The sequence below is a fragment of the Vicugna pacos genome, chromosome 20, assembly GCF_048564905.1.
Source record: "Vicugna pacos chromosome 20, VicPac4, whole genome shotgun sequence".
In the NCBI taxonomy this organism is placed as follows: Eukaryota; Metazoa; Chordata; class Mammalia; order Artiodactyla; family Camelidae; genus Vicugna; species Vicugna pacos.
This window is the reverse complement of record NC_133006.1, coordinates 32,529,974-32,818,331: the sequence shown is the minus strand read 5'-3', so window position 1 is coordinate 32,818,331 and position 288,358 is coordinate 32,529,974. Positions and strand designations below refer to the sequence as shown.

General features: G+C 39.6%; 4 protein-coding genes, 1 long non-coding RNA gene and 1 other non-coding gene across 9 annotated transcripts in view; 4 read left to right on the top strand and 2 right to left on the bottom strand.

Moving 5' to 3' along the window:
• The window catches only part of STMND1 (stathmin domain containing 1), a 23,317-nt gene extending 16,065 nt beyond the window's left edge, over positions 1 to 7,252 (top strand). The window contains exons 4-5 of the mRNA XM_006198686.4: positions 3,280 to 3,411; positions 4,099 to 7,252. Of these exons, the coding sequence (XP_006198748.3) occupies positions 3,280 to 3,411; positions 4,099 to 4,383 (417 nt within the window). The 3' untranslated portion in view covers positions 4,384 to 7,252. The remainder of the gene's footprint in view (positions 1 to 3,279; positions 3,412 to 4,098) is intronic.
• A 64,570-nt stretch (positions 7,253 to 71,822) lies between these two features.
• On the top strand, positions 71,823 to 84,033 carry RBM24 (RNA binding motif protein 24). Its single transcript, XM_072944728.1, has 4 exons — positions 71,823 to 72,570; positions 73,649 to 73,772; positions 75,269 to 75,323; positions 81,886 to 84,033. Exons 1-4 carry the CDS (start codon positions 72,403 to 72,405, stop codon positions 82,247 to 82,249), a joined length of 711 nt encoding a protein of 236 aa, XP_072800829.1. The 5' UTR covers positions 71,823 to 72,402; the 3' UTR covers positions 82,250 to 84,033.
• Positions 84,034 to 86,406: 2,373 nt separating this feature from the next.
• TRNAV-AAC (transfer RNA valine (anticodon AAC)) lies at positions 86,407 to 86,479 on the bottom strand. The gene has a single exon. It is a non-coding gene; the product is annotated as a tRNA-Val (tRNA).
• A 28,804-nt stretch (positions 86,480 to 115,283) lies between these two features.
• Positions 115,284 to 256,892, top strand: CAP2 (cyclase associated actin cytoskeleton regulatory protein 2). 4 transcript variants are annotated; one of them, XM_072945623.1, is made up of 13 exons: positions 115,284 to 115,424; positions 159,839 to 159,960; positions 163,788 to 163,888; positions 186,934 to 187,011; positions 221,721 to 221,864; positions 222,192 to 222,277; positions 227,165 to 227,270; positions 244,910 to 245,099; positions 245,998 to 246,173; positions 247,249 to 247,372; positions 247,476 to 247,558; positions 251,980 to 252,120; positions 255,444 to 256,892. In XM_072945623.1, exons 2-13 carry the CDS (start codon positions 159,840 to 159,842, stop codon positions 255,552 to 255,554), a joined length of 1,461 nt encoding a protein of 486 aa, XP_072801724.1. In that variant the 5' UTR covers positions 115,284 to 115,424; position 159,839; the 3' UTR covers positions 255,555 to 256,892. The 4 variants fall into 4 exon arrangements, with proteins under 4 accessions (XP_072801724.1, XP_006198680.1, XP_072801725.1 ...); XM_006198618.4 differs by lacking the exon at positions 115,284 to 115,424 and adding an exon at positions 141,627 to 142,003; XM_072945624.1 differs by lacking the exons at positions 115,284 to 115,424; positions 222,192 to 222,277; positions 227,165 to 227,270 and adding an exon at positions 141,888 to 142,003.
• A 3,286-nt stretch (positions 256,893 to 260,178) lies between these two features.
• Positions 260,179 to 277,619, bottom strand: LOC140687790 (uncharacterized). The gene is made up of 4 exons (XR_012062333.1): positions 277,534 to 277,619; positions 263,385 to 263,535; positions 261,414 to 261,533; positions 260,179 to 260,377 (listed from the first exon to the last, which is right to left on the bottom strand). It is a non-coding gene; the product is annotated as an uncharacterized lncRNA (long non-coding RNA).
• A 398-nt stretch (positions 277,620 to 278,017) lies between these two features.
• Positions 278,018 to 284,263, top strand: FAM8A1 (family with sequence similarity 8 member A1). Its single transcript, XM_072945622.1, has 5 exons — positions 278,018 to 278,836; positions 279,950 to 280,070; positions 281,718 to 281,841; positions 282,335 to 282,474; positions 283,979 to 284,263. Exons 1-5 carry the CDS (start codon positions 278,158 to 278,160, stop codon positions 284,121 to 284,123), a joined length of 1,209 nt encoding a protein of 402 aa, XP_072801723.1. The 5' UTR covers positions 278,018 to 278,157; the 3' UTR covers positions 284,124 to 284,263.
• The last annotated feature ends 4,095 nt before the right edge of the window (positions 284,264 to 288,358 follow it).

Below are 288,358 nucleotides of genomic sequence, written 5' to 3'. Positions count from 1 at the left end.
ACCTACCTGAAAGCATCTTCATGCTAATAGGTGTTATGCTCACTCAGAAAGAATCATAATGATGTGTAAAAAATATAATATTAAGAAGCTAACTTATCAGACTAAGTGAATCTTCGAATGTATTTTAAAACATTCTGATGAGACTCCAGTGGCTGTGTTACATATGTTGGTTTCATATACACATGTAATTATGTGTATGGATTGGTACACATCTCTTTAAAGAGATGGGACTGGCTCTCACTTATCCACATAGGTGTTATCCACTTTAGGTGTCCTTTATCCCAGACTCATTTCTCCTGTCCTGGGTCTCCCTCCACAAGATTCGCAATTCTCTGTCGATGCCTCCTGCCTCTGGTCCAAGTTTATTCCCTTCTCCAGGCGACTTCTGTACTTGATAACCTTTAATGTAGTTAGGGAGTTTGTTCACATTGAATCAGAGCCTCTAACACTATTTGTTGAACCTCACGGGAGTTTTTTAAGGAGGAAGACATTGGCTGGGTGAAAACTGAATAAAGGCAGTTAACACTCAGAGTGACCGTCTTAGGAACTCTAACAGTGACAGAGCAGGAATGAGACCTCTTGTGAGAAACTTTGGCTTATTCTATGCACAAGACTCCCATTAAGAGAGCACAGCCAAGGTAGGTTTATCTGTGGGTTAACGAGGAAAGCTCTGAGGAATACACAGTGGATGCAAGAATGAATGTAATCTTATGGTTACCAGGCGGAAAGCGGGTGGGAGGGATAAATTTGGGAGTTTGAGATTTGCAAATATTTACTACTATATATAAAAATAGATTAAAAATTTCTTCTGTATAGCACAGGGAACTATATTCAATATCTTATAATAACCTTTAATGAAAAAGAATATGAAAATGAATATATGTATGTATATGTATGACTGGGACACTGTGCTGTACACCAGAAACTGACACACTGTAACTGACCATACTTCAGTTAAAAAAAAAAAAAAAGAACTAACGTAGTATACACGTTAGTTTGGCTAGAAACAAGACCCCAGTCTTATCGCAGCATCTTTGGGCATGGCATCCTCTGATCGTGTTCTTAAAGAAAATAATTGAACTAGTAACTTCCATAGGTTTTAAGGTTTTTTTGTTATTTTTTTAGAGTTTCTATGGGTAGCACCTCTCTGCACATAATGTGATCATTGCTATCATTTTTAAGTACCAACAGTTGATAAATCCTGACTTTATAAAATCCAGTGGTAAAGAATACAGATATTGTTCCCCAGGTTTTTCAATACTTTTCCTTAAAATGTCAGACTTCACAAAGGACAAGGGCTGCACATGCAGGATTAACTTCCGCCTGGGGAGGAAGTACATGACTTCTTAGGCATCGTTTTGGGGGTAAAGCCATAGAAAGCGTCCACGCAAACCGGGAATCCCAAGTTCTCTTGGAGCTACTGATCTCATCATTTTAGTGAAGGTTCAGACTCCTAGGTAAGCCTGGTAGAGCCTTTCTTGTCTGGATCTTAGACGACTATTCCGTCCTCTTTTAGCCTCTAGGAGTGAATTTCCCTAAAAAAACTGTTCTGTGTTTCGCACTAATTTCACAGTCTCTCTAGTTGAGCCGTAGCAAGTGCGTCCCTCTTGTTAGCAGAAGGCTCTTGCCAGCAAGAGCCTAAGAGCCAACTGTCATAAAAATAATAGAATGATGGGGGAGGGTGGACTTGCTTTGACAAACATCTCCCAGTTTTCCTGTAGTGAACAACTTCTTACCACATAAAACTGTCTGAAGGCTGTAACTGAGCCCAAACTTTAATAAATGTTTTCACTTTAAGAGGTTTTCCAAGAATCATAGATTTTAAAGCTGGAGGGAAGCTTCGCCGTCCTCAGCAAATTGCAAAGCAGTGGCGATGGTATAATTTTGAGAAAAATGAGCCCAAAGAGAAGTGCTTTGTGTCAGGTCACACAGCGGGTATTTGTGGAAGGCCCGGGATTAAATAAAGCCCAGCGCTCCTGCCTGCTGGCCCCGTGATTCTGAGGCTCATTTCTCCCCTTCATGACAAATACTGTATTTGGTTATGATTCTGTGCACTGTCACTGAAAAAAGTCACTGCTTTCACTGGATGAAAAGGAATTACCGTTTCCCAAGTGGCTACTGTATACTTTCCTTTTTTCTTTAAATCCTGTGAAATATATGCTATTAAACCTATTTGACAAATGAGGAAGAGAGGCTTACAGAGTTTAAGAATTCATGCAAGGCCACACCGTGACTGAGCCAGGATTCAAACCCAGGGCTGTGTGAGTTCAGATCTGGTGCCCTTTTCTGCAATGCTGGACTGTCTCTCTTTGTGTGATTTATTTTCTCAGTAACTACAGCATTGCAATCTGAAGAAACGGTCTTTCAGAGATTACAATGAATGTCAATTCCTCCTGTGTCTGTAAAAGTCTTTAGAGAAGTTACCTAGAACAGTACGGGAGTACCTCATCGAAGATACTGCAAGTTTGGTTCCAGGCCACATCAGTGATTATTAATTCTCACCTCCACAAGACCAAAAGCCCTAAAACTAGTCTTGATCCCAAATGAAAATCATTTGTAGCTTGTGGACTATTATAAAATCATGAGGTTTAACTTTTTACCTTGAACTACAAATTCATCATTCATTCACCACCTTTTCCCATCTTATATTCATTCTCCATGTTTTTTATTTTTCCTTCTTACGAGCTCTCCTCCATCTCTGTATTTTTTTCATGTTTTTTGATAATAGCCTCTTTTTTCCTAGACATCCAATAGATATTTGTTTCTTTAGGAATGAGTTCTGTTGTTACCAGGAATTAACTCTTTAGGAATGAGTTTGGTCTGTGAACAGTGGTCACACCATGGTTTTAAAGTCTGCCCAAAAATCTGTTTAGATTTTTAGGACTAACATCTTTTTTTTTTTAACTTGGAGTGACATAGGTGACATTTACAATCATATCAACCTCAACATCTCATTTACTGTTTTTGAGGGGGGTGGGGAGATGAGGACTATATTTATGTATTTATCTATTCATTTTTTAATTTTATTGAAATACAGTCAGTTTACAATGTTGTGTCAGTTTCTGGTGTACAGCCTAATGTTTCAGTCATACACATACATACATACATTCTTTTTCATTATAGGTTACTACAAGATATTGAATATAGTTCCCTGTGCTAGACAGAAGAAACTCATTGTTTATCAGGACTAACATCTTAAGCAATATTTATTCTCTCTCTTCTTTCTCCTCTGCCAGTGAATACATTTGTTTCTCCATTTAAAAAAGTGTCTTCCTCCAGGTGAGCACGACTGAGAATCCGTTGAGAAAGCCACCAGCCAGGCTGAAAAAACTTAAGCTCAAAAAGGAAGTAAAAGATTTCTCAATGAAGGACATAGACGAGCAGATGCAGGCGGTGGAGGAGCGCAGGAAGGTACCAGCCCTCGCGTGAGGCGCGCTGCCCAGGCGATGAGCTCATGTGCTCCAGCCTCTGCAGTCGGCAGCTTTCAGGCAGAATGCATGGATTTGCAGCAGTTATTTTAGTGATCTATATGCTGCCAATGCTGTATGTTTAATTTCTCGATAAGTTTTATTTGTGTGGGGGAAGAAATGAAGCAACTATCTTGAAGTTGGTGGAATTACAGTTTCTTCTGTGTAGCCTAGGGAAGCAATATCCAATTCTGAGAATTAAGTAGGGAGTTTTCTTCCCATGAAAAAAGAGAAACTTCTACGGGGCCAGAGATGGCAGGAGGTCCCCAGGTGGAGGGTGGGAGCTGAGGGCAGTCTGCACAAACGCTCAGACAACTTTTGCAGCATTCACGCACATGGTCCCCATAATAACCTTCACCAACCATTTCAGGAACCAGCCTTCACAGCTTTGGTCTGACAGCCTCTACCTCCATCTCTCTGCTTGGCCTCTGGGAGGGCAAGGACGAGGCCGTAGCTCCAGTGGGCGTGGGGGAGGATGTCTGTCTCTTTCAACAGTAATTCCCCAACATCTGTTTGTTAAATGACTGAATAACCAACTAGAGAAGCCAGGAATGTTCATTAAAGGCAGTACTCATGAGAACCTGGAGGAAGTTACTTGGACTCTTTTTCACTCTTTAATACTGCTTTTCAGACTAAAGAAGAAGAAATAAGAAAAACGCTATGGGGTGACGGAAGTCGGCCCCCAGCCCATCATTCAGATGCAGCTGAACCGGGTGAGACGGAGGTTCCGTTGGCCAAAGGACTTGAAACTGAGAGCTCTACTGTGTTTGAACCGTCCCACCTGCAGGAAGGAAAGCTGTTGAAAAGGAAAAAGAGTAAAAGTGACACAGCCTCAAATGACAGAATGTACGGTTATGAAGGTATTGAGGTGGTGGAGTCAGACATGTCCTACAACCAAGCAGACGACGGATTCTAATGAGACGTTTTATATGAATTTCATGAAAAGGCACCCAGTTCTCCCCAGGTGTGACATTCTTAGTCTGTGTCATGTTCTCTTTGAATGCCTCACCCCTCGCCCACTGGGATGTGCAGTGGACTTAGACTGTGTGAGCTCCGTGCGCTGGCACTTAGCTGAGTAAACTCAATGGCTATGCAGTTTTTTTTAAGAAAGAAGCTATGACTAGCCTCCCCTTTATAAAGTTGTCACTCTCCTTCAGTGTGGCCTCAGACATTGTGAAAATGTCTTCAACTTTTGAACGCCTTTCAGCTTGTGTTTGTGCCAAATGAAATCCTTTTTTTGTTCCTGCCATCCGAGGGTCCTTTAAGACAAATTGTATGGACTTGTTTTATTTTAATGGTCTGTATGCTTCTTGTGCTGTATGTGTGGGTTTTTTTTTTTAATTCTCTTTGTGTTGTGATTAAAGCAATAGCCTAAATTTGGTTGTATTACAGTCTTACCCATATAGCTTAGGGAAGCAATATCCACTTCTCGGAATTAAGTGAGGTGTGGAATTTTCTTCACATGAGAAAAGAAGAACTTTAATTGGGGCTGCGGTGGGAGGAGGCCCGGGGGAGGGAGCGGGTAAGCTGAGAGGGGGCTGTGATGCTAGTGCCTGGGGAGTTTCCTGGCCCTCATCTTATTGGACTCATACTGTGGTTCTTCTCTGTCCCTTACATCCACACGATCAATTATCAGGTCTTAGGAGTCGACATTCTATAAAGATCTCGCACCCCTTTTCATCCTTCCTCTAGTATTCCCTGTATTACCTACATCAGACCACCTGACCATCATTCAGCTGGATTACTACAACCGTCTTCTCAATATTTATTCAATAACCTTCTGCTTAAACCCTTTGTTGGCTCCCTTTTATGGTCAAGATAGAGTCCAGACTTCTTTCTGTCACTGGTAGGGCTCTCAGCTTTCATAGTTTGCTCCCACTGAACTTCCAGGTCCTCAAACTCAGCACACTCTCCCTAGCCTCTGGGTCTTTGCACATGCTGTTCCCTGCTTCCCTTCTCCCTTCCCTTCTCCCTTCTCACTGCTTGATTTGACTTGGCTTCTTGTTTTCCATGTCCCCACTCAGACACCACTTCCTTCAAACCCCCTGATCTGGGTGGGGTCCCCTCTCTCATAGTTGGCTTTTGGCAGCCCGGATTACTCAGTGTCGCACTTACCACACTCTGTAGGAATCATCTGACGCATTTCCATCTTCACCACCCGATGTGTCAGTTTGAACAGGGCAGAGGATGGGTCTGTCTTGACTGTGGTTGCATTTTTGTACCTTGGAAAGTGAATGGCACACAATACATGCCATGTAAATATTTCTTCAGTGGATGAATCTATATATTCAGCCATCCTTCAGAAGCAGGAGGACAGCCCCAAGAGATGGCTTGTTTCTCTGGGAACCAGTGGCTGGGGGCAGGGCTGATGGGAGCTGAAGACTGCTGGGCACCTCCTAAACACGTTATACATTTCCTTTGTGATGCTGCAAATAAATGCCTCGTGTATTCTGTAGCCTGTAGGACTGAGGACTCCTGCAGCCAGCGAGGTATGACGGCAGTAGTAGAGTTCTTTCAAAACTCATTCCAGAACCAAAACCTTTAAGAATCAAAGTCTACATCATATAGCGGTACCTTGGAAAGTCCTGTAGGCTCCCTGGGCCTCCATTGCCTTATATGTTAATTTTGGATCGCCATTCTCATGGCATTGTACCCAATGACATAATGTGTTTAAAAGTACTGTGTAGAATACGCCACAATCTTTATAGCATATTATTTATATAAAATCCTCTGTGGGTCACACGATCGTTTTCATCTGTCCACAGGTTTTTCTATGGAGTTGATCTTGTGGCCAGTCTTGTAAAATATTAGAGTAACTGATGATTTACTGGTACAAAATGATTGTACTGGGACAGTTAGGAAAAGCTGGAGTATCATTCAGATCTCTGCAAATAATAAAATTTAAATGACCAAAAAATACATTCAGTGCAAATTTATAGTCATTGTTGTCAGGTAAATTGATCCTCAAATTTGCCAAGTACCCCAATAATACTTTCTCTTGGAAACTTACGCTCTTGCCTATGCTCTTTATAGAGGCTTAGAAGACACGTTTATTGAGTTAAATATATGTATAATGTAGATGTGAGCATTCTCACATATACCTGGCTTGAAAGGCTCTTCCTGTATATAAACATGCCAAGTAGTGACACACCTTAAATGAGAAGCCATGTATTTTCTTAGCAGGACCATCCATTTTAACAGGATGGAAAGAGAGAAAATGTTTATTTTATCTACTGAAATAACAGAATTGTTTTTCTCATTCTTAAAGTTTTGAACAGTCACCAGGGTATTTCAATTAAAACTAAACCACCACCATCAGAAAGTTATGAGTCAGGAAGACGAGATTAAGTGTCTTTATAATCATTTTAATTGAAGGGGGAAAAAACTTATGGGTGATTTGTAATTGTTCAAAGGAATATTTAAAAGGTGTATTTTAAAATAGTTTGCAGATATTTCAAATACACACAATGTAAGAGTCTTACGTTAGCAAAAGTAATTTTGCAAACACAAAGACAAAAATAGAATTTATCAGAGTGTTGCTATAGTGACGACCAGCAATTTATGACTGTGTCTACTTCTGTTTATTTTATTATCAATAAATAGTTAGTCTTTGAAGGCATAATTATACAGTAAATACTGCATTTTGAAGATGTATAATGCTACGGCGTGTCAGTTGAGAGATCACTTTTGCACCCACGTATAACATGTATATGCAGCACCTTCTTGTAGGATGGTGAAATTTATGTCTCAGAAGATCAATAAATGGCATTATTTTGAAATAAAGTGTGGGAGATGACCATTATGGTCTCTCTGTGTCACTTGTATTTGCTTCTTAAAAATAATAGCTGCCTCTTTGGGTTTTTTTTAATTCCATTAATAATATGTAATAGGAAATATGCACTGAAAAATATAATCAAAAAACACCAAGAGTCCAACCTTTTCCTCTCCCACCAAGAATCCTGCTAGAAACATTTTGCTTTAGGTGCCTTGACATTTTTCTCTTCTTTCCATCTACTACATAATCTGTTTTGTAACTTGCTTGTCTTTATTCAAATGTACAGTATCTTTTCAGGTAAATAAATCTACTCCCACAATATCATTCTTAATGATGTAACATTTTTTAGCTTCCCTGTTATGTTTCTAGGGATTCTGTTCCTTAATGACAGTTGTAACACATGTTTCCATTTCTGTTTTTCATAAATTGGCAAGTAAAATAACTTGAACGTTCCCCCTTTAACAACAGTCCAAACACCTCGGCAGGCAGGCAGCCGCCATGCTTACTTGCCTAGGTGATCTTGCTTTTCATTGTCCTCCTTTCTGGTCACTGCCTCTCAGAGCACAAATAACCAGTCTTGCAAATCCACCTCCAGACTCTTCTCCTGTTCAGGAATTGCATTCCTCCCATCATGGCTTCTGTTCAGCACACTGAGATCTCAAGTGTGCTTCAAAAGTCCATGTGCTAAAGAAAAAACAAAAGTGACAATTATACCTTATATCTGAGCCGGCTTCTCACCAATCAGGGGTAAAGGCTACCTGCACTGGCAAAGTGTTATTGACAGAAAAGTGCAGTTAAGGGTCTGGAACCTTTTCTTTCATCATTTGGAAACAAGAAGTTACTGTCAGCAAAATAATGCGATCAGCTGTTTTAAGCACCAGATGAAATCATTCTGAACATCAAAGTTGTAAAAGCAGTAATTCAATTCCTAGTCATTTCTAGTGATGAATACATACATTTCCTCTCCATGTAATGCAATTCAATCCCTGAACCAAACATATCGCTTAAAAATGTATATGACAATTCATGCTTTTCCCTCCTTAATGTAAATAGCAGTGCTCGTTTATTAAATGGGAGAAAGACTGTACAGAGGGTTATCTCTTAACCCACCTTGTGGGATTGGCCTGTGCTGGTTCTCAGCATGTGCCCTGCTCCACCTCCCGCAACCCCTGACCCCCACCCGCCAACCAGAAGTATCAGTGTCACATGGGACCTTGTAACAAACCCAGGTCCTCAGCCCTGCCCTAGACCTTCTGTATAAAATCACGCGGTGGGGCAGTCTGGGTTTGACGAGCCCTCCCAGTGGTTCTCATGCACACTCAGGCTAATGTTCACTCATTCTGTAAGCCTACAGAGCCGTGCCCACGGTAAGCTGCCCATTCGAGACTAGAAGGCCACGTTCCAGCAGGTCCAAATACCCCTGCCCACCAAGGGTCAAGCTGAACATTTCCCAAGAGTCAGTTATATCCCATCTACAACTATTAACGCCCTTCGTACTGGTGTCTGGTCAGGCCATTCAAGATGGCTGTTCTCTTGTTCTCTGTCCATCCCCTGTTCGGCCAGTCCCTGCTTCACTGACACAACTATACAGTCCTCTTAGGTAAAGAGCTTAATCAGTAACCGCCTAGTGCTTGCCCCCCAGCCCCTCTGCTGGTTTCCCTGGTAACTGATGGGCCAGCCTGACGTCACTCCCCGTGTAAACGGCAGCCTCCTTCTCCCCTGAGTAGCGGAGACTGCTGCCGTGTCCTGCCTGCCGTCTGCTGTACCTGGCGGGGTGTCGCTCTGGGACCTTTTGCTTCAGACTCGTAAGTTTCCCCTGTTTTTCCCAAACCCGACGATGTCTCTGTTGCTGTTTGAAGGCTCTTTCTTCCATCTAGAGTCTGGGCAACCTCAAGGCTTGCAGGCCTGCGGGGTGCAGCCCAATAACCAGCTATTACATTTAATTTTGAATAGCTTTTTTAAAAAATGTCATCTATAAAGAAATAGGCAACAGTGTATAAAAAACTTCGAAGGTTCTAGACTCATATGTTTTCTTAAAAATGTACAAATTTCACCCTCCAATTCAAGGACATTAAAACTGCAATTGTAGACATTGCATGATGGATGGGGCTTTTGTAGGAATCCGGACCGTGCCTTGGTGTTACATCAAAGTATTTTCAAATGAAGGTATATGTAACTGTTTTAAGTTAAAACAATATTTAGGGTATGTAAGCACTGTTTCTCAAGACTCCCTGCCTAATTGCCTTTTTTATTAACTAATAATCTCCCACACATGATTCATCTGTTGTATTTTTAATAAATTTTCTGACATAATTTTTAATATATTGACCAAAAATTTTTTAATGTTTTAAATTTAAAATCAGGGTGCTTTTTTTTTCTCACATGCCATTCAAAATTGCTGAAAGTATTTTTAAAACTGCTTAAGGGGTTTGTAATTTTTAAGAAGTTGAAAGATGTTATTATCTATGTAAGCAATGTCTTTTGGTGGTTTTGGTCATTTTCAGTTTATCAATAAGTTATTGTAAACAATCCCACAGTCAACACCAACATGCCAGCTTATTAAATTAGTCTTCAACTTCATCTCATAAGTTCTATAACATAGAAATTTTCATTTTGGGTCTTGTGTCTACTATTGCAGAGAAGTTGACAGTGCAGGACAGAGCCATTGCCACAGGAACATTCTGTGTTCCATTAGCCCAGAATACTTGGAACCATTTATTTAATTCTCCAAGGAGGGACCGTTTATTCCTTTGTCCTCCCAGACTTGTTAAAATCTGTGCAGCCTGAATGCGAGAAATCCATACCAGAAAAAACAAATGAGTAATTATCAGCTGCAGCTGAGGTCAAGAGATTCATTTGGCCCTTAGTCCTCAGCCCAAGATGAACAATTGTTGGCCTGCCAGTCAGTTGCTAGAAAGACTAATGTTTCCAGCACCACCTACTGCACAGCAAAGGAGCAGAGGGATGTTCTTGGCAGACGGCCTTGGTGTCTTGGCTTGGACAAAACTGTACAGTACGCTCGCTATAATATAGAAATGGTAGGTTAAAGACGGCGCAGTCATTGACAATTTCACGTCACTTAGTCTAATAAAAGCCTCCAGATTCACAGGATCAAGGAGCATTTCAGGGCCTGTCTAGACAGCACTTCCGAGGCCAGCGTGAGGACATGCTCGGAGGGGAGCCCTCACAGTGCCCGCCCCCTCAACTTCCCAGCAACCAGGCTGCTCACGCCCTCCCCAAGAGGGGCTGCTTCACGAACTCTTCTCCCCACCCCCAACATCGCATCAACAAGATCATGCGATATTCTTCTGTTTGTGTTTTTTTTTCCTTCCCTTGGTCTTAAATTGAAAGCTTTGAAATGATTTGAGTCACTACCACCTCACTCCAGTTCCCAGGTTTTCTGAGACAATCTGGTACTTCTGGTTAATATGGTGTCCTGTAAGCACCTGACGGCTTCTTTTTAAAATTGTGTTGCAAGTGCCTGACATTAAGCTTTTGATTGCCAAGGCATCTCCTTCAAAGACATCCATCTCGAATAGACAGATTGTCGGCAACATAGTTAGATCAAGAGCCAGGCTGCCCTCCTCCCAGGTTTCCTTTCTTTTAGAGATCTCTGCTTGACTTAGATCACTGACCTTGTGACCTCTTATTTTTCCCCTTCCCCTGCTTTAATTCCTGCTCTTTTGTTTTAAATTCAATAAAGAGCAAAGCAGCGAAATCCTAGACACCCTCCATTCAACCCCCCTAAACAGACCCCGAGCTCACGTGCTCTCTCTTGACCCACGACCTTGCTGCTCAGCCCCAGGGGTGCTGTGTACCCTTTAGGATTTGCGAGTAATAAACCCTGCTCTTCCAGCGTTCCCTGATGCTTATTGCTGAAGTGTATCTTACAGTCAGAACAAGAACCACAAGGGCGGGTCCAGCCAGAACATTGGTTCCAAAAGGGGAAACGTCTGTGGGAATTGGCTGGTGTCCGAGTGAGTGTCCTCAGGTGTTCCTGGCCAGTGGCATCACTACTGATGGCCTGAGACCAGCACAAAACACCTGTTAAATGAGCCATAGAACATGCTCTTTTGTTCCAAGAGTCCACATTTGCACTTATGTACAGATTCCCCTGAAGTCTACCTTTATTCATTTAGGGAAGTGGATGTGGGTATAGTACAGTTGTAAATATCTCCAGTTGCAAAACTCATCCCTGTTTCCTGCTGCCTTCCCCTTGCCCTGTCTTGAAGTCTGCTCGGGTTTGTGTTCTGGTTAGAGCATTTGCTCGAGAAGAATCCCTCGTTTGGGGACACTTAAGTAACACACTCTCTGAATTCCTACATACTCTCAGATTCCTTCACCACGTGAGAGGGGACGCTTTGGCTGGGTGTAGAACTGTGGCTTGTTCCTTTCTCTCCCGGAGTCTGTAGATTTGAGTCTCCTGTGTTCCAGCTTCTAGTGTTCCATATGAGAAGCCCAGCGATTCTTCGTCTTTGGGAAGTGATTCGTTCTTTTGATCTGACAGCTCTATGACTTTCCCTTTCTTTTTTGAATCCAGGAATTTCATGGGGATTCTCCTTGATGTGTCTGTCTCCTTCCTCAGTCATGCAGTCTGAAAATGGGTACCCCCCTTTCAATCTGCAGGCCACCAATATCTATTCAACTTACAGAAATTTTCTCTTATTATTTTTTAAAAATTTCCTGTCTTCCTGGAGCCCTAGTAAAGAATCAGGCATTTAGGCCTCTTCTCCAAGTGTCTGATCCTCACCACTGAAACACGTTTTTTCCCTCTGGTCGCTGAGCTGTTTCTTAGACTTGCTTTCCCAAGGCTACTAAATTGGCTCTTGAGAGTAAACTTCTATGTCTTGGGAATTGCTTAATTGGTAAATTATGTTTTTTAGCATCATAAAGTCTTTCTGTGCTGCCCATGACTCCCCTGTATTTGGCCTTTTTTCCCCTTCACTGAATTATTGTCCATCTTCTCCAGCAGCTTCTCTTTCTTGGGCTTGTCTTTTATCTGTTACAGCTTGTCATCCTGTCTTTGATTTTCCTTAGATGGGATTTGTTGTTGCTGGATGTCTGATCAGAGCACCCGTGTGCTTAAATACTCGCAAGAGCAGCAGTCACAGGAGGCAGGAGGTAAGCCAGTCCCCATTCCAGGGAGCTTCACATGTTGAAGTCCAGCTGCCACCCCCACTGTCGTGCACGAAGGAGGCCCCCTGACGCTGGTCTCAGGGCACTTTCCAGCCGTATGGGCAGGGTGGGTTAGCTCACCCTTTCACCTTCTGAGCACCATGGCAGCCCGGGAACGAGGCATGTTTTCTCAGGGAGGATGGTGATTTTCACCAGGATTCCCTTTGTCTCTGAAAGCTACATTCTTCCCACGATCCACCATTGTCAATCCTGAGCTCCCTGAGACTGGTATCCAGGCAATCATCCTACCCTTGGGACAGAAAGCCCTACGCTGGTTCTCTCTGCAGAAGTCCAGCTAAACCTAAAACCTTGCTTTCATCCAGCTTCCTGTAGAGCCCAGCAATTGTCTGGTTCAGGAGGCCCATCTAGATTGGAGTTGGGAGTAAAGGGAAAGAGACGGTCATATTCAGACCCCTGCATTCCCCAGATACCTCTGCATCCTCTGAGAGGGCTTGCAAGCATTTACTATTCTCAGAATCTCTAACCCAAAATGTATTTTGAACTTTTCCAAATGCTTCTTCTCTATATATAATTATAGCATATATATATTTCAGAATGGTCATGTTGTTTTTCTCCTCTGACCTACTGAGGGGATGAATTATACCAGCATCTTTGCCAACACTGTCACTCCTAAAATAAACCCTCAACCAAGTCATTTTATCTTTTATGATGCTTTCACTTAAAAATAATAAAGTCCAACTTGCACCAATGTAGTCCAACTTGTACCAATTTAAACAATTAAAAATGTATTGATGTATATAATCAGAATAGAAAAGGCAAGACAAGTCCGTCGTGTGTGGGTCCAGTGCTCAGCAGTCATCCTGGATCCAGGTTTTTCTGTCTCTTATTATTCTACCCACAACATCAGAATGAGGTCATGGAATGGTTTTCAGTAGCAGTTGGGGCTACGTGCTTCCTCACTTACCTTTGGCACAAGAGAGTCATTTCAGGAAGCTGTCCCATAAAAGCAAGGAGGAAACTTCCTAAAGAACCCTGAAAGTGTCCCTTGGCATTCCGTAGGCCTGGATCATGTCCATGCCAATCCCTGGGCCAGCCACTGTCGAGGGAACAGGAGTCACCTTTAGAACAATCAAATCCCCCCTTGAAGTTGGTAATGGGATTGCTTTCCTGGAGAGATGTTGGGAAGTGGTGGATACCTGAATGAAGTTGGGTTCCATTCAGAAGAGAGAAGGGCAGATGGGTGCTGGACAGGCGAGTGACAATGTAAACTGCAGTCATGAGGTGTTATTATTTTAATGTGATGCTGGATTCATTTGGCTAATAGCGTATGTTGAATTTTTCATACTGTTACATGGTTTTCTTTATTATGACTATTTCACGTAAGAAAGCTATTTTAAGATTTTCTACCAAAAACCTAAAATTACGAAGCCCATCGTCTCCCAAGCCACTAGATTTGGTTCTGATCGTCTTCTGATACTGCTCCTGCCAACTATTCATCACCAAGGGATTCAAATAGTTAGCTTTCAACTCGGTTGAATTTGAAAAAGCTACACAAGAACTTCAGACCAATTTTTCAATTCTTTCAATGTCTAATTTCTTCATGCTTTTGTCTTTGAGCAGTTTGTTTTCAATACCAAGTCATATTTCTTATACACTCTTTGTAATTAAACTTTTTATTTGTAGTTGTAAGAAATAATACAGAGAGGTCCTATGTGCCCTTACCCAGCGTTCCCCCTTGATAACATCTTGCAAAACTGTACTACAGTATCACAACCAGGATATTCACATCAGTTCAGTCAAGATCTAGGATATTTCCATCACCACAAGGACACTTCATTCGCCATTTTAAAATTTTTAGAAAAGTTTTAGTTGTGGGTTAAAAAAAATGTAAGATAAAATGTACCATCTTAACATTTTAAGTGTACAGTTTGGTAATAAGTATATTCACATTGCTGTATAACCATCTTTACTCTTTTTAACAGAAGTATAGTTGATCGACAATACTATATTAGTTTCAGGTATACAACATAGTGATTCAGTATTTTTATAGATCTTACTCCATTTAAAGTTATTACAAAATAAAGGCCATATTTCCCTGTGCTGTACAATATATGCATATCTATTTTATGCATAGTAGTTTGTATCTCTTAATTCCTCACTCCCTACCTTGCCCCTCCCCACTTCCCTGTCCCCACTGATAACCACTAGTCTGTTCTCTTTCTGTGAGTCTTTTTAAACTAGCTTTACTTTTGATTGCTTCTTCTTACTCAAATCTTTGGTGAATATTAATAATTTTCTCCTCCTCAGGCCCTGTCCTAGACACAGTGTTATGAGTAACGTGTAAGATGAGAGACTTGACTGCAGAAAACTTTAACCTATGGGGGAAGGAGAAACACATGTACACATCAAAAAAATTTTTTAATATTTAAATTATATTTTAAATGGATAGTATATCCCCCAAAGGACAAAGTACAGGATAATTACACAATTCTTCTATCTCATCTCCATTCCTTCTTTTTTATCCCTTTGAGTACCTATTTTTCAGTCTTCCTCAAATTCTGCTTCCCCCTTTATACAACGTCTTTTGTTCTTCTATTTTTTCCCTAGATATTCTAGATATTTCAGAAACCAAGCTTAGTGAAATTGATTAATTACTTCTGATGAAATTGCAAAGTGACTATCTAATTAATCACAGTACACTAAGGACTTTTTTATTTTCCACCTGCTGTGGAATTTTTTTAATCACAAGGACTTTCCTTAAAGGGTTCCTCCTCCTTCTGTTGTTATTTACTTTGGCCAGTGTCCAGCAGGTGGCGCTAAAGGATAGTTGATAGAGGTCAACATGTGTCTCTCTCCTGGATTGTTGCCATAACCCTCCAATCCTCTTAATTCATCTCCCTGCTTCTGCCCTGCCTCCCTTCAGCCAATTCTGAAGACAGAGGCCAGACTGACCCTGTTAAGACACAGAAGAGTTCGTGTCGCTCTTCTAATCAGCATTACACAGACTGATCTCCCAGAGTACAAGCCAAAATAATGACGGTTGTTTACAAGACCAGCTCCCGCCCCTCGCCCCCCCCCCCGCCCATTGCTGTTCTTTTGGATCTCCTCTTCTAACACTACCCTCCTCATTCACTGGGCTCCAGCCCCACTAGCTCCTCGCTGCTCCTTCGGCGCAGCAGATCCCACTGCAGAGCCTCCGTACCCCTTGTTCCCGCTGCCTGGGAGGCTCCTCCCCCAGACACCTGATTGGTCACTCTTCCACCAATAAGCTCTCCCCTGACCACCTGGTTGAAAACTCCCATGGTTCCCCAGCCTGCTGCCAGGTTTATTGTTCTCCAGAGTGATTTACACACAAAACACATAAACATACATATTTGGGGTTTTTTTGTTTGTTTTAACCTAATCTCCCCAACTAGAGTGCAGGATCCATGTGGGCAGAGACTTGTGTCTGTTTTATTTACTGCTGTATCCTCTAGGCCAACAAGAATGTCTGATTAGTGGCTGAACTTGAGTGAAATCTTGTTGAATGAATGCTTACATCAATGATTACTCTACGTGGAATCAGTGTTTGGATCCCAGAATATTTCTGCTATTGACTTATGGTACTTTGCCCTTCTAAAGTGTAAGCACAGTCAGATCTCCAAGCCCTCGGTCAAGGTTTTATTGAAAGGGAAGAGTGAAACTCAGAACAAACCAACTCACGTGCTTTTGTAAATCATTTACGATACATGCCCTGCCAACAATCCCCTTTCCTTCACCAGCTTTTATCTGAATGTACAACTCCTAATGGCATAAATTCTGCAAGGCTGAACGCAATGACATGTTTTATAAAATACCATCCAGTGACAGAAAAACATCTTCACCCTTAGAATCATCTATAAATTTAGGATTTCCTCAGCCTAGCCAACATTTTAGAAACCTGAGAAGAGATGACTGTAATTATTTTTGTGAACCACATTAAATTTCTCCTGTGGCCACTTAAGTGTCTTTAAGCCCTAAAATACTTGCATTAATCTTAATAAAACAGGAAGAACATTAAGTCTCTATCCTCCAAATTACAATGTGTCCTATATTTCAAAAGTGACGGGTGTTATTAAGCTATTTTTGTTTTGTTTTGTTTTTTTTCTTGTCAGATGAAATAATTTTATTGCTCAGCAGAGAGAGACCACACCCAAATTCTCTTTTGTGCCAATCAGGTTTTAAATGCTAAGCTCTTTGGGGGATGTCGGGGTAAGGAATGGAGACCGTGATATTACTTCCCGTGTAGAGAGTACAGTGGTCTAAGGAAATTCTTTATGGAAATCTGTATGTTTTCCATTGTGTCCAGCCTTGCAAACAGTTTCCAGATCTAGCTAACAGATAGAATTCCTCTTTAGATGGTGGTTAAACCTACCTTTTCATTTTAAGTACTTTTATGCTTTAAAGAAAAAGTCAACCAATTCTTTGCCTATGTAGTTTGTCCTTAACTATCTAGCATTTCATTCAGTGAGTGTTAATCTAGCATGTCTTTTGTGCTAGGTCTTAGGGATACAGAGAGCAAGGGATTAAACAGAAGAAAATTTAGCTTTATTTAAGAGGCTCACGATGCACTAAATATGCAAACAGATGATCAAAACCCAATGTGCTGCATTCCAAATGAGAGCACAGAGGAGAGAGAAACTATAATTCTGCAGGATCCTGTGATGGTTTCATGGAGACAGTGACATTTAAAGCAGAATCTTGACTGATGAGTGGGAGTCTACCCAATGTAGAAATAGGAGAATCTCTCCAGGGAGAGACTTGTGTCTGCAAAGACTGCAAGTGTGAAGGAATGTGGCCTGGTGGCAGCACACAGAAATGTTTGGTGTGCCTGAGCCAGAGATGTGGACGGGAGGGAGAGGCTGCTGGAAAAGCTCAAATTACTGCTCAGTGGTTGGGCTTTATGCTGTGAACGTGCAAGGCTTTTAGGCAATGAACAAACTCATAGGCTGCAGGAAGCAAATAATCAAAAAATACAGAGACTTATGAGTCTTAAAAAAGGAAATTCTGACACACGATGCAACATGGATCAACCTTGAGGACATTGTCTAAGGCAGTCACAGAAAGACAAGTACTGTCTGATTCCACTTAGTTGAGGCACCTGAAGAGTCACACTCACAGAAACGGAAAGCAGAATGATGGTTGCCAGGAGCTGTGGGGAGGGAGAAATGGGAGTGCTTGTTCGATGGGCATAGACAGAGCTTCAGTTTCGCAAGATGAAAGTTCTAAAGATCACAACAGTGTGAATATACTTAATACCAATGTACACTTAAAAAATGGTTACACAGTAAATTTTGTTGTTTCTTTTACCACAATGATAGATAGATAAACAGAAAGATAGATAGATAGCGTCCTAAGGTCCAAATGGCCACCATTTTTCACCTCACTCTGAAGGTTGCTGCTTATCTGGTTAGTAGGGTTTCCATCCTCTCTGATGGAAAGGAATCCTGGTTCAACAAAGAGGAGATGAAAGTCGAAAGATGGGGACAAAGACTGATATTTATGAGCATCCTTTGAACCCCTGTGTCAAGTTATACCTGAAACAGTATACCTTTGGAATTTTCAGTTAGGAGAGACAACAAAACTCCTTTTTTTCCTTGAGGAAAAAAACAAAAGAGAGAAAGGCATCCTATCAGAGCCTGCTTTTTACTTTAGCCTTCGGACCACGATATAGTGGTCCGAAGTGGACTAAATCACGTCTTAAATAAGAGGTTAATAACTTTCCATAATAAGTGGATAAGAGAGTACGGGTACTCCACCGCAACCAAACCCGCACTGAGCTCCACGTGTCTCACTGATTGGTGGTGGATTGGCTGTGGCACTTTCTGCGGGACGTACAACCTCAGAGCACTGGCTGGGGTCATCAGCAGAAAAATGAACTGTGGCCTCCGTGTTGAGCAACAGCTCTCCTTTCCATACGTAACTGATTCTCCTCCAAAGCGCCAATATCCATGTAAATTCCGAAAATGTCATGTGGATTTGCGAGATGATTCTTATTCACTTTGTAGCAATCCTCTTTCTTGTTCATCCTCTTTCCTACTTGGTTATTTTTTACCACTGCTCAGGTTGGAGACTCTGGTCAGCTGGTAATGTACTATGCCCCCAAACTGCTTTTTTAAGGTGATTGGTATGCCCCTTTAATTTAAGAGCATTTATAAATCTAGTCTGAAGGAATAGGTCCCCTAAAAGATGAATGGAATGGGCTTCTTTCTCCTCTCCCCTGTGCAAACAGAGAATTTCCATTGGATTTGGGTTCCTCCCCTTTTATTAATCTCTGGCTCTCCTAAGAAGGTACAAGATAGATAGCTTTTTAAAAAAGAGTCTGTACCCATAGTAACCTCTGATGAAAAGAACTAACAGCTATCTCAAAGATCGAAGACCTGAAGCCCAAATTGCACCATCACAGGCCAGTCAATAGAGACAGCAAATATTTGGTGTGTCAGAATAGCGGTCCTTCCTGGAGAAGAATTTTTTTTGGAATTGAAGATGTCCCAGCTGACTTTTTAAAAAACCCCACTGAAATCACAGTTTACAAATAGCATATTATGATTTACTTAGCTTTAGAGCTTTAGAGCATAACAGTTTTTAAGTGAAACATTTTCATTTCTATCCATTTGATAATGGCTGCATAATATTCCACCCAGTGGAGATATATATATATATATGTATATGGCAATTTCTGATATTGCACTATTAGGGATAACCATAATGAATATCTTTGTCCATGTAGATTTTCCCATATTGTAAACTGTTTCCTTAGATTCTCAGAAGGGAAATTAGGTGGTCAAATGGTAAGCATTTTTATCATTCTTGATCCAAGCTGCTCAATTGATTTTACAAAATTAATTTAGTCAACTGAAGATCTGTTTCACTCTCTCCCTAACACTGAGTATCATTAAAATAACTTTTATTATAATTATGAGGGAAGAAATGTTCATTTGCACTCATATAATTACTATTGAAGTTAAACATGTTCCATATATTCTTAATCTATCTCCCATTTTGTGAAGTGTTTGTGTTTTGTGATAGTTTGTAAGCCAGTGGCAGAGGTAAAGTTTGTTTCTGGAACTTTCCTAATGTCCTCAAACTCTTCCTTTCACTCATTTCAACTAGCAGGCCAGGAAAATCCCCATAATGTTCTATTCTCGCCCTAGACAGCTCAGTAGGTAAAACCAGGTAACCAAGTTGTTGCCATGTGGTTCCAGGCAATCCCCAGGAGGTGTCTTTGTGTTACTCTCTTCCTTCTTGCTGCCCTCTACCTCAGAGGACTGATGCTGCCATTTCTGCACTTGGGAGGAGAATTTATTCCTGAAATCAGTTGTTCCCCACACTGATGGCACATTAGAATCATCTGGGGAGCTCTTAAAATTCCCAGTCCTCAGCCCATTCCACACACCAATTAAATCAGAGTCTCTGGGGTAAGACCTGACATCAGGGTTTTTGAGAGCATCCCCTGAGGATTTCAAAGCACAGCCAAGGTTGAGAACCACTGCTTTCAATCCACAGTCACAGGATTACGAGGCTGGGCACTCCAGCTGCAAAGGACCGTGTGCAATGGCCCCAGCCCTCAGGGAGCTCACAGCTGGGCAATCTGTGTAGCAAAGCACATTCTGAATGTTTTATAAGGGAGTGGTGTGTATGTGCGTGTGTGCGCGTGCATGTGTGCATATGTGTATACACATATGTATATACATATATATGCACATACACACACACATATATATGCCACTTGGTTAACTATAACCTATAATTTGATCAACCGCTGGCATCATTTCAAAAGAACGACCTTAAAGCATGATCAGATTCCAACTTGACTAAGTAAAGTTGGTTGTGTTGACTATGCTGTATTTACTGAGGCAAAATAGGTCCAGCCCAGCATGGATAAGAAAAACCATTTCAAAACTGGAGATTAAAAAGAGTTTTCATGTTATTTCTCTTAACAAGAAATTGAAACTCATTACATTATCGCTCTCTGACGTTTCTGCAGCGGTAACACTTCTCTCTTCACTAGGTGGCGCTCTGAGCAAATTGATAAGCTGTCGGCTTTCCCACAGTTACTGTCCCTACGATGCCCTTTCAGAGAAATTCAATATCATTCTGTGGCAGAAATGGCTATTCATTCCTGGTCTGGATCTAAAGCAATCAGAAATGGTTTTCTTTTTGCTAATTGAGAAAATAAAGTTAAGCCTGCTTGAACAGTATTTCTAACTATCAATCCAAATATTGTCTTCAGAATTAAAAAAAAAATCTACCATATGTTATTGAATTCTACTGCATTTTCCCCAATTATCGAGACAATTATAGGCTTTAAAATGGCTTTACAGGCTTCATCTTACAGACACTCAGTCCCTGCTTCTTCTGTTAAAGCCAATAATGAAATATAGCCCCCATTGTCTATATATAAAGATCCAAACACACATTAGACCTCAAAGAATTGAATTTATTTTTATGGGTTAAAGAATCTGAATGTTATCTGAGATGGGATTAAATGGAAAGCATTCCTGTCTCTTCTCAACAGAAATAGGACCGTCCTTGGCCATGAGCCTGGGTGGTTGAGCCCTCGGCTAGACTCATAATACACAGTTTTCAGCAAAAGACAGTCCGGGTGGAGTTGCTGCTCACAGCACCTGTGCAAATTCTCAGGAAGCTCGACCAGAATTTGCAGAGGCAGTTGGTCACTGCCATGCCTTCAGCTACCCTGGAAAGGACAGGATTCTTGGCCGTCCAGATGCCCCCAATGCCACAGTGTATCCCAGGTTCACCCACGTCTGACCATAGGTCCGGCCCCGTAGATTCCTGCCGCCATTTATGACATGGATAGACCATTGGAATGAGTTGGGGATCTTCTGTTATAAAACTAAGCTTATCATCATGATCCAGAGGAGGCCAAAGACGTGTTTGCCTCCTTCCTGCACTAGGAGAAGTGTCGCCTCAGGAGAACTGGATATTAACGAGCAGGAAAAAAGAACAGTACTATCACATCCTTCTGGCTGGGCCTAGAGTCTGGCTGGTCCCTGAGCCCGCTGCAGCAGGTGTGAGGCACCCGACGTTCAGAGCGGTTTCTTGGCTGAGGATATTGGTGCCTGAGTGTTTACATGGCACTCTTTCTGATTGCTAGGTGATTCTCTTTCCTGTCACTCTTAGGGCCCAAGTCAGCCGTGGATAGGGTTAGCCAGCCTCTCACTTCACAGAGCAGAGCCCTTTGATCTATGCTGGGGCTTGGACACAAACACTGCTTCCTCCTTCTAAATGTTCTCCAGAGAACAGGGGGTACATGGAGTGAACACAAAAATAAACATGGATGGTGAGAGCAAGGAGCCCTGGAACACTCACCAAGTCAGAGCTTTTGAAAGAGCAATATTCTGCTCAGGGCAGACCTCTCACCTCGATGGGGAGCTGGGCACACTGGGCAGACAGACTCGCCAGTCAGGTTCGTGCTCTCCCCTGCTGAGGCTGGCCAACCTACAATGACTTACAGTTCATGTCAAAACAACAGAGAGACAAGTGATGCCACTGAAAGGAAGGCTAACGTGGATGTGGTGTGAGTCTTCCTCAACACCCTCCTACGCTCTTTGTGCTGGGGGAGCGGAGGCGGACCAAGAAGAGAGACTTGGATGACCCAGAAAAGGGAATGAGGTCAGAGTATGATTGGAACCAAATGGAACTCTTGCCAAGTCATCATGTGCCAAGCACTTTACACAGATGACCTTCTTTAATACCTGAAACAATGCTGTGTGCTGTTATCATCCCAATTTTATAAATGAGAACATTAAAACTTTAAAATATGGAGTATTATAGTCAGTGTCAGACAGTAACACTCCAGGCCTGTCCAGTTATTCACACACCTCGGCATTTTTCCTCGTCTAACTCTGGACCCATCCAGCACTCAGACTGGGGACGATCAAGGACAAGGAGGAGGGAAAACAGAGAGCAGAGGAAAACTCTACCCACGCAGACAGGTATTCTGGGGACACCTGATTGGTAGGGGTGGGATCTGAAGTTGAGCAACGTTAAGTCACTTGACCCAGAACTAGGGAGTCAAAGGACCAGCTTCAAACCTGAATCTGTCTTTATCTGCTCAGCCTCATTTGTTCTCCTGGGAGTTGAACTATAATTCTCCTGAGAGCTTGGCCCTAAGCTCCTGCTCCTTAGCTGTCTCCTCTCTGCAGGGGAAGCCTCCTAGGGGTAGGGGTTAATTTGGGGAGTGGGGTGAGCTCTGGGCACTGGAGAATTGGCTTATGTCTCCCACTGCCACTGTCCACGCCCCTGCCAGCCTTGCTCAATGATGGAGAACTCAGATGCCCGTTTGTGTAGCCTACATTTCTCAGTTCACACTCACCAGGAGGGAAAACGAGGTCTGCTAACACTGATAGAAACTCTATCTCTGGCTCTGAAGTCCCCTCCTTCCCAGGGCTTCCTGCTCCCCTCTCCCAGGTGGAGTGAGAAGTGAGGGGTCTGGGCTGACACCAGCCCTGCCAGCCGGGCACTTGCTCTGTCAACACCCTCCAAAAGCACCGCGCTGTGGATGCTTAAGGGAGGATCTCCTGCGTTACACAGAAGCCTTTATGTAGGTGGATATTGGAGTTATTACCTTTATTTCCTGAGGTCTTGGACATAAGCCATATGTCTGTGCCCCTTTCTCCCCCCTTATTCCTTCCCATTGGTTGAAAAACGGACTTGGTGGCCAGAACTGGAGCAACCAACATGGACTGTAAGGTGACCTTGGAAAAGGAGGCCATGGATTGCTGATCCTTAAGCTCGGAGGACCCTGAGTTTCCAATGCCACAGGATATTATATGGCATCATGGACTGTTTGCTTCCAGATTCTTATTTGAAAGGGAAGTAAATATCTATCTCCTTTGAACTGCTGCTAGTTTGGAGTTTGTACCTCAGAGTTGAACCAAATCCCACTAATATTGTTTAGCTTTGTTTATACTTAATGTTCCTAGTTAAGGGTGCTAAGTTGTAAGTGACAGATCAGCAAGCGAGTTTAGAATTCGAGTGATAAGACACTGAATTGAAAAAAAAATCTAAAAAAAAAGACACAAATGAACTTATTGACAAAACAGAAACAGACTCACAGACATAGAAAACAAACTTATAGTTACCAGGGGAAGGGAGTGGGAAGGGATAAATTGGGAGTTCGAGATTTGCAGATACTAACTACTATATATATAATAGATAAACACAAGTTTATACTGTACAGCACAGGGAACTCTATTCAATATCTCATAATAACCCTATGATGAAAAAGAATATGAAAATGAATCTATGTATGTATATGTATGACTAAAACATTATGCTGTACACCAGAAATTGACACGTTGTAACTGACTATACTTCAATTAAAAAAAGAGAAGACATTGAATTGTCCCTCATTGCAGGCAGTCTAGAGGTAGGGAGTTTCAGAGTTTGTTCTGAGGTTCAGCAACACTGGGGCTTCAGAGCAGCATCTCTGTGATAACCATAACCTGCTACTCCTGCTCCCAGTCTGGCTCTAGCAGCTCTTTCTCATGCGACAGCGCCCAGAGCAGGAAGGACTGCTCTCCTTTACCAGGTAGAAAATATTTCCCATCACCCCGCAAGCTAATATTCCTGTATATCAGCTCCCTGCTAGTCCTGCCACCACCAAGGACATGTGGGATTGCCAAAATGGTTTAGCTGATGGTTATTTGTTCCTTGGAGTGGGACATCTTGTCATTTAAATAAAACCACTCTTCCACTAGCAAAGAAAAAGGGAGAGTGGCTACTGGGAAGGCAACCAATGATGTCTTCCCTACTAATTAAAAAGTGCACGTTGAGGGATAAAGACATTTTGTCCTCGATTTGATTTCATTCTACAGTCGTGTTGACATTATTCCAAAACGCCAAAACGAATTCCATTCACTTGGGGCTTCGAGCTTTTCCATTTAGAACAGAATTATCCCATGATTTTAGGCTAAAGAAGAACTGTGCGTGAATAATATTTAATTAACCTTACAATTAGAAAAGATTATGACTTAATCTTTTATGCTTTCAGCCCAAATCAACCTCAGAGAGAAACAAGCAAGAACTATTTATTTTAAGAAAAACCAACCGCAGGGGCTCCTGAACAATTCCACCCCCTTCTGGACTGTTGGTTCTCGTCTTGAATACTGTCTGCCCTTCCTCCAGGGAGCTCTTCTCCTCCGCCTCCTCCTCTCCTTCCGTCTACCTCCAGACTTGCCCTGGGCCTTCTCTTTTGTTATTGTTCTTTTTCTCTTTATTTCTTTTGTCTTTCTTGCTCCTCCCTGCCTTTCAACTGCTTCTAATATTGAAGTCTTCCTGGTAGAATCTGTTGTTTCATTAGATTTGTTTCCTGTTCATTATGTTTACATTAAAAAAGCAGGTGACTCGCATGTTTGGGTATGGTCCTTGCAGAAAAGCTCTCACAAAATTAAGCTAAATGAAAACAAAAGAAAAAAACCCCCAATCTTCCCCATTTCTGTCGCATGATTAATTACATTCAGTATTTGTTCATATGAGGGAAAGGACTAGCAAAAAGCAATATCCTATTGGGCTCTCTTCTTGGATTTGATCTAATTAATTCAGCCCTGGCAGACATTGCAAAGCCATATGGGCTGTCATGAAGCCCAGCAAATATTCATGTAGCTGGATCCTTTCAGGTACTTGGCTACCAAGACAGAGATCTGGCTTGGACCCAGCACTAAGCAGGAGAGCCCTGCATGGGGGTGGTATGGACTGACTTCTACCTCCCCATATCCGTATGTTGAAGCCTTAACACCCCCCCACCAATGTGACTATTTTGAGATGGGGCTTTTAAGAAGTAATTAAGGTTAACTGGGTTCATGAGGGTAGGGCCCTAATGCAGTAGACCTGTGGCCTTGTAAGAAGAGAAAGAGCTCTCTCAGTCTCTCTCCATCTCTCTCTCTCCCCACCCACCATACCACACGAAGACACATCCAAAAGGTGGCTGTCTGCAAGCTGAATCAGCCAATACCTTGATCTTGAACTTCCCAGCCAATGGAACAGGGACAAAATTAATTTTTGTTGTTTAAACTATCCAGTGTATGGTATTCTGTTACGACAACGTAAGCTGACTGATGCAAGGGGCACAGTGTCCGAGCCAAGTGTTTAGGGACAAGACTGAAACAACATGGAACCTTCCCCCATCCAGCTTCCTCTCCGTCTGTAGCGGAAGCTCCACCTTCCCAAAAAGTAGGCTCTGCTGGTTCCTCCAGGAACTGATAGAGGAAATGCTGGCTTCTGGGGGGTGGGGCGGGGAGAGAAGGACACTTTCCTGAGACTCACTGTATCTCTCACATCTGCAGTGAGTTCTCTATTATTTCTGATTTCTTTCTTTTTTAATTTCATCCATAAAATGTTTAGTATGTATTTCCAAAAGATCAGGATTCTTCAAAAATAACCATAAACATCTCATAAATCCCAATACATTAACAGTAATTCCTTAATACCATCAACTATCTAGTATCCAATACTCACATTTCCAATTATTTCCTAAATATATTAATGTGTGATAGGATGGGAGCCCAGAAGGCATGTCCTAATAAAGTACTAAAAGAATAAAACTGACAGTAAGTGAAGCATTAAAAAATATATAGATAGATATCTATATCTATGTATATCAATGTGTGCATTTTGGGTTTTTTAAATTGAAGTAGAGCTGACTTACAGTATTGTGTTAGTTTCTGGTGTACAGCATAATGATTCAGTTATACATATATATCCTTTTTCATATTCTTTATCATTATAAGATATTGAATATAGTTCCCTTTACTAAACAGTAGGACCTTGTTGTTTATCTATTTTGTATATAGTACTTAGTATCTGCAAATCCCAAACTCCTAATTTATTCCTCCCCGCTCCTTTCCCCCACTGGTAACCGTAAGTTTGTTTCCTATGTCTGGGAGTCTGTTTCTGTTCATTTTCACAAGTTGTTTATTGGAATCAAAATCCAAATGAAGGCCATCGAAGGCAGTGGTTACTATGTCACTTGTCTGCCTCTTGTGATCTGTTGGTCCTCTTCCATTACTTTATTTCCTTGAATGTGTTATTGTTCTTGTGGGAAAAGCCTGGTGATTTGTGTCCCTGTTCAGATTTGCTCATTGTGTCTTCGTGGCATTTTAACATGTTTCTTTCTCTTTTGTGACTTCCTGTAAATGGCTAGTTGGACCCATAGGCTTGACAAGATTCAGGACGAATCTTTTAAGCCTGCTTTATAAGGGTGGTGTGATCTTCCATGTGAATAAATATAATATTTAGTTGTTTCTTTGGGTGATGCGGGCAGCCACTGATGATTAATACGTAGCTCCATTAATTCATTAAGAGATGTAAAGTGACAATAGTCTATCAATCCTTGTTCACTTATTAGCAGGAATAATTCTATAAAGAGAAACTTTCTCTCACCTACTGTTTTGTTATCCAGTACAGTTCAAATAGCAACATCAGGGTAAATGCTTGATTATTTCCTTTTGCTTCTTGGCTTCAAATTGACGTGTTGGCTCGCCAGCATTCTCCAAAGGTGATCTACTGGTAATTAGCCTGAGTTGATTTTTTTGCTTTTTGTACTATTATGAACTTGTAGCTTTTAACATATTTTATGTGTTTCAACCCATTGCAATTATACTTAATAATATTAAAATTGCTCAATCTTTAGCCAGGGAGAGCCTCTTCAGTTTGGCCCTGAGGGCCTTTTGAGATGCCTTAGTAAAATGTCTTTACCATCTTCCTTTCTTCCTTGATTTCTGATCTGAAAATATGTTCCAGGTTTTTCCTGTTCATTTCCTGACCCAGACCTGGAATCAGTCATGTCTCCAAGGAGCTCTTTCCTTACAGTGGGAAATGGAATTGCAAGATCACAGTCTGGCCACTCGGTATATACATTACTATGAAGTGCATCATTATTTTCTTGGCTATTTCTGTAGACAGAACTGGAAAACTTTCTTAGAAAAAGATTTTGTTTTTTAATTGAAGTACAGTCAGTTACAATGTGTCAGTTTCTGGTGTGCAGCACAATGTCCCAGTAATGCATATATATACATATATTCATTTTCACATTCTTTTTCATTAAAGATGATTATAAGATATTGAATATAGTTCCCTGGGCTATACAGAAGAAACTTATTTTTTTATCTATTTTTATATATAATGGCTAACATTTGCAAATCTCAAACTCCCAAATTTATCCCTTCCCACCCCCTTTCCCCAGTAACCATAGATTGTTTATTATGTCTGAGAGTATGTTTCTGTTTTGCAGATGAGTTCATTAGTGTCCTCTTTTTTCTGAAAAAGTTTTTTTCTAATTTTTAAAAGATAAAATGCATCATGGGAACATACTGATACTTCCAATACAAATTTAGGAGGAAAGAGTTTATTTAAATTTTTCTATCTTAAATATATCCTTTCTCCCACACCAAACTGGTTGTCAGAGACACTAAAAGTGACAGAATTAGAATATCACACCATCACTCATTTGCTTTATCTAACAGTATACTCACAGCAGTCTTAGAGAAATAATGCCGCCACTTGCTGACAATATGAATAGTGTAATCAGTGTTTAGATTTTTTCCCATTGTGTTTATCCTAAAGGTATATTCCACTGGGGGTGTACAGTTAAATTACTGTGTTTAAAGTCTCTTGGAATAGTTCCCTTTTGTGTAGTCATCTTTCAGAATGTAGATCTGAGAGGTCTGAGGAGGAACAAGCCAGAGCAGAGGCAAAGGACCAGCAGGGAGAAGGACCATTATTCTTCCCAAGAGCACAAAATGCTCTCACATCCAGCTTAACATTATGCTCCTGGGTCCATCATTCAGTCCCTCTAGCTCCACGTTCCCCTTTTACCTCTCTCCATGCTCCACCATCTCAGCACTGCCTTCTAACATTTGAAAGTCAGGTCTCTGTGATATAGTTCTCTTTACCTAGTATGTGGGGATATGAATCAAGATGTATTTTTAAAGTTCATGTACCTTTTATATATATATTTTTTATTGAAGTATAGTCAGTTTACAATGTTGTGTCAATTTCTGGTGTACAGCACAATGTTTCAGTCATATAGGAACATACATATATTTGTTTTCATATTGTTTTTCACCATAAGTTGCTAAAGATAGTGAATATAGTTCCTTGTGTTATACAGTATAAACTTGTTGTTTATCTATTTTATATATATTATTTAGTATCTGCAAATCTCAAACTCCCAATTCATCCCTTCCACCCCCCTTCCCCCATGGTAACCATAAGTTTGTTTTCTATGTCTGTGAGTCTGTTTCTGTTTTGTAAACAAATTTGTTTCTTTTTTTTTTTTTAGTTTCCACAAATAAGTGGTATCATTTGGTATTTTTATTTCTCTTTCTGACTTACTTAGAATGACATTCTCCAGGTCCATCCATGTTGCTGCAAATGGCATTATTTTATTATTTTTATGGCTGAGTAGTATCCCTTTTTTAAAAAAAAAATTTATTTTTAGAGCACTTTTAGGGTCACAGCAACACTGAGCAGAAGATACAGAGATTCACATATATCTCCTGCCCCTATGCTTGCACAGCCTCCCCCATATCAACATCCCCAAGACAGAGCGGTACATTTGTTGCAATAGATGAACGTATGCTGGCACATCATTATCCAAAGTCTATAGTTTACATCATTGTCCACAACTGGTATTGTGCATTCTATGGGTTTGGGCAAACGTGTAATCACATGTATCCACCACTATAGTATCATATAGAGTAGTTTTACTGCCCCAGAAATCCTCTGTGCTCTACTTCAGCATCCCTTCCTGCCCACTAACCCCTGGCAACCACTAATGTTTTTACTGTCTCCATAGTTTTGCTTTTTTCAGAATATCATATACTTGGAACCCTACAGTATGTAGCCTTTTCAGATTGGCTTCTTTCACTTAGCAGTATGCATTTAATTTTCCTCCATGTCTTTTCATGGCTTGATAGCTCCTTCTTTTAAGTGCTGAATTAAATTCCATTGTTTTGACGTGCCACAATTTATTTATCCATTCACCTATGAAGGACATCTTGGTTGCTTCCAACTTTTGGCAATTGTGAATAAAGCTGCTATAAACATCTGTGCATAGGTTTTTACAGGAACATAAGTCTAAACTCTTGGGTAAATACCAAGGAGTGTGATCGCTGGACTGCATGGTTAAGAGTATGTTTAGTTTTGAAAGAAACTGCCAAACTGTCTTCCCAAGTGGCTGTACCATTTTGCAGTTCCACCAGCAATAAATGAGATCCCCCCCCCCATTGCTCTACAAACTTGTCAGCATTTGGTGTTGTCAGCGTTCTGGATTTGGGCCATTCTAATAGGTGTGTAGTGGTAACTCTTTGTTTTAATTTGCATTTCCCAGATGATACATGATGTGGAGCATCTTTTCATATGCTTATTTGCCATCTGTATTATCTTTTTTGGTGAGATGTCTGTTAGGGTCTTTGGCTTATTTTTAAATCAGGTGTTTTTTTTTTTAATTGTTGAGTTTTAAATGTTCTTTGTATATTCTGGATAATAGTTCTTTATCAAAAATATCTTTTGCAAATATTTTCTCCCAGTCTGTCTTATCATTCTCTTGACAATGTCTTTTGAGAGAAGAAGTGTTTAATATTAATGAAATCTAGCTTATCAATTCTTTCTTTCATGGATCATGTCTTTGTTGTTGTATCTAAGATGTCATTGCCAAACCCAAGGTCATCCAAATTTCCTACTATGTTATCCTCTAGGAGTTTTAGAGTTTTGTGTTTTGCATTTAGATCTGCAATTTATTTTGAGTTAATTTTTGTGAAGGGTATTAGGCTTTTGTCTAGATTCATTTTTTTGGATGTGGATGAACAGTAGTTCCAGCACTGTTTGCTACAAGGATTACCTTTGCTCCATTACATTGTCTTTTGCTCCTTTGTCAAAGATCAATTGACTATATATATGGGTGTGTATTTCTGGGCTCCATTCTGTCCCATTGATCTATTTATCTGTTGTTTCTCCAATACCACACTGTATTTTTTATATAAACTTTTTTTTACTGAGTTATAGTCATTTTACAATGTTGTGTCAAATTTCAGTGTAGAGCACAATTTTTCAGTTATGGATGAACATACATAGATTCATTGTCACATTCTCTTTCGCTGTGAGCCACTACAAGATCCTGTATGTATTTCCCTGTGCTACACAGTACAATCTTGTTTATCTATTCTACATTTTGAAATCCCAGTCCCTTCCCACCCCCCCCCCGTCCCCCTGGCAACCACAAATTTGTATTCTATGTCTATGAGTCTGTTTCTGTTTTGTGTTTTTTTTTGTTTTGTTTTGTTTTTAGATTCCACACACTGTCTTGATCACTGTAGCTTGACAGTAATGTTGAAGTCAGGTAGTGTCAGTCCTCCAATTTTATTCTCGCCCTTGAATATTGTGCTGCCTATTCTGAGTCTGTTGCCTCTCCCCATAAACTTTATTTATTTTTTTTAAGACACTATGGGAAAAATCAGAAGAGTCCCTGTAAACTTTAGAGTCAGTTTGTTGATATTCACAAAATAACTTAATGAGACTTTACCTAGGGTTGCTTTGAATCAATAGATCAAGTTGGGAAGAACTGATGTCTTGATATATTGAGTCTTCCTATTCATGAACATGGAATGTATCTCCATTTATTTAGTTCTTCTTTGATATCCTTTTGATGCAGTCACCTTATTTCTGATAAGTAACTCACCCAAAGAAGGAAAAAACATATATGCAACATTGATTTTAATAATTCATGGCTACAAGATAGTTCTGACACTTCAGAATCAATAAAAAATTTCCTAGGAAATACTCATAATGTAGATTCTATTTGTGGCTTTAAAGTACGTTTAGCTGACCACCAATTAGATTGGGCAACTTCTCATTTGTCTATTGACTTTTAATTTCCTTTTCTTGTGAGGTGCCTGATTACGTGGAATTTTTCCTCATTTTTTTCTGTGAGTTCTCAGTCCTTTCCTTATTGATTTGTAGGAATTTTTAATATATTAAAGATACTAGATTTTTTGGTAATACATGTTGCAGTTATGTTTTGTTTTTTTCTATTCTCTTTAGGTATTTTTTTCCCCTTTTCAGTTTATATCTTCTGATTAACAGGATTCTTTATTTTATTAAAGTTAAATTTATCAACCTTTTCCTTACTGATTAAGAAATTCTTCATTACTCTTGAATCATCGATATCCTCCTGTCTTCTTCATGCTTTATAATTTTGCCTTTCACATTTAGGTCTCTTCTCTACCTGGAGTTGGTTTTTATGTATGATGTGAGGCAGGGATCCACTTTCACTTTTTTCTATATAGATACCTACTCGTTTCTGGATTACCATTTGAAAGGTCGATTTCCTCCTCTGATATACAAAACCACCTGCGTCACATATCAACTATCTGTATGAGTATATCTCTGTTTCTTGGGTCTCTTCCATCAATCAGTCTGTTTACTATTCCTGCATCAATACCACTCCACCTGATCACTGCGCCTTTTTACCATATGGGAGGACAAATTCACCCCTTGTGTTTTTCAAGAGTGTTTTGGTCTTTTTTCATCATTTGCATTTCCATACACTTGAGAAGCAGTGAATCAGTTTCAATAAAGTATCGGCTTCAATTTTCATTAGAATTGGAAGAACTATAGTTCAATTCAGGGACAACTGGCATGTTTATATAATACTAAATCTTCCAATTCATAAACATGGTATAGCTCTCCATTTATTTAATCTCCTTAATGCTCAATAAAGTTTTATTATTTTCTCCATAAAAATCTCTTGCACAGCAGTTGTTAGATTTAGTCCCAGGTGTGCTTAGTGTTCATGATAAAAGTATTCTTTTTCTTACCTCACTTTCTGGTTATTTGTAGCCAGCACACAAAATACAAGTAAACGTTTCATGTTGATTTTGTATCCAGCAACCTTGATAAGCTCTTTTATTAACTCTAATAATTTATCTGTGTATTCTTTTGTATTTTATGCAGACACTGTCATATCATTTACAAATAATGACAGCTTATTTCTTATTTTTCAATCTTAATATCTTTATTTATTTTTGTCTAACTCTGACTTGAATCTCTGGTAAATGTAAGTGGTGATAGTGGATCTCTTTGATCCTAAACAAAGAGAAAGTTTCCTTTTTTTTTTTTTAAGATTTTTTTAGATACTCAGATGAATGTAAGAAAGTCTCTTTCTATTCATAATTTTCTAAAAATATCTTTTATATTATTATTATTATGAGTGGATGCAGAATTTTATCAAACCTGTGGGGTATTTTTACCCCATCAAGAAAATACGATGAATCTCTTGTAAGAATTTAATGTGGTGGATTACTGCAGTTGACTTTGCTAATGTTAAATTACCTTGTATTCCTAAGACAAACATAACTTGGTCATAATGTACTGCCATTTTAAAATATTAATGGATTTGATTTTTGTAGAAGTTTACATATTTCATTCATTCATTCTCTTAGCAAATATTTATTGAGCACTTACAATGTGCCAGGCATAGTTCCACATCAACAAAACAAACCAGGATGCTTACCCTCCTGGAGCATAAATTTTAGCAGGGAGAGACAGAAAAGAATAACTAAACATAGTTGATAAGTCTTACTCAGTGTGTTAGAAGATGAAAAGAGCTATGGAATAAAGAAAAATGGAGCTGAAGGTGGAGGAGGGGAGAGCCAGGGATAGGTAGGGAAGGTGCAGTGGAATGAATAAGATGATAAGAACAGGACTTGTTGAAAAGATAACAGCTAAGAAAAGAGTTAAAATAGATAAGGGTCATTAGCCGTGTGGATATCTGGAATAGGGAAGAGCAAGAATAAGGGTAAACTGGCCAGTGCAGCTGAACTGGAGTAGCAATGGGAGGACCAGTAGGTGAGGTGGTCAAGAAAGCTAAAGGGCTAGACCATGTAGGGTTCAGTAGACTATTGATCGATTTGGGATTCTCTGGGTGAAATGGGGAGGCACTGAGGGTTTTGAGCAGAGGTCTGAAACGATCTGACTTGTACCTTAAAGGGACCACTCTGGCAGCTATGTTGGGAGTAGACCGTAAGACAGCAAGCATGGAAACAGGGAAGACTATTAAAATAATCCAGGTGTGAGGTGGTGATGGTTCAGGCAAGGGTGATAACAGTGGAGACGGTGAGAAGAGTTTAGATTCTGGACATGTTCTGAAGGCTGAGACCACAGGATTCTCTGATGGATTAAATGTTGGGGTGGGGGGAAAATTAAAACTATCTCCAAATTTTTTTTTGCATGTGAGGTTGGAAGAATGGTTAATGAGCGTTTAAAATCCCACATTCATTTTGGTACATGTTGAGTTTGAGGTTTCTACTAGACAGCCAAGTAGCTTTGTCAACCAGGTAGTTGGATCTTGACATTGGGAGAGAAGTCCAGGCTAGCAACGTAAATTTAGGAGTTCTCAGGATATGGATGGTATTTTAAGTTAACAGTCTCGATGAGATTACCAAGGAGGTGTATGTACATAAAAACAAGAAGAGAGGATCCAAGTGTTCCCCCGATGAACCTTAACATTAAGGCTTTGAGGAGAAGAGGAGGAATTTGCAAAAGAGACAAGGAATGAATAGAGTGTGAGGGAGGTGGAGAACCATGTTGGGGGCTAGGGCTTCAGCATATGAATCTGGAGGTCGGGGGCATGGGCAGGAAATTTAGCCATAACAGAATGAGAAGCTCCTAGGAGTCTCCCTACCTTAGGGGAATCCTGCCTTTGGCATCTGTCCCTGTAGCATCAGAAAACTGTCAAAACGAAAGCCTACATTTACCTGGCTCAGCAAATGCCCTCAGGGCACAAGTGTTTTAAGTGCTTGGTTCCTATTTCGATTTAGATTTTAACCCATTAATTTATTATCTTGTCAGCTTTTTCATGTTTTAATAACGTAGCCTGGCATAGTATCAGTGTCACAAATTATATTCTACTAAATGTTACATAGTAAATGTAAGAGCAATTTGTCATTTTCATAAGAGCATTTTTCCTACTATATTTGTGTTGTGTTTTTATTTTATTTTTCAACATACAGAGATATAATGATCAAGCTTATTTTGCAGGGCCTTGAGCCCTGAGCACGGAGCCAGTCACAAAATGGGAGTTCTTTAAATATGTGTTGAAAAAAATAAATAAATGAATGCTCTTTCTAATTACGTGGTCAAATATGCTACACTTTTCCATTGTGAATTTTCCTATGTACAGGCTCCAGTGTTAAGAAAGTTATTCCTATCATTCATACATTAAATGTAAGATATATTCTGGAGTAAGAAAAATTAATTAGTGTTTCTAAAACATGGTAGTTACAAATATAGGTGAAATAAATACATACCTTAACTGTACTTAGCCAACCTGACCACATGCCAGGCTTCTGAAGACATAGTCAAAGACCTCAATATGGGTGAAGAACACCTTGGATTAGGTTTTTCTTCTCTCTTAAAGTCAGTCAATCATACTGGGAGATGGGCCTGAGTACCACTGAAGGCATTACACAAATTTACTTATTCAGAACTTTTTTCCAAGCTATTTCCAAGGACCTGAACCTTGGAAACACCAAACCGGTTTTAGGACATGGTAAAGGAATTCACTTCTCAGAGTCCTCTCCCAGCTTCCTCCCTCACGTTTCCCATTGGCAGTGACTAAAGAACGAGGGGAACAGTAAAGCTCCATCTTAGCGATGGTGACCGGTACTCAAAGCATCAGCTCCCTCACTTGCAAAAGTCTTGGGAGCACGTTCCCTGTTTATGCCAGTGACCTTCCTCATGTTCAGAACTTGAACAGCTGTGCAATATATATAACAGAATGGAGAGTAACATGACACACATTTCAAAGAGAAGATTGGAAAGGGATATGGAGCCAACCTTCCTTCCAGCTCTACATGGCTGTGCTTCTTTGCGTCTGTAGCTTAAAAATAACAAAAGGGGCCAGCGTGGGGCACGATGGAGGAGGCTGTCTTAGGGGAAATTATTTTGACTCCCTCAAGTTAAAGCCTGGAATAAAGAATAAAACGTTTAAGGAAAAAAAAAAGTTTACTGATAAAGACTCTTAGTGAATGGTATAATTATTTTCTCTCTGAATTTGAAACAGAATGTTTTAAGAGGTACTAACCACTCCACTTAATACATTTTAAAATGATTATAGATTTATTTATTGGTACCCTTGAGATCTAGGATGTGTGTATGACTTTGTGTCTTCAAGGCCTGATACAGGGCTACACATGTAATAGTCACTCAATTTATGTGGTGTAAAGTTAATAAATTGAGACAGTCTCAAGAGTGACAGAGGATATGAATGTGTTGGGTATACACATCTGTAATTAAAATTGCATTTATGGAGTACCCATTGTATACAGCACACTGCTCAAGGGGTTGAGACTTGGAGGAGATAACACAGGTCTCAAGCAGAGTGAAGACCCTGGGCTCTGTGACAGGTTAATGACAGAGTGTAAGCCTATTTTAAATCATCATTTTAAAAGCTAAATTAAATAAACTCTTTTCTCCGTCAACGAAAGAATACCCCTGCCTGCCGATTACACATTGAGCTCATCTCTGGCCTCCAGAGCTAGAAAATCAAGGTTCAAGGCAAGGACCCCCGTTGTGGGCCTGGCACCCCCCCGCTACTGGCGCCATCTTGCCCGTCACGCACCTCCGTTAATCTGGATGCAAGTACGTGCTGCTTGCTGAGATTGCTACAACAGCTAGATGAGGCTCTGGAAGACACAGTCCCACACTTGTATTATCCTTGTCTCTGAAACACGCTCCCTCTTTCTAATAGTGTCGCAGGAAAATGGTTATGTTGTTTTGCCATTATTAAGCTGTCAGTGCTTCTCAGTGGAAAACACAAAGAGCATACAAATACATGACTATATTCAAATAATTTGGAAATAGGTTTATTTTTCTCTTACTATAGGAGGAACACAGGGACTTATTTCTACCACACCCCACCCAGTTTTACCCACTAGCCAATTTCTGGGATATAATACTAGTTGTTGTTGTTTGCCATCGCATGACTTTTTGTTTTTAGAGAAAGTATGTTTTGAGTGGAAGCATGGGGAAGTCATTTTACCAATAGGAAGAGAAATCTTGTTTCCAGAATTCAAATGGGCACTGATGTGGAAATGTGGCGAAGGGACACAGATTTTCTTGTCTGTAAAACTCTGGTGAGGGGAGGGGGTTCTAGTTTGACTTGAAGTCCCCTTCCTGCTCTAGAATTCTAAAACTCTGTGATTTGAATGAAGAAAGTGGTAAGAAGAAAAGACAGGTACGAAGAAGTTTGGCCTACCTCCAGGGATGACTGTGATTTCTCTGTCTTAACTACAGCAGCACAAGGCTGACCAGGAAGGACCGAGACCTAAAAGTAGAGCTAGTTTCTGCCCATCTGTAGGGTGAGAAAAGGCCCTGGAGGGATGTACCTTGCTATGTGGGGGTATGGAGGTGGCAGAGACAGGAAGCAGACTGGGCAGACAGTACAAAGTGGATATCAGAGGGTTCTACCACAGAATTAGTGAGTCTCTGATAGCAGATGAAGAACAGAGACTGGGAATCCAAGAGCTGTGAATTTTCAGAGATCCAAGCCAAATGAGGGGGAAAGTAGCGTTAAAGAAGTTGTCTGGGACTTAGGTTGACTCAAAAAAGATGGAATCTGCTTTTGCTGGAACCCAACAGAACTGGTTTCAGGGTAGACCTCCAGGCCTCAGGAAGAGGAAAAGACCAGTTTTCAAAAGTAGACATAAGAAAAGCTGGGTGTCTCAGCCTGTGACAATCAACAACACATTTTTTGTTACATTAAACTACTGAGAATTTGAACTTTGTTACTGAAGCATCACCTAGCCTTACCCTGACTCACACGGTCCCTGGGGAAAATGGGGAAGTGATTCTCCTATTCTTCTTACTGGAAAACTGTGCACAGGGAGGAAAGACTATGATACTTCTTTAGAAATCAACTCAGAAAGGTTACCTTCCCACTTGATGGGAGCTGCAAAGACAGATGAGATATGAACGTGGTGAGGAAAGATAATTTTGTATCTCTGAGGTCCCCACTGATTTCCGGACTAGTGCCTTTTGTGACCAACTTCTCAGTAAACCCTACTGCACTTCTGGAGTCCTTCCTGGGCAGAATTCTGTGCTGACTTGGAGAAAGGCATGGCAATACTTTGGATGAAGCCACAAGTCTTAATCTGCTTAATGATTTCAACACTGCCTTCTCATTTATTCAATAGATCCTGAAGACTTTCCACAGCACTAGGCTGCCTCCAATTTTCCGGGGTCTTTTTGTCAAGGCCGGGTGCTTCAAAGAAAAATTGACCTCTGGGCTCTAGGCTCTCAGGATTTCAAAGTAGTGCTACAGAATACAGCATCCAGTCAAAAGGACATTTCTTTTCACTGTTACATAAACAATAGCCAGGGGTACATTAAAACAGATGAGATCTCAAAATCAACCCTTTTAACTTAAAACTAAGAACTTTCCTTAAAGACCTGATGAGATAATGTTTTGGAAACCCCTATTGGGTAATGTATTTGAAAGTGCTTTTTGAACCATTTATTTTTTGCTACTATCCACAGAAAGGTGCTTCCTTTGGCTTTAGAGAAAGGGGAGGATATTCACCTGATTTTTAAGATGATTTCACCCCAATAACCATTTAGAATTACCGTCATGCAGCCGGCTGCCTCTTAGTCGCCTTTGTCTTTATTTGATGGAGCTGTGGATGTCCCCTCACTGCCCGTTTCTGTTTCAATAGCGTGCAATCTGATTACTACGTGAGTTTTATTTTTTAAGCCCCAAACCCCAGCATTTCGCCCATGGGTTTCTTTATCCCATCTAAGGAGCCCTGGCAGACTGGAGCCATTTTTCCCTCTGACAGACCTTTAAATGATTCTTCCTGCCTTTGTCACATAATTAAAATTAGATTACTTTAACTCCCTGCTGGCTGGCCCGAGTGGGGGCCCTTGTAAAGCCTCCAGCTGGCTGAGGGGCCTTTGAAAGGAGGAATATGGTCCAAACACACTCAGCCACTGCCTCCCCCCACCCGCAGCCAGGGAGCCCTTGTGTTTCTTGCCAGCTTGACAAGATTTACCGCGAGTTTATCAATGGCTGCTTATTTTCTAAGGGCGGGATTTTGTATTCTAAAGACTTGGAGTCAGAGATTGGTTATGTTCGTTTCTAAAGGAGCTGAAGCTGTTCTAATCCCCATTTTCCAGCACCCGGAGAGCTCACCTCTGCCCGGCAGCCCAGCTGAAATGGACCAGAAAGATCAAGCTGCTGAGTGAATTCGTTGTCATACATGTTTGCTTCCAAATACTTGTTTTGTTTCTCAGCCAAGGCTGAATGCAAAATCCCTTCTCTCTTCTCTGGGCTCTTCTTTAAACCTCCCCCCCCCTCCCCCGGGCTACCGGTACACTCCCTGGCTGCATTTCTAAGCTCAGCCTTGGTTAGGTTTCCACACACAGCAGCGGTGAGAGCTCCCAACCCTGTAGAGAGCACCAAACAGCTCTTCACAGTACACCTACTCCTGCTGAATTTTTGACACCTGGATCATCTCTCGCCTTCTCAATTTCCCTAAAAAAATAGAGAAGCAGGACATATAAAGTCCAGTGTTACTCTCCATCAAGGAATCTCAGCTCCCTCCACTAAAAGAACAGCCCTTGGTCACCCTCCTTCACAGCCTTTCCCTGGATCATTTTATCCGCCCATCACTCTGCCTGTCGTTTACCCACCCGCTTTCTATTCTACAGCGCAGCCGCGAGCGAGGGTTTGAACTTGATCAGAAGTGCGCTAGATTCCTGTGTCCGCAACTTACTGGGGCTGTGACCTTGAGCAAATAAATGACTTGATGTCTCTGCACGTTAGTCTCTTACCATAAAATTAGGAATAATAGTATCCACCTCCAATGGCCGTAGGGAGGATTGGGAATAACACAATTAATGCCTGGCTTATAGCAGGTATGGCTTTTATGCTTTAACTTTGCTTCTCAACAGAGTAGAGAAATTGCAGGGGTTTTTTAATGAAGGTACTGGGGACTGAACCCAAGGCCTCGCGCATGCGCTCTGCCACCAAGCCGCGCCATCCCCCTGAAACTGCACTCTTATGCTTAGTTATTAAACACCCGCCTTTCTGTAAAAGGCAGTAAATTTCCCCAGCCTATTTATTACTGTATCGTGACTGTCTCGTGATAGGGTGGATCTCCTTTAATCCCCTAAAAAGAGATATACTGTCATTTAAGTTTTCCTTGCGGGACGAGGTGACTTTTCTGATGCAGCAACACGGCCGTTTCTGCCTGTCTTTTGCCGCCGCACTCTTGGTCCCTCTCCATTGCGCCCCCTACCGTTGGTGTGTTTGCCTCTTACAACCTCCCCACTTCTGATTTCCGGCTGATCATCTTTTCTCTACATGAAGTGAGGTGCCTCAGCTGGCTAAGATTCTAAGTGGAGTTAACGAGCTCTGAATGACTACCTGGAGACCCCGAGGGTTCATACCCTTCGGATTCTGTTTGACAATTACAGTGACCTGCAAAGCGTCTGCCGTTACCTGTGGCTGTCTCACCATCCAGTTGAGGAAACAAGGCCAAAACGCAAAACAATTAGAGAATCATCCAGGTTGAGCTAGAATCAAACACCGTGGGGAAATCAGGGAAAGGAGAGAAGTAGTGAATCCATCTTCAGCAGCAGACAAAAAAGGGCACAGCACCGAGAGCAGCCAGGGGTTGAGAGCACAGACTGTGTCCCAGCTCGGCCCTCACTTGTTGCATTCAGCTCCATAGCCCCTCCTGCCTCAGCTCCCACATCTAGAAAATAGGGGCGATAATATTATGGACATCATGCTATTTTTATGAGAGTTAAGTGAGTGCTTGTTTGTGAAATTCTTAAATTAGTGCTTGGCATATCATCAGTGTTCCTAAATGCTTTCAAACAAGTTGTGAAGACTGAGAGGTGGAGATTGTCAGCTACATAGAACAGAGAGGAGCAGAGAGCCTGGGCTGAAAAGTGAGCCGGGCAGCCCAGTCAGAATCACATCCCACGTGCCCCATTGCTGAGCAAGTGTGCCCGGCCACACCTGACTGCTCACCGCCGTTTCTCTGAGGATCAGAATCAGTCTGGGTCCTGCTTTCCATTCTCCCTGAAAAGTAAAATTTACCTCTTCCCAAAAGGTCACAGATCCTTTTTTTTCCCCCTCATCAAATATCCCATTGACTTGGGTCTTCAAAGGCAACCCAAGAGGATTTTGGGAGACAGTTGTCACAGTCTTTGCACCGTGACTGCTTTTGGCACATATGTGTTTATATTTGTGTGTACCTATTTGTACATAAGGATATCATTTCTCCTCTATTTCGGAAATGATCTGAAGCCACTAGAGAAAGTTTTGTGAAATGGTGCCAATCATCTAGCAAAGGCTGGACTAATATGTACCGGATGACTATAAGAATAGCTTTGTGACACATGTGTTGTTTTGGCATGAGTTTGCTGAATCTGGGTGACTGTGCAGATTCCCACTGTGGTGTTAGCCACGTTCCCGGCACTGGCAGTAACCACAAAACCCCAGAGCTCATTTCCCCATGCCGTGATTACTTTTGGTGGCAGTGAGGCCTGGCAGGCGTGAGTAGGTAGAAATGGTCTGTGCTGTTACCAAAGTCCAAGGAGTGGCTAAGGTGGTGGTGGGTTTCAGGGTGGGGGTGGGGGTGGGCTGTTCCCTGCGGGATTCTGCAAATGCTGCCCCAGATCACTGAGAGCTGTGGATGGAAGCCACAAGGAGCAGTGCTGTCACTCACCATCTTGCTGGTGTTAGAATGTCATTTGCATTCCTCCCAAAATTCAATGCCAGGAGCATGTGATAAAGCTAGTGATAAAGCAGGTGATAAAGTCAGGAAATTGATTACATTTAGAAATAGGTTTCCTGGTGTGCAGATGCTGGGGGGGGGGTACCTTAATGCCCATTTTGCACCCTCTCAGCACCTCCTTTTGTTCTGCCTGTTGCCAAGGCGGCTGGGTGCCCTCCGGGGGAGCCTCAGCAGGGTGGCCCTTCTCTTGCTGACTGCCCGGAGCTCTCCACCTGGGATGTCTGTAGAGGCAACTCAGCCAAAAAAATCTGCCACATACTGTACAGCTCTGGGATGGGAAGGAGTCAGCACTTTCAGAATAATCCTTGAGAACGAAAAGTCGGGTCAAGGAATAAATACTCCTGCTCCTTTTCTTTGGAAGATCCCAAAGAACATTCTAGAAGGTTTCTCAGAGGGGCCACAGTGGGCAAGATCCCCACTGATGACAGGAGTAACCAACTCAGTCATGCTTTCTTGAACTGGCTTTTCCTTCTCTCTGTTTCACTCTCCCCAGTGCCCCTTCCCACCTTCTATTTCTTGGGCTCAATTTTAAGGCGCTGACCCTGGTCTCAGGCTATGTATTTCCAGACTAAGCCAGCAGGGATGACCATGAGAGCCATATGGTATAAGCCTTTCATGGATTTTACTCAACGATCTGTGACAATATTACCACACAGAGCTCTTAAAGAGGAAAATGGATTTCAATTCACTGTACATTATGCTACTATGTGCTTGTTGCTAACAGTATCTGTAACAACCAACTGTCCTCAAATTGCAGGCTTGCAAAATTCAAGCAAGTCTTACAAAAGGAGGGCATTTAAAATTGCTCCAAAATGGGTAAGAGGAAAATTATCGTGATTAGGGAACAGGAAATTTAGCAAATCCCTCTTATTATTGAGTTTAATGGTGTTTCTTCTTCCAAACTAATATGTGACTAAAATGTGTGGTGCCCTTAAGAAGGAATTGTCAGTTTAATTCCCAGAATTTCATTTCTTAGTGGAAAACTGCCTACATTTCACACAAAGTCATCTGCTGACACTTGCACGAGTGTGTTCGTAGGACCACCTTGAGACCCACAAGGAACCAGACTTCTTCTGGTCATAACGTGTCCTCATCCCATATCATCAGAGGAAAAAACTCTTTCATAATTAAAGAGAATATGATCAAACCATGCAGTCAAAACCAATACTCCTATTTTTAAGTGATATATTTGAGGTCCAATTCATAGTTTTGTTATCAGGGTTGCTGCTGTCTTTAAAGGGAGAGATGCTAAAAAGAATGTGTCAAGAAACTTATTTTAAGTACTTTTAATTTTGATTCAAGGGGAAAAAATGAATGAATCAGAGGTAAGAAGGCAATAAAGATGATAAGACAGCAACAGAAAAAAAAGCTAGATGGTCAATGAACAGCTCTGAAAACTTAAGAAAATTGGGGAGCAGAGGAGACTTTAAGTCTAGTTTCCTCATTTAGAACTAAGACTTGGAAAGCACAGCAAGCCATTGCTTCTGTGGTCTAAAATAATAAATTCTAAAAATCTGATCTATTCCAGAATTCCTTATCCCTATCAGTTACTTCTTTGTTTAAATGCGTTATTTAAAACAAAATGAAATGAAACAAAGAGAAAAAAATGCACCTGTAAATCTGGGTAAGCCTTTATCCTGTATTTCCTCGTCAGATGAATTAATGCTGATGGAATTGGATATGAGGCAATAAATACATTTTGATCTTTTCAGTTGTCATCTGGAAGATAGTGCTGGAAAATAGAAGCAAAGCTCTGGGAGAACATATTCACCAGTTCAGTAGAGAATCTTGGTTAAACAAAAGGCAACATACACAATATTGTAAATCAACTATATTTCTAAAAAAAAAAGGTGACATGAAACAATAAGTAACTTATAGAGTTCACATAGGGAAATTTAGTATATGTTAAGGTGATATTTCAAATAAATGGGGGAATTTTGAATTATTCAATATATAGTATGAGGACAAGAAGGTAGATAGCTACCTGGAAAAAGTGAAATAAATCCGTATCACAGTCCGTGAACCAAAATAAATTCCAGATAGAAAATGTATTTAAATGTAAACAATAAAACCATAGAGTATTAAAGAAAACAAAATAATTTTAAGTAATTATGCAGTGGCAAGAACTTTCTATGACTCAGAACACAAAAACTACAAAAAAGATACATTTAACTATGTGAAAACTACAAATTCTGCACAACAAAGTGAAAACAAAAATCCGAGACAACCATCGAACAGAAAAAGAACTGCAACCCATATCACAGACATGGAGATCATTTCCTTACTATATAAAGACTTACAAGTGGCTCTTAAATACATAAAAAGATTGTCAACCTTACACTAAAGGAAATACAAAATTAAACCCTAAAGAGACAGTCAGATTGACAGCTGTCAGTGAGGAGGGGACATGACTTCTTAGATCTTACATGCATAGGAACCACCTGGAGATATGATTAACTTGCAGATTCTGATGGGTAAAGTCTGGGGTGGGGCCTGAGAATTTGCATTTCTAATAAGCTCCTGGGTGATGCCTGCCGGCCCACTGACAACACTCTGCAGCATGCATTGCTGGCAGGCATGTATATTTATATTACCCATCTGGAGGGCAATTTGGTAACATCTTTCAAAATACAAAGTGCACAGAGTAACAGCAATTCCACTTTAGTGACCCCACTGATGTATTCGTTTGTAGGCAAAGTCAGGAGCAACGGACACAATTGAATATGCAGATGAGAGAAATCCATACAATCCAGATACAATCCATACAATTGAATATGCAGATGGGAAAAAGAATAAGGCTGATACTGATCCAGAAAAAATCTCCAAGACACTTTAATTTTATAAAGAAGTTTCAGAAAAGAAAAACCACATACATTTGTGCTTCTGTGTGTGTGTGTGTGTGTAGATGTGTGTGAGTGTGTAACTGCCTTATTGAATGAGCTAAAGACATAAGTGTTTTTTCCCCATCTCCACTACTTGTCCAAACCTGCTCTGACCTAGTTCTGCCTCAGACAGTCTCCATAACTTTTTCAGACACACTTGGTAACATACAGGCACACACAGAGAATTGCAAAGTGCTGTTTGCTTCCCGTGTAATTCTCTTTCTCTCTGCTCTGCCACTCTGGGCAGATGGTCACAGCTTCCTGCCCTTAGACTGTTCAAATACGAATCACCAGGCATCATCCACTATTTTTCCCTTCAACTCAAGGAAACACACTTCAAGATCTCCAAGTCGACTCCTCTCCCCTCTCAGGTTTAAGGAGCAGTAAGGCAGAAACTTGTATCTTGTTTAAGCTACTATTTTTGGAGTCCACTGCTTGCTTCACTGACATGAATGTAGCTGTAGATCCTACAGCTATAGTCTCTAATATTAGAGCCCCTAAATTGGTAGCCTTGGCCATATCTGATAGCAGAGATATTTGCGGGTTTTTTTTTTTTGGTTTTGTTCAAAAAAATGTTCCCAGCTTTATTGAGATATAACTGACACATAATATTGTGTAAGTTTAAGGTATACGCCATGTTGATCTGATACACTTATCAGTTGCAAGATGATTACCATAATAGTATTAGTTACCACCTCCATCCCTTCGTGCAGTTACATTTCTGTTTTGTGCTGAGAACATTCAGGATGTCCTCTCTCAGCAACATTCAAGTATATGATACAGAATTATTACCTACAATCACCAAGCTGTCCATTAGATACCCAGACTTGTTAACCTTATAACACCAAGTTTACACCCTTGGAGCGATGTCTCCCCATCCCCTACTCCTCAACTCCTGGTGACCACCACTCTACCCTCCGTTTCTGTGAATTTGTCTTTTTCAGATTTCACAAGAGTTGGACTCTCAGAGTATTCGTCAATATTCCCAAACTAGAAGAGCTGACATAAACCTCCAGATTGCTGACAATTTGAAAGATCTGCCAAAACAGGGCTGCATTCCTCCTTGGCAATATGTGGCTGGAGTTAAGCCATGGTCATCCCTTTAGTGGAATCCACAGGTGCCGTGTTCCAACCATTGCCTGGTGTCTTCGGTCCACTCGTTGTGATGCTGGCACCGTAGTCTGCCTTCCACCCCTGTTTCTTCCCCTGATGGACATTTGAATGTGTGCCACCTCCCCTACCACAGAGAGCATTAACCGTGGAGCAGGGCTGGCCCCAAGCAAAACTGCAGGGCTCCAGCACATCCTATTTCTTCTTAACTATCTTACCCTATTTAACACCTCTACCCTCCTTCCAAACCCACCAACTTAGTACTTCCCAACTGTCCCCCTGCCCTGTTTCTGAAAGACAGGGCATCATCTCATCCACAATAAATTGTTAGTGATTAACACATCTTTGGGGGGAAAACAGCCAGAAGATGTTAGCATTTCCAAATGGTGAAACTCCAGCCAAGGTGACACTTCGATGAGTGAGGAGGGTCTTAGAGAACCACATCTTGTGGACAATTACTCCTTCTCCACTTTATGTCAGCCAGCTAAAATATTTGCCAAACTGTCAGAAGGACTGTTCCTTTTTGCTTCTCAGGCTAGTGGTTTGCCAAGGAATCCCAGCCCTTATTGGTTCTTCCTGGGAGAAATATTTAGATAATTCAGTCCTATTCTGAGATGGGGTGCCCTGTGGGTTCTAGCCTACAGAAGCTTAACATGTGCTCACGGTGCCATGTGGCTGTTAAGCATGCATGCGCGTGCACACACACACTTGAATATAAACTTAGCCTTAGATAAAGCATAAGAAGTAGTTTCATTGAAATCTTAACCCACATGTGGGGATTAGTACAGGTCATTCTGGGAGCCCACATATTATGAGGAACACTGGCAAGTGAAGAGCATTCGGAGGAAAGAAACCTGGAGAGGGGAGAGATTGGAACCACACCAGTAAAAAAGAGAAGGTTAAAGAAAAACTCAGTGGCTCCCTTCAGAGGTTTGAAGGGCTGTCACTGACAGGGAACCAGATGGATCAGGTTTCTGTTGTGCCAAAGAACAAACCAAGACCAATGGATAGATGTTAAGAGATGAGAGTGGGAGGCGATTTTGGCTCAGGAACTAAATTTAACAGCTACGAGCTAGAGATTAGAGGAAAATGGCTTTCCCTTTTCCTAAAAATATCCCAGGAGAGGCTGTTTGACCATCTGTTTGGAATGCTATAGAAAGAATTCTTACAATAGTTGCTGGCCTGATTCGACTTCGCTGGGACTCTTCATACTGAATTCCACTTTTGTGTGATTCTGCTTGCATTTCGCAGAGAACATATCATCCACAAACGCAGGATAATGTCTCTACCTATTCCATTTGAACAGTGGTGTAATCATTCAGGTCCAATTACACCAATGTTCTCTTTCAGACCCAGCACCTGTGATTTCTGCAGTTTTGCCTCTGTGCCCCTTTATTCCTGTTGTCACTAAGCATGTGAGATAGATTTTCACTCAGCGGGTTTTTCCTAAGCACTCTTGCAAAGAAAATGATGTGGCCAATTGTTTGTATTGCGGATAGCCTTTTTCTGTCCCCAGGATATGGCCAACATATTTATGACTCACATTCACAGGACAGAAGGATTGTTCTGGCTTGTGCTTTTACTTCTTTTGGCCAACTGGGGGAGTTATTTATAAACATTTATTGATTCGGATTCATAAACCAAAGGTGGGGGGGGTGTTAATCTTGCTGTGCTGGTTGCTGTGGTAACTAGCATTTCACACAAGTACTCACCAGCCAGCAGTGGTGGCTCAGAACAAACCCCAAAGCCTACCTGTAGCTTCAAATGGTGCATTTGCTCCTTTTTACATTTTTAATTGAAAATCAGTTATTTCCTCCACCAGTGCCATGAGATAGACCACTGTATTGAAGTAAAAAAAAAAAAAAGAAAAAGATTTATTTATTCCTGAGATGATTCTGTACTTGTCTTGGGGCATTTTCCAGACAGACGTGACTTCTAATCCATTTCAACTGTCAAGAGTTAAAAAGATTCCACCCTAACTCTCTGTGATGGGTTGGCGGTGATACGGAAGAAATTTGGGTTCTATTCTGCATCTCCAAGGAACTTAGAGCTGGAATCAAGGACCACAAAGACAGAACAGCAGACAGACAACACAAGAAAAATGTAGTCAAGTGCTATATACCACGTAACACAGAGGGCGACAGAAGCAAAGCACACTGGGTGGAGCCCAGGCGGCAGAGTGAGACAGAACGAGTTTGACCCATGTGGCCTTTGAAATGAGAACCATATCAGCCCCTAGGGTTGTCTTAAGGATTAAACAACGGAATTCTATAAAGTGCCTAAAATACTGTCAGACCCATAGTGAGCACTCAAGTAATAAGAATTCTTATTTTTGTATTGGGAAAATTTATTGAGATAATAAATTATGTTTTGTTTTTCCCAGGAGATTCAGGTTTTAATGTGGTGCAGGGGGTGGGGATCAGGGTTGAAGCTTATACATAATTTTTAGGCCCTGTTTTAAAAACATAATAAAAACTTATGAATATAAAATCAGGTATAAGGAAGAACTACTAATGTAAAACTTAAGCAGACAAAATCCCCCAAATAACATATTTTCTTATTTGATTGCCTGACATGTCTGTAATATTTCTTTCTATACTTTCTAGCTATATTCTCTTTTTTCTTTTTTTAACTTTATTTATTTTACAATATCATATTTTTAAAATTGAAGCATAGCTGACGTACAATATTATATGTTACAGGTATACAATATAGTGATTCACAATTTTTAAAGGTTATACTCCATTTATAGTTATTATAAAATATTAGCTATATTCCCCATGTTGTACAATACAACCTTGTAGCTTGTTTTATACCTGACAGTTTGAACCTCTTTTTTTTTAACATTTTTTATTGATTTATAATCATTTTACAATGTTGTGTCAAATTCCCAGTTTGAACCTCTTAATTCTCCACCTGCATCTTGCTCCTGCCCCTTCCCCCACCCCACTGACTGCATACTCTGATCGCCTCTTTGTATGATGTTGGTTTTGTAACAGGTTCTACAAAGCAAAAGTACAAAGATAACACAGTCCTTCCTCTAGCAGAGTTATTTTAAATTTGCTTTTTATGATTGATGGCTGGGATGCATAAAACATGTAACTTCACAGCCAGATATACGTTTTTTGTGTGTTACTGCTACAGGCTTCAGTCTTATAAACACAGCAATTCGGATAAATTTTATTTCATGTGATGGCTGTAAAATAGGAAGAAAATGAAAAATAGGAAGAAACTACAGTGCACATATAATTGTATAGGTAGCAATGTTCTAGAGAGAGCTTCTGTTTTGACTAGGCGTCCACGAGAACAGAATACTTGGCAGACATTTTTCTACAATTGGTGATTGGAAGAATTTTCCACATACCACCTTCCTGCTCCATGCATTTGATTGTTTCTCTTCCACCATCCATGTATTTCTGGTGCCAGGTTCTCAAGGAGACATACATGCCCTAACTGGCCTTGCCCAGGGTGTTAGCAGAGTTAGCCAATGTGGGGGTTTCTAGGAGCCATTCCTACATCAGCATGGCTGGCAATAACCTAGCCATATACGCAAGTGACTGCCTACCACATAAATGTATTCTACTAAATCCAAACTAAATGTTTTTCCAACTCAACTTCCTCTAAGTTGGATCCCCCAAATGCCCATGGCCTCCCATCACCACCCAACACTAGGGGTGTTGTCTTGTCAACGGAAGTTAGATTATCTTTATTTCTACTGATTTTGCAATGACCATGCGAATACATTGCTGGGGTTCCTCCCAGGGTCTTAGAAAGGACCAGTGCAAGTGAGGCACCCTGAAGCTAAACTTCATTACCTCTTTGGAAATGCTTTTAGATCTTTCTGCTTTAGGGCAAAGGGACTTCATTCCACACATGTAAAAGAACAAGAGCAAGGGCTCCGAAAGGTGTAGCACTTGATGGGACCCTGGGGCATCTCGTCAGCTGTGAGCCGAGTCCTTATCAAGAGGCTCATGAGATCCAGCTCTGGAGGACCTCGAAGGGCAGGCGGAGGAAGAGCAAGGAGTGAAAGGCTTTGGGCAGGAGAGAGACTGAAGGGAAGCATTTAAAAAGAGACTTGGCTCCAGCATTTTCCTTCTCAATAAAGGTTATTTGAGAAGATGAAGAAATTGAACAGGAACCCTAGAAAGGGGGACTCAACTTCATATGCTGCCTGGGCAGAATTATGTTTTTGGATTCGGCCCGATGTAAGCTTCTGAGGATCAGTGTGTGACCGCAAAGCCACCTGATAGGTAGAGGCTGGAAAGAAGAGCGAGGAATTCCTGATTCTATTATCTGCTTTTCTGGGAAAATAAATAGCAACCCCCCGGGGCTTACATCAAGTCCCCCAGGAAACAGACTGAGACGGACATTTGCTTGGAGGAAGTTTAAAGGGGCAGGGCGCTCAGAAACAGCACCTGCTGGGAAAGGGACAGAGGAGGGACGGGGCGGGCCTTTCTCTTTCTGCAGGGATTCAACTTGCAATGATGTTGTAATAAAGGCTTTGTCACTGGCTCCTGGGTATACAGTGAAGCACCTGAGCATATCTCCTTATCATGAGTGCCTTCGGAATGCCTTCAAGAAAAGAGGGAGAAGCGGGAGGGTAGAGCTCAGTGGTAGTGTGTACTTAGCATGCACAGGGTCCTGGGTTAAATCCCCAGTACCTCCACTTTAGTTAGTAAGTAAGTAAATAAATAAACAAATCTAATCTCACCCCCCCCCAAAATAAAACACTAAAAAAGAAAAGAGAGAAGGAATACATTTCCTTATAAAGAAGCTTTGGACCAAATGATCCTCCCACAACCAGCTCACCATTGACCTAAACCCCAGACCATCAGAGAGTCCTTCCCACTTGCCTTAAGGACTAATAAAGAGAGCATTCCGGGCCTCACAAGCCACTTTAGGTATCTTGACAGGAGATGCCATAAATAAGTAATTCACTCCCAGGTCCAATTTCTTTTGTTTAGTTTAAGTGTCCAAACGCCACCTTGTTGTTTTATTAATGCAGGTGTCTCATTTCCATTCTCAGTTTCAAAGCTGATGGAATCAAAAACAAAAAACAAACCAAAAAAACCCCCACCAAACTAACCCTGCATCTGTTATTAGGCCAAAGTCTATCAATCTCCTCCATGCAAAGTATCTCAATTTGGTATATGAAAGAAAAAACTTCTATTGGCATTGTGTCTAGTTTGTTTAGGACACATACCTCTCTCTGCAGTGACTGTGTGCTGCATCAGTCCTATCTTACAGTGAGAAACCACGCCTGGTTGTATGTAAAGTGGACTCTACCAGTCTGTGTGATCGGCTTGTAAAGAAACGTTGGCTCTCATCCTCTAGGAAGGATGATTAAAATGAGCCCCAGACATGCCTGAGTGATGGTAGAGGAGCCCACGAGAATGTCCGCTCACAGGCAAATGCCAAAGTTGAACTTAATTAGCTAAGGACCTGGAAGAGCTCCAAAGAGGCTCAGAACCAGAAGGAACCATGGAGATGGTCCAGCCAACCTCCTACAGGCAAGAACACTGAGGTCAAGGCGGTTTAAATAACTTCTCCAACACTAGTGTGAACTGAGAACAGAGACAAGAGTAAAACCCAGCCCTCCTGACCCTCACGCCAACCCTGTAACCTGAGGTTCTCCAACAGAACTGCCTAATCCGGGGGCTGTAATTTCATGTGCCAGGAAATACCCAAAGCCATTGCATAACTATGCCACTTCTTTTAAATCTTAAATATTACCTTAGGATAAGTAAGTTAAAATGATGTTTTATTAAAAAAAATTTTTTTTTTTGCAGAAAAGAGGGAGAAGGCGAAAACAAAATTTACATGAATTTTTAAGGGGAACCCAAATCTCAAAGGAAGTTTACACCTGGGGCAGCCAAGCATAACCTCTCAGAAAGCATGTGTTGCCACTGCTCAGGGCACATCATGGGCTGGTTTAACAAGCACTGCTTTACCTCTCACTGCCTCTAATGCCCAGCAAATCCCTTCAAGGACGACTTTGGCTAATTGCTTTTTGCTGTGGCCATTTTCCCCTCCTCTGTCCCTCCTAGTGAGAGTGACTCAAGCCCATGTGTTCCAGAATCTGCTGGTTTCCTTCTTCTTGGATAGAAGAGGGGAAATAGCCTCAATGTCTTATGTGGAAACTTGAAACATTTGTATGCTTCTCGGCCATATTCTTTTTCGACTATAGGTCCAATGTGGCACTACTAAGCCTGGGAAGGGATAACCTGTGTGTACATATATATATATATATATATATATATATATATATATATATATATATTTTAATCTTCTCTATTAGTTCTACATAGTGTTTTTTCCTAACAAAGATGTTACTCAAATCCATATCTCCTTTTTTTCTTCATCCCAATTGACTATCACTCCCATGTTTTAAAAAGTAAACACATTTTCCCCCCTTCATTTAGTTTACCTCCTGTCCTGCAAAAGGAGTTGCTCTTAGAGTTTCGTTCAAGCACCTGTGGTATGAAGCGTCTGTTTTGTGAAAGTAGAAGCTGCGAGAGTGAACGTTTTTTACACCCCTTACCAAATCTCTTGAGATCTGGCCAGAGTAACAGCTAGAATTATTTAGGTAGGTATTCCTGATTCATTTCTACTGAGAGAAACAGGCTACAAACATTAATCTGTATGGTTCTTTTTCACTAATTACCTGCGGTGTGTTGCAATTGGTATGGCTCCAATTCTTTACGTTTCTTATAACCATGTACTTTTCCACATGTTTTTACACCCTTTCCTATGAAGCGGTAGAACATACTTCCTTGTTCTTTGATTGAGAGTTTAGTCATATGACTTGTTTTGGTCAATGGTATCTAACATACATGGCATGAGCAGAAGCTTAAAGGGTGCCTTCATATACCTGCTTGCTCTCCTGCATCCCTGCTATTACCATAAGAAGATCATTCTCAATCCCAGGAGAAGGATGAGAGATAGATGGAGTAAAGCCACCCCCAGTCAGCTCCAGAGGTCTGGGTGTGTCCAGCCAAAACCAGTATTTGGTTATTTTATTTGAGAACTTTGAAGATATCATTCTACTGACTCCTGGCTTCCATTGCTTTGTTGAAAAAATCAACTGTTACCCTTATTGTTTCCCATCTGGCTGCTTGCAAGGTTTTTTTCCCCTCTCTTCTTGTTTTTTAGCAGTTTTTACTGTGTTGTGCTTAGACATGATTTTCTTTATATTATTTCTCATGAGGTTTTTAGTGTTTTCTTAAATCTGTGGCTGGATGTCTTTCAGGGTTGTTGTTTTGGGGTTATTTTTAAAAATTCTCAGCCATTATCTTTTCATATATTTCTTTTGCCCCATTATCTCTCTCCTACAAGAACACAAATAATATGTGATGATGTCTTTCCTATGTACCCTGTCTCTTATGTTCTTATTGGTGTTTTCCATTTTTTGTTATTGTTGTTGCTCTGGGATTCAGAAGGGATATTTTCATGTGATTTATCTTCCATATATTAATTCTCTTTTTATCTGACTCTAATCTGCTAATAAACTCATCCACTGAGTTCTTAACTTCAGCTATTGTATTTTTTTTTACTTCTAAAATTATCATTTGGTTCTTTTTATGTTTTTCATTCATCTTTCAAGATTCTCATCTGAATTTTTAAAATTTTCTAAACATTCTGAAACTCATCTATTCCATTTTCTATAGATTTGTTTCTATTTTTAATGATCTCTCTTATGGTTTTTCCATGTTCTGTTGTATCCTCATGTGACTGGTTAATTTTTATTAATTGTGGATATGACATGTGAAAGATGGTAAAAGACGATTTGAGGTTTTAGACAATGTTATTTTCCTCCAGAGACTTATATTTGCTTCTAACAGGCTAGGCTAAGGCATTTGCAATCTGCAATCACATTGATTCAATCAAAGATTGAGATTATTCAAAACCTAGGTGAGGGTTCCCAGGTTATTCCCCACCCTTGACAAGCCATCTTATTTTTTGTCCTCCTAGATTTATGAGTCAATGGAGAGGTTTTAGATTCTCAGCTGCCTTTTCTGAAACTAACAGCTGCATCCAAGATAAAGCAGTCGCAAATACTGAGCCTAGCTCTCTAAGCTTCCTTCCCCTCCCCCAGATTTGTCCCCATAATTTTTTAATGCCTTAGGAACTATCTTATGTCTTCAAACAGATTTTTTTTGCTCATATTCTCTGTTTGTTCTCAGAGAGAAAAGAAAAATATTAACCTCAAAAAGAATATTGAGAAGCATCAGAAATGTTGGAAACCTAAAGACAATAGAACGACATTTTTCAAATAATGAAAAAATAACTGCCAACATAAAGTTTCACATCTGAAAAAAATTTTTCAAAATTAAAAGCCAAAATAAAGACTTTAACAGGTAAATGCAAATGGAGAGAATTTGTTACCAGTAAGCCCTTAATCAGAGAAATACAGAAGAAAATTCTTCAGGTGGAAGAAAAATGATCCCATATGGATAGCATAAATGTGGGTAGAAATGAAGCACAAACAAAAGTTGGGAAATCTATGTGAATATTGACTGTCCAAAACAACAGTAATAAGGTTTTATAGGGCTCAAATATATGCAAAATTAAAACATATGACAATAATAACTCAAAAGGCAGAAGGGATAAATGGAGTTAAAGTGCTTTAAAGTCATATTATTGCCTATAAATACTAGACAATGTAAAAATACTACTTTATATTAGTAGTGTAGGCATACATCATTTTATTTTTCTTCACTTTATTGTGCTTTGCAGATACTGCATTTTTTACAAGTTGAAGTTTTGTGGCAACTCTGCATTGTCAGATGATGGTTAACATTTTTTAGCAATAAAATAGTTTTAAATTAAGAAATGTACATTGTTTTTTAGACATAAAGCAAATGCATACTTAATACTACAGCATAGTGTAATATAACTTTTACATGCACTGGGAAACCAAACTATCGCAATATTTGCCTTATTGCAGTGGCCTGGAATCAAACCTGCAATATCTCCAAGGTATGCCCATATATAAATGGGTGGTGGGACATAGTTCAGGAGAATAAAAGAAAGGAGAGAATAGGGACCATGAAAAAGATATAGGACAAATTGAAAACAAATAATAAAATGGTAACTATAAACCCAAATAATCTGTATTTGTGATCACATTAAATGTAAACAGACTAGTTACTCAAAAATGCTTTAAAACTGGACTAAAATAAGTGAACTCTAACTATAACCTACTTATAAGAGAAACACTCTAAATATAAGAACAAAGAAAAGTTGAGTGTAAAAGATGGGAGAAAAAGATACTGTATAAATAAAAATAAAAAGATGATATCGTTATATCAATAGCTGGCAAAGTAGACTTTAGGGTAAGAAATATTAATGGGGATAAAAGGGACAAAGATATATAACAGTTGTAAATTTCTATGCACTTAATAACATGGTACCAGAATATATAAAGAAAAGTTTGACCGAAATAAAGGAAAAATAGACAAATTCACAATCATAATGAGAGAATGTACCCATCTCCCTCAGTAAATAAAAGATCAAGCAGGAAAAATATCGGTAAGGCTATAAAAAAAAAAGCTGAACAACATAGTTAACACACTTGAATTATTTGGGATATATAGAACACTATACCCAACAACAGGACACATGTGCAAATGTATAAGGAACATCTATGAAAATTAGCCATATGCTGGTCCACAAAGCAGATCTCAACAAAACTCAGAGATTTTAATTATTCAAGATATGTTTTCTGACCAAAGTAGAATTAAACTAGGAATTAATAATAAAAATATAATTTAAAAATTCTCAAATATTTGGAAATTAAACAACAAATTTCTATTCTAAAAATGCAAGATTGTTTAAAACTTGAAAATCCATCAATATAATTCACATTAACAGAAAGAAAATGATTAAAATTATATAATCTTGATAGATGCAGAAAAAAATTTTGATAAAATTTAGTAACATTCAGTACTCACCCATGATACTTTAAAAAACAAAACAAAAACAAGAAACAAAAAAACCCTTCTCTAAAAAAGGAACTCTCGTACACTGCTGGTGGGAGTGTAAATTGGTACAGCCACTGTACAAAACAGTATGAGGTTTCTCAAAAAACTATATGATCCAGCAATTCCACTCCTGGGTACATGTCTGAAAAAAAAAACACTAATTCAAAAAGGTAAAGGTACCCCAATGTTCATAGCAGCATTATTTACAATAGCCAAGATGTGGAAGCAATCTAAGTGTTCATCAACAGATGAAATGGATAAAGAAGATGTGGTGTACACACACACACACACACACACACACGATAGAATACTAATCAACCATTAAAAAGAATAAAGTTTTGCCATTTGCAACAACATGAATGAACTTGGAGGGTATTACACTAAGTTAAGTAACTCAGAGAAAGACAAATACTGTATGATATCACTTATATGTGGAATCTAAAAAAAACTAAAACAAACTAGTGACTATAACAAAAAGGAAACAGACTCACAGATCTAGAGAACAAACTACTGGCTACCAGAGGTTGGCAATTTCCAAGATGGCTCACAGTAATCCCTGACTTCTTGTATTTATAGCCTTGGGTGATCCCTTGTCCTTGACAGTGGCTAGTCTTACTGTTCACTCCTGACAAATAGAAACAGAAGTAATGGATGTCATTTCTGCAATTAGGTTATACAAAGAATGGCTTCCATTGAGGTTTTCTCTCTCTCATTTGTTTGTTTACTCACTCTAAGAGAAGCCAGCTGCCATATTATAAGCAATCCTATAGAGAGGCTCATGTGATGTGGTGAGACATCAAAGCTCTCAGTCCAACACCCATGAAGAACTGGAATCTGCAGACAGTCACATGAGCGAGCTTGAAAGCAGATTTTCCAACATAAATTGAGTTTTGAGATGATTGCAGCCCTGGCCAACCAGCCCTGGCCAACAGCTCTACTACAACCTCTTGGAAGATCATTCACTAGAGGCACCCAACTAAATGGCACCCAGATTCTTGATCCACATAAACTGAGATAATAAATGTTGTTTTAAGCTAGTAAGTTTTGGGGAAATTTATTATGCACCAGTATGTAATTGATATGTACTCCTATGCATCAGTAAGAAAAAGTTAACCCAATAAAAAAAAGGTAAAAGTGGACAGAAGACTTTGCAAAAGACAATATCCAGTGGCCAGTAAATAAATTTTTTAAAGACTAACCTCATTAGTAAGCAGAAAATGCCATAAAGAGCGACCACTCTCCACCTACCAATACGGATAATATTTTTAAAGGACTAATTATAACAGTGTTGGTAAGGATGTGGAGCTACTGGATCTCTCATTCATTGTTGGTAGGAGTGTTAATTGATGCAGCCACTTTGGAAAACTCCTTGGCAGTTCCCACTAAATCTGAACGTACGTATACCTTATGACTCCTAGGTAAATGCATTCCTACTTATTAGAAATATGTTCACAAAAAAAAAATCACTGAATTCATCAAAAAGACAATACATATTCATTGCAAACACACATTGAGATCTGCAAAAAAATCAACATTTTAGGCTACAGAGGAAGTGTTTCTAAATGGCCGACATCAAGATGAAGAGGGAAAATCACTAGTTTTATTCACTGCTCCCTTCCCACATCCTGCATAGGGAGACAGTATTTGATCCTTATTATTTTGTTATTGATCTTAAGTAGCCTATGTAGAAATTGAGACAGAGGGAGTCCCACTATAACATTTCATTACATATCTTTTTTATCTGTCCATTTTCAAACTTTTCTATTTTTCTTTGGAGAGCTGTGGTTTTACTCCAATGTGTTTAGGTGTGGATTTATTTTTATTTATTCTGTTCATAATTTGGTTTGCCTGTGCATGTTTTGCTTTGATTTGAGAAACAGCCATCTATTATCTCTTTAAATATTGTTTCTTCAGTTTGGAACCCCTGTTAGGCATATGTTGGGCCCTCTGAACTAATCTTCTATGTTTCTTAACCCCTCATTTTCTACCTCTTTATAATAATTCCTCCCTCCCCCCCATCTTGTTTTCTTTGGATAAATTCCTCAGCTCTATCCACTGGAACATTACTTCTCCACTCATCTGTATCAGATCTCTTGTTTATTTATCTATTGAGTTTTTATTTAAGTTTTTTCATTTCCTAAGTTCTATTTGGTTCTTTTATATATCCACTCTTTTAACTCACAGTATCCTATCTTGCAATACATTCTTTGTTCTTTTTTTTTTTTGTCTCTGTAATAATTTAAAATATACTTACAGCATTTTCCCAGTTACCTCATGTCTGATACCTGGTGTACTACTTTTATCTGCTGACTCATGCTCAGAGTGGTTTATTTCTTTGTGTAGTCCATAATTTTCTACTAGTAGTTCACATTGTTTCCCTCCCACCCTCAAGGGTACCCCTTAATCCTGAATGTTGGAACTATTCCTGTAGAGCCTTTACTGTTGACATTTGCATATGATCTAATATCATATAGAAGTAAAAAATGTGAAATCAGACCATCTGGATTCAAATCCCTGCTCTGCTACATATTGGCCATATGACCATGAGCAAGTTACTTATGTTCTCTGAACATAAATTTCCTTATATATAAAATATGATTAATAATAATACAGACCTCATATGAGGATTAAGAGGATTAATAGAAGTGGAGTGCCTAGAGCAGTATGTGGCATGTATTAAAAGCTCAGTAAGTTATTAGTTATTATTATTGTTCTATTTTTCTTATGATCATCACCACCATTATCATCTCATGCATTCCTGTAAGTTTATTCCAAAAGCAGAGAGCCCCTTTTTAATGGAAATGCTACGATGTATTTTCTTTTTAATCCCAAAACAGTATCACCCTGCCATCTGTCATACTAAACAGGACTTCCTCCTCTCTAGCTCATGTAAGCTCAGAGGATGCTAATCAACTTTAAATTTAGTCTGCGTAAACTATAATTAAGAAGAGTGACATGCTTCAAGGGCAATTTGTATATTTCTAAATTAATTATAAATAATTTTTATTATCCTCTCTTTCTTTCTCTCTCATATTAAATCGCCTGAATCATGGCTCCTCTACATCAGGGCAAGTAATTGAAAGAACGGAGTTGCAGATTAGTGACACTACCATTGGCTCAACTATCAAAACATGCTGTGAGTTGAATACCCTGTTGTGAGTTCCCTAGAGACAGAGTTCCTTGGATGGGAAGGCTTAGCAAGAATGGACGAAGTGGAGAATAATGAGGGCGGCTTTGTAGTAAAGTCTAATGAATGACTCCTTGACATTCTCTGATCTCTGACATGACAGGCATATGGTGTTTATCAATAAATAAAAAGGATATAATTGCGTCGGGGCTGAAGCATTCAGGGCTTGGTAACATTTGGTAAGCTGGAAAGCTGTCTGCTGCACGCTTTATCCTGACAGGTGGAATAAAATAAAATATCTCCATAAAGATCTACTCAGAGTACACGACAGTCTTTGGTTGTCTTTCATTTCCCCAAAGAAGCAGTAGGTCATGGTCTAATTTGTGTCCATAGATGTACGTTAATGTATTATTTAAATGACACTTCAAGGTAATCACAATCAGTCCTTAGAGCTTTCAATGCACAGCTCCTTAAAATACCCCCAGCCTGAAGGTCAGGACTTTTCACGGCATGTGTTTAGGGTAAAATCTTTGCTATCACCCGTAAGTCCTGCTGCCTATCATGGTCAATCTTTAGGAAATCTCATTGGTTCAACTTTCAGTCTCTCTCTGGAATTTCACCATTTCCCCCCGCTTCTCCTGCCACCACCATCATCCCTTCACCTGTCACCTTGATAATTACGATCACCTCCTAATAGCCTCCCTGCTTTTATACTTATCATGCTACACCCTCCAGAGTGATCTTTAAAAAGATGTCAAGTCACATCACACCAGTGTCAGATGTTTCACCTTTATAATAACATTTGTAAATTCCACTCCATCTCTTAAAGTCTGTGATTCTACATAAAACTATGGCCAGAAAGTAAAGAGACTATTTTTACAAACATACTAGAAGTTACGTGTGATAATAAACACAGTAATCACCTTAATAAGCTATTCACTTATCCCAGTAATGCTACCAATGCTCAAAATATTTTTGGCATTTGTATTTTTGATCTTCTTTGTAGCAGGGTAATATTTAAGAATTATTAACAAATGTTTTAATCTCAGCCAGTAAGACACAGAGGTAGGGCTGGAACCCAGGCAGTCTGGCAGCACCATCTGTGACCTTAACACGTATGCTATACTTTAAGTTATATTTCTTGTACGCCAGAGTTTGTGGACTGAGATTGATCTACTACAGCCTAATGCAAGATTATGAAGATTTACTTCTAAGTTTTCTTCTAAGAGTTTCATATTTTTACCTCTATACTTAGGGCTCTGATCAAATTTCAATTAATTTTTGCATATGTATGAGATTAAAATCCAACTTTTGTTTTTGCATGTGGATATATAACTTTCTCAGCACTTTTGTTGAAAAGATTTCTTTTCCCATTTAGTTTCCCACAAAATTTTTTGGCACACTTGTGAAAATCAGTTGACTATAAATGTATGGTCTTACTTCTGGACTCTGGTTTTTTTTATTCTATGGATCTATATATCTCACTTTATGCTAGCACCACCCTGTCTTGATTACTACAGTATTGTCCTAAGTTTTGAAATCAGGAATTCTGAGCCCTCCTAATTTGTTTTCTTTTTCAAGATTGTTTTGGCTATTCTGGGTCTTTTGTAATTCTATGTGAATTTTAGAATCAGTTTGCCAATTTCTGCAAAGAAAAGTATCTGGGATTTTGAAAGTGATGCATTGAATCTTTAAGATTGGTTTCAAAAGTTGCAATTTTAATGTTAAGTCTTCTAATTCATGAACATAGGATGTCTTCCCATTTAGTAAGTCTCCTCTAATTTCCTTCAATGATGCTTTGTAGTTTTCAATTTACAACTCTTGTTTTTGTTTTGTTAAATGTATTCATGAGTATTTTATTTTTAACACTACTGAAAATGGAATTGTTTTCTTAATTTTATTTTTGGATTGTTCATTGCAAGTGCACAGAGACACAATTGATTTTGTATTGTATTTGTACTGTACTGCAATTGGTTTTGGCTTTTGACAATTTGACTATAAAATGTGTGTAGGTGTGGGTCTCATTGAGTTTTCCTACTTGGACTTTACTGAGCTACTGTGATGTGTAGATTATTTTTCATCAAATTTGGGAAGTTTCAACCATTATCTTTTTTAAATATTCTTTCTGTTCTTTTCTTTCTCTCTTCCTTCTGGGACTCCCATTACAAATTTATTTGTAAATTTGTGATGTCCACGGGTCTCTGAGTCTATGTTCATTTTTCCCATTTCACTATTCCTTCTCAGTTTCCCAGACTGGATAATCTCAATTCTGTCCCCAAGTTCACTGATTCTTTCTTCTGACAGCTCAGATCTGCTGCTGAGCCCCTTAGAAAAATTTTCATTTCAGCTGTACTTTTCAAACCCAGGATTTCTAATTGATGCTTTTTAATAATTTCTATCTTTTTATTGATAATCTCTATTTGGTGACACATCATTCTAGCATTTTCCTTCATTATTTTTTAAGATATGACTTCTTTTAGTTCTTTATATGTATTTATAATTCCTGATTTGAAGTCTTTGTCTAGTAAGTCCAACTTGTGGGCTTTCTCAGGGATAGCCTAATTAATATTAATAAAAAAGTGGCAGAGAATTTGGGATCCAGCTTTACATCATACACACCAATCACTTTTCAGAAAATTTCTTCTCTACCTTACAGCAATAAGAAATAAAATAGAGCAATTCATCTTTTTAACCCATCTTGTCTATGGATCAAGGATTTGAAGAGAATTCTGGAAATCTTTAACTAATGTATTTTGGTATTTAGAGAGCTTTGTGATAGAGAGCATCCAGGATAGTTCCAGGAAAATAGAGGTGGATTTCGGTTTTCTAACACTAAAAAAAAAAATCTCCAACCCTGCAATATTTGCCTATCATAAATATTTTATTCTTCCCAAACTTACCAACATGGCTAAGGTAATGACACCTAATATAACAGGGGAAAAAATATATGTATGTGTGTGTGTATATATATATGTATACATACACAAAGAAGCATATTTTCAAGAAAAGGTAAATATTTAATGCCTATATATATATATATATATATATATATATATATATATACACTTTTTGGATCTAGGCTAATTTATTGTGATACATAGTACTATATTTATTATAAAGTACAAGGCATCCTAATAAAATGTTTGTTTGCTTTTTTCATGTAAAGTTACTTGTTGCTCTTTTTTTCTAAGAAAAAAATAGTGACAGCTTTTCACCCATAAGTATGCAAGAAAAAGAAAAGGTAAGTTGAAATTGGAAGAAAAATATGATTAGAAAAAAAATCTGTTTTTAAAACTATGAGGGAAAATATTTTATAAACATCTTCCTGGGATTTGAAAAATAACCAACTGTGCAATGAGTTCCTTAAGTAACTTTTACATCAATGACTTATCTTTTGAATTGTCCTTCTAAGTTCAAAGAAAGCTGCTTTAATTGTGATATCCTATATTGAGATAGATTCTCAGTACAAGTTGAAAATGACATAGTTCCATATACAAATGGGGCTGAGTACTTTCATGCAGGGTGATATAAATAGAAACAGAATAGATAAGCCAAAATAAATTATTTTTATAAATTGTTTGGGCTGTTGCACTGTGTTCTTGTGGGTATAATTAGATGAATTGCTTTGCTTTGTAAACAGAGATATCTTAACCATAATTACACATATATACATGCATTTTAATTGTTATCTTTATTTTCATTGTTTGTGATTTAAAACATAGTACAGCAAGGTTTATTTGCACAAGATCCCCTCAGAATCACTGCCAGAATGTGACAGAAATCCTCAGTGTTTGACTCTTCGCTGTGTTTTTTAGCAAGTTCACTGGCACTAGTCTCTGGGGCAGAGCCTGATACGAGTATAAAGACAGACTTCATGCCTTCCTTAATTGGCACTCCTGCACTCCATCACCTGGTCACTATGCCATCTCTTCCATTTCTCCCTTCTAGGCTCCAAATGTCTTGAGTTTCCTCTCACAACGAGGACTTAGACCAGTGATGATGCAGAAATATTGCTGGGTGAGGAAAGATCAATATTCAGATGTCAGAGAAAACATCTGAAATGATGTTTTCAGGCCCAGAAAGTTTCACCTAGAAAGAGAAAGCCAAGCCATTGTAAAGCACTATGTTCCTCTGGAAAAACAAAAACACATGTCTAGAAACAGATATATCCCCACTTTCCTGTCCCTTCCCTGTCCCGCGTAGACAGAACAGGAGGATGTATGTGGCTTTGCCCAACCCTTCTGGCTCCTCCTTCCCATGTTCTTATTAAAAACTCACATATGTCCACCGAAGCAAAGGTTGCAAGTGCTTATAACAGTAAGCATAAAACTTCTGTGCTTAGAGGTCAAGAACCACATTTGCAGAAAACAAATCTACATATCTATGAAGAAAGGAGAAAGAATTCTGAGGCAGTGAAGATTTACACTTTAAGCTAACGGATCTCTTGAAAGACATATTTGTATTGTAATTTTATCTCTTTACGTTGATTTTAGTTCATTTACACTGCTTTTGAGCACTGTCATTAATACAAATATGTTCTAGGCTAAACATTGAGATAGTTTAAACAATTTTATACAAGTTGCCCAGAAATTGATGGGTAAGGATGCAGATGTGGAAGCTGACTTTGAGGGACCCTTGACTTTTTTTTTATTGCTTCTGTATTTCAAAATCTGATCATTAAAATTGATCATTGCTTTGTCTTTTGCTTAAGGCAAAAATTTAGCATGAAGAAGATATTTATTCCCACACATCTGTTGTCAATTGATCTTCCACAAAGGAGGCAAGAATATACAATGGAGAAAAGACAGTCTCTTCAGCAAGTCATGTTGGGAAAGCTGGACAGCTGCGTGTAAATCAATGAAGTTAGAACACGCCCTCACACCATACGCAAAAATAAACTCAAAATGGCTTGAAGACGCAAACATAAGACAGGACACCATAAACACCTTAGAAGAGAACACAGGCAAAACATTTTCTGACATAAATCTTAGCAATGTTTTCCTAAGGCAGTTTACCAAAGCAATAGAAATAAATGCAAAGATAAACAAGTAGGACCTAATTAAACTTACAAGCTTTTGCACAGCAAAGGAAACCATAAACAAAATAAAAAGATAACCTACGGACTGGGAAAAAAATATTTGCAAATGATGTGACTGGCAAGGGTTTAAATTCCAGAATATACAAACAGCACATACAACTCAATAACAACAACAAAAATCAACCCAATCAAAAAATGAGCAGAAGACCTAAACAGACGTTTCTCCAATGAAGAAACACAGATGGTCAATATTGATAATTACCAGAGAAGTGCAAATCAAAACTACAATGAGGTATCACCCCACACCAGCCAGAAAGACCATCATTAAAAAGTCCACAAATGATAAATGCTGGAGAGGGTGTGGAGAAAACGGAACCTTCCTACACTGTTGATGGGAATGTAGTTTGGTGCAGCCGTTATGGAAAACAGTATAGACGTTCCTTAGAAAACTAAAAATAGGGTTACCATAAGATCCAGCAATCCCACTCCTGGGCATATATCTGGAAAAAGCAAAAACTCTAATTTGAAAAGATACGTGCACCCCAGTATTCATAGCAGCACTATTTACAATGCCAAGACATGGAAGCAACCTAAATGTCCACTGACAGATGATTGGATAAAGAAGTTGTGGTGCATATATCTATACAATGCCATAAAAAAGAATGGAATAATGCCATTTGCAGCAACATGGATGAACCTGGAGATTATCATACTAAGTGAAGTAAGACAGAGAAAGACAAATGTTATATGATATCACTTATATGTGGAACCTAAAAAAAATGGCAGAAATGAAGTTATTTGCAAAACAGTAACAGATTCACAGGCATAGAAAACAAACTACGGTTACCGAAGGGAAAAGTAGGGGAAGGATAAATGAGGAGTTTGGGATTAGCTGATACAAACTACTATATACAAAGAAGATAAGCAACAAGGACCTACTGTATAGCACAGGGAACTCTATTCAATAGCTTGTAATAACCTATAATGAAAAATACATAAATGTATAACTGAATCACTATGCTGTATACCAGAAACTAACATAACATTGTACAACAACAATATTAAAAAAAAAAAAAAGAGTAGCCCTGCTTACCATCACCCCCAGAGACTCTCTGGCAAGTCTGTGCTTCCTGCCCCTGTAACTCTCAGCTCTGTGAGTATAGAGGTCCTGCTTCCAAAAAAACAACTCCTAAGCCAGGAAATACAAGTCACATAGAACTATACAAGCCACAGTTGCCACCTGGGCACTTCAGACTCCTTATGTCCAGGGACGAGCAGACAAGAAGAGGAGTAACCCTCCTGACGTGGGTAATTGACCACAGCCATCAGGAGGGGAAAAAAGCTGCTTTGTAATACAGAGGCAGTAAGTTTGGTACTCGCGTGATCCATCTGGATTCCTCTTGATTCTCCCCTGCCCTATTTTGACAACAGATGGACAAGTGCAGCAGCCACATCATGAGAGGGGCATGGTGATGGGGGCTCAACCCCTAGGGGTGAAGGCTTTGATCATACATTGTGATGGTTAATTTTATGTGTCAACTTGACTAAGCTCAATGGTCTCAATGTTGCTGTGAAGATATTTTGTTGATGTGCTTAAACATTTACAATCAGTTGACTTTAAGTAAAGGAGATTATTCTCAATAATATGAGAGGACCTCCTCCAATCAGTTGAAAAGTTTTAAGAGCGAAACCCGAGGTTTCCTGGAGAAGAAGGAATTCTGCTTCAACACGGTAAGCCAGAAGTCCTGCCTGAGTTTCCAGCCTGCTGGCCTGCCCTACAGATTTCAGACTTGCACCAGCCAATTCCTTAAATGTCAACCTCTCTTTCTCTCTCTCCATATGTATATAATTTTTTATGTATCCTACTGGTTCTGTTTCTCTGGAGAGCTCTAAGCAAACCACCAAGACGGCAGCATGATAGCTGGGACTGAGTGGAATCTAGATCAGTGTAGAAGGTGAAGATAAGGATTTGATGTACCCTGAGACCCTCTGGAGCTGTGGAGGCTGTAGCTCATCATGCTAACTTTCCACTTCTAAGTTCTTGCAAGCTTAATCTTGCTTCCTTTAATTACTGAGAAAGAAGCGTTAACATCTCCAAATGTGACTGTGAATTGAGCAAAAGAAGTCAATCACAAAAGACTAAATATATACCCTATATTTTCATTTTTGTGAAAGTCCAGAATAAGCAAAGTTAAACCTTAGTAACAGAAGTAAGAATTGTAGTTATTATTGTGTGTGTGTGTGTGTGTGTGTGTGTGTTTGTGTGTGTAAGGGGGTGGTCACTGATTGGGAAAGGGATGGGAAACTCTTGAGTTGATAAAAATGTTCTGCATCTTGATCTAGGTCATGGTTACATGTGGTACATAATGTGTATGTTTAGATTTGAGCAATTGAGTATACCTAAGTTATTTCTTAATTTAACAAATTTTTCTCAAAGGTAAAATAGAGTTCATCTGAATCCCCGTTGAGTCCTTTGCTAAATATGTGAACTTTTGGAAGCCATTTCCTTCTAGACCTCAGCTTTCTTAACTCCAGAATGAGGGATTGGACTGGAAGATCTGAATTACATGGAATGGATCTGTCAGAACAGCTCTTTGTGTTCTTAAAAATTGAAGGAAAAAAGACAAAAACCCTATTTAAAAAAAAAAGATAGTTCTCAAAAACAAATGGTCCACAGACACATAGAAAAAAATTTAGTGACAAGAAAATATTTTTATCTCAGAAAAAGCATATATTTTCAAAATTAAATGCTAATATTCAGTGTTGTTTTGCTATTGTTTCCAAAGCATTTACTCTATGATTTCTTCTTCCCAAAAGAACCCAGAATCTCACAACCATGGGGTTCGGCAGGGCTCCTTAGTTCTGGGCCATCATGGGTCTGAGCAAATCAATGTCATCTATCCTTGTGCCTTAGGGGTGTGCCCCATGATGGGAAAACAGAATGGAACCCTAACCCAAGAAAATCAGCAAGTCACATTCCTTGGTCTCTAAGATTGGTTCAAAGGCGAGCTTGCAACCTAAGATGACACAACCAAAAGGAAGATTGGACTTTGGTCTGATAATCGGGCAAAAAGAAGTCCTGTTTTCCCCTTCATGTGACCAAGGAGGCTCATGGCCCTGGTGGCTGCTGGCAGTGAACTTGCTACCTTGAAGGCATCGGCTAAAGAGCAAAGCCAACCAGCAGAGGAGGGCGAAGGCAGGAGTTTCTTAGTCAATGCTGTCACAGTCTTGGTGACTACATGATCCTTGGGGTCAAAGCACACCTGAAGCCTGCCCTGCCTCTGGACTTTTCAACTATAGGGACAAAAAGTTCCTTTTTTATTACTTGAGTCAACGTGAGTTAGGATTTTTTTTACTTGCAAACAAAATTATTCTATCTTATACAGCAATGTCAATGAGGATTCTGGAAACCTGACATTAATATGCTCCCGGTAGAAGTAAAATCTCTACTACTTTTTGAAGGGCAATTTGGCAATATGTATCAAAAGATCTAAATACGGGCATAACCTTCAACCTAATAAATTGTAAGAATGTATTCATTCATTCAACAAATATTTAAGCACTTCTTTAGTCTTGTTCTAGGAGTCAGGGGGTTCAGCCATGGACAAAGCAAAGTCCCTTATGGAACCAGCCTTCAGAAGTAATCAAGAATATGTAAAAAGATTTATCTGTAAGGAATTAATTAATTAATTAATTAATTTCAGAGTTGTTCATAATAGGGAACAATTGGAAACAATAAAAAAGCCCAACAAAAGGGGATTGCTTAAATCAATCTGGGGGCACTGACATGACAAAATGCTCTTTAGGCATTGAAAATGAACTGTAGCAACTAATGACAAGGAAAAAATATTCACTAGGTGAAAAAAGCTGATAGTAAAACAGTGCAGAGGATGACTCGTTTGTACACTTACAAGTGAATATTTATGTGCAAGAAACACTCAATATTAGATACTCAAAAATATTACGTTATTCTGAGTAGAACTGTGGGTAATCTTGATTTTCTTCTTTGTACGTCTTTATGCTTTGTCCTAATTTTCTGTCATAAAGATGCCTTTCCTTTGTTAGTAGAGAAAATATCAATCTTACGAAATAATCTCAAGTAGCTTACATTAAAAAAATAACTAAATAACACTTGAGTGCCAACATTGGGCTGTCTCAGAAATCCATGGTGACTTCTAACCATCTGTCAATAAAGGGTCAGACTAGCATCCTCCAGTCTACGGTGGGCCTGTTCAGAGAGGACAGTCATTAAGTTCTTCTAACCCCATTCGTACTTTTTAATGGAGTAAGCCAAACAAGGCTTTGGAGCTGGTTAAGACTGCTTGGACCGGGCCCTCGGTCTCCTGTCTTGGGATCCAGGGTTATTTCCACCACACTGTGTCCTCTGCCTCCCAGCAACATCATTAGAATGAATCTGTCATCAGGAGAAAGTCATTCAATACATTTGGAGAGACCATCAGCTCCTTAAAATAACTTGGCAGCTCCAACGCTCACTGTTTAAAGACTTGAAACCAAAGTACACCCTGAATTCAAAATGCAAAGAAACACATAGTGGGTTGAAAATATTTGCATTCTCTTCCTTCCCCTTCAGATTTATATAACAGAATTTAAAGTATGAGTACCCTTAAGCCACTTCTACAGGGCAGAACGGAAACTGTCAGAAGGGCGAGGTTGGCAGTGAGCTTTCTTGTCCCTCCCTCTCTTTCCGTTTCACCCCCCTCATCCTCCAAAGTGACCCTATTCTGCTATTTTCTGGATGTTTGATGTAAAAGAGGCATTATGATTTTCATGATTAAATAACAGTTACAAATTTCCATTTCGTTTTACTTACCAGCTTAGATGTAGTTTAATGCAGCATGAATAGAATTCTGCCAGAGGTGGATCTGAGCTGAACTGACTAGCTTTCTGACTGCCAACTCTTCTGCACACTAAAATAGCAGCTTAACCTATTACACACATTTGTTATCTGTTACTAGGAGAAAATTACCAACCCACCCAGAGAAACAGAAATACATCTGATCATGGGACTTCTCCAAAGGGCAGAAAACCTGTTGGTTTTATATCAGAATGCTCACACAGACTCTCACAAGAAGGCAAATGTTTCCAAACAACCACAAAAGACTTCATGGAAGCCATACTTTTGTTTTCCAAATTAAAAAAACAAACAAACAAACAAAACTAAATACTTTACAAGGGGTTAGTTCTAAAAATGTATTTTCTCTCATCAAGCTTACAAGTATACATCTTTAAGTGAGCAATTCTCTTTTTCCTTCAGTAAATATTTCTTCAGTGTTCATATGTGTAGAACCCTGAGGAGGACTTAATGGACCTGCAGGAGATCCCACAACATCTAAGAGGCCAACCCTGCCTGGAGGGGACTTACTGACCAGAGCCACACTATCTCTGGGGCAGAGCAGGCACCTCTGGAATCGGGGTGATACTGTCCTCCCTTCCTGATATATCTTTTCTCAACATCCTTGATAAGCGTTGGGCCTAGAGTTGATTTCCGTGATTAATTTAAGAGGAAGAGGGTGGCGGTGGGGGGAAGAAATTAAATAAATGAATGTGAAACTTGTACATTTGGTTTTGGCCTTTAATAGGCGGATAAAGACTTTGAACAAAGTGGACAATAATTGATTGTAAGTAATAAAGTAATATCGATCTTGCCATGGAGTAGGAACCCAGGATTCCAGGCCGCCCGTATGTAGGAATTTGGATATGACGAGCTTGGAACCTATTTATAACTTTTAAAGTATTTTATGGCTCTTTCTTTCCCAAGAAGCACACATCATCTTGCACCAGCTCTGTGAATATACAAGTGTTCTTCTCTGCCAAAAGCAGCGGAGAAAGCAGAAGGATTACCCGAAGGCTGTTTTCCAAACCTGAATTTGTAGCGGGTAATTATGCAGAAATATTTGGTACTTAATAACCTTGAAACTTTGAATTCAGAAAGATTTTATGCCCCCACGGCTACACGGTCTGATGGCTCAGGTTCATAAATCCACCAAGAATGGGTCTGGCTGTTGTCACTGCACCCACCTTGGTGCAGATGTGAAACAAACCGGGTGTCAGTAATGCCTCACCCTCGCACAGTACCTGCCTGTGGGGGGCGCTCGATGGTTTGTCACCCAGAACTGGGTATGTATTACCGCTTCTATTTAAATTGATTTGGAAAACAAGGTATCTCCATTCCTCTTAAACTCTGTTTTCAGTGAATCACACACCACCAGATTATTAGGAATGCTTTCATTACCCTGGAATTCAAAATCAGGCATATCCAGGTACCATTTCGTACAAAATGAAGGAAGACTCAAAGCTATCAAATTATTATTGGATTGAAAGAATAAAGCACACCAGGTAGGGGTTACAGGGGGTGGGGGAAGGGTGGCTGCATTATTTTCTCTGGGACTGTGGTAGGGAAGCCTCTTATTTCCAGAAGCCAAGCTCTACGACACAGGTATCCCAAACTAGGATCAGAATTCCCTTGTAGATCTCACCATTTTACCTAGTGAGCATCTGAGCTGCTGGCACCCTCCTTCCCTGATGTTATCTCGTCCCCTCTGGATGGGCTCCCTGTCCAAGCAGGAAGAGAAGGGAGACAGCCAAAGTCACTCTGCTCTTTAAGGCTTCTCTGTAAGTGGCTTCCCCTCACAAAGAGGTTTTTCCTGAGCCTCATCTAAGTACAGTAATTCTTAAGTGACACTGCAAAATGGATGTTGAATATTAAAGAACACGCCTCCTCTGTTTCAGGGCCTGCTTTGTTTTTCTAATTTTTAAAAATCATCTTTCATAGGACCAGTACACAGAGTTCCTCTTAAACCTGTACTTTTACTTAAGCAATGAGGAGAGGGTGTTGTTTACAGCTTCACTTTCTGGCTCTCATAGGTCTGCAAAATGGTTTTCTTCAATTGGATTTTAAAAGTATTTTCCAAAAAAAGTTTAGATTTCTTATTTCTCCATATCTGCCACTGGGAGTTCAAACTTAAAGAAACTGATGACCTCAAAAGGCCAACCTCATGCAGAAGTCAGCAGGAGGAAAAACTGAATTTAACATTTTGTACAAGAATATTTGCATTCCCATTAACTTTTGCAAATGCAAAATATCTCATCCTTTCGGGCTGACTGCAATGGTGCCCTGGAAAGAGAAACAGAAGTATGTGCCCCTCTAATAGGTTAACATACTGAACTGCTTTAAAGGGAATAAATGTTGTGGCCTGGGGCAATTATTCTGTGGACTTCAGCGGACAGGCCGGGTGGAAATGACTTAAAAGCAAATTGTATGCCAACAGTGGTGGGTGAAGCATCCTGTTCACATTAAATATCTTCATCCAAACCTCAAATATGACCATGATTTTACAGCCTAATTGAATGTACTCTTGATAAAAAAGAAGTTGCAAAAAGCTGATATATAAAAATAAATATATATGGGCGGCACTAGAGTCTGCAGTTTCTACAAATGCTTTAAAGGTTTGCTGGTCAAAACCAGTGGTTATGTAACAAGTCGATTTCCAAAATTACACCTTTTACAATTATTCCTGATAAAACAGTTGAGGTCGAGTCCCTAACGTTCCTACAATTCAAACAGGAGATAGATTAATTCTTTGCCTAGGGAGAAAAAACAAGAGGATTTATGATGAGAAATCTCTACCAATTTTTCCAAATAGTTCGGGAGGAGTAAGTTAGGGTGGAAACACAAATTTGGTAACTGTGAGGTCAAGTACTAATTTATGGCCCTCTGAAATATAAGGCGGTGCCTGACAGACAGGTGTCTACGATTGCTTAGCTTGGCTGGGCGTTGAGCAATGAAAGCTAATGGTTCTCCCCAGCACACCCGAGGGTCAGACCTTTTTTTTTTTTTTTTCCTTCCTCCTGGCTCTCCCGCGCTGGTTGTCCCCAGCACTGGCTCCTTGGGGTCAAGGAAGGTTGGGGGCCTCCCTCTCGAGACCGGGGAGTATCCCACGCTGGTACCATTGGCCGAACTCGTCGGTCCTCCGCGCCCCGGAGGCAACTGGCCCCAGCGAACCGCCCCCAGGCCTCCGGGCCCCCAGCTCTTCAGTCCGGGTCGCCGGCCTTGTCACTGTGGCGGAGCGCAAAGAGCTCGCGTCGCCGTTTTGGAAAGCGACGCAGCTCCCTCCTCGGGCGCAGTCCCCGCGCCCCAGGTCCCGGCTGGGGCCGCACACTGAGTCCCTTGGACTTTGACGGGTTAGGGCAGGCGACGCCGAGGGCCAGGCCGCCTGCAGCCAGCCCCAGCCCTACCCCAGCGCCGGCTCCAGAGCCCGAGCCGGCCGCCCAGCGCCGCGCCGCGCGGGGAGAGAAGCAGCTGTTTCCAACAGCTGGGGGGCGGCGGCGCCCGGCGCCCCAGGTGCGGCCGCGGCCAATCGCAGGCGTCCGGCCCGCCCCCTCCCCAGCCGGGCGCCGACCCCCGGCCCGCGGGGGAAGGGAGCAGAGAGGTGGCGAGCCGTCCTCGCCACTTGTCTTCCAGCTTCCGCGGCGGGAGGGACAGAACCCGAGCCGAAGCCGCGCGGAGTCCTCCACGCCGGGCCCGGCCGCCGCGCCCCCCGCCCGTCCACCTCCGCGCCCGGACGCTCTCACCGCCGACCCGAGACACCTACCTAAACCGTAAGGAAGGAAAATCTACCTCTAAACGCACCCCGTTCTTCGCTTGTGGACCACCCTCTCTTTTCATTTTTGGCCTCCCCGCCGGGTCAGTGGAAACCGTTTGCACATCCTACAGAACCGGAGCCTAACCCAGACGATCCGGAGAATTTGTACCGTGACCGGCAGGGGGGGCGGGAGGAGAGAGCGAAGTCAAATCTCCGAGGCTGCCGGCGACTTCGGCAGCCGCGCGCCCCGCGCCCTCGGCCGCCCCCAGCCGCTCGCCCCCGCCGCGCCGCCGCCCTCGCCCCCGAGCTCGCCCTTGGCCCGCGGCGGCCCCGAAAGGGTGCGGGAGACGCGAAGCCGGAGGAGGAGGCGCAGCCGCTGCCCGAGCCGCAGCCGCAGCCGCAGCCGGAGCCCGAGCCGCGGGGCGGGCGCGAAGATGCACACGACCCAGAAGGATACGACGTACACCAAGATCTTCGTCGGGGGGCTGCCCTACCACACCACCGACGCCAGCCTGCGCAAGTACTTCGAGGTCTTCGGCGAGATCGAGGAGGCGGTGGTCATCACCGACCGGCAGACGGGCAAGTCCCGGGGCTATGGATTTGTAAGTTGCGTGGATGCGGGGGGGAGGGGCGGGTGACAAAGAGTCCGGCGGGGAAACCGAGGACCGCAGGGGCGGGGAGAGACAGAGTGGTGCTTGGCCGAGGGTCGGAGTTTGGAGTGAGGGGCCCAGCAGGACCGAGCGAAGAACCCCGCGGGCGAGAGCGGTGCTGCCCCTTTGCTCCCAGCTGAACTGAAAGTTTGCGCGCGCCGGCGCCTGCCTCGCGGGGTTCCGAGCGGACCGAGAGCGCTGCGGTGCCGGGGGAAAGGCGGAGCAGGGGTGGAGGGAGAGCACTGTAAAGACTGCTGGATTTGGGGGTGCGGGGGACTAGAAAAGAGGGGCCGCAGCCCCTTGGAATTGCACTCCCAGGGTAGAGGCCGGTGGTTGAGCGCGCTGTTGCTTTGTAAAAATGCGTGTGTCTTCCCGGCGCTCCGGCTGGGGCAGGGAGGGGACACCCCAGGAGGTCTGGGGCTCTTCTTCTTATGTCACTCCTCCTCCCCTTTTTTTAATTGCAAAGATGGGTTCTTTTCAAAGATGATCCTTTGGCTCTTTGCCGAACTGAAAGAGAGCATAGTAAGCTTCCTGGAGATTTAAGCGTGCAAATTCAGCTGCCGAGGAGCGGGTAGCCCCAGCGTAGGACAATAGCTATTGTCGTTGGGGAGTGTTTATGGGGTTGGGAACACCGGGCGGATGTGAAGCTGGTCTTTCTTTAGAGCAAACAGTGCCTCTCAAGCCGGGTAGGGACCTGGGGAATGGTCGGGGGAGGGGGGACCTAGAGGAGTTCTAAGACGGAATTCAGGCTTCCAGAGCTCTGCTAGGCCCTACCAGCACCCTTAGGACTTTGGGGGGTGGGGGTGGTATTTCTTTCTTTCCTCGTTTCTGTTTTCTTCTTATTCCTTTGGGTCAAGGAGTAAGTTCCTGCCAAAAAAGAAAAAAAAAGAGAGAGAAAGAAAGAAAGAAAAAAAAGTTTAAGAACCCCTTCAGTTTCATTAACACGAATGACTTCTTCCAGTGATTCTCGGTTTCCTTCAGGGGCTGATTTAGAGCTTTGTGTGTATGTCTATGTGTGTGTGTTGCTAAGGTCACCATGGCTGACCGGGCTGCTGCTGAAAGAGCCTGCAAGGATCCCAACCCCATCATTGATGGCAGGAAGGCCAACGTGAATCTGGCATACTTGGGAGCAAAACCAAGGATCATGCAACCAGGTGAGAAATGTTGCTTGAGTCCCTCCTTCCTCCACTAGAGACCCCCACTTCTGAATAGAATGAATCCCTGATTCAGAAGACACTGGTTCCCTGAGAATCTGTAGGTGTGTTTAGTGAAGTCGAACCACGGCTGGTTATTCTACCAAGGCAATAAAGATAGATGAGAGCTGTACACACTCCTTTGAGGACTTGAAATGTACCTTTGGGCAAAAAACAGTTGTGAGGGACAGTTTGTGCACACTCAGACTTGAGCTTGACTCCTCTGTTTCCTGTATACAGCCATAGTCCTCTCTCCCCATTTTCCGCTTTGTAGCCACTTGTAGATCATCCACACGTGGATGATACGGACCAAATTTGTCAACTCCAGCTGGTTATACTTATCTGCCTAGTGTTTTCTCTCCTTTTGCCACCAGCTGCCCTGTGTTCCGAGCAGGCAATCCAGCTTGAACACTGACCGAAGAGAGAAGCATAGGGTAGGGGTGGTGTCTGGGTGGTAAATGTAATATAAAATTACAGAATATTAGCGATGAAAGAAATGGAGAGATTTCAGCTACTCTAGGATCCGTCTGTTACAGATGAAGAAACTGATGCTTAGACATGAGAAATGGTTTACTCCAAAGTCACATAGCTATTAGTCACCAAAAAGGAGCAGAATTTTGTCTATGTGAAATCGTGACCTTTGGGATTATTTACAACACTGCCTGTTGCATTAGCACATATAATTGTGAGTTGACTATAGAACAAATAAAATCTTTTGCTTCAGCACGCAACTTTAAGTTTTATACTCTTCACTCTTAAGTCATTCCACCTGAGATTTTGGAAAGAGGTGGACACTTCCATCCAAATAGATTTACTGGGAAAGTAGGTTGTCACGAAAGGGAGTACATATGCAAATATCCATGAGCATTAAAAAACATATTTGTCTAATACAGTGTGTGTGTACACTATCCAGAAAAGAAAGAAGAGTTTGTTTTTGTGAACTTTAATACTATAATCTATAAAATCCATAATCTTCCAAAAGCATTGTCCAGAGCATTCCAGAATGTTCCAAATTAAGAAAAAGACTTTTAAAATAATGATTCAGAGTTGTAGGACTATTTGTGACATGTAACTTCATTATCAAGCCCTATTATTCTTGCTTTCTTTCCACAAGAACTTCTCACAGGTCTAATTTTCTAAGGTCTTAGTCTGTGTCTGTCAACTAAACTTTGCAGATCATTTTTAGTTTCCACTTGTAGCCTGTTAAAATTTTTGTTTAGATTAATGATAATGTTAGTAAAATGACTTTTAAAAGTATATTTATAATATTTATTAAAATTTTCATTTAGATCAACGATAACATTAGTAAAATGGCTTTTAAAAACATATTTATTGTATTTTCTCTAAAGTATTAGAAGAACAATTACTTTTTCTAAGTGAAAAGATGTATTTTATATGTAGCAGTAATAAATGCCTAATCGTGCACAAACAGAAAGTATGATATGTTTTATTGTTAGGTTTTGCCTTTGGTGTTCAACAGCTTCATCCAGCCCTTATACAAAGACCTTTTGGGTAAGTCAATTAATCAGACCCTCCTCTGATTCAATATGGCTACCATTTGTTAACTTGCCTCTTTATTATATCCAGTCAAGGCCATCATGTCACAGAATGTTTCTGGTTATACATATTTACATATGTTTGTGTATTTTTAATGCCGGTAACATAAATGTTTTTAGATGAGTCAAGTTATCTGACCAAGTATGCAGCCTCCAAACAGACACATTTTTGAGCTTATGATTAACAAAACAAAACAAAATACCAGGTATGACTTGTGTACAAGACGATTGTGTCCCGACACCATGACTGCTGTTCAACTTGACTCAATTGTATTTATCTCTTTCTAACCTGACAGGGCTCGTATACAGTTAAGCTAACTGATCAGAAGGATACCATGATAAGAGGTGGAATAGTTCTGTTTGGAGTTAAACTCTGTAACCAGTAGACTCAGACACACAAGCTCAGATGGTGATTAACGATGCATGGATGTTGGTGGTGTTGTTTTATTTTTCACAATAGTCAATAGACCTCCGTGTGCTTTATTTTATTTATTACAGTAATGAAGTGGTGTTGATAGCTAAACTGTGTGCTTTTTTACTTAATTGAAAAGAGCTGTAGTGAAAGTGTTTTCTTTTCCTCGGGGAAGGGGCTCTTTGTGTTTTGGGTTTTGGTGGTGGTGTTGACGGGTGTTGACTTTTGACTTTGCCATGGGAAGCAAAGGGCCTTTTATTTTCCTTGCTTTGAAGCTGTAGCCTGTGACTTCCATTTAACCATATTTTTGTAGTGAGTGCTAAATGGTGTGATTTCCCTCTGTAAGAATACAGATTCATTGCTTGCATGTCCTAAGTTTCTGTTTTCCTGGGGAGTTTTTCTGGGAATGGGATTCTTTCTTTGGCAACGTGTATCCACTTTTAGACCTTCTCATTTAAAGGATCAACGACTCTCATTAGATTTCACTAACAGTAGCCAGCGTTTTCAGTAGAGTAGCACTAACTTCCACCTTTCAGACCTGACTCAGGTCTGATGTCGATTTGTGTTCTGTGAGGTTTTGTGATTACCAGCTCTCCTAGTCCAAGCTCCCTCAGTTCCCTTCCATTCAGACCTGATATGGATGGGAGAGCCCCAACCACCTCAGTTTATTCTGAACACCTAGGGTCTTTTTCATCTGTATTCTACCTGATCAGCATGGCTGTAACTCTCATGTCAGAGATTTACACTCTCTTTTTAAATATTCTAACTGTTTGGAAGTGTTTCATCCTCAGCAGTCATTTCTTGTCTAGCTCAGCGCCTAAACATCTACATGTGTACCTGGAAGGTTGGACTCTGTCTACCTTATGTGTCTCCAAGACTAGATCCAAAAAAGTAATAATAATTTGACTGGGAAGAGTCAAGTTATATTTTCCATGAATCCCTTCTTTATAACCATCCCTTTAATAGATCGGTGCTTCACTCTTACTACCAACTCTTACTTTTTTTAACCATAGAAGAGTCTTCTATCCAATAGATGACAAAGGGCCTTCATATATCCTTTTTATTAATGCCCCATTCAAACCATTCTGGCTACTGACAATGGTGGGTTGGTGGGTCCACATACTTCTGTGGATCCCCCTCTTCTTGGTCTAGACTACATTTAAGGTAGGATTGAGGAGGGGAACAGACATCTTAAGGAATGATGGTGAACTTAGGCATGATCTCACGTTCATAATCTCCAAACGGTTGTTAGACGACTAAATCCATTAACTGGTCTTAGCATGTTTATTTTTCTCCATGCTAGTCAGGAGTACAAAACAAGGAGATGGCACTTGAGTTTAGGAAGGAAGACTAACACAAGCCAATCGGGAACTGTTCATTGCTACATTACTCGGTATTAAGTACAAAAGGAATTCAGAATAGCAAGAATATCAGAGAGTTGGAGGAGTTGGACAAGGCTTCGTGATGACTGGAGCTAGACTTGGACCACTGGGTATGTCCTGAACAGGTACTAGGAAGAAGGAACATGTCTGAAGGGTACAGGATGAGAGCATGAGCACAGAGGAGAAAAGACTCAGTGCGTGGAGAAACCAGACTTTTTATGGAGGGTCCTGAGAGCTAGACATAGAACTGTGGACTGGTTGTGGTAGTCTGATAGCTTCTTGAGAAAGAAAGTAGCACAAGGGTAATAACAACCAGAATAAAATGTGTCATGTAGGAATTTCAAATCAAGCATGTTTTTAGTAGGAACTATTGGTTTTTCATCCCTTCCCATATGAGCTGTCTTTATAAAGGATGATGATTATTACTGTTTGCATAAATTGTCTGAACTTGAGATTCTCATTAGAAATAGACAGCACTCCAGATAGACTAAGCAAGCCTTCTCTTTCTTTTTTAAGGGGTTCTTAACACAGCTCCAACTCCCAGAGTCTGTACCTAACAAATCACACCTGGTCATCCTAAATTCTATCTGAATGCCAAATGTTCTATTTTAGGCCTGGAAAGAAGCTTGAGAATTTTTAATCTTATTTGACTTGTTTGAAATTCTAGGAACTAAACTTTTTTTTTATATATAGTCCTTAAATGGCCCCCAGATTACTTTGAACCTTTAAAGAGAAAATTTTAGCCTGAAGGAATTTCTGATGTAACACAGTGGGCAGGTGTATAGAAATGTGTGGATTTGCTAAACAGTATCTTATAAATATTTTATATTTGAAAGAAGCATTTTCTTATCAAAACCTTGGGGAGGAGAAACTTTGGATCTGTAGGTAAATTCCAGGCTAGTTCAGATCAGGTTGAAATACACTTAAACATTTACTCAGTACTCCTTTAAGTGCTAAGTTTTATGCTGGTTGTGTTAACACATTCTAGGTATTATACTGTCCACCAAGGAGTGCAGGAGGGACCATAACTAACAGGAATTCGACACCTGCAACATGCCTAGTACTGATATACGATTTACATAAATTATATAATTTCATTATCAATAATTATTTGATGAAGGCACTGTTAGTGTCTTTTCCACGGATGAAAAAACTGAGATTCAGGGAGGTTAATTAACTTTCCACAGGGGCTACTACGTGATAGAGTCTGGTTCTAGGCTGGGAATCATGGTTTGCCTGACCTCAAAAGCCACGTTCTTTCCTCTGTGTCAAGCTGTAGCCAAAGAGACACCACTCCACTCTCGCCTGTAATCTCGTAAGAAAACTGAGAAGCATCGAGAAAGCTGTCCATATGGCTTCAGATGAGGCAGAGTGACATCAGGTGGGTGGGATCCAGGAAGTCTTCATGAAGGAGGTAGAAGCTGACCTAGATTTTAAAGGTCATGAGGGAGGATAGGGAACTTTAGCAGTGAGTATGTTCCTTACTGTAGGCTCTTCACACAGATAATTCTACTTAGTACACAACAATTCAGGGTGAGAAATATTATGTTCATTTCAGTTATGAGAAATATGTGAGACTACAAGGTGAAGCAAATTCCCGAAGCTTTACACGTAGCGGTAGAGCTAGGCTGGATGGGGCTGGGACTTCACCAGGTAGAGACGGAGTGAGGATTGGTGGAGGGGTGTCACCAGCCAAGGTGAGGCTCTAGGAACGTGTGGCGTGTCCAGTCAACAGTGGTCCGGCTGACCTAGGTTCAGGGAAAGGTGGGAAGAAATACTGGGAAAAAAAGTCTTTTGGAGCCAGAAGTGTAAAAGGCCTGGGAGGCCAAAGTTTAAGAAATGGTGCACTTAGTCTGGTACAAGGTTAGGGACCTAGATTACTTTGTACCAGTGAATGACATGAAGACTTGTCAGCATTTCTGTGATAGGTTGGAAGAGGAAACCCTTAAGGATATCAAAAGTCACAGAGAGATCAGAAGGGCCTTGAAGAGGCAGGAAGAAAAGGAAAACATAGCAAATTTTCTTTGAAAATTGCCCAAGGTGTCTGTTTTGCTCTTGTGTTTTTATTACTGTTAGGATGTACATTCTGTGATTCAGTGAGGGGAAGGATGCTGGTATCTGTCTAGTAGGAGGGAGATTCCCAAATTGCTGTAATGGGCTCTGGAGACTATTAAAGGAACTCCTAATACAGGAATTGCTTCCGCAGTGCCACTTCACCCTTAATTCCAATACTGCCTCCCTTCCTGGACTGAGATATTTTCGTCTCTCCATGGGCTCCTGGGTCCTCCTTTCCCTCAGCCTTAAAATACTCTAGGGTTTCATTTGCCTTCCAGATGTCATCCTAACTCTTGCCAGACTTCATGTAGGTTTCTGATATTCCAGGGAACCTCATACTCTGATTGGCTGGCATTATCAAATGAAAACTATTAGTGTAAAAAATAATACAGGGACAAGAGTCCTGCAGGCAGCCCTGCTTAGCTATCATTTAAAGCATTCTTCAAATACACACACACACACACACACACACACAATTTTATCCTGCCTTTTTGTGGGCTAAACTTATTTTCAGTTACCACCTTTATTCAAAGATACAAGCCTAGCAGCCATCTTATTGTCCTTGGAGCTTCGGGAGTTCAGGGGTTAATGTTTCAGTATCAGTGAGATTCATACTGGCTGGCCTTTGCAGCTGATAGATGTTTTACTTTGGCCTTATAAAGACATTTTACCCGCTGGAAACCCTTGTCGCATGACAGGATCAAAAATAGCCCGGCTGCAGCCCCTGCTGTCCGTCACCACATGCAAACTGGCATGACTGTAGGCTCTCTCAGCCGTGTCTGCACATCGTGGACACGGCGGCCTCCAGGGACAGTGTTTCATAAAGCCACACCTGTCGCTGTGAGTGAGCCAGTCACCTGACTCGCAGAGAAGGTCTGAGTGTGTGCATGACCACGCTTCTGGTTTCTGACAAGCAGTCAAGAACATCTCTAAGTGTCCTCAGAAACACTCGATGACGTCGTTTCTCCTGGCACTGGGAAAGATCTACAAGTCTAGTAAAATTGAGTGTATTTTTATCATTGGGGTCAAAGTTCACTTCCCTCTGTGATAAATTCATCTTTTCCATGGATGTTCATTAATGAGCGCTTTCAGTAAAACTCGGAAAAGGCGAAGCAAAATTTATGGTTTTGAAATCTAGAGATGAAGTTTTCTGTTTTGAGGTTTTAAAATTTGAAGATTGTTCTTTGTGCTTGTACTTCTTGCAAGTTGCCTTTGGTAATAACCAGATAGCATCATAGTGTCATATTTTTAGAAATATAGGCGGTTTTGATGGAGATTATTCTAAAGAAGGATGAAAATAAGTCAGATATTAATGGTAGCATTTTAAGTGGGCAGGTATGAATCGCAAGAGTGAGGATTGAGATGCATGTTTTTTTTAATACCTCTTGTGATTTTTTTTAACAAAATTAACTTATAAGTAAGGTCATTGGAGTGTGTCTTGTATGTGACCTCTGAATGTATAATTTTGAAAGGTCCTCGATTTTGTTTCACTTTCTAGAACTTTTGTAGGAGAATACCTAGTAATAGAATTGATTTGTATAAAACATCTACCAGTAGGGAAGATTTAAAACAGATACGCTCAATAAATCTATTTCTGTTGAGTTAGAGGATAAAACAAGAGTTTAGTAGATACACACAAAAAATGTTTCCTTAACCTTATTATTATGTAATCCTTTTGAGTTGATACTAATTTTAGAAACATTTAGTTGTGTTTCCCTATCCCTGCCTTTTCCTCAACCTCATCATTTCCCCAAAACCCCTTCTGTCTGTCTTGCATAGAGATAAACAAGCTGGCTGACCTTCGGTTGCCTGATAGTCAAACAGGTTTGATTGACCCTTGTGTCCTTATGAATTTAATGGAGAGAAAGAAAGAAAGAAAGACAAGCGTGCTGCACATCTCTTTGGGAATCACTGCCATGAATGTTAATAGCATTTCTGTAGCTTCCCACAACAGCCTCTTGTGATAGAGTGAGCTGCACTACAGTTCGTTTGAGAAGTGTGATTCTGCTGTGTTTACCACACTTGTGAACTTTTAAACTCCTTTTTTTATTTTGTCGCCTGCTTCTTTTTTATTATTATTTTTAATAAGGGTGACTGAGGTTGCAGAGAGATTAATGTGTGCTGAGTCTGCATAGCAATTTCAAGTAGGGTTGCCATGATAATAAACAGGGATTTTCTTGAAATTTAGTTTTCAGAAACTGGCCAACACCCTTACGGAATTAAACGATCACGGCTTCCCTTCTGAGTCCTATATTCACTGCGAAGAATTCTTCTATTTGCTAAACCATTTTTGGTGGACGAACTGATTACAAAATTTGTTGAAGTCTTCGTCAATTAAGCATTTATTAAATATCTCTTGTGTGCGAGGCCCTCATGAACTTTGATTTATCTTTCCAAACTTCTGCTCGATGATATTTATTGGTTCTAAAAAGATCCTAAATAACAAATTCTGGCAGGGAGGGCATCCCATTTTCATTGTTGAACTCCTTCCGGGGCACTCCATGGTTTGGGCTACCGCCAGAGGACTTGCACAGATCGCTGGCAAGGAGATATTGTGGCAACCCTATGCTCATAATAACCACTAAATTTGAGTCTGTCTTATCTCTGAACGAGCCACGCTCCAGACAGGAGGCGACTCCTGCCTGACTCTGTTTTCCGTTTCTCAACAGGATACCTGCCCACTATGTCTATCCGCAGGCTTTCGTGCAGCCGGGGGTGGTCATCCCCCACGTGCAGCCCACGGCGGCCGCCGCCTCCACCACACCTTACATCGACTACACCGGCGCCGCGTACGCACAGTACTCGGCCGCCGCGGCCGCCGCCGCCGCGGCCGCCGCCTACGAGCAGTACCCGTACGCCGCCTCCCCCGCCGCCGCGGGCTACGTCACCGCCGGGGGCTACGGCTACGCCGTGCAGCAGCCAATCACCGCCGCCGCGCCTGGGACCGCGGCCGCCGCCGCCGCCGCCGCGGCCGCCGCCGCCGCCTTCGGCCAGTACCAGCCCCAGCAGCTGCAGACAGACCGGATGCAATAGGCCAGCCCTCCGATCAAAGTCGAATTGTTTCTCTTTTCCCTCCCGATTCCCCAATTTTCAGTAGCTAATCAGAGCGTTAACGTTGACTTAACAGCTTTAAAAAAAAAAAAGCTATGCTATTGTGAAGCAGAATTATTATTATTATTTTTAATACTCCAGTAGGGTTCTAGATGTGAAAGAGATGAGAGTGAGGGGGAGTGGGCGCAGTTTTGGAAATCAAACCCAAAGAGCCTGAGTAACTGAAAGGCCGCTACGAAATGCCGGCAGGAGTAACAATGGAACTTCACTTTTATAAATGGGATTTTTATTTTTGCTCTTTTTATAGTATCAGGGAAGCAAACTGCCTTTTACAAGTTAGAAAATGCTATTTGAATCCAGTTGAACCAGGGAATACAGAGTGAGCAATATGTAGCTTGAATTACATTTAAAATCAGATTTTTAAAAAAAATGGTGAAAGCACTGATTGTCATTTTTCGCAGTCACTATGGCCTGGAGAACTTTTTGAGGTAAGAAGGTAGTGTTCTTACTCTTTGAAAAATGGGCATCGAACAATCAATCTAGGAGCGTGGCAGTGGGTGAAATAGTGGACAGGCACCAAAGCTATTTTCTCATCTACGCAGTGGATGAGTGGGACTGTGAAACAAGTGATGTGGAAATGAATGGGTGCAACAGCTGTACAGACAATCAATAACACACACAGTTCTGGAAAGAACACATCACTTGTGCTTGTGTGATGAGCTTGTCACATTCTAATCCCTCTCCCCATCCTGTTTCAATTTTGGGAAACTTGTATCTGCTGGTGTCAGCAATTCTGATTCTGAAATAGGATCAGGCTTTTCCTACAACAGCCTTCTCTTTCTATTTATTGTGTCGACTCGTGGCTTATGATTAAAGGCAGGCAAAGTTTGCAGACTCTAAACCCTTAAGAACTGTCTTAAGGACATTTATTTTTTGTTCCCTTTTTAAATAATTTTACACTTTTTAGTATCTATTTCAGAGTCATATTTAAGACTATTTATTAGTGAATACAGTACATGAGACAACAAGGTTACTGAGATTACAATTCTTCAAAGGTTAATGATAATGTGGTTTATACTGTGCCTTAATAGTAATGCTATTTAAGATATTTATTTTTAAGTTTTACTATGCTGCACTCTAAAGAAAGGAACTTTAGATGTGACACTGTAAAATTATGTATTCATCTCATGGCATAAATTATTTAGTAGGTCTAGATGTAGCATATTAAATATTAACCTATTCAACTAAAGATGTTGACTTGGATTTATTTAAATTCATATGTGCACTGTATAAGAGAGTACTCTTACATTAACACATTTTAGTTTATTTTAGGCTTTAGGTTTTTTTAAACAGGATCTATTGCTAGTTTCACGCTTCCTTCTCCGATTTTTGCTTGTGTAACTCATTTATGGGTACTTCATTAGTTTAACACCCTTACATAGTTTATGTAGTTTTCTAAATGCTGCTTTACATTTTTCTTCTGAAACTGCAATACTTGCAATTTTTATTCTAAAACTAAATTGAATACTATTTTACACTGTATTGGATTTTTATACTTGAACAATTTCATACAAGGGAAGACAGGTTAGCATTTTTATGGACTTTCTCCATTATCACTGGATTTAAGTATTCCCATACTAGACAGTATTATGTAATGTAGACATGACTCTCCTGTGCAAATTATTTATTCATTGTGTATATTGCTTTATAACATTTCAGATCTTCTAATCTATTCACTTGTATTAAATATAATTTTTAAAAACTTCTGTTGCACTGCTTGTTTCTGATTTTATCATAAAGGTGTAATGAGTTTTCCCTTTAACTAGAATTAACGGCCATAATTTATAGGTAACATTTTCAGTGAGGAGAAAGCTCCCCAGATGCCCCGTTTTTATACCTTTTAAGTAAATTTCAATAACTCAGTATCTGCCTTATGTTTAGTGAATGACAGAGGTCTTCCTCCAACAGTGAGCCTTAAAGGACTATTCATGGATAATTGGTTACTGGAAGATGGCTTGGAAGAAGTGGGCTGTAGAGGGGCACAGTCGGTTGGAAGCTGGAGAAACACAGAAACTGAGGTTTGACAAACCTCACAGGTAAACTTCACAGGTAAACTGAGGTTTGGTGCTAGCCTCTACCGTGTTCTAGCTATATGCATGGGACACATTGCTTTTTGTAATCCACTTCTAGGGTGAGGTTTTTATTGATTTCTCATCTATAATATTGGGACGGTAATATCTAATCTTATCCTAGTTATTTAAATAGTAAATAAAATAAAGTATACCAACTACTTGACACAGAGTCAAGTGTATAGTAAACTCTAGATAAATGATTCCTGCTAGTAGTTGTAATGCTGTATAGCAAAATCTAACCAAGGAGGAAATCACCTATTAGTATGTTTCCATTTTTAAATTTCAGTCCACAATGATGTGGCAATATCTAATAAGGTGTGTATTAGAACATCAAATGAATATGTCATATTGATTGTCAAAGTGTATATGGTAAATTAATTATGGAATGTGTTGTCTATTGCTCCTTTGGTCTTAATATTGCCCAAACCAATGGTATAATTTCTTTTACTGAATTCCAAGAGTTTTTAAAAACTACAAGTAGCAGAAAGTTATAACAGATTGCATCACATTTTCTTCTTTATGACAGCTATCATCCTATTTAGAGCCATCACATTCTCCAACTTTAACTGCCTTTAATTTTCCAAAGATAAATAGATACCACCTTATCCCTAGGGAGAGATATTATTGTGCCCCGAGGTTTTATCTTGGATCAGTAAAATAATTTCTAAGCTACTTAATTCAGTCATTGCAGCAATGATTATTTTATTCCAGAAGACGTGTTCTACATTCAATGTTTCGGATTTATGAAAGGTCACTTTTGTCCTCCATAAGTCATATATTGATTGCTGAGCTTTAAAATGAAACATTATTTGATTTATCGATTAAAAATAGGTCAGACAGTTCTGGGAAAAGCTTGTCCAAAATAGCCATACTCAGGGAAGCCAAAAGTCCACCTAACCCTGACTATGCCTTTCTTGGAGGTATTTGCTGATCTTATACTAATATCAATATGAGCAATTAGAGCAAGATTTTTACTTTATAAAACTAAAGCTGTATTTCTAAAAGTAAATAAATAAAAGTTCTTAATACCTACTAAAGAGGAGAGAGTAGCCATGATACTGTGTCTACACTGGTCACGAGGCTAGTCGTATTTGTAGAGTTGGAGAAAGCAATGGTCTGAGATGCAAAGAGCTGGCCAGAGTCCTGGTTTCTTTACTTACCAGCAGGGTAAGCCCTCTAAACTGGTAATGTGGGAGTTGATAGAACCCAACCTAATGGCTCTGTTTCCCTTTCAGATTGTACTGATCAAATGAGTTACCTGATCCAAGAGCATTTTAGGAATTCTGAACTATTGGCAAATGAAAATTACATGGTGGGAAAATACACAATATTAATTTGAAAACTGACCTCAGTTGTCTCGTATGAAAGGACCCTTCCGAAAGAGGACAAAATTATCTCATGATGGTATCTTTTTTCTGTCCCAAGTCACAGCTAAACTAGCTGTACAGCTAGAGTGGCACAGAACTAATAGTGAAAGATGGAAAGATCGCCCAGATAGCAGAGGGAAGGGGAGATGAGAAGATGATGGAATATATTTCTCTCACAGGGGAAATATATTTAGCTCTTTCCTCACTCCCATCAAATATTGTTCTTCTTAATTCCCTCTGAGGCTTGAAAGTGTTCATTAAAATGACAGCCTAAGGTTTGGAGGGGCAGTGGTAAAGAGGAACCAAAAAATACATACATGCATTTTCATACTTTCTTGTGTCCTCGCTTCTCCTTCAAGAGTTCCAGACTGTTTCCATGGAAATTCTAACTTGGTTTTGCTCAAGTACTTCATATAGAAGAGGTTTCATTTTGGGTAGTTGTTCTGAGTGGAATTTTAGAAGTTCAATAATGATTTTTAGCTAAGTCATTTACATTCCAGGCTTTGAAATCCTGATCATAAATCAAAATGAGAAAGGAATCAGGTAATACATGGATACGCACTTTAAATTTTTTATTTTATGTTTTTGGGAGGGTGAGAGGTAATTAAGTTTATTTGTTTGTTAGTTTATTTTTTTTGAATGGAGGTACTGGGGATTGAACCCAGGACCTCGTGCATGTTAAGCATGCACTCTACCACTAAGCTATACCCTCCCTGAACTTTAAAAAATTTTGATAAGGAAAAGGATTTTTAGCTTTGCTCTCATAAATTATTTCTGTCTTGAAAACTGTACAGTGTTTGGTCATTCTTGACCAACTTCTTCAGAGAGAGTCTATAAAGCGCCCTTCTCTCCACTCACTTGTCTCCTGGACGATGAATGCCATTGCTTTTTTAAATCCAAGATGCTACCACTAAGCTATTAATGTATTTTAAGTGAGTTGGAGAATGTGCCATGTTTTCCAGTTTTCCCCTATTAGAGGTAATTCTGATTATATCGTAACAGGGGGTGAGTAGCAATCATTATTTCTTTTCATTTAATAGCTCAGATAATGTGTTCATAAGAGGGCAAATATCTCAGACTGACTTCCTAAATGAGCACTAAATACAAAAACATAATTTTGCCAAGTAGAGAAGTTGGGTTTTAGCTCTATTTTTAAACTGTGTTCATCTGACAGTCCCAGCCAGGTATGAACTTGTTGACTTTCTGAAAACGCTGACTCTTGGCTGTGCCACCAGTGCTGTGGGTGCCTCTGTGAGGTAGAGATGGAGCAGGTGCCTTTGGAGAGTCATACAGCATGTATGCACTTCCATTCTGCATTTGCTTATGTACGTTTTGAAATTTGAGAACATAGTGATGTGAAAAAGAAGTAGAAGAAAATAATGAAGAAATGAAAAAAGCACTGAGATCTAAAGCATCCCACGAACATCGGTGAAAGGCGGGGAGATGAAGGAGTGGGAGTTGCATGGACCAGATCATGTGAGTTGAGGGTTTGCCACGAAGGGAGCTACGTAAGGAAGAGAGGGAGAGGTGGCTTGCAGGGTGGCAGGAGACTTCATCTGAGGACGAGGAGTGGGGGATCATTTAAAGGACACTTACTAAGCTCAGGGGTAGAGCACATGCCTAGCACGCACGATGTCCTTGTTTCGATCCCCGGTACCTCCATTCAAAATAAATAAACCTAATTATTACCCCCACCTCCAAAATAAAATAAAGGACACTAATGAGATACCTAATTTTCTAGTGAAAAAAAAACAATTAGGGCAACAGCTGAATTTTTGAACTGTGCTTGCATAGATTTACACATTTTTAAAAAAAGGAGTATATTCTTTGTAACTGAAAACTTTCAGAAACAGACAATTATGGTGCCTCTAGCAGGATCTGGTAGAGCTTCATCGTGGCTCTAGAGTCTAGGGATAGGGAACAGTGGCCTTCTATTATCTATTGTCACCTTCCATTTTAAGCGGACAAGAGCATCAGAAGAAAGAGTGAGGAAGATTAAAGAAAAGGTATTTACCTTGCTAACCAGCATACTTTCCTCCAGCGTGTGACAAGGTCATTTGTGGCTGAGAAAGGTGGGCCCTTAGCATCGGTATTTGCACACGCTACGCTGCTTCTGTCTCGATGCTGGTCACTTCTCTTGGTGGACCTTCGGAGAGACTACAGGAAGTTCGCAAAGGGATGCAAGGAAGTGGCCTGCACCACTAAACACATGCTGTGTACCAGGTACTTGTATTTACTCCTCATTAAACATAAGGTATGAAATGGTATCCCCAATGGGTGATGAGTAACCTGCCCCAGGTCATCAAGTCAGCATGGTGCAGAACCAGGATGTCAAGGTCGGGTGGCCTGAAACCACATCCTGGGTGCCCACCACCTCACCCAGCTGCTTCCTGACTCTGTTCTTTCTAGTGAACCCTATGCACTTTCCCTGGGTTCCTTAGACAGAGCCACTGGTTCCTGGTCCTCCATATCCTATGACACACAAGCATGTGACCACTGAGTTAGTGGAGGTTAAATTCCTGCATATAGGTATGAATTCCTGGGAAGAGTGGGGGTAGAAGATGCCAGGGGGCTGAGGAAGTGTTGCCCTGAGCAAATTTGCTTCATTCCCAATTACAGTTGAATCCACTCTTTTTTTTTTAAACCTTTGGCCTGACATCTAATTGTTCTTTCTGTACCTGCTTATCAGTGGGAACCGTATTTAAAAAACTATACCTAATGCCAATTTTCCACATGATGCCTACCTCATCAATAATATTTTAAAAACACTCCATATAGAGAACAAACTAGTGGTTACCAGTGAGGAGAGGCAATGGGGGAAGGACAACATTGGAGGAGGGGTTTAAGAGGTATGAAACTACTGTGTATAAAATACATAAGCTACAAGGGTATCTTGCACAGCACAGGTAACACAATATTTTATAATAACTATAAATGGAGAATAATCTTTAAAAATCATGAATCACTGTGTTGTTTACATGAAACATATAATATTGTAAATCAACTATACCTCAATTAGAAAAATAAGTAAATAAAATAAAAACACTCCATGTGCTCATCAGCGACCATGTTCAGCAACATGCTTGGCATAAACCAGTGTCCAATGGAAAGGTAATACACAGAGGGGGTGTGTAACTGGCCAAATGGAAAGTTAAAGCAAGTGTCTGAAGTCCCAGGACGAATCAATGGGGGATTTTAAGTACAAAATCTTACCTCACAGAGTCTTTGTTTGGTGTTTTCCCTGCAGCTCTGGCTGTCGCTTTCAAAGAGTCATTCTGTGTCATAGATCTTTATCAGAAAACGAATACTGGTAATAGTCAACATCAAACTGAACACTTTTTATTACCATCATTCACATTTTTACTTTAAACGTCTAGATTTTTGGCTACCATTTACTGGGCATCCACTTATGCCAGGCAGTGCATACATTATCTTTTTTCTCTTTTTTCCTTTTTAAAAATTGAAGTATGGTTACTGTACAATATTATATAGGTTACAGGTGTCCAGTATAATAATTCACAGTTTTTAAAGGTTATATGCCTTTTATAATTATTACCAAATATTGGCTGTATTTCCCATGTTGTACAATATATCCTTGTAGCTTATTTTATACCTAGTAGTTTGTACCTCTTACTCCCCTAGCCCCTCCCCACTTCCCTCTCCCCACTAACTGCTAGTTTGTTCTATCTGTGAGCCTGCTTCTTTTATGTTATATTCACTATTTTGTTGTATTTTTTTGATTCCACATATAAGTACATTATACAGTATTTGTTTTTCTCTATCTGACTTATTTCACTTAGATAATACCCTCCAAGTCCATCCATGTTGCTGCAGATGGCAAGATTTCATTCTTTTTTGTGGCTGAGTAATATTCCGTTGTGTATGTATACCACATCATCTTTATCCATTCACCTGTTGATGGACACTTAGGTTGCTTCCATATCTTGGCGACTGTCTGCATACATTATCTTCAGTCCTCACAGCCTCACTCTAGGCTTGGCATTATTATCTTCATTTGACGTAGAGGTTAATGTAATTTGCCTAAAATCATAACTGAAGCTGATAGAGCTGTGAGCTGAAACCCAAGTCTGGATGATGCCAAAGACTACCACTAGATTATTTGAAATCTCTTTCTGTGTCACTAAGAATTGTCTCAGGAACTCTTAAGGGAAGTTTAATACACATGCCTTCAGTTCTATGGACTCTGGGGTCAAAACCAAATCCAAGGACCCTGAGGCAAGTTATTTGTATGATTAAAACCCTTTAAAAGTATAAAGATATATATAAAGACAGCATAGCACAAATGCCTCAGTGCTCATTTTCTTAATTTAATTTCTTTCGTCAACATTTGTTTAGTCATAGGACTAAGGATTAGAATGGCTATGTGGTCATCCTGATCTCCAGCCACCTGTGCTTTGGGGGGAAGGGTATTATACTGAGATTTATTATTATAAACAGCTATAAAATTAAATAAGCATATTTGTCAAAGAATGTCGGATAATTATAGACTTTTAATAAACATTGCCAATTTTAATAATAACAACATTGGATTTAAATGTAGAACATAGCTATTAAAGGTGTTCAAGTCAGATAGTTCAAGTCATCTGCCATTAATAGCTTGACTGCCCCAGTGACAACTAAGAGGAACTTAAGGAGAAGAGGCAAACCTGGAGAAGAAAAATGCCAGAAACAGGAGCCCTAGCAGCTTGGGGACGGCTGAGTGAGAGGAAGGCACAGGGTCCTCACTTGCAGAGAATCTGAGGAGTGAGACTGACTGGTAAAAGAAGTCATCATACTTGCCCCTTAAAGCACGCATGTGGAATGGCTTTATGTCCTGGGCATACCAGGAATCTTGATTAATTCACACTTCCACAACAGCTGCATTTCTTATCATCTTTGGCATATTTCTTCAGAAAGCACAAAGCCTCTTATCTTGCAAACATTCTCTCTCGGGACTGCTGTCTCTTTCAGCTGCTTAGAAGCCACATCCCTTAAATCTCCCAGCTGTCTTTCTTACCTTTCAGCCCTGGCTTCCTTTATCTGTATGTTTTTTTTTAAATCTTTCCCAGCTGCCACTTTTGGCACAGTCGTTGTCTCTCAGTCCTCACAGAATGAGACATTTCAGCACTCTGATGTGGGGAGGGAAGAGAACCATTATAACAATGCCTTTGCAAAATTAGCCCTGAAATCTATCAAAAAAAAATTCATCTCCGCGTTCATACAACCTGTGATCCATGAAGCAACCCTCGCATTTCTGAAAGGAGGAGACACTGAAGAGACTTGCACAAAGAAATGCCGAAGAGAACCACAGGGCACTTAATTGTCCAAAACAAGAGATTTCTCCCCTTTGAAATGCAGATTCTCTGCAGCAGCAGCTTTACCAAGTTTATGTAATACCCTCTCAATTGGATAAAATGTTAACTGGCATCCCCGCTGTATACACGAAGGTAAATGCTGCAAGCTGGTGACAAATCTCATTTTGTCCTGGAAACTGGTTGGTTTCACTTGCCTGCTGGAGTTGATGCTAAGCTTCTGTAATCAATGTGATTGCCACACCTCAGGGTTAATTCATTTAAGATAATTTTAATAGTTCTGTGAGGTTACCAGATTTTCTTACCATGGTGGATTCTGAGCGATGAAGAGAAACAATATAATCTTAGTTTGAGGAGATTAAAAAAATATATATGTAATAAGGGCTTGAGGACCTCTGAAAAACGAAAGGAAAACTTTTGGGGATACCACACCGCTAGGCACAGATAGGAGGGTCTGGCTTGGCAGTTGTTATTCATATATTCCCACTCAAGAAATCCTCCAAAATTACAGAGGTCCTGAGAAATACCCTGGTTTGGGGTTGGCCAGTATTGCTCTCTTCTATATTAATCTAGGAAATTTGAGCAAATTTGTCAAACTATCTTTGTGTTGCTAGTATGCTATAAAGAGTATTATTCCAAAGGATGGTATCAACCAATATTGAAGGTAAATCTCTTGATTGTATAGAAATCCATAGCAACTATGCTTGGAATAAACGGGAACGAACTTTTTATATACTTAATTAAGTCCAGGTTCTTAGGTTGAGGGGAAATCAACAAGCAGGGTTCATCCAAGCTGGATTTATTCATTTTGATTGTCTGCTCAATCAGATCATTTGCCGTATCTGAATGTATTCTGTAAAAACCCGCACTGATTATAATCTGCCAGAAAGAACTGTTGAACACACACACACATCTACATGTTACAAAGGGAAAACTCTTTCTAGCTTTTCCTAATTAGATATCAGTTTGGATCTTGATAGAAATAGGTTGTGCTGGAAGGGTGGAAGCTCTGTAACTCTAAACGATGAATTGGTGTCATATTTGAGGTCCTGCAATTCCAAACATCATCAGCTCAGCATTTCATAGTCCTAGGGCAGACGAGTGATACAGCCAGTGGATTCTACAAATTATAATTTAAAAACAAAAGATGTATATAAGCATGAAAGATACAATTATTTTTCATTTCCAGAGTCATTCTTACTCTTTTTTTGTTGTTGTTCTAACAGTGTTCCATTTTCCTTTCTTGTTACAATGGTATCAACACTAAAATTTAATCTCTGGGCATTTCCTATGTATAAGACATATCACACATACTACATTTTTCTGGGATTTTGCTCCTATGTGATAGTCAATGGATGGCAGTTAACATTCCCTGGACGTTATTAATTTTTATGAGCTCTTTGGATAAGTGACTTTTTTAAAACCTCTGATAGAATCAACCAGGAGTAACTAGAATGGTGGAAACCAATTTCTTAAAATTAAAATTTTCACCGTTTTATAAATCAGTTATCTTTCTTTTAATTATTCCAGGGGAATTATTTGCAGTGGTAACCATAAAATTTTAATCATTTTCATGATTTTGGTTATGTCGAATTAGATATACCTAGTATATGTTTATAGATTCTCTAGACACAGAGGAGATGTCAGTTAACGCAGACATGAATCTAAGCATAAAAGCTATTAAAGGACTATGGGACCATGCAAATGCATCAAAGAATGACGCAAAGTATTCTTTAAGGGCAAGAAAATTTAAATAACGTGTACCATAGTGTGAAGAATCATACATTTGAACAGAGAGAGGTATCAAAGTATTTAACAGTTCCAGTGTCCATTGTGGTATAACAGACCACCCCCAAACCTAGGGGTGTAAAGTCAAAAGCAGTAATTTTTCATATTTGCTGTCCTGTGGGTCTGAAATTCAGAAAGGGCACAGTGGGGACAGCCCTTCTCTGCTGTATATTGTCTGTTCTAGACTCAGCAAACATGGTTAGAATGGCCAAGGTGGCTGGAATGCATGGTAGTCCAGACAGCTGGGCTCTGGAGGATCACTTCAAAGACGGTAGATGTATGGCAGTCCCAAGGCTGCCTGACTTCCTAGACAACAGCTCAGAACTTCAGTGAACAAGGGAGGAGCTGCATGACCGCTCCTGGCCGAGCCTGAGAAGTTATGTAGCATCACTTGTGCCACAGTCTGTGGATTCCAAGTGAGTCACTAAGGCCAACCTAGACTCAGTGATGGAGGACTTAGACCTCACCTCTTGATGGGAGGAATGAGAAATATTTGGCGCCACCTTTAGAATTGCTGTATTAGTAAAGTTTTTTCAATAAATTCATTTACCTTTAATGCCTTTTTTCATCCTAATATCTAAAAGGGCAGGAGCCTACAACCAGAGGAAGCCGGTAGCCTGGACAATTGGAAGGGCACTGGACTGGGAGGTCAAGGGCTGCAAGTTCAATCCATGCCCCACCAGTGGTCACCATCATGTGCTTGGGCAAGTCCCGTTACTTCTTTGTCTTCAGTTTCTTTATCTTTAAAGAGTTTAGCCTAAGGAAGCTCAGGAGTTCCTTTCTTCCAGTTACAATAACCCTGTGATTTTAGTTCAAGTCTCTCCTACTGTGCTCCTAACAGGGCGGCTCTTAAAGCATGTATGAAGCAAAGATAGGAAAAATAATTAAAAAGCATTCCTTTGGTAAGTGCTTGATCTTACAATAAATCTTCTAGCACTTTGCATGTTTCAGTGCACTTTTATGTGTATTGAAATGCCTACACTAAGAGAACAAAGACATGAGAAAGAGCTTGATGAGAAGGTATTTTGGTGCAAATAGGTTATAATTAAGATTCTGGGTCCAGAGAGAGCTTGCTGGTCAACTTGAGAGAAACCTAGTTATGATGTCTGTCTGGAGCGATGACAGCAGTGGCCAATGTCCCTCCCCTCCCCTTTCTCTAGTCACTCAGCCAGGGAAAAGGCTCTCTTCCTCAGAGAGATAGCTTGAATGACAGCCACCCTCATGTTGCCTTGGGCAAGTATGTACGTAGACCACTAGAGGGGACATCTGTGCCTGCTGGAGTGAGGCTGAAAAGCTGTGTCACATTTGTCTGGGGCAACAGGGTCCTTGCCTAACAGTGAGATCCATCAATAATCCATGGCCCTGTGGAGAAAGAGCCCTATTAATAAGAAATGTTGCTGTTTGTAGAAGACAGAGCCAATGGTGCCCTCGTTCCAGGGAAACCGAATCTGCTCCGAGTGACGCAGAACTCTCTGAACTTTCCAGTGACACCACCAGATAGCTTAGAGCAGAGGCAATTTTAGAAGATGCATACAGCATCCCACGGTCCTTTCTGCCAGCTTAATCTGTTAGGGTCAAAGTCTGGTCAAACCATGTTTGACCGATTTGTCAATTGTACTCCAGTAGAAAGGAAGAGAAAGAAAGAAAAAGAAAGAAGGGAGGAAGGAAAGAGGGAAGGAAGAAACCTGCTCAGAGGTTTGCTTGTTTGTTTGTCTCTAAGACTGGTTGAGGGCACTGAGTTATTTTGGGGCCTTTGGCTTTATATCAGGTCACTGATATTTAGTATAAAAATGTCATCTGCCTGGTTCTAAATCCAATATGGTAGCCTGAAAATCAATAGAATTCCCAAATCTATTTTTCATTCCATTTAGAGCTCATAATCTTCTAGATCTGTCTAGTTCTTCTTTATGGTAACCTTTAATTATTAATCCTTCCTTACTTTTAGTTTCTAATTTAAGAGTGCATTAATAGATCGCTCACTAGGGAGTTTGCCAAAATCATGGCAGGACAAGGTCATTAGCGCATGAAGGCAGGGAGCTCAGTCTTGGAGGTGGACGGATCTGGAACTGAGACTGGGCTCCACCACCTGCCAGCTGAGTGACCTTAGGCAAGTTACACAGCCTCTCGAAGTCTCTATTTCCTTCTCTGTAACAGGGGGCTGATGCCTCAGAAAGTTCAAGAGTGTAAGGCGTGGGCACTCAATAAAGGCTAGATATTTTCATTGTTTTTCTTTTTTTTTAAGTTTAACATTTTTATTGAGTTATAGTCATTTTACAATGTTGTGTCAAATTCCAGTGTAGAGCACAATTTTTCAGTTATACATGAGCATACATACATTCACTGACACATTCTCTTTCACTGTGAACCACCACAAGATCCTGTATATATTTCCCTGTGCTACACGGTACAATCTTGTTTATCTATTCTACATCTTGAAATCCCAGTCTATCCTTTCCCACCCCCCAGCCCCCGGCAACCACAAATTTGTATTCTATGTCTATGAGTCTGTTTCTGTTTTGTATTTATAGTTTTTTTTTTTGGATTCCACATATGAGCGACCTCATATGGTATTTTTCTTTCTCTTCTGGCTTACTTCACTTAGAATGACATTCTTCAGGAACATCCATGTTGCTGCAAATGGTGTTATGTTGTCAGTTTTTATGGCTGAATAGTATTCCATTGTATAAATATACCACATCTTCCTTATCCAGTCCTCTGTTGATGGACATTTAGGCTGTTTCCATGTCTTGGCTATTGTAAATAGCTGCTATGAACATTGGGGTGCAGGTGTCATTTCGAAATAGAGTTCCTTCTGGATATATGCCCAGGAGTGGGATTCCTGGGTCATATTGTAAGTCTATTCCTAGTCTTTTGAGGAATCTCCATACTGTTTTCCACAGTGGCTGCACCAAACTGCATCATTGTTTTTCTTAATTATTCATCTGAAAAATATTTATTAAGTGTTTAATATGTGCTAGTCATTGTTTTAGGCACTGGGAGCACAGGAGTAGAAAAACATACAGCTTTGATACTCATGGAACTTCCATTCTGGGAGCATAGAAGAACAAAAATAAACAAACAAGTGAACATACTATTCCAGGAGGTGAAAAAAGGAAAAGGGATTGAGAGTGATTGAGGTGGGAAGGGGGGGAGTGGCATCTTAGTTTCTCTCGATAAGATGACATTTAAATAGGAAACAAAAAGACGTAAGGGAGTAAGCTATATAGGAAGATCCTTCCAGGCACAGGGAACTGCAAGTGCAAAGGCCCTGGGGCCAGAATGTGCTTGGTGCGTCTAAGGAAGAGAGAGGAAGAAAGTGTAGCTAGAGTGGAGAAAGTAAGGGAGAGAGTGGTAGGAGATGAGGTCAGGGAGGTAGCAGGGAGCAGCCAGAACATGTACAAGTTTACATACCCTTGTTCTCTGTTTAAATGTCATCTTATCAGAGAAGCTTCCCAGCCTAGCCAATCAAAAACCCTACCCTGTTTCTTTGTCATTACTTTTACCACCTATCTGAAAAGTGTATTTGCTTGCTTGTTTATTTCTGGTCTTCCATGCTCCCAGAATTTAAGCAGCAGGAGAATCAAAAGGATATGTTTTGAGGAGGGAGTTGAAAGTCTAAGATAAAAGTCTAGGAGAGTGGGAGAATTACGAGACACATGATAGGACTAACAAGCAGTTCTCAAGACCCACAAAAATTAATCATGGTGGTGAATTTAAAGCACTGTATCTTTTTAAAAAATATGCCAGTATTTAGAATGATCTTGTTTTTCTACCTGGAAAAAAAATATTCAGCTTCATGAACAAACAGGAGAGGTAAGGGGAAAAAAAGAAAAAGTCATGAAATTCCTAATGAAATGCTTTGGGTTGTCATCAAAATGATGTTGCCGAAAGTGTTCCAAGAGCCCCAAAGTCTGATACCTTAGCTCACTTCTCTGCTCCCAAGTTACCTTCCCACTTTCACATCATCTACCTGCTATTAGACGTGAGTGTTGTCTTTGTAAATCTGGACCAAGGAATAGACCTTTCCACACTTACTATGTAAAGAAGCTGCCTTTACTTAGAGCTTTTTGGGTCTCTCTGTATAAAGATGAGGGTTTGATTTGCCCCTTTCAGAAAGGAGCCACCTTGAAGTCAGAGACGGGCTTTGTTTCTAACTTGTCTAATTTATGCCTAAGTTTAGTTTTGCAAGAGTGGCAACTAACTTAAAAGGATAATATGACAGAAATTGTGTTCTCATCACTCGCTGAGAGAGAAGTGTAGTTGTCCCTGGAACACAGGTGAACCACGTCAAGGTAACGTGCTGTCCTTCCGAGGACCTATCCCGGGTTGCCTTGCTCGTGAATGATATGGTTTTGGTGCCCCTGACCCCTGACAGTGTAGTAGATTATTGCCTTGAATTTCTTTGTGTGGAAGACTCAGCCCAGCATCAGTGATTAGCCCTTGGAGGTATGAAGTCTGAATAGATCCCCAAATCTCAGTGGCATGTGATAACAAAGTCTGAATCTCGCTTGAGCGCCAAGTCCGTTGTGTTTGGCTGTCGTGCTGTTTCATGTCATCTTCACTCCGGGACCCAGGATACCCTAGGAGAGACTATCTGGAGTGTGGCTGGTGACAGAGGGAAAGGCATGCAGTAAAGTACAAAATCCTCTTAAATTTTTGCATGAACGTGATACACATCACTTCTTATACTTCATTGTCAGAAGCAAGTCTCTTGCCCAAGCATGACTTCAGTGGGTTGGGAAAGTAGAATTTCCTCCCAGGAAGGGCAAACTGTGATACAGTCTACCAAAGGAACCTCCCCCCATCTTCCCAGACAGAGTGCATCACTGCTTCCCCTGTTTTACCTCTAGAACTTCTGTACTTCTCTGCTATCACAGAGGGTGTTATAGATGTTTACCTGGCTGTCTCGTCGGCCAGACCAGGGACTCGTTGTGAAGATTAGTGCAGCCTTTTACTGCCTTGTCACTTACCCAGTGCCTGGGACATAGATGTAGCTGCACTGTTGCATTAAATATTTTGAATGGATTGATTAAGATTGGATGAACTGAATAGATTTGGATAGATTGGATCAGATTGATGTAAAGCAGCATATTTGAATTCATGTGTTGGTCTGTGGTGTAAATAATTAAGCCTGAATTGAATATAGCATAACACAAAATTAACTTAGATGGGACTTTGAATGCAGAGAGTTCTTTGCTTAATGATGATGATTTACTGATGAGAAAATTAAAGGCTACTTAGAAGAGATGACTGGTCCCACATCACACATAGTCAGTTAAAAAACCAGGTTTTCACTTTCCTAGTTTTATTCTCTTTCTGTCATAACTGGAAGCCCCTTTTAGGAAAATAATATTGCCACAACCTAGATATTTACTTGATTTTTATTTACACAATATATGTTCAAAGTGAAAATTTAAATAATACAAAAATAAGCAAAATCCACCCTCCCTATACCTTTTCTCCACCCCACCTCCAGACATGTAACCACTGTTGACACCTGCTTATGCACCTTCCAGAAATTTTCCGTCCATGCACAAGTTTACACGATTGGTTTTTACACAAATCATATGATACACAACCCCTTTGCTTTTTAAACTTAACAACACATCCCAAACATCTTTAGTATCAGCATATGTGAATCTACATTCATGTTTAGTGGCTACATGATATTCCGTTATGAATACTGCTATTTATGTAATTAGCTAGCCATTATACACATTTAAACATTTCATATATTTTAATGTTAAAAATGATGAATGATGTCACCTGTATGCTCAGACTCCCTAATTTACATCACAAGTCCTGACCTCTCCTCCAGACTCTCGTACTGTCCACTTCATGTCTTCACTTTTAATATCTAATAGGTATCAAAACTAAAATGGTCAGTAAGAGAATTTCCGTCTGTCCCCATCAATTTTTCCTTTCCTAATCTTCCACTTCTTGGTTAATGACGTCTCTATCCACCCAGTCACATAGACTAAAATATTAGCAGCCATTCTTGTTTTCTTTTTTTTTAACATTTTTTATTGATTCATAATCATTTTACAATGTTGTGTCAAATTCCTGTGTTCAGCACAATTTTTCAGTCATTCATGGACATATACACACTCATTGTCACATTTTTTTCTCTGAGATTTATCATAACATTTTGTGTATATTTCCCTGTGCTATACAGTGTAATCTTGTTTATCTATTCTACAATTTTGAAATCCCAGTCTATCCCTTCCCAACCTCTACCCCCCTGGTAACCACAAGTCTGTATTCTCTGTCCATGAGTCTATTTCTGTCCTGTATTTATGCTTTGTTTTTGTTTGTTTGTTTGTTTTTGTTTTTGTTTTTTAGATTCCACATATGAGCGATCTCATGTGGTATTTTTCTTTCTCTTTCTGGCTTACTTCACTTAGAATGACATTCTCCAGGAGCATCCATGTTGCTGCAAATGGCATTATGTTGTCGGTTTTTATGGCTGAGTAGTATTCCATTGTATAAATATACCACCTCTTCTTTATCCAGTCACCTGTTGATGGACATTTAGGCTGTTTCCATGTTTTGGCTATTGGAAATAGTGCTGCTATGAACATTGGGGTGCAGGTGTCATCCTGAAGTAGATTTCCTTCTGGATACAAGCCCAGGAGTGGGATTCCTGGGTCATATGGTAAGTCTATTCCTAGTCTTTTGAGGAATCTCCACACTGTTTTCCACAGTGGCTGCACCAAACTGCATTCCCACCAGCAGTGTAGGAGGGTTCCCCTTTCTACACAGCCTCTCCAGCATTTGTCATTTGTGAATTTTTGAATGACAGCCATTCTAACTGGTGTGAGGTGATACCTCATTGTAGTTTTGATTTGCATTTCTCTGATAATTAGTGATATTGAGCATTTTTTCATGTGCTTTTTGATCATTTGTATGTCTTCCTTGGAGAATTGCTTGTTTAGGTCTTCTGCCCATTTTTGGATTGGGTTGTTTATTTTTTTCTTATTGAGTCGTATGAGCTGCTTATATATTCTGGAGATCAAGCCTTTGTCGGTTTCACTTGCAAAAATTTTCTCCCATTCCGTAGGTTGTCTTCTTGTTTTACTTCTTGTTCCCTTTGCTGTGCAGAAGCTTGTAAGTTTCATTAGGTCCCATTTGTTTATTCTTGCTTTTATTTCTTCTAGGAGGAAATTTTTGAAATGTATGTCAGATAATGTTTTGCCTATGTTTTCCTCTAGGAGGTTTATTGTATCTTGTCTTATGTTTAAGTCTTTAATCCATTTTGAGTTGATTTTTGTATATGGTGTAAGGGAGTGTTCTAGCTTCATTGTTTTACATGCTGCTGTCCAGTTTTCCCAACACCATTTGCTGAAGAGACTGTCTTTATTCCATTGTATATTCTTGCCTCCTTTGTCGAAGATGAGTTGACCAAAAGTCTGCCATTCTTGTTTTCTGTCTTTTCTTCAACCCATATCCAATTTCTCATTGGCTCCCGCTCCAAAATATATCACGAATTCAGCCACTTTCCCTGATCGCATTGCTGTTACTCTAGGCGAAAGTCTTATGATGCCTCACTTGGTTTACCACAGTAGCCTCCTAGCTGGTTCCCCTGCTTCCCCCTTGACCCTTTTTGTCCATTCACATTCACCACAAAGTAGCTAGAGTGATCTGTGGTTGTTTTTATTATCAAACAGCAATATATATATATATATGTATATATACATCTGTGTGGATATATATGTATGTATGTATATGCTAAGAATCAAATTATGTATATTTAGGCATTTATATATTTATTATATATAGTTTAAAATATTTATTATTAATGGAATTTATATATTGTATATGTACATTGTATATATATTCATATACAATATATAAATTCTATGTTAATAGTGATAAAAAACACCAAATACACCCATCACCCAGGTTAGGAAAGAGAATATTATCAATAAATTATTTTGAAGCCCCCTGTAAGCTCTTCCTCAGTCATGTCCCTCTTTCTTCTCCCAAAGGTAGCCATTCTCTTGAATTTTATGTTCCTAATTTGCCTTTCTTTTTACTGTTTTTACCACCCATGTACATCTTCCTACCTAGTAGAATAACTGATGCTCAATAAGATTTCTGGTTCTCAAACTTAACCCACAAAAAAAAAAAAGATTTCTGGTTCTCCTCAACTTTTGGATACTCACAACCTTTGTATTAGGCATAATTGTCAAACTGATTTGGTCAGTGAAAATGTGAGCAGAAGTGACACATCTGGAAATGTACTTATTTCACACTCATTCCTGAAATATAGTTTCATAATGCATTTTGTTCTGGGCTTACAGTTGTGTTCTAGAAACATTTAGGATAGTTTTCCATTGTCTTCTGACTTCTAAGGTTGCTGGGGAAAAGTCACCTATAAGTCTAATTGCCACTTCTCTGTGGCAATCCATCCTTTTCTCTTTGACTGCTTTAAAAAGTTCTTTTCTTGTGGCTTTCTGCAACTTTACTTTGATATGCTGAGGGTTAGGTTTCTTTTTGTTTACCCTACTTGTAATTTTTTTGGGAATCCTGAGTCAAAGAATTGATATCTTTTAATAATTCTCAGTTCTCAGCATGTATCTTAAACTATTTCCTCCTCCCAGTCTCTCTGCCCATTTCCAAAACTCTAATTTGATGTATGTTGGACCTTCTCTCTTTATCTTCCTCACCTCTTGACCTCTTTTCATATTATCTATCTCTTAGTCTCTCTGAGCTGCAGTTTGCATGTCTTCTAAGTAACAAATACTCCCCTCAATTCGGTCTAATCTACTCATCACTTCATCCATTGAGTTTTAAAATTCTATTATCCTTTTTATTTCTAGATGCCTTTTTATCTAACTTACTTGATAAAAGCTTTTAGCTTCTTGTTCTTCACTCATTATTGCAAGCCTCTCATACTTCTTTAAATACATTTAACATCAAATATTTTCTGTGTAATAATTCAAATACCCTGTTTCTGTGATCTGGTTTTTTCTGCTGATTCTCACTCATGAACTCTTGTTTCCTTACATTCTGAGAGATTTTTGTTTATGGGCTCAATATCCTTAAAACTCTACCTAAGTGATCCTTCAGCCCTGGGTTGAACCAGCATTCTTCTTGCATTTGTTTCTTCCAGATGCCTTATGGGCACTAACAACCTAGGACCATTTAAATTAAATTCTTCCTTTGGGATAATATGAATTATTTTTTGCTTTCCATTTACTGTTAAAGTCAAGACAGTCACATTTCCATACTCTTTTCTCCTTCCACGATTTTGTTCCAAAAAGTTTCATTTCTCTATATTTGTTTTATCACATATCTATCTATGTGATATTCACCCCTTTATCTATACATCACTCCATTATGTTTTTTTATGTATCTGGAAGTACATGTTGCCCCTAAGCACTTCAGCATATTATGCATCATTAATTAAGTCAATATTTGTTTAGAGTTCTTCCTTTTTGGAGGATAAAATTTAAAGGAAATGAAATGCACCAATTTAAATTTTGCTGTTTATAAGTTTTAATCCTATCAAGATATAGAACATTGACGCAGCACCAGAAAATTTTCTCATGCCTTTTTTCAGCTCTAACTCCAACCCTAGTGGTATCAGTTGTTCGGATGTTTCCCTCCTCAGGTAAGTTTAGGTTGCTCTAGAATTTCATATAAATAGGACCAACTGTGCTCCTTTGTGTGAGGCTTCTTTCACGTAACATAATGTTTTCAAGATTTATTGGTGTTGTTAAATGTACCATTAGTTTGTTCCTTTTATTGTTAGCTAGTATTCTATTGTATACATATACCACAATTTGTTTATCCATTCTTGGGTCAATGAACACTTGTACTATTTCCAGTTTGGGGCTGTTGTAAACAAAGCTTCTATGAACATTTCCATACAAGTCAATTTTTGGACATATGTTTTCCTTTCTCTTGGGTAAAGACCTCAGGGGTAGAAATTGCTGGGTTCTAGGATAGGATTATGCTTAGTTTTATAAGAAACAGCCAGACCATCTTCCAAAGTTGTTATACTACAACACTGTAAGAGAGTGCTTGCTTTCTCTTTGTGCACTGTGATTTGATTTCTTGTTCGCTTTCTTAAGATTCATCCTTTTGGGATCTGAGCTTTATGTAGCAGCTCCCTATAACACTCCAGCTTGAATAGACACTAGACTTCATCCCCTCCTGCGTGCTCTCAGCGTTGATCAAAACAGAGATTAAAGTTCACCAAAACGGAGCCAACACCCTTAGGATAAAAGCCAATTTCAGGGATGTATCAACTAGGATTCCTCGTTTTATTTCATTTTGGCATCTGCGAGCTCCTTACTTATTTGCAAAATCTTTAAAGCATTAAACATATAAAATTATCCCGAATTTTTAGTTGTTTTTAATGGGAGAGATTCATTTCACACTTTGATCGGATTAGATTTCATTTCGGAAATCTAGTCTGCCATGCTATCATAATTGGAAAGCTTCAGAATACACTTTTAAAAATGTAAATCAGATCACATCACACCTCTGATTAAAATTTTCCAATGGTTTCATACGGCACTTGGAACAAAACTTCAACTTCCTATTTTGATCTTCAAGGCCCTGCATTATGTGACCTGTGCTTACCTCCATGATTTCATCTTAAAACATCCTGCTGCACTGGGCCTTCTTTCTTGTCCTCAAACACACCCAACTTTTCTCCATCTGAGGATACTGCTGACTCCTCCACCTGGCTGCCTCTTTTTTTGTCTTTAATGTCTCAGAGAGACATTTCAGACTTTGCTATCCGAAGGAGCCCCCTTCACTACTGATCTTTATCCCAGCATTCGTATTATTTTCTCATAGCTCTTATCACCATAAGAAATCGTATTATTATTTACTTATTTATTTACTCATTGCCCATCTTACCCTGTCAGAGAATGTAAATTCCACGAGAGCAGAAACTGTGTCTCTTTTGTTTACTGCTGTTTTCCAATGCCCAAAACTAAAAGAGTACTTAGAACCTAGAAACACTCAATGAGGAGTTGTTAAATGAATGAACAAATGCGGTCTGCAGGGATGAACCTTCAGCTGTTTACTGTAAATGTAGCCATGCCTGAATATGTAAATATTAAAAATTAAAAATTGAAATATAGTCAGTTTACAATGTGTCCATTTCTGGTGTACAGCATAAAGTTTCAGTCATACATGTACATACATATATTCATTTTCATATTCTTTTTCATTATAGGTTACTACAAGATATTGAAATTTACCATAAAAAACTGATTTCCTTTTATTTCTCCTTTTGTGTTATTTGGATTCTTAAGAAATTTATGTGCATATTATCTAGGCAGGGGGATTACTATTTTGTTGTATAAAGGAGGTTCTGGTTTTCAAAGGGTTGAGAACCATTGTGTTAAGTGCTTAAGATTCTCTACAGTCTAAGCACCAGACCCATATTTGTCCAGTGTTCTCATAAATATTTCGCCCTCAGACATTGCATCGCATTCTAAATGTGTCCAAAGCAAATCTCATCATCTGGCTCCACAAAACTTCCTCCCTCTGCTTGGTTCCCAAGTATTATTCTCTTGCTCACCACGGCCCCAGCTCCACCGTCATTTAATCAGTCATCAAGTATTGTTCTTCTACATCCTTGACATCACTTACGACTATATTCCTTTCCATCCTCTGTACCATGCCTTAGTTAAAATGCTCATCATCTTACCCCCGGAACCTTGAAACATTCTCCTTTTGAGTCTTCTCGCCACCTTTCAATCACTCTTATTCATAGACTGTATAAATATCAATCATATTATGGATATTGAATAACAAAGAGGTTACTGTGCATGACATTGACCTTACTACAAAATTCCTACTAAACACAGTGATCTTTCTAAAGTTTCAAATCTGATCATATCCCTGGTGCCACATTGCCTACCAGAGAAATCCACCCCCCCCACCCCCGCATCATGGCTAAACCGTTCTGTGCAGACAGACTCCATCTCAGTTCTTTAGCCTCTTCCCCATCTCCATCCATGCCCCTATTCTCCAGCTGCAGGTCTCAAAACATGTTCTTATGTGTCTGAGTGGATTTGGACCTATTTCCTCAGCCGGAGTCATTCCTGCCCCATCTTCTTTGGCATGCTGTTGAAATCTATAATCATCCTCCAAAACTTAGCTCAGACATCACTTGCACTGTGGAGCTTTTCCTCATCTCACCAGGCTGGATTGCCTGGGTCTGAAAAGGCCTGAAATCTTCTCCCACATGTACCGTGGTTCCTCATGTACATCCCCCAACTATAACGCCAGCACCTCATAAAGTCACAACCAGCCCCCTGTTCGTAAGAGACCAGACACATAAGAGATAGGTAACAAGCATCCCCTGAGCAGACTAATGAATCTTGCGCTTGTGTGGTATATTTCTTCTAAGGTGTCTCATTTCTAACCTCTGGTTTATGAGCTTGAATTCATATTTCCCCATAATAACTCCCCATGGTATTTGAGGCTTCTTTTATAGGTCCATAGAGTGAGATTTAATTAAACTATACTTACTCAATGTAATGACTGCATATCTGCCGCAGGCAAAGCAAACTGGGCTTGAAAATAAACAAACACACACAATACAGAATCTGCAGTGCTGGGCCGCTCACAATATTGTGAGGACGGGATGGTATCATAGGATTTTACAGCTGGAAGAGACTTTTGAACTTTAATCCAGTGCATCATTTTCAGGAGAGGAAACTGAAGGAGGAGGAGCCTCGAAGGCAGGTTGTAGTCGCACTAGACTAGAACCACAATTTCCTAGTAGGAAGAGCACAGCACACACACAAACACGGGGCACAGGAGAACAGTGTCTGTGCAGGGAACGTTCATGTTTAGCCAGTAAGTGACACTTATTTAAAAAGTTGGGAACACTTAGTAAAATGATGAGACCATTGTAAAGCCTTGGACAAGAAATTTGGACTCTGTGCCTCAGTTTCCTCATTTATAAAACAGGGATAATAACGGCTATCTTCCAGAGTGTTGTGGGAACTATAAATGATGCCTGTGAAACACTCTCCCTGGCTACGGCTGCTTTGGCTGCGAGCAACCTAGAACCCAATCTGTAGCACCTCAAACAAATAAGCGTTGGTTTTTTTTTTTTTATATTAAAAGCCTGATGGTAGGTAGTTGCTGGCCTGAATCCATTGGCTTGCATGCATCCCTGACTGTTTCTTGGTCTTTTCTCTATGTTTGTAGCCTCCTGGTGGCCACATAACTGTTAAAGGTCCTGATGTCATGACTGTATTTAAGACAGGAATGAGGGGGAAAGGAGAAAGGCTCTGCCAGGACATCTATCCCTTGTTATAGGGAAGCACGTGCACCTAGAAGTGCCCAGCAGATCTCTGCCTGTCTCATGTGCTGTCATGTCACCATCCCTAGTTATAGACAAAAAGCTACAAAAGCAGCTGTTCGGCTTCTAAACCTCTGTACCAGGAATGTCAGGAGAAAGGGAGGGGGAGGAGCTTTTCAGTAGAACAGAAACTTCCACAGGGGCCTACCGTAGAAGAGGCTTCGTAATGGGCAGTTACTGAAATTTTAAAAAAATCTTGGAGGTTTGCTCTGAATCTATGCAGTCGTCCTGACCTCTGTGCCCTTCAGCAATGAACTTCACCTTACAAAGAGTAAACAATGAAGTATTGGCTGGTTTTGGTGTGTGGTCTGTGCCTCCACTGCATCACATCTTGTATATTTCTTGAGATTGTCCTGGGATTATGGTAATTTAGTGACGTGGGTCATGAACTCCATGATTTTGGCATTAGGCTTCAAGGTAAAAATCCAATATTAAGCTGGCCTTTATATCTATTTTTTAACACTTTGGATTCAGAGGTAAAGGAGACTTGATGAAACCCCAAAACACACTGAAGATTGTGAAATAACGAAAATGTAAGTGGAAGCATGAAGGATCAGTGCGTTCTTTATCATCCTTAACAGCTTAAATCAAATGACTGACTATTCTCAGAGTCAAAAATAATTCAGGATTTAATTGGCAAGGGTATTTTAAGGTTCTGTCTTTTTCTATTTTTCTCCTGCTTTGGTGGAGCTATGAATTATGTTGCAGGCACTGAGCATCTTGAAATAGTAGTTACTAAGACAACGTCTTGGATTAAGAATTAATTGGACTTTAAAAAATTCTCCTGTATGCACAAACACATCAGCACTGTGCTTCTCACTTTGTCTTGGCACACGTCTTCCTAAGAGGAGACCATAGTTTTTAGATTCTGAGGGTTAACGTTTTCACACCTCCATAAGTAAGTAGAATCCTTTTAACATGATAGAGGATCTTCTTCCCAAGGGAACACTGCTCACTACACATAAGAGTCATATTATATGTTTAGTAGGTCTCCAGGCTGGCTTCCACCAAATTACAGTAAATAGCTACTATTTTTTAAAAGCTGATTCCAGGGTTCCCATGATTATTTGTCAATGCTGCCTAGACTTGTTTACTATTCGCTTTTCTTAATTTCTTTGCATCTATACTTCTCTTGAGTTCTCTGAACATCTTCACCATCATCATTTTAAACTTTCTCAGATAAATTGCCTATTTCCTCATCACTTATTTCTTCTTCTGGGATTTTCTCTTGTATCTTGTCCTGGAGGATATTCCTCTGCCACCTGATTTTGTCTGTCTTTCATTTTGTGTTTTTAGATGGGCTAGTTATGATTCTCCACCTCGGAGAAGTGGCCCTCTGTGGGAGGTGTCCTTTGAGTCCCAACAGTACACTCCTCTCTTGTCGCCCAAGGGGCAGGGTCGAGCTGGTTCCGGGGTAGAGTCTGGCCTGTGTTTGTGGATTCCTTCCACAGGCTTGGGGCTATTGTTTTCTTATGTCTGGTATCTGCCCCCTCTGCTTTTCTTAATTTCTTATTGTGAGCACATGAATTTCCTCTCAAGCGGTAAATTAGGCGTCTTGAATTTGCGCTATGTAAGAACCGGCAGGTGCTACTGATGATATGGACTAAGGATTCCAGCAGAATGTTTCTGTTCCCTATGAAGTATAAGCCTCCCTGCAGACACAGAAGGTTAGGGGCGGAAGGCAGTGTAAAGAACCCACAACTCAACCTACTTGTGTTATTCATAGAGAATCAAAGCACAGATGAGCTAAGTCACTTGCCCAGGACCGTAAGCTAGTGGCAGAGGTAAAATGAAGTCCCAGGTCTTCATAAGCTTGAAACTCCTTCGCATCATTTTATGCAGATAATATGCCAATGTTTCCTCTCCCCATCAGCTTCATTCTCTGCCTCTGGGCGGAGTGTCTGGCACTGTACTGAGTGCTAGGGATACAAAAGGGATCATTGGGATATGACCTTGCCCTTAAAGGGCTCATAATATTTAGAGTCTTTGAGAGGAATGAGAAAAATAGGAAAGCCCTGATTTAAGTAGCGTCATTTCTGCCCGTGTGAGAGAGAGAACAGAATGATGGTGGTGATTTACATTAAATGAACCCTCTTCTCTTACTGATTCTGTCTTCTCTAAACAGTCTTTCTCCAAAAGCCATATAATGGCTTTGTGTCCAGCAAAATGAGAAAAGAACTCTTGGCCCAGCTGTTTACCTCTTTGGGCATCTCAATGTCTTTATCTATAAATAAGGGTGATGACAGTGCTGTGACAGTAGTAACACAGAACCTCTAATGCGTACATTAAGGAGAGAACTTACTATACACCAGGTGGCCTTCAGAGGATCTGATTTCCCTCTTATATTTATCCTGCCCAGTTTTTCCTCCCTCCAACAATTTGCCTTTCAAGGCTACAAGAAAGTTTTCCTCAATAGCCTTCCTTTTATGCTTCTTGGATCTGGTGACTCCCAAAGTTGTTCGCAAAGCAAAATCCTTAGAAATTTGCGAGAGTGGCATGTGGGGTAGGGGTAGGGGTGATGACAGTAGGATTAGGGAGAGGGGAAGAAAGTTGTAGCAGAAGCCACTGCAGGCTCCTCAGCCACGGTTGAAGTGTGACTGCCAGCTCTTCAATCCAGGCCCACTCTAGAGCAGACAACTGAATAAAGAGCCTTCAGCCCCAGTGTTCAGGATTTCCACTCCATCCCCACTTCTCACCCCCTGCCGTGGGCGTACCAACGGGGGATAGTTTAGCATGATTTAGGCAAACGTCATTCTCTCCACTGGGAGGGCTGGAATTCTCCTAGGTTATTTTTTTTTAATTATTATAAAATAATGATGGTTTTCTTCATAGTAAAAAGAATCCATGTCATTTTTTTAAAATCAGAAAAAGAAAAATATTGAAATATAAACACTTAATACTTTGAAACGTCACCAATTTTAAACAGAAGCATGGCAGGGAATTGTTGAAAAAAAGGTTTGATGGATGAGTATCAATATTTCACCACTGTTTTAGGAAAAATGCTTTTCTTGGCTTAAGCTTTAAAGTGTCACAATAATAATAAATATATTCAGAGAATTCATTTGCATCATTTCAGTATCTTGATTGGTATGTGTATTATTATGTATATTTAGTATACTGTGCATATTTTGTGCCCATAAATTTGGGAAACATAAGTGAATATACATTATGTCAAGGACATCCTTGATCTGGAATAGTAATAAATTAATATCTAGTACTCTATGCTTTCTGGACATTGTGGAATACAAAAATAAATGCCCTCAAAGAGCTCAGACTCTGGTTGGGGAAACAACCATTTCATTGCTGCCAGAAACTGACCTCATTGTTTTGCTAGCAGCTACTGACTGTGGTCCAACATTCTAAAAAAAGACATCCCAACTCACAAATCAACTCCAAATTATGGGAGAAATACAGTTTCACACTTACCTCCAGGTCTGTTGTCTTCTTGTTCTATCTCTGGTTGCTACCCCATCTACCGCCTACTCAAGGAGAGGTGTAGCGTTGCCGAAACTTTGTCCTACTCACACATTAAAATGTAGGATTGAGGGCATCACCCACGTGGGTCAAACCATTTGGGCTGTACAATTTTTAGACTATTCATAGAAATGCTTGCCCTGAATTACCTAAATATCTACTTTTGATTCTTTCATTAATTTTATGAGGGTACTCATAGGATAAGACTGAGTCATACTCAGAAGAATGTTTGTTTATCTACTGATCGGGTACACCAGAAAAGGGAGCCATATTTATCCAAATCTGAGTTGCTTGGCAACTGCATCAGCTTTCCATTCTAGTTAACCGGCTGTGGATGGAGCTGTCGGAGTCCAACGATGGAGCTAACACTCACATATTCACAGGAGGCCTAGTGCTCAGGCCAGCCTGAGCTATGATCTCAATAGAATCAATGCTCCTGGCATTTATAAGATAATAAGCTCCCAGATTTGAAAGGGGCCCCAAATGCTGTTTAATCTAAGTACCATCCTGTCTGTAACTTCACTGCTGAGCTCTGGACCAACCGCTGCAAGAACATCTGCCAAATTCAGTGAACTATTAAACTCAAAACTTTTTTCAACAATGCATTAGCATGCTTGAGGTTAAACAGATGGTGAGATTTCCAAATAATAACAGTGTTTATGTTTCAACATTTTTTGCTCTCTGATGTTTTTTAGAAGGACACACATTCTACAATGAAGAAAACCATTATTGTTTATCCCATCTTTGGACAGTTTTTAACCCATAAAAATTCTTCCTTAGACTGAGACAAAAATCTCTGTATTAATTCTCCCTGTTAAAGACAGTTTACCTGTTGGTGCTTTAGAGATCAAATCTAATTTCTTTCCCATATGACAGCCTAGCAACATTTTATCCTCATCTACATTTTTCCTCCAGGCTAAATTTTCCTTTTCTTTAATTAAACCTCATACACATAGTACCATATCCCTTCATGATCTGGATCACTCATCTCTAAACTTAAGCTAGTTTTCATATATTTTTTTAATTGAAGTATAGTCAGTTTACAGTGTTGTTTCCATTTTTTTCGTGTACAGCATAATGTTTCAGTCAGACATATACATATATATTCCTTTCCATTTTCTTTTTCATTGTAGGTTACTACAAAATATTGAATATAGTTGCCTGCGCTATACAACATAAACTTGTTGTTTATCTATTTTATGTATAATAGTTAATATCTGCCAATCTTGAACTCCCATTTTACCCCTTCCCGCCCTCTTTCCCCATCATCTAACACCACTCAGAATGGCCATCATTAAAAAGTCCACAAATAATAAATGCTGGAGAGGGTGTGGAGAAAAAGGAACCCTCCAACACTGTTGGTGGGAATGTGATTTGTTGCAGTCACTATGGAAAACAGTATGGAGATTCTTAAAAAACTAAAAATAGACTTACCACATGATCCAGCAATCCCACTCCTAGGCATATATCTGGAGAAAACTCTAATTCGAAAAGATACATGCACCTCAGTGTTCATAGCAGCACTATTTACAATAGCCAAGACATGGAAACAGCTTAAATGTCCAATGACAGATGACTGGATAAAGAAATTGTGGTATATATAAACAAAGTCTCTTCTGTTATATTCATATGTTTTTTTTTTTTTGGATCCAAATGCAAGGCCTTAAATTTACCTGGCAAATCTCATCTCATTTAATTCTCTCCCTCAAGTTAATCAGTCAAAATCTCCTGAGTCTTCCCTCCAATATATCCCTTCTTTCAGTTTGGTGTGTCATACAAATATATGATGAACCGCACTGTTTATACTCTTACCCAAGTAGATGACAAAAATGCTTCATGGATTTACTCATGGTAAATCCTGAAACCCATCACCAGACTGACAGTGATCCATTAATCTACCTTTGATTATAGTTGTTGAAGCAGTTGCTAATCCTCACCTCTAGCCCATAATCCTCTCTTTATGAAGAACATACCATGAAAAATCTTGTCAAATGCTTTCCAGGAACCAGTAGGTGAGAACTAAGATATACTGGCCACCTCCTGCCTTCAAGTAGTTTCTATTACCTCATTTAACACATTTATTTATTTAACAAATATTTATTGAGCATCTATTACATGCCAGGTGTTGTTCTAGACTCTGGGGATATACAGCAAAACAAGGTTTTTTGTATTATCGTAAATACAAGAATTATCCTTGTTTTGCAGAGTAGGAAAGTGAGGCCCAGAGGTGTGAACTAATTCCCAAAGTGAACATATGACAGCATCAGAGCCAGGATGCAGTCCTATTTTGACCGTGTAAATGTCTCTTTCACTGCTGGAGGCTATCTCTGAAATCCACATGCTCTGTAGCTACCTAGCTCTCAACACTTCAATTTCTTCACTTTTTTCTTTTTTTGCATTCTGTGCATAATGGTTTCCTTTATATGAAAACTCCTGTCTATAGAGTCTATACCTTAACCCTAAGGAGTGACTAATGGTGGGAATCATAGGCATCACAGTAAACTGATAGGGAAAATGTTTAGGACAATCAGGCTATTCGTTTATAAGGAATGACTAGCTTTCTGTGTTTTTCTTGCAGCTCATTTTCTGGTTCTATTATCCTCTTAACATAGATCCACCTCTTGTAAAAATTAAGGAAAGTGCCTGGTGGAGGAGGGCAGATAGGCAGGCTGAAGCACACCTAATCTTATACTTGTAAGTAATAAAATGTGGTTCAGTTATGGTGAGTTATTGACTACATCATAGCCCCAAGTCATGTCTTGGAAAACACAGTGAGGGTTGAGGATGTTCAGTGCTAGTTCTCAGTTCCCAAAGAAAACACTAATGTTGCGTTTAATGCAAAAGATACCAGCAAAGTAGTTCAGAATCTCTTATATTTGCCTTCATTCGTTTAGATAGCAAATTTAAGTCCATGGTCTTAATCTTTCACAAATATCCTTTTTTCTCCTAATAAAATTATAGTGAACTAGACTTTTATTGAAAAAGTAGTAACTGAAACTGGATTAATTTTTTTAGAACTTTTTTTAGAACAAAACATTTTTTGTAGAACAAAAGGGTATATAATAAAAAAAGAAACCTCTCAAATTCCTAAGTCTCTCTGCCACTCAGAAACAATCGTTGATTATAGTTACCTCTGTGTTCTTCCAGACCTCATCGTGTGTGTGTGTGTCTTTTTTTATTGGTGCTATTCCCGTAAAAGACAGGGGAACTTGCCTGGTTCTTTTTAATACTTACATTGTATACTCCTGTATAACTGTACTGTATCTGATTTAACCAGCCATCCTATGGATGGACATTTAACTTGTTTCTAGCCTTCACAATTAAGAGCAATTATCCTAACATAATTAATTCAAAATATATAACATGTACCAAATGCCAAGCTGTGTTCTAAGCACTTTACAAAAGTGAGCTCATAATTTTTAAAATGACCCATTGAAGCAGGCATTGGTACCATTATCCCTGCTTTACAGATGAGGAAACTGAGAATAGAGCAATGAAGTGACTTGTCCTAGGTCACAAGGCTGTAAGAGCCAAAGCTGGAATTCAAATCCAGACCGTTCTGGATCAGGAATCTGTCCTAACCTTTGATGGGCTTTAATTCCCTATCACTGCTGCAGCTCAATTGTCTATTCATGAAGTAGATTGGTTGCTAGGCATAAGGAATGAAAGATGTTTTTAGTAGCCAGAATTAGCATGTGAGGAAAAAAACCGAGAAGAGAAAAAAATAGATGACAAAATGCATTGAGAGCTGCTTCCATTCTACTCTACCACGCTCATTCCCAGCAAGCTCTGCAAAGCTTTTTGAAAGGCAGACAGACCAAACCCTTCTAAGTGAAAAATTCCCCTGCAAGTATCAGTCACTTCAACCAGGCACATTGAAGGAGTGGAGGTGACAGACAAAGATCATTAGCTTTTAAATCCTGCAGGAAAATAGTATGGACATATTTAATGCAATTTTATACAAATCTTCATTGGGGTGCACAATTTTAAGTTAAGGGTAAACAATCTGATCTAGGCTTATTTTTAAAAGAAGACTTTGTCTCAGGAAATCTTTTTATCAGAGCAACAATTATAGCTTCTCCCCAGAAGAGAAGCAATTTTGTTGTTCTGAAAAGCTCAAAAGCCAAAAGGCACTCAATTCTTTTTCCCTGATGCAATGCAATTGGTTCTTTGGTGCCAATTTTTGTACTTCTTAAAGATGCCTTTGCATGCTGCCGGTAGTAATACTATTTGAGTCTCAAAAGTTAATGCTTTGTACTTTGTCAGCACTTTGGGTTTTAAACTTGACAAACTCCATCCCCTTGTTCTCAAGTGGTAAATATAAAAAATAACTGCCAGTTTCTTTCAGTACGTACGACGCTAATTAGTTCACTGCTCTAATTTTACTTCTGGCCTTTGGTACAGCTGAGGCTTTGCTGGTATATTAGTAATGACATAAATGTTTGCACATCTTTGAAAGTCTGAGAGTGTGAATCACCTTGAGAGAAATACCTTGATCGGGACACGAGAGCTACATCTGAACCATTTCTTTACTGTTGTTATTGGTGGCTGAAATGCAATTTGAACTTCAGGATGAAAAAATTATAGAGAATGAGTGAAGAGAGAGAGTTCATGCAAAGTATATGCAACTCTTGGCAGTCAAAAGAGAAAAATTCAGAAAAGTAATGGCTTATCGGAGAGATACGAATTAATTTGGTGATCTAATAAAAGAAATTAGATAACATTTTCCAAGATTCAGAAGAATTTACAAATAAATTTATGAAATATTGAAAATCTTTGAAATGCTTCTCTAGTTTCCTATGATAACCCCAGAGGCCAGACCCACCAAAGATTAAGTCTATCGCTTCCCCCTCTTCCAGCTCCCAGTACTGGTGCTCCCCTGTCTCTGTTATCTCCCCTCCCCTCTAGCATGATCTCATTCCTTCTAGAAGGACTGTGAGCTCTCAATAGCCATTTTAATCTTCCGCTTCTGTTACCTACTCTCCCGAGTCAGTCCCCAGTAAGAGTCCTTCTGCCTGGTGGCTTTGGAGCCAATAGAACAAGATCGAGTTGGGTGGGAATGGACAGACGGGGAGTTCGAAATTTGTAGATACTGACAGGTCTATATAGAATAGATAAACAAGATTATACTGTATAGCACAAGGGAAATATATACAAGATCTTGCGGTAGCTCACGGTGAAAAAGAATGTGACAATGAATATATGTATGTTCATGTATAACTGAGAAATTGTGCTCTTCACTGGAAATGGACATGACATTGAACAACACTGACTATAACTCAATAAAATAAAATAAAATAAAATAAAATAAAATAAAATAAAATAAAGAATAATGGCAAAAAATAAAAAAAAAACCCAAATTAAAAAAAAGGCAAAGTAATTATTCTTCGCGGGCAGTGGAGAGGCGGGCGCGCCCGCCCTAGGGCGCATGCTCTCCAGGACAGGCGGTGGGCGGGGCTGCTGTAGAGGGAGCCGTGCCCGGGTGAGGGGGAGGGGCCTGCTGCCCACCGTCCAGATCCCAGTGCGCGCCCCGCCTCTGCGCACCGCCCGCCTCTGCGCACCGCCCGCCATCTTGAACCCAGCCGCTGTGTGGAGCACTTTTACACACAACGTGCGGGACGGAAGTGTCGCCCCGGCACTTTGCACCGGGAACTCTGAAGTGCTGGGTGCGAGGCCTCTGCACGCAGTACCCTGTGAGCAAGCGCAGCTAGATTGAGCACAAAGGAAAAGAGAAGAGAAAAGGTTAGACTTTATTTTATTATCCAGATTTTATTTTTATTTCTGGAGAATTGTTCATGGGCTTTGCGGGTGACACTTCTGCAAGTAAAAGATGAATTTTTACCATCCAAAAAATAGATGCAAACTACTGTTCTGTTTGGAATGAAATCAAATCTGACTAGGCTACATCTGCATCAGAGATACTGAGAACTTTAGACAACCGTGGGGATAGCTGTGTTTGATTTTATATCCTCTATGTGGGGGAAAAAACTGTGAAAGCTTTTGAAATGTGCGGAAAGATTACTGGGTGTTTTCAACGGAAAACTGTGTTCAGCTTAGAGCACACTCTTCTGGATTATCTGGTTCTACAGGGCTCGTGTCTTTTATTGTCTTTGAGCTATTTGAGAACTCTATAATTTGTAGGTGATCCATGCAATGCAAGTATTTTATGTCAATTAAACCTGCAAATAAATTGTCTGGAGAAGAGACAGTTGCTTACTCTCCCCTACCCTGCAGACATAGCCCATTTTTGCATCTGTTTGCAAATTTATTTAATTATCTTCCTATGCCTCTCTACCTTTTTAAATTCTTCTTGAAACCAGCTGTAGCATCTTATTGGTTCCCTTATTAATTAATGAGTTAAACTCTGATATTTATTTCAGATGTACTATGTAAAAGGCATGCTTTTCTTTTATGAAAATTATTTTTAAGGATTTAACAAATTGGCTATGTATTATGATTTAATTAACTTTTTAAATTACTCACGCCATCACTTCATTTTGTAGAGAACCTCTAGGTTCCCTTTCCCAAAAACAGAATATGGAAATACGGATATTTCCCCCTAGCTCTGCTCATCATCCTTATCTTGAAGTAAATTTTTTATAATAATTTCATAAGATTTGTTTTCCTTATAAATGTTTCATTCCTTGACTTCCTTGAGGCCTTAAGTCAGGAAAATTCATCAAAGGAGAGACATTTTGGCTAATTCTGTTAGTGGAATAGGTTTCCTTTTTTCCCCCCATTCCTTGCTTTTGGATACTTATTTTAATAGATACTTTTTATATCAGTGCTATCTTTATTTTTCTCTTTTTATTTTATGATGTCTAAGCCTACAGAGCCAGTGGAATGCAGCTAATATTTATGTAGAAAGTATGTTTGTGACAGGGTCCAAATTCAAGAAATGCCCCCAAGGAGGTCTTTAAGTTATATCGGTCTTACACAATTTATTCAGAATCTCCTGGTGCATAGATTAATGCTGAGAGTATTGGATATTTTAGAAAGTAGAATCCCTAGCTTCTGTGAAATCTTTTAATAAACGAGTGTCACAGTTCTTTCAGCAATAATTACTGAGGTCTTATATATTGTGATAACCACATGCACGTCTGCCCTCACCCCGAAGGTACTAAAAAGGAAATACATATTTTTTTTCATTGAACTTGATTTGAGTAAGAAACTTCCTTTAAAATTGCAGTCAGTATATCTTTGAAATAAGTGGTAACATTTGGGGGTATTTCTATAGTATTTGAGTATCGGGAGTAGACAGAACTCCACCTGTTTGTAGTGACAGAATTTTATTAACAACTTAGAAGTATTCTTATGGAACCTACAGCTAAAGGGTCATAGAAGGGAGAGAGGCAAGGAAGACTAGGAAGGTTAGTTAATAGTGAACCATGGCACTCCTTGCATCCAGAGCAATCTCTTACAAGGGTTGAGAAATGAGTTTATTTTTTCCTCTTACTCTTTCAAAAAGCTAGAAATAGAAATTGTTGTCAACTCTGACCCTTAAGCTTCCCAGGAAACAGTATTCATAGGAACAAATAGACCCAAAGTGCTACTTATGTGTATAGATAAGGCAATTTTGTTTTAGTTTTATATTTACTAATGCCATAGATGACACTTTCTGTATTACTCTTTACTTGACAGCAAAGTGATGCTTTGCATAAAATGTCCTCGGTCCTGCTCAGTCCCTTTCTGATCCTCCCAATAGTTCTGCTGCTCACCTGTGGGAAGTATAGGGTGGTATTTAAGAGTCAAGCCAGATCCTACCATTTATTCAATCGTTTATTCAATCCCCACCCTGGAAAATGACAAAAATGATACCTAAGAGGACTGCTTTGAAGATTGAGAAAATTGATGTGTGCAAAACATGGTACCTGGGAGGCAGTAGGCATTCAATAAACATTTACTAGCAGTGTAAAGGTCAACAATTGACTCAAAAACTGGTATAGACAAAGGCAATAACTGAGGAACAATTCACTCCAGTTAACACGACTCTTCCCTCTTTCTCACAAAACAGGAAGCAGAGGGGAGCTCTCTGCCTTGAGACAAGGTGGGACGTAGAAGGCAGAGGGGGCAAACCACCCCCAAGTACCAACCAACAAAAGGAACTAGGAGTTCCTAGAGCATTTGTTAAAGGATCTCCTGAGGCAGTAGTTCTGCACGGTGGCACATGTATTTCTGATGGCTCTTCAGTATCCTCCAGATGGTCTTTGAACTTCCCTGTGTATAGATAAGGCACAAATCATACTTTAAGAGAGCACCTCACTGCTGTAATAAAATTCAGGTCTCCCAACCCTGATTAATTATGCTCAGAAAATGGAGGCAACTAGCAGATGCATTTGTTAAATAACTGTCAATTGTCCTTTAAAAATCTTGGAGAATAAAAGACATGCCAAAAGACTAGAGAAGGGAAAAAATTATCTTCATATTTACAAATGGTCTATCCTGTGAATTACCAATTTATGTCTTTTGTAGAGATCCCAGCAAAATTCTAGGGAGCATTATTAAATAAGTAGTTTTTAAGTACTTGGAGGTTAAGGAGAAAGGGCAAAAATTTAAAAGGCCAATGATATTTTAGGGAGGAAAAGAATATATAGAGCAGTTCTTACCAAACTTTAATGACCATGTAAATCACCTGGGAATCTTGCTGGCAGATTCTGATTCAGTGGGTCTCATGGGACTTGAAAGTCTACATTTCTAACAGGCTCCCAGAAGACGCCAATTCTGCTTGTCACAGGGCCACACTTTGCATGTAGAGTCCTATTATATGCTCCTGAAAGAAATATAAATTGGAAAAAAGTGTGTAGTATTCATTAGGATATAAAAATGTGCATGTCTTTTAATATAGTAATTCCATTTCTGGGACTCTATACCGTATGAATTCTTTCTCACTTGTTTGAAGGTAAATGAAGCATTGTTTATAAAGGCAAAAATTTGGCCACAAAAAAAATGTCCAACAATAGGGGAGTAGTAAATTGTGGTAAACTGAGGACTATCTTGAAGCTATTAAAGACAATGTGTACTGTCATGGAAGATCCTCAGTTACTTTATCAAATGAGATAATATGGAGCAGTATCCAGTATATATTTTTAAGGGAGAAATATAAATACATATATCAGTACATATACATGTAAATATATAAGAAAGTATCCAGAAGGATCAATATCAATTTCACAGTGGCTTCCCCTGAGTGGGACTAGACTAGGGGAGTGAAAAGGAAACTTCCACTTTTCAGTCTTTTTCCTTCTATATATTATACACTTTAACAAAGAGAACTAACTCATTTACAACTGTGTGACGTTTTTTAATAGAAAAGCAATAAATGGCCAATGGAATGGCCATGGGTTCATTAGGAATATGTTTATGAATGATGTCTTAAAACTTCCATTTTTCTCTGCTGCTACTCCTCCTACTGCACACACCTCTTACACCATATGTGTGGGTTTTCCACCCCAAGCAATTCTAACATTAAGTGCCTTGTGTTAACACAGACCCCACAGGTTACAGGCTCAATTAAATACTTTCCCCTACTTCAAATGTCAGTTGCAAGTCCAGGCCTTCAGTACTTCTGACTTTAAATCAGGGGACCTAAGACCCTCTCCTAAGGTTTAATAATTTTCTAGAACAGCTCATAGAACTCAGGAAAGCAGTTTGCTTACTACTACTGGTTTATTACGAAGGATACAACTCAGGAACAGGCAGATAGAAGAGATGAGTAGGGCAAGATATGGAGAAGGGCTGCGGGGCTCCCACGATCTCTCTGGGTGCATCACCTTTCCAGCCCCTTGATGAGCTCACCAACCCAGAAATTCTCTGGACCACATGAGGTAGGATCTTTTATGGAAGCTTTATTATGTAGGAGTGATTGATTAAATCACTGGATCATAAGGATCAACTCCATCCCCTCTCCTCTCCCTGGAGGTCAGAAGGTGTACTGAAAGTTCCAACCCTAATCACCTGGTTGGTTTCCCTGGCAGCCAGCCCACATCCTCACAGGCTTTCCTTAAGTCACCTTATTAACGTAAACCCAGGTGCGGTTGACCTCAGCTTGTTATAAATCACAAAAGACATTCCATCTCCCTTTATTTCTTGGAGCTTATTTCAGGAATTTCTAATGCTCTAGACGAAGTGGAAAAGCATCAGATGGACAATTTTTAAGACCAATTATGGGGTTCTAAAAATGTATACTTTTATGACATGAATTAACAATTGACTTTGTGATTTTTAATGTTTAAAAACAAGATGTGATATATCAAACAAGTATTCTTATTCATTTGATCAATTCTATCAAGAATGACAGATAGAGTCTTATGATAGGCACAGGAAGTATAAGTTCCAGGGGTTTCTGCCTCATTGAATATGGTGCATAATTCTTTATTAAGGGTACCTCCTTAAATTCCAAATCTGAAAGAGATGATGGACATTGAGTCTAGAACAGCCTGCAGCAGGTAGAATCCTTTGGGCTCAAGCTTAATCTCACCCCAGTGAGGGTGAGTGGAGCGCCTTTGACCTCCTTCACCCTCTGTCCCAATCACAGTCACACCAGGGCACCCAGCATCAAGGACAGCTGCTAATCTTTTGAGATACTGGTAGTGGTGGTGCAGCAATGGCTCTACCTTACTTATACACTCTGACAGTAGTTTTGGGTGACATTTAGGAAACAGAATCCCTCACTCATAGGCAATGAGGACCAGAGCCGTAGATAAATTTTCTGTCAGCAGAGGAATGTACTTTGTACTATGGCTACCGACTTTACTGACTCTAATGTGAGTTTTCCTGCCAAAAGACTTTCATGTTACCCTTACAGAAAACTACTGTGCCATGAATTTATTTTTTAACCATCCTCCCATGAAAAAAATCAAAATTACTATCCCAGTATTTTCATGGCTTAATTTTTGTAGACCATAAAATTGCTACTGTCTGCAATAGTTTTGATTTTGGTGTTGGTGGGCATGCTGTTGTCAAGTTACGGGAAAAAATAAACCTTCAAAGGAAAAAAAAAAACAAATAGACCCATTTTGGAGACTCCTATTGTGTATGGGAGAAGAAGAATTTGTTTCCTTGTGTGTAATGCTGTCGTTATAAAAACTGATGGAAGTGGGTAGAAGCATGCTAGCAGTTGATTAACTGGTCTCTGTGAAGAAAAAAAAAACACCGATTTATAGCATGCCAGTTTCTATGGTGTACATGCTCCCACCATGATTGATTTCAAGCTACGAGTATTGACCCCAGTGAACTTGGAATTGAGAAGAGATAGGCTAATAGGCTCTGAGGAGTTAAGCAAACCTCTTGAACTGGAAATAGGGGAACAAATTTAGTTGGGTATTTGGAGTAAAAAAAATGCCTGTAACATTTGACACCTTTAGTGAATCTCTCATTGTGAAAGATTTTACAGAGGTATTTAAGGCTGGTTTCGGCCTGGCACATTGAAATAAAGCTGTATTTGTTTCTTTTTCCTGTCCTTTTGCCAACTATTTTGATCAGCTGTCTAAATTTGCTTTCTTACTGAAAAGAATTTTAAGAATAAGAATTGCAGTTATTCCAACATTTATCTTGAGGTCCTTCCCAACATTGTGAAGTTTAATCTTTATTTTTATATCAGAGAAGAAACTTTGATAACAATGAACTATGTGGTTGTAAGAAGAAACATAATTATCTATGTGTAGAGTGATTCATATACCAGGGATACCCCTTCTTCCATAAAATATATACATAGTTTGATCCCATTCAATATAATGAAATCTATTATTATTTCAGATTGATATTCTTTTGTGGAAAAGAAGAGAGTGTCAGAAATTCTTGGCTGAATATGCTAGTACACATTCCCAGCCCCTCTCCCTTGCTTCCCTGAAAAGGGACTGGAAAATTAAATGAACACTTACCCAGATTTCCTTGTAGCTAAACTGGAAAATTCCATGTTTAACAGGTCTGTCTAACAGGCTGTAACTTGAAGCCTACTAAGCGCTTATGGGAGAAAAGGAGCAGACACAACTTTCCTCTTTCCTCTCCCTCGCTTCTTTGAGTTGAATGTAGATTTAATATCTATATCAGTGGCAGGCTAAATTATGAGGCAACTGCCATCATAACGATGGCAAACTGGCAAGGGAAAGAGATTAGATGTATCCTGACAATGTGGTCGAATGATTGAGAGGAGTTGGAGTGTATATGTCTAGATGTCTTGTTATAAGAGAAAACACTTCTTTTTATAACTTCATTGAAGTGTAATTTATATGCCATGTAATTCACCTATCATAATTATACAATTCAAAGGGTTTTAGGAAACTAGTAGAGTTGTGTAGCCATAACAATCCACTACCCCACCCCACCCAAGCTCATTTTCAATCATTCCCCATTCCCGGCACTGGCCCTAGGCAAACACTGATCAGCTTTCTGACTATACCTTAACCTTTTCTGGACATTTCATATAAACTGCAATATGTAGTCTTTTGCATCTGGGTTCTTTCATTTACAATAATGCTTTTGAAGTTTATCCATGCTGTAGCATGTACCAGTATTTTTACTCTTTTTAAATGCCAAATAGTATTCTATTTGTTTATCCATCTGCCTGTTGGTTGATAATTGGGTTGTTTTCAGATTGTGGTTTACAAATATTGTGCTGATAAGAATATGTAAGTCTTTTTGTGAACCTGTGTTTTCATTTCTGTTGGCTAGATTCCTAGGAGTACAATATGGGAGTCAGATGCTAAGTTATGTCTAACTTTTAGAGATATTGCCGAGCTGTTTTCTGAAGTGGCTGTGTCATTTTACATTCCTACTTGCAGTGTATGAGAGTTCCAGTCTCTCCATATCCTTACCAATACTTGATATTGTTGTCTTTTTGATCATAAACATTCTTAGTAGTTGTATAAGGTGTATATAAGGTGGTATCTTACTATGACTTTAATTTTCATTCCTCTAATGACTAATGATGTTGAGCACTTTCCCATGTGCTTATTAGCCATCCATATGTCTTCTTTGGGAAAATGTCTACTCAAGTCTTTTGTCCATTTTTAATTGAGTTGTTTGTCATTTTATTTTTCAATTATAAGAGTTCTTTATAGATTCTAGATGCATGTACCTTATCAGATATATGATCTGCAAATATTTTTTTAAATCTGTGGCTTGTCTTTTCACTTTCTTAATCTCATTTTTTGTAGCACATGTTTTTAATTTTAATGAAGTCCAACTCATCAATTTTTAAAAATATTTTATGCTCACGTCTGAATTCTTGCTAACCCAACGGCATGAAAATTTACTCCTATCTGTTTTTTATAGAGGTTTAACCATTTAAATTGTTTTAGGACTCAGATACCTTTGGAGCTAATTTTGAGTGTAGTGTGAAGTAAGATTCTATGTTGGTTATATTATTTATTCCATATATTTCCTTTTTTGCATCTGGATATCCAATGGCCTGTTTATTGAAAAGACTATCCTTTCTCTATTTAATTGTCTTGGCTTCTTTGTTGAAAATCAGTTTACCATACATGTAAGGATTTATTTCTGGACTCTCAGTTCTATTCTTTTGATCTATAACAGGGATGGCAAAGTACAGTCTGTGGGCCAAATCCAGCCCACTACCTTTTTTGTTGTTGTTAAGAAAGCTTTATTGAACACAGCCATCTAATGTGTTTACATCTTGTTTGAGCTACTTTTGCACTATGATGGCAGAGTGCCATTGTTTGCAACAGAAACCAAAAAGTCTCAAATATTTACTATATGACACTTTATAAAAATTATTTGCTAACCCTTGATCTATATGCTTATCCATATGTTAATACCATGTTCTTGACCATTGTATCTTTACAGTAAGTCATGAAATCAGGTAGTGCAAATCCTCCAACTTTGTTTTTCTTAATCAAAATTGTTTTGGCTATACTAGGCACATTGAATCTCCATATAAATTTTAGGATCAGCTCATCAGTTTCTGAAAAGTAGCATGCTCGGATTTTGGTAAGCATTGTGTTAAATCCATAGATCAAAGGATAAATGAGAAACAAATAATAGTTACTATGCACTGAAGATTTTGGAACTGAGAAAATAGGGGCCAGGGATAAGAAAGAGACTTTCCACTGTATGCTTTTTTATTATTTAGACATTTATATGCTTATTAAAAATTAAATTAAAATGTTTTAATTGAGGCCAAATGTTATAAATTGGAAATGAGTGGCAATGACATTAAGCACTGAATACTGCCAGAAGCCTTCCTTTTATTGTGTGATGAAAATTTCATTGAATGTAACCATTAATTTTTTCAGAAGCCTAACTTTTTGATTAAAAAAGAAAAAAAATCAAAAACGAACAATGATTGTGAATTAAACAGTCTAAGATCTCTGAGGGCGGACAAATGGACCCCAGACATCAAGCAAGTAGTGAGATAACCATTTCTTATCAACCCTCAGTCCCTCTCTTCTTTAAGGGCCTCCATAATTATTATGCTGAGATGTAGCTAAGTATTGTATAATGTGATTTCAGGGGTGCAGAAGTTCTGTTATTACAATTTTAGGAAGTGTAGAACTCTAAAGTTTGTTCTATATAGCCCAAGACACATGTGTCTGCTGAGCATTTGAAATGTGGCTAGTACAAATTGAGCTGTGCTGTACATGTAAAATACATACTACATTTCAAAGATTTAGTGCAAATAATAATCTCAATTTTTTTCACAAAAAATTAATTTGATTATATGTTAAAATAATATTTAGGATATATTGGATTAAATAAGTTTTCTAAAACTAAGTTTACCTTTTTTATTATTTAAAGTGTGATTACTAAAAAAATTAAAATTGCATATGTCTCTCAACTTAAATTTCTATTGGATAGTGCTGCTCTAAAGGCACACTTCTCCTGCTCCTCCAGTTTGTAGGACTGCTGACGACACAACTTGACGTACCTATGCCAGCTTTATTCCTTTTAAAGAGAAAGTTAAATTTCAAAATATCAAGAGCTAAAAAACTCCCAGAATGAGAAAATTACATATCTATCACTACAAGTGAACAGATCCATTAAAGTGTCATGTAATTACATTGTTTCACAAGTTTGAAATCATCTCCAGAAATTTCTTTAAAGTATAAGTAGTTTCTCCAAATAGTTCATTCTAGTTTTTTTTTAATTACCAATTCACTTTATGCCTCTCTAAAATATCTTAAGTTACATAAAATGAGAATGATGGACTTCCATCATCTTTAGTGTACTTCTTTTATTAAATATACTTCTGAATATTTTATTGGTTTTGATTCTATTATAAACAGAATTGTTTCCTAAATTTTGTTTTCTGATTTTCCATTGCTAGAAATAAAATAGATTTTTTTTGCATGTTAATACTATATCCTTCAAGCTTGCTGAACTCATTTATTAGCTCTAATCATTTTTATGTGTATATCTTAGGATTTTTTTATTTGCCTTACTGCTCTGATGATAACCTCCACTATAATGTTGAAGAGAAATGACGAGAGCAGACATCTTCATCTCTTTCTGATTTTAGAAAGAAAGCTTTCAGTCTTTCACCATTATGATGCTAGCTGTGGTTTCTTCTAGATGCCCTTTACCAAGTTGAGAAAGTTTCCTTCTATTCTGAGTTTGTTGTGTGTTTTTTCATAAGGGGAGTTGGATTTAGTCAAATGCTTTTTATATATCTTTGGAGAGAGTTATATGCTTTTTACCCTTTGTTCCATTTATTTGGTGTATTACTTTGATTTTCTTACATTGAACCAACTTTGCTTTCCTGGGATAAATCACCCAAGGTTATATGTGTGTTGGATACCATTTTTTTTTTTTTTTTTTTTTTTTGCTGAGGATTTTTGTATCTATATTCACAAGGGATATTGTTCTGTAGTTTTCTTGTTTGGGGGATGTCTTTGTTTGCTGTTTGTGTTAGGGTAATACCAACTTCATAGGGTGAGTTGAGAAGTGTTCTCTCCCCACCCTGTTTTCTGAAAGAGTTCGTGAAGAATTTGTACAATTTGTATTTTGTTGATCTGTGCTTAAAATATTTGATAAAAGTAATCATTGAAGTCGCCAGATATTGAACTTAATTTTCAGAGTTCTGAAAATTTTTATTCTGAAAAGTTTTCCAGTGTTCACATTGCTTTTATGGAGGAGAGGACTTTGGGAGGTCCTACTCCACCATTGCCACTGATACTCATTTAATTTTTTATTGTACTATGGAGTCAGTTAACCAATGACAAGTGTTTCAATTAGAAACCCACATTTCACATATTAGCTCTAGATTTACTCAAGTTCCTAAAAATATCATCCAGACCTCCTCAGTACTAGGATGACAAGTGGACATCCCCTAGATAATGGAGGATTTCTCAAATGGAAATTTCTTCCTAGATTTAATTTCTTTACTCTTAAAGTGTGATGGCTCTTTGCTAAATTTATTACTTTTGTTACTTTTCATTTGAAAGCAAATTTAAAAACACTTTTAAAACTATAAAACACTAAAAATATGAGATGATATTAATATCACCATTTATTATGTGATAGTCATGTCACCACATTATAGTTACATAGCCTTTGTTGTTTTAAGAAAAAATAGAAGAACTTCAGAAGAACTTTCATAATCTGATTATCAATTTAGGGTTACCAGTCAGTGATCCAATCCATGTTTATTGACAATAAGATAAAGCACAGATGTACATTAGAATTTAAATATTCCTGAGTGACAGCATCCATATACATTCACTTAATTTAGGTATCTATATTTCTTCCATTTGTTTGACCTCAGCACTCTGAGTTTTAGTCTTCAACACTTTGGCTTCCATTGCTGTGAGTCTTCTTCCTGAATAAGACATGAATGGACCAAGTCTCTGAGCTTACTCTCAGTGGGAAAAAAGTGTCGCAATTCTGGAGAGGAGTTCTGATTCTGAGCTAAGATATCACTGCCTTTTACCTCTCAATTTACCATTCTTTTTTCCTCTTTTCCAAGTTCTTTTTACCACGGTCATCATGTTTGGACAATTCACTAGCCCTGACTTCCTATAGGTTGAATTCTACCACCTGCTCATCTCACCTTTGACGGTGAATAATTAAAAGTGACCTATTAATTAACAGATCACAGGACTTTTTTTCCATTCCGTCCTCCTCCTCCTTGATTTTCACTAGAAGCATTTTCTTGTGAAGCAGTGTGCTCTTTTATCCTTCATTGGGTTGGTTCAGTCTTAGGAATGCTTGTGGAACTTTCTCATTCTGAGAGTTGCTCTAAGATACTGTGGACCACTTCTCTCTCCCTTGAAATTACCTCTTTCTTTGGTTTCTATAATGCTGCTCTCTCCTGGTTCTTTTTTGTTGTACCTTTGTGTATACTTTTTCTCTTTGACCTTCCAAACCTGAATGAAGGACTTCCCGAGGTTCAGTCCTCAATTATTTACCTTTTCTCCCTTTATGCTTGAAGAGATCACTGATCCTGGAAATCCACACTTCAGAGATCTTATATGGTGTTATGTTAATTATCAGTTCTTAAGCAATAGCTAAGGAACCTCTATTTCTGTCCTAGAACCCTCTCCTAAGCTCAGATGCACACGAACTGCCTGTGAGACATGTCCGCTTGTCTGACCGCAGCTTCACTTATCACAAATTCAGCAGATCTAAAAGTCAGCTCATCATCTCAACTTCTCCTCCACTAATCCCACCTCACCCCAAAGACTTCCCTTTAGCATTTCTATTTCTGTTGTTAGTGTCACAGTTTTCTCAATTCTTCAGATTTCAGAACTGGAAAGAAATTGTTGTTGTTATTTTTAATGTCTCTTGCCATTTGCCCTCTGTACATAGTCATTTAGCTTTATTGATTCTTTCAGAGTTTATTTCTTTGTTCACCTTTTTTGGTGGATGATTGGCACTAGCTGTTAAAAATTTTAGTGTGCATATTCTTGAACTCAAGAACTATATTTAAAAGATTTTATCATGCAGCTTTACTTGAACACCTGGGAAAAGACTTACACATATAGGCATGTTTATTTCAACATTGTTGAAATAGAAAAAATTTGGAAACAAACTAAATGTCTACCACTCAGTGACTGGTCCTACGTGTACCAATATGATAAGATATCTTTTCTGTACATGAAAAAAGCAGGTGGCAAGATTAAATTTATACTATTATTTTATAAAACAAAAAAGGATACACATATACTTATATATGCATAGTTATTTTTTGTAACTTATTTTCCCCATTAAAAAAATTAGAGTATAATTTACATACCACAAAATTCACCCTTCTTAGTGTATAGTACTGAGTGTTTTGACAAATGCATACAATTGTGCAGTCACTTCACAATCAAAGTATAGGACAGTTCTGACACTCAAAGAAACCCTCCCTCTGCCACTTTGTAGTCTACCCCAACCCTCACCCTCAATCCCTGACATTCATTGATGTGTTTTTGCCCCATATAGTTTGACCTTTACAGAATGTTATAAAAATGGAATTATATAGTATACAGTCTTTTGAATCTGACTTCAAGCTAGTGTAGCATATTTAGATTTATCCCTTTTTGTTAAGTTTGTCAGTCATTTTTTCCTTTCATTGATCTGTAGTATCTCATTTCAGAGATAGATTACAGTTTGTGTATTCATTCTACAGTTAGAGAACATTTGGGTTGTTTCCAGATTTGGTCAATGATGAGTAAAGCTTGTATAAACATTCACACATAGGTTTTTGTGAGAACATAAGTGTTTGTTTCACTTGGGTGAACAGTACTGATGGGTCGGACATACTAAGTGTGTGTGTTTAAGTGTGTAAGAAGTTACCACACTTTTTTCTAAAGTGGCTGTGCCGTTTTGCTTTCCCGTGGCCAGTTGATGGGGGTTCTAGTTGCTCTACATCTTTGCCAGGACTTAGTATTGTCAGTTTTTTATTTTTATTATTTTAGCCCTTTAAAAGAGTAATATTTCACTGTGGTTTTGATTTACATTTTCTTACTGGCTGATATTGAAAATCTTGACCTGTGTTTGTTTATGTGTAGGAACTTTTGAGAAATACACACACACACTCACATCCACACTTGATGATTGTGTACAGTGCCACGTGGGAAGGATTTGTAGTAGCTGGAGGTGGGAAAGGACTTTCACATTTCACATTTTACCCATTGTGTACTATTTAAATTTTGTCAAGAGTATATTTGTTTGGGCTCATGCAGGCACCTCTTGCCTAGAGCAGCGTACCTATTAAACTTGCCTAAAGTCTTTTTGAAAATGTATATTTGTTTGAACTTTTTAACAAATTAATTTAAAGTTTTTTCTCTCCTTTATATAAAACCATCTCTTTGCTTTATTAATCCTCTAATAGGGCTCCACATGTAAAATACACAGATAATAGATTATCCAAAAAACTACAGTGTAATCCCAGGACATAAAGGGAAGTTATGCCCATATCTGTTTAAAAAAAAATCTCTCTCTGCCATCTCTTCTTTTTAATTCCCCTAGTTCAGACCTCACCATAGCATAAAAATTGATGTTCATTTTGTACAATTTTAAAAAAGATTATTTTGATGACTTTAATAAGAAAATAAGAAATCAGTGTCATATGCTCAAAACATACCTGTCAAGTGAAGAAATAAAGTTTAGAAGGGAAGTGATGTGGAATTTTTATTTCAAAGTTGAGTCTTCACCACAGTGAGTTACCACTACACACCTCCTAGAATATCTAAGATTGAAAAGACTTAACATACCAAGTGCTGGTGAGGATATGGAACAACTGGAACTCTCATTTGCATGTACATGGGAACGTAAAAGTTAACAGCCAATTTGGAAAATATCTTGGTAGTTTCATAATACCTATCCCGTATAACCCAGGCACTCTACTCCTAGGTATTTACTTGAGATAAAGGGAAACACATGTTCATGCAAAGGCTTATATTGTAGATGTTCATAGCAGCTTTATTCTTAATGACCTCAAACTGGAAACAAGCCATTAGTCTAAGCCAACATGTGAATGGATAAACAAATTGAAGAATATCAATAAAATGGGACACTACTGAACAATAAACAGAGATGAACATGAGTGAATCTCCAAATAATTATGCTGAGTGAAAAAAGACCGACCAGGAATACATGTATTCCACAATGTGTGGTTCCACTTACATAAAATTCTAAACATTGCAGATGAGTCAACAATGACAGCAGATCAGTGGGTGTCTAGGAATGGGAGAAGGGGCGTGGATGGGCAAGAAAGTGGGATTACAAAGAAGTCACAGGAAGCTCTTGGAGGTGACAGATATGTTCATTATCTTAATAGTGGTGGTGGTTCTGTAGATATTTATACAGATGTCAAAACTTATCAAATTATCTAGTTTACGTATGTGTAATTTAATTCAATCATCCATCAATAAAAGCTGTTAAACTTAAAAAAAAAATGGAAGAAGGCCTTTTGCAGCAACATGGATGGATTTAGAGATTATGATTCTAGGTGAAGTAAATCAGACAGAGAAAGGTGAATATCATATTATATCACTTATATGTGGAATCTAAAAAAAAGTGATACGAACGAACTTATTTACAAACAGTAACAGACCCACAGACATAGAAAACTAACTTATGGTTACCAAAGTGGAAAGGTGGGGGGAGGATAAATTAGGAGTTTGGGATTAACAGATACACAGTACTATATACAAAACAGATAAACAACAAAGTCCTACTGGATAGCACAGGAAACTATATTTAATATCTTGCAATAACGTATAATGGAAAGGAATCTGGAAAAGAATGTGTATATATATATGTGTGTGTGTGTGTGTGTATACACACATATATGTATACGTGACTGAATCACTATGCTGTACACCTGAAACTAACACAACATTGTAAATCAACTATACTTCTATAAAAATAAATAAATGTTTGGAAGCCACTAAACAGAGTTGAATCCTCACAATATCTGAAAAGTGTTTGACTTTCCTATCACATGAATATATTACATAAATAAGATGTCGTGCTGTTAAATTTAAATGGTAGGCTTGTGGTTTTTAAAACTTAGAGGCCTTAGATGATGGTGATGAGGATGAGGAAAGAGTGTCAGGGATGGGTTGTTTAAGTGGTAAGAACCCTTTTCTTCTCTCAACTCTTTTTCTCCTATATCCTATTGGACAGCCAAATGTTATCCTGTCCAAAACAGTAGTTCACGTGGCTGTTGAGCCCTTTTACTGTGTCTAGTGAGGAGCTGAACTGTCCACATTAATTAATTAAAATTATAATAGCCACCTGTGTCTAGTGGCTACCATATTGGACAGAACAACTCTAGAACACTTGTTGCTAGAAATCGGTTTCATCTTCATTCTTTCCCTGTCTGATTGCTATTTTAATTTTTCAACCCTCAGCAAAGGGTGACTGATAAAGATGAATCCTGGCAGTGGTGGTGGAGACTTCTGCTCTGGGAGAGGGAGTGAGTGGGGAGGGGGAGGGAAGCACATCTGAACTTTCCTGATCACACTTAGATGAACACCTCCATCGTTAAAGAAAGTTCTTTTGGACAGCACTGCTCTCTAGAGGGTTGCTGAAGGTGTCTGAACATGACAGGTTTGAACTAACATGCAAAATGAAATTTGCTGTCTGCTTACTTCCAAAGCCAGGAACTGGAAGAGTTACCACACTGTGCTGGCTGCCTGTCATAAAATGCACAGAGCAAATGCTACAATGAATCAGCCATCATGAGGCGGGCTCAGAATACAGCCTGGTCATCATTGCTCTGGACACCACGGCATGATGAGATCTGGGACTTTAGCACCAGGGCTGGATTTTATGTGGCTAGTTGAGAAACTATCTACAGAATATACTCGTACATAATGAATAAGCTTCCCTCACTGATAAATGCCAATTTTCCAGTGGACCATGGAAAATTGGCTATTTTTGGCCACTCAGTGGGAGGCCATGGAGCTCTTACTTGTGCTTTGAAGAACCCTGGAAAAAGCAAATCTGTGTCAGCATTTACTCCATTTTGCAACCAGTTCTCTGTCTTTGGATGGGTGGGAGGGCAAACATCTCTCCATGATTTGAAATCCGATCAAAATGAATGACAAGCTTATGCTGCTGCTGTTCTTAGTAAGTTTTATTCAGGTTCTGGTTAGACATGATCTGGGAGAGGTTGAGCAAACATTTCAGACAGACAGCTACTTCCTGGCATCAGTTGTTTTTAGATTACAAGCAGGTGATGATTATAGGTACTTTTCTTTGCAATCTTTTTTAATGACCACATCAGACTTCATGCAGAATTCCTGAATACAGGAAACATCAGGCACTAGACTCTTTTCTGAGTTACAGAAGTTAGAATAAAGAAAAATACAGTTACTAGATTTTAAAATACTCGTTTTCATGATACTGAAATAGTTTTTGTATTTGAAACATCTAAATAAATGTACATAACAAGAAAACGTGTAACACAAGAAAAGTTCAAGTGCATACTTATGATTGTAGAAGACGTATCAAACATGTTTGAGTGGCAGCACACAATTATTCAGACTTTTCTGTAGTTACTTTTTAGAAAATTTTGGGCTGACTGGCCTTATTTTACAGGTCTCTGACACTTTTTATGAGGTTGTAGTAAATCATTCAGGGATTGTCAGAGATCAAATTTTGTTGAAGGAAAATGAATTTTCATTGCTACATCTGTGAGAAGTAAGAAATTAATCACTTCCCCGCCCCCAAGTCAACTTAGAGTTAAGTACCGCCCCCTCCTCCGCCGGCATCCTCTCCCTCCTCCTCATCATGTGAGCAAACGGAACTATAAACTGTCCTCCACTCTGGGCTGCAAAATGCTCTCCCTTCCGTTTATCACCCTGTCCCCGCAGGTATTTGCAGAGGTCACATTGATTTTATTTCGTACAGTAATATTTCATCACCACTAGGAGAAATCCACAAAATTATAGAAAGATACTTAATAAAATTTCGAAAGTGTAGAATTTCACCCATTAATGCTTTTATTATTCTTAAAATGTGAAATCAAAAATGTAGCCCTTCTAGGGATTCTGTTTGGATTCAGGACTGCTTTCAGGAAGACCTGCCACATGGTCATGGGTGGTGGACTTGAAGGTTTTTATTCCAGCCAGGCCCTGGTTCCATGCCCCCAGGATGCCTGCAGCCCAGCCAGCCAGCCCTGGCACCAGGGGCTGGTCCTGGCTCTGGCTCTGTCTGTCCTCTCTGCCCTGCACAGAGCCCAGGCCTTACCTGCTGCCTCTTCCAGGGCCTCCCTCCATGCATGCACAGCCAGGTGGATCCATGAGTACCTTTGTCTTTCTCCTCTCAGTCACACACCTCCTGCTTCCCCAGCCTCCAGCCCTACTGATCCTTGAAAAGCAGAAGCATGGGAAAAGAGCCAGTGCTAAGCAAGTTCCCAGCTCCTCAGTCAGAGCCTCCTCCTGTCCTCCCACTACTGGTCCACTAACTATTAACAGATTCAGCAGTACACAAATAATTTCTGAAATGACAAAATGAACAAGGCATGTTCCCTCTCTATCATATAAAACCCAGCTGCCAATGGTCCACGTGAGATATTCAACAGAACAGTTATGCCAAAGCAAGAAGAATCACAACAACAACAACAAAAGGCAGAGTCTTTACAGACTTGCTTCAGGGAGCACAGGTGGATGCAGGCAGAGGTACCTCGTTAGGACTACCACCAGAAGCCTGGGTGGTGTAAATCAAAAGTGTGCACATGCACGCTCTTTGCTTAATGCAGGACTTTCCCTCTGTAGGATCAAGTTCTTGGGTTGGCAGCTGAGAAAGCCACTGACAGCTGGGGAGTTATTTTCTCCTTTGGTCACAAGATGATGGAGGTAATCTCAGATGGGAAGTGTGGGGGAGAGGAGGAGGAGGAGGAGACAAATGCTTGCTGCTCTGACCAGAACTGGGTAAGAAGGCTCATAGTTCTTCCTTTCACATAGATCAGACACCTAAATAACTCATGAGTCTATCCCTTAACATTTGATGAGAAACAGCTGGACACATCAACAAAACTCTTGAGGTGTCATAAAGGAGGATCAAGGCTTAAACCAGCCTTTATTTTCTTTTTTTTAAAAAGGATCATTACAAAATACTTAATCTGGGTTGCATTGTTCCCAAAGAGCTGAGGAATCCATAAAACCCAATAGAATCCTATTTTCCAAGTAGGGGATCTAGTGAGGAAAATTATTTGAAGTGAATCCTTCCTATTTCGTTGATGACTGTTGAACTCAAACAGGCAGAAACTTGGACATCTAGAGCTGACCATTGTGAAATGTTTTCAGTGCTTTGACTAGGCATAGACCTGACTGGAGGGAGTTCTTGTTTTGGAATTTTCCATGTGCTGTCTTAGAGATTCCATGAAACTGCAGATCAACCCACTCTTTATATGTATTAAACATACTCTGTATTTAATATATGCCATATATATAATACATATATACAATATTAAATTCGTAACAGACCACTGATTATAATATTTACTGTTTTAAATTGTTTTGAACAATGAAAGTTTCTTCTAGACAATGCATGTTTTCCAGATTTTTCCCTAACTAGATGGCATGTTTCACAATAATCAGTTCCATCAATACATAACGAGAGCCTTGTGTGCCAGCGGGATGGATATTTTGTTGGCATTTCTGTCCCTTAAAAGGGGGTTGTTAATTCTGGCTAAATTCTAGGTAGACTTTTCCACGTCTTTCAGTCTTTCGTTCTTCTCTGTCATTAGCCAGCCCACCTCAAAGCAACAGTGTATGAACATTACTTCAGCCGTGATCAAATAAGAGAGGCAAGTGTGTTCCGCTTAATAAACGTACTCTTATTTTTCACACTGAAATCTAATTCTCTATTCTAGTTGCACATTTTGACTTCACTTTTAACTTATAACTACAAAATATATCATATAGGAAATATCAAAAGAAATGAAAGAACATACAGATACTAGTGTGTCATGTTAGAATGATGTGTTTATTTTTTGTTCTATATTTTCATCCTTTTTAAGATATCCCATTCAAATGAAAGATAAATAATCTTGCCTTCCTACTCATAAACTCTTGTTTAATTATTGGTCTCAGGCAATTCACTTTCTCAAGCCTTCTTTATACTCAGAAGAATTAAATACCGTGTTGGCCCCTTTTTCTTTACCTTTTCTGGGTTTAAATTGGCTGCCAGATCTCTTCAATTCTCTTGGATAATCTCTTCCGTATAGACTGTCTCTAAACTTTTAAATCTGGCTCTTATTAATTCTGTTTTATTAATATTGTTTATTATTATAATTATTGATTAATTATAACTAATTATAATTAATTCGATTACTTCTCTTATTCTGTTTTCAAAGTCCTTATCTCATTTCTTTCCAATAATTAGAATTTTAAAAATATTTATTAAACACTGTGGGCAATAGTTTAATTTTCTGTACTATTTCAGACACACTTGTCTATTCCTCTGAACTCTGACTTTAAATCTGGATCTGTTTCAGTAAGCAAACCAACGAGACTGCTAACTGACGCTGATTGCATGTCATGTTCTGTCCTTGGTTAGGGCCACTGGGTACAGCTGTGCAGGTGTGCCTGGCACAGGGGCACCTTGCCAACAGGTGAATGGAGGCTAATTGTCAACACAAGCCGAGAGGAAGAGACTATGGGCAGCCCTTTCTTAAGCATTACATAATGATGTAAAATAAATTTGTGATATGTATGGTCCTGCTTTTAGGCACTTGACGATAGATAAAGGAGACTTAGAAAACAGAAAACAGGAAAAACATTTTAAGAGAGTAATTTCTTTATAATTTAATGAATAAACTGTAAATTTATTCAGATTTAAAGGTATTCATTCAGGAGGAAGAGATGAATGTGGACTGGACTATTTAGGTATAGCTCCAACAGATGAGCGGAATATAAAAAGAATCCTTAGGTTTAAGACCAGCAGTCTTATCTATTTCTAGTTACATAAAATTTTCATGCAGGGACAGCCTTATCCACAAAGTGAGTTATTAGGGACGTGCCCTGTGATTTGAGTGGTGTCCACCAGACCTCTTCATCTTCTCAAATGCCTCTGAACCTTATTTACCCCATCCCCTCCAGTGTGGGGGATTAGCGAGTTATCCCTCTAAGGTGTGGCCATCACAGGTGCCCTTAAAAAAAAGAAGATATTCCCCAAAGGGTGAACATAACAAACATGATCTGCCTGGATGATTCTGTTCAGTGAGGCTGATCGCACCTCTGTTCTGGAGAACCAGAGCCTGTGTTCACCTGAGCCTGAGATGCTGGCTTTGCAGAAGGACTTGGAAAGAAACGGCAGGAAGGAACCACGTCTCTGTTTTGCACTTCTATAACATCATTGATATCTCGATTGATTGTTAGACATACATGACTCTGAAAAAATATGATAAAAGCTGTGGCTCATCTGCTCAGAGAAATGCACAAAACCTAAACCATTACAGACGATTCATGGAGCTCACAGACTCCTGAAGCCTGTCTGGGATCTGAGGTTAACAATCTCTGTTCACTGAACAAATAAAAAGTGTCATTCTTAATGTCTGCGGTGCTGGGGAAACTGGCATTGCTCACCTTGGCTTTCTTCTATTCATAGTTCCTCCACTCGGCTTCTGTGCTCATCTTTCCCACCCACCTCCCACTTGTGGGTGAACAGAACCATCAAAATAATAACTAAGAATCCTCACCTTGGGAAAAAGGGGGCTGTGTGCTGCTACCTCCAATTTGTTTCCAAGCGCTAGAATTATGTAACCAAGAACAAGGTGCGGCCAAAGGAGACTGGGGCTGTGTGTTGTGGAAGGCAGGTGGGCGATGGAGGTGGTGTTGCAAAGGTTATGCATTGTGGCCAGTTCTGCCTTACTTGGTAGCTGCTCCGTCTAGGGAAAGCTCAGTGCAACTCCTTCATAGCAGGGAAAATCAGACCACACAGCATAGTATCAAAGAGCCCTCTCTCTCTTGTAGTTACTGAGTCAGGACATATGAAAGCAAGTAAGATAGAAATCTTTACTAAGAACCTTCACATGGCAAAAGTTTGGAATATTTTAAATTTCAGAGTCTTTGGCTTCTCCAGCACAAGCTTCCGGTGCTCCAGTGGAGAGGACGAGGGTCAGGAAGCAAGAGTTGGGCTACCCTGGTTCCCTCTTTGAGAAGAAAATGTAAAGAACTTATTCCCATGGTAAGTGCTCAGGAAGTCTTAGCTGTGACTGTAATGCTCTGTTTGCCTAGGTTGTGGCATTCTCAGTACTGACAATGTGTGGATCAACTGCTGGTATAATTGCCATTGATAACTCTCCACCTGGGACTTACTAAAATGAAATGCAGACTCTCATGGGACATTGGTAACATGTTCCTCAAAACTCTTTTAACTCCTGAGAAGGCAAGTTTGTAGAGGCATGTCATCATTATCCTTTCCTTGTCATGGGCTGGGAAAAGCTCCAAAAAAGAACACTGTGTCCATTTGGTGTTTTCCATTCTCTGACCAGAAAAGGGGAAAGGGGACTCAAGTAAAATAGCCAGGGGGCAATACTCTGGTCTTAGCATCTCAGCAGCCAAGAGGATCAGCCTCCTGCGTGTCAGATTGATCTGCAGGTGCACTCGGACCTCAGGAGCAGATTCTAGGAGATGATCATGGAAGCCTGGATTTCACCAGATTCTTGTAAGAGCTTTATAGAGTATGAACATTGAGATCCTGAGTCACCTACCCTGTGTCATGATTCTTGCAAAGCCCCTTCATATAAAAATAGTCAATTCAAAAGTTTTACAGTATAAAAAGAAAGGCAGAACCACAGACATTCCAACAGTGGACTCCCCTCTTCCCCATGTGTCTACTGTGTTATCCGCTTTCTGGTGCAGCCCTGGCTGGTGGCAACTGGAGTGTTCTCCAGAGGGACAAAACCAGTGGAGAGGAGGAGTCTCAGCTGCAATGTCGAGGCCCCAGGTAGAATGAGATGAGAATATGGTTAGCTCTGCTGAGACATTAATTCAAAGAAACTCTAAGGAAAAGATGTAGAAGTTGACATGGCTCTGGCCTCCTTGTACAGCAGATAACGAGATTATCTGCTATGGAGAAGGCGAGGTTGGGTTGGAATCTCGAGGTCTGAAAAGATTTAGACAAGCCCTGCATCTGTCCTCTTCTTTCCAACTCTACCACCTTCAGGGCTAATCCTACAAGAGGAAAATGTATCCATAAATATGTACTCACTGACCTTTCTGTGTCAGCCTTGGGAAATAGTCTCGAACCTTTAAACAGACACGACCCCTGCTTTCTTGGAACTTTTCAGGCTAGTTGGAAAATACAGACGATAAATGTTAGTTGTGAGGAAGAAGAGTTCACTGGGGCTAGCCCCATCGAGGGACCCACCACGCAGCAGGTGGAAGCTATGCGAGGTGGAGTCAGTTAAGGGGATAGTTCAGGCACCAGGTTAAGAGCCTTTACTTTCCCCTCCAAACTAGTGAATTATTTCTGAGACAGTTTCCCTGACTCCTGTCTCTTTCCAATCCCAGACAGCACCACCAAATTAACTGTTGTTGTCATGACTCTGCTCCAAAACTGTTAATAACCCCCCAATGCTTGCCCCTTGGGTTTCAAACAATGTAGACTAAGGTCGAAGGCCTCCACCAGCTGAGTATCCTTTCTTCCTAGACCTGAGCCCCACAGCTCTCCATTTCTGCTACGCTCACTGACTGTCCATACATGCCCCATCCTTTATCACCTCTCCACTTCTGTTCCTGCTGTCATTTACTCGTGAATGTCCTTCCCCCACTGCCTATTCTTACTGTCTTATTTCTGCTTGAAGGCTCAGCTCTTCCTTCCACCAGGAGGCATCCTCTGGTCCCCAGCACCAGAAGCAACCCCCTCTCTTCTGCACATCCCCAAACTTTGTCCATACGTCTCTTAGGACATTTTTTATAGTCTTCTTATACTCTGGTCATTTTTATACTCTTCATCTTCTCACTGTATGATAAACCTCAGGGGGGGATTTGTGCCTTATTCACTTTTTTTTTTACATTTTTTATTGATTTATAATCATTTTACAATGTTGTGTCAAATTCCAGTGTTCAGCACAATTTTTCAGTCATTCATGGACATATACACACTCATTGTCACATTTTTTTCTCTGAGATTTATCATAACATTTTGTGTATATTTCCCTGTGCTATACAGTGTAATCTTGTTTATCTGTTCTACAATTTTGAAATCCCAGTCTATCCCTTCCCACCCTCCACCTCCCTGGTAACCACAAGTCTGTATTCTCTGTCTGTGAGTCTATTTCTGTCCTGTATTTATGCTTTGTTTTTGTTTGTTTGTTTGTTTTTGTTTTTTAGATTCCACATATGAGCGATCTTATGTGGTATTTTTCTTTCTCTTTCTGGCTTACTTCACTTAGAATGACATTCTCCAGGAGCATCCATGTTGCTGCAAATGGCATTATGTTGTCGGTTTTTATGGCTGAGTAGTATTCCATTGTATAAATATACCACCTCTTCTTTATCCAGTCACCTGTTGATGGACATTTAGGCTGTTTCCATGTTTTGGCTATTGGAAATAGTGCTGCTATGAACATTGGGGTGCAGGTGTCATCCTGAAGTAGATTTCCTTCTGGATACAAGCCCAGGAGTGGGATTCCTGGGTCATATGGTAAGTCTATTCCTAGTCTTTTGAGGAATCTCCACACTGTTTTCCACAGTGGCTGCACCAAACTGCATTCCCACCAGCAGTGTAGGAGGGTTCCCCTTTCTCCACAGCCTCTCCAGCATTTGTCATTTGTGAATTTTTGAATGACAGCCATTCTGACTGGTGTGAGGTGATACCTCATTGTAGTTTTGATTTGCATTTCTCTGATAATTAGTGATATTGAGCATTTTTTCATGTGCTTTTTGATCATTTGTATGTCTTCCTTGGAGAATTGCTTGTTTAGGTCTTCTGCCCATTTTTGGATTGGGTTGTTTATTTTTTTCTTATTGAGTCGTATGAGCTGCTTATATATTTTGGAGATCAAGCCTTTGTCGGTTTCACTTGCAAAAATTTTCTCCCATTCCGTAGGTTGTCTTCTTGTTTTACTTCTGGTTTCCTTTGTTGTGCAGAAGCTTGTAAGTTTCATTAGGTCCCATTTGTTTATTCTTGCTTTTATTTCTTCTAGGAGGAAATTTTTGAAATGTATGACAGATAATGTTTTGCCTGTGTTTTCCTCTAGGAGGTTTATTGTATCTTGTCTTATGTTTAAGTCTTTAATCCATTTTGAGTTGATTTTTGTATATGGTGTAAGGGAGTGTTCTAGCTTCATTGTTTTACATGCTGCTGTCCAGTTTTCCCAACACCATTTGCTGAAGAGACTGTCTTTATTCCATTGTATATTCTTGCCTCCTTTGTCGAAGATGAGTTGACCAAAAGTTTGTGGGTTCATTTCTGGGCTCTCTATTCTGTTCCATTGGTCTATATGTCTGTTTTGGTACCAATACCATGCTGTCTTGATGACTGTAGCTCTATAGTATTGTCTGGAGTCTGGGAGAGTTATTCCTCCAGCCTCTTTCTTTCTCTTAAGTAATGCTTTGGCAATTCTAGGTCTTTGATGGTTCCATATAAATTTTATTATGATTTGTTCTAGTTCTGTGAAATATGTCCTGGGTAATTGGATAGGGATTGCATTAAATCTGTAGATTGCCTTGGGCAGTGTGACCATTTTAACAATATTGATTCTTCCAATCCAAGAGCATGGAGTATCTTTCCATTTTTTAAAGTCTTCTTTAATTTCCTTCATCGATGGTTTATAGTTTTCTGTGTATAATTCTTTCACCTCCTTGGTTAGATTTATTCCCAGATACTTTATTACTTTGGGTGCTATTTTCTTATTCACTTTTGTACTTCATAATCCTTTATACTCCAATGCAAAATATGCTTTGCTAAAATAAATGCTCTATTAATGATTATTGAAGTTAATGCTAGAGAAAAAAATCATATTAGATTGGATGTTTGGAAGTTTCCTGTAAACCTGTAAAAATTGGTTCTTAAGGGTATATTTTTGCATTCCTGGGACATAAGTGTCCTTATATATATATATGTAGATATATAGATATATATATTTCATCCATTCATTCATTCATTCTTCAGTATAAGTATATTGAATACCTACCAAATGCAAGGCATGTGCATAGTAGGGGTAGCACTGGCTCTGGATATGTGCGGTGCGTGCGTTCATTTAGCAATGTCATCGATGACATAAACAGTGTCATTTTATTTCCCTTCGTTCCAGACAAAGGGGAGCAAAGAGGCACTCCTCATCACCACTGTTGGACAAGAGCAATGTGTGATAGGAAAAACTTTCATTTAAGTTGTGACCTGAGGGGTCAGAATAAGCCTTGGAATGCACAGAACCAAATTAGATGCAATTTTAACATCGACAGAGAATGTTGGCTTTTTAGACACTGATCCGAGTTTGTTTAGAAATTTTGCTTTAAGAAGTATCAATTACTCCCCCTCCCTTTTCTCTCTTGTCTATAATTATTTTCCTAGCATTCATTCAATGAAGAGCTCAAGTGTACTTTTTAGATTGAAATTAATAACAATTGAACATCAACATTTTCCTTCTAATAGTGTTAATAAAAAAGTAAAAATCTCCATTTTGTAATTATAATCAGTATATAAAGAGGAATGGCCACAAATACATACATAAAAGTAAATTGGTTTGGGGGTACATTTGTTTTTAAATATTCAGGCAATTTACTTTCTTTTAAAGATGTTATGTATGTAAAATACACTTTAAACACATTTAAAAATGTTTAAAATGTTGTTACAAAATATGAGTGCATCTGAACTTGACATCTAGCTAAAGCAGCTCTTGTCCACCTCCCTCTCCAGCCAGGACCTTTATCCCTATCCTGGGGTTGGGGAACACACAGGCATGCCTCTTGCTTCCTAAGGATCCATCACTTCTCTGCACAAGTCTTTGAGGAGCCAATCTATCTGTGGCTCCTTCAGCCAGGAGCCTCTCGGATCTTTCCAGACTTCTTTGCAATGCTGCCTGATGCGGTGAATTCATTTCTTTCAGAGCCTGGCGCTTGGCAGGGTCCCTTTCTCTTCCTCTGCCTCCCTCATCTCCCTCTCTTTTCTCCCACGGCCCATCTGCCCCTCCCCTCCTCCATCCCCCTCTCCTCTCTGCTCCCCTTTATTTCCACTCCCCACCCGCGGAGCCTGGCTCTCTTCCCTTCCTCCCTCTCCCTCTCTCTCCCCCTCGGCTTGTCTGTATTTGGAGCTCCCGGAAGCCGCCGGCCACTCTCCCCAGGAGCAGCGTGACTGACACCGACTCCTACTCTGGGGGGAGGAGGCGGAGGGGAGGAGGGCCGGCGGGAGGAGGGCGCGAGTGGCCGAACCCGGCGTGGCATTGCCGGGCACCAGACCCCAGGACCCCCAAGCAGGTAATCCGGAGCGGCCGGGCCGGACGAGGGTGGGGAGGGGCCGGCGTGCAGGTGCGGGGGGCGCCCCGCGCTCGGAAGTTGCGCTCGGTGGGTGGGGTGCAGAGAGAGGGGCCGGGGCGCAGGGCGCGAGGAATAAAGGCAGCGCGGGCGCCTGTGCGGCCAGGATGCCGGGGATGCGGGCGAGAGCGGGGGCCTGGGCGCCGGGGACCGGGCGCGGGCGAGCGCCCCATCTGGGTCAGCGCAGCGGCGCCCGGAAGGCGGGGGTGCAGGCGGGGCGCGGGCGCGGAGCGGCCTCGGGGCTGGACCTGCGGCCCTGGGCCTCGCTGCTGCGCGCCAGGCCCGGCTAGTTCTAGGGGGGGCTCGCCCGCTCGGCTCTAAGCCTCACGGGGGTGCGGGGTCCGGGGAGCTGTCACTGGGCTGGATCTAACCCTAGCCAGAAAGTGCTGGAAAGAAACAGACCTGGCTTCTCTGCAGAACCTGACGAGGCCACGAGTCACTTTGAAAAAAACGTAAAGGCCACTGAGGCAGTGAGGGACAGCTCCGGAGAGGGCACCTCACCGCTGGGTCGCAGTCTCCTTGGGTAGAGGGTTGTTTGTGGAAGTAGCAGACGACCTTTCTGTACTGCCATGGGAGTGGGGTCTGGCATCACGAATAGGCTGCAAGTTTTGGCAATACTTGAATTGATACATTCTCTAAAGTGAGTCAATATGAGTGGCTGCGTTTAGGATACTGAAGTAGGATTAGACCCAAACAGCCAAAGTGGAGGTGAACACAGTAAAAAAGGTCAAGAACCTTTGACTTATATAGCCATGGGAACGCAGAAGCCTGCGGGACTTAAAGCACCAAAGTTTACCAGAATTGTTTGGAGGTATTATTTCTTTACTGCTTCTTTTGGTTTAAGGACTATGTCTTAGAATTCTTGGTAAAATATCTAAGCCCGTTTAATTGTGGAGTGGTCTTTGGAGAAATTGTTCTTACAGTTATTAGAGTCTAATTAGACTGTAAGCCTCTTGAGGGCAAGGATGGGGTTTTGGGTAGTTGTTACTGCGCCCAGGAGTATTTGACTCACAGCATGCAATGAGCAGGTGATAAAAGTTTGTTAAAATGATTCACCCGATAGTTTTGAATATGGCTAGATCATGACTTTTTAAAGATACTACACTATTTTACTCTGTGATCCCCAAACCTAAAAATCCTTAATAAAATTAGAATCGAGATATCATATTTATTAAAGAGAAGAAATTGACTGTGAGAAATCATAAGAGTGACTGTCAAGGTGGGCTTGTAGGAAATAGATTTTGCTGCTAATCGTAGGAGTGAGAAGTAATTTACCATGTTGATACAAGGTAAGATTTGGCAAGCTTTTTGAGTAAAGGGCTGGATAGTAAACCTGTAGGCTTTGCTGACTGTGTAGTCTCCGTAGTAACTATTCATCCGTGCTGTTACAGCTTAAAAGCAGCCTTAGACAATGCCCAAAGGGATGGTATGGCCGTATTTCACTTTACTCACGGTCACTGAAATTGGAAGGTCACTTGATTTTCACCAGTAGTGAAATAGTCTTCTTTTTTTCAGGCATTAAAGATGTAAAGTTCATTTTTAGCTTGGAGAGGAAGGGTGATAGAAAAACAGGAGGGGAGAGGGGGCAGGTTTGTCCTGTTGGTATTAGTTTGCTACACCTACCTACCATGTGATTGAGTTTGGAGAGGAACCTTTTGAGAGTATTAATGGGCCAGATTCTCTGAGTGCCTTAAGTCATACCCAGGAGTTAAGTTAAATGCCTTTAAGACTAGCATTAACTTATTTTAGGCATTAGAGTGTTTTGTTTTGTGTTGAATATTTCCTAACAGATATCTTTATGCTTGAGGTTTTGTTTTTAATTCAATCATTATGTAATAGATTATACAAAAAATAATATGCTAGGTTTATGTAAACTATAAACATATTCAAATGACCACCTGTAACCTTGTCACGGCTTTAAAACCTAAGGCTTAAGGACTAGATAATTGTGAAAAAGGAACCCACAAAATGGGAGAAAATATTTTAAAATCCTGTACCTGATAAGGAGCTTGTATTCAAAATATACAAAGAGTTCTTACAACTCAATAATAAACAGATAAATGACCCATTATGAAAATGGGTCTGAATGGATATTTCTCCAAAGAAGATATGTAAGTGGCCAATAAGCACATGAAAAGATGCTCAACATCATTATTCATCAGACAAATGCAAATCAAAACCACAATGAGATACCACTTCACACCCAGGATGGCTAGAATGAAAAAGTCAGATAACAAGTGTTTGTGAGGACATGAAGCAATTGGAACCCTTATACGTTGCTGGTGGGAATATTAAATGGTGCACCTGCTTTGGGAAACAACTTGTCAGTTCCTCAAAAGTTAAACGTAGAGTTACCATGTGATACAGCAGTTTCATTCTAAGTGTATACATCCAAGAGGAGTGAAAGCATATGTCCACACAAAAATCTATGCACAAATGTTTATATCAGCACCATTCATAGCAACCAAAAAGTAGAAACAACCCAAATGTCCATCAGCTGCTGAATGGATAAATAAAATGTGTTATATCCACACAATGGGATATTATTTGGCCATAAAAGAGAGTGAAATGGACAACATGTATGACCCTTGAAAACCTTATTGTAAGTGAAAGATGCTCGTCCCAAAAGACCAAACATTGTATGACTTGTTCGTATGACAATGTCCAGAACAAGGCAATCTATAGAGAAAGAAAGCAGATTAGTGGTTGCTTAGGAATGGGAGTTGGTGAAGTGGGTAGGTGATAGTTGAAGGGTACAGTGTTCTTTTTGAGCTGACAGAAATGTTCTAAAATTGACTGGTGATGGTTTTGAACATCATTGTATTGTTTGGTTTGTACACTTCAGATGGGATGAATTATATCATATGTGAGTTGTATCTCAATAAAGCTGTTAAAAAAATAAACAGAAGACAAGGGGGAAAAAAAGAATTAGATTGCTGCCTATACTGTTGTATCTTTCTTTTGCTCTTCTCCTATGTCATTCCCTGTGCCCCCTCAATCCTGGATTTTGTGTTAACCATTCCCTGATTCTATTGTCAAATAGTTTTATGACATATGTATGTATTCCTGAACAATACTATTTAGGTTAGCTTTTTTTTTTCAGTTCATAAAAAGGGTGTATACAATCATCTCACTTTTAAAAATCTTAAAATTAAGTTTTAAAGAATCATCCATATTGTTGTGTGTAACTATATATTATATGTTGGCAAATATTCTACGGTTTATTTATCCATTCTCTTATTGATGGGCATTAGAGTTGGTTCCTGTGAACACTCTTTTTGAACACTCTTTTCCATGTGTCTTGACACACGTGTGTGTGTGTGTGTGAATATGAATGTGCAGTGTATTTTTGTTTATTTATTTAGAGAGATTAGGTTTATTTATTTATTTTATTAGTTTATTTATTTTATGGAGGTACTGGGGATTGAACCCAGGACCTTGTGTGTGCCAAGCATGCACTCTACCACTGAGCTACACCTTCCCCTGGAGATGTATTTTAATGACCAAAATAAAGAGGATGATTCTGCTTTTGACTTACACACTAATGGTATATCCTCAACTTACTCATTCCCCCAAACTAAGTGGTTAGAACTGAGATCCTGACTTCTCCTCCTATTTAAATTCTAATTGTAGTATCTATTTTCTCATGTCTTAATAAGTATGAAAAAAAGCTATTCTAAAATTTTACGGCTGAAATCCACTTACTCCAATCGCATATGAGCATCTTCAGCCCCTGATATCACCTGGTTTTAGGATGGGACAGAGGACAACTTTTAAATCAAAGAGACAGTAAGCATGGTATAAATTTCACTTAACATTTTCCTTGTATATGTATACTGCTGAGTAGTTCAGTATTTCTAACATGATTTAGTTTGGTTATTCTGGTAACAATAAACCAATTGGAAATCTGGCATTTTAGCATTGGGCTCTTTCTGGTTCTGCCCTGATTCAGGCTGTGAGCTTTGGCCGTTCATTCAGGAGATTTCTACTTGTACTTAGGAAGGGGGCAAGCACCCTAAGATCAGAACAGGCCATTATAAGATTTTTTTATAGTTAAAAAAAGTTTTAAAATTTTTTAGAATTAAAAAAATGTAATAGTTTCTTAAAATTTTTTTAATTGGCATAAAAGTTACCATTTTAACATGAAAGTCAATGACATTAGGTGCAATCGCAAAGTTGTTCGGCCATCAGCATCATCCATCTCCAGAACTTTTTCATCCTTTCAGCTGAACCTCTGTACCCATTAACGACAAACCTCCATTTCCCTCTTCCTCCAGCCCCTCGCAACCACCATTCAACTTTCTGTCTCTATGAATTTGCCTATTCTAGATGCCTCAAATAAGTGAAATCATGCAATATTTGTTTTTTTTTAACATGAGCTTTATATCCAGGGGAATTCCATCTCGTTTTGTTTTTCTAAACTAGACCCCTTTCCCACTTAGGAAAACATATCTTCTTTTACTGAGAAGTTACATATAATAAGATGGTTTCCCTTTCATTATACAGCCCTATATGGAAGGGACATGGAAGTTGTCTAAAACAAGAACTTTCAGTTATTATGGATGTGATCTTCATCTGCCCTGTCTGGTTAGTGAGACATCTAATAATCCTTGCTTCTCATTAACCACTTAGCCGAGTGGAGAAGGTGCAGTCATCCCTAATTAAAATTTCACCTCTGTCTGATGAATAGATGAATTACGTAACTTTCGAGGTTCCTGATGACCCCCAGCTTCTCAGAATTTAAAGGCCATTCTGTGATACAAAAGTCTAACCTAAAATCATTCTTGTTTTGACAGAAAGGGGTATTAAAGAGCAGTAGGGTTCTGGGATTCTGAAAGCCGAAGTGAGGTGGTCTAAATGGTAGTACTGAAGAGGAGGATGGTTCCTGGAGAAGCGGGATGCTGCAGACACCAAAGACAGACTTTGAAGTACATAGACAACACTGGCTGTCTTGTGTCCATATTTGTGCACACTTTAATGAGAAAATAACCGTTACTGCTTGGCATCAGTCCACGGAGATCCAGAGAAACTCTGGGATCCATTGATTCATTCCCCTATTATGAATGACTGTTGTATGACCAGCAGTGCAAATCACTGCAGATGCGAAGGTAAATAGCAGTGAAGGAAGATATAAAGACCATGAAACTGTGAACATAGGTCTCAAAGGAGCGACTTAGGTGGTTTTCATCATTCGTTCCAACCTGGTTTCTACTTAGTTTTATTTGAGGAAGAATTGCTGAATTCCTATCAGATGAACTGATTATTTTAATCTAAGGCAACAAGAAGCAGTCAGACTGGACACACTAATAAACTGGCCAGTCGAGTTTTCCAGAACCAGGTAAAATAGACTTCTGGGTGGTAGATGTATAGTTCAGTCTGACTATAGTGTGATGCATAGCTGGGGATGTCCATTTTCTGCCGTCTCGGTTTAGAAGCCTGTGTATTGCCCAGAGTGTGTAGGTAAGGGATTAGAGTGATGTAAGAGTGGTCTTTCCGTCTAAAGAATACTGCCTGGTACCTCTGTTCACCTCTGTCCAGTGGCAGGAAGCTCAGATAGCTGGCATAGTGAGTAGGTTGATGGAAATGTCCATTTAATTGGTTGCTTGGCCTCACTTTCTAGCGTGATAAAAGCTGTGGCTAGAGGTTTCCAGGGGTATAGTGCAGGTTCTCAGGTATTAAGGCAAAATTTGTAAAGTTTGAATATTGACTCCCCCTGCTCCGTTTCCATTCTTATTTGTTTCTTAGTACTCTCATGGTACCACTGGCTGTGCAGAGTCCCCGCTGCGTGGACACTCTCCTTTCCCTCTTCTTCCTGCTTCCAATGGCCTCTCCCTTCACTAGGACTCCTTTCTCAGTGCCTCTTATGAGTGGAAGTTGGACAATTTTCTAAAGTTCTTCAGTAACTGAAAACTTTAAAAAAGAGGTTTGTTAATGCAAATGAGTCCCTAGGTAATACTGAATTAGGGATGAGGCTCATTTTTATGCTTCTAGCTTTTGGCTGGGAGTTTTCAAACTGGGTACGTTTACTATACACAAAGACTTCTGTAAGATCCATGCACGTGAGTGTTTGGAGAAGATACGTTTATAAATCTTCATCTTTCATAAGTGCTTTTTACCTAAGACTGACTTCTAGAGAGTGGATTTGTAACAGGGGTGCAAGTTCCCTTTCACACCTCCTTTTCCTTAATCACCTTTCTCTTTACATAAGAAAGGCCTTTCTCTAACCCATCTTATTAGTCCATTTTACTAAAAGGCCTATCTCTTACCCATTTTACTACAACGCACTGCCCGAGGATGTAAAAACCTAGGGGATGGAGAGGGCAAGAATAGGGGATATTTCAGAATACCAGTTTTAGGGGTGACAAAAGTGAATAATTCTAATACCTGGACAGAGATACTCTTACAAGTCTTCAGTTTTCTAAATCTTTGTTCAAACAAACAAACAAGCAAACAACTGAAAGTCAATCTAATCAAATTATAAACTAATGTTAAAGGATAAATTTTAAAAGATGAAATCATGATTCTCATACATATAAAAAAATGAACATTTAAAAACTAATTAAAAAATGAGAGAGCCAGAAAGGTCTTAAATCAGTTCAAGGGAGACATTGACGGGAATGCTAAAATGAATTTGCTTAATAGGTGTGAACTGGCTTCTTCCACAGTGGGAGAGGTAAGTCCATTGAACCTTCCACAGAATAAATTTTATTTACATGCCTATTCACAATTATTTCCTTGCTTTACTATCAGTTTTCTACAAGTTAACTTCTATCGCTACAGAGTTGTAAAATAGCTGAGTCGTGGACGACAAATGGCAGAGAGAACCCAGATGGATGAGTAGTTAGGCTACTCACTAAATTTCCATCGTCCCCGCTTCTTCCTTACATTGATGATTAGATTAATTTGGATATTTAGTCACCATGAAATGTTTAGTATATAACTCAGAAGAATTTTAAAGAAATGAATGACATTTCTATTACAAAATTTCATCCTTTCTCCTCTCCTCATTTGTGTGAACAGTTTCTCAGCATTTATATTGATAAAAACAGAAATTGAGAATCGCATTAATCTTTAACCCTGACTCATTCTAGCAATAAGTGTACTCAGCCACATATGCATGAAATAATTGAAAAACAAAAGAGCGTTTTCCAATAAAAATGCTTTTATTTACACTTAGTAATTATCTGTCAATGTTTGTAATATTTTTGTTGTTTTGATGACTTTATTCTAATAAGAGTTACAATGGTAACAATCAGAAGAGCATTTTTTAACCCTTGAATTTAAATTTTTATATATATATATACACACATACATATATATTCTTTTGATGCAGAAAAGTATAATAAGTATAATAAAGGATGTTAAAACATAAAGCTAGGATAAACTCTTACAAAGCAAGAAGAATGGAAATATAAATTCAAGGAAAAAATATAATCGTACAGAATTTGTGATTGTCAAAAAGTAGCCTGTTTATGTATTCTTTTAAAATGAATGATGATGGATTTCAGTGGATATATTTCAACAAGTGATAAAGTAGTTTCACGTTTACCTGTCAGTACAGAGTGCTGCACTTCACAACAACTCACATTTTGGTGAAAGTTTTTACATGCCAACCTAAAAATGTGCAAGACAGTTTTATGAAATTCTTTTAGGATGTATTCAAGTAAGAATTTGAAAATCCCTTTGTAGTTTATCCTGTGTCTGTTTTCTGACCAAAAATCAAGAGTCTGTGATGTGGCAAACCATTTCTGCAAGTTTTGCCCTTGATAAATGAACCAATGTATTGATTGACATAGTGATTCCTTGTTCTGCTAGATTTAGAGAAGGCATTCAAGAACTCAGGTTCTTGATACTTGTGACGTCTCCCCAAAGAGAATAATAACCCATCACAGTTCGTTTGTTTCTTTCTTTTTAGGCAGTTGTATCTTCACTTCACTCATCTTTCCTCTTCTCCCCTCCGAGGCACTCACTGTAAGGCACTACATGTGGGTGTGTGTATATGTGTAATAACCAGACAGATGGCACTGTTTGGATCTGTGAATGTATAGTTTTCACCAAGTTTGGGAAGTTTTTGGCCATTCTTTTTTTTTTTTTTCTCCTCATTTTTTTTTCAAGTATGTTTCCTACCTCAGTCACTTTGTCCTCTCCTGGGGTTCTAATGATACAAATATTAAACCTTTTAATATTGTCCCACAGGGTTTTTAGGCTTCATTCACTTTTTTGTTCAACCTTTTTTCTCTCTGTTCTTCAGGTTATCTGTATCATCAGATTTATTGGCATTCCCTTTGTCATCTCCATTCCACTACTGAGCCCATCCAGTGCATTTTTTACCTGTTATTGCAGTTTTCAGTTCTAAAATTTTCACTTGTTTCTTTTTTTTAGGTTCTATGTCTCTGCTGAGAATGTCTATCTTTCCACTCATTTCTAGAATGTTTACCTTTATTTTCTAGAGCATAGTTAAAACAGCTCCTGTAAATCTATGTGATAATTCCAACATCTGTGTCGTCTTGGAGTTGGTATGTGTTAATAGTCTTTTCCCTTGAGAACTGGTCACATTTCCCCTGGTCTCTTGCATGTCAAATATTTTTGATTGAATTATGGACTTTTTGAGTATCATGTTGTGAGATTCTGAGTCCTTTCGAAATGCTCAAATTTTGTTTTTATCAGAGAGTCAGCCCAGTTCTGTCTTGCATCCTGTGGGCAGTGGTTCCAATATCAGTTCATTTTTTCAAGCCTTTGCTCTGCTGATACTGGATCCCCCAGAAGCACTATTTAGGGGTTAGTCTGGGAGCTGAGTAGTGGGACTTGAGCAGAACTTACATATCCTAGTGCAGTTCTCAAAGCCTTTGGATCTGTCCCACACATACACAGCTCAGGGGCACAACTGGGGTTCCCACTGGTTCATGCACAACATCAAGAGACCCCCTTCATCAGCTGTCTTCTCTCCGGGATCCTTCCCTCACTCTTCTGCCCCTATGAGCCTTTTTTTCTCCTAGTCTTATGGCCAGAAAGACTGGATTTCTCTTGAGGTTTTAGCTGCTCATGCTGCTGCAGTATGGTTCCCCAACATGGGGGCCATCCTTAGGGCAAAGCACTGAGGGAAAAATAAGAGGGAAAAATGACAGGGATTCTGCCTACACTCCTTGGGTCACAAAGGCCCCTTTCCCTGCTCTTCTGGCAGTAAGACCAGGGTTTTCTTGGAGAAATTCTAGCTGCCTGTGCTGCTTACTGCTCTGCCAGGCAGTTCTGTGACTGCAGCCACCCTTGGGAGAGAGAAGAAAACCAACAACAACCCGGACTCTCCTTCACATTCTACCACTTGTCGAAGCCTCCTTTCCAAGTCCTCCGCCCAAAAACAGGAGGTTCCCTCGGAGTTTGCTGCCTGCACTCCCTGTGCAGTTCCGACCTCAGGTCAACTCTGAAGGGAAAAGAGGAAGAAACCCAGAAATGGATCCTTTTTTCAAGTTTAGATTGCCCTCCTCCACTCCCCTGCTGTTGTTCAACCTCCAAAGTCAGGGAGTTGCTTTTTGTGTTTTGAACACAGTTTAGGGACAGGCTGTAGTTCCCTCTGAGGCTACTGTTCCATCACTGGTAGCGGCTCCCCTTCCCTCATCCTCTCTCCCCTGTTCTCCACACATCCCGCCGTTCTTTTCTTTCTGCTTTCTCCTCTCTCTCTGTTTCCTCTTTACTTTGGGCTCCCAGGTCCAAAGAGCAAAAAAGAACCTCTAGTCTTTAGGCAGTCCACAGCTCTATTTGAAAACTCTGATTTTGTCACAAGTAATAAATCAAAGTCAAGAATGAAAGCAGACCCAGGAGGCTGGAGACATGTGAAGAAGCAAAAAAAAAAGGTTGGCAGGGAGCTCTTGGGCCAAATCCGTCATCACCTGGCTATTTTAAATCAAATGATCACAGTTGCACGTGTTGAAAATGTTCATACATAAAACGGGCCCACTGCTTAAGAACTGATTCTTAGAGTTTTTCTTTTAAGAGAGTTGCTGGATCTGTTATTCAGTTGTCTATAAATCCTACAGTGAATGCTAGAGTTTTGAGATTAGAAGGAATTTCAGCAAACCTAGTACTTTTGTTATTCCAGAGAGACATGGCATTAGCAGTATTCTCCTAGGGCAAACTACTCAGGCAATAGAAATAAAAGCAAAAATAAATAAATAGGACCTAATTAAACTTACAAGCTTTTGCACAGCAAAGGAGACCATAAACAAAATAAAAAGACAACCTATGGAATGGGAAAAAATATTTGCAAATGATGCTGCTGAGAGGAGCTTAATTTCCAGAATATATAAACAGCTCATACAATTTAATAACAAAAATAACAAACAGCCCAATCCAAAAATGGGCAGAAGACCTAAACAAGCAATTTTCCAATGAAGAAAAATGGCCAATAGGCACATGAGAAAATGCTCAATATCACTAATTATCAGAGAAATGCAAATCAAAACTACAATGAGGTATCACCTCACACCAGTCAGAATAGCCATCATTTAGAAGTATACACATGGTAAATGCTGGAGAGGGTGTGGAGAAAAGGGAACCCTCCCACACTCTTGTTGGGAATGTAGTTTGGTGCAGCCATTATGGAAAACAATATGGAGGTCCCTTAAAAAACTAAAAATAGACATACCATATGATCCAGCAATCCCACTTCTGGGCATATACCTGGAGGGAACTCTAATTCAAAAAGATACATGCAGTGAAATGTTCATAGCAGCACTATTTACAATAGTCAAGACATGGCAGCAACCTAAATATCCATCAACAGATGACTGGATAGAGAAGTTGTGGTACATTGATACAATGGAATACTACTCAGCCATAAAAAAGAATAAAATAATGCCATTTGCAGCAATATGGATGGACATGGAGATTGTCATTCTAAGTGAAGTAAGTAAGAAAGAGAAAGAAAAATACCATATGATATCTCTCATATGTGGAATCTAAAAAAGAAAAGAAAAAAAAAGAACACTAATGAACTCACCTACAAAACAGAAACAGACTTGCAGACACAGTAAACAATCTTATGGTTACTGGGGGAAAGGGAGTGGGAAAGAATAAATTTGGGAGTTTGAGATTTATAGATGTTAGCCACTATATTTAAAAATAGATAAATAAATTTCTTCTGTATAGCACAGGAAACTATATTCAATATTTTGTAATAACCTCTAATGAAAAAGAATATGAAACAAATATGTGTGTGTATGTGTGTGTATATATATATATATATACACATACATACATACATGACTGGGACATTATGCTGTACACCAGAAATTGATACATTGTAACTGACTATACTTCAATTAAAAATTTTTTGAAATCCTAAAGAAAAGAGAGTATGGAAAGCCCAAAGGCTCACATTAGCTGAATCACAGGAGAAAGCCACAGTGGTTCTAAGTGGGAAAAACTAATCTAGTATCTCCTTTTAAATGGAAATTTCTCCTGTGGAAATCTGGCTTTTTGCCTGATCCAGGATTATGCCAGTGAGTGGGCAGGCAAGGGAAAGGCAGTGAGGGGTAGCCAATTAATTAGTCAATCAAAAAATATTTATAGAAGTCTCCATGTACTCAGCAGCATGCAGACTCAGTGGGAGATACAAAGAAAGTCAGCTACAACCTCAGCACAGTAAAAGCTCGGACTGGTCTCCTTGGGAGGCAAGGTGCCCATGTGCTAGCAGGAAAGATGGCAGGAGGCAGTATTTTAACTGTGCAGTATGTCTTGGAGATACCAAGTGTGTAATACAGACAAATAGGCTGTTATTCTGGGCTTATCACCACTTACTCTGTGCCAAGGGGTGTCAGTTTTCAAAGCAGCTGTGAAAGCTGCTTTTTATAGCTGGTTTGAATGAGTACTCAGGGCCTTAGCAGACCCCTTACCACCGAGCCTAGGATGGCTTGGGTGAGAAAATATGAAGGATCAAGGAGTGTTATCTTCCAAAAATGATTCCATAGAGATTGTGCTTGTGTCCTCCTCAGAGGACTATTTAAAAGCAAAACAGTCATTATTGAAATGTTTAGGGCAGAAGCTTTGTGACTACAAAATTACTAATCACCTAGCAAAATACTTATTTTAGAGTAACCATTACACAGGGACTTGAGAAAACCTCTCTCAGAGATATTGGAAGAGTAAGTATATGGACAGAGGAAAGTGAAATGTTGAGAAAATAATAACAACAGGGTACTGCCCTGAAATTTTCAGCTAGCCATTGCCATCGGTCAGGTCTTCTAGATGACTGGCCAGCATTTCGCGTACACGAAGGCTGGATGTAGATCTGACTGTTCCTGTGAGAGTGTTACGAGATGGGGTGTCTTCCTAACAGTAGCTAACATGTTTGTCACACCGTATGCCAGACTTTTTATGCCTTTATATGCATATTTATAGCAATCCAATATACAGATAGCAGCGAAAGCAAACAAAATTAAGCTCTTTTCCCAGTGTCTCCCAGCTAATGATTCCAAAGCCAGGGCCACTCCATACTACCCCTGTTAAAGATGGGCAAAACAATTGAGACCTTATAAAATGTTTGAAAGTGTGGGGAACTCTCCATTCCTGGAAACTACTGTGAAAAAGGATAGAAATAATGTTTCTCTTCGTCTTTAAGTGTAGTCATTGTACTTTTGGCATAACGTTGGACATTTGACATAAAATTGTACAGTGTTAGGAATTAAATATCTGCACTTTAATGATGGGTTTTATAAGATGATCAGTGAAGCCAAAAAAAAAAAATTAAAACGATGACAGCTACCTCTTCTCCTAGGAAATTGTCTCCAGAACACCTTTTATTCCAAGACAGTATATGAGAAAATACTGATTGGCTATATTCTTATTGAAGTATATGAAGTTTTTATAAACGTATGCAGTTGGTGTGAGAGAAGTTTGAATTGCTTAAATATTTACAATGCTAACTTCTTTATTTGAAAACAAACAAACTTGTTTTATATAAACTCACCCAGACACAAACAATATCCAGTTGCCCATTCAATCTTTTTTACACCTCTTAAAAATCATTTATAAAGAAAATATTTGCTTAACCACAAAGCACATCATCACGAAAGTTCAAAACACTGGAGACAGGTAAGATCCCAAAAACTTCCTCTGGAGAGGAGAACACAGGTTACATACGAAGAATGAAGAATCAGAATGGCTTTGGACTTCTTAATAGCAGCCTGGGGAGCTGGAAGAAAATGGAGTGATGCCTTTAAAATTGTGAAGAAAACTTCCAGCATGGAATTCTGCACTCAGCCAAACTGATACAGAAAAAAATGAGGGGTGTGAAAGGACGGCCGTGTCCCAGGTCTCAGACGAGTCCCTGGGATGTGCCCCACCAAGTGAGGGTCCTTGGCTTCGTGCAAGAAAGAATGCAAGAGTGAGCCATAGTAGAGTGAAGGTAGGTTTATTCAGAGAGATACACACTCCATAGAGTGTGGGCTGCCTCAAAAGGCGAGAGAAAGGCCAAGGGGCCTAGGAGATACACATTCCATAGGCAGAATGTGGGCTGTCTTACTGAGAAGGGAGAGCAACAGCCTCGGAGTGTGGGGTCTGGTAGGAAAAATGAGATCGGCCACAAGATGTGCGTGTTGTTAGTTTCTGTGGGCTCGGTAACTTCGTATGCTGACAAGTGAGAGGATGATTCCAACTACTCTGGGGAAGGAGCTGGGATTTTCCAGGAACTGGTCCATCACCCACCTTTTGACCTTTTATGGTCAACGTTGAAACTGTCATGGCACCTGTGGGAGGGCCATTTAGCAGCTATTGTATTTCAATAAGCGTATAATGAAGCTCAAGGTCTCCTGGAAGTTGAATCTTCCTCCATCTTGGTGCTGATTGCTGTGTCAGCCTTTTAATGGTTGTGCTCTGCCCCCTGCCCTCCTGTCTCAAAACCAGCAATCAAATGTGAGAGCAAAATATAGATTATTTTCAGACTTGTAAGTTCTCAAAAAATTGGCCTTTCATGTACTTTTTTTCAGAAGACAGTATTCTTCCTAGTTAAGAGGAAAGTATTCCAAGAAAGAGGATATAGAACCCAAGAAGCAGGTGATACCACATAAGAGGGAGAGCAGGGAAGTCCCTAAAATGAAGGTGGGGGCAGATCCCAGGTTATAGACGTGCAGCAGGCCTGCAGTGCATCCTTGCAGCTGGAGTGATTCTCCAGAAGAGATGCCTCTGGGAAAAAAAACTAAGAGAATTCCATATATGTCTGGCCTTATTGGAAGGAGACTTACACAATTAGGGGAAGAGTTCGGAGATGAGTAATCATTTAAGTCTACAAAAAACTGAGAAACTAAAAACCATGGCTCTAGGGAAACGGGCTGTGCATAAAATGGAAAACAATCAGTATACCTCGTGACTCAGATGGGAGTAGTCATAGTTGTGTTAACACTGATTGTCGGTCACCCAAAAATTGCGATAGAACACTATTGGCACAAAAGAAAACATGCATTTAATGTGCTGGGGGCATTGGGCAAGAAAAATGTAAACCCTCATGTTTTTGGTGGGAATGCAATGGGTAATGCCTAAAACTGAAGAAAATAAACAAGACGTAGAGATATAAGCACGCTATTTAGAGATAAGGAGGTAATTACTAAAAGAAACAGCTAAAATAACTGAACGTGGTTGACTCTCAAGACAAAGAATGAGAGGAGGCCGTCAGGGGACTGTTGTGTTTTTGTGATAAGCCTTGTAGAACTATTGACTCTTTAAATTCTGAGCATTCTTTGATAAAGATGAAAATTAAACTTTAAATGAAAAGCAAGGGGAAAATTCAAATAAGGAAAAAAAATGACAAAACGGATGAGTTATAGTCCCCATTATAAAAAGACTCAGAAGAAAATACTCATGAACTAATACGAAATAAGGAATTAAGATTAACCTCAGGTAGAATTTCCTAAAACATTAAAAAAAGAGAGTTATGAAATTCTATATTCCTCTCCCTTTTTCATTCCTCCTGCCCTCAAACTCTGGTCAAGTGTTTGTGTTTCTCCTCTGTAAGCCGTAGGTTATGGGGAACTTCAGCTCCAAGTTGGCTTCTACTTGAATGGGATGACTAGACAATCTGAAGGCCAAGTTCGAGGTGCATCCTCTAACCCAGTCTCTCGAGTCTCCAGCTGTGCATCTGGCTTCTCTTTGCTCATCTTCTGATTCTTATACTGTCTTCTGTCCAGCCATCTGGCCTTACCCCCTTCCTCTGCTGGCTTCCTGCTCCACACTCATCTGTCCGTCCACCTGGCCCTGACTCATTCCTCGCCCTGACCTTGCTTCGACATTTGCTTTGACTGCCCTATCCATTTCCTCAGCCTAATTCTTAATTCCTGGCTCCCACCTCCTCATCCAAACTTGGCTAAATCCACTTTGGAAAACCAAGGCGAATGGAACTGCCTGGGAAGAATTTGGAGAATCTGCAGCTCTGTCCTTCCTTTATTCTTGAGAGCCAGGATAGCAGCTGAGGGCACATGTGGGGAGAAGTGTGTGTGTGTATGTGTGTGTGTGTGTTCTGTGAGACACAGCCGTCTTGGACTCGGTCATTTTCTCTGGGAATGCTAGCATGTATATTTTTGATATCGTGGTGTATTCTTTCTTTTATTTGTTCTTCCGTGTCTCCTAGAAACTGTTCTAAAATTTAAAACCCAGAGGCATCTTTCCAGCTTCCTTGCATGAGCTGTGTTTTGACCTCTTAAGAGGTTGTGGCAGGACTTCAGCTCATGGTGACTTTACATGAAGTGACATCTGATTCACTTTTAGACTGCATTCCACACCAATCTGCCCGGCCCTGCAGTTTATGGGCTAACTCCTGTTGTCTTTCAACGTACGGAGCCCTATTAGATAGTGGGAGTTTGAGTCTTGTCAAGGAGGCTGATTAAGCCACAGTCAGGGACAGCAGTCCGATGTGTGAAATGGGCCAGACCTTTCTGAACAGCTCTGGGAGCTGCTGGTGCTTTTCTTTTGGGGGATAGGGTGCTTGCTAACAAAGCAAACACATTTTTTTCTATCATGGGCTAGGCCTATGGTGGTAACATTTGGCACGTTGAGTAACACAGAACATAGATAACTGTGAACAGATGGGCAACTATTAAAAGGTTTGAGGGGCTTTTATCATTTCTCAAATGGCCTTCACCCACCTACAGGATACCCAGTTCACTTGTAAGATTACGTAAAGGATTCAGTTAAATTTCGTCTTTTTTTTTTAAATTGCGATGGAAGCAAAAGCTCTGACGTTAAGAGGAAAAGAATAGATGAGAAACTTCTAATTTTGAATCCTCTTGGGATTAGATGCTGATTTCAGCTGCGCAGAGAACACTGCCCCATATTTTGAAAGGGTAGCTGCTGGCAGTTTCAGAGGAGATGACTTTCCAAAACAGACAGTGAACTCCCCCATCCGTATCTGATGACCATCTGACATTTGGACAGAGAATTACAAAGCCATCCATGTGTTTTGATACGTATAACCTTGCTTTTAAAAATGGCAGTGGCAAGTCATTATGCCTAAGCTCAAAACTCACGAAATACAAAATACAGAAAATAAATGCATTACCTGGTTCCCAGCAGCCACAGGAAATCTTTACACACCTTAGAGAAATAAAATTTCCCCACGCTCCGGGGCAGTGTGGTGTGTGATGCAGGAACATACTAGTCCTCTTTGGCTCAGAATGATGCTTGGAAAGTTCAAAAGAGTGAGGAGGACTACGGGCACTGATTGAGATGAGGCATGTTTCCCTCTCTCTGGGGCAGCAGCCTGATTTTGCCCAAAGCAGTCAGGTTGGTGTGGTCAGAATTATGGTACCCATACGCTGGTTCTCATGCACCTGGTCAAATTAGATTGGGTTCCATTCATCATATGTAGCCTTAATAACATTACATTCCAGGACCAGTAATTTTAAAGTATTTGCCCTGCGGACACTAAGTGTAGCTGTCTAAGGTCTGTTTGGAAGCAGGAAGAATAGATACTGAGCCCCACTTTTATTCTTAATCCCTTAGTCAGCTTCAGAACCAATTTGCCCCAGCCAAGAGGGTTGGGTGACTGAAGATCCTTTTCTCCAAAACCCACCCCACCTAAAACTAAATTTTCTTTAAAAATAACCAGCAGCAAAGGGAAATAACCATTTTTATTATTTTAAATTAAAACCTCCACCATTTAGAATAATTGTAATTTAAAATAATTTGTCAACAAAGACACAAACAAATTATAATAAGTAGAAGACAGTTCACTCTTAGAGGTGATGGTCTGAGTGATGTAGCGTGATGTTCTCATACTTCTGTGCTGGGCTCTTTGGTTTAAGGTAACTGAGTAAACCAGGATTATCAGTGGTTTTAGGGTTCCCTGGAGAATTAGACTTTAACAGCAAGAATTATGGGAAGTAGTTGAAATATACTATTACCAATTAGGAGAAGAGTTGTCAGTATTATGAGATGTATATTCGTGGGCTTTTAAGTAAGTACTGGACCTAAATTACATTGTAGAACAAAGAAGCATCCGAGGAGACACTTGATGATGGGGTAAAGAGTGTGAATATCTGCGCATTGCATACAAGGCTTGTAAACATCATTGAATTGAATAGAAAATAAGCTCAATAGAATTTGGGTTTTTTTCCTGCCTCGAGTTTTATGTCTTGTTGAATTTCACCTACTTTCCTGACATGTAGTACTCTCCAGGTAATGAAAGCCATTCCGAGCCATTATTGTTTTCCTTTTGCTGCCGTTCAGTTTAATGGTGTCAGCTTGCTAATCCTCCCTGACTCTCACATGGCCTCCATTTGTGCCGTGTTTTTCCAGAATGGCAGAGATGCAGGGGCTCGTGGAAAGACTGGAGCGGGCAGTCGGCCGACTGGAGTTGCTGTCTGCAGGGTCCCACCGGCCTCCTGGGGACTGTGGGGAAGTTAATGGTGTCAACGGAGGTAGGGCTGCAAACTATCGTCATCACTGGTCTATGTGGGTCACTTAATTTTGTCCCCATCATTGAGTTCTCAAGACTGACTTCTGTCGACTTTCTTCACCTCCCCTCCTCCTTTCTTTGTATGTGACCGTGACATTAACCAGATGCAAGCGAGCCCTGAAAAAGAGAAAAGGAAAAAAGTTTCAACCTACAATCCACAAAAACTACCTGTATCTGTGCCTGTTAAGGGCATAATCCATGAGTCAAATGTTATTGTTCTTTCATTTTAGTGTTTATACTGCTCTTTCACACTCAGTGACTTTATATATTATCTCAGTGATTATCAAAAAGAAACGAATGTTCTTGATTAGAACGTAAATTGGAATTATTCTGTACATTTTAATTTTAAAGAGAATGAGTCATTAAATTTAAGAACTGCAGTTTTAAAGGAAGAGAGACCGATGTGAAGCCAAATACTACTTCCGTGTAACATGATGAGATCACGTTGTTTTGCTTTTGCCTATTCCTAACCAAATATATTTTTAAATGATATGCTAATACCACCCTTTTCCAAAAAAATTTTTTTTAATTACAGGATCAAACCTATAAAAAGTTAACTGCTTCTTTAAAAGGATACCATGCATGGCAAACTCTCTAAGTTATCTACAGTAATTTTTCCAGCTTCTTGTCTAAGGTTGCAGATTTAGCAAATGTGAAAATACAGGACACCCAGTTAAATTAGAATTTGAGATAAACTGCATTTTTTTTTTTTTTGGTAGAAGTGTGTTCCGAATACTGCATGGGATATACTGCATGCTACACACTTATTCTAAAATTTTATTCATTATTTATTTGAAATTCAAATTTAACTGGACGATCTGCATTTAATCTGGCAACTCTATTCTTGTCTCATACGCATTTCCTCCTTATCTGACCCATTTTGAATTTTGTGAGGCTTTTGGGGATTGAGAAAAGCCTTAGGGAAGAGGGGGCTTCAAAAAAAGCTTTCACCGGGCAGGATCCACATTGGTGCTTCTAGAGTTTCAGGCGTATTTGGAGCTGTGCCTTGTATTACATGCCCTGGGACAAAAATTACTGTGTGAGCTCAAATGCACAGGCTGGTTTTTTCCTTCCCCCCAGAACATAATGAAAATTAAAATGCTTTGAATGAATTGGAAGGGGGTGTTGTTTAAAGGAAGGCTGCCAGGGGCCTGTAAGTTTTTTCCACATCAACTGAGACACATCTATGATTTCATTTTAAGCCTCTTTTTGTTAACTATACAGCTGGCATATGAGATTCAATAAATCTTATTTGTAAGAAAATATTTTCCTGTTCTCTTCAGTAACTTTGTTTCCTTATGCCTTTGGCATCAGATGATCAAGAGACATTTCTCTGAGACTGCTGACCACAAATATAAAGCCTATGAATACATAAAATAAAGTTAAAATCCAACTCCCAGGAGATTGTGTAGTGATGTTGAGTAAAGGAAAAAAAACCCCAAAATTCAAGTAATTTGAGGCTCACTTACTCAAAGAGGTACTAGACTACACTTTGTATTTTCTTCATGAAAAAAGAATGTCCTGGGAAAATTAATAAGCTAAGCAAAATTGGGAGGCATGTAATTAAATTACTTGAGTATTTAAACACATATTTTCTATTATAGCAAATTATTCCAAACCAGTTATTAAAGTAAGGATTCTTAAAACAACCTAGCCAGCAATTTATTATCCTATTTGAAATGAAGAAGAAAATTAGTAAGTAGGTAATTAGTAAAACGTCTGAATGATATCCATCCTTAAAACATTTTACTTAATCCTGAGCAATATTGCTTTCGTTTCCTTTTAATTAGTCAGCTTTGGTAATTTTCTAAATTCTGTTTTTAACAACTCAGTAAGGACAATCTCTCACCTTAAATGTAAACATCATCATTAGGACGATGTTATAACTAAAGTTACATTTTTTTTTTAATTTAAAAAGAAACTTTTAGAAGGAAGCCAGTCCATTACACACCCATAGTGTGCACAGATCAAAGAACTGCCGTATGAGACTGGTGTCATAATGTGTTTTACGATACGTTTTTCCCCCACCCTGACAATCAGGTAGGTTTGGCTGAACAGTTGAAGAAATATTTTCATGCCTGCCAACTGACAAGTCCTGTGCTAGGTGCAGGGGATCTAAGATGAATTATACACAGTCCTAATCCTCCAGAATCTTTGGTCTCAATGCATTACTATTCAGGGCCTCATATGCTTTGATTAAGAGATGCTCAAAGGATGCAGGCTGGGGAGAAAGACAAGTCATTAAAGGCTGCCCGGAGGAGGTGTGAGCAGAACTGAGTGATGAAAGGAAATTGGAAAATATTCCCTTTTATCATTGTACCTTCTGCTATGTGGAGGCCTCCATCACATTTTTAAAACTTTCTCCAGCTTTAAACACTCAGCAGAGACTTCTCAGACCCACAGCAACAAACAGGTTTAGTTGTTTCCAAATGGACCAATAAGAAACCTTTGGGTTTGTACCCTTATGTTCTGGAAGTTGGTACACACTGTACTTTGAACTCGAGGATAACTCAGCTTCAATAGCTTGCTTGGAAGTTAGACTATAGGTGCAGAGAGCTGTAAACAACTGTTTCCATCACTATGTGGGCCTGTGGAAGTGGGCAACTGGGAATCAGGGAAAAGGAAGGAAGATCTACAGGTTTATGAGCATGGATGTTTCTGTCCAGTATAAGAAAGAGAACCCTAGATTTAGACTTTTGGCTTAAATTTTAATAGCCTGTGGTACTAAATTTCTCAAATAATCTTTCTCAGTATTAGGGATATGCAGTCAAGGACTTAGACAAAATTTTTCTGTTAATTAAAGACAAGGAAAACGAATATATGTATATTCATGTGTGACTGAAGCATTGTGCTGTACACCAGAAATTGACAAGTTGTAAACTGACTATACTTCAACAAAAACAAACAGACAAAAAGAATAGGAAAAAAAGGCAAGGAAAAGAAATGCAGAACACACCAGGTTGAGGGGGAGGGTATAGCTCAAAGTGGTAGAGTGCATGTTTAGCATGCATGTGCTCCCGGGTTCAATCCCCAGTACCTCCTCTTAAAAAAAAGTAAATAAATAAGTAAACCTAATTACCTCCTTCCCCCAGACTAACAAAAAAAATGAACACACCAGGTCGGGCCATTATCACTTCAGCTTTTATGGTAATTTGGCAGATCAAAATTCAGTGTGCATCAGTTACCCCAGCAATCATTTTTAAGTCCACCATCACTGCCATTTCTCCCACTGGGAAGTTAGGAAGGAACAAAATGTGTGCAATCAACTTCTTTTCCTACTTGTCCCAGAGTTCATTCTGACCTTTTAATTGTCCTGAATAATTTTGATAACTATTTGCAAGGTAGTTATAGCACCTGGACAGGTCAGTGTAGAAGAAAGGACACTGGCTTTAGAGTCCTAAGGCACGGTTCAGTTTTTGGCTCTGCCTCTTATTTGGTATAATGCTTTTAACAAGTCACGTGGTCTCTTTACATCTCCGTGTCCTCATCAGTCAGAGTGTGACAGTGCTACTTACCTCAGGGGTCTGCGGGAGAACTAAAAGAAATTGTGTAGGTGAAAGTGTTTACTCAGGAGGTTGAAAAATAAGAACACACTGTTTTCTTGAGCTGTTGAGAAGTATTTAGTAAGTACTGACTGAGTGAATGAGTGACTTAGCAAATAGAAGAAAGACATGATTCACATTGAGCTTCCATAAACTGCTGTATATTGAAACTGCCGTATATTGGCAGAGCAGTACCAGCTTTTCCCTGAACTACTGGGGAATAACAAAATACGCTCTTCTTCCAAAGGTGTGGCACCCTCGGTGGAAGCCTTTGATAAGCTGATGAACAGCATGGTGGCTGAGTTCTTAAAGAAGAGTAGGATCCTGGCTGGTGATGTGGAGACTCACGTGAGTACTTCCTTCCCCTATTCTCTGTAGAAAGGATGACTGCTGTTAAAAACTTAAAAGATAACAAAAAATAACAAGGGTTGGCGAGGGAATGGAGAGATTGGGGCCCTTGTGCTCTGCTGAGGGGAATGTAAAATGGTGCAGCCAGCGTGGAAAAGAATATGGCGGCTCCTCGAAAAATTAAAAATATAGTTATCATACAGTCCAGCAGCTCTGCTTCTGGACATACACCCAGAAGAATTGATAACAAGATCTCAAAGAGGTATTTGTACACCTATGTTCGTAGCCATGGGCGTTACTCACAGCAGCCCAAAGCGGAAGCATCCTGAGTGTCTGTTGACGGATGGATGGATAAACAAAATGTGGCCTTTACGTACAAGGGAGTATTGTTCAGCCATAAAAAAGGGAAATTCTGACACATGCCAAAACATGGATGAAACTTGAGGACATTATGCCAAGTGAAATAAGCCAGTCACCAAAAGATAAACACTGTGTGATTTCATTTATATGAGGTATCTAGAGTAGTCGGACTCAGGGAAACAAAAAGTGGAATGGTGGTTGCCAGGGGTTGGGCAAGGGAGAAACTTGTTTAATCGGTATAGAGTTCTAGTTTTGCAATGCAAACTAAACTCTAGAAAAAATTCTGGAGATCTGATGTGCAACAGTGTGAATAAACTTAACATTTAAACTGTACACTTAAAAATGGTTAGTATGGTACATTTTGTGTAGTGTATTTTACCACAATTTTTTTTTAAGTGCAGCCAGAAGAAAAGCAAAGTTGTAGAATTTCTGTCGTAGGTACTCTCTGGATTGGTAGAGACTTTTAATGATCTTTAGGCCAGCCTCTCAGTTTAGGCACTTTTTATACATTTTTAAATGTTTAGCATCCTCCCAAGAGGTTGGTCGTTATTTGCGTGCATTCAATGAAAATCTAATGTAAAAGCCAAACCAATTAAAAACCTGAGAGAAATTTATCACCAGGTTCTTCTTATTCATTTGCCTTTGTTTCTCACAGAGGGTTGAATTCCAGATCCATCTGCTTGTAGATTTCTTAGCAATGAGAGGGTCCCGGCAAAACCATTTTCAGTATAGATTCACAGAAAATCTGATTCTTGAATAGCATTGTGGTTTGAGGTTAAAAAAAAAAACCAACATAAAAAGGGATTCTCTTTTTGCTCCTTCTCTAATTAGACATTGTATACAACACCCAACACCAGTCTTCCAGGGGATCTGGTGACTCATGTTATACCCGTGGTTCCAGGCTTGTAATTAAATAGGTGCTTATCTCATCACGTTTGCAACGTATTTGTTCACCTCATCGAAGAAAAATGAAGATTCTTCTCATGGTCTCCATTTTTTATTAAATATCCCTGTTGAAATACTCTAGCAAAAGAGGGGAAACTCTGCTATACATGAGTTCTAGAAAAGTGTGTGTAGTAAGACATACTCACTTCAGATGTATCACAGAGCCCTAGAATTGCTCTAGTCTGTTCTTGAGCTTAATGTTTTTGTTTGCAAGCAGCGTGGTCTGCAGTAAGGTAGTGGCTGAGCTTCTTAGACTGAGGCATGATAGTACCTGAAAACTGCCATATAAAAATGGCATATTACCCCCAACACACTAAAAGAGATTCTTGAGTGATCGAAGACCATTTTAGTCTCTTGAACACTATTCCAATAATTATTGTATCTCTGTTGTTACCATTAATATTGACATTATGCCTCTGACATACACAGGACATTATAATTCTTATTAGTAATATCTTACAAAATTCTATGTAGTGTTTTTTAACTGGGGAATAATGAAGCCTATAAATAAGTATTTTTTTAATTTTAATTTTTTAATTGAAGTTTAGTTGATTTACATTGTTAGTTTCAGGTGTCCAGCAAAGCGATTCAGTTCTATAAATAAGCATATTTTTTAAAAAATGTGGGATTTGCATACTGGATAAGTCTCTTCAAATTTCATAGTAAACAGTTCCTTTAAATTCTTTTAGAACAAAGTGAATTATAAATAAAGTGTAGCTTGACTTATATGAAGTTTTTTCTTCTCTCCACTCAGCCTAGAAACTGTGACTCAATGGAAGCGATATTTTCAATAATGAATATGTAATGCTTAAAGAAATTTATGTTTTGCACTAGTTGGTTGTTTAAAAATGAGAGAAGGAAGGTGGGTAAAGAAAAAAGGAAAGAAAGAGAAAAGAAGGGAAAGAGAGAAAAACACTTGTCATCTGAAAATGCAGACTCGGAAAAGTCAAAGAAAAAGTCAGACAAAGAAAAGTCCTGGCAGCCATCGTCCATCTGCCCATCACTTTAATACACTGAACAAGTAGTTTATTTTTTCTCTCTTATAGAACCTTGTGTCACTGACATTAAGCTTGCAGCTGCTGCCTCTCATATAAGCCAGAAGTGGGGGTTGAACTTTGTTCCAAGAACACACCTGTTGCCTAGGAAAAAAAGAAAAAGAAAAACAACTCACATACCTGATTGTACAGTATGGAAACTTGAGAATGACACAAATGTGCATCGTGTTAAATCCTGTCCCTCTGCTTAAAAGCTATTTCCCAGAAACTGATCATGAATAAGGGCCGCCGAGCTATGATTTAACGTCTGACTTGATGTGTTGACTGCTGGTTGGGCTTAATTTACTGAACACTCAATAGTCTATTGACGGAACAGACCGCAAAAAAGGGGAGCTAATAGCTACAATTAGGAAGCTCTGCTGAACCGAAGAACACAACAGGTTTAGAAAAGATTAGATCTTGTAAAGCCTTCTTGTATGCAACGTAAACCCAAGGGCTTATTTAAATTACCCTTCAACTCAGGAACACTGACACAGCTTGCACCCTTTTGAAGAAAGAATAAACAAGGCATAATTTTATAATAGTTGCTTAGGGTAATATAGTCCTCAGTGTCAAAGGAAAGGGTCCCCTCGAAACTGGGCCTACAGGATTCTAAGCCCTTGGTCAGCCATCATTTATCCTTAAATAGACTAATGTGATTTTTTTTTTTTTGACGAAGCTGTCCTGTTGCTTTCATGGTGTATGGAACTAATCTCAGGTCTATGCTAAGTGATTTGGCAATCATGCAAAAACAACTGCAAATCATATAGCCCTTCCTAACTCAAGCTCTTTTTGGAAATTTATAGACCTTGCATTTTAGGTGTTGGTAGAAGTCTGGAACACTTATTTCTTATCTTGGTTAAAATGGATTAAAAAGAAGTACTCTTTTATTAATTGTTCAGTAAAAATGAGAGAACCTTATGCTCTGAATAAACCAGCCTCCGAAGTCAGCACTGTTATGACTGGAGCTGGGTTGCTGCATCACCCAAGAACTGATGGTCAGGCTGTGAGGTTAGTGGGGAACAACCAGATCAGACTCTGCCCAGATCTAAAGACCAAGCTCTTCTTCTAGCTTCCTGGACTGGCTTAGGTATGACCACCTCTGGTTTGCATACATAAAAAAGCAGTTCCATTTTAGCTTTGAAACTAAAATGATAAAATAAGTAATAATAGTAATAAAAATAAAACTCGCCTGACAAAGCTAGCAAGATGATGGTTATCCTCAGGAGATAGTGCCTGTAGGGGTAATCGGGAGACTGGGAATGTTCTAGGTCTTAATCTGGGCACTTGTTACACAGATGTGTTCAGATTGTGAAAAAACCCTTGAAGGTACACTTGAGATCTGTGCAATTTTCTGTAATGATGTTATACCTCAAAGGTCTGAACAGTTAGTCAACCCTCTTTAACTTGCCTTTGAGACAAAAGGCTGTGAAAACACAATAAAAACCAGGAAGACCAAAAAAAAAGGGAAAACTGCAATTTGAACAAAAGGGCAGTAAACTTCAACAAAGAAGTATGACACACTACACTTGGCAGGATTAAATCACACTGCACAGTATTGTGTTCTTAAGTCCCTGGGCCGTATAAAGGATGAAGCTTCACCTCATCCTTTGAAGACCATTACTGTAGCCCTACTTTTGATGGGTCATGATCACTCTTCTAGATGTTCCTAGAATGTGTTATTTATTTAAATCACCTACAAAACGTTTTGTTCATTTTATGGCGTGCCGATGAGGTAACATGTCCGAGGGGTTGGAAAGTAAGAGTGAGCTCTTCTTGTTTGTATTTGGATTTTAGAGCTGGCTCTGCTTTTTCTAGCATGACCTTGAGCTAGTTAGTAATGAGCCTGGACGACTCATTTCCAAGGGCTCTCAGGCCCCTTTGAGTGACTCACCCGTTGTCTCAGCGTAAATGCATGAGGGAGTTGTTCAGCTTCCAAATGAAGAGCTTGAGATAGGGCAGCATCATCACCATTAAAAAGCATCTTGAGCTGCGCCAGGGAAAGTACCTCAATCATCTGAACTTGCAAAACAAGCAGAAGGAAACACCAGAAAAAAGATACTCAGGAGACTCAAGATAACATATCATCCTCCTTCACGATGATATAGAAAAAAACTCAGGCTCCTTCATTTAAAAAGACCTTGAGGCCTCCATGAGTCTGTCTTGCTTGTCAGTTCTTTATCAATTCTTCCTTTTTGTGGACCTTACCTCCAGAATAAATAAATAATAAGCTTATCTCTGGAGTTAATAATGCAAAAATGTCTGCGTATTTTACTAATTGTATCCATATTCTTTTGATTTTTAGAAACCTTTTTATGAGTAATTTGTTCTTACTTAAAAAGTGGCCATTTGCATTTCTGGTGCTTTCTGGTCTAGGTCTATATAAAAACTCTCCTGCCCCGACACCAAAGAAGTCAAACAGTGACCAGAAGCACAAGCCTGGAGTGGACTCAATGAAACAGCCCCTTCGACGCAGGCTCCCCTCACTCTCCTGCTCACCTGCAGCCAAGCTGGTCCTCCCGTTAACTAGCTTCTTGCTAATAGTTCTAATCTGAACATTTATTCTTGTCATAACTAGACCTGAATACCTTGGCAGTCTCAAGCCCAAAGGATCTGTATGTCTTTCACATGCTCCAAATGGCAGAGACCTCCCCGAAATGACTTGCACAGAGAATTCTGCATCTAGATGTCATATAGGCTTCGTAGCAGGAATCTCCCTTCTTACAGTCTTAGCCAGTTACAATAGAATTATTAGAGGAGGAAATACCTTAGAATTCATCCATCCCAAGATACACCCCCTTTTCTTTGTCTTTCTGCCTGCCTTCCTTTCTTCCTCCCTCCCTCCTACCCACCTCCTCCTTCCATCCCTCTCCTTTCTTTTCTTCCTTTCTACCTGTCTTTCTCACTTTCTAGAGAGGTTAGGTGATGTAGGTGATGTGTTGAATACGACATCATGCTTCTGTGGCAGGACCAGGAATCTGGTCTCCAAAGTCTCCATCCGTTGTACTGGGAGATGCCTGGTTTTGACCCCCTTGGCTGCCGGGTCTCCCACTGCCTTTGTAGGCACCTGGATCACTAGTAAGAAGCGATGGCATTTGTCTGCCACCTCTTCCTGCCCACTGCACACTACAGCTCTTACCACCCCCCGCTGGTAAATTTCCACAATATGTGAGAAGGTCATAACAGTGGCTGGCTGAGGCCCGAGGGATGAGAAGACGGTGGAACATCACTGTAACTCATGTCTTTCATGTGTCTCCTCAGAGAAGGGCTGAATGAGGCAACAGGGAGAACTGTGACCTCCAGGACAGATGAGCTGTGTCCCTCAGGGGTCTTCACTTCTCCCCCATCACACTAGCGTGGTCTCCGCCTGGTCATCACTCACTGTGCTATTGACACAAACTTTGCAGAATTCGGAAAGGTCCCAGATAGATCGTCTCTGTTATCATTTCTTCCCGAGAACATGGAGAATTTTTATTCTCAGCATTAAACACGTATTTTGCTATTCAACATATGCCTTGACTCACAGCCCATTCCTGCTAAGTAACTCGCCTTAGTTGGACATCCTTGCGACTGCTTTTTAACTTAAGGATGTTTGCTATTAGAACATCTAATCCCTGTCTTTTTCCTTGAACATTCTAGTTTTCATAGCACATTTAGAGCCTTGGGGAGGCTCTAAATAAGGAGCTGGACTTGGAACCTAAGCATCTCTTGGGGGGAAGGTATAGCTCCATGGTAGAGTGCCTGCCTAGCATGCATGAGGTCCTGGGTTCAATCCCCACTATCTCCACTAAAAAAACAAATAAACCTAATTACCCCTCCCCCCCAAATAAAAACAAAAAAACAAAAAATGCCTTAAAAAGAAAACTAAGAAACATTACTGTTCCTTAATTTAATAGGAGATGTCTAAACATCTCTTGAAGGACCACCAGGCAGCACTACACACCAGGACCTCCCTGTTTACTCCACCAAAAATAAAATATGTCACCTAAATATTTTGCTGAAACAATGAAGTAGTTCTGTGAATCTCTCAGGTTAAGATGATGCCTGCCTTTTTTCCTCCTGAATAGGAAATACTTTTGGGGGAAATTTTTGCCTCAGTGCTTTTCTTTCTGCTTCTTAAAGGAAATCTTTTAAGGAAACCTGTGGAACATCAGTCCTAATTACCCCTTTCTGTTCTGCGTTCACTGGCGTAAGCAAAATGGGAACGTCCAAGAATGCAGGGGTGAGCTCTTAAGCATGATCAGGCTGCCGTGGTTGGGGGTAAGCTGTGTCGCCCACCGGCTGGCCCCTCTGGTCCAGTACCCGGGGGCAGGGTAGATTATTGAGTCACACAGGAATGGCGTTGGTCTACATAAAAACGTAACAAGAATCTGCAACGTCGTCCATGTCAGAAGCTCCTGAATGTGACCAGCGACCTTTCTCCAAAGATTTTTTTCCCCTCAGAAATACCCTTTCAGAAGATTATTTCCATGTCAGAATTTCATCATGTTACCTAATACCACAAAATATAGGTCCTTTTTTATTTCTCTTGCCTTTTTCTTTTTTTTCCCCCTGTCTTTCCTTCTTTCTAAAACTATGCCAACAACAGGAACATTTGTTGTTTTCTATCTAGACTTCAGGATAATTTAATTGTTTGCCTGGAGGCTGCTTCAGCATCTGAAAATTAATACTTTGTCCAAAAGTAATGACCTGATTTCATTTAGATTATCTTGTTATTTCTGTTCAAGCAACCATTCCTACAAACACACACACACACACACACACACACACACACATACAGGCGCACACACACAGACATGCCCGTACACACACAAATATCCACCGTTCATCTAAGAATTCTTTATAATGTTTTATTCGCTACATATAAGAAAAAACAATCTTGGTCAAATATGTGGGGGTGATGGAGGACAAAAGTCATTCTAATCGTAGGAAATGTGTTTGCAGATTTGTTAGTGTGCATAAGGCAAATACAAAATGCGCCTTTTTTACCTTTAGTATATTTTTCCCTTTCCAGTTGTATTTAGATTATGGTTTAACATTGTAAGTTTTAAAACATGACAGTTTATACATTTTATAATACATTACAAGCCAGTTCTTTTTAATATATCAAGTGTAAGATGTTTTGGTGACGTAAAAAAAGTGGTGTCTTCAATGAATTAATAATTTATCACTTATAAGTATTTGTGAAAGAAATCCTTTCCCTTTCAGAAAACACTTCGCAAAATAAGTATGTTCAAAAGGCAAGGTACTTGGAGTGCTGATGGTTGACTTTCAGTTGTTTTGGTTAAAACAGCTTACCATCCAAAAAAGGTAGTATGCTTTATCCCTTTGGGCCCACCTGTCGAGTGTTGGGGTCTGTTTCAAAGTTCCAGGAGTAGGCTGTTTTCCTCTGGTCCTCTCAGTGTCCAGCACTGTGCCCATAGTAAGCAACTGATAAATGTTTGCTAAATTAATGGATGAAAATGAATGTGGAAATAAATAGAAGCAAATCCTTAACAAATCATTGAATCAATGGATGGATGAATGTACTATGGCTGACAATTTGGATCAAGCAATATCCTAGACTAGGAGAAAAAAGAAAATCTAGGCCAGGTTTTATGTAATGAATTAGCAAGTGAAGTATTGAGAAACATAGATTCTATAGATTATTGTTCATCACTTGTGCACGCGTGCGCGCACACACACACGCACACACACAGTCCTGATTTTACCGTAGCCCTGACCATGTATCTAGTACCTCCCTCATTCCTTTCATTCTCATTCCTGTTTTGTAGTTGAGGAGAGTGAGCCATTGAAAGACTAGAGCTCTAAGGCAGCTTAAGAAAGCTAGATGAGAATTCATAAGTAACAGGAAAATCTATCAATATATTGACTTGTGGTCCAATAGAAATCCCACGAGCTCCAGCTGAGATAGGATATTTTTGTGAACCTTAATGGAATTATTTTAAGCTGAAGGTCAGATTTAGAAAAGAAGTAGGGTTTTATTTGCTTTGTCTGTTTGGATTGGGTCTTGGTGTGTCACTTTCCCCTTCGATTGTTAACATTAAAATGATAGAAATCAGGCAAGAAGTAACTTTACAGTCTGAAGGGGCCAGTTGGAAAACTGAATTTTTGTCCAGAACTTCATGGACATGTTTCCAATAATCAGCTCTCTCTGGTTTCAAGAGTCCTTATAGTTACAGAATTTTAAATATCTGAGTAAAAAGTGAAAAATTCAGTAGATTGTCTCAATATGTCCAATAGAGACAGTCCCAAACTTTTTTTTTTAATTGAAATATAGTCAGTTAACAGTGTGTCAGTTTCTGGTATACAGCGTAATGTTTCAGTCATACATATACATACATATATTTGTTTTCATATTCTTTTTCATTGTAGATTACTACAAGATACTGAATAGAGTTCCCTGTGCTGTACAGAAGAAACTTGTTGTTTATCTATTTTATCTATGCTAGTTAACCGTTGCAAATCTCAAACTCCCATTTTATCCCTTCCTACTCCTTTTCCTCTCGGTGACCATAAGATTGTTTACTATGTCTGTGAGTCTGTTTCTGTTTTGTAGATAAATTCAGTAGTGTTTTCTTTTTTCTTTTTTAGATTCCACATATGAGTGGTATCATATGGCATTTTTCCTTCTCTTTCTGGCTTACTTCACTTAGAATAATGAAAAACCCAAACTTTTAAATGGGGACTCCTACCGCAAAGTTCATTTGTAAACTAGTCCTTAGAAACTTGGAAGACATTTGCCCATAGACCTAATGGAAACAATAGGTGGCTCATTTCCTATGCAAAGATGCAGGAGAGTATTACTCATGTGTGGTACACAGACCACCACCATCCACAAGTCCCGCTGAAGGTCTGTCATGAGACAAGGATGAAAATTCTAAGACATTGAGAACTATTATAACAATCCAACAGAGTAGTTTTAGGTGTTCAAAATCTGGTAATTTAAAAAGCTTGTGCTTGTGTTTTGTGTGTCTGGTTTTTTTGTTTATTTTACTAAAGTATCAGCCTATGACAGATGAGAAATTCGAAAAAAAATCTTCACCAAAGACTTTTTGAGCAGCACTATGTAATGCAAAATGCCAGGAAAAACTCTTCCACTATGCTCTTAGTTAAATGAAGGAGGGAAACAGTAACATTAAGTGAAAAACAGTCATTTCTTATGAATGCTGATACCTGGGCGAGTGTGAATTTAATTAGAGAAAGACAAACAGGGACTTCTATGCAGATTATGCATCTTTCAGCTGATGTTGGGCCTGATTTCTCTCTTTTGTACCAGGCATAGGATTTTTCTTTCCCTTTATATGAGTGTCTAATTACACTCCTTTGATTATAAAGATAACTTTGGCATTCACAAATGGAAGCAAAAGGCAGGGAAAGAGATTTTGAGGATAGCTGAGCAGGAACTGAAAGAAAAGAGGGTAAAGAGGTGATAGATACACTTAAGAAAGATTTGCCTTATTAAAAATAAAGTCTGGAAAGATACTTCTTGAATCTGACAATGGTCATTTTTAGAGGCTAAATTTACTGAAAGCTTTTACTTCCTAAGCATCCATGTATTATGAACTTTTTATAACAACCATGTGTTGACTGGTCTCATCAGAAGAAGGGGAAAGGCATGTTTGGAACTTTAAGAAAAAAATCTTGGAATCAGAATTTTGGGAGGGAGTTCACTGAGCAGCAAAAGACACATAAGAAAATGTGGGCACCAAGTGGTGTTGATCCCACACAGCCTGGCTGCAGGGTCACCTCGTAGTCAGGGTCCAAGCTGCCTGGAAATCCATAGAGAGTTGGGGATCCAGTATTCAGTAAGGACTTTCATGGGTTGAGTGTTCGTAGTAAGATCTCAGTGTAGATGGATTGCTGCTGGGTCTGTATGGTTGATGAATGAACAAAATCTGGTTTATAGCTAAATTTTACAGTTACTAGAGATCAACTTCATTTCCCTGCCTCATTTAAATATTCTGTATTCATAAGAGAGGCAACTGTAAAGAAGTGGAAAGAGAGCTAGCACTTACGGAGGACCCGCTATGTCAGGTACTTTGCATGGCCACCAACAAACGTTGCTTCACCTGATCCTTAGGGGAACCCTTTAAGGTAACATTGGAGATAATGAAGCCAGGCTTCAGAAAGATTGGGTAGCTTGCTTATGGCCATGCATCTAGTAATGGGTAGAGCTGGGTTCTATCTCAGGTCTGTCTAAAGATCTAAGGTCACAGTTTCTCTACTGCACCACGCTGCTTTCCAGTAATTTCAGTCATTCGTTATTTAGTGGTAGTTACTGAGCTTCTGGTGTAATAAAGGTGCGTCTGTGTAGGTACCCAATGGCTTAGTCTTCAAGGGCCTATTACCTACTCGGAGACACAAGGCTTATATACACATGCATGGAAGTTGAATGAGAGTATGGCTTAAATAACACAAAGTGAAAGGACGGTGCTTAGCATTACAGTGCATTCTAGAATAAGGAGTACTTGTTGCCTCTAACTTTTTTTTAATTCTTATTTTTTATTGAAGTGTAGTTGATTTATAGTTAGTTCCAGGTGTACAGCAAAGCAATTCAGTTATTCATATACATACATATATTTTCAGATTCTTTTCCATTATACCTTATTACAAAAACCTCTAATTTTTCTGAGTGGTCTTAGAGCAGCCAAGTGTCCTTCACTTGTGTAGACCCAAGATTCCTCAACCATAAAGCAGTTCTGGCTTCCTGAGTCAAAAGATTTGGTTTAAACATGTTGATAAAATGCTTTAGATTCCTTAAGTGTTAGAAAAGCAAGTTCGAGAATTTGGAGAGGGGCCAGTGTGCCAAGTGTTTTGTAGCTACACACTGATTGAATTTGAAAATGAAGTTAATTTTAGAGAATAGTTTTGTTCAGATTATAAACTTGTAACAATGTTCATACCTGTCAGAAAAACAAACAGATTTAAGCATACAATGGCATTTTTTTCTATTGTGATGCCTTGAGAAATACTGCTTTTAATTCTTTCAAACGTTTGATTTTTAAAATATAGTTTGCAACAATTAATTATTTAAAAAAGTTCTTTGTTGGGCTTTGACAATTACAGCATTTGATTTTATATTATAGATTTTTGCAAACTTTTCTGCACATTCCATTCTTGTGACCTGCTTGTTTAACTTAGACCATGTGTTCTGGACCTCCTTCCATGTCAGTAAGTGGAAGTCTATACTGTCATTTTTAATGACTGCAAAGTATGGTTACACCGTAATTGATTTAAATAATGAAAATCATTATAGGGGAAGTAATACATTCAAGAAGGCAAAGCCCAGATGAGGGTGGGACGAGTGAGGCCCTGGGAGGTGTGACTTGGAGAGGCATAACACCTGTGCTCCCTGCCAGCCTCACATGGTCCCATCCCTGCAATGATCGTCATCTAGTGGTATTTATAATCATTTTAAAAACTTAGTGACATTTGACTTATTTTCAGTGTTTCCTCTATTAGAAATGAAATTGCAGTGCATATCCTTGTGCAAATATTATTTTATAATTATACAATTGTTTTCTCAAGGAAAATTTCAAGCATTGGAAGTGCTAGGTCAATGGTAAATGCTCCCTAATATTTATCGTCCCTCCTACCCTTCCTTACCCCTCTCAGTGTCTAAAAGTGCTTTAGGCTGTTTGGTGATAATTACAAACTAGGAAAATAAGACTTTTAAGGACACAATGCATGATTTGAATGCACATTAATATTCATGGTATTAATTATTTAAAAATACTTTGGCCTCTGTTGGATAAGCAAGAAGATAAAAACAAAGCTATACGTCCCCCTGTAAGTCATCCTTTTTGCAAAAGAAAACCATTTATCAGTTCTACCTTGTATCTATTTGACATGCCAAGAAGGTTGTTTAAATTGCTTCTTTAGGGGTAGGTATGACATGTTCTAGATGGAGTTGGTTGGATGCTACTTTAATGGAAACCAGTAATGCAGCTGAGATATGTAACAAGATTTTAGGCAGGAGGGTAGAAAGGACACACTGGAGCTGTTCCTTAGTGTCAGAACTGTGCAACGTGGCTGATGTAAATACTTATGTGAGCTGGAAGTTGCCAAGGCAACAGTCCTATTAATGAAAAATGAACCTCTTTTATTATCAATGCCTGGATGATTATTTTTTTTTATAAAATGTGCCTAGTAGTCTCACATTGACATTTTCAGTCTACCTACTCATCTTTCCTTTCTAGGCTGCAAAACTATTTAGCTGTATTCAATAGACATGCATCCTTTCTCAGCCAATGAAAGTGGAATCATTGAAAAAAAACCCAGTCAACTGTAAGGGCAGTAAAAATACTAATTTATAACAATTACCTAATATAAAATTATTGCCCTTTGAATATATGCTTTGGCTAAGGCAGAGCCTGAAATTGAAATTGACTGGGACTTGGTCGGTATTTGGCCAGAGTCTTTACATTAGCTTGTCTTTATGATTTAATGGAGCACTGCCAACATATTTATAAGTAAGTGGAGTGTGACATTACTGCTTCCTTCCCCTGGTCTGACTGTAAATTTAGACTCCATTTTATTGTATGCACACTGGATACTTAAAAAAAAAAACTGTGCTTGAATTGTAGACTTTAGGGAACCCTATTGTCTTGAAGAGCCAGAAGGCCATGGTAAGGGGGAAGAGGGTTAGAAATGACTGGGTACCCAGCATTGTACTCCCTGGGTCCTTGAGAGAAGGAAATCTTCTCTTCAAAAAGAATACATTCCCTTTCTTGTGAGAATACTTCTTGTGTTTTGTCAAGATAACCTTCCCATGGGAAAACTTACCTTTGATCATGGTTATCAGCAATCCATTCCTTTTGAAATTGGGTATCTGTTGTCTGTTCTACACAACTAGCATCTTGTTGCTTATTGCTCACAGTCACTGATCATTCTCTGTGTACACAACTTGTTTCCCCTGTAGAGTCCCCATTTTGTTTGTTTTATAAAACAGATGACAAGTCTCTTTAAAAGAAACAGAAGTACAGTACTTATACAATTCTGTTAGTTTGGATTTCTGTTTTAATCTATAATAGTCATACAGTTATCTGATTTTGCCTTCATTAATAACGCTGTTAGTTTACTCACCAAAAAAAAAAAAAAATATATATATATATGCACGCACACACACACACCTCTTAGCACCTAGCCACGTAGAAGGTACTCAGAAACTACCTTCTGGTTGCGAAATTAAATAATAAATTTCTATTTTATTCAGTCATATCTTTTAAATAATTATTTCTGATAATAAAGTTTAAATGTTTGATGAAAAATTTGACCATAAATATATGAAGAGGAAAATAAAACCACTCATAATCCCACTACTTGGGGTAACTACCGTTGACATCATGGCATATTTATTTCATCAAGACATTGCTCAAAGTCTTGTTTCCTCCTTGATAAGATAGACTTAACCCTGATCTGTGCAGGCTGTCTGTATAAGGACAAGTGACCCATGCCAAGCAGGGTTCAAGTGGTCCAGGGGGATATTAAGATGCTGATTGACATCAGGGGGACAATTGTAGTTCAGGCGAAACTTGGCCGTTTTCCTTTGTCACTTTGGCAATTCCAGGGTCAAGAACAAGTAGCAATCAATCTGATTTTTCATTTTTTTTTTATTGAAGTATAATCAGTTTACAACGTTGTGTTAGTCTCTGGTGTACAGCATAGTGATTCAGTTATACATATATATATATATTCCTTTCCATATTCTTTTCCATTATAGGCTATTACATGATTTCTCATTTCTTAACATATCTTTAGACTACATTACTGACAAAACAGATTTTACCCTCAGAACAAGTTTTAGCACCAGCAGATGTACAGGGTTTTTTTTGTTGTTGTTGTTGTTGTTAATAGTAATCCTGGCTTGCTTCTTTGCGCCTTTTCCTGTTGGCACATTGGGAAGAGAGAGCCGCTTCCCAGAGTTATGCAAAATAGGCAAAAGTCCATGGGAACTAAAGAAGTCATGGTTAAGAGACGCTGTGTACTTGTATGTTTTATTCTTGGCAGTGACGGCATAAAGGGGCAGTTTGGATGTTGCTTTAGTCCCCTCCAACCAGCCTCAGATAAATATGATAAAAATAACGATAATAAGCACAAAGAATAAAGTCTCATGTAGTGAGGATAAAAGCATCTTTAGAGAACTTTGCTATTTTTAACAAATAGAAACAACCCAAGTAAAAATAGAATGTTTATCATGGAATCTCTTAGTGACCCCGTATCATCACAGTCCCACCATCCTTTCCACAAGATAGCTGCCCCTAAGCCCCTCTCACATAGGAGTTCATAACACCTCTGCATATTCATAACTGTACACCTCCCCCCCCCCTTTTATCCACAATCCTACATACATCCGTCAGAAGGCAGGTTACGGGGAAATGCTCTGTCACCAAAAGGATGAAACTGGGATGGGAGTTCCAAAATTGAAGCAGAATAAATTTTTTTCTCGTTTAAAAAAGAGATGGAGAAAGGACTTCCAGTTTCTCGTCCTGCATCTAAGGAGCTTGGAAGTCACCGCTTCATCCTGACAACAAGTAAAAAGCTGAATATACTGAAAAAGCAACTCCTCTTGGGTCCATTAGAGAGGGCACATGGTAAAGTGCTGTCTCCAAGATCAAGGAGACTGGTGAAGACAGATCATGGGAGCAGAGACTCATAAGTGGAACTATCAAGGGAACCAGTGCTGGGGTAGGAAAACCTGAACTGCAATTGACAAATTATTGGAAGCTCAGTGCAGACAACTTTGGGGGTTCAGAACTCCAAGGGAACCCAGTCATAGGGGGGCCCCACAATATTGTGAGATTTACCTCCAGGAGCTCAAGGAGGTTCCCACAGTAAATACTGGAAAGAGTCCCCTTGGGCTTCTGGCAAGGGGAGGGTGAAAGGAAGCATTTTGAAATAAGCCAGAGCACTCTGTTCTTAGTAAGATCTGCCCTCAGGGGAAGCTAGTTAAGCACAGCCTAATGTGATAGGGTTTATTGTCAGGACCTAACTGGCTTGGAAAAGGGAAATACTCAGCTCCAGCTGGCTCTAGTCTTTCACATGGGGAAGAGAAGTATCCAAGCCCAGCTCACTGTAGCCATCCTGTCCCACATAATGGGAGGGGCGGGGGGAAGAAGAGTGAGAAACGCTTATGAAGTTCATACTTCAGAGACATAGGCTCAGTGAAATACTGAGACCCAGTCATAGGACTAAAGTGTGCTTTCTCTCCTCTCATGCCTCCCCACCACATGACTCTCAAGTCCTACTTACAGTGGTTTCTTTTACCTTGATATCTGGACAGTACATCATGTCCAGATATCAAGAAAAAAATTACAAGGCATACCAAATAGAAAAAGACACAAGTTGGAAAGACAAAGCAAACATCAGAACCAGACATGGCAGGGATGTTAAAATTATCAAACTGGGAATTTAAAACAACTATGATTTGAGGGGAGGGTATAGCTTAAGTGGTAGAGCACATGCTTAGCATGCACGAGGTCCTGGGTTCAATCCCCAGTACCTCCTCTAAAAATAAAGAAATAAATAAACCTAATTACCTCCCTCTTCCCCTCCCCCCAAAAAAGGCTAAATAAATAAACCACTCTTCAAAAAATATATTGATGAATACAATCAACTTCTAAAAATTTTTTTAAAAATAAAACAACTGTGATTTATACTCTAAGAGCAATAATGAATAAAGTAAAAAAGCATGCATGAATAGGCAAACGATGTAAACAGAGAGGTGGAAATTCTAAGAAAGAACCAGGGAAATACTAGAGGTAAAAAACACTGTAACAGAAATGAAGAATGGCTTTGATAGGCTTGTTAGTAGACTGGACACAGCTGAGGAAGGAATCTCTGAGTTAGAGGATATATCAATAGAATCTTCATAATCCAAAAAACAAGGAGAACGAAGACTGGAAAAAAAGTCAGACTATCCAATGACTGTGGGACAACTATGAAGGTGTAACATCTGCATAATGGGAATACCAGAGGGAAAAAGAGAGAGGAACAGAAGATACTGAAACAATTGTAACAGAATTTCCCCCCAAATTACGTCAGGCACCAAACCACAGACTCAAGAAGCTCAGAGAATACCAAGCAGAATAAATGCCAAAAAAGAACTACACCTCAGCTTATCATTTTCAAATTACAGTAAATCAAAGATTAAAAAATCCTGAAAGAAGCTAGAGGAAAACAACACTTTACCTATAAAAGAACAAAGACAAGAGTTACATCGAACTTTTCCTCAGAAATCATGCAAGCAAAAAAGAGAATGGAGTGAAATATTTAGTGTTGAGGAAAAAAAAAAAACTTCCAACTTATAATTCAGTACCCTGCAAAATTATTCTTCAAATGAAAGGATAAATAAAGACTTTATTGCCAGTAGATCTGCCTTGCCAGAAATGTTAAAATGAGTTTTTTAGAGAGAAGGAATGTAATATAGTTCAGAAACATGGATCTATAAAAAGAAAAGAAGAGCATCAAAGAAAGAATGTCTGAAGGTAAAATAAAAAAAAAATTTCATATTCTTAATTGATCTAATAGATAATTTGCTCAAGGTAATAATAACAACAGTGTTCAATTATGTATGCTTATATACAACATATATATGCTTACATATGCTTATATACGTAAGTGAAGTGAATGAGAGCAGTGATATAGGGATAGAGGGGATTAAAATTATTTTGTAAATGAATATATGTCTGTATCTGTATGACTGAAACATTCTGCTGTACACCAGAAATTGGCACAACATTGTAAACTGACTATACTTCCATTTTTAAAAATGAAAAGAAAAAAAAAGACTATCTTGTTTTGTTGTTTGCATTCAGAGATCAACAGGGCTTCCACAGGGAGCCAACTCTCTCCCGAGGAGATTAGATGGAAATAAGTCATATTTAGCTGGTGTCTGCTTGTCCTGAGTCTTGCTTTAAACCGATTACTGAAATTCATTCTCCTGTTCTCTCCCCTGGGAATGCAGAGCAAGATGGTCCACCTACCTACCTATACAAGAACCCCAATTGCCCAAGTGATAACTGATAAGAGTTCAAACAAAATGCATAGCCTTGATTCTTACCAAAGCTGTCCCCTTTCCTCTCTGTACACACGTGCTCACAGGCAGATGGATGCGCATGTAACCCACAAAGGTCACTGAGCCCTGCACATGTGTGATGGACAAACTCAGCAAAAACCCTCAATTATTTGTCGTTACTGAAAATCCCTACGTTTGGCTTTTTCTTTCACAATGTTTTGAACTGCCTGAGTGAGCCAAATTCTCCCTTTCAAGTTATCAGAACTCAGCAGGTTCAGGGAAACTGCTTCTAAATAGGGAGCTGTCTGGTTCAGGGGACTCATGGGACTTTCCAGAAGTAAGAAGCAGGTGGATCAGAATATCTCAGAGGTGGAATGAAAAGCCTTTGAAACGTGGACTGATGAGGTTACAGTGGATGTGGTTTAGAGTCTGCTCATTATGCCAGAGTTCCAGGGAGTTGGAAGAAGTGCCCAGCTGAGTCCTCAGGAAGATTTACCTACAGAAGCAAGGCGAAAGGGAGAGTTGAAGCAGGTAGCTAGCTATTCAGCCATCCTCTGCTCCAGCCTCCACCTTCTGTTGAGTGAAGGGCCATGTGGGGAAGAGACTCATGAATGAAATTGGCCATCTTCACTAATCAGACCCACTAGAAAATTGTTCTGTTAGTGACAGGCTAAATGTTGTTTTTAGGGAAAGTTAAAAAAAAGAAAAGACCAATGCTAGTGTTCATTTTGGGATAACTACACAAATATTGTTAATGTCACCTCCAAGCTGCAACTTTAACTACAGAAGTAATTTGGTGATCCCAAATTACTGTCCCACAGCAGCTATAATTCAGTTGACTCCACAAGGCTTGTTGTCGATGAGGACCATACTTCTGTATTGTCATTGCTGGGAGAAGTGAAGTTCTTTTATTTATGTCCAAGCTGTGGAAAGTTGTATTTCATAGTCTTCTTTTTGGAAATGTGGTCCACACATTGAGAGACTGACAAAAGTCCTTCTGAACCACTGAAAATTTTGATGTATGGATAAACATTCATGCTGCTCAGAACTTCACATTCATGAGGTCACAGTGGCCTCCAGCACAGTGAGATTTGAAATCCTCTGTCTCTAAGGAATATCCAGAATTTGAGATTTCGAGCAATATAAGCCCAGCAATCAGGCTACTGGGAGAAAGAGGAGATGGTGTACTCCAAAATGGAAAATATAGCTTCATTTAAATATTCATAAGACTTAATTTTTAGTGTTGATGATGATGAATTTGTGATTTTAAATGTGAATGGTCTAAAAATCTTGATTTGATTTCAAGTATTTTCTTCTCAAAGGGAAAAAAATAATTAAATGAGAAGTAATGAGAAAAGTTAGAAACAAGATTAGGGTGCTCATTTTAGTGAATATTTTGGAAAATCTGTCGGATGTCAAAACATGTAAATGAAGTGGAATGACAAAAAAACTAGTCATTTCCTAGTTGGTTAATGCATTTAACCTTCTAGCTCAGAAAACTGTCTGATAGTGACATGGGGATGAAATTAACCTAATTCTATTGTTGCTATTTTAGGTATCTGTTTTTGAAAATGTATTAAATTAGTTATACTGGTTATACTGATTCTTATCAGAGAAGTAAGTTGTATCCAAGATGGCAGAGGGATAGAAACTTCCCCAAAACAGATGTGAAGCTAACAAGGAGGAGATGAAAGATAAAATCAATGAATGTAAAAGATAAAAATTTATGACCAAGTAAAACTGAATCAGAATTTCCCCCACCCACCCATATATAAGCAAAAAGAGGGAAAGAAATATTTTTAAAAATTCACTGATAGTAACTAGACAAAAAAGCCATGACCTGCAGCAGTGTATTTTCAGTTATTGATGGCTGAGCAGTTTTTGATTCCTAGCTCTGCTCAGTTCCCACCACCGTAAATTAAAGTCATACCTGAAAGGAAATTAAATCAAGAGAGGAAAATATGAAACAGGAAAAGAAAATCATGGGGCTCTTTCCCTCTGGAGATGTAAAAGTTTCGTGTCTGGGTCCTGAATTGGAGAACTGATCTAAAATCTGAGGGGATCACTCCATCAGAATGGTATGGGGAGCAAATCCTGGTTTAGAACTTTTAACATATTCCCAGAAGAATGAGCAACACCTAAATTCTCAAATAAGACTGGACATGGCCTCAGCTGAGCGCTCCCTTTCCTTGTCCCCTGTTTCATCAGGCCCTAGAATCATAGGGTAGAACACTCTTGCTTGACAGGGAAAATAAAAAAAATAAACTAACCTTCAGTGTGGTGGCAAAAGACTCAAGGAATCACCCGCATGACAGCTAAAAATTGTGTGTCAGAAGGGAACAGAACATGCAAAGGGAAAACATGGGCTCAGCCTATACAATGAACAGAAGCAGATTCTTCATGATGGCTTGATAAGCGTACAACTTAGACTCTTAAGACTTAATGAATATAAATGTATTTTTTATCTTATTGATAGAACAATAAGAATGAAATGCAAAGGGAAATTGAAGTCTAACAAATCAAGACCAAAAACAATATTAATACAGAAATGAAATGTAAATTAGAAGTGTTTATGTATATGAGACCCTACTGAAAATCTGTTTACTAACAATAGAGAAAACTATTGATATAATCACAGTAAATACAGGTGACAGACAATGAAATTAAAGGCAGAGAGAGAGAATCTAAAAGATACGAAATATCCATCAACAGATGACTGGATAAAGTAGTTGTGGTATATTTATAAAATGAAATACTACTCAGCCATAAAAAGAGTAAAATAATGCTAATTGCAGCAACATGGATGGACCTGGAGATCATCATTCTAAGTGAAGTAAGCCAGAAAGAGAAAGAAAAATACCATATGATATCACTCATATATGGAATCTAAAAAAAAAAAAGAAGAAGAAAAAGAGGGCACTAATGAACTCATCTACAAAAGAAACAGACTCACAGACATAGTAAACAATCTTACGGTTACTAGGAGAAATGGGGTGGGAAGGGATTAATTTGGGAGTTTCAGATTTGCAAATGTTAACCACTATATATATAGATAAAAAACAGGTATCTTCTATATATAGTACAGGAAATTATTTTCAATATGTTGTAATAACCTTTAATGAAAAAGAATATGAAAATGTATATGTGTATATGTATATGTGTGTGTATATGTGTGTGTATATATATATATATATATACACATACACACATGACTGGGACATTATGCTGTACACCAGAAATTGACACATTGTAACTGACTATACTTCAATTCAAAATTTTTAAATAAAAATAAAAGATATGAAAACATTTAAACATTATACAATATGAGGATAATTAGACTCCTTGAGTAGAGATTCTAACAAATGGAACAAAAAATATTTTGAAAGATACAGTAATATAAGAAAATTTTCCAGAAATGAAAAAAGAACCAAATCTATTCCAAGAAGTATAACACAGAATACTCAAAATCCAAACATAACTTAGTTAAGCTGTTAAACTCCAAGGATAAAGAAATAATTCTTCAGGTGTCAAAATAGAAAAAGTCAGTTTCCTCCAAAGGGGGACAAAAGACTAAGCTGGCTTAGATTTATCCACTGCCACAGTCACTGCTGTGCTATCTGAAAATGGTGAGGGAGAGACCTAGGGATGTTGTGTCCAGCCAAGATTTTGTTAAAATATGTAGATGACAAGGAGATGTGTTTGAACCTAAAGAACTTAAGCAACTTTGAGACATTTTTGAAGAAAATACTTGATACTAGGAGTCCAACCAATAAAAGTATCAAAATAACTCAGAAATGGAGAAGTCATGGTAAAACAACTGGTGAGAACCACTGGGTATGTTTCAATGTAGAATTAATTCTAAACAGCTCTGGGAATTAATGTTACAGTAAAAATAACTAAAAAGTATGAAAAATGTAGAAGATAGGGACCAGAGATAGAAAGAAGTGGGAAAGTACTAATGTTCTCATCTTTAGCAAGGAGTCAGTCAATATTGTATAAAATTATATCATGTATTTTAAAGTGTAAACACATTATTATTCTAATATCTTAATAGTTTATATTTTTTAACCTTAGAATGATCATTTAGGGCATAATAATTATTATAGTGCAAAAATTTTATTTGAAGTTTATCAGTCTTTTCTCTTTCATCTTTAATATTCAATTGTAATTAAAATTGATACTTTTTATTTTAAAAAAACAGCACCTAGGGTATGGTTCATTTTACCAAAGTCTCTCTGCATATATATCTTAAAGGGTGGCTACATTGATGTTCATGTAATGTAATAGTGATTATTTCTAGGTCATGAGGCACTTTTTAAAAACTTTTATCTTTGTAACTTTTGGCATTTAAAAAATTATCCTAACTCATTAAGCTTTGGTTTTTTTTTGTTTTTTTTTTACATTTTTTTATTGATTCATAATCATTTTACAGTGTTGTGTCAAATTCCAGTGTTCAGCACAATTTTTCAGACATTCATGGACATATACACACTCATTGTCACATTTTTTTCTCTGTGATTTATCATAACATTTTGTGTATATTTCCCTGTGCTATACAGTGTAATCTTGTTTATCTATTCTACAATTTTGAAATCCCAGTCTATCCCTTCCCACCCTCATTAAGCTTTGTTTTATGAAAAGAACTGTGTGAATCTCCTTAAAAACTAGAAAAAGATGCCAGAAATGACTAATTGTGTGAGATATAAATATTTGGAATTATTTTCTTCTTGGTATTCCTCTATAGCTTTTTCAGTTTAAAAAATTAATTAACTCATTAGTTAAGAGTGGGTAGAAGGTGAAGATAAGAGAATATGTTAGCATATGTTTGAAGACAGTCCTACCTGCTTGACTCCTTTTTTGGGGGTTGAGTCCAGGTAGCACTAAAATCTCCTCTGGATCCATCTTACTGGACAGTTGCAGGATCCACTAGCTCTCGGTGATCATATCTTTATGGGGGGTGGCTTAAGGGACAGTTTTCTTTCCACTTGAAGGTGTGGAACAGATTGGAGCATGAAAGAACAGGAGAAACACCCTTTGGAAAATAGTTGCACTTTGGGGCTTAAACATTTTTTAACAGCTTTGTGGAGATATAATTCACATATAACATTCACTATTTATAAAGTGTTCAATTCAGTGATCTTTAGTATATTCACCAAGTTGTGAAAACATCACCACTGTCTCTAATTCCAGAACATTTTCATCACCCCCAAAAGAAACTCCAAACTCATTAGCAGTCGCTGCCCATTCCTCCCTCCCACCAGCCCCTGGCAACCACTAATCTACTTTCTGCCTCTGTAGATTTGCTTGTTCTGGGCATTTCATATAAATGGAATCATACAAATGTGGTCTTTTGTGATCGGCTTCATTCACTCAGCATAATGTTTTCAAGGTTCTCCCATGTTGTAGCATATATCAGCACTCCATTTCTTTTGAATGCTGAATAATATTCCATTGTATGGATATATCACATTTTGTTTATCCATTCATCAGTTGATGGATGTTCTAGTTGTTTCTACATCCTGGCTGTTATGAATAATGCTGCTGTGCGCATATTGACAAGTTTTTGTGTGGACATGCGTTTTCATTTTTCTTAGGTATCTACCTAGAGATGGAATTGCTGGATCACATGATAACTCTCCATTTAGAAGATCAAACAATTAAGCTTCCCTCTTGTTCTTTGTTCACAGGCAGAAATGGTGCATAGTGCTTTCCAGGCCCAGCGAGCTTTCCTTCTGATGGCTTCTCAGTACCAACAACCCCAAGAGGTAAGAGTGTATCCTAAGAGCCAGGGCTGCCTGGGGAATGGGGGGTGTGACTTAGAAAACAAGGAAGCAACAGAACCGGTTACTGTGAGAGACATCCTGAAAGTGAGACGCACAGCACTGCAGGTTGTCTCTCTAATCCAGGTCATAGTATGAAACCTTTCTTCTGTCTTCATAATCTTATTATGGCCAAATTCATACTGTAACAATTGACATCACCAGTTTAAAAGGTCAATTTATTTATGTCATCTGTATACAATTTTTTTTTTTACTGGTCTCACAACCATTTTATAATCAAGGAAGTATTTACTACTGATTTTTAGTTCATACTTTGTGCTTCTTTGTTATCCAAAACTGTTCATCTATCATCATCTGTAAGTTCTATGCATGAATTTAATTAGTTCCTATTGTAAGTAGCGCTGATAGGCTAAGTCAGCGTGCAATGAGTGAAATTCTTCATTAAAAATACTACCAGCATACCTTGTTAAATAAGAGAAAATAAGAATTGTTGTTTTGAATAAACATTCTGCATCTGAAGTTTGGTAACAACCATATCAACATAAAAGATAACTGAATATTCATTATAACACAATACCTTAGATTGAATAGCTCATTGTAAATTCTAAAACAAACTGCTGAAGTTGAAAAAGTTGAGCAGAGAATCCTGGGAAGCTAGGATTTGACTTTCAGGGGATGAAGCTCAGCGCTGCAAAGACCCAAAACCTGGGACCTTAGACCCTGCCTGAAGCAGTGGCTCCCAGTCCCTCCCATGCAGTGGAAACACTTGGAAAATTTTTTAAATACCAGCACCTGTATCTCACTCCAAGAGGTTCTGGTTGAATTGGTCTGAGGAGTGGTCTTGGCCTTGAGAATTTAATGGGCTCCACAGTGATTCTAATTGGCAGCCAGAGCTGCCAACCCCCACCCTGGACGGCTGGGTCACTTCCCTCCTGGGAAATGAGGAGCTCCCATATAGCCGAGGCGAGCAGCTTTGTAGGGATGGAGGTGTTCTGTGTTCCACTACGGATGCGTTTTCCCTCCTTGGCTTTCTCAATCCCTGATTTTCTTCCCTTTGCAAAAGGCAACAGTGAAACTAGGAAATCACAATGCGATACAGCCCTAGCCTGTCTTTTCTGTGATTGAGGTGGGAGAAGAGGTGGCGTCAGTGCACCACTGAGTCTCAGATGGAGGAAAGAACCATGACTTACCTGGCTGGTACCCTACTCAATCCCTTCCCTAAGCACAGAACAGAAGGCCTCCCGTGCACACTTTTTGTATTTTCTCCAACATGTCTTATACTGCTAAGACCTGACAATGAAATCGTGTGTGTGTGTGTGTGTGTGTGTGTGTGTGTGTTTGCATGAAATTAACATATATCAGTACACAGAGAAAAAAGTTAACCCTAACTTTCCAACTTCAGGAAAGATGATTTATGGTCGTTGACTGGCCTGTGGATTTTCTTCTATTAAAAGGACTAGGAAGTCTGATTTTTTTGTTCTGTCAGAAGTGAGAGAGAGTGTGTTTTCTACCCTCCCTCCTTTTCAGTCTTTATTTGGGCTTATGCTTTCAAAGGAAATAGTGCCTTCCTGTGCATCTAGCAGGAGTCTAAAACTAATTCTTTGTCCTTTCATTGTTTAAACAGTGTGAGAAATTAGAAGGGAAAGGAAGATGAGAGACTCCTGTGTCCATCCCTTGGTCTAGTGACAGACATGCCTGGCACAGTGCTCTGCTCAGAGCACTTGCTCAGTAAAGCTTTTCTAGGCATGGAGCAGTAACCCAATTTGTTGATAATTTATTAATCTTAAACTAAGCAAGAAACCTAGTAGTGTTAACCTTAGGACTCCAGCTAATTACCTAGGTGAATTGATAGATCTAGATTACAAATGAGCTTATACCCATATGCTTGAGATTTTTATAAAATATACTAATTTGAGAGGGTGGTCAACAGTAGAAACTCTGGACTTGGGCCCACCTGGATTTGAATCCCAGATCTTCTAGGCATTAGCTTTGCTAATCCAAATGGAAGAAAAGCAAATTAACCTGTGTCTCCTAAATTTGAGTCTTTTATCTTTCTCTGGGTGACTACTGGGAAGTTAACCCAGTAAAGTCCATAAGACATTCCCACAGAGCCACTCCGACCAAATCACCTTGTCAAGTCACTGAGTTAGGGGGAGGCAGTTAAACTCTCTTAGCCCATGTTTCCTTATTTTTAAATAGGGATATTAGTTCCTACCTTGTAGAGTTATTGTGAGGACTGAATGAGGAAAAGCATGCAAAGGTCAGTGGCCAAGTCAGAGAGTTCAGTATTAGTCAGGGCAGTCCAACTGCTTTAGGAAAAAGTCCCCAGTTCACAATGGCTTAGCATAGTAGACATTTTTTTTTCCTGCTCACCTAAGATCTGCTCTGGTGTTTTGTTTTTTGTTTTGCTTTTTGCTCCTGTGTTTTTGGTTGACAGTCTTCTGTATGGTCGTTCAGGGACCCAGGCTTCTTCTAGTTTGCAGCCCCTACCTCTTCTAGGTCCTCAGCCATTCTTTGAACTGGGAAAGAGAATGCAGGATCATTTCTGAGAAGGTTTTACAGGCTAGACCTGGAAGTGGCATGTGTCATGTCTCCCTTTACTAGTCTTAGGGACACTCCTAGCTGCAAGGGAGGCTGGGAGATTTAATCAACCTTTATGTCAAGAAGGAGAAATTCACAGATTTGATGAGTATCTAGCCAATCTGCCAGGGTGGGTAACTTGTCTTGGCTAAAATGTGGTCTATCTCAGTGGAAATATATCATCTTTGTAAACACTCATGTGGGTTTTTCTGGGCTAATCCCCCCGGTAACCATCTAAGGAAAGACAAGAAAACTTTCAAGTCTAACGGTTGAATTTATTTCTGTTGTGCTTGGGTATATACAGAGATAGAGATACATGTGTATAGAGATCTCAAAGTTTCTTTTAATTAGAATGAGTCCGTCCTTTTTTGCCTCTGTAATGTTTTACCATAAGGTGTCAAATTATTGTCCAGTATTTTTAAATGCCAAGCAAATTAGTCATGTGGCTTTGATCTGGGAGCGTGCCTTGGGAAATTAGGTGGTGCTAGTGGCAGTTCTGGAAATTGTAAAGGAAAAGCAAACGAATGAACGAAGCCAGACTCCCAAGTATTCCGTAAGTCCATGCCCAGAAAGTGTCACAGCATAGCTCAGTCAGGATTGCTGAATCTTTTTGAAAGATTTGGCCATCATTAGGGCTGCTAAGTTCTGTTGTTAAGGGGCATACGTCAAATAACGTGATATAGTAAAGTAATTCTGGCCCCAATGTAAAATAAAATGCCTCCTTTCAAATACTACCTTAAAGCTTTTTGTCTTCATACAAAAATATCAAGAAAATATTCTGTTGAGTAACTGCTATTAAGTGTATGTGCTGAGCAAGTATTTTTCGTGGATTTTAAAATATGTAATTCTACATTTACCTAGAAAACAGGAAAAAGAACTACAAGAGAAATAAAAGGTAACAAGTTTTCATCTTTGGTGTCATGCTTGGTTATGTTTTCATTTAGCAGTTGTATTTCCCAGTGGTCGGGGCGGACAGAGTTTCAAAAAGAAGTAGCACTTTAGAATCTAACCAGTGACTCACTTTGTGGCCTTTTCCCAATTAACTCTATAGTCTCACCTCATAAATATGCATAAATTTCGACTCTTATTGATGTTGCTAAGTAGGTGATTCTTTCCACAACCAACTCAAAAGCACCCAAAGGCAATATACGCTTTTAATTTCCAAAGTGTCGGTTTAAGGCTAACGAAAATGTCTGCTCAAATACAATCTATGAAGAGCAGGTAAAAACAGATTAACTGCTGATACCCACAGGATTGAATTATTTTGCTTTCTGAGTAGCATTTCATGCTGTAGGTAGAGAAGCAAGGCAAAAAGAAGCCTCCGCTTTTCATATGAGCCTTTCCAGGACCAGAAAATTACCTTGGTAATTATTCCCTGGCTGGCATGTGAAGGCTGGATGTAGATGCTGGTTAATGAAGAATAAAGCACCCGGGAAGGAAGGAGAGGAAGAGGGTTGTGTGATATCATCAGGGTCTGCTTGAGTTGACAGCCCGAAGCTAGCCAGTCAGGGCTGAATCCCAACAGGAAAGCTAATCGTTGGTTTATCAGGATGCAGAGAGGAGGATAATCAGAAAGGAGAGTAATTCTGTCATTCTTCTGCCCAGACTGTTTGCTTTAGCAACATAAAGCTGTGAATGAGCCTGTGGGCTGTGACCGAGGGTTAGTAGCTTTATAGGTATTTAGAAACCCAGGCCTATGGAGGCAGAAGGGATTTGCTAAGATCCTGTCCTGTTGGACATCACTCATGGTGACTTTTTTTTTTTTAATCTGATAAGGCACATTAGCTCATTTCTCTTTGTGTAAGACATGAATTAGATAATGAATGGCTGCCCAAAGGAAGTGAGGTGGTTATCATACACAGGGGATTTCGGGGATTATCTGAGGGGTAAAGGTTAATAAAGAAGGATAATATCCTTTGTTTCATCAACTGTTTCATACTAACTTTGTTACCATTCCAGACTGCCTTGATGGCAAATTCTCCATAAAGGTTAGAAACTGTTGTGTATGTGGCTAGGAAATTTTTCGTACTCCATTTAGTCAAGGGTTGGGATCATGTTGTATTTTAAATAAAATAATTATCAACTATTTCTCATTCTCCAAGGTGAAGCTAAATAATACGCTTGCTAGATACTATCAATCTGATCTTTAAAAATTGGGAGGGTTACAGGTTTTGCTCTGATGGCCTGAATCAAAAATTAATTTAAAAAGAAGTTACGGAGTCATTCAACAAAGCTTTTTAAAAGCCAAACATATTTTAGCTTTCAGATTTGCTACTTGTTCATCATTTCATCAGCCTTAACCTGAGTCCTCTTTGCAAAATGTAGCTTCTATCATCTGTACAAAGCTGTATATGCGAAAATAGCAGACGGGGAGAAGGTAATTCCAGCTGGCATTCCAGTCTGGATCCGCTGTCATAAATTACTTAGCAGAGGGCACGGTCCGTTACTTTTTATGGTCATGTTCTATATTTGTATGTGCTGCGGGAGGGATCACATGATGAAACCATCATTTGATATTAGTGTTTATGTGCACCCAACTAGTGAGGGCTAGATCTGAGTTTCACTGTGCAGTACTTTTAATTTGTATACTTAGCTCTTAATTGAAAATGCAGACACTTCCCTAAGTACTAAAATTACAAATAATCCAGAGTAAATTTTACGTAATTGTTTTTGGAAGAAGACAAACTACTGTATATCCTAGCTAATTGAAATGCATTACGCCTTCCAGAGATTTTAAAACATAAATTTGGAGCATGAACACGTCAACACTGCCAGAGTAATAAAGACCCAAATTCACCACTTTACATCGTCCAGCCCCTCTCCTGAGTTGAACAAGAGAGCGTCTTACTGACAGCAGCTTCTCTTAATGAAGATACATTTCCCACACTAACCAGGAGAAGAAAACACACACGCTTCTTCCCCTCTATTTTCTACGTTGCTTCCCCCAGTGCAGCTTAAAATTTAGGTTTCTAGCAGCAAACCCCTGGAGAACGTACTTCTTTGATGATTACTTCTTTTCATAAACTAAACAGAAAAAAAAAAAGAATGTTCTTGTCAGGTTTCGGTGGATTAACTGCTGTGAGGATTAGTGTTTCTATATCTGGAATCGCTTATTAGATAAATTTGCCTGTTGAGTCGTTACTTCAGATCTTTGTTAAGCCCTGTTCACCTTACATACTCCAGCCCTCTTTAATTTCCTCAACTCTATTAATTTATTTCTCGGGGCTTTTTTTTAAACCAAACATTTATTGAATGCCTACTTTATAGCAGTCACAGCATTTGGCATTTCTGCTTCTCCCATTATCTCATTTGTACGAGAACACACTGGAAAAATAGGGTCAGGCTGATGTTTGTCGTGATTCATAGATTCCTGTACTTTGCACGTGCCTTCACCATTACCACCCTCAAGCTGCCACCGTGACCCCCATTCGAACTTTCCCACCCACTCTCCTCGAGTAAGGAGCACATTAAGCATGATTTCTGATGGTCTCATAGCTTTGAACCTTCTCACTGCCTTTATAGTTCTGATGAAGTGACCTGTTTACATGTTATTTCAGAAACATTCCACTGTTATTTTTTATGCATATTTTCCATCCCCTCAACAAGATTCTAAGAGCTTCAAGAATCTTTATAGTTGACGTGTCTTTGCTTTCATGACATACTGTGGTCTTAACTGTATTTTATTTGATGCCAAATTTGATAAGAAGACAGGCTCCAGCTCCTGACACTTTTGGTTGGTTTGAGGAATAGGGGCTGGGTTTACTGTTTCCAGCGGCACAGGAAAGGAACAGAATGAGGTGACATTTTTGTTTAGTGATATTGTTATCTTTAAAAAAAATAACTTGCCATTTGGAGGTGTATTTGGTGCATTTGGTACTAATTGAGATATCAGTGGAGGATACGACTGGTAAAACGTAAGTCATGGATCAGCCCCATAGAATTAGCCTGGAAAAAGTATTCCTTACGGGAATTTGGAAAAGGGCAGGTTAGAAGAAGACGTGGTATGGTTTTCGTAAGGCATTTCTTTTCAAAGATGCCATTTTTCTTATGCACGCTTTTCCAAAACGAGTGCGTCTGAGGCTACCACAGAATGTTTCATTGCTGGATGTGTGGAGCAAATGACAAGAAATGATTCCAGCCAGATTTGGGTGACAGATGTAACTCATGAATTCAATGACTATGGAATATAGGTTCTGGGAAGAGTGTGCGGATTAAATTCACACAGGCTATGGAGATCCAGCTGGCCTGATATTTCAGTGCTGCTGAAAAATGTCCCAATTAGATGGATTCCTCCCCGTGTAGCCTTTTCACGTAAACTGTGAAGAATGGTACTTTCTTGAGACTGTGAAGTTGTCGCGAGCGTCCAGCGTCCGTCATCTGAAGCTGGTAATTTCGCAGTGAGAACCCCGGCAAGTGCGGTGCGCGAGAACATCAGGCTTTATCCCACCTTTGTCCAGTTGGATTCTCTACGTAGGACGATGGGCAGCACATCACCCACATCGAATTTAAGTGATTCAAACAACAGGCGTCCCATCGTCTTCTTTGCCTGAATATCCTACAGTTGAGTGTGTTCAGGATTCCTCCTGGAAAGTCATCAGTTGGATTTTGTTTTCCCATAGGAACAGGGATTTAATTTGAAACTTCATATTTTACCAACCTGACAACAAATGAAACACAGAAAGGGCAAACTACATGTCGTAAAAACCAAGATGCAACTAAAATGTTATAATTATTTAAAATGGGGAAATGTGGCTCCAAGTCCTATAAAGTGGTTATGCACTGTTCCCTGGAGTTAGGAGTGTCTAATGAATTCTAACTGCACGTGCCTCAGAAAGCATCTATATCACAACTTACCTACCTGAAACTGATGATGGCTGTGGTAAATATTCATCAATAATAATTTTGCTTGACTTTTTTTATAATTTGAAGGATCTTTTTGTAGAGATGTACTGGGTGATTCATATCTTTAAAATACTTTTTTCTGGGAAAATGAGAACTCTTGCCTTTTCTTTTCCTCTTTGGACAGGATTTCTCTGGCCTGACCAGAGACATTCAGAATCACTCTGTAATAATTGTCTAATACTGTACATGAGGTGGAATTATCCTTTTCAAAAATAGCAACGAAAGAATCACAGCATTCAGAGAGCTTCCCAAGGAGGGAGTTTGGGATGGTACTTTTGGCCCTGGTCTTCCCAGCCAACTTTTTCTTTGTTGATATTTGACAGTGTGTTTGGTATAGATTGAGGTCCCCTCTTCACTGAGTCAAAGATCATTGGGAGAAATGTGAGGAAAGAGGGCAGAGGAGGGTAAGCATATCCCTGGTTTGATCAATCAGAAGGGAGGGAGGAGGTCGTAAGCCAGGCATGGGCTGTGTACCTGGGAGCTTTTTGGCACAGGACTTCTCTGAGCCACTTTGTTCTTACTTTCTCCTTCATGTCCTTCTCCATCCTTGGTAGCCCCCAAGGCCCAGAAGGTAAGTGTTAGGGAGTAGGTGTTAATTAGTAAGAAGGCAGCAGTGAAGGAATGAAGCTGTGAAATACAGGGCTGCCTGGGCTGTTACAACATGTCGTCAAACCACTTTAATTTCCTTTGACTTGTTACTAATATCTTTATTTTGAGTCAGGTTACCCTAAACTTTGTTGTTTTCCCTGGATTGATTGACTCTTTATGCTCTTAGGTTGTCTCTGGCACCAAATCAATTTGGTTGTTGACTTAAGTTGTGAGTAATCACTTAAATTACTGCCAGTAAGTACCAGAGAGGGATTAATAAAATAGATTGTGATTATTCAGTACTTCTGAGCAATGAATGCCCAGCCCTGTGTCCAGTGCCCACCAGAGGTGCTCAGTGAGAGACAGAGTGAATTAACCATCTAAAACCAACAGAACCCCAGACATTCAGGATGATTAAGACCTTCTCCCCAGATCACTTATTAAATGAATATCTGGGAGCCTTCCCTTGTCTTTGTGTTTGTGGAAAGTCAATCCCAATCACTTTTTACAGTAAGAGAATCTCAGTGAGTCTGGAAGAGGAGAGACTTTTCTCCATACTTATGGGATAAATCTTCTCTAGCAAAAAGGCGATTCATACTCAACAAGACCATCATGAAAGACCTTACTTAGCATAATTGTCTCCTGGCCTATCAGTTGGTTATAAAAAAAATCATTATTCCCATATAGATAAGGAATAAAGCACAGAAAGTTTACTTGTCTGGTATCCCTCCAGAAAAGCCAAAACATGGAAAACCAAGGCTTTCCAATTTTGAGCATGAATATATCACCTTTGTGTCTTTTTCATTTGGCTTTTTTTGTTCCTTTTTATTTTCTTTAAGTGCTAATTAAATGTTGTTCTTTCTACTTGAACACCAAGATAACTGGCTTAAAAGGTCTCCCAATTTGTGGGTGTCACCACAGATTTCACCACTGAGCTTTTTATTGCTCTGAAATGTTTTATGTGGTTTTAACCTTGTGTGTTTATTTTTCTACGTGGAACATTTATTTTACAGCTGATGGGACTTCAAGATAGATTTATCTCATTTAAAAAGAGTACTTTTGCTGAAATTTTCTATGATCTGCTCATTTTCTTGGCTCTTCAAAGAGGATGAACATTGTTCCATTTTGTTCCTGATTTTTTCTTTTGTTTAAAAAAAGGGAATTTAAGAAATTCTAAAGGAAATAATGTAATGGACATCATGCTCGAATGACTTACATTATTCACATTCTCCTCAGTTCTGTATCAAAGTACCTTTTCCACTCCTTGCATATAACATAACTAAATATTCACATTTTCCCATGTCAACCAAATTCATATATTTGTAACTTTAATAGACATACTGTATTCAGTAATTATATTGACATGATTGATTAGGCATTCTCCTATTTTTAAGTTACTTTTGGTTAATCATAAATTCTTATGACCTGTATCTTAATTTTTTATTGTTTGCTAATAAATTTTGGCCCCTGTATATAAAACACAATTTGCATTTATAAAGCAGAAAGAGTGGAGAAGACTATCCAACAATAATCATCCTTTATAAAGAGCACACCCTTCCCCCCACAATGTCCTTGGGGCTAAGCCTGGGGAGAATTCCTGAAGAATTGGGGTGAAAGGATAGATTCAAGAGATGAAATTCTAGAAGAAATTTAAGGTACAGGGGCTGGGCCATGGCTTGCCTTTTTTATTGATATTATTTATAAGAAAAAAATTTTACCTGTATGGTATTGCTTAAATAGAATCCAGGTGATATTATTTTTCTGGTATTGTTTATTAATATTGTAGGTATATGCTTATTAAATATGTGTGACTTTGTTTCCCTAATGTGATAGATTTTGGTGTGAGACCTATTTTTATTGAAAAGAAAATACTTTTAATTCTGTCACTTAGGTTGTCTAATATACCTGTTAGTTTTTCCTTAGTTATTGCAGTTTTCAGTTTTGTCTCTATTTGTTCAGCTTTGTCTCCGTCTTTTGTTCAGGCACTTCTTGAACAGATTGTAATGCAATTACAGTTTTACTTCTTCCTGCAATTTCCCCACTTTTCTCATGTATTTTTCATGTTGCTTGGGATATAAATTTACTATTTTCAATAGTGTCTATTGCAGTCCTCTAGTGGCCCCTCATTGCATTGTATTCAAATTCTTTTTTCAGTCTAGTAGCACGGTAAGTATCCTTATTTGTTTGACCTCCTAATTTCCTTGGAAATTTATCTATCATTCCCTGCTTTCTCTCCCTACTGACTCCTTCTGTTTAGTCTGCAAACCAAATCAAGTTTCTCTCTGCTTTAAAACAAACAAACAAAAATGACTTCCTTGACCACCTACACCATCTCTTTCCTCCCCGTCACTGCCAGATGTCTTTAGAAGACTCTGTCCTCCCTAATTTCACGTCCTCACTTCTCTGTCACTGTTCAGTCTCCTGTCATCTGTCTTCTTTTCTTATCATTTTCCAAAAAAAGACTTTCCTTTTGCCATGGTATCTTCCTAATTGTCCTCATTCCACTCAACCTCCTTGAAGAGTTTTTATCAATGACCGTCACTCTTAAAGTTTCTCCTTCCCTTGGGAATGAACTTTGTTCTTTCTAAGTGATAGATTTCATTTAATTTCTTTCTCTGACTTTTCTTCCTTCCTCTACCCCATAAATGTATATATACTTTCAAGATCTCATTCTTTATTGGCAGAAGAGGAATTTCTTTTTTTTTAACATTTTTTATTGATTTTTAATCATTTTACAATGTTGTGTCAAATTCCAGTGTAGAGCACAATTTTTCAGTTATACATGAACATATATATATTCATTGTCACATATTTGTCTCTGTGAGCTACTGTAAGATCTTGTGTATATTTCCCTATGCTATACAGTATAATCTTGTTTATTCTACAGTTTTGAAATCCCGTCTATCCCTTCCCACCCTCCGCCCCCTTGGCAACCACAAGTTTGTATTCTGTGTCTATGAGTCTATTTCTGTTTTGTATTTGTGCTTTGTTTTTTTGTTTTTGTTTTTTAGATTCCACATATGAGCGATCTCATGTGGTATTTTTCTTTCTCTTTCTGGCTTACTTCACTTAGAATGACATTCTCCAGGAGCATCCATGTTGCTGCAAATGGCGTTATGTTGTCAGTTTTTATGGCTGAATAGTATTCCATTGTATAAATAGATCACATCTTCTTTATCCAGTCATCTGTTGATGGACATTTAGGCTGTTTCCATGTCTTGGCTATTGTAAATAGTGCTGCTGTGAACATTGGGGTGCAGGTGTCATTCTAAAGTAGGATTCCTTCTGGTTATAAGCCCAGGAGCAGGATTCCTGGGTCATACAGTAAGTCTATTCCTAGTCTTTTGAGGAATCTCCACACTGTTTTCCACAGTGGCTGCACCAAACTGCATTCCCACCAGCAGTGTAGGAGGGTTCCCCTTTCTCCACAGCCTCTCCAGCATTTGTCATTTGTACACTTTTAAATGATGGCCATTCTGACTGGTGTGAGGTGACACCTCATTGTAGTTTTGATTTGCATTTCTCTGATAATTAGTGATATTTAGCATTTTTTCATGTGCTTACTGACCATTTGTATGTAGAAGAGGACTTTCTTGAATCTAGTCTTTTCCTGATCAATTTCATCAATTTCCACAGTGGTATCAATCACCCCTATGCCAATGGTGCCAGCTGTACATCTCCAGACTCCAGGCCTCTCTCATTGACGCTAGGCCTGGATTAACCCTGTGTGAGCCTCAAATACACTTACACACGTCTACCAAACTCTGTTCTCTTCCTCCTCGTTCTTTCTCTCAGTTGTTGAAACTCCAGATCGCCCTGTCACTTGAACTAGAAACTCTTAAGTCCTTTTGACTTCTCCTTTTCGTTCACCCTCACGTCTGTCTATTCAATCTCTGAGTCCAGACAACACCCTGACCACAGAACCTGTGGGATCTGAAACCTCTGCTCCATTCCCAGTGCCCTAATGCAGAAGGAAAGAAAGGGTAAGAGACAGGAAGGAAGTAAAAAAGAAAGTAGAAAGGGAAAGAGGGAGGACAGAGGAAGAAGGAAGGGATAAAAGAAGGTGAAAGAGGGAAGGAGAGAGAAAGAAGAGAAGAGAGAAAGAAAGAGGAAAAGAGAATGATCATCTGCTTTTTAAATTTTTTAAGTAAACGTATTACAAGTATGCTTTTTTTTTAAAAAACTGAGCAACAACAAAAAAAAGGACATAAGAAGAAGAAAAAAATCCCACCACTCCCTGACAAACACTCTAGATGTAACCTCTTATAACTAGTCCCTCTGCCTCCAAGCTCTCCCTCCTCCAATATATTCCCCTTTCTCTCATCGTAGGTACTGTTACAAAATAGAGTAAACAAACAAAACAAAACTCATCTGGAATCCTGCCACTGTTTCCCATGGCCTGTGCAGTCCATCGTGTGGACTCTGTAGAATGACATTCAAGGCCCTTTGCAATATATTGTTTCTGCATCTGAGTCCTCTCCCCAAAACTCCTCCGCCAAAACAAATCCAATATCCCAATCCCCCTGGAGGACCAGAGTTCTCGGAATACGTGTGCTCTCATGCCGACGCGTGAGCAAAGGAATGCTGAGCCTCAGATGTCCATCCTTCTCTTCTTAATCAATGTATTTGTCATTCTAATAGATACATCGTATTCCGTAATTTGATTAGCTGCTCTTGGAAATACCATCGGCTGTTTTCTTCACGAGCTCAAGGTCTAATGAGGGCAAAAAATTAATCTAAATGGGGTACAGTGTAATAAATGCTGAGTTGATGGGGGTTTCTAGGCAGCAGTCTTGAACACGGCCTGCAGGTTGGCAAAGTTAGAGTCAGAGTCACAGAGAAAGGGCCCCTTGAACCAAGGCTTGCAAAATAAGCAGGATTCAAGTGTGTGAAATTGCACCTAACATAGAAAAGCCCAGATGTCTCTGCACTGTATTTAAGTGGGTTAAATCTCAGGCTGTTTATCAAAATGATGTGGTACTAAATATATTTTATCAAACAGCAGATTGTTAAATTTTATTTTTTAGTTCAGTCGATTGCTTTTTCATTTTAATAAGCAAGTTCACGTTTACTTTTGGATACGTAATTTGTCCTTAAGCCCAAGTAAATGTATCTTTATTGTAATCCTTTACTGATTTCATTTCTGTGTTTTCTGTTGTATTTTAAACTCTTTATTTCTTTTTGTGCTAGGCCAAAAGATAACGTTAAGTGGTCTGTTTCTTAACATTTTAGCATGAATGTATTTCAAGAAAAAAAGCATTCTAATTGCTTCTGTTTATTTCTGTTATTAACCAAGTAAACTTTGATTCCCTGTCAGGAAACAAAAGGAGTCTTTTGTTCCGCTTCTACTATTCATTCTTTGTAGTTATTATCTGCGATCCTTTTGAGGTTCTGCTAATACCCGATAGTTCCAAGAATTTATTTGCTAATTTACTAACTGTTTTCATTATTAATGAAAGGATTATTCATTAATCCTTGCTTAATACTCTAATTCATTTGTTTCTCAAAGAGGTCTTTAAGTCTCCGTCTAGCCTTAATTATCTCCGACAGTGACATAATGGATGTGAGACTTTGGGACCCACTGTTTGTGTTTTTAGTTGGCCAATTGTTTTAAGTCCTCTAAGTCTTGAAACATTCTTCTCTGCCTTCAAAGAGTAAGGTGACCCTGGTTAAGTACTTTCTCTTGGCTTTGTCGTAGTTTCTCCACCCAGCCCTCTTCTCCTCCCAGTCTAAGGAGGGAAATCTAAATTGCATTATTATCCTTACATCATTAGATTCCGATTTCCCTTATTTGTGATAGCAGTAAAGCTTTGCCTTTGTCTTTTTTTTTTTTTTAAGTGATAGATAGACAAGCATGTGAGGGGAAATTCGGCCACAGGAAGTCACCCACCACTGAGCACATTTGCCTGGGTTCTCATGATGTCTCTGCCCAAGTTGTTTCCCTTCAGTAAATGTTCTCCTATCTCTGTTCCTACCTCTGTGCTCAGCACAGTCTCTTCCTGACTCCATTGGATTCCTGGTCTTCAAAGCCTGAGATTCTTTGCTCTTACGTCCTGGGTGTGTTCATTTGCTAGGGCTGCCGTAACAAAGTACCGCAGATGAGTGGCTTCACAGAAATTCATTGTCTCATGGTCCTGGAGGATAGGCGTCCAAAACTGAGGTGTCAGCAGGGCCATGCTTCTTCTGACGGCTCCAGGGAAGGGCCTTTTCCAGGCATCTCTCCTCGCTTCTGGTGATTTCCTGGCAATCTGTTGTTCGTTGGCTTGTTGACACGTCACCCCATCGCTGTCTGCATGTTCACATGGCATTTTTCCGGCGTGTGTGTCTGTGTCCAGATTTCTCCTGTCATGATGGACTAGGGGCCCACTCCATCCAGTGTGACCTCATCTTAACTAATTACACCATAACACCCCTCTTTCCATAAAAGGTCACATTCTGAAGTACTTGGGCTTAGAATTTCAACATACGAATGTAGGGGAGACATAATTCAATGGTTAATAGTAGGTGTGTCAGGTGCTGTTCCAGTATTACCGTCTGTCCAATGCAGCCATAATTTGGGCCAGTTGGTTGAGCATGTCATGGTAACACTGACCATCTGTGCTGCACCAAGTCTCCTCTCTGTGTTTTTATTCCTTTGTAATATTTGCAGGTTGTGCTGAGCTTCGTATCATGCAGTATTCCTCTGTAGCTGTAACCATTTCTTCTGTCTCTCTTTGGAAGCTGTTGTAATTAGCTCATCCAGACGTGTTCACATGGGTAGTCCCAGGTCCATGGGGCTTTATTCATTGCCTTTTAACTTGTAAGACTTTTATATAGGACTTAGGCTGTTAATTAGGGGATTTTATTTGTTTGACTTATTTATCGTTTATGAAGTTTATTATATGTGTTTGTTGTATCTTGTTTCTCTTTTTAAGATTATTTTATTGGCAGGGGGTTCCCATCCCCCACATTCCTTCTCAGGAGTCCAGGGTACATAACATATAGCTCTTCTCCTTAATTCTTTCTTTCCCTCCATTGTTTCTTTTCTAATTCTGATGGACAGTTCTATGAGAATCTTTGTGACTTCCTAAGATGTCATGTGTACACATGGAACACATGTCAGTGTGAAGGACATCCTTGGTATGTAGGTGGCCACACTCCAGGGAGACATAGCCAGCAGTAGACTAGCTCACCAGGGTGCAGATGAGGTGATGACAAAGAATACAGTTTGACTGGGATTCATTATTGCAATGGGATAGAGTGGGGCTTGGCCCCTGTGCAAAAAAGCCAAATACCAGTCTGGAAAGGGAAGGTGTGAAAGGATGGAAATTCAAACCTGCATGGAGCCCCAGGACCCCTCAGTATAGCATTCTCACGTGTCCAGCTCCTACCACTGACCACAAAGCCCTTAGGAAGGCTGGCCGTAAACGCAGCTTAGAGATCCTTCCCTGGTGTTGCCAGCAGTATTGTTTTCGCATCCGGAACCACCATCTCCTTGTTCAGTGTTAAGGAAAGTGGACCATCCTCATAAACTATGTGTAAGAGGACCCTGAAAAAACCCAGAGCAGCTTGCCCTAGAAATCAGCCTTGTGGACTCTCTGCTGTGTCTCTCCTATATATCTTCTGGACACATACAGGCCACTCCTCTTTGGAGTTGTGCAAGTCCAGTGGGAAGAGAGGTCCCAGCAACCATAATGAGAAAAGCTTATCTGTGCCCACACCGTGTCCTTGGGAGCGTGTCTGTTTGCTAGTCTGAGATGAGAACTGCTTTTGCAGACCAAAATCAGAGGTGATAACTCCATTCATTTTCTTTCCAGAACTCTTCCCGGACAGTGAGGATGTTTGTAGGTAGGGAAAGGTAGGAAAGAATCATTTCTTTCCCACTTTCACAAGTCTGTATTTGACCCCTGGATGGGTCCCCTGCTCTCAGGAAGCCCTTGTAATGAGCTTTCCTCTCATGAATTGCTGGAACCCACAGCCTGGCTCAAATGACCGCGGGGGTGCCTCTTTGTCAGACACACGCTGTGCATCTGGCAGCATCGCTGGGGGGCAACCTGATAGGGCTCACGATTTTAATTTTAACCAAAAATACATCTGCCGGGTTCATTTCAGCTGACAGGATAAATATCGTATTTCATCACCAGTTTGTAAACACCTTGTTTTTCATCTCCATCTACCATGTTCCCCAGGTGTTTTACAATGAAAAGTCAAGTAGGATCCATATGGACCTGAGCGTGTGTGTTGTGTAGTCAAGCCTGGGGGTAGCTTTATGTGGAACTGGATCCAGTGCAAGCAACACATACACGCCTGAGCAGGAGATGGGGCTGTGGCAGCACCGTAGAGTTGTCCAGAGTAAGAAAGCCCCGTGGATAATATGGTTTTGAGACCATTCAGCAGCTGCCTGTGGACACCTGGAGTTGTCCCTGTTACAGATGAAGGATGGGTTGTGTCATTGTCTTGGGATTTACATCCGTTGCTTTTCTGGACGCAAACTGTTCTTCCCCCAAGATGGTTTTCTTTTACTGCATTTGAAAAATCACTCTTTATGATTTTCTACTCTGAAGATTCTTCTGAATGAATCCGAAATGCCAGGCACACGTGCTATTTCCAACTTCCCTACTCACAGCGAGAGAGCCAGTAGAGAAGGGATGGTATTTGTTTCATGAAGCTGGGGAGATCAGCGGGAAAGGATGAGATAAGCAGAATGGCATATAGAAATAATAAAACAGATTTCCCAGTGCTGGGTTTTTTTTCCCCACTAATCCTAACGTAAATGGCATGAATACTGATGGCATTTTGTGTGAATATTTATGAGAGACCTTTTAATTCAAGGATCTCAGACTTCTTCTATCACCTATTAATTTTCACAATGTCACGCTGGAGTGCATGGGTAGTAATGTTATCCTCCATCTCCAGATGGAGAGATCAAAGCTCACAGATGTTCAGTTACAGAACTTGCCAGAGACCTGCAGTGATCAGCTGGGCTCTTTCCAGCCCAGGGCACAAGCCTCTGGTTCCCAGTGCCACCCTGCTCTCCCAGCCAGGCTTGGTAACCAGTGTCACTCCAGCCCAATGTAGCATGGGCCCTGGTTCTGAGAATCACGTCTAGGGTTAGTCCTGGGATACGGTGGGAGTGCTAGATGTGGACCTCACCCCTCTCAGCACCCTTTTCCTGCAGGGCAAGCTCCTGCCTCCCATCCACTCCTCCTCCTTTCTTGTTCAGCCCCTTTATTGCTCTTGGTTGATTTCCACTGACCCTGAAAAAGGGTCAGATGGTAGCTAAAGGGGTTATTAATTATTAATAAGGTCACAGTTTTCCAAAAAGTATATGCGTTTTGAAAGGAAAATCTGAATAGTATCCCAGTCTTCCCAGTTTTACCTCGTTTTCCCTGTTTCAAATGCTCTTTCCTGGAGGTGCATAGAACCTTCTATTGAAGTAGCCTTCAAACTGCACATCCATGCAGGCCCTGCCAGGCCCCCATACAGTGCAGGGACTTCTGAGGATGCAGAGGTGCGTGTTCCCACCGTCTACAGCGCCATCATGCTGTGAAAGTCTGAAAACCTAAAGATCCTCATATACCACAATTTCCTGTGTTTGTGGCCAAGCATGTCCTAAGAACCAATAAAATAGAAAAATCCTACAAAATAGTAGGAGGTAAAACTCTAGGAATTTATGACTGTTGGTAATTTAAATTTTTTCGAGAGAAGAAGACGTATATAAATAACAATATTTAAGCATGACCAGGATATCATAAAGACCACAGGAGAGCTTCTTATAAAAGAGCCCAGATAGCATCACAGGGGATCATTAAAAGGCTAGGGATCAAAAAATGTTTCATCTTGTCGACTATGTAACCGTAGCCTGATGGCCAGCAGACGTCACTCTTTACCTTGAGATTCAGGTAAGAGGAGGGGCTTGAATTCTCCTCCTGTATCCTTCGGAAATTCCAGGATGTCCGAAAGTCCTGGTGCAGCATATTCTCGTGGTCACCTCTGGCTCCCAGGATGAGCTGCGGTGGCCGGCACGTGCCATCTCCGTTTGTGGAATCCTGTAGTTCCCCTTGACTACGTAAGCAGAACGCAGTTGCCGTTTTAAACGGCATCCTCCTAACAAGGAGCTTGGAATCATCCTCCATGTGTCCCTCTGCCATTGCTTTTCATACTCACCTCATTCACCAACTCGGCGCTTGACTGCTGAGTGCCTACTACGTACCAGGTGCTGACAAAACAGCAGAAAAGCCACCAGATCCATCCTTTGCCCACCTTCCTCTGGATCCATCCCTTCTCCTGGTTGCCCTTGCCCCTGCCTCCCTCTGTTCCTCATCGGACCCTGTCAGCAGCCCCTAACTGGCCTGCTGCCTCTGCTGTGGTGCTGCCCCCGCACCTGGCTCTCTCTTCTCCCTGCCAGATTGGTTAATCTAAGCTTCTCATCGGGCGCAGCTCTGCCCACAGTCCTTCCAGGCTCCTTACTAAAATCCATATTCCTCAGCACTGCAGGCGGGGCCCCACGTCTTGGCAGCCTCGCCACCCAGAACACCGACACAGGATTTGTATTCCCTGCCATCCAAGAAAATTTGTTTTCTACACACCATGACTTTTTATGCCTCTGTGCTTTTTGTGTGCGTGTGTGTGTTTGTCTTCTGTTCTCTCAGCCTAGAATGCCTTTCCCCCTCACATTTCTTCTCATCCTTAAAGAATGAACAAACGTAGCCCTTCTGGACTGTCCCAGCTGACCCCCACCCCCCTGCACCCGCCCTTCCCCCCCTCCCGAGACTCAGTCACAAGGCGCCACTGACTGCTGTGACCATGTGTTCACGTGACCATCTCATTCATCTGAGCCTGCACGGTGCCAGGAGTGTGCTCATTGTGGCGTATAATAGTTATTGTTCAGTGAATTTTAGACCCTGTTATAAAAAAAAATCACGTTAACAAGCCAACATTAATTTCAAAGAGAAAATATTAAGTCTGCCTCAACCTCAGTTTCCTCTGTTGAAAAATGGGGATAATAATACTTCATTTCAAAGTCATTAGGAGAAAACAAACAAACAAAAGAACAAAGTCAGAAGAATTAGCATCTGTCGAGGTGAAAACCGTAGTACCAGTCACATGGCAGCATCTCACTGAATAGTAATCCGTGTGAGTCACTGAAGTGGCCCTCTGCGGTACTGCAGCTGGCCTCAAATTATACCCTCCAGAAGTGTGCGCAGGAAGAGGGGTGATGAGTATGGAGCACCTGTTGCTTCCCGTCCGTTCTGTGAGGTGGATGTCATTCCCTCAGTCGATAAGGGGCAGAATCAAGACTATAACCAGGACTGACATGGGTGCCCAGGTGTGTGGAACCTCCTTGTGCTGCCTCAGTGCCCCCGGGTTTGTCCCAAGCAAACAGGACATTCCCCCACTCTAGGATGACATGTGTCTTTGCTCATGGCCCACTCCTACAAACATAGGGAAAAGCTTGCACCAGAAAGTCTAGAAATGGATGTAATTCCAAAATTTCTGAAACTGATGAGCCACAAGAGGAGCTGCCTTTGAACAAATCAGCAGCAACAACACAGTCACTACCATTCAGCACTGGTTCCATCTGGCCACAGCATTAAAGTTCTCTGAGTGCAGTGTGGTGCCAGCACCTTAGAGGGGATGCGGGTACGCCTGACATTGATTTGGGGCAGCCTCTCCCAAGGACTGTCCCTCAGAGACTGTCAGGGCGCCCCCTCTGTGTCCAGCTGGCCTAGTATGTGCCAGGAGCCCTTGAGTGAATTGCCTGGGATGCTCTGAAAGAGGAGACCTCCATCTCCACTGGAAGCTCATCCTTTTGACCGAATATCACGGGCACTCTGCTCTTTTATCCATTAGGATGTTGGAGCAATAATTCTGTTTTGTTGGCTGTTTCTCCAGCATCTGTGGTCAGTAAAATGTTTGAGTAATTATGAAAATAACCACAGCTACCACTTATAGGCTCCCGTTGTGTCAGACATCACACACATGTTATCTCTTTTGTCAGAGCTTTACAGATAAGCATTACTCCTTCTGTTACCCACCCTCCTGAGTCAGTCCCCAGCAAGGGTCCTCCTGCCGGGTGTCACTCACGCCAATACAAGACTGAATTTGGTTTCACAAGCAAAGGAAAGCTTTATGCTTTGATCAAGAATGGAGGGGTGTGAGCACGTGTTGGGGTTCTGGGCAGGGAGAGGATGGAGTTCTCCCTGCTCATGGCTCCAGATCGTAGTGCTGGGCGTGGCATCCCTGCTCCCAGCACACTGAGCTGAGGTGTCCCAGCCTTTCGGCACCAGGAACTTGAGTCTGAAGTGGGGGGCAAGATGTCTGCATGCAGGACCTTGTGAGCAAGTGAAACTAGACTAAGCACAAATTGGGGGAAGAGGTTAGACTTTGTTACCCAGATTCTGTTTTTATTCCCCAGGAATCGTTAATGGGCTTTGCGGGTGACACTTTTCGTAGGAGAACACTGGGGCTCAGAGAAGGGAATGAGCCCCAATTCTCTTGAGAGATGTGGTTCAGGTGTGTCCTACTTCAAACCAAGGTTTGTTTTCATTATGCCTAAGAATATCAGCTTTGAGAGCCAGGCGTATCTGAGTTGCGATGCCAGATGATCTCAGTCAAGTCACTGAGCATTCCTTGACCTTGTTCCTTCATTTATAAAACAAGAATAAATAATGCCAATCTTTCCAAGATTTTGTGATGTTTAAATAAGATACAGAATACAAAGTACAGTGTCTGATTTCTAGTTACCAATCAATAATTCATTTCCTCCCTCCCCTCGAAACTGATCCTCAGATGATACCCACCTCAGAGGACCTACGCAGGCTTCTGTGGGGTTCGTGACACAGCTTGCTGATGAGAACTGAATTCTGTTGGCTTAGCTCTAGCCTGTCCGTATGTTTATTCTGGAAAGAACACTCTGTGTGCCAGGAAGAAGGAAAGAGTTTCACCTTTTGGCCTTTCCTTTGCAGAACTGCATTTTGTACTCTGCAGTGCTAATATGTGATGCTGGAAAGGTACATCTTAGAAATTCAGAGAAATCTTCTATAACCAAGTATGGGAAATATTTATGTGTTTTTCCTCTCTGAAACTTACTAACTTCTTTTGTGATGTTGGCCAGTGGTAGGGTGCATGTATTCATATTTTAACTTTTTATTTTGCGGTCACCATAAAGAAATAAGAAACTGACAATATTTTAAAAAATAACTCTCCGGGCTGGAAATTAGAAGGACCCAAGGCTGACAAAAGATACCTAATAGGGAAAAAAAAAACCCAAAAAACAAGATTGATAAGACACCAAGGTAGTCAAATGGGTATTTGACACTGCAGCTTGTGTATTTTATTCTGTAGTTCTAATCAGCAGCAAGCGTGTTCTCCTGTACTGTGTGCCAGGGTCCGAGTGTCTGGAATTGAAAGTGAACCATGTAGCCTGTGAGTGGCTGAATTCATGTTAGCCAGTTGAAGGAAAAAGCAACTTTTATCCCCTTCTAGGTCCTGTTTTGTCCTCACAGATATGCTGATTGACTGCTAGCATGTGATAGACTGGCTAGATCGAACAGAATTAACCAAATATTCCATCAAATATTTCAGCCAGCCAAAAATTCTACTTAAGGCTTTTTACTTTACTTAAAAACTCCCCAGCACCTCTGATCCCTGTTTACGGCTCCACTCCCTTTTTCATAGCATAATGTGTTTAATATGTGTGTTGTTTACTGTCTGTTCACTGCTCGTAAACCCCGTAGGAGAGGTCTTTTCATTTCTCACGGATGTGAGGGATTATATCTGCCACAAAGTAGGTGCTCAGTAAACATTTTAACAGAGAATAGGAACCAAAAAAAGCATGATGAGGTCAGGGTAAGTGGACACCAAGTGGAAAAAAAAAAAAACTTGTGAAGGAAAACAGAGGAGGGGGATATAAAAGAAAATGTCTCATAATTTTGTTCACTTATGAATGAAAAATGCACATATCAAAACATGAATAACTATTGCCATCTTAGATAAGTTTACTTCTGCTATCCAGATCACATCTGACTTCTCAGAAGGTTCATTTTTATTTATCACTTCAACGTTAATTTGTTTATTCATTCATATTCACTCACCTGTTATGTGACAAGCACTGTCTTTAGCATAAAAATGCAAACTAGGTCACCAGCATCCACTCATATAACAAGACTAGGTCCACCCCACATCAACCATCTTAAACAGGGTGTCTCCATCCATTACCTCACTTAGTTAAAATGTGATAAAGCCAAGTCCACAAGTTTGATCTCTCCATGGGCCAGCTAGTTTTAGAATAGAATGAGCAATGGGCCTGGGAAATTAACAAAAATAATTTTACCGCCAACCACAAAGTAAACTCATAATCCAGGCTAGCTGTCTTCACAAATGTTTGCTGCTGGCCAGAGTGGATGACTCAGCACAAGTCATCACCAGGAAAGAAAGAGCACAGAGCTCACTCCTTGCTGACTGCGGGCCAAAAGCACCATCCTTGTATGTGAGAAGCAGCACATTTATACATTGTGTTGCACTGAGTTGAGAATGTGAGAAGATATTCCCAAGCAAATGCAAGCTAAACAGCGGAAACGAGGAAGGGACCCTTCTTTCGGGGAAAATTTAAGGACATCAGCAGCCACACTCCTAATAAAGTAGTGAATTGTGGCCCCTGGGAAAGGCTAGTTAAGAATAGATTAAACAGTGTGTCTACATCTGAGCTCCTGGTCTTACTGCCAGTCCTGTTCCTTCTGCAATGTCTCCTTCTCAGGTGAGGGCAACTCTATCCTTCTAGCTGCTCAGGTTGAAAACCAAGGAGTCATTCTGGACTCCTTCTCCACCTCCAATCCAGACTCTTCTTCTGACCATTTCCGCTGAAGGCACTCTGGTTGCAGCTACCTTCATCTTTCATCCAGATTATTGCAAATTCTCAAATATGATCTCTCTGCTTCTACCTCACCCCCACACACACACTACCCCCCAACAATCTAGTCTCAATACCACAGCCAGAGTGATTCTCATAAAAGAAAAGCACATCACATCACTCCTCTGCTCAAAACTCTGGTGATTTCCATCTCATTCAGGCCAAGAGCCCAAGTCCAAATTTCAAGAGCCTTCCCGATCTGTGCCCCTGCGTTTGCCTCTCCCATCTTTTACCCCACCGCTGCCCCTCACTCATCCAGCTCCACTGTCTGCCTGTTCTTCCTTGAACACCGCAGACACGTTTCAGCCTTAGGACCTTTGCATTGGTTCTTTCCTCTTGCAGTGGTTGTATCTGCTTCCCCCGAATGTCAACCTGGAGGATGTCTCCTCCAACTATTTATCCAAATGTCACCTTCTCAATGAGACTGACTCTGGCCATCCTATTTTAAATTGAAAACTGTCCCCCCTCATGTATTTCTGATCCCCTTCACTTGACTCTGTTTTTTAACACCTAACATACTGTATAATTTATTTATTTATTTATTATTCATACTGTATAATTTAGTTACTCTCTGTCTCCCACTGGAATAATTCATGTTATATGTCAACTTAACCAGGCCACAGGATACCCAGATATTTGGTCAAACATTATTCTGAGTATTTCTGTGAGGATGTTTTTGGATGAGATTAACATTTAAATCAGTAGACTGGATAAAGCACCCTCGTGTGTGGGCCCCATCCAATGGGTTGAAGGCCTGAATAGAACAAAAAGGCTGACCCTCCCCTGAGTAAGGGAGAATTCCTCCTGCCTGACTGCCCTCAAACTGGGACATCAGCTTTTTCCTGCCTTTGGACTCAAACTGAACATCAGCTTTCTGAGTCTCAAGATTGCTGGCCTTCAGACTGGAGCTTAAACCAGAGGGTTTCCTGGGCCTCCAGCTTGCAGACTGGACACTCTGCACATCGTGGGACTCGTCAGCCTCCATCCCTTATAAAACTATATAAATGTCACATCCTATTGGTTCTGTTTCTATGGGGAGTCCTGACAACACACCCCTCACCCTGCTTGCACAGAAGAGGGCAGGGACATAAATATCCGTGCAGCGTTTACTGCCGTGAAGCGTCTGTACTGTGTGCTCCCCTGCCCCAGCCCCTCTCACCAGCCCCGGCACAGAGATGGCACTCGGTATGTATTTGCTGAATAAACGAAGAAACAAATGAACCAACAGGTAGCAATCTTTACCTGTATCTCTAGGTATACGGTGAACGCAGTCATCTCCATTTTATTACATAATCAAGAACTACAGGCTTTCTGTCGAGTAACTGAGCCAAAGATCAAAGAATGGCCTTCCTGCTCGTGCTTCACAGAAAGTAGTCCTGGTTGTACATCGTGTTTTTTCACTAGCTTCACCCACGCTGTTAGCCACACCTCCCTTTGGGGGCCCCTGTGAAAAGCCAAGCACAACCATCCCCAGCGCTGATCAGACTTAGAGTGCGTGTGATCTATGGCATAAGGGGGCCTTACATCAGGAAAAGCTGTGGGGCCCCTTTGGACTTGGAAGTAGCCAGAAAACCCTCTTGGGTAACAAAGAAGCATGCCCTGGCCATGGGGCAGCACAAAGAGAATAGACAGCTCAAGACTTGAAGACGAAAGGCAAATAAAAGCCGTAAGCCATCAGTTTGCCCTGCAGAAGGGACACTGTGGTTCGGCGGCATGGTTTCTAAATAGTCTGCCTTTCCAGACACAAGGGTGGATATGTGAAAGAAGAAAAAGAAAACAAAGAAGATGAGAAAGAAGACAAAAGAGATTCTAACTGCCAGTGGTGATTAGAAGTGGGGGCAGGGCTGGCCAGAAAAAGACTGAGGCAGCAATAGAAGATGGAACCTCAGTGGAGAGGGGAGGGTTGTGCCAACAGTCCTCTCAGAGATTATTATAGCTCCTGAAAACAACGCTCGGTGTGTGTGTGTGTGCATGTGTGTGCGTGTGTGCGTGTGCGTGTGTGTGTTGGAATTGAGAGCGAAAAGACATCTTTGCCTCCATTAAAGGCCCTTGAAAGTGTTTCCATGGTAATGATCAAGAATAACTGGAGAGGAAGAGGACAAATGAACACACACTGAGCAGCCCTGCAGGCCCCCGTGACTCCCTGAAGCCACTTCACAGGCCTCTCTAGCAGCCTTTCCCAGAGTCTGTTCCCCAGAATACCCACTGCAAAACTGGGAGGGGCAGGGGGAATAAAGGTTCTGGCGGTGGGGGGCGGGGAGGGGGGGGACAAAAACCTTGAGAAACCCTCAGGCTAAACAAGTTAAATGGATTTGTTTGGTAACTCCCTTAGTGTTCTGGGGTGAATCATGACTCGCCAAAAGGGAGATGCCGCATGCAGAATTCCCTCCCACTCCACAGACCAGGAAGCACTGTTTGTGTTGAGCTGTTGACCAAACTGGAGCCGGGGCTCTGTCAGATGCACTGTGGGAAGCACTGCTTTTGAGACCAGCAAACAGCAGACTCTTAAGAAGATTGTGCTAACGTTAACAGAGAAAGCAGATTTCTAATTAAGGATGTTCAGAGCTCTGTATCAGTAGCTTGGTGCAGTAATGGTAAATCTACTCTTGTGGGATGTGTTAAGGCTTACAGGGTAGTTGTTGACATTTTTTACACCTCCTGAGGTTGAAATGGAACCTATAGATTTACGTCATCTCAGCAATATTCTGCACAAATGAATCTCAAAGAAAAGATCTGGCCATCCCTGTACCATGGGCCACTTATCCAGGGGAAAGACAATGACCTAGTAAATGCAGCTGAATGGATGGCTCATGATGGCTTTGGTAGTTTAAACTGAGATTCATCGTTAGAAAGTAGACGCAACTGGGGAAAACCAAGCAACATGGTATCTGGCATATAGTCCATTCTCAGCAAATGTAGAAAAAAAAATTTATAGCAGTTCAAATTTTTTTTCTATCTCATAACTAATTTCTGATCACAGATATATACTGTTTTAGATTTTCCCAAGCTGGTGAATTTGAATGATTTTGGCAATTCTCTCCAATTTATATCCCTAGAAATTGTGAGTTAGTGAAGTTCCTTTGCATTTAAGCAGAGCACAGTAAGATCTGCTGTTCAGCTTTAATGTTCAGAATCCCATAAAGTAAAATTATAGGTGATTATAAAAATTCATCATTGTCAGAAGCCAGATGGTACCTACCCAGAGAGGGGAAAAGTTGATGTCTTTTCAGCTAGGTCCATAAAGTAAGTTGAAACAATAACAAAGTACAGGATGAGATTCTTCTCAACCATCCAGTGTATTCTCTTACGCTTACTGTGGATAACCAGGTTAAGTGTTTGATTTTCAACTTAATTTTCCATTCTGGTTTCTCTCTGCCATGATTTTGGGTGTCTTAATTTGTCACTGCCCATTCTTGACCCACTGCTTCCTTCCTGGATCTCAGATAATCTAGCCAATCCCATGCCCCTGCCACGAACCTGGCATTTTCTGGGAACGCATTTTGTCAAGTCCAGGCATCCTGGAGAGATAGACACACTAGAATGTCATTCATGTCCCATGTTCAGTCGTTAGCCTGCACAGCAGTGCAGGAATGGGAAAAATGTGTTTTCTCTGGCTGGACTGTTACCTTTTTGTACTATCAGTAAAAGACTCCCTTCAGAATAACTATAATGAAAACTATCAGCCTCAATGTGAGGAGCCACTAATGTTTTTTGCTTGTTTTTAATGGTCTTCTGACCCCTGTTGTTGCAGCAAGATTCTGAATATAAGATATTGTAGGGACACAAACTATCATGGGTCACTGTATAAACATTCAGATTTCCACTGACTTTTTATGTCACGTACCTACCCTCCTGAGAAAAGTCAAACATTGAAAGCTTAGAGAAATCGTGGCCCTTGTATCATGTCAGCAGAACCTGTTCTTGTTCTGACTGATGAATGAATTATAGGCTTTAAAGTGAGGACTTCCCCAGATACTGCAGCACAAAAACTAAACATGATGAGAGGTAGGGCTCACACCTGTGATGAAGACAAAAACCAGGAAGTGGGAACTGACAAAGATGTGTCCATCGTTCGTTGGGTTAATGGCCCCAAAATCCAAAATAAGGTTTTGAGTGACTCCAATAAGTTAAAATCCGTTGATAAGCAACAGTGTGATTTGTGACCCGAAGAGTAAGAAGAGGACTTTGGAGAAGGCTCTTTAGCCTGTGGTTTGCTGAATGCCTTCGCAGAAAAGACTTTACACTAAAAATGCCCACTTTTCCTGGGTCCCAGTGCAATACTAAATTATATTTCATATACATGGGTGCCTGTCATTATTATTTTCTATGCTTTTCTGTTTGTCCAAAATAGTTTGTTTTTTAAATATTATTACTGCAAAAATGTGCTGATGGGTATAATGGGTTGTTGACAGATTTGTATGTGTGGAAGCTTCTCTCGTAGGTATCAGGAGAATGCAGTTCATTCTCAAAAGCAATTCATTCCTTTTACTCTTTAAGAATGAGTTTTTTAAACTGAAGTATAGTTGATTTACCATGTTATATTATTTTCAGTGTACAATAGAATGATTCGATATTTTTATAGATTATACTCCATTTAAAGTTATTATAAAACACTGGCTATATTCTCTGTGCTGTGCATTACATCCTTGTATCTTATTTATTTTACACCTGATAGTTTGTACCTCTTAATCCCCTTCCCCCATCTTGTCCCTCCCCCTACCTCTCTTCCCAGTGATAGCCACTAGATTGTTCTCTGTATCTATGAGTCTGTTTCTTTTTTGTTATATTCATTCGTTTTATTTTTCAGATTCCACTTATAAGTGAAAACATAAAGTATTTGTCTTTCTTTGTCTGAATTATTTCACTTAGCATAATACCCTCCAGGTCCATTCATGTTGTTGCAAATGTTAGAATTTGATTCTTTAAGAATGATTTTTAAGGAGTAAAAGCAAAAAAAAAAAAATCTTCGGGATTATTGTGTGTATTTTTTTCTTTTGGGGGGAGGAGGAGGCAATTAATTTTATTTATTTGTTTGTTTGTTTTGTTTGTTTATTAAGGGAGGTACTGGGGACTGAACCCAGGACCTTGTGCTTGCTAAGTACACACTCTACCACTGAGCTATACCCTCCCCCAACTTGAGTATATTTTTAAGAAAGTTTAGCCGTCATAAAATAAGATACATATGTGGAATGTAAAGCCTTAAGAACATATATTTTCCAAGGGATTTGTCATAATGCAATATAATTGCAGCCATCATAGCATAATGTACATTCATGGAACTCAGATTTATTTAGATTGACTTCTGTAACAGTTTTGCAAATGTTTTAAAATTTCAAGTTGTCTTAAATGTACAAATATTTTTTAAAGTATTATCATGAGGCATATTCTGAAAACTCCAAAATGATCCTGGACTGTGGAAAATTTTTATGTAAGAGGAACATTGAAGTGAAACTAGCCTAGAGAAATATCTACAATTGCACCAAAGCAAGTTAACTCAAATTAACACTTCTTATAAAAAAAATTTGCTCTTGACTTAACATGGTGTAAACAATTACTTCATTTATTAGAATGTGCCCAAGTGATATATTTTTGGAAGCAAACATTGTTCCTGATTTGGGTGACCTTTGCCTAAGAAGATGTTAACTATTCTTCTTCATCTGAATAATTTATTCTGATCATTTCTGAACATGTTTTCCTGAAGCATCTTTCCTGATGGCAAGAAGGAGTCTTAATATTTTTTGATTATCTATAAATTTAATAGCACCTATATGAAATTTTTCTACCATTGAAGGTGCAAAACTGGTTAGAATGTTTTAAAACTTTTCCCTTCATTACAGAAGAAATGCAAGTACATATTAGAAAATTTAGAGTATATGGGTAAGCCAATAAAATAAAAAATTCTGTGTTAACACTGTGAAGTAGATCTTTCCATATGTTTTCTGTGCTATATATTCATATGCATATACACACATGCACTGAAATAGTCAACTGGTAAAACTTTGTACAAAAACACATAAGCCAAAGTAATAGTGATTGATGTTTGCTTGTATAGTTGCCTAAGAGGTACTCCTTGAGATGAGCTTTCTTAGAACTTATTAATATAGGGGGCCCAAATATTTTAAAAGTCCAATGTTTACTTTAATGCTGTTAACTTTGCCTGAGTTGTAATGCCTTTGTAGTATTTGTAATGCCTGTATTTCAAACATCCTTTTTAAAAACGAGAGTTTCACAGTACTTGTCAATATATTGATGGGTTTTTGTCTTTGTGCTTGCTTGTTGTAATACTGCTTGTATTTTAACTCTTAAGACTATTCCTTATGGTCTTAATAGCCATTATTTTAAAGTAATTATTGTCATTTTTGAAGGAACTCTAATCATCCTATCTGCAAGAGAAGAAATCAACGTTTAGCAGTGTTTTTCTCCATGTGGTGGAATTAAGGGTGTTTATCGTTTACTTATGTTTTTCCATCTGTCTTTTCCAATGTTTCACAAAGAGCATGTAATCAGAGAAAGAAGTGATTTACAGCAGATTGATCCATTTTCTGCCTGATATAGAACCACATAAGAACCATGGATTCCAGAAATAACAAGCTCATTTCGTTTTACTCAATGACACATCCCTGAGGTCAAACTCCCAGAGTTTGTTCCATCCCTTACAAAACAGCATGAGTAGAAATTTGGTTTTCCTTTTTGGGTAAAGTTTCTACAAAGCTTGCTGATAAAGCTCTTTAATTTTACTTTCTGTAAAACAATTATTTCTGGAGCTAAACTGAGATGAACCTGATAATGGGTCTCAATTCTTCAACTTTAGAGCAGAAGCTAGGGTCATAAAGACATAGAGTCCTGAAATACTCTCAAAAGTACAGTCCCATCAAGCTAAGAGCACCCTTGGAAACATTTGCTGAAACTTGCAGTCTGCACATGCATCTCCCCCATTTTGGTTGTTTTCACCTTCTGTTAAAGCCACAGAAACCTGGGGAAGGGCAGGGGAGAGTTTTCAGCTAATCTTCATATGAGTCTTGAAAAATGATTTTCTTTCAGGGAAACGTCTCTCAGAATAAAAGGAACTTGAGTGATAAGTTTACAAAAAACTAACATGGGTGAGATCTATGTAAAAACTGGTCGATTTGAAGTCATCCAAAAGGCACACTAGCTTCTAACTATGTCTGCAAAGCCACCACCAATGCATGCCATTCAGAAACCCAGGATGCCTCTGAAATTTATCTTCTAGCCGAGGACAGCCTTTTTGTAGTGTTAACTGACATCAGTGCAATTCAACCTGTATTTGTTGAGTATGCTTAATACAGGCTTAAAACCACAACAGGTGGAAGTACCTCTAACAGATGGTGCCCCCACCCCCACTCACTTTTCACCTGACATCCCACACGATCAGCCTTGATGGAAATCACACCATAGCTCCAACGTTCTTGCTCTGTTTTTGATTCCAGCTGTGACAGTTCAGGATGAGCTGGAGAATGTAAGCCTCCTTTAAAGTACACGAGAAATCTATTGGCACAGAATAAAAGCTGCACTGTTTATTAGGGTTGTGCAAATAACCGTTGGACTTAGTCCTCTCAGTTCTACTTTTTTTTTTAAATGAGGACAATTCTTCATGCAATTGCCAAACTAAGGCAAAAGGAAACTTTCTCAATCTTTATGGTGCTTTCATCAGATAACCAATATAAAATATCTTCCAGAATACTCAGTCTTCTCGGACTTTCGAGTTTGTTCTTGGGAAGTTAGAGATAAACAAAGATGGCCTTAATAAATCTATCTCATGTTGTAAATACACAGTTTCTGGTTCTTTTTCCCCTTGGGGCAGTAGGCCAGCTATCACTAACAATTCAGATATTCTGGCCTTTCTCAAGCCTTTTCTTGATGTTATTGCATCAAGAATATTATGGCTGAGCAAATCGTTGGAGAAAATTAGGATGCTTTTTAGTATAATTAAAAATCAGCTGCCTTCTGGGAAAACCTATATAACACACCTTTGACTGGGCGTTGAATTTGGACAAAAAAGAACCCCTTGAAGAGGGAAATGTTTTGCTTCCAAAGACTGAATTCCAGGGAGGGGTATCTAAGCCTGACTTCTGGCAGCCGTTAACCAACAAACGTGGAAGAGTTGTGTTTGGAGCAGGGATGTTTAGAGACGTTTTGTTTGTTTTATTGCTGTTGAGGGTTTAGGGGTGTTTGCTTTCCCTGTACTGTTATTATGCGCTTATATTCGTTTGCTAGTGTTGCCAGAACAAAGTACCACACTCTGGGTGGCTTAAAGAACAGAAATGTATTTTCTCACAGTTCTGGAGATCGGTAGTCTGAGATCAAGGTGTCTGCAGGGTTGGTTTCTCCTGAAGCCTCTCTTCCTTTGTTTATAGACAGCCGTCTTCTCCCTGTGACCTCACATGATCTTCCCGTGTGAGTGTCTGCATCCTCATGTCCTTATGAAGACATGTGTCACATTGGATTAGGGTCCACTCTAATGACCTCATTTTAATTTAATTACCTTTTTAAAGATCCTATCTCCAAATACAGTCACATTCTGAGGTACGAGGGGTTAGGACTTCAACATTTAAATTCGGAAAGGACACAATTCAGCCCATAATAATCCTGATTCAGGGTCTTCATGTCAAATCTGTAAGACCTTTTCTTTGTAGTGACCAGAAGGGAAAGTGAGAAGGTGGGAAGGTATTCATGAATTTTCCACAAGACCTGGCTGGCTTCTGCAGCAACCTTTTTTGTTTTTCCCCTCCTTCAATATGGAAGAATTTTTGAAGTCCACTTAACGTTGAAGGCATTATGCTAAGTGAAATAAGTCAGAGAAAGGCAAATGTTGTATGATCTCACTTATATATGGAATCTAAAAAAACAAACAAAAACCCACCAAACTCAGAAAAAGAGAGCAGATTTGTGGCTACCAGAGGTGGGAGCTGGGGGAAGTAGAAATGGGCAAAAGGTATAAACTTCCAGTTATAAGATAATTAAGTACTAGAGATGTAATGTACAACATGATGACTGTAGTTAACACGGCTGTATGACATGTAGGTAAGTTGTTAAGAGAGTAGATCCTAAGAGTTTCTCACAGGGAGAAACTTTTTTTCCTTTTCTTTTCATTGTATCTGTATGAGATGATAGATATTAACTAAACCTATTATGGTAATCATTTCACAATATGTGTAAATCAAACTATCATGCTGGTTTGATCTGCATGTATTTACACCTTAAACTTACAGTGATGTATGTCAATTATTTCTCCATAAAACCGGGGAGGGAAAAGTCCACTGAGAACTTTGAGAACACTTTGCTCTCTTTCCCTGTATTTCTTTTTGTTTCTCCCAAACAAAAACATGCCTCTTTCCATCTGCAGATCTCAGTTAGGAAAATATTTTTCTTGCTTTTGCATAGCAGTGGTAGGAAAGCGCTGGTCGGTGAATCTGGCCAATTAGAGACTTTTAAATGGCAGATACCTGGGAGATCACTTACTGTTTGTCAAGCATCCATCTTGTACCTGACTCCCTACCAAGCAAGAGCTGATGTGTTCTCTCATTTACTCCTTCTTATAGCCGTGTGAAGTGGGTACCATTATCAACACTGTTTTGCAAACGGGATCATGGACTCACAGACAAGCATGGTCATTTGTGTGAAGTCCAAGAGCGTAGTACACTGAGGAGCAAGGACTGGAACCCACACAGCCTAACCCACACCTGAGCCCCTAGTCTCTTCCCTGTACCGTCCCCGAGTCTTGCTGGCAGGGGAGAAACCTGTAAGCATATTTTTCTCAGTTCCCCGCATAGAAAATTGTCTCGTGGAAGACTGGGTTCTTGCTGCTGCCCTTCTGACACTTGACAGCTGGTCTTAGTAAGTTACCACTCTGGGCCTGTATCCCAGTTATGTAAAATGGGAGAATTAGATTAGGTCCATGTTTCTCAAACTTTTAGATGGAGATTCATAATAAGAACTACATTTTATTTTCTGCAGCCCAGAGCACACGTGCGCACGCAAACTCTGTAACTGAAACGAAGGCTCATAAAATACTCCCCCTTTACTACATGTAATAAATGCCTTCTTATATTTTCTACTTTATTCTATTTCAGTTACTTTTTAAAATATTGATTGTGACCTACTCAGTGGAGTCTGTCAAAAGGCTGAACTAGATGATCTAATTTAGACTCCTGAAACCCTAAAGTCCCGTTAGCCTACGTGGATGTTTATTTGGAGCCTTTCTTATCTTAAATACATAGTCATTTATTTGAAGCAAAAGACTGCTGTGTACTGCACAGGACATCATTTTTACCTCTAGTCTGAGCTAACTGCATAGTAGTAATTATACGAATCACTTCCATCTATTATGTACATCCCATATGCCAGGGGTTTAGAATACCACTTCCTCGGTAGCCTATAAGCTGTAGGCTTTATTATCTCTGATTTACAGATGAGAGCAAGGCTCTGTCTGCATAAGTAATTTGCTCAAGGTCACATAGGTAGTAAGTGGCAGAGCGGAGATCTGAACCAAGGACATGCTAATTCCAAAGCCCATACGTAACATTTTGTGTAGGGGAGGGCATCTCAAGGAGTCAAGAAGAAGTGAGGTCTGGAAGTTATTGCCGCTGAACGTTATTTCTTCCTTAATAGGCAAAAACAACTATCTTTTCAGGTGTTAAACTACCACTAAAGCAGTGATTAAAATCTGCACCTGGGAGCTTTTGCAATTCTCCCCACAACCCAAGCCCCCTCCAGACCAGTTAAATCGGCGTCTCTGGGGGTGGGACCCAGCCCTCTGTGTTTGAAAGCTCCCGGGTGATTTCAATATGTAGCCAAGGTTGAGAACCTTGAAGTTCAGTTAAGAACCTCTAAAGTCTTGGTTACAGAAATTAAGGAGCTTTAAGGGGCTCTTCTATTTTAAAACACCTAGTAAAATACTGCCAAAACCTCTTCAATTGCTTTTACAAAGCCGAAGTACAAACTGTTGCTATTTCTTTGGAGGAAAAAAAAATCGAGTAACCCTGTATCTACTCTTCAAAACCAAAGGAAGTCAAGAATGGTACGGGGACATAATCCAAGCGCCTGTCTCTGTAACAGTTCATAACTCAGCTCACATCATTTTGAACGTGTTTTTATATGAATAGAAAAGTCCGTTGTTAAATTAATTAATCAGAGGTGAGAGGAGTAACCTGTCGTCCTCAGCCAAGTTGCCCAAGAACGATGGTGAAAGCCAAACCGGACGAAGGTAACTGTAAACATTGTAGCCATCACACCTCCTTAAAAAGAGCCGCAGTGGCAGACTTCCGCTTTTTCACACGGATTATGGTAACCATGGTAAAAACCAAGCACCTTTCCCTCACATCATTTTCACACAGGAGTAGGAAGATACCCTTTTACCCATCCCGATTTTAGATGTGTGTTAGTTATTCCAGTGTGTGATCCGTGGTTCCGTTTGTAACTATAATTGATCTACACTCATGTGTTCCATGCAGGGTTCTTCAGAACAGGAGCTATATTATACTGCTGGGTTTTTTCCATGTCTCAGGAGACAGCGTTAATAATGCTTAAAAAAAAAACGTGTAATTTTCATACTTGAGAGAATGAAAATACTGGATTACCATAAGAAAAAAATCTGCTGTCTTCTGAAAGCCCCTGACAAATGACAGGTGCTGATTGCTCCTGCGCTGGCCATCGTGGATGGAGACGCTGGGCTTCTGTTCTGTCCTTAGTAACAGTGCTCAATGTTTGCTTACAGAACGACGTGGCTGCACTTCTGAAACCAATATCAGAAAAGATTCATGAGATCCAAACTTTCAGAGAGAGAAACCGGGGGAGTGAAATGTTTAATCATCTCTCAGCTGTCAGCGAAAGCATCCCTGCCCTTGGGTGGATAGCTGTGGTGAGTCGGGCGGAGTGTTGCCCCTGCACCTGGTTTTTGAAGTGTTCGGGAGAACTCATGGCTGCCTCCTGGCTCCTTCATCCTCCATCTGTTACACTGAGGAGGATTCCTTTCAGCCTGAATGCTTCAGCTCTTTCTCACCCTGTTTGAAGTTCGGAGCTTTGTGTTCTGAGATGTGGAAAGTGTTTCACTGATCTTTACAGAGCAAAATTTGCCTCCAGCTTTCAAGTCAGCATCTCCATTGCTTCTCTTCTTCTTTAAGGCATTTTCTTTCTTATCCTCTATTTTTTTTCCTTCTATGCTTGGGTGATGGTCCTGTTCTCTCAGTCTCCCAAACCTGGTCCTTATGTCAAGGAGATGAATGATGCTGCCACCTTTTACACTAACAGGGTGTTAAAGGACTACAAACACAGGTATGTACCTTCTTTTACTGACCAAACTCTCGGTTGATTGTTTGTTAGATATTTGTCCCCAAACTTAATATAGTTCATTACTGATTCCTTTCAAAGGCTAGTTTGCTATAAACATTAAGGAAAAATCCCATCTTTGCAGGTAAAGCAAAGTGGAAAATGAAATCAATTATCCAGATAATATGTGTATTTTAGAAAGTTTGCCTCAGTTCTCTGGTGATGAATGCCCTCTCCCCACGTGCATGCATGTCAGTCTGTTCTGTATCCCCACAATAATGAGAGAGATCTGTGATGGTGTGTGATGGGCGAGCCCTAGATGGACAAACCTTTTACATTGATCAGAACAGAGTGAGTGAGTGAGCAGAGAGAAGAAAGGAGGACTCAGGAAATGAAGTGTCAGTGAGGAACAGAGATGAGACGAGACATTAATAAGCCAGGCCAGTGAAAGGGAAACCAGAGACTGCGTTGAGGTGGAATACAGATGGATGGACAGAGGGACACCTGTAAGAGTAGCTTGCCATTCCAAGAGCTGTTGAAAGTGCAGGTGAGACTGAACCAGAGGGTTTGCCTAGAGAGCCAGCTTAAAAGGGCATTGCATCTACAGCACAGACGCTGCAGCCCAGAGAGCCTCACCCTGAGGCTACAGTTGAAAACAGGGCCAGTTGAGGAGAGGCCAGAGCCGAATAGCCAGGAAGATGTCTCTGAACTGCTCAGGGAGTGTCCTGAGGTCCCTCACCCTCCAAGGATGTCATGCCCTGTCTCATCAACAGTGGGCAAGATGTGGTGTGGCTGACGGCCTAGTCACTCAGGGGAGGGATGGGGTGAACTAAGAACAACAAAGTTCCACCTTCTGGACGCCGGGCTGAAGAGTGGACCCCCTCTGAGCTCTTAGGTGATGGAAGCAGAAATTATCATTAGTAAACAAAGGCAGGGGCTCCCGCATCTCACTCATGGACCCAGACTGTCCAGATGGAAGGAAGCTTGAGGACCTGAATCGTCCAGATAATTGCTTTAATTCACCTCTTTATATTACTAACGTAGATCTAAAATGATGAGACAGAGGAAAAATTGTTAAGCAAGAAAAGAAGAAAATAGCATTATAAGACAATTTTTATAAGACAATGTAAGACTTTATATGGAATAGAGGAAAACTACATAGAATGTGTAAATAAATACCTACTATAGTTCCAGGTCATTGACCAGTATTACATATTCAGGATTTGCATAACTGTTTCTTTTTTAAGTTATTTTTGGTTTTAATAAACATTGAGTAGAAATAATATTTATACACATATGCAAGATATAAAAAATCATGATACAAAAAATACTCATATATCTACCACTCAGGTTGAGAAATATGTACCAATGATTTTTCACTCTAAAAAAAACAACCACACATAGCAACCCCACTCCTAGGTGTGTTTCCAAAAGAAATGGAAACATATATTCACACAGAAGCTTGTACATGAATATTCACAGCAACATTATTTATAACAGTTAAAAAGTGGAAACAATCCAAATGTCCATCAACTGATGAGTATCCATGCAGAGATACATTATTCAACCATAAAAAAAGAAGTATCCATGCAAGTAGTGGTGTGGACGAGCCTCGAAAACATGCTGAGGGAAAGAAGTCAAGCAAACAGAAAAACATATATTGTTTGATTCCGTTTATACAAAATTCCAAAATAGGCAAATCCATAGAGACAGAAAGCAAGTTAGCAGTTGTCTAGGGCTGGGGAAGTTCGGAGGAAGTGTGGAGTGATTGCTGATGGGTATAGGGTTTCTTGTGGAGGTGGTGAAAGTGTTCTAAAATTGACTGTGGTGATGACTGCGCAACTCAATTGTCTGAATGGATGAATGGATGAATAGTTAAATGGATGAATCACATGGGATGTGAATTATATCCCAATAGAAATACTATGTTTAACAAAACAAAACAAAAAACAGCCACAGTGCTCCACTGTCCTCATAGAGTTTAGTCATCAAACAGGTCTTGGAGCTCATAGGGAGCGCAGCTCTCCGAGACATCAGCACCTCTTTTCGTCCTAAGTTCTCTCCTGCCCTAAGGAAACTTTGGTTGAAGCACTGGTGCTCAGTAACAGACTTCCTGCACCCAGAGGACTATGCCCAATGATGCGGGTCCAAGTGTGGCCACTTTGTACTAGGGACTCCAGAATTGTGCGGCATGAATGAGAACAGGCATCAGAAATGCGAGACAGTCTGCTCTCCTCACAAAAATTAACAGTTCGGGAAAGAACACATGTGAGTTATAGAAATAGGTCAGCATGAACATACACCCACAGTGACTTCCACATCATAAAAGACCTCTTAGTCTTTTTTCAGAATGAAAATGAAAACCTATGCATACTTGCCTATTCAAGACACTTCGGGCACCTCCTGAGTCTCTGCCCTTTCGTGTATCCCCCTCGGAGGTCATTTTTGTCTTTGTCTCGGCTCCTCAGCTCCTGTCCTCCCAGTCCCTACCCGAGTGTATCTTGGGGCCGTGGTTGTGAGTGTTTCTCCCCAGGTGGTAGTGGAGCCGAGAGGGTTGCGGGTTTCCACTTTTTCATACACACACAAAGAGGGTCTAGAATTTGCTCCTCAATGTCAGCTGCTGAGTAGAAACTGAACTTCTGGCAGAGTCCAGTACAGTTTATTTAGGCTGAGTGGACCACCTGAAGACCATGTAATATGCTGGGGAAATGCAGCCACGGTACGAATTTATTCACCTCATTTCCAAGAGTAGCCAGTCCCAGGTCGCCACCGAGCTTCCAGGAGTGGTAACCCGACAGGACACTCCACAGCCACTCACGTAGCATCCGTCTGTGGGCGCAGTAGGCGGGCTGTGTCTTCACCCCGTGTGGGCTCAGTGAGGGCCGCGGGATGTCACAGACTCGTTGCTGCCTACCTGACAGGCAGGCCCATGGGTGGAGGAGGTGAAAGGCAGGCTTCTTTGTGGTTTTTGACACAGAAGGGCTGTGGCCAGTGGACTCTGCGTCTGTACAACCCTTACAACTGGCTTGACTGGTTATTTGGGCTCTTTGTCAGTAAATGAATAGAGCGAGTTAATTGCTTTAACGTTCTGGAGGTCTGACCTGTCTGAGTCATGATCGTTAAAAGTCACGTGCCCCTCCTGAAGCCTCTCCAAGGGGAAGCAGAAACTGAGGCTGGGTTTGCAGACATGTTTGATTTGTTGTCTCTTAGACACTGACTTTGGATTAAAAGGCACCATACCGTTAGTCCGTACTACAAGTTTTGCTAGAACTTTCTTCAAGTTAAAAGCATACTGTAATATTCAAAAGAAAAATGAATTTGCCTGTGCAGGTTTGGACTTTATCATTTGTTTAATTTTTGAATAGAAGTGTATTAAATGTGCAGCCTGCTATTTCTATAATGTCTACAGACATGTGTGTTGTATGTACTGACACATGTGTACATATGCACATACATGTATTAATTGACTATACATAAAAATGTACGTGGACTTGAATATTGAAATGATTTTCGTGCTCTAATAACAGCTGTTGTGTATATGCATCCCACATGCAAGGCACTGTACTAAGACCTTCAGAAAACCCTGGGAGACCTATGGAGCCACACTGAGTCTTTTGGGTTTTGACAGTGAAAGTGAGAGAAAGTGACAATGAAATATTTTGTAGATTTGATTAATATAATCAGTAAATCTAAAAATGCAGAACAGAATCACGCTCCTGTTTTTTCTCTTTGAGGAGTAGATAATTATGACTTCAATTCCCCATTTCCTTTTCTTTTTTAATATTTTATTTATTTCTATTATTATATTATATCATTATTTTATTTTTGCATGGTGGGAGAGGTAATTAGGTTTATTTATTTTCAGAGGAGGTACTGGGGATTTAAGCCAGGACCTCGTGCATGCTAAGCATGTGCTCAACCACTTGAGCTATATCCTCCCCCCACCATTTCCTTTTCTTAAATGGCATGATCGTCCAATGGGAGTGTAAACATTCTTGTAGTACTTGGAGCTTTTCAAGGAAAACAAAACAGAATATGTCCAGAGACAAGTCATTATTGACAGGAGCTTGAATAATTGAGATTTCCTTCAGTGATTGTCTTCAAATTAATGGCCCAGTTTTGTGATTAAATTTTTGTTAACTGAGATTTCATCATTTTCTCATTTACTGCTTTATTCAAAGTGGGGAAAAAATGTGTGAGTGGAAATTATCCAAAGGAAATGCAACTATTTTTGGCTGTTGATAAGTTTAATATTTCTAACAGTTCTCCCAATCCTGTGTGTTAACCCAGTTCAGTAAAATTGGGGTTAAAATTACTAGTCATGCCCTGCCTTGTCACTATGAGTATCAGATTGAGTAATTTAGGTGAATGTCCCTTTAGAAGGACTGAGTGTTACCCATTTGTAGGAAATCTTTTTTTTTTTACTGTAGCAACTTTCCTTACCAGTCCCAGATTCTCCAATTTGGTTATACTTTCAACTGAACAATTCAACAAATTATTAGAAAACAAAGCAAAGGAAGGACTTTTTCTTTGCAGTATCATTCTCCTGCCTGAAAGTGCGTTGTTTTTCATTTTGCATCAGAAGCAGTACAGAGGGAAATAGTGTCTGCTCCACATCCATCTCCCAGTTAGACGTGACATTGGTGGGTGTTCTTTCCATGGTGCCCTCTGCTCCACACCCGGAGCTCAGGTCACTCAACTCCTCTCAGGGGAGACCTGGACCACACCATCCTTTCAATGTTCATTTCAGAATCGGTCCCCAGTGACTGGACTAGGAAGACAGTTGTTCCAGGGTCATCTGGAGCCTTAGCTCTGGACTGCCATATGCCCCCCAATGTCTATAAGATTTAATTTTAGATCCTAACTCCCCCCTCTTCCACTTTTCTGACAAAGTGATTTACGCCACGTGGATTGGGTGAAGTCATATTTGAACATTTGGAGTGAGCTTCAAGCATACATCAAGGAACACCACACCACAGGCCTTACTTGGAGCAAAACGGTAAGTACCCAGCCTGCTTCCACCTGGATAACAAAAGGTCGTATAAATATTCATTTCCGGTAGCCTGGTAATTTTAGAATTTACCTCAAGGGAAGTATAAGATAGAATAGATATGTAGAAGCTGCTTATGAAAATGCCATTGTCATAGGAAAATCTGGAAATTGCCTGCATGACATACAAAAGAAAATGGTTAAGTTGTCAGTAATAAGAACCCAGTGGAACATTCTACAGCCATTAAAAATGACATCCGTGGTGGTTACGTGGGAAGTGATTTACCAGTCAATGTTAGGTGGTACAGTAGAGTGCAAAAGTTATGAATACTAAGTTATGTGAGTAGAACTGAAGGAAACCAGAAGATTTGAAAATAGTTATAATTTTAAGAAGATAGAATTATGAATAAAATGTCTTTTTTAATGTTTTGAATTTCTCTTTTTCATTTTAAAGTGTGTTGAATAATATTTTTTTAATACTTTGAATCCTGGTGCTTATCCTAGTCCTAGGGTAAAATTCCAGCCTGTGTCTTTTCCAACTTTAATTCCCATATGAGATTCTGATGTGACTTTGCCCTCCTCTTCAGCCTTGTCTCTCTTGTCTTCTGGTGTCTCACTGGCCCAGCACTGCCAAACTACCTGTGGAGTTGTGAACACATGCAGTGCTTAGACTGAACCAGATCAAAATGTTGTTTCAGAATTTGCAAGTCTCATATTATTTAACCTTTATTGCAATGTTCTGAACATGCATCATGCCGTATGACCTGAGTTCCCTGGGCAATGCACCCCTCTCTTTAAGAAACTTCCATTGATCTCCATTGGCTCCCTGTATGGTTTGGTGACTCTCCTCGGTGCCTCCTTCATATCTTGACTATCCCCCATCATAGCCCTTAGCATGTAGAATTGTAATTTTTGTGTGTGTTTTTGGAGCCCTCCCACTGGATTGGAAACTCATCTCTGTCCCCGGCCCCTAGCATCGTGCCTGGCACGGAGTAAGTACTTAGTAAATAATTTGAACTAACTGTGAGTTAGGGAACTCATAGGATCTTCCCTGCTCTTTTGAATCCTTGCACTTGTTATAGAAAGACTTCCCACGGAAAATTCCTTCCATTAGAAAGGAATGCTACTTTTCAGTTGTCACAGTGGATGGTCTAACCAGAGTAAATGTGGAGACGATGAAGTGGCATGTTTGTGAACTCTCTTTGAGGGTAGAGCCCTCATTCTCCTCACAGTCATAACCAGCAGCTAACCCTCATGCTGAATGTTGATGTCAGTAGAGTTGGCTTAATACCAAGGCAGAGTTTGTGATTTTTCAAGGGAGTGTGAGACTTCTGCATTTGTTCCCCAACACTTGTGGTACAGATGTTAACATTAACCTCCAAAGACTGACATTTCTTTTTACTTTCTACTTTGCCTGTTTTCTCCATAAGCTGAAATGCAAGATACAATAACTAAGTTGGTCATTTTTCTTCTGTGCACAACATTATGATTTCTGTGAAGAGAGTTCATAAACATTTGAAGGGTTTTAATATGGAAGGTTATGTGTGGATGTGGGTGGGTGTTTGTGTAGACTAATTGGAAATATTTTTCACACATTTCCAGTGAGATGCTGTTTTGTTACAGATCAGTTTGTCCTAAAGGGGAACTGTCACATGTTTGCCATGGAGCTAGGTCATCAGGAGAGAATAGTAAACTAAATATCAAGAGTCCTTGGATGTCCTGTTACTTCATGGTAGATAAATGGAAAAGGAATGAGAATCCATTTGTGGAAAATAATCATGTCGACAAACGCTAGCCTATTAATTCTCTAATGGTGCCCATGGAAAATGAATAGAAAATTACTTTTTAAATGGTTTGAATACCTTTAATGCAATGTACAAAGCTGAGTAATTGTGTTTTGAATATGAAAGAGGAGAATAGGTTATTAATTATAGAAAAATAAATGTAGCTGTTTTCCTTTGCTCTAGAGTGAATACTTATCTTTTCATTATGTTCATTAGAAATATATGCTTTGTAACAATGAATTGGAAATTTTTAAAGGCAGTCTGTAATAAGAAATACCTCTTCTCGCAATACTCAAACAAGTTTCACAAAACATGACTTTTTCTTACTGCGTTCAGACATTTTCCCTTGTATTTTATTTCATTTTTTAAATAAAATTCTGGCTGAGACCCACTAAATTGACTTCATGACCCACTAATGGGTCACATCCCACATTTCAAAAAACATGTTATGAAACACAAATGTTATATGTATATAAAAATAAATATTTATTTATTTATATAAAATACAATCCTTAGAGGCATGGTAAATAATAATAATACCATAAATAATAATGACAGCTATTATTTATTGAGCTCATGTTATGCTGTGGGCAAATTCTGTTTAAAATGGTAATTGTTATAAAGCAGAGCATCTCCTTTACTTCTTTAATGGAAGAACAATTATGACAAAGTTTTGGCTAGATACTAAAAGTGAGGAATGAATAGGTAACAAAATGTTGGTTCAGAGGTGACATCATATGTATGCAATCTATTGAGAAGCTTGAAGAGCATAGAAATATATTTTCTAATATTTTTATCCTCCTCTAAAGTTTGGGGTTAGAAAAACTATTACAAAGTATATTATAAAAATTATAGTTTTTATTTTTAAATCTAAATTATTAAAACATAATTCCTAGCATAAATCAAACTAATTTCTCCTCACTTACTGTGGCCTGTCGACGTACCAGCCAAATAAGTCATAAACAGTGATAGCCAGGATCATAGCATGCTTGCAAAGAAGGGGGAAAAGGATATTAAAATTATCTGATCAGTAGCCTTTGGGAAGGAAAAATAAATAAAAGTCAGTTCATTTATTTGCCCAGTGATCACAACTCTGCACAGAGTATGTATTTCTGAAAAGATAAGGATGAGAGAAAATGCAGGAAGATGGGGGATTGGCATTCATCGACACTGCAACATTCGGAAGTCTTTTAAGAAATGCATTCCATCTCAACGGACAACTCAAAAAGCTTGTGGCAACTTAGCATCTCAAGTATTTTGAGTAACCGTTGGTTTCTTCTATTTTAAAACTGATTTTGAGATTTGAGCTCTGTGGGGTTTCAGTGACCAAGAGCACGCTGCTGGCTTTCGACTCTGAGTTTCCAAGCCTGCGTTGCCGTGAGAACTCATCTTTCCCTGCGTTAACAGCTGGAACTGAATTTGCTGTTCCCACTTCCCAATCTTTGCGTTCAGACTGCAGCTGTGCCAGGCAACTGTCGCCCTTTCAGTTGTCCCGGCGAAATGAAGAACTATGAGGCCGGCGATTTTTGGGCCAGTGACTGGAGAGAGGGTCTGGGTGTGCACGCCAAGTGTGCTGGCCTGTGGGTGGGTGCGTTTCGGGGGAAGGGGCAGCTGTGCGGTGATCTGTCTGGAATTTCTTGTTACATTTACTGTGGTAAATGGAATCTTCTCGTTTCCGTAAGCTTTTCTTTACATGACCGTGGACTAGACCCTACGCCAGACACTTCTTACAGTTTTCGGTTAGTTTAATTATTGGGAATTCTTTTTGATATTAATTTACATAGTTTCCTCAGCACTGGGTTTTGAATGCACTTCACTGAATAAATTGATCTTTTGGCAGGAACCCAGTACAGACACTTATTTATCATCCCTTGCAGTTGGTCAGATTTGTAATATTTGTTGGCAGTTCTTGCAAATCAGAAAACTTAAGTGGAAAGATGGAGGCCTAATCTTTAGACTCTTAATAACTGAAATAGCTGGTTCTTTCTATGAATGGTCCAGATCAACATTCCAACTTTTATTCTGTTCTGTGTAGATCTAGTCAGGAAAAGGTCATGAAAGGAATTCCATGAATAGGATAAAATGTGGTGGTTTTCTTAACTTTCTAGTGTTCAATTTGTTGGCATATTTTTGTCCTTTTGTATGTCTTTCCAAGTTAGCTTTGGGAACAGTTAGGGTATAATTATTTGTAGACTAGAATAAAACGGCACATAGATGAGTGTGTATAAAGTCTTACGCAGTGGTGATTTAATTCTTACTATTAATAATGCGAATTTGGCAGGGAGGGTACAACTCAGTGGTAGATCGCATGCTTAGCATGCATGAGGTCCTGTGTTCAATCCCCAGTACTGCCACTGAAAAAATAAATAAACCTAATTACCTCCACCCCCACGTAGAAAAATAATAATAATAATGTGCATTTTAAAAATCTATCCTATACAGCAGTTGTCACCATCCTAACCTCCCCCGAACCTCCAGAAAATGATCTTTGGGAGTCGTCACAAGTACAGACAAGGTGGGGTCCTGTTTTTCTCAAAGCAAGGCATTCTATGATCACTCCTTTCCCTCCAGGTAGATATTTCTTTTCAGCCTATTTCTCAACATAAATGCCAGATGTCCATTAACAAAGTGAAAGTTTAACGGTTTGCTGATGATCAAATTAAAACACAGCCAGAGGGTATCTTGACTTATAAATAATGTAGACTCTGTAGCACGTCGTTAAATATGTATGTCTTGTGCGTTTTCCAGTCTTTTGGCCTCTCTGGCTTCCTCTTGATTTTTACAAGCAAAGACTGTTCTCAATCCTTTCTATCAAAATTTTCATTTAGAACTTGTACCAAACCTGTACCTTAGGTTTGTGGATCCAAGTGAGCAGGTGAAGCCTCAGCCGGTGTGTTGGTTGTCTCCAGCCCACTGATCTCCTCTCTGGTCTACAGAGAGTGGCTCCCAGTCTGCCTGACCACACTGGCGCTCAGTCTAATAATTGCTCCTAGGTTTTTAGCTCCCTTCGGGGTCTTTGGGTAGCCAATTACTTTCGTTCTGCCATGGAAGAGATCCAGACGGCTCAGAGGGAGTCAGGCGTGGCATTGACTAACAAAGGAGCCCTAAACGCACAGATAATGAAGTCAGGTTGGAAACTGCTCTGAGTTCAGCCTGAAGGAGACTGTGGAAAGTAAACAAAGGTTGCTTAGCGCTCACCTACATGCACCAGGGTCTCAGCAAGGTGCTTGAGAACACAGAGATGGATATGTGACACAGTAGACACAGTTTCTGTCATGGACAGTCACATTCCAGCTGAAGAACATATAAACAGTACAGCATGATAAACGTGATGGGGGGGGCAGCATGCTGAAGGAAAGTACAAAGCACAGTGCTTGCACAGACCAGGAAGACATGGGAGGAACACCCAGCCCTGGAGTACAGTGTAGTTCTTGGACCAGCAGCAATCTGAGAACTTAGAAATGCAGACTCTCAGACCCCGCCCCAGACCTCCTGAATCAGAACCTGCATTTTAACAAGATTTTCCCAGATGATTTATATACATATTAAAATTTGAAAAGCACTGCTCTAATGTGTTCACGTTGGGCCAAAGGAATCCAACTTGAGGGAGACTCAAGGGAGATGGTTTGTTTTTACTCATTCATTTGTTTAATACTTCGTTTACCTAATAACCATTTATTGGGTACCCACCATGTACAAAGCACACACCAGACATTGTATGAATGCTACCGTTTCTGCCATCAAGCTGCAGGTTTTAATTACAATGCAAAAAATAAATAACAACACAAGGCAATGTTGGAAAATAAACCTTGCTAATTAGACTTCTGGGTGGGCAGGAAGGGCAGCAAAGGGCTGCATTTGATTTGAGTCTCTTTTAGGGGGGTTGGGTTTTCTGTTTTTATTGAAGTATAGTTGATTTGTAATATTAATTAGTTTGTACAGGGGTATTAAATATGTAAGGTCTTATCTACATGGATTTGATTACAGAAACTGTACAAATGGAAAAAATTCTGTTTGACGTTTCTAGACCAATATGGCTGTTAATTTCTGTACGATGCCAACCCGACACAGTACAACTGGGATACTGGTTTTTTTTTTCCAAAGTTGATGGCACAGCTAAAGTTTCCAAAAATTCAAATCATAATATATATTTTTTTAACATAAAAAGTGCAATAGCAGTATGTTATGCATCAATTGCAACAAGAGCATTTCCAGGTTCTGCAGTCATCTGAACAAAATTATAGAGACATCCAGTATACTCCATAGAAAAAAAAGGTGAAAAACAAAACCCCCGGAAAACAGCAAAGTTCTGTTACTGTTGTGGTACCTGGCACCGTTTTGTTTTGTTTTTATTGAAGTATAGTTGATTCACAATGTTCCCATAGGTTTTTAAGCAGAAAGTTACACACTGTAAATAGTGATCTAGCAATTGTGCAAGATAAATAGAAAAGGCAAGAGATTAGAGACCCTAATACATGTTAGGAGACTTCAGTGGATGCTAGGCATGGGGTAATGAGGATGTGACCTTGAGTGTGACAGTGACAATGGAATGCAAGAGGTGAAATGGACACTGAGTTAGAGGACAAAAAAGACAGAGAGAAATCAAATCTAAACACAAAGTTTCCAATCGAGAAGTCGGAAAGAATCATAGTAACGTCAATAAAAATAGGGATTTCAACAAGAGAAGGTAGTAGAGGAGCAAGAAAAATACTCACCTGCGTTTTCACCATGTTGCATTTGAGGTGCGGGTGAGACATCCATCTAGATGGTGAGGTGGAGCAGGCAGGTGAAATGCAGGTCTGAAATTCACCCAAGGGGGAGACCTAGAGATTATTGTCAAATGAAAGAGAAGCTAGAAAAAAGAGAATACGATAAAGGATAAAACCTTGGGGGACACTTACTTAGAGAATGGAGTAAGTCAGTCAGAGACAAAGGGGTGGGGAGAACTAAAGAGTCGAGGGTCTTAAAGCTCTAACAACGCCAGGCTGGCCTATCAACTGTGACAATTTGGGAAGAGTGAGGACTGGGAAAAGGCTGCCATCATCTGTCTTATTAATGACCTTTATTTAGAATTCAGTTTCTGAAGGGTTGGTGTTAGATGCAGTTTTATAGGATGAAGGAGCAAGAAGATTTTGTGTAATGATCTCTTCATTATTTATGGACCAGCTGTCTGACTTGATGGAGTATTGCATACAGCTTCAGCTTCTGCCCTTTGAAGTTTGGGGATTATTTGTGGATTTTATTTTTACCTTAGCTATATCTTTAGTAGAGTAAGTGCAGGTCACAAATAAATACCTACAATTCCATACATAATAGTTTTGAGTTGGCTGTACTCTGAAGCTGTAAGTAAGCTTTTTATATTTAGACCTATTTAATTATCTCATAAATACCTTTGAGTTTTATTGTTAGTTGATAAGAATGCGTAAATGTTTTTAGAGTATTTAAATCTTTCTCTCCCTAAATCAAAACGGTAGTGGCTTTTAAAACTGCCCACTTTAACGATCAAGATTATTTTATTTACTAGGACTTTTTCATAACCAAGAACTGGAACTCTCTAAAACTAGGGGCCAGCAAGTTAATAAATATTTCTAATTTATTTAAACCATCACTTTGGGAATTTTTTAATTAAGGTGTGCTCATTTAAAATTCCTTTTCCTTAAGGCATAATGTTGAAGGCAGTGGTGTAATTGGGGGTGTCCAGTTGTCTACTATCTCCTCTGTCCTCTCTTTGGAAAGTCAGGAGGTAGTGGTTTAAGGGTGCAGGCAGAGATGCTCCCCAGAGCTGCGCCGCGGGTGCCTGGATCAGAGGAAACTTTGAGTGAACACAGCTGTCAGTCTCAGCCCAGAGCAGAGCCACAGTGAGCACCGCCCCCCCTGGGTTTTCATTCATCCCTGAGGTGCCACGACTTTGGGTTCACACTCTTAGCCTTCACTCCCAGGGGCTCCCCACTTTCTGAGCCTGGGCCTCCCCGTAATCGCTGCCAGGGCTGAGTGACATTATCCATCTCCCTGTCCCTCCCCACCTCCAGTGAGAGAGGCAATGGCAGATAAAGCTGTTGTCCCATCCTTTTTAGAATACTAAGTGCTAGCAAATGTTCCTTCTTTACAAGTGAATTTTATCTTTTCAAATAGCCAAAAGCCATTGAGACCCTCTTTGGAGAGGGATTCATTCAAGTAACGTGCTGTCCAGGGGGATGGAGGCTACAGCTCAGTGGTAGAGCGCACGCTTAGCATACACGAGGTCCTGGGCTCATTCCCCAGTACTTCCATTAAAAAAACAAAACAAAACAAAACACTCTTTTCACTCAAAAGGAGCAGAATACAAAGGCATGAATGATCAGTTAGGCGGGTGTGTGTGTGTGTGTGTGTGTGTGTGTGTGTGTGTGTGTGTGTGTGTGTGTGTGTATTTGTAAGCAGGTCTGAAGGCAGTCCTAAAATAAAGTTTTGAGTACCAGTAGTTTCATTAAACAAGTGTGTGGCATCAGGAGCTAATGCTTTGAAAGACAGTACTTATGTGGATCTGTAAGTTCCTGTGTGATTGCTAATGATCTAGTTACACTTATTTGCTATAATGACAAAGCTCATGGACCCTCCTCCTGGAATCCCCTTCCTCATATTTCCCTGTGTCAGATCTGATCCATCCTTCCTCAAGGTCTATTTCAAACGGTCTTCTCTCCGAGAAGCCTCTCTGCTTATCACCGCGCCCTGCCCCAAGCTGGAAGTTGTCCTTTCCCTCCACAGAACCTCCGCACGACTTCTTAAAATCTGTACTTCTTTTATGACGCTAAGCACTTTCTACCTTATAAAGCAGTTATTTATTCACTTCCATGAATATTTATGAAGAACCTACCATGTTTCAGGCACTGGGCATATTACCAGTGACTTTAAGATGAATCATGAGTGACTCTTCAGAGCTCGGGCTCGAGCGAAGACCAACTCTGAATTCACAGACAAATAATGACAATATGATGTGGTGTCATAATGAAGGTGTTCCTAATGGGTCCTTGTAAGAAAGAAACAGGACATTTCCTCTTAGGAGAGTTCCAGAAAACCTACAAAAAGAAGAAAACTTTGAGTTGAGCCTTGAAGGATATGTTAAAGTCTTCCAGACAGCACACTGGGGGAGAGCTTTCCAAACAGAAGCACAGCCTGAGCAAAGACACGAAGGCTCAGAGCTGGTGCCTGTCGTCTGGGAAGATGGAAGTGTCTTCCCTCTCCTCCGAGGCTGTGGGCACATTGAAAGCAGAATCCTTTTGCCATTCTGCCTGGGACCTGCAGCAGTGGCTGGGACAGGGCAGTGTCCAAACACATTTGCTAAGTTGAACACAATCATTTGTAATCACATTTCTTCACAGTGAAATTTCCAGAGGCTTATTCCATTAACTATAGCTTGTGTTCATTGAGAACCACATAAATACTATTTCTTTATTTCTTCTATCTAATGATGGTAATGGAAATGGACAATGCATTTTCTCATAGGCAATAGCATATTAGTCACAAACGCCTCCCCCCGACCTGTCCCTTGCCACCTGCATGCCTCTAATTCCCAGTTAGTGCAAATTCAGGAAATACAAGCTAATGTTAGATTAAGCAAAAAGATTTTCTTAAGGAGGGATGGGGGGAAGGTGCAGATTGTCTACAAAAGGTAAAACAAACCCTTTGTAGATGGTAACACAGAGCTAAGCCCAGGTTTATTGGTCCAGGTCGCACCCTTGGTACAAGCTGTGCAAATTACAGGCTCTTTCCCAGACCTACCACCAGTTAACCTTTCCTGTGAAATTTGGAACTGAAATTGAGACAAAAGTCACTTTGTCTTAGTGTGCCTCCGCTGTAAACCTCAGGAGATGCTGATGATTCTATGTTTTGTATTTTTCATAAGTAAAGACAAATTTTTTTGTATTTCTTCCTAAGTAAATATAGAGCCAGATGTAAATCATCTTTATAACAACTATCATTTTGCCTCACCCCTGATCTCTGCCATTTACCAAGTGTGGGTAATTTGAGAAATACAACTGTTTCTTTATGATTTTAAAATCCAAAAGTGAAACAAAAAACTTCAGTTCGGTGACAGTTCAGACCTAGACTTTTCTAGCCAAATGGAGTAGTTGTCCAGATAATTCAAGCCACATGTCACCCTTGGTCTTACAACCGTTGGCTATCTATAGTTTTTCCTCTTTGATGGGTATACTCTGCTATCTTTAACTCTGGAAAATTTTCCCATGGAAAATTTAATTTTATCTTTCTTTCTTTTTTATAAGAAATTGTATTTTCAAGCTACCAGTGCTGGCCTGACAGACAAGAAAAGAGCATTTGGGAATCCCAGATTTGGTCCACAGAGCAGTGGCAAAAAAAAAGCCAAACTAATCATTAAGTCTACTTATCAAGACAATTTATGCAAAACACTGGGGTCACTTGAGCAAATTAGATTGTGTTCACCATATTCTTCTGGAATCTTCTCTGAGGGCTTGGTTTGCTTCTATCAAACGTTTCTCCTTTGGGCGTGTAAAACAGGAATCACCACCTATGTCTTTTGAAGGGGCGCAACCAAAGCTATAAATTAGGAAACATAAAAACACAAAATTACTGCTTTCCACGAACTGATACAGACTGTGTAAGGTATTCCCAGGCTGTTTTCCAATTTAAAGCTGTTTTTCCTTCTCTGGAGGGACTTTATTTTTTGTTCTTTTTTCATCTACTGCCATATTTCACATCTCTCCAGGTCGTCCAAGGAGTAACATGCAGAGACTCCAGGAGGGTGGGAAGACTGGGGATGAGGAAGCCAGAATCATTGACAAAATCATGAGATTTGGGTTTCCCATTACCTTTCCTCTTGTACTTCTGTCTTGGGCGAAGAGAGTTTGAAGTCTTGCCTTTGAAGTGATCAAAATAGGCCCTACATTTCCTTCATGATTCGGGACCATCTTTTTATGCTGACTTTATATACATACGATTTTTTTTTAATATTTGTAAGCTTTATTTAGTGAACTCTGTATGCATACAGCTAGAGGGGGTGGTCGGTAGATAGTTTACAAAATATCCTTGGTATTTTTGTGGAAACTTGAAATTCGAGGATTATTCTGTTACCATCAATGAAGTAGGAAATATTCCCTAAATTGACTTTTAAAAAATTGTTAATAAACATATGCTTAAAATATTATACAGCCCTTCATTGTAATATTTTTAAACAATTCTGTTTTCTTGGAAAGGCCCCCAGAAAGTTTGTTTTCATTGGCAGAAGTCTCAGAATTATAGGAAGTGATAAAAATAAGAGAATAGAGACTGAAGTCATAAATTCACTTTGGTTAACACTTTTCTTGTACAGGATGATCATCTGTTAGTTATGTGCAATCTTTTTTTCTTGAATATGGTTGTCAGCCAAGAAAAGTGTGATATAAATATGAATGTAAAATCCGTAAGTACTTACAGAAATTGACAGATTTGGAAGTGTATCAGTTTCACTAAGTTCTTGATCAGAGTACATCCCGCTGAAAATAGTTTTGGTGTCTAAAATATAAACAAATCCTAAACCATGAATTTGTAAAGTATTTTCTATTGGTTTGAAAACTAATTTATGTGTATGTATGTTAGTCTCTAGTTCTGACACTGTCATTCTTTCTTTTAATCGCACCCTCCGCTTGGGGTGTGTGAGGGGTTTTATCATCCTCCCACTTTGTGTGCCATGTTACACAAGACCGTTTGAGAGTCTTTGTCTTTGGAAAAGTTAATTAACAGCATCAGCCAAAAGGTTCTGTTGTAAAGCATCGCGAATTCCTGTAGCTGTGGCATGTTAATATATATTTGTGACTGAAATGGCTTGATGATTTTTAAACGCTTTTGAGGTGTGTAATTGGGCACACAAAATGTACCTGGGGAGCATTAACTGTAAGCTGGGTGATTAATGGACCAGGCTGACTCTGAGATGGACAGCTAAAGAGAGAATCTGACCAGGAAACAGACGACAGCCATCTGTGTGCGTGCGTGCAGGGGAGTTGGGGGGGTGGCCGTAAGGGAGGGTGGACAGGAAAACCCATAAACCTGACCACTGCGTGCCAGCTGTTCCATTCAGTAGCTCTATCTGTGATCTCGGCAAACACTTGCAGACAGGTGGCTCACAATATTACTATCACTGAGCCAATTTTATAGAAGAAACATCGTAACAAAGGCTCTGTTGTGAGACACAAAATCCACCTGTTCCAAGAAATTGTCACATGGTATTTTGATTTTCTTGATCTCTGCCTTTTAAAAAATTGGTAAAACCCCAGGCCAAGACGTAGGTTGCCAGACCCTGTTCTTAAAGTTGGAGATTAATGTTATCTGTATATACATTTTTCCCTGGCTTAAAACCCCTCAGTACCTCTCCTTATAGGACCTCTGTCCTCCACAGAGCATTCGATGGTGTGGCCCAGGCCTAAGCCACACAGCCCATTTTCTGCTCCCTTGACCCCACTGTGCTGAGGAGACCTGGTCACACCCTCCTCTGTGCCCCCAGGGTCCCCGTTCATCTTACGCACGACGTCATAACAGACTGCATCTGCAACCACTATTTTGTGCACTCAACACTCCCGCTAGAATCTCATAATCTCATAATTCTTAACAAGCAAGACCTAAGCCTCCATTCTCATATACCCAGTTCCTTGCAAGGTAGCACTTGGTCAATGTTGAATGGACAAATGAGCCTACTTACTCTGATTCATTTTCAGTCTGTTTATTAAAGTTAGGCTCTATGTAGACCAAATCATCTGCTACCCCTGCTGTTATATTTGAAAAATCTTAGGACTTAAAAAGTGAACGTTGAAAATTTCCAAAAAATTTAATTAGTAAACAAAATTTTAGGTGGAAAACTTCTCTTTACAGCTGACTTTTTTTTTTTTGCTTAAACAACTGTTTCTGCTTAATTTTGTCACAAAGACATAAAACCTTCATCCAAAAGTACCCTATTAGTCCTACTTTCAACAAACTCAGCAAAATGGATAATTGGAGTCCTTTTTGTAGATTATCTAGATCCAAAGCTAGGCTGTACCCAAATTAACTGGGTAACTAAGGCAATGGTGTGTGTTGTGGTGGAGAGAAGTGGCTGTTAATTACATAGGTAATTGTCACTAGCAAAACAATATGGAGATTTCATTTAAGAACTTGTCGTTTCCCTTTCAGAATAAAATCTAAATTCTGGGGGAAGGGATAGCTCAGTGGTAGAGTGCCTGCCTAGCATTCACAAGGTCCTAGGTTCAATCCCCGGTACCTTCACTTAAAAAAAAAAAAGTAAATAAATAAACTTAATTACCTCCTCCCCTAAAAAATAAGTAAATCAAAAATTAGAGAAGAAGAAAACCTAAATTACAAAGTAATAAAGTGATTAGTAATTATTTCAAGTAATAATGAAAAAATTTTGATGCATTTTAGTATATAAATATATGTAATAAAGTTATATAATTATATATATTTATAGTATATATAACTGAAATATTACAGGCTTTCCACATGCCGCATACAATGGTTCCATTATTTTATAGTTATAGTTCATATATTTAAAATCAGAGGAAGCAGCTGTTCCCAGGACAGTTGAAATTAATTTAGAGAAAGGGATTTGCAGGCATTCTAAAAAGTCTTTGTGCCCCTCACCCCCGTTTAAAAAAAAAAAAGTAGATAATCAAGCATCTGCTCTCAAAATTAATCTTAATAGAACTTTCAAAAGCAGCATTTTTAGATTTTGTGTTGTGTTCTTGCAACACAAGTGAACTTTTGCCCCCTGAATTTGGCCATTTAATGTGCTGCGCTGCTTTGCTTTGCTTTGCTTTGCTTGCTTGCTTGCTTTCTCTCTTTCTCTCTTTCTTTCTCTCTTTCTTTCTTTCTTAAGCCGCTGTTACAATGGCTTTAATAAAATATAGTTTTCAATTGTTTCCAGTTTGGGGCTCTAATATACTTCAGACTCATTTCATTAAGATGAGGTTGTATTTTTAAAAAGCATCTGTGTAGGGGTTGCTCTGCTTAACTCAGGTTAAGCCCTTCCCCCTGCAGCTTCCTTCATTTCAGTCCTCACCTCACCTCTACTTTTCAGTCTGTGTGACCCTGTGCATGTCACAGGAGACCATAGTTCTGTAGGTCCTGAGTTTTTAGGTGTGTAATTCTACACCATAGAAATAAACTGGTTAGGGTAAAACACACTATAAAAGAATGTTAAGGTTTCTTTTAGAAGGGCCAGAAGTACTCAGATAATTTGCAGGTGTAAACACCATCTTTTATTAAATGTCTTTGTTTTATTCTGCATGTGCGGATCTGACCCCGTAGCCTCTGTTCCAGGAAATGAAGGCAATCTGCAGCCTAATTAAATATGATCCTCTGTGCCTCTCCTGGGATCCTCTCAGGTTCCTGGAGCAGCCTCCGAAGCTCTTCCCAGCCCCCATTCTCGGCATCTCCAGACAGGTCTGCCCCTGTGGGAGCTTCCGTCTGTCTCCCTACACAGACCTAACTCCAGGTGTGGGCTGGGCCAGATCTGCCCCGCCCTGCTCCTTTCTCCTCTTAGCTCCACTGCCCACAGGCCCATCTCCCACGGAGAATAAGAAGCAGTGGACCCTTCAATGGGTGACCGAGGTTGTAGGCTTCATCTGATCCACTGCTTCTCATTCAGTCTAGACAACCTGGTGCATTACCTGCCATGAGATTTTACCTCTGAGGGACGCTTACACCCAGGGGCAATGCCCTTAAATCTCCAGTCCCCAGAGTGAGGGTCAGATCCCTATCCCAGAGCGACGTGAGCACTAGGCAGGGAACCAAGATGGGGGGGGGCTCAAGGACCCCATTTCTGGAATCCACACATACTCAGGAAAAACGAGAAAGGCAATGAGTAAGGTTCCTAGAACCCGGACACAGAATCAGAACAAGGCAGTGTCCAGGGCCACTTGGTGCTGAGGTGCCAGTGCTGGCACCCACGACCTCTCACATCCCCATGGGATCAAGTCTGCTCTCAGAGTTGGCTGGAGGAGCTCGGTCTGCTGCTAAGGTGTCTGAGGGATGTGAGGAGTAGTGAGCGTAAAACTTAAATTAAATTATTACACCACCTCCCAATACTTCATGCATGTTTAAGCCAGCGGCCCAAGAGCAACACTGCGTATCTGTTGAGGGAGCCCATACTTCTGGTTCTTTCATTTGACTAGCGTCTTTTTTTTCCCCCATGTCTAAATATAGCATAAAGGATTTCCCTGAAGAAGGCTTCACAGTCAAGCAGATATGTGCTTGAATTATGCTTCTGCCATTTACAGGCTGTTTAATATTGGGTCAGCCTTTCTGACTTGCTGTTTTATTTTCTGTTAGAAAGGGATTTCAGTCCTAGTAATATCATTGTGGTGACTAAGATCCATCTCAGGACAAAGCGTAGAGTGGTTGTTCCCAACCTTGTCTGCACACTGGAATCATCTAGGGAGCTTTGGAAAACCTGGCGCCCATGTCCTGCCTCCCCAGAGAGTGTTCCTGCATGTGGCCCGAGCTTTGGAATGTCTGACGGATCCCCAGATGATTCTAATGTTCAGGCAAGTTTGGGGAGCCTTGGCGAAGAGCCTGTCCTTTACTGAGCATTAAATATCTCTTAAATGAATGAAAATAACCAGTGCCTGGCACATACAGGCCTTTCCAGAATTCTTGGCTTCCTTCCCTCCCCTGACCATCTCCCCTCTGGCCGACGGGGACACCTGAAGACAGTGTCTGGCTGTAATTCCAGCCGACATGGCTGCCACTGATAGGCAGGCACAGAAGAACGCAGAAAGCTCTGGCACCACGTGCTGTAGTAGCCTGCAGGAGAAGAGGGGAGGAGCCAGAGATAAGTTTGTCACAGGGGCAGCTGACAGAGATTCTGTTAAGGGAATGTCCAAGTTTGCCCTCGAGGACACCATACTGGAAAGCTCCTGAGTACTGACCATCAGGTCACCTTGGAAACTAGCGCCTCATCTTGTGCTCCCACCGGGGTCACAGAGGCAGAGCCTACAAAGGATAAGCCGAAGGCAGAGTTTCAGCTGGTCCTGAGCTATTTTTTTGGCTTTTATAGTTAACATTTGTTGCAGTAAATCCTTTGGTCTTCCTGGCTCAGCCACTGAATGTATCAGAATTACCAGAAGTTGAATATGTGACCCATTGGTTTCAGTGAGTATCCTTTAATGGCTCTTGGAGAGAGACTCTGAATTCTGAGAGCCAGGAAACCATCTAAGCCATTCTAAGATTTAGAAGCCAGTGTGTCTCCCCTTTCCACAGAATAGGAGAATGTTAAAGATTCAGTGTTTCAGATGGCGGGGAGGGTCCTGCCCCTTCACTGACTGTTTGAGTTATTATGTGCTGATGAGTAAAAGTAATACTCCATGGCTCTGAGTGTCTGGAACTGAGGACTGGAATATTGTCTGATGCACCATGCTTCTATTTTACACTGTTTATAATTCAGAGCAAACTCTCAAATTTCACCCCAGTAATGTAATAGGTAATATTTAAGGTACTGGAAAAAAAAATTGGTCTGTCTCAAGAACTGTGCAGTCATTTTCTCCTTGACCCAAGAATCCTGATGGAGTCAGGCTGTTCTTCCTTACAAACAGAAGAATATCACAAATTATAATTTCAGGAGACGAGACCTCCAGCCTGCTCAGTTTTTAAGTTGTGCATTCTGAATAAGAGATAAATCTTTTCTTTTCAGGGTAATTCTACACTTGATAGGGATTATCTAAGTACTTTGAAAACAGTGTGGATTTTTTTTTAACTGAAAACTACTGCAGATTAAAACTTCCTGATATGGGCACTTCGTAGTACTGGGTGTTTTATGAAAACAAGGATCTGCTGTCTTTGTTAATATTTAGCACTTATGTGATGTTTTACATACTGTATTTGGTATTGAAAATATGTGAGTCTAAGCCACATTTTCATCACTCTCCATTTTTAAAGTTTCCTATTTTTTAAATTGAATTAGTTCACCATTCCTTACCATAGCTGTACAGTTCTGCTTCGGGGTTTAAGAGTAAAGTGGTATATAAAACACGGTTATTGTATATGTTTGCTTCTGTCCTACTAGTTTTAACTCTGTGACTTCCTCTATGGGATCCTCTCAAAACATTAAGACAAATCCTTCTCTTGTCTGTCCCCTCTTACTGCCATTTGAATTTGTTAGAACTTCATACTGAAAATGACAGTTGCACTGTGCATAGCAGAGAAAAGAATAATCATAGGTCTTGCTCAGGCAAAATTAACTTTTCTCTGGTTCACTAAGAGTCAGCATTAGATGAACCAAACCATCAGAGGGGTCCTGGACCCTGATCATCTTCATGTTTGACAGATATCCAGGTCATGTATGGTCCTCACTTGGGGTTCAGTTTAAGGCACGCATACTTGAAAAATGAGTTGCAAAGAAAGGGCTTCAGTACCCCTTTCTTTAGCACCTCAAAAAGCTAACCACTGAATATTTTTCACTAGTCTCGCTCTCTTATTGGTGGGTGCAATTCCCAATGTCCTCAAAAGAATCCTCTTATCAGTTGGACCACTTTTTTCTTTTGATTATCAATTGGCCAAAACCCAGTTTCATTTATATCCTGAGCTTTGGACATGAACCTGTGAATGTGGCTGTGTTTGCCTTTGGGTTGGTGTGAATCCTGGACATGCAGTGTCTACTAACAGGGCTGTACAGCTGTGTTATGCTCCGTGTTCCCAAGGCAGACCCTGACTCGGTCCCAGGTCTTCCTAAACAGGCCCATGATGCGCAGGTGTACCCCTGGGTGCCCTCTGTGAATTGAGAACCCCACACCCTCATTGGCAGTAGGTTCTGAGTGATGTAGGCAGAATCCCAGCTCTCAGCAAGGGCATCAACCTCAATAGAACACTTTCTGTCTTCTCTCTCCCACAGGGTCCAGTGGCATCAACTGCGTCAGCACTGTCTGTCCTCTCCCTTGGGCCTGGCCTTCTTCCACCCCCACCTCCTCCACCTCCTCCAGGGCCACCTCCACTTTTTGAGAGTGAAGACAGGAAAGAGGGGTCCTCTCCTTCACGCTCAGCTTTATTTGCGCAACTTAACCAAGGGGAAGCAATTACAAAGGGTGAGAAAACCAGGCCTTGAGGCAATCTCCCTCTGGCTCCAGGCACACAGATCTCCCGGTGCCCACAGTGATGGCTACATGGTTCCACCCCAGTCCCCTGTAGGCAGGGAGCTGTGCGTTCTTCATCTCAAGGTAGATGAGCTCAGTGGGCTGTTGGGTGGATCAGAAAGAAGAACTCGGAGAGTCTGGTTCTGAATTGACCACCTCACTGCATCACTACTTCCGGTTCTGATGCTTCAGCCTCAGCTAAGCCAAGGTATCAAGATCAAGTGAAATAAAAATGACAAACAGAACCTCAGTCCTCAAGCAGTGTACAAAAAGTGTTGCCAGAAACTTTATGCAAATATATTTTTGCGTTGCATGGGTAATAGGAATGATGATGTAAGTGTTCCTACATGTTGGGCTAGGAGCTAAGAACCAAACATTCCAGCTATTTCTCTGGCTCCAACTGGCTGTTTTGTCCCCTCATCTGCAAAGGAAGGAAAGGGACTCATAACCCTTAAGTGGATTCCATTCGCTGACATAGGCTTACTGGAATGCCCTAACTTTTTAAAGCTATGTCTGATGGAATATGTCATGGGAATGATTCAGCCATATCAGAAGTAAGTCACAGGATCCTTTATGGCAAGATGGTTTGCTTTTTGCAGAATTTTTATCTGTCATCTTACCTCCTTCAAGAAGAGGTTCCTCAAGTTAAAAAATACTTACAGTACTTCTATTAACTGTAAACTTACACAGGTCTCAGACTCTGCATAGTAAGCTTGAGAAAACAGTGGACTGTTAGGAAAATAGCATTACCCAAAATTCACGTGCTGTTTACATCCTGCTGATCCCAAAAGTTAGGGACATTCCCTTTGCATAAAATACCAAGAAATGTGTCTATGTGTTACCTTCCCAGGGCTCCGGCACGTTACAGATGAACAGAAGACATACAAGAATCCCAGTCTACGGACTCACGGAGGACAGACTCCATCTCCTACCAAAAGCCACAGTCCAGGCCCCAAGTCTCCCCAGTCTCATCCTCCTAAGAAACATGCCCCTGTCTTAGAGTTGGAAGGGAAGAAATGGAGAGTAGTGAGTGAAGCCCTTTAACCTTTATTCCTGACGCGCTCCAAAAAAAGGGGCGATGACTCAAGTGTTCGCCAAGGTCTTGAGGATTTCTGAGTGACATGACAGAGCCAAAAGTCACTGGCTAGAATAGAACCCAGGGCCTTTCAGGATACTTCCATAAATGTTTTTTGTTTTTCATTATTCTCATGCATTCTCATCTTTAACTTTCGAAAATTTATTTTTTAAATTGTGGTAAAACACACACAGCACAAAATTTACCATTTGAACATTTAAGTGTGGCATTCAGTACGTGTTCAGTGACATTAAGTACATTCACACTGTTGTGCAACCATCACCACCGTCTACCCACAAAACTCTTTCATCTGGTAAAACTGAAACTCTGGACCCCTTAAACAGTAATTCCCCATTGCGCCTCACTTCAGCCCCTGGCAACTGCCTTTCTCCTTTTGATCTCCATGAATTTGACTGCTCTTTCCATAAGCTTTTCTTCTGTCCCCCATTCTAATCTACTGTAGGATGTTTCATTCTCTCCACTGACAGAGGTGCTGGTAGAACTTACCGCTTCAACCCACCAGTCTGAGCAGGACAAAGACACTTGGACTGTGGATGGAAGCTGGTGCCCCCTGCCAATCCAAGGGGCTTCCCTAAAGATTGAGGAACAAAGTCCCCAGAATAGTTGTCATGCTCTAAAAATACACTGGGACTTAGGTCTCTGTTGTGACCCTTACTAGCCTATTTGCCCAACCCCTATTTGCAGATTTTTGCTTCAGCGTCAAGTCCAGACTCAGCATCCAGACTCAACAAAAATCTCTCACATCCCTGCTCCAGCCCCCACCCACCAGCTGGGTGCCTGATTCCTGTTTGCAAATGAACACTGATCCCGGCTTCCAAGCAGCATTGCGATGACAAAGTCAGGCCTATGGTTTAGTTTAGTCTGTAAGAAAATGGTTCCAAAAGAAAGAACACATTGAGAAGCTGTAATTAATGAATGCTGAACTCCATAGTAATTTCAGCATGCAAATGACTTAATTTTTCTATAAACCTGTATATTTAATATTTCCGTATGTTTTAATTTTAGGAGTACCAAGAGGGTAGGAATGACCTTGTGATTTCAGAGACTGAACTGAGACAAGTGGCTTACATTTTCAAATGCAGCAAGTCTACTCTACAGATGAAAGGGAAAATAAATTCCATCATAATTGGTAGGTCAGAACTATGGGTCTGCATTTACTATGATAAGTTGCTTTGTATAAATCCACTGTATGTATTTAGTAGAGTGGGTTTTTTTTTTTCTTTTTTTCCTAGACAACTGTAAGAAGTTTGGCCTGGTGTTTGACAATGTGGTGGGCATTGTGGAAGTGATCAACTCTAAGGACATTCAAATGCAGGTAAATGGCCATTTCAACCACGCCCAGCCCCCACTGTGGCTTTACCCAGATCATCCACTCTGCTTGCAAGGGGACCGCCACATCCACCTAGAAAATTCCTATTCTCTTTCCCTCTAGACACAGCTGTCTTCACCTCCTCTCTGAAGCCTTCTCTTACTTCTTAGACTATGTTAATTTCTCCTTTTCAACCTCTTACAACACATCCTATCTCGCACAGCAATTACTGGTTTACCGTTTCTATTTCAAGAGCAGCTAATTAATCTTTACAGCTCCAGAAATTCATACAGTACCTGTACGTAGTAGGTGTCCAATAAATGTTTGATGAGTGAATAATAGGAATGGATCAATGAATGAGTGAACCAAAATACTAAGAGGTTCTCCAAGCATAATAGTACCATACCAAAGAGAATTTTTTCCCCCTCGGGAAAAATTGGTTCTGGGTAAAGAGGAAGAAAAGTCAATGAGATTATCAGAAAAACCACCTGGAAAGTAGGATTGGGAGTGAATTTGCAAAACAAAAAAACCTGCACTGCTTTAGTAATTTTGATTTAGCCAAATGGTATTTTATATTATACCACAAACAAAAGGACTCCTTTCTTTGGCCAACTGTAACTACTAACTTTGATTATACTCTTCTCATGTTGTTAATGCCCCTTATTTGATGTTTCCTGATAATGTTTGTTAAAATTGGCTTTTCGTTTTATAGAGCTTTCTCTTCTGTTTTACTAGGCTTTTCCCCACTGCCACTTTAATTAGATTAGTACATTCGTTAGAGGGGCGCACACTTGGAGGTGTATTTTAGGACCATCCCTAAAATCCCCCACCCTGTGGGGGAAAAAAAATCAAATTCCTACTTCATACCATGCATAGAAGTAAAGTCCTAATTGTCAAAAGAAATACTTTTAAACTTTGAGAATAAAATACAGGAGAAAATCTTTATGGCCTCTGAGTAGAAAAGAAATTAATTATGGTTAAAAAGCACAAACTATAACAAAAAAAGATGGATGAATTTAATGACATTAAAATTAAAGTTACATGTTCAACAGAAGACATCATATACAAAGGTGAAAGACAAGCCATGGATTGAAGAAAGATACTTGCAATGCAGATAATCAAAAAGTATTTATAACCAGAATTTATAAAGAACTTAGTACACATCAATAAGAAAAAGACTAGCAAACTAATAGAAAAATGGATAAAGAAGTATTTGATAAATATATGAAATTATGCATAACCTACCCAACAGAAGTAGAAATGCAAATTAATACCACAATTAGATAGATCTTTTTACACTCATCAGTTTTGAATTCAGGTTTCCTTACTTTGCGAGGGGCATGTTAGCTGAAATTCATACATATCAGAGCCATGTAACTCGAGGACTGCCTGTATATTAAAAAGTCTGGTGGTACAAAAGTTGTTATGGAAATTGAACAATGGGAACCCTAATACGTTAGTGTTGGGAGAGTAAGTCTATTACACTCACTGTGAAGAGCAAATTGGCACCATTTAATAAAATCAGAGCTATTCATAGCCCATGACCAAGCAATTCCACTCTTAGGTCTGTATACTAAAGAAGTTCTAATACATATGTTGATGAGAGGTGTAAACATGTTTATTGCAGTATTATTCATAATGGCAATAAAAACAAAAACAATTTAAATGTCCACCAGCTGGTAAATGAATAAATAAATCCACCTAATAGAATACTGTGCAGTAGTTAAAATGAACTACACTTACATGTGTAAAAATAGGTAGATCTCAGAAGCAACCTTGAGCTATAAAGGCAAATTACAGAAGAGCAGGCACTGTATAATGTGTCTCTTTTATATAAAGATCAGCAACATGCAAAATAATACACACATGTTAAATATCCTTAGGGCTCAAGGCCACCTTAAGCAAGAGACAGAGCTGGTGTGAATGGAAATACAAAATTCAGAAGAGCAAGTTGCATCTGTGGTGGGAAGGGGAGCGGCCAGTGAGATGGTGGGCGGTATAGAGGGGGCCTCAACTATATTGTAAGATTATAATCCTAAAAAAAGGCAAATGAGCCAGAATGTTAAACTCTGCTAAAGCTGTTTAGCAGACACAGGTGTATTTATGTATCTGCTATATTATTCTTTGTATGCTTCTATGTTTGAAATAGATCATTTCTAAGGCTATGGGCCTTAAAATAATCTAGAAGGATAAAGCATGGTTATCTAGCCAAGAGGGATAGGAACTTGGCCACGTGGTTCACAGATGAGAGAGAGACATTTTACTAAATACTTTCCTAACTTCTGAATGTTCAAATCAAGTGAATGTCATTACCTATTTAAAACATTTAATAAATTATTTTAAAAGGGCCTGGACACAACAGAGACAAAAAGCAGGTTAATGGTTGTCTGGGGATGAGGACAGAGATTGCTGTAAATGGGCATTAGGGATGTTTTGAGGATGAAGGAAATATTCTAAAACTGAACTGAAGTCAAGATTACACAACTCTCTATCATTAAATTGTGTGCTTAAAACAGGTGAATTTTATGTTTACACATTTTAAATCCTCAGTGCTACTGTTAAAAAGATTGAAAGGGGGAAAAAAAGGCATGGATGAAAGTTCATTTGATTTAGTTCAGTAATTCTGTTTTTTTGGCAAACTAGCCTAGAAAAATAGTACAAATTATGGGAGTGAGAAGAAACTAAGATACTATATGGAATTTTTTTTGATTCTATAGAGAAATAAATTTAAGGAAAACAAAATTAATACAGAAGCATGTATTAAATGCTTGAGCATTGGCCCGGGCAAGGTCACATGTCACCTGTCACTCAATAGAGGGGCTACTTTTTAGCCCAGTTCTCCTGATACGAAGCAGTGTCTGTTCTCGAAGTGTTCACAGGCTACCAGAGGAAAAAGGCATGTATATAATTTACTCTAATGAAGTATTGACCAAAATGCTGTGGAAATGACAGTTCTTTTCAGGGCTATTTAAAAAAATTCTACTGTTTTTCAGATTTTCAGATACATAGATGTTTTAGCACTTTTAACATAATATAGTGCTATATAAACAAAAATGAAATGTATTCTTAATATGTATTATTATAACAAGCTGGCTTAACACAGCCCCACTCTGTCTCACAAATGACTCACCTCAGACACACTGACAGTTTAGTTCTTTCCCTTTGCTTGCCTGGTATTCATGCAGTTCTAGTCGGCGTGGAAATGTTCTTCATCATTATAAAATAAACAAATCTAGAAGTTGCCACAACAGTACTGCTGGCACATTCTTGATATAAAGATATATGGATTATTGTTATTTTATTTTATTTATGGCAAAGCCCAGTGCTCACCTGACCTTAAACTACCTCTGCTTCGTGTTTTGTTTTGTTTTGTTTTGTTTTTTTGCACTGGGGCTCAGTTCCAACTCAGTGTCCAGTTTCTACAGGGAGAGGAGAAAACAGAGAAGTGTGGTGACCTGGTTCGACTCCCCTAAGGAATTCTTTACATCACCTGCACCAGCAACAGGAGTTGCTCCTTTAATTTGCAGTCCAGCCTTTTCTTGGGGTGAAAGAGGAGATGTTTTTATCACCCCAATTACCATTACAAGAAGGAAAATTATAGAGTTGTAATGTGGTCACTGGGGAAACAGGCTGCCCCTATAGAGATTTCAGGGGGATGTCTGAAAACTGACTGTTAAAAGAGAAATTTAAAACTGATCAGAATTGTTACAGCACTTGATATTTGTAACAGTACAAAGAACCACCCCCTCTTGTGTGCAGTACGACTTACCTATACAGTGAGTGGCCTGAACCACGTCTCCAGTTTGGGACTCTGAAATTAATACATTTCAAAATACCTAGACACTCATTATCTTATTTAAGCTTCACATTCAGCCAGTGAGGTTTTTATCTAGGAAAGGACTTACGTGAAAAGAATTGTAGTGTTTCTTATTTATTCTTACTTAGATTCAGGAAAACTCTACTCAATTACAGAATAATGTATTTATTCTTAAATGACCGTATTAGTCCGCGTTTTAATCCAACTTTCCTAGAGATTTGTCAAAACTAAAAATTTAAACACATAAAAGCAAATGCATCTTATTTCTTTTATCATGAAATCAAATATATGTTTCAAATCCACTAACAGAGTGGGGAGGCTTTTTCTAAACTTTTAACTGCTGTTTTCAAATGTGTCCTTTTATTTTGTCTCAGGTAAGAGACCCTGAGGTTTGAGAATCCCCTTGTGTGGTCCTTTCATTCTGTCCCCAAATGACACCTACTAATTCACCCTGGAGATATGGCCCTTCACCAGTCTCTCCAGCCCTGACCCAGCTGTTCCTAAGGCTTGGTTAGACCCATGGACTGCCCTTATTTGGGGATATTGGAATTTCTGTTTATTTGCTTTGGCCCTAGTTTTGTTTTTGTTTTTGTTTTTTTTTCTATTTCAGGTAATGGGGAGAGTGCCAACAATTTCCATTAATAAGACAGAAGGCTGCCACATATACCTCAGTGAAGATGCATTAGACTGTGAGATTGTGAGTGCCAAGTCATCTGAAATGAATGTACTTATCCCTCAGGATGGTGATTATGTAAGTACCTTTTAAAAGACTGTAAAGAATTCTTCATTATTAACATTCTTAGAGACTGATTAATCACTTACCAACCTTTGAGCTTCATCTGTAGAAGAGTTCGCAGGCCAGAGAGGAATCCAGAGAGTTGCCTTTCACATATCTTCTCCCTTGTTAGTTGTTTGACTATGCCCAGTCCTGGATTCGTGATTCTCAAGGCATCTTACTAATAATTACCTTAATGGGCCAGCTCTTATCAAATAGTACACCGTGCATCTGAGTTCATATTATTTAAGACTGAATATTTTCTTTTGCTCTGGTGGAGGCAGACAGAAACGAGGGAGAAATGCTTTGGAGGAACAAAAGGGAGCAAAAGGAGGTAGTAGTAAGTAGACCTGTTTGTATGCGGATTCGTACATCAGTGGTTCTCAAACTCAGCATAAGAATCAGCTGGGGAACATGATGAAAATACCAGCTCCCAAGCTTTGCACCTAGAAGTTGGATTCAGGAGGCTTGGAGTGGGGTCCAGGAGTCTGTGGTTTTAATATATCCCAGGCGATGCTGATGCCATCGGTCCCTCCAGTGACCCTTCAGAGAAACACGAGCCTAAGCCACCATGTATTTTCTTTGTCTCCTCTCCCCAGCAGAGCGGTTTCTAGAATAAGCAAGCAGTACGTCTCAAGTATTGAAAAGGAAGTATAAATAAATTCATTTTCTGCATCACGCAGGGTGGTGGACCTGCTAATTGTTGCTACTTGGAAGCAAGTCATGGCTTCCTACTAGTTGTTGCTTCTTGAAAGAGAGAAGTAAATCCAGAGATAATTCCCTCTGATGCTAACTGTGCCAGGAAGCCGTGAAACAGGGAAAGGTGGGAGAAAGTGTAACTTAGCAGGCACGCCTTGTAAGAGGGACCTCCGTCAGCCTGCGGGTGAATCACCGGCCGTCAGCACAGCAGTCAGCACTCGGGTTAATCTCCTGAGGCAGACAACGTGATTGCTGCTGTGTTCCCCTTTCCTCCCCCTGCCAGTAAGCACTGCCCAGGCACACACCAACTATTGCAGCCCGGAATTCGTTGTTTAAGTCTGAAAAACAAAACTCTGCAAGCACTGGCCATGCTTCACTAGGTATCTGGACAGCCTACCCCTGAGCTCGAGAAGAGTCTCCTCTTGGACTTTCCACCTAAAAAAAAAAAGAAAGAAAGAAAGAAAGAAAAACACTACTGAAGAGCTAAAGCTAACACAGAACAACTTCGGAAGAGGGAAACCAGAACTTGGGGTGATTCCTGGCCTTTGCAGCTGTTTAAGCAGAAGACTCAGCTCCATGGGAACTGGATTTGCTCAGAAAAGCTGTAGGGTTTGGATGAGCGCCCCAGACTAATTAAACAAGAGTCCCTGGGTGTGGTACCCAGACATCTGTATGGGTTAAAGCCTCCCAGGTGATTCAAACGTGGAGGCAAGATTGAGATCCACTGACCTAAAGAATATATAAAGAGTATAGCTCAAAACCTGAGCTTTCATGCTGAAAATGTCAAGTCTCCCCTCTATAGGTACATTATCTTGTGCCCTCAGTCCGTGGCCTTCTTCATACATTTTCCAGTTGGAGGTAGCAGGAAGCAGTACAGAGGTCCTGCCGTGGACGTTGTCACCTGGGAATGGATGGCGGGGCTGATTCATCCTGAAAGAGTCAGTCCCCCAAAGAAGATCTGTCATCACGTTACTGTCACTTCACTCCCAGAAAAGAGCAGGAGCAGCTGTAGTGCAGTTATGGTCAGAGGTACCTTCACTCTGGAGCCTTCTACCTGTCTTGGTACTTGAGAGCCAACACCAAGCCTGGTTTACTTATCAAGAAGCGCCCCAGAAAAGATGTTGGTAGCACACACGTGCACATGCACGCATGTGCGCACGCGCACACACACCCACACACACACACACACACTCACACACCCCCACACACACTAGGTTATTCAGACTATTGCTTCTTTGCTTCATCTTAAGACTTTCCATTGTGTAGATTGACTGTTTCTGTCCCCCCAAAATCTGTATGTTAAAATCCTAACTCCCAAGGTGATGGTGTTGGGGGGGGGCTTTGAGCAGTGATTAGGTTGAAATGCTGGGCCCTCATGAATGGGATTAATGACCTTAGAAAAGGGGGCTCCAGGGAGTTCTCTCAGGCCTTCCACCCTGTGAGGACACAGCAAAAAGATAGCCGTGTAGGAAGCCGGTCCTCACCAGGCACCTTCATCTTGGACTTCCCAACCTCCAGAACTGTGAAATAAATTTGTCGTCTTCATTAAAAAAAAAAAAAGACTCCATTGCAGATTTCACTCAAGGAGAACTCATGAGAGAAAGAGCCTTCCCTTTAAAGTAAATAAATAAATAGCCCTTCCAAAAGAAACAGCTAGGTCCTGCATCTAGGAAGGAGTGTGTTCCTGTGTGTGTTTCACTGAAACATCCCACCTCACCAGCAGATGAGCACTGGCACCAGCTTATCACACAGGGTGTGTGTGTACAGAAGTCCAGGGAGGCCACAAAGCTGGGACCGAGGGGACTGCTCCTCATCTTCCTTTTCTATCCTCTTCTGCAGGGACTGGGGAAAGGAGAGATTCCAAACTGCTTTTATTTTTAGCTAGTCTGCATTTTTGGGTTTGTTTGTATATACGTGTGGCTGTGCATGTGGGTGGGTTAGGGCGTGGTGTATGTGGGTGGTGTCCGCACATGTATTTCCCAATGGGAAGAGGAAGGTAGCAGGATGAAGGGTAACAAATTTATATACAACTTGAAGCATGCAATATACAACTTTATATTTCATCCAAGAATAGATAGACACCAGGATAAAGCCTTTACGCAGTGTGACTGGGGACCAGCAACCTCGGCACCCCCTTGAAACTTGTTGAAAATGCAGGTTGTCATTCTTTTCCCGAGATCTACTGAATCAGAATCTGCCTTTCAGCAAGATCCCCAGTTGATTCCTATGTGTGTTTGGGTTTGGTGCAGAGTCGTGGGTAAGAAAGGCTATCTAAAATTTGACCTGCTCAGAGGCTTAACCTCTCAGGCCTCAGTTCCCTGCAGTGGCAACTCAGTAATATCTAGCTTGTAAGGTTGTTGTAGAGATGAACTGAGTTCACATATATCCAGTGCTTAGAAGGATGCCTGGTCCCTAGTAAGTGCCAGCTTTAACGAGGATGTTGGGAGGCTGGCAGAGAGCTGACTCGTGACCATGCATCTCTCCACGATGCAGGTTTGTGTTCCATAAAATGTATTTGTCCATCACGTGACGCTAATCAGCCTTCCATCTGTTTGCAAAGCCTTGCTTGAAATAACTTTGTTCTTCTTGCCTTTTTCCAGAGAGAATTTCCCGTCCCTGAACAGTTCAAGACAGCATGGGATGGATCCAAGTTGGTCACTGAACCTACAGAAATTATGGTTTCTGAGAGACCACCGAAACCCCTGTCCTGAATCTCCCCCATCAAAAAACAAACAAACAAAAACAGCAGCATTAAAGACCTAGAAGTTGCAGTAGCACCTACTCCTTTAGTTTTGGCCTCCAACAACTCCGTGCTATAGAAACAGCATCATTTCTGGCACGCCTTCGTGGGCATTTTGAAATATTTAATGTTTCTTCATGATTTGCCTTTGTGTGTGATTTGAGTTCCACATGATGACTTGTGAGCATTATATATCTAATAGGAAAAAAAAGAGAATCCTTTCCCCTCATATCATTATCACAGTAGCTGAGGGGAAAATATTGCATGACTCACTTTTATACTTACGTTTAATTGCTAGTTGAAAAATAAAACCTTTGAGAATCTAGGCTCTACATTTTTATCTTTTAGACAGCTTCCTTATACGTAGTTAGTAGTATGCTCTGAAAAATACGCAATTTTGTTTCCTTATTTTTACCACCTTTATCAGCATGAATACACTGTCAGCCTGAATACATGTTTCAACCTATGTTTTTAAAACACATAAGAAAGTTCCACACTAAGAGCCATATCCAGTTTCTCGGTCCTTGAAAGACCCATATGCTTTATAGTTGCCAGAAACCAAAAGTAAATTCTAATCATTTATCTTAAATATTTTTCCACCATGTCACTTGGGAAGTTTTTACTTTTCTGCATGAAGATTTTTATGCCAAAAGATGTATGGCAGGAAGCAGGGTTTGGGGTTTTTTTGTTTTTTTTTTCTTTTGTTGACTATTTAATACCTCCTCACAATTCTGCTCTCAGAACAAACTCAGTTGTTGTTTTCCAGTTTTGAACCTGTGAAATATCAGATGCCTTGTAAGGGATGTCTTTAATGTTTTATTATAGACGGTCTTCTTTACCACTTGCCAGACTTGCTAACCAGTCTCAAGAGTGAAAATGAAAAAGCCATAGTTACACTACAACTTCTAAAGCCTAAGGAACTGTCTGTCGGTTTGGCTTGCTGCTCCTATTTTGTAGCATTGATAGGACGTGCTTTTTCAGCAGAAGAGTAACTCTGATAGTCCTTTTTATCTTTTCAGTACGTAGCACTGAAAACTCTGCAACTTCTTGGATCACGTGTAATGAAGTCTAGTATAATGCTTGCAGACCCAGTACAAGCATATATATTGTGCCTAATACAGCCTCTGGAATATATCATTTCCGTTTTTTAAATATCTTCTATAACCGTATAGTATTCAAATGACTAATGCTTGTGTATCACAGTTTTGCTATAAAAGTTTTTGTCCATATGAATAATGTGGCTTTAGTAAATGTCTTTTTTTCAACTGTAAACTTATTCTGAAATAAAGTAAAATTCTAGTTGTTTAAATACTGTGATGATTTCAAGCTGTTAAATTTTTTTTTCTCTTTGACCCCTTGCTCATATGTTTAGGGAAGACAGCTGAACCCTTCTAGTTGTATTAGGGAATTTATTCAGCATGTCGTCAGCTTCCCTGAAGAATAACTTTTACTAGGTAAATAATCAGATAAAGTCATTTGCAGTTGGAAAGACTAATCAGTCAGAAAATTCTAGAATCAAGTTTTTTTTCAATTGAAATACAATTGACTTACAGTATTGCATTACTATCAGGTTTACAGGATTCAGTTTTTTTTTTTGCAGATTATATTCCGTTATAGATAGGTTATTACAAAATATGGAATATAATTCCCTGTGCTGTACGGTAAATCCTTGTTGTTTATCTACTTTATGAATAGTAGTTTATATCTGTTAATCTCATTCTCCTAATTTGTCTCTTCCCCTTTCCTTTCCCCTTTGGTAACCATAAGTTTGTTTTCTTTGTCTATGAATCTGTTTCTATTTTGTATATATATTCTTTTGCATTATTTTTTAGATTCCATGTATAAGTGATATCATACAGTATTTATCTTTCTCTGACTTATTTCACTAAGCATAATATTCTCTAGGCCCATCCATGTTGCTGCAAATAGCAATGGTTCAGTCTTTTTTATGGCTTAGTAATATTCCATTGTGTATATATACACCACAGACTCATAAGCCAGTTATCTGTTGATAGGCACTTGGGTGTTTCCATGTCTTGGCTATTGTAAATAATGCTGCTATGAACATTGGAGTGCATGTATCTTTACAAATTAGAGTTTTTGGTGTTTTCCAGTATACCCAGGAGTAGGATTGCTGGTTCATATGGTAGTTCTATTTTTAGTTTTTTAAGGAACCTCTATACTGTTTTCCATAGTGGCTTCACCAATTTACATTCCCATTAACAGTGTAGGAGGGTTCCCTTTTCTCCACACCTCTCCAGCATTTATTATTTGTAGACTTTTTGATGATGGCCATTCTGACTGGTATGAGGTGATACTTCATTTTAGTTTTGATTTGCATCTCCCTAATAATTAGCGATGTTGAGCATTCTTTCATGTCCCTGTTTGCCATCTGTATGTCTTCTTTGGAGAAATGTGTATTTGGGTCTTCTGCCCATTTTTTGATTGGGTTGGTTTTGTTTTTTGTTTGTTTGTTTGTTTGTTTGTTTTGATATTTAGTTGTATGAACTGTTTGTATATCTTGGATACTAACCCCTTGTCAGCTGTGTCATTTGCAAATATTTTCTCCCAGTCTGTAGGTTTTTTCATTTTGTTGATGGTTTCCTTTGCTGTGCAAAAGCTTTTATGTTTGATTAGGTCCCATTTATTTTTGCTTGTATTTCTTTTGCTTTGGGAGACTGATCTAAAAAAATATTGCTATAATTTATGTCGTAGAGTATTTTGCTTATGTCCTCTTCTTGGGCTTTTATGGTGGTGTGTCTTACGTTTAGATCTTTTGTTACTTTATTTTATTTTTTAATTGAAGTACAGTCTATTTACAATGTTATATTTGTTTCTGGTGTACAGCATAGTGATTCAATCATACATATATATTCCTTTTCATATTCTTTTTCATTATAGACTATTACAGGATATTGCATATAGTTCTCTGTGCTATACAATAAGACCTTATTGTTTATCTATTTTATATATAGTATCTGCAAACTCCAAGTTTATCCCTCTCCTTTCCCCCCCGGTAACCAGAAGTTTGTTTTCTGTGTCTATGAGTCTGATTCTGTTTTGTAAATAAGTTCATTTGTGTCTTTTTTTTTTTTCAGATTCCACATATAAGTGATATCATATGGTATTTTTCTTTCTTTTTCTGGTGTACTTCACTTAGTATGACAATCTCCAGGTCCATCCATGTTACTGCAAATGCATTATTTCATTCTTTTTATGGCTGGGTAGTATTCCATTGTATATGTACCCCAACTTCTTTATCCAGTCATCTGCCAGTGGACTTAGGCTGTTTCCATATCCTGGCTATGTAAATAGTGCTGCTGTGAACATTGGGATGCAAGTATAGAGTTTCCTCTGGACATATGCCCAGGAGTGGGACTGCTGGATCATATGGTAAGTCTATTTTTATTTTTTTAAGGAATCTCCATACTATTTTCCATAATGGCTGCACCAAACTACATTCCCACTAACAGTGGGGGAGGGTTCCCTTTTCTCCACACACTCTTCAGCGTTTATCCTTTGTGGACTTTCCAGTGATGGCCATTCTGACTGGTGTGAGGCAATATTTTGTAGTTTTGTTTATGCCACTTTGAGTTTATTTATGCATATGGTGGGAGAGAATGTTTTACTATCGTTGATTCATGTGTGGCTGTCCAGCTTTCCCAGCACCACTTGTAGAAGAGACTGTTGTCTTTTCTCCATGGCATATTCTTACCTCCTTTGTCATAGATTGACAGTATGTGTGTGGGTTTATTTCTGGGCTCTTTATTATGTCCCATTGGTCTATATGTCAGTTTTTGTGCCAGAACCATGCTGTTTTGATGACTGTAGCTTTGTAGTATTGTCTGAAGTCTGGAAGGATTATACAGCTTTGTCCTTTTTCCTAAGGATTGCTTTGGCAATTCTGGGTCTTTTGTGGGTCCATATAAATTTTAGGATTACTTGCCCTAGTTCTGTGAAAAATATCATGGGTATTTTTATAGGGATTGCATTAAATCTGTAGATTGTTTTGTGTAGTGTAGCATGGCTATTTTAACAATATTAATTCTTCCAATCCAAGAACATAGATTATCTTTCCATTTCTTTCAATTTTCTTCAGTTTCTTTGTCAGTGTTTTATAGTGTTCATCATAAAGGTCTTTCACCTCCTTGGTTAAGTTCATTCCTAGGTATATTTTTGATGCAATTTTAAACAGGATTTTTTTAACTTTCTCTTTCTGATATTTCATTTATTAGTATAAAGAAATGCAACAGCTTTCTATATATTAATCTTGTATCCTGCTACCTTGCTGAATTCACTTATTAGTTCTAATAGTTTTTGTGCAGACTTCAGGTTTCTCTATATACAGTATCATGTCGTCTGCAAATAGTGACAGTTAGAATCCAGTTTTATAAGAAAATCCCCCTCATTGATCTTTGTTAACATAAACATCCTAAAAATAAATTTAGTTAATAAATATGATATAGTATTATATATACTATATAATTAAATGTATAATATAAACATAAATAACTTTTATAATTAATTTATAAATTTCTGGAGGAAAAAGTTTAAGTGAGGAAGAAGGACTATTTTAAAAACAACATGCTACATACTCATTGCATAGTAATAATTTTATAATGAGAAATAAGTCCACTCAAAACTCTTGGAATCTGTCGATTGGCATTGGACTTGGCATCAGCCTTTCAAAATGCTTCACCACAACTGTAAAAAATCTGGATTTGAGGTTCACATAATTATTTTACCAGCCTTGATGGCTTGTCACCTCCTGGCTTTTTTAGTAGGTTGGATTTACTGGAAAAGAAAAAGAAAAAGAAAACCTTTAGCAATGTATAGGAAAACAGTTATCAAAGACAATGTGCATTTCTGGTATTTTTTTCCTTGCACATTGTTGAATTCCAGTTTTACCAACGCTATGATCTAGTAAATTATCAAAGGGTTAAGAAATCCATGCTTCACAGAATTGCATGTTGTATACATTCATAAAAAGTCCAAAAATCGGTCAGAAAAGTAAATGCTTAGGGTCTCTTGTATCTCTTTACTTTGTAATATTACAAAGTATCATTTTATACAATCAAAATGATAAAACAATCCAAAAGAATCTACTTAGAGTCTTCCTTTCACAGCAAGATGTCTTGAAGTGAGTAGTCAGGTCTAGCCACTTCTCCTTATCTATAAAAACTGTTTCTAGAACTGGTGGGAAATACATTTAGCTTTACTTATCCTTTCATTCATTGAAAATGTCTACTTCAACTTCTTAGACTCTAGACGTGTTTATCTAGGGAATCCCCTCATTTTAAAGATGAACAACTGAGGTCCGGTGATGTTAAATTGCACAAAGGCAAGCATCCAGTGAGAAGTAAAGCAAGGAGCAGAGTGCATGAGCACATGCGTGTGTACACACACACACCTTTGTATCACTGCAGTGTGGCTTCTTGTCTCACCAAGTTTCAGAAACTTTCAAAGGTCATTAAATCCAGCGGTCTATCTCATTCCTCATCCATTGAGATTCTCGATGCTTCTCTTTTCTTATTAAATATTTTGTGATACACAGTATACTTCTCTGACTCTCCCCTCTACATTTTCCCTCCTCTCAAATGCTCAATTGTCTCCCTTAATGTCACCTGTCACCTATGTGTAGATGACTCCCAGATCCACATCCTCCAACTCAAGTCCATCCACCCAGATTCTTAACTCCACGCGTCCACAGAGTATTTCAACCTGCCTGTCCCAACTTCATTCAACACAGCTAAAATTAACACACATTGCCCACACATGTCTGTATTTTCATCACTCACATTTCTAGTTTCAGTCACTTGCCTCCTCATACCTTTCACCATAGGTGTAAAATCAGCCAATTCCTGTGATAGGAAACACTGAAAGAGAAGCAGAATCTGGAAGGAAACATGGTTCAGTCTTGAGCACATTTAACTTGGGCATCTTTGTGACACTTAATTAGAAATGGAGAAATAGGTGTTGGATGTGGTCTAGAGTCTTTTCGTTGTCTCTGGTACCAAATCCTTAAGAATCACTTCATAAGTAATATTTTTTAAATAACATTCATTAAACATGTTCATTTCAAAAGAATTATTTTAAACCATTGGCACTTTCTGCACCACTCCAGCTACAGATATAATTTTAAAGGCTTTAATTGCTTCAACTGAGACAAGCTGATTTTATAGTCTTTCACAGATTTCTTCTGCGAGTTTAACCATTTCATTGTTTCTGTGCATGATGCTTATGTCTATGCCACAAGCAGAAAGTAAACCAGCTCAGACTAACCCTTGATAATTCATCTCGATTCCTCTAAATGGTTTTTGTTCCTCTACTGTTTAGTAACTTGGCACAGAACGTGTAACTAATGAAGGGTAATGTTTGCCTTTTGGTAGAGAATTTTTTTCAGGTCTCCCTCCAATATAATGTATTTATATTTAAAGATAATTTTGCCTAAAACTACAAATTTGAGTATTTGAATGCTAAGTCAACTTTTATTTTAATATCTTAGTTTTTAGGACCATCACAGTTAAAAATGATACCTCATGCTGACATGAAGATCAAGATGAAAGAAACCCACCATTGACCACACTTACTAAACCATAATATCAATCATCAAATCTCATTCACCAATTATCACAAAGGTTTTTTCATTAAAATTCAATTAGTAATTTCCCATGTTATCAATAGTTCATCTTGGAAACTAATCCAAAGGTATGCATTTAAAATTTTGTGTTATTTTTAATAATAACTCCATGGCCTCATTTCTTCAACTCAAGTCAATAAACTTAGAATGGGAAGTCTTCCCGTGAACATAACAGTTCTGTAGATTTGTTGGGAAGACTGCACTTTCCAGCTCATGGTCCCTATGTGGTATAATCATGCCCACATACAATGATGGGAAACATCCCTAGCTGGGTGAGCTAATGACGCATGTCCCCCAGCAGCCTACCCTGCATGAAGTTGATATTATGATACCCTCTGCTTCAGGTATTTCTCTTCAGCTTAGAAGCTATAGAGGAAATAGCAGAACTGGGCAGATGCAGATTGTCTTTTCCAGGGGAGTGATTGCCTTCTGCAGTCAAGCATGATAAAAATTTATGATCCTTTACGGATATTCAAAGACATTGCCTGTAGCATTACTAAAAGATGTAGAGAGGACCAGAGAAATGTTTTACAAAAGCCATATATGATATGTGTCTTCAGGAAAGCGCTATAAATGTATGGCAATTTAAAGGAGTTGTAAGTGATACATATTCTTCATGTCCTAGGATAGAGAAAAATTGAATTGAAATAACCAGGAGTTTACTCCGCCATTATGAATTTCATTTCTTTAGCTCTGACTGTAATGGCAAATCGAAACAGAGATTTTTATATTTTTCTGACTTAAGCCAAAAGAAATTACTTGTATATGCCTATTGAAAAAGAAATAGTATTGAAAACCTATGGTATCCAAATCACCTGACTAAATAAGTGATCAATACTTTACCATGTACTCAATCAGAGCTAATATGCAATCATTTGAAGAATGAGGAAGAATATTTTAACGTAAGCCCATTCAGTGGATGTAGAATTCAGAGAGTGATGTCCCATCAATTAACAACTAAAATGAGAGTTATCAAAATGTTCTCTTCTTTGTTAGCTTCTAAAATAATTACACCAGCAATATGGTCTCCATTCTGCAGGCTGTTTCTACCAACTGGCCAGACAACTATTTTCTCAAATGAAATTAATTCCATACTCTAGTTTACAGAAACAGGTCTCTGTTCAACAGCCACCAGAGAGACATATTTCCAATAGGACTTACCTTCAGGGCAAAAAAGCGAAATAGGTCTTGCATTAATCAGAAGGAGCTTTGACATGGGAATCGGCAGATTTGGTTTCCATTCTGGGTCTGCCACTAACCAGAGGTGTGTCCATTTGATAGATGCCTGTGACACGTTTAAAGGTGTCTAATCCTTTTAAAGTGAGATCCATGTGTTAAAAATTTTTTTAACATGAATAAACAAATACACAACAAAACTGCCTGTGGCAGAATTACTAACTGTCCGCCAAAATCTATTTTTCTTTCCTTAGTAGACTGCATTTCCCAGTCTCCCTTGTAATCTGATGGCCATGTGACTAGATGCATCTTGAGGGAAGGTGAGTATTAAGTAATGTACACCCCACTTAAGGACTTAATCTTGTAAGACAGCATGTTTTCACACGTTCCCTTTCCCTCCCACCAGCCACACCCTGGACATGGCAACCTGCCTCAACATGCCAATGACAGTATGCTCTGGTTATCCAAGAATGACAAGTTAGAAGGAGCCTAGGTCCCTGAGTCACAATATGAAAGATGTCATTCACTGACCTGAACCTGCTTTAGGTAGTTACATGGGAAACAAACTTACCTTGTGATTAAACTATTACATATTTGGATTTATTTATCAGAGAAGGTTAGCCTACAAAAACTAATATGTCCTCTAAGAAACCGTGTGATTTACTGATTCAGTCACCTGAAATACCTTTCAAGAATTTGAAAGATACGCAGAATACTTTAAGTAAAATGAGCATGTATCAGCAAAACAGATTTTAAGAACATTTTTATTAAAATGTGTCTATTAAATTAACATTCGTATATAAGGGTATGTAAATATATATTTGAAGAGAGATAGTGTAGTCTTGTGATTGAGAGCGTGAATCCCAGTTTTATCAGTTACTGGCTGTATGATTTGGAGGAAAAAAAAATCACTTTTCTACACTTTGGTTTGTTCATCCCTAATATAGAGTCCTTACCTATTGGGTTGTTTTAAGGAGTAAATGAATTAATACATGAATAGCACATAGTAAAGGTTATAGAAATTTTAGTTACCATTATTATCATCATCACTATAACACAGAGAAAAATATAGAAAGATACACACTAAAATGGAACTAAGACTCTTTAGAGTATGGGGTTAGAGGAAAGAATCTACCTTCTATTCTTGTTTAAATTTGTCAGAATAAACATGAGCATCTGATTATTAAAATTCTCATAATTCCCTGTGATTACTAAACATCCAATAATTTTAAAAACACATTCAAAAGAAGATAATTACCTTTTCATCAATTTATGTTTTACCTGTTTCAGATTACAGGTTTTTGTTTCAAAAGAGTGCACATGAAGAAAATGTTTTATAATCAGCAAGAAAAATATAGTCTGAATTGGCAAAATCAAATAATATTTTTAAATGTTTATTTTATAAAGAGTGGTAAAAGCTATTTAACAGCAAAAGTGCTTAGAATGGAGTGATTTCAATTCAGCAGATTAAACATTTTAAAAATACTTCTATGTAATTGGTACTAAGGATACAAGGGAGCAACAGTCACAGTCTGCTTTGAGCAAAAATATAGTTTGAAGAATTCTTTAGAGAAACTTAAGTTTTCTTTTTAATTTCTAAAAAATTATTTAAAAATAAATGCATACTTTCTAAAACACTAGAAAAGAGAAAATGCAAAATATATACACAAAGAACAGAAAATAAAAGGCAGAATGAGATAGAAAAAAACAGAGCAAGAGAAAAAATTAGACCAAAGATATAAAAATAGGTATAAATGTGATAAGTTACATCATTAGAATACAAAAACTTTTTTATTGAAGTTTACAATGCTGTGTCAATTTCTGATGCACAGCATAAAGTTTCAGTCATACATATATATACATACATTCTTTTCATTACAAGTTACAGAATATTGAATATAGTTCCCTGTGCTATACAGTTGATACTTGTTGTTTATCTGTTTTATGTATAGTGTTATTATCTGCAAATCTTGATCTCCCAATTTATCCCTTCCCACCCCCTTCCACCCCTGGCAACAAATTTGTTTCCTATGTCTGTGAGTCAGTTTCTGTTTTGTAAGTAAGCTCATTTGCATCTCTTTTTTAGATTCCATATATAAGTAATATCTTAGGGTATTTTTCTTTCTATTTCTAGCTTACTTCACTTAGAATGATGCTCTCCAGGTCCATCCATGTTATAGCAAATGGCATTATTTTATTCTTTTTTATGGCTTTTATTGCTTTTTTATGGCTGAGTAGTATTCCATTATGTATACCACAATTTCTTTATCCAGTCATCTGTCTGTGGACATTTAGGTTGTTTCCATGTCTTGGCTATTGTGCTGCTATGAACATTGGGGTGTAGGTATCTTTTCAAATTAGAGTTCCCGCCAGATATATGCCCAGGAGTGGGATTGCTGGACTATAGGGTAAGTCTATTTTTAGCTTTTATGGAATTTCCATACTGTTTTCCATAATGGCTGCACCAAACTACATAGAATACAAAAACTTGATTCAACCAATATATACACTGTTTTGAAAAGCCACATCTAAAACAAAGCATCTCAAAATGTTACAACTATAAGGATGAGCAAAAGGGATATTAAATAAATGCAAACAAGAAAGCAGAAGTCACGATACTAATAATACATATAATACAGTAAAATTCAAAGTATATTAAACAGAACAATAAAGCTTATTTTATAAATATGAAGGATGCAATCACACTGAAACTGTAACTCTCAGAAGTCTTTATGTGCTTGTGTTAGTTTTATTGCTGCATATGACCACAATCTTAATGGTTCAAAACAATACCCATTGCTATCTCTAGTTCTGTAGTCTGAGGTCTGGGCATGATGCAGTTGAGTGCTCTGGTCAGGATCTCACAAGATGAAATCAAATCAAGATGCCAGTGAATCTGTGTTCTCATCTAGTGCTTCTCTAAGGCTTGGGGTCCTCTTCCAAGCTCATTCAGGTTACTAGCAGAATTCAGTTCCTGGAGGTGGTAGGACTGAGATTCTTACTGGCTGTTGCCTGGGGATTGCCTTACAGCCTCTTCCTTAGGTAGTTCACAAGATAGCAATTTCTTTCTTCAAGGCTAGCATGAGGATCTCTCTCACTTCATCTCTCTCCAACATCTTCAATCTCTGGACCTTTAAATTATTTTTTAAAAGGCTCACCTGATTTGGTTAGGCCCACTCAGGATAATCTATCTTTTGATTAACTTAAAGTTGACTTAATTATACGCGTGAAGTCCCTTCACCTTCGCCACATAATGTAACCTGATCATGGGAGAAATACCCTATGGTATTCACAGATCTCTCACGCTCAGGAGGGGGGCGTATACATGGTGTGTACACCAGGAAGCAGGAGTTTCATAGACCACTTTAGAATTCTGCCTACCACAGTGTTAAATCACTTTTCACAAAAATACATTAAGTAACTGTGAAAGGTGCAAAAAGATGATTTTTTTAATTTAAAAGTAGTGTGCGCTAATTCATATTTTTCTCTTAGACTGAGTAGACAAAATAAATTTGACTCTGATATAAAAATCTAGATTATATCATTAATAAGACTGATTTGGAAGATTATTAGAACTCTAAAAATAGAGAATATACTTGTTTTTCTACTGTTTTACAGACTTAATCCTATATTAGGGTAAAATAAAGCTCTTAGAGTCTGAAAAGTAAGTATTACGTGGGCCATAGTGTCTGAGTGGAAGGCAATAAAACTGAAACTGAGAAGAAAATATTAAGCAAAGCAGCTCGCCGCTGAACAAGTTTAATTACTCTTCTGAATAATTCTTGAAGAAAAGAAGAAAGCAGTAATGAAATCACAAGTTAGCAACAATGGAAGCGCCACATACAACAGATTATAGAATGGTAAGCATTCTGGCCAAAAAGTTAGGAAAAGAAAATAAACATATCAAAGGTACTGGAGAAATAAATTAATACAAATAAAGCAAAAATCAGAGTTACAACAATTAAGGGGTTATTTTTTATGCTTGAAAAGGTAGAGAAGAGTGTAGAAAGAGCTATACTGACTTTAACATGGATGGTCATCCTTTACCAACAATGGTTTGAATTTGTTGTAATAAGCATACAGTACTTTTGCAATTAAAAATAGATTAGAGGAAGGCAAATAAATAAGGAATATTCTGTTTTTTGAAGATTAGCTACAAAGTGTTATTTATACTGACTATTTTTCCAATATCTTATGGAACACATTTAAAAATCATACAGTAGTTCAAAATTAATATCTCAAATTCACAAATTATAGAGGCATTGTTTCTGAGCTCACAATGATAAAGCTAGAAAATAAGAATTAAAAAACAACTAAAAGGCTAACCATTTGATAGGTGGTTGGTTTTTAAATTTCTTCAGTGGTCACAAATGTTTTTAGGTTTTTATCTTCTTGAGTCAATTTTGGCAATTTCTCTTTTTCTAGGAAATAATCCATTTCTTCTGGGTTTTCAAATTTGTTAGAATGAAGTTGAACATTTTCTGTTTTATGTTTATAAATTGTGTCACATTTTTTAGGCTGAGTTGTTTCAGCATTTTAAATTATATATTCTTTCTCATTCTTAATGTTCTGTAGCTGTAATTTCTTCTTTTTTTCTTAATTAACATTGCCAGAATTTTATGTGTAGGATTGTCTTTTCTTCAAAGAACTAGTTATTGGACTTATTGGCAAACTATCATTCTGTTTTCTAATCTTTTAATTTTTGCTGCCTAGTTTACTTCTTTTTATTGTTTTACATTTATAAATAATCCTACAGGGAATATGTTTGACTTGCATCTTAGTACCATCCATCTTAGTAATTTTCCCAGTCTGATAGGCAAAAACACGGTATGGCCTATTTATGGAAAAAATTGATGGGGGTGGGCGTGGGGCAGCTTACTGTCTGAAAAGCAGGTAAGTTATCATGGTTAGTTAGTGAGAATAAAATGAGCCAAGATATTAAATTTAGAGAAGAGTATAGAGGTCGACAAAACTGTATAATAAGAAAGAAACTGGAGAAGAAACCAGTAGAATTGTGGAGTCAGTCCTTTTCACGTTCATTCGTACCAGCACTTGACAGTTAATAAATATTTGTTCTTTGTCTTTCATAATAGTTTTCCATTGCTGGCTGGATCAAAGCCAAACTCAGCCCCCTTCTCTTGACCTTCCTGCACATGATGACACTTTCCAGCATCTCACTCTCTTGCTAGCCTCTTTCCTCCCTTAGACCATAGTCATTTTCTTCATACACCCTACCTATTTTCAGCTTTTTATCTCATCTATCCACACCTAAAAATCTTTCACCTTATCCCCAATTCTCATCTTTTGAAAGTAAAATCTAATCCTAACCTACAATAGTCTTTCCTTTTACCAGAATTTCGTGGGCACTGTATGTATACATACATATACCTCGGAGCTAGTCAACAGTCCTTGGTTTCTGTTAGTATAAAACAGAGAAGACTAGATCAATTATTTTTAAGATTCTCAGGTTCTGAAGTCAGGTTTGGAGTGTGTGGTGGAGTTCTTAGCTTTGTAAATTCCTCCACCTACTGGTTGCCTGAAGTCGGTTTTTGCTATATGAGTTTGATATTGCTTTATCAGTCTGACCATTTTTAAGAACAGCATGTGCCTCTAGTGAATGCTGACACATTTATAATTCCCTTTGAATTCCTAAAGTAACAAATTCTGTTATGAAGAAAACGTATTCTTATAATACACAATATTTAAAAGCAGATGATAAATTTCCTAATGCTGTTTCATAACCACTGGAGGGCACAAAAGTATTACAGAGCAATTTCCTCCCAGTTTGGCTAGAGAAGGGAAAGTTGCCTTATTTTATGTGTATTTGTAAAAGTTAGAAATCAGATTATTTTAAAATTTAATCTTTTATTTGGTGCATTGCATTTCTTTTTGGAAGAAACCTCAGTGTATCAGATCAGACAAACCTTTATTCTAAAGTAGACTTTAGAAAGCAATTTGCCACCATGGGTTTGTCAAATATTACAATAAGAAGAGTTGAAATATACTGATAAACTAAATCTCACTAAAAATTCAAGCTATCAATACTAAAACAACAGATTCATGGCTGCCCGATTTTCAGGAACTTTTTTCAGATGCCCTAGCAAAACATGGATTCGAACATGGTTTAAAATAATCAGCGACTTCCCTAACATCTTGTCTTCCAGAAGAAACTCCTGGAAGATTAGAATGCAATTATTATCTCTATGTCCCTGTCTTCCATTCCCTCTTCAGCCTTTCACACTTTACCTTAAGACACTACTCAGGTAAAGCCATCGGTGACCTTCTAATGTCCAAATCCAATTTAATTTCTTTAATTAGAAGGATCAGAAACCAGCACTTGCTACCTAACACTTAAAGGGAATTTATAAGAAGGATATCACAGCCTCTGAAATTAAAGGAAGAAGTGTGGGTAGCGCAAGAACTAATCAACAGTCTTGTCAGGGATCCCTTCTGGAATTAAATTTATGCCATCCCTGAATCACTTGGTTCAAGTTTTCAAGTTCTAGGTGAACACATCCAGTTTGCTGAGCTTGGGTCGCATCCCCGTCCCTTGGCTCAGAAATGACAGAGCAGAATGCCTGAAAAGTCCTACCGCAGCTGCATGTGTTGACAGAAGGGTTATTCAGTAGGAGGAAAGTGCAGTGCTGTTATCAAAAGAGGGGAACATAGGGTAGTCAAAAAAAGAAAAATCCCCACCACAGTTTTCATCATCCTTGAATTTTTTTTTTATGATTCTGACACCAGCTCTCTCCTTATGGAAGATCTCTCCCACTCAGTCCTCCTTTCCTTCCCACCTCACCAGCTATTCTTTCTCAGTCTTTTCATCATCTTCTCCTTCAACATTCCCCTGGTCTCTGTTCTTGGCTTTCTTTTCTTTCCAATTCATAGAATTTTCCATCTACTGACCACGTGTACACTTATGACTCCTCAACCTGTATCTTTGCAGATGGAATATATTCAATAGCCTGTGCCCACTGGCTATCCCACAGGCACCTCACTGCTCCCATCTGCCATCTTGCACTTCCTTTGGCCATCTCTCATTTCCATGAATGATGTTACAGTCCACTCAGGCATCCAGCTCAGAAACTATGTGATGTTTCTCTCTCTTTCTTTCTTTCTCTCTCTCTCCCAAATTCATTCAGATTCTGCAAATTGTGCTTCCTTAATTTCACCCCAATGTCTCCCCTCCTTTACTCCCCATCTCTGTTGCCTTGATTCAGGTTCTCCTCATCTTATGTAGACTCTAGTCTTCCAGCTAGGGTGTTCCTGTCTCCAGTTTGAACCACTCCACCCCATCTTCCCCATGGCTACCAGAGGGATATTTCTAAAAGACAAATAGAGCCAGGTTTATCTCTAATTAAAGCTCTTCAATAGCTTCTGTTGTCTACAGGATAAAATCAGCCCCAACTTCACTTTCTCTTCCTTTTCTTTCCCTTTCCTTCCTTTCTTCCTTCCTCTCTGTCTTTCTTTGCCGTTAAGAGTAATAGATTACATAGTTTTGGGGGGTTTTTAGGGAGAGGTAATTAGGTTTATTTATTTTTAGAAGCAGTACTGGGGATTGAACCCAGGACCTTATGTGTGCTAAGCACTCTACCACTTGAGCTGTACCCTCATCCCCCACCAGAAATAGAGTTTAAAAAAATCAAACAATAAAAGAGAAATGGAAATACTCTGCCCCACCTTTCTGCATTCCAGGACCCCTCCAGCTCCCTAGAAGCAAGCTTACTGTTCACTGCAGCAGCAGTAAACTTCAGCACAGATCACTGGCCAGTATTCCTGGAGTGTTTCATGTGACACTGACATCAGCCAGGTTTTCAATGGCAACCACAGCAAAAGCTGCCAGGAGAAACTTCTCCCCAGTTCTCTTAAGATGTATGATGTAGATGCCATCACTTTTCTTTTTGTGGCTATGAAAACATGGGCAATCATTGATCAAATACATTTCACCTGCTTTCACTAATAAGGTTGTTTTAATTGCAGGTCCTCCAAGCGGCACGAAGCCTAAAAGTAAGACGTTTGACTGAGTTGTTTTCCAGGAACTTGGAGTCAGCTGTGTCTAGTTCCTTCCGCGCTGGTTAGGACCACCCACCTTCCAGCTGGGTATGCGCCAGGGTCTGCTCCGTGACCTTTTGACGTCAGAGGGCAGAAAATGCGCCTCAGAGCGTGCTAAAAGCGCCTCCGTATTTGAACGGGAAGAGGCCTGTAGCTTATTACGCCTGCGCAGGAGGACGATTACGGCACCTTTTCCCCAGTCACCTTTCCCCATGTCCCCAGGACTCAAACTGCCCTGCTTCTTTATTCTTTATCCCACAAATACCCTGAGCCCCTTGCCTTCAGGGAGTCCGATTTGAGGTTTGTCCTCCCATATCCTCTCTTGGCTGCAGACCTCCGCTTCTCCACCTTTCGGCTTGCTGAGCATCCTGCAAAATGAGCCTGGTTTGGTAACAGATGTACTGTTTCATTTGGAAGTTGAAGTCGATGCCGGCGAGGTAGGTTCCTGCTACTTGGAAATGAAGGACATTTGCAGGATATCAGGGGTTCTGGACATTGTGAAAGTTTCCTTTTGAATTATGACGGGAACTCAGAACAATGCCAAATGGATCCCTTTCTGGGTAGTACCTGCTTTTCCTGGTATTAATGACTGCCTTTCTTTTTAAAATTTGTTCGGTGTTCTCTATACCTATCCAACTATGTTCTTTTAATTGTCAAATGCTCATCGGTATTATTCTCGACAACTCGTATTTATGGATTTCACTTTTGTTTTGAGGACTTTCCCCATGCCTCTCTACTCTTTTATTTTTTTTAATTGAAGTATAGTTAATTTACAATGTTGTGTTAATTTCTGATGTACAGCAGTGTGATTCAGGTATGTATATATATATATATTCTTTTCGTATTATTTTCCATTATAGGTTATTACAAGATACTGAATGTAGTTCCCTGTGCTATACAGTAGGACCTTGTTGTTTGTCTTTGGGATTGTTGTTTTCTTATTTGTGGTATCTGCCCCCTGGTGGATGAGGCTGGACTAGAGGCTTATGCAGGTTTCCTGGCTGGAGGAGTTGGTGCCTGCCCACTTCGAAGCTTGGTCCTGGATCTCTGATGGGTAGGGCCATGTCTAGGGGGCCTCTGTGGCTCAGGAAGTTGGCTGATGGGTGGGGCTGTGTTCCCTCCTAGTATGTTGTTTGCCCTGAGGCTTCCCAGCCCTTTAAGCCTACAGGCTGTTGGGTGGGGGCCTAGGTCAAGGTGCTAATGATCCAATCAAGATGTCAGTCTCCAGGAAAGCTCACATAGATGACTACCACCAGCTTTTATGTTCCCTGGGTGAGCCACAGCCATCCCCTACCTCCCCAGGAGACCTTCCAAAACCAGCAGGCAGGTCTGGCTCAGGTTCCTATGAAATCACTGCCTCTGCCCTTGGACCTGGCACATGTAGGATTCTGTGTACCCTTCCCAAGAGAATGAAGTCTGTTTCACCCAATCCCATGAGGCTCCTAGAGTTAAGCCTCACTGGCCCTGCCCGGGGTATCCTCCTCCCGATGCTGGAACCTCGGGCTGGGGAGACTGACAAAGGGCTCAGAACTCCCACTCCTGTGGGAGAGCCTCTGTGACTTAATTATTCTTCAGCTTGTGGGTTGCCCACCTGGGGCAGTATGGGGCCTGATTATATCGTGAGCCTGCTCCTCCTACTGTCCCACTGTGTTTCCCTCTTTAATGTTTCCAGTTGAAGATCTTTTTTCCTAGGTTCCAGTCTTTTGTTTTTTTTTTCCCAGTGGTTGTTTAGCTGTCAGTTGTGGTTTTATTGTCACGAGAGACATGAGCTCATGGTCCTATCACTCCAATAGCCAACACTTTTTAAAATTTCTTTTAAGCGTATCTCTAGACACTATAATTTAGTCTTGCTCTTTAATTTGACGTCTTTAAAGTCTCCTTTAATCTAATGGTTTTCTCCATTCTTTATCTTACAATTTATGTATTGAACTCAGCTGTTTGACTTGTAGGGTTCCCCAGAGTCTGGATTTTGCAGATTGCATACTCATGGTCATTTCAATATGCATGTTTGTCCTCTGTTTCCTGTAAACTGGCACTTGGCTCCAGAGGCTTGATTAGACTCGGGTTTAATCCATTTGGTAATACATTATTATGAATTTATGTATTTAAACATATTTAATGTGTTTCAGTCCCTGTTACCCTTATTGAAACTCAAGTTGTCCCATCTTTGGCCAGTGGGGAGCCTCTTCAGGTTGGCTCCGGGGTCCTTTGGAGATGACCCTAGAAGTCTTTAATAGTTCCTCTGCTCTTAGTATGACAAGGTATTTTATGTTCATTCTATGTATTTCCTGACCCAGACCTAGAATCATCCATTTCTCCAAGAAGTTCTTGTTTCCTTTAGTGGGACTTGGTATTTCAAGACCACGGACAAGGTGATAAGGATGATCATTGCTACTGAAAAGATGCAGGAAATTAGAGCATTCAGACTAATGATAATTACTTGTTTTACCCCACATTACACTTGCATTCTCAAAATAATAATAGTAATATTAGCACCGTCAATACACTGAAAAGTGTAAAATTTTTTGCTGATGATCTCCTCAGAGCCCCCTCCTGCTTTGTAGTCACTTTGTACTAATGTTCAGCATATAAATCCATCTCAGATTATACTCTTTGACTCTCAGCTCCGAAATCTTTGCTTGCTGTGCAGTAATGGAGATGAGCTCTGTAAATGCGTCTCCCAGGCCAGCTGGTTTGTTAGTCTTTGTCAGTAGAGGACACTGTTGGGCTGCAGGGGGAGGCACTGGAGGAGGAAGAAGCTTCTCTTCCTGATTCTCTCACGCCTATACACTTACCTCCTTGGGCTCCTGCAGAGTGTGTGGTTCCTTTCAGCAGCACCCAGCAGCCAACAACAAGCGGCGACTTCCCACAGCAGCGTCCCCCAGCACACCGCTTTTTGGGTGGCTTCAGAGTGGTGTGCTGCTGGCAAAGCACCTTCCTGGAGGTGGCTTCTCTGGGCACTCTGCAGTGAATTCTGCTGAAGGCACCTCCCTGTGGATGGATGGTTTCTCCAAGAACTCCAGAGAGAGGGTTTCTAGCAAGTTCCACTGAGGCCACAGCAGTGAGCCAGTCATGCCCTCTCCAACAAGGAGATGGGGGGACGTGTTTCTTGGTCAGTCTATTTCAGTTCTAGGAGTGGTGGCCGCTCCCTGTATCTATTGTTCCTATATGGTAGGCGTTCTCTTTGCCTTTTACTAGTCAGCCCCCCCTTGATTCCGATTCCATTAATAATTCTTCATAGTAAATATTCTCTGTTCAAGTTACTGTGTAGTTTCTGTCTCTTGACTGGAACTTGACTGAAAGAAACCCTCATTTAGTCTTCATTCTAGATGTAACATTTAAAATCACTAGCTGTCCTTCTGTCACTGGCAGTAATTTTGGTTGCCAAGCCTCATTCTCTAGTAGATTTCTCAGGAAGAACTCAAATGAGTAACAAACATTCTGAGTTCTTCCATTTTGCGAACAATATGCTTTTCTGCTTGAAAGCCAGTTTTGCTGGATTCAGAGTTCTTGGTTCTTGTTTTCTTTCTTTGACTATTTTAAATGTTTCACCATTTTCTCCTCACGTGAAGTGTTAATGTTGAAGTGTTATGGTAATCCAATTTTCTCTCATAAATTATTTTTTTGGCCAATGACCATTTTTCACTTTACATTCTTTCAAACATAAAGTCTAGTAATTTTACTAGAATACATTGTCCATTCTCAGTGTTTTCAGGTATACCAGTATACTCTTTCAGTATGAGGTTTCAAATACACATGAATATGTACATGAACCTATATAAATAGAATATGTATATTCTATTCCAGGAAAATGTGTTGTATTTGTTCTGTTAGCTAGTTTTGGTTTCTTTATCAGAAACTCTTTGACCATACATTGGATCTTCTTTACCTATCTTCAATATTTATCTTTTCTCAATCATTTCTACCTCTTTCTATATTTCTTTATTTGAAAGCTTATTTCCAGGGGGTGGGTATAGCTCAGTGACAGAGTGCATACCTAGCATGCACAAGGTACTGGGTTCAATCCCCAGTACCCTGTTTAAAAATTTAATAAATAAACCTAAAAAAATTACCACTCCCACTTTAAAAATAAAATAAAATCTCATTTTCAAATTCTTGTTCTCTTGGGCACCATCTGTTGTTCATTTACTCCTGTGTTCCTTCTAGTTTAGTATTTTCTGAAACCACTTTTTGTCTTAATTCTCATTCTTTCCCAAGTTGTTTATTTCTGAGTTTTTCTTATTCTGATTTATTTTGCTCTTTCATGTCTTACATACTTTTCTTAATGTCTTGAGAGTTATGATCTTATTTTTTCCAGCACTGACACTATACAACTTTCTGTTTGTGGTTTGATCCCACCCTCTTGTATTTGGGGGTTTGTAGAGTTAATCTGTTATCTAATTTTGTTGTAAACATTGTCACATACATCCTTGGTTTCACTATATAGTCTGTTTTTATGTAGTGATTCATGGAGATTCAAAACTCATGTATTGCCATCTTTCTAGAATCCATTTATGTCTTTGACTCATGAATACTTCTCTTTATATCCCTGAGATTTCAGTCTTTCGCTGAACATGATGGGAAGGGATCAGAATATTGCTTGGATTGGCAGTGGTGCATTACATCCTCATTCTTGAGTGATGATTTACTTGGTTATAACGGTCCAGGTTGTCCATAGTTTCCCTTTGAACTATATATATTCCACTATCTTCAGACTACTTTTCACTTTTGATAATTTGGCTTCCAGTCTAAATGTCAGTTCTTTCTAGATAGGCTATGTTTTAACTGCTGCTATTAACATCATTTTTCTCTTTGCTTAAATTCATCATGTATATGTTACATTATATGTATGTGTTATTTTCCCAAGACTTGATGTGCTTCCTCAATCTAAAGAGTCATTTTTCTTCAATAGAAAATTATTGGCCATCTTTTTTTCTCTCCTTTGGAATGCCTTTTAGATGTACTGTTGAACCTTATTATATTATGTAGAACCTCTGAATTTGTTGGTTACTTAAGGCAACAAAACTTTTTGCTTAAGCCAGTTAGAATTAGTTTTTTTAATCACTGAAACAGAAGCACTCTTACTTTCTCAAAAGCAAAGTTAGAGAAAAACAGATGATTCCTGAAGCTATTGTTTGATTATCCGTAACTAGATATCCTTGAAACCTAAACTACTATGAACTTTTTATGCAAGTCAATAAATTCACTTACTTTTCTCCCTTAAATCAGTTACAACTGGATTTCTGACGATTGCAACCAAGAGTCCTGATTCATATAAATGTCTACTACATGAGTGACACTGTGCCAGGTGCTACCGTAATCGGTGGCACGGAAAACAAAGTCCATATGTCCAATAACCACGAGGTTTCACACTCATTTTGTGCTATCTTCATTTCTTCCTGCTTCTCCCGCCGCCTCCACCCAAACTTGGAATGCATGTTTGTTTAAACGTTACAACTTCCTCAGTTGATTTTTAAAACCACATTTGTAAGGGTAGATTTTCTAGCTGTAGGCCACATGATCTTTACCTTATTTTGGATTCATATTATACTGATATGGTCTTAAGTAGGTCAAGTGTTTCATGAAAATTTTTCCCTTTAACCAAATCATTAGCTTCTTAAGGGCAAAAGTTACACCTTTTAAGTCTCCCTAGAGCAAAGTCAAGAATGATTTGGGACATCATTATTAATAAGTATACCCACAGTACTTGTCCCTGTGCATCTTCTGTATTGTACTGGGGACACAGCCATTCCTATCGCTTATAAGGACTTAGGTAGGTATGTTAAAATAGAAATACGTAAGGTGCTATATATATTGTTCAGTGGAAGAGGAAATCATACCTGGGCTAGGATACACAGAGAACGCTCCAAAACCCTGGGATGTAAACAGGTGCTTGCAGTTACAGAAAATAAAGGAAAAGGCAGGCACCAAAGGTTGAGACGATGGGTCTGAGGAAAGGCAGTTTTGTTAGTGTTAGTAAGCTTATCTGCAGCAGTGGAAAGTTAGATTTTATGCACACAGGTTGGCTTCAGGATAACGACAATCTAACTCTTAAATCAGCATAATCTTTCTTTTCTCTTACAGTGAGTATCTCTGCAGCTGAGTCATACCATCTTGATAGTTCCAGTTGAGCTTGATTATTCATTTCTTATCCTCTAAGGGTGTATCTCTTGTATCATCCTGAGTACAAATGGGCGAGGACCAGTTAATTGGAATGAATGCAGGCGGAAATAAGCAACAAGCCCTGTGCCTAGAGACCAAAACAGTCGCGGCTCCGTAATAGAAAAGGCGGTGCTGACCCCTGGGACCTCTCTGGGAAACCCTCTTCCTCCATCATCTGTTTCTCCAGGGACAGCCTGAATCCACGGATATCTGGAGGAGCCTCGGGCCTTAAACTTCATTAAAACTGCACGAGGTAGGGGGTGGAGGAGGGACGGGGAGAGGCGGCAGTGACAGTCTGCACCCAACAATCGGTAAGAACGGAGGAGCCGCGGGCCCCCGAGCCGAAGCTGTAACACTCAGCCCCACTTCCAGGCCTCACCTCCTTGCCCCGCCCCGACGCCGACGAGGGGAGGGGCTTCCGCTTCCGGTGGCGGATTGTTGACGCCTGCGGCTGCTGCGGTGGCGACGGGGCCGCTGGGGAGGGGCTAGTGGGGGAGGGAGACAGCGCAGTGACAGAACCTCCGAGGGTGCTGCTGAGGCGACGATGGCAGAGGGGCCGGAGGAAACCCGAGGCCGCCCCCCCGGGCAGGACGACGGCGGAGGGGACCACGAGCCTGTCCCTTCCCTGAGAGGCCTTCCTGCCGCCGCCGCCCCACGCCCCCGGGACGAGCCGCAGGCCGAATCCCCGGCCGCTGAGGAGTCGGAGCCCCGGCGCGAGCCCGGGAAATGCGGGGAAGCGGGCTCCGGCTCCGGCGCGGGGCTGCAGGCGCCGGCTGGCTGCGAGGCGCCAGAGGCCGCGTCTCCGTGCGAGAGGCCAGCGCGGCTGAGCGCCCGCGAGTACTCCCGGCAGGTGCACGAGTGGCTGTGGCAGTCTTACTGCGGCTACCTCACCTGGCACAGCGGCCTGGCCGCCTTCCCCGCCTACTGCAGCCCCCAGCCGCCCGCGCCACCTCTCGGCTACCTCTCGGGCGCCGGCGCCGCCGCCCCCCAGGCCGCGGCTTCGCCGCCCCTCCAGCTGGGCTATTACAACCCCTTCTATTTCCTGAGCGCCGCGGCTCCTGGGCCTGAGCCGGGGGCGGCCGCCGGCATCACCACCCCGGCTCCGGTCGCCGGCCTGGGAGCCCGCGCCCCTCACGTGCAGCCTTCGTCCCGGGCCGCCCCAGGAACGAGGGGAGGATCTGCGGCCGTTTCGCGAGCCCCGAGCGAGACCGGGCGGCAGGCAGGTGAGAAGGCCCTTCAGGGAACGAGCTGGGGTCGAGCAGGCAGGCTGTTCACCGCTGTAACTGCTGCTGCTGCTCGCAGTGGGGTTTCTCCGCGTGGATCAGCTGTCGTAGGCTAAGGCCTTAAATTCCCAAAGTAAATTTAGTGAACTGAAGCGAAGCTATAGTTCCTTCTTCCCTTAGACCTGGCGCTCCGAATTGATTCCCTTACTCCCAGGACTAGTTGTTTCCACGTGTAAAAAAATCTTTGCCCCTCAAACCATCCTCTTACTCTGTCTCCACGCTCTGAAGTGAGATTCAAATCTTAATTCTTAGACGAACCCACTTTGGGAGGAGGGCAAGTTTTGACTGGTAATGCTGGAAATAATCCAAACGTGGATTAATTATATATATTACAGGAGATATAACATGGGTAAAATGTAGTGTGTGTGTGTGAGTATAATTGTTATGTATTATATATTAGGGACAAAGGAGTTGACGGTTGTAAAAGGAGATTTACATGAATTCAAACGGAGTTTTGAACCTTTGGGCTCTGGCTTAATCTTCTTGTTTACTTTTGTATGGGAATTAGAATATTTTGAATTATTTACACTTACTATTATTTAGACTATTTTATTCAGGCACAGGTAATATGGGACAAGACCTAGTTGCCTGAATTTGATTCAGAATTTAGGATGGCAGCTTGATAATCATGATTTGTTACATAGAAAGCAAGACAAACTAAATGAGTAAGGGCTGAGATGAAGAGCACAGAACAAATGACTGTTCTAATTGTCTATTGATATTTTGCTAAAAACTGTTTTTGTCATAAGCTTGTAATCACCTGAATTCTCATTTGAATCCCCAGTGAAATGTATTGAGTACCTTAGACAATTTATCTGTGAAATTATTTTTAAACGTGAAGAGGGTAAAAACAAACTTTAAACTGCCCAGTAAATAGTGAAGTGGTGTTGTATTTTAACATATATTGGAGTCAATACCAATATTTGTTGCAAAGTTACAGTTGCAAAGGTACAGTAAGTTGTACCTTGACTTTATATTCCCCGTTCATTACCTAGCTTGAGTTCCAAGGACTATGAGCAATTAGTTTTCCTAATTTTTTTTTTTAATTTACAGGCAGAGAGTATGTTATACCATCGTTGGCCCACAGATTTATGGCAGAGATGGTGGATTTCTTTATTCTCTTCTTTATAAAAGCAACCATTGTCTTAACGATTATGCACCTCAGTGGAATAAAGTAAGTTAAGGCCATTTGCAGAAAGGTTTTAATGTCTGCTATCTAGAGATCCTTGCTTTGTTAAGTTCTTTTCATGCCTTGCAAGTGCCTTTATGGATAATCTGTGTGCCATTGTCAACAATTTCTTTATAAGAGCTTTGTCAGCTTTGTTTTCTTGTTGGTTTTAAGAAATAACTACAAAAGAGAGAAAAACACTTAATAAATTGTGCAAGATGTGGGAGAATTTCACCTATCAAAAGTAGTTAAAATTAGTTCCCGGTTTCAGCACCAAAAAAAAAAAAAAGTAGGTAAAAGGAATTTCCAAACCTGGTTTAATTTTATTCACTATTTTCTTGGGCCAGTTACTAATTTCCCTCTTAGAATTGTGTTCAGAGTGAAGTGTCTGAAGACAAAAGCATGAAGAGTTTTTAGTATATGAACTGTTAATAATCAGCTAGGTGGCATTTCCAAATAGGGTTGCTTACACTATCAGGCAAGTTCCAAGTGACCTGCAAAGTGAGCCACTTACTTGAATAAGCTTCCTTTCAGCTTAATAGCAGTTATCACTTGCTAAGCGCTTTCTACGTGCTCAGCTCTAGGGATTCTTACTTAATCTTGCCACCATTATTAAGTAGAGGTTAATACCTCCATTTTATAGAGATTGAAGTTTGTGCTTACAGGAAAGAAGTTAAGCCCAGAATTTGCAGAGTTACAGAGTAGTAAGTGGCAGTCAAGTTCAAACACTGGTAGTCTAATTTCAGGCCCCTTGCCCTTCCCTGTCTCTCCCTCCCTTACTCCCTGCACATCCAGGCAAGTATCAGTTTCTTTCTGTTCAATCTCCTGAACAACCTTCAGTCCATACCATTTCCTCTTCACTGTCAGAATTCCATTTTCCATCATTTCTTCTCCCTAGTCCAGTCATCACTTGCTTGGATTACAACACAAGGCTTCTAACTGGTATCTCAGTCTCCTGTCTCCTGGGTTATCTGAATTTAGTCTCTGACATAAAACCAAAGAGATCGTAAATTCTGATTCTGCCACTCTCTTGCCTTAAAACCCTTCAATAGTTTCTCACTGCTATGAGGACAAGTCTTAAATGTCTTCATGTGTTTTAACAGATCCCCTTATTTCTTAATCACTGTCACCTCTCACACTATTTGAGCCTCAGCTGCTTGCAGCTTCCATCACAGTCCTGGTTTAAGGCTTTCTCTCATTAGTCCCTCTCTCTAGAATTTCTCCCTTCTTAGTCTGGCTAACTTCTCTTCATCCTTCAGATCTCCACTTAAATGTCATTTCTGAGAAGCCTTCAGGAAGTTAGGTGTGCCTGGTGTGTTTCCAAGTACCTTACAGTTCCCTGTTACAGCCCTTATCCCACTTCGTTATTATTTACTCTGCTTTCCCTGCTTGGTTACAAGTTATCTCCAGGACAGCAGACACCATGTTGAATTCACTTACCCTTGTGTCCCCAGGGCTGGTACAGTGCCTGCTCATGATAGTGCTGCTTATTTGTTGAATAAGCTAATGAATGCTCTGCAAAACTAGATGGTTGGAAATGTAAAAATTAGTTTAGGATTTCAGTTAAAGTTTAGATTTACAATAATGGGGAAAAAATCAGTGCATCTGCTCTGGTAACTAATTCTTTATAAACCAAAACTTTGTTTTGTGTAGGGATATCTCTAAGTTTGCTATGCATTATATAATAGAAGAAATAGATGAAGACACATCAATGGAAGACTTGCAGAAAATGATGGTTGTGGCTCTTATATACAGATTATTAGTTTGTTTCTATGAGGTAAGCTGCTGACTTGAGCAAATACTAATGTTTAACAATCTAATTTTAGATTATCAGCCCAAGACAAAAAAGTAATGTAAATTTATAATCATGTAACATTTTATCAAATGTCTGTTTCTTCCAAGTTTTAACATAATACTTTTCAAGTTAAAACTTTCTGAGTGGAGATGCTTCACAATTTCTTTGTAAGGCATTTGAGTCTTGTTGTCCAAAAATATACTTGTAAATTGGTTGTGGAACTTGAAATGGATTTTTCCATAGAAACAACTTGCTAAAAAATGTAATGAGTCATAGAGAAATATTACTGTAGACATCTTGTGGTATTGAAATAGACACCTGCAGAAATGCATTAAAAGGTAAACCTTTTGAGTATGCTATGAAATTGTTTCAACCTGAAAATTTTGAAACATGAATCATATGGCAGGAAAATTTACCTTTAAAATTGGTGTATTTGCGCCAGTAAATTATTTTAAAATTATCCTTCTTTCCTTAGATAATTTGCATTTGGGGAGCAGGTGGAGCTACCCCAGGGAAGTTCCTGCTAGGGCTTCGAGTGGTGACATGTGACACATCAGTGCTTATCGCACCAAGTCGTGTTTTAGTGATTCCGTCCTCAAATGTTAGCATTACAACGTAAGTTCTTTTCTTAGCTTGATCTACTGTGTACTTATGAAAATAATTTTTAAGTATAGTAATCAGTATAATTCATAACTTACACCATTTGATACAGTATTTTTTAAGATGTTGGTTCTTCATGGCATATAACAAATGGTAATAGTTTATTCAATAAAAGTTTGAGTGTTTTCAATTATGGTGTAGACCCCTCTTCAGTATACATTTTAAAGATTAAGCATTTCATGAACTGTTAAGTCATGACAGTGAGAGGCTTCGGGCGTGGACGCCGTCCCTGTCAGTGCCCCGCGCCTAGCTTTCCTGGTCTAGGGCTGTGGATGCTGGGTTTAGTGACTTACCTGCCTTGAAGCCTCCGTTTAGTAATACCTGTCATTATCCCATCTTGAACTGGCAGTAAGAGTTCTGACAACTATACGTGTGTGCACCCTGCTCCTGCTCTTAAGTGCTAGCACTTGTAATACCCCCAGTACTCATGGCCAGCTGTGGCATCTGTCTCTGGGGGGAGGTACAACGGTGATCATGGAAGTTGTGGAGGTGAGGAGGTGGTCATCGGCTGAGCAGAACAATACGGGCTGGAATTCCGCCAGCATGATTCAGCGTTAGGTTGTTACGTAAATGTAAACAAAAAAGACTCTAGAAGAAGCCTTGATTTCACTGACATCTTGAAAATTCCCTTACGTTTCTGTGATTATAGTAATCTTGGCTGTTACTTTTATGGCTAATGTTTATTGAGCACCTCATATACCAGGCACTGTTAAAAACACTGCGTATGTATTAACTAATTCAGTCCTAACAACCTTGTAAGATAGGTTCTCTGGACACTATTACCCTTTTTATTACAGATGTGGGACACAACTAGTAGTTGGTAGAAATGAATCTGAAACCATCTAGTCTGGATTCAGAGCCCACTGTGCTTTTCTGCAGCTGTTCACTGCACTGAAAGGCAGAAACACAACACTAGTAGGGTAACTTTCCATTGAGCTATCATTGAAAGCTTTTTAAAGCATTCCTTAATCACAGGACCCCAAAAAGAAGAGAGCTGATAAAAGAATACAGAAATCTGAAATGCTGATGCTCTTCATAGAAGGTAGAAAATGGGGCTGCAATAAGCACACTCAGTTTAGAAGACAGTGAAAACACACGAAAAGTAGAGATACTAAAAGTAATGAGTGACGATAGGAAAGGTAAGTAAAGGGGAACGGCTACTCTCTTCTGGCAAAATACTATAAACTTTATTTCACATTCTAAGATATACTTACTGTGGTCTTTCATGTGAAAGTTCTAAAGTCTAACTTTTATGTTACGAAGGCTTTACAACTACCCCAGGTAGTTTGATCATAAGCATAATGCTACTTGAAAGTAGTTCAGATATCAAAGTTAAAAATTCTCTTAATTGTGCTTTGACTGTGTTTTAAATATATTTTAAACTTGATAAAATACTACTAATTAACATGTCATTGGTATACATCAATCATCTGATTTTTTTTTTGCTTTAATTTTTTAGGTCCACTATACGAGCTTTGATCAAGAATTTTTCTATTGCTTCTTTTTTCCCTGCTTTCATCACACTGCTGTTTTTTCAGCATAATCGAACAGCCTATGACATTGTAGCAGGAACCATTGTAGTAAAAAGAAATGGGGTTAGATGATGCCCAAAAAAGCCCTGAATTCCAAGCTCTCTGGAGTAATGCAAGACTAAATTACAATGTATCAAGGCCATCAGTCTCCCTGGGTTACATTAATTGATGATTTAGAAATTAAAGCAGTCACTCCAGTGTGATGCAGGTGACTATGCTGAAAGTATTGCTTTTACTGGAATGCCAAAGAACTTTCCCAGAAGAAAAACCTGTTAAATACAAGTGTTAAAATTTTTAGATCCAAAAGAAGGCAAGTGGTGTCATAATCAACGACAGTATGTGCTTTTTTAACATCTGAGGTGTTAGAATTTGCTGAAAGCATTTTCAGCTTTGAAATTCCCAAATGAGACTTTTAAAATTTATTTTGGTTTATCCCAGAATGATGGAAAAATGTCCAGTTGTGTTTTGTAAACACATTCATCTTTTAGTTACCACCACTTGGGGAAATTTTTGTCTTTGCTCTTGGGTGGGGAGGGAGTGGGGACACAAATTGGATAATCCATTTAGCTCCCATCCCGGGAGGTGCTGAGTTAGCGGTAGGAGAAATGGAAAAGTAAGGCCGGCTTAGCAGTGCCCTAACCTGAAATTTTAAAATCTGTACTGCAGTTTACTGCGGGAATGATGTAATTTCACAACTATTAAGTATTTTGGGGGGCAAGGTTTGCATGATGATGAAAAAAGTATTAAGTCATATTGTGCTATATTAATTATTGATTTTTTTTTTAAAGAAAAGGTTAAGTTAGTGATTACTTTCAATGGGGTGTGGGGTGGTGAGTAAATTTTCTCTGTAAATTTAAATTCATGTGCAAGTGTTTTCAAGTGCCCTGAGTCATCAAACTATAAATATGTGGGGGGAAATTAACTTCCATCAAACTGTTGCATATTTACTGTAAAACTATTCCCAGTATGTACGCAGCATGAAGAAAGTATTAGTGCTTCTCAGTGTTCTGAATATAACTTCTCTTTATATACAGGATATTCACATACTAGTTAGTTTCCTTTTCTTACATTGTTCCATAACTCTGAAACATAAAGGATTAAATAATCTTAGTATTTCATGATTAAATAAATATTAGGAGTTTGTGAAATACTAGCAGTTTTCGCACTATGGACTGACTATTCTCTGTGACAAGGAAGAGCAGCGTTTCCAAACATTATTCTAAGTTCTTTGGTTCTTTGGGCCAATGGCTCATTTGGGGCCTGCCAGGGATGACGTTTAGAGAAGGAAATGTTAAGTAACACTTTGTCTATTATTATTTTAATTTATTATTCTGTTGCAAATTGGTAATGTGTGTGAGTGCTTTTGTTGCCGGCCCAGTTTAGCAGTGCTGAGATAGATCTGACTAGAACTTGTTTCTTAAGCATCTTCTGCTTCTGATAGTATTTTCTAAAAAAAAAAAACAAAACAAAAACAAAAACCCACTAAACTATAATTGGACAGTTCATAACTAGGTTGCTTACAGGATCAATCTAGGCTTTATTTTGGTCCTAATAGCAAATACATTTGCTATTACTGTATTAATTTTTAAAGTGGGTTTTTTTTGACATTTAAAACTGAAAATATTCATATTTGTTTATAGAAACCTTAACAGTGTCCTTAATACCTTTTTTTATTATGAAACTTCATAAGCCATGTTTTTCAAAATAATTTTATATTAAATCCAACGTCACAGACAGCCTGTTAGATAAATGTGTCAAAATGTTAAACAGATGATTCATTTGTAGCCTCTGGGAAGATAAAAAGTGTCATACTGCCGTTCACGGTAAACAGACCAAAACAACCCATTTTTAAAGTTAGACTAGAAATTAGGAAGTGTTATACACGTTAGCATCAGCGTATATACCCCTTTGCCCTCATTGGGAACTTAAGTTGAAATGTGCCCTTTTGCCGTGCAGTTCTGGAATACATCCTTAATGTATAATTTTCTCTCAGGTCATATGGATGGTTCAGCACCTAGGTTATTTTTATTTGTATAGTAAACCAAAAGCAAATAATGTAGTCCAGTCTGTTTTATACTTTAAAACATTGCACATTTGCTATACACAGCGATTCATATTAGCACCTACATAGGTGCATTTAGCTCAAGTTCAGGATTCAGGTTAGACCGTTGAGCCCTGTCAAATAAGAAGTATTATATACTTTGCCTTTACAACAAAATCCAGGTCTGTTTCTGCACTTCGGGAGATTTTTGATTCCCAGATTGTAGGGGGAAGAAGGGCTTGAGGAGAGTGGAGCCTATTTTTCAGTATTTTGCGTATTTCATTTATAGAAATGCTGACTTTTCTGTGTCAACACAGAATTCTCATACTGATGCTTTATAGCCTCAAAAGGCAAAAAGAAAGTTGTCTTCATAGTATAAATATTATTCATCACTTTTACAAAATAAGGGAACAAAAATTAGGACTCATGCTAAGAACACAGCTTGAATATAGTGAATAGGCCACACATGAAACCACGGAACAGGCAGTTCATTTAGGCATCTAGAAAATCTACGCATTACTAAAAGTAGCCTGAGTGGCTTGTGCACGTTGAGAAAAGTCTGACACACTGAGTGCATCCTGGGCCTCGGTAGGTGAGTTTGAGACATGGCAAGCAGGCCATGCTTTTAACCTTATCTGTGACCAGAGAGAGCCAACACTTCCGACAGTCATGGCACTGGTTCAGAAGTTACTTCTTCCCACCAGAACATTCACCTTCCAGTTTCACCCAAATACTTAGGATTAAAAAAACATATTTGAGGGCTACTTTGTCTAAATTTATAAAAATGAGTTGTTTCAAATGACAGTAAAAACTGTTTTAGCTCTAAAAGAAGGATTTGTTCCCTTAAGTGACTTGAGTGTTTCACTTACGCATAAATACTTCCAGTAAAAGGAAGGTACAAAGGAGGTGAAAGTTAATTTAAACCACTTGCTACTTGAATAAAAGGACATTTTAAGGAGTATGGGGAGTATTAAATATTTTCATTCTACACTCATCCCTATGAAAACAGTACTGTTTCTTTCAAAAAATATGCCTGAATAAATAGCAGTATTCCTAAAATCTGACAAGTATTTCAGTTACTTGCAATTTCCCACCCTCCATAACCAAAGGCCAAAATCTTTGCAGTATGTACTTGCCTGGGTGAAATTCCTCATCTCAAACTGTTTATTTCCTTGCAGTTCTTTACAGTAGGGCTTGAGCCATAAACAGTATCTGATGGCCTGCCTATAAATAAAGTTCAACATTCTATTTTTAGTAATTTGTATGCCACCAATTTGTATTGTCTCAATAAATACCTGGTCTCCAATGCTTGTGTTCTGCCTGTTTCTTTGAGGTTTGCTCTACAATCACTTGCTTCCAATACAGCTTGCTCTAGCATCCTCTGCCTTCAGAAGAGTGCTGTCAGAAATAGAGGTCTATCAAAAACTCATGCACTTTGAGATACATTCTTTTAGCAAGTCATTTAGAAGTTAGCTGTAGATGACTAAGCTTTTAATGTAATGTTTTTAATGTTCAGCTAACCCTATCCTTCCCTTAAACTTGTTAAATCTTTCCAGCCACTGTGCAAGATATTAAGGGACCTATACTACACATGAGGAATCAGAATTCACAGTCTCATGGCAGGTAAAAGACTGAGCTGGGCAATGTAATCCTAGTCTGATTTTACAAGCACCCCCATTCTAACCTTTACAAACTAGGATAGGATAGAAAACAGGTTCCTTAAGAGGGATAAAGATAATAAAGGATAAACTTTAAACGTGGTTAAACTATGGCCTGGTCTCAGTCCTGTAGACGATGTGTTTGTTAGAAGCTCAGCCGCCAACTACACATTCTGGAACCACAGTGGACTTGAGGCAGGCTGCCCCGCATTACAGGGAGAGGAAGGCTCTGACGTGGTGTGCTGCTGGTGTGTGTAGCCAGCCCCAGCACAACTTTACTGTACCAACTTTGTCAGTTTCCACTAAATAGGCCAGCCAATGACATACTAATACAATTAAACACAAGTCCTTCCTCAAGGGCTGCACCAGGAAGCTTTACAGCCTGGTTACAAATTGTTAAAAGTTGGTTCAACACTTAACAAGGGGAAGCCTTCAAGATGGTGGAACAGACGCACATGGAGCTCTCCCTCTCCCACAAATACATCAAAAATACACCTACGTGTGGAAGAATTCTCACAAATACCTACCGAACTCTGGCAGAAGAGATCTTACACAGAAGAGCTACAAGAAAAATCTTCATGTAACTAACTGGGTAGGAGGAAAAAAAA

Bases quoted from the DNA above. Each gene is read 5' to 3' on its own strand.
- RBM24 (XM_072944728.1), top strand. From the start codon at position 72,403: ATGCACACGACCCAGAAGGATACGACGTACACCAAGATCTTCGTCGGG. The intron at 72,571-73,648 runs GTAAGTTGCGTG...TGTGTTGCTAAG, and splicing joins AGTCCCGGGGCTATGGATTT to GTCACCATGGCTGACCGGGC. The intron at 75,324-81,885 runs GTAAGTCAATTA...GTTTCTCAACAG, and splicing joins CTTATACAAAGACCTTTTGG to GATACCTGCCCACTATGTCT.
- CAP2 (XM_072945623.1), top strand. From the start codon at position 159,840: ATGGCAGAGATGCAGGGGCTCGTGGAAAGACTGGAGCGGGCAGTCGGC. The intron at 159,961-163,787 runs GTAGGGCTGCAA...CTTCTTCCAAAG, and splicing joins AGTTAATGGTGTCAACGGAG to GTGTGGCACCCTCGGTGGAA. The intron at 222,278-227,164 runs GTATGTACCTTC...TTTCTGACAAAG, and splicing joins TTAAAGGACTACAAACACAG to TGATTTACGCCACGTGGATT.
- FAM8A1 (XM_072945622.1), top strand. From the start codon at position 278,158: ATGGCAGAGGGGCCGGAGGAAACCCGAGGCCGCCCCCCCGGGCAGGAC. The intron at 278,837-279,949 runs GTGAGAAGGCCC...TTTAATTTACAG, and splicing joins CGAGACCGGGCGGCAGGCAG to GCAGAGAGTATGTTATACCA. The intron at 282,475-283,978 runs GTAAGTTCTTTT...TTAATTTTTTAG, and splicing joins TCAAATGTTAGCATTACAAC to GTCCACTATACGAGCTTTGA.